The 268,283-nt window shown below is 43.6% G+C and overlaps 18 protein-coding genes across 21 annotated transcripts; 7 read left to right on the top strand and 11 right to left on the bottom strand.

Moving 5' to 3' along the window:
- Positions 1–402: 402 nt before the first annotated feature.
- On the top strand, positions 403–17,102 carry LOC117900487. The gene is made up of 9 exons (XM_034810872.1): positions 403–1,125; positions 12,123–12,703; positions 12,760–13,498; positions 13,566–13,841; positions 13,907–14,124; positions 14,190–15,731; positions 15,793–16,201; positions 16,266–16,419; positions 16,479–17,102. Exons 1-9 carry the CDS (start codon positions 1,088–1,090, stop codon positions 16,716–16,718), a joined length of 4,197 nt encoding a protein of 1,398 aa, XP_034666763.1. The 5' UTR covers positions 403–1,087; the 3' UTR covers positions 16,719–17,102.
- A 2,270-nt stretch (positions 17,103–19,372) lies between these two features.
- On the bottom strand, positions 19,373–23,154 carry LOC117901762. Its single transcript, XM_034812650.1, has 3 exons — positions 22,922–23,154; positions 21,105–22,868; positions 19,373–21,056 (listed from the first exon to the last, which is right to left on the bottom strand). The coding sequence occupies exons 2-3, from the start codon at positions 22,824–22,826 to the stop codon at positions 19,389–19,391; spliced, it is 3,390 nt and encodes a 1,129-aa protein (XP_034668541.1). The 5' UTR covers positions 22,827–22,868; positions 22,922–23,154; the 3' UTR covers positions 19,373–19,388.
- A 214-nt stretch (positions 23,155–23,368) lies between these two features.
- Positions 23,369–78,952, bottom strand: LOC117902698 (dual 3',5'-cyclic-AMP and -GMP phosphodiesterase 11). Of its 3 annotated transcripts, none has more exons than XM_034814244.1 (17): positions 77,829–78,952; positions 70,360–70,445; positions 34,836–35,307; positions 32,867–33,013; positions 32,340–32,808; positions 31,848–31,987; positions 30,563–30,713; positions 29,172–29,327; positions 28,286–28,807; positions 28,048–28,224; positions 26,851–26,937; positions 26,618–26,785; positions 26,454–26,563; positions 26,206–26,394; positions 25,927–26,143; positions 25,780–25,863; positions 23,369–25,708 (listed from the first exon to the last, which is right to left on the bottom strand). In XM_034814244.1, the coding sequence occupies exons 2-17, from the start codon at positions 70,418–70,420 to the stop codon at positions 24,590–24,592; spliced, it is 4,269 nt and encodes a 1,422-aa protein (XP_034670135.1). In that variant the 5' UTR covers positions 70,421–70,445; positions 77,829–78,952; the 3' UTR covers positions 23,369–24,589. The 3 variants fall into 3 exon arrangements, with proteins under 3 accessions (XP_034670135.1, XP_034670134.1, XP_034670133.1); XM_034814243.1 differs by having other exon boundaries at positions 70,360–70,452; XM_034814242.1 differs by lacking the exons at positions 70,360–70,445; positions 77,829–78,952 and adding an exon at positions 38,990–39,304.
- Positions 61,949–67,113, top strand: LOC117901009 (phospholipid-transporting ATPase ABCA1-like). The gene is made up of 7 exons (XM_034811607.1): positions 61,949–62,368; positions 62,421–65,181; positions 65,255–65,515; positions 65,659–65,947; positions 66,004–66,642; positions 66,706–66,771; positions 66,828–67,113. The coding sequence occupies exons 1-7, from the start codon at positions 62,147–62,149 to the stop codon at positions 67,111–67,113; spliced, it is 4,524 nt and encodes a 1,507-aa protein (XP_034667498.1). The 5' UTR covers positions 61,949–62,146.
- Positions 72,810–73,319, top strand: LOC117901410 (mitochondrial import receptor subunit TOM20 homolog B-like). Its single transcript, XM_034812144.1, has one exon. The coding sequence runs from the start codon at positions 72,810–72,812 to the stop codon at positions 73,317–73,319; it is 510 nt and encodes a 169-aa protein (XP_034668035.1).
- A 24,353-nt stretch (positions 78,953–103,305) lies between the features above and the next one.
- On the top strand, positions 103,306–107,634 carry LOC117900938. Its single transcript, XM_034811504.1, has 8 exons — positions 103,306–103,911; positions 103,965–104,091; positions 104,156–104,606; positions 104,668–104,832; positions 104,895–105,755; positions 105,813–105,939; positions 106,001–106,108; positions 106,186–107,634. Exons 1-8 carry the CDS (start codon positions 103,743–103,745, stop codon positions 106,710–106,712), a joined length of 2,535 nt encoding a protein of 844 aa, XP_034667395.1. The 5' UTR covers positions 103,306–103,742; the 3' UTR covers positions 106,713–107,634.
- A 2,521-nt stretch (positions 107,635–110,155) lies between these two features.
- Positions 110,156–110,883, bottom strand: LOC117900944 (basic helix-loop-helix transcription factor amos). The gene has a single exon (XM_034811513.1). The coding sequence runs from the start codon at positions 110,881–110,883 to the stop codon at positions 110,248–110,250; it is 636 nt and encodes a 211-aa protein (XP_034667404.1). The 3' UTR covers positions 110,156–110,247.
- Positions 110,884–111,999: 1,116 nt separating this feature from the next.
- LOC117900012 (probable ATP-dependent RNA helicase DDX23) lies at positions 112,000–123,821 on the top strand. The gene is made up of 3 exons (XM_034810197.1): positions 112,000–112,004; positions 121,137–121,335; positions 121,395–123,821. The coding sequence occupies exons 2-3, from the start codon at positions 121,151–121,153 to the stop codon at positions 123,769–123,771; spliced, it is 2,562 nt and encodes an 853-aa protein (XP_034666088.1). The 5' UTR covers positions 112,000–112,004; positions 121,137–121,150; the 3' UTR covers positions 123,772–123,821.
- On the bottom strand, positions 114,755–120,688 carry LOC117900011 (solute carrier family 12 member 9). The gene is made up of 7 exons (XM_034810195.1): positions 120,301–120,688; positions 120,023–120,157; positions 119,619–119,962; positions 116,269–117,536; positions 116,024–116,215; positions 115,781–115,960; positions 114,755–115,718 (listed from the first exon to the last, which is right to left on the bottom strand). The coding sequence occupies exons 1-7, from the start codon at positions 120,566–120,568 to the stop codon at positions 115,283–115,285; spliced, it is 2,823 nt and encodes a 940-aa protein (XP_034666086.1). The 5' UTR covers positions 120,569–120,688; the 3' UTR covers positions 114,755–115,282.
- LOC117900013 (cysteine-rich protein 2-binding protein) lies at positions 123,821–126,513 on the bottom strand. Its single transcript, XM_034810198.1, has 5 exons — positions 126,043–126,513; positions 125,827–125,978; positions 125,569–125,767; positions 124,261–125,513; positions 123,821–124,201 (listed from the first exon to the last, which is right to left on the bottom strand). The coding sequence occupies exons 1-5, from the start codon at positions 126,447–126,449 to the stop codon at positions 123,846–123,848; spliced, it is 2,367 nt and encodes a 788-aa protein (XP_034666089.1). The 5' UTR covers positions 126,450–126,513; the 3' UTR covers positions 123,821–123,845.
- Positions 126,514–129,461: 2,948 nt separating this feature from the next.
- On the bottom strand, positions 129,462–131,735 carry LOC117900580 (intraflagellar transport protein 46). Its single transcript, XM_034810989.1, has 2 exons — positions 131,333–131,735; positions 129,462–130,782 (listed from the first exon to the last, which is right to left on the bottom strand). Exons 1-2 carry the CDS (start codon positions 131,543–131,545, stop codon positions 129,721–129,723), a joined length of 1,275 nt encoding a protein of 424 aa, XP_034666880.1. The 5' UTR covers positions 131,546–131,735; the 3' UTR covers positions 129,462–129,720.
- Positions 131,736–133,525: 1,790 nt separating this feature from the next.
- Positions 133,526–181,102, top strand: LOC117900584. The gene is made up of 4 exons (XM_034810994.1): positions 133,526–134,118; positions 152,421–152,451; positions 167,671–167,701; positions 179,790–181,102. The coding sequence occupies exons 3-4, from the start codon at positions 167,699–167,701 to the stop codon at positions 180,645–180,647; spliced, it is 861 nt and encodes a 286-aa protein (XP_034666885.1). The 5' UTR covers positions 133,526–134,118; positions 152,421–152,451; positions 167,671–167,698; the 3' UTR covers positions 180,648–181,102.
- Positions 169,345–171,457, bottom strand: LOC117900583 (probable cytochrome P450 310a1). The gene is made up of 6 exons (XM_034810993.1): positions 170,774–171,457; positions 170,599–170,715; positions 170,357–170,538; positions 170,063–170,293; positions 169,753–170,007; positions 169,345–169,694 (listed from the first exon to the last, which is right to left on the bottom strand). Exons 1-6 carry the CDS (start codon positions 171,262–171,264, stop codon positions 169,504–169,506), a joined length of 1,467 nt encoding a protein of 488 aa, XP_034666884.1. The 5' UTR covers positions 171,265–171,457; the 3' UTR covers positions 169,345–169,503.
- A 3,974-nt stretch (positions 181,103–185,076) lies between the features above and the next one.
- On the bottom strand, positions 185,077–186,526 carry LOC117900396 (actin-related protein 2-like). Its single transcript, XM_034810750.1, is given in 3 exon segments — positions 185,077–186,043; positions 186,046–186,333; positions 186,390–186,526. Coding segments are annotated over 2 exon segments (1,212 nt in total). The 5' UTR covers positions 186,314–186,333; positions 186,390–186,526; the 3' UTR covers positions 185,077–185,099.
- Positions 186,527–189,597: 3,071 nt separating this feature from the next.
- Positions 189,598–194,026, bottom strand: LOC117901852 (coiled-coil domain-containing protein 170). 2 transcript variants are annotated; one of them, XM_034812803.1, is made up of 5 exons: positions 193,481–194,026; positions 192,134–192,259; positions 191,247–192,071; positions 190,295–191,182; positions 189,598–190,227 (listed from the first exon to the last, which is right to left on the bottom strand). In XM_034812803.1, exons 1-5 carry the CDS (start codon positions 193,634–193,636, stop codon positions 189,640–189,642), a joined length of 2,583 nt encoding a protein of 860 aa, XP_034668694.1. In that variant the 5' UTR covers positions 193,637–194,026; the 3' UTR covers positions 189,598–189,639. The 2 variants fall into 2 exon arrangements, with proteins under 2 accessions (XP_034668694.1, XP_034668695.1); XM_034812804.1 differs by lacking the exon at positions 193,481–194,026 and adding an exon at positions 192,321–192,403.
- Positions 194,027–194,069: 43 nt separating this feature from the next.
- LOC117901853 lies at positions 194,070–195,706 on the bottom strand. Its single transcript, XM_034812805.1, has 4 exons — positions 194,959–195,706; positions 194,737–194,906; positions 194,287–194,681; positions 194,070–194,228 (listed from the first exon to the last, which is right to left on the bottom strand). Exons 1-4 carry the CDS (start codon positions 195,696–195,698, stop codon positions 194,148–194,150), a joined length of 1,386 nt encoding a protein of 461 aa, XP_034668696.1. The 5' UTR covers positions 195,699–195,706; the 3' UTR covers positions 194,070–194,147.
- A 2,314-nt stretch (positions 195,707–198,020) lies between these two features.
- LOC117900659 lies at positions 198,021–198,589 on the bottom strand. The gene is made up of 2 exons (XM_034811094.1): positions 198,221–198,589; positions 198,021–198,156 (listed from the first exon to the last, which is right to left on the bottom strand). The coding sequence occupies exons 1-2, from the start codon at positions 198,507–198,509 to the stop codon at positions 198,068–198,070; spliced, it is 378 nt and encodes a 125-aa protein (XP_034666985.1). The 5' UTR covers positions 198,510–198,589; the 3' UTR covers positions 198,021–198,067.
- Positions 198,590–200,279: 1,690 nt separating this feature from the next.
- On the top strand, positions 200,280–230,759 carry LOC117900278 (S phase cyclin A-associated protein in the endoplasmic reticulum). The gene is made up of 11 exons (XM_034810590.1): positions 200,280–200,907; positions 200,967–203,342; positions 203,410–204,817; positions 204,886–205,143; positions 205,207–205,330; positions 207,800–207,939; positions 226,219–226,364; positions 226,450–226,542; positions 226,837–226,928; positions 230,083–230,409; positions 230,470–230,759. The coding sequence occupies exons 1-11, from the start codon at positions 200,739–200,741 to the stop codon at positions 230,608–230,610; spliced, it is 5,274 nt and encodes a 1,757-aa protein (XP_034666481.1). The 5' UTR covers positions 200,280–200,738; the 3' UTR covers positions 230,611–230,759.
- Positions 230,760–268,283: the final 37,524 nt, after the last annotated feature.

A 268,283-nucleotide genomic window follows, 5' to 3' on the forward strand; every position in this document is an offset into this window, starting at 1 on the left:
GGCCAAGTAAAATTGGCCAAAAAATTGCCTCCGACCGCAAAAGCGACACAAAAGCATGAGTTTTGGCCTGATTTGTTGTAGCGTATCAATGTCCATGGAGTCCCATGCTGTGTAGTCGAGTGTATGCCAGTCGCATCATTTTTTACTTTCTCCCCTTGCAAAGAGAGAGAGGAAGCAAGAGAGAGACGCTTTGACGCTTTGGTGTTTGCCCAGAGAGCGAGAGAGAACCGGCAGAGAGCCGGCAAGCTTCGTCTTCGGCTTCGGCGCTACCGGTTTGCTCGCAGCCGAAGCTCTCTTTTCGTGCGGACGGGAGGGGGCTGCTTACAGCAGATCCGTTTTGGCGTTTCTGTGCTTTTGCCTTTTAAGCCCGGCCACCGTGGCTGGCAGCTTTCAGATACGTTTTTGCTTCTGCCACAGCCAGAGTCCAGAGTCTGGGTCTGGGTCTAAGACAGAGTCTGAGCATCATCTGAGTCTGTCTTGGTTTCGGTTTCGTTTTCGTTTGTTGATTGTCGTTTTCGGTTTCATTTTCGAACTCCGTTTGTCAGTTCGTTGGCGCGTTCGCACGTATCGAGACGTGTGCACGGATCCCAAACCTATCGCTTGGTCGCTTCGTCGCTTTGTCGTTTCTTGGCCAACATAGGCTCGTCGCTTTGCTATTCGGGTCAATGCTGTGCTCTGCATTGCCAACGTTATGCTAATTACCGAAAGGATACAAATCATAGCATACATCATCGGTTACAATCTCTTTGGCAAGACGACTACTCCGACTGCGACACCGACACCGTTCGTCCACCTCCGTTGCTAAATTCTTCGCCGAGTGCTTTCAAAAACCACAACTGAAATCAACTGAAATTCACCTTCGAAGAATATCCAATACACAAAAAAATATTTATTTAAAATATCAATCAACAACAAATTTGCAAAACGTGCCAAATATAATTTAAATCTATTTATTTTGTTTAACAAAGAGCTAATAAGTCTAACTATATAAATTATTAAGTCGTTTAATTTAAAAATACCCCCATAAAAACACACACACTACAACACACGAGCGTTGCCGCAGGAGCAGCCAATCGACTGCTTCAGCATGACTAAGCAACAAATGCTTTTTAGTTTAATTTTATGGTGAGTTTTGGCAGTCTTTCTAAAGTTTAATATTTCAATCATAATTTGATTAAGCTGTGTGTGTTATTTGAGTGTAATTTTGCGTGCTGTTTGCAGCTGAAAGTAGTGCTGTGTGTCCTTTATATTTTCTGATTGTATGTATCCTTGTGAAAAGTGATCGAAAATGGAGTTTAATTTTTTATTTAATTAAACAAGTGGCCATGTCAATTTTGTGATAATTTTAATTTAATTTCTTAAGGACTGTGTTTTCGGCTGAGATATTTGTGAAGTTTTCTGTGGCTTCGATTTTCTAAAAATCTACAAATCATCCTTTTGGGAATTTTCCTTTTCAAATATTAATATGGATTCATTCATAGATTCATAAGCAAAGTTCAAGTAATTTCCGATATTTTCAAGCTTTTAATTTCTGCTCCTTCTCGTTCTGTGCATTTTTGTTTTAATATTCAACATCTTTCATATATCAAAACTCAAACATTAAAATGCGCAAATTCGTTTAGATTTCTCGATATTTTTCTTAATTTATGAAGATGTTTTTCTGTGCAAACTGTTTCTGTTTGACCTTTGAAACATGTTTTGTGTCGCATATTTTTGGCTGCATTTATGGCTTAAATTTATGCATTGGCCTGAAGCTCTACAAACTCTTCTCTGCTGGCACGAGCAGGCCTACTGCGAGTACACACAGACACGCAGTAAAACGCAGATGGATGGCCATTAAGCCAAATTATGGCTCGTACGGAATTTGGCTGGGTATCATTAATCACAAATTTTCTACAACTCAGCGCGAGTCAACGGAAGTCAAAGATTGTCAGAGAAGGCGTCAGCTGATGGCACGGCGATGGCGATGGCGATGCCACTTCCCCATTCGCCTGGTCCTTGGCTCTGTGTATTAATTATGAAAACTACTCGTATTATATCAAAAGAATTTGCATTAACACAAAAGGCAATGGCAAAGCGAAAGAAGAGAAGCAACCACTTGATTAAATAGAAAGATATATGGCCATTAATATTTATTTGATTGAGGCGTGATCAAAAGGCACAGTCTCTCAGTCGGTCGATCATGTAATCGAATCGATTTGAATCGAATCGAATTGGGTTGGCTTGGATTTCTTTGCTCAGCGACGCCGACTCTCGTGGCCTGATGAAAAATCAATTTTTTGTGTGTGTGTTAAACGAGGTTTCACTTTCATTTCTCTCACTCTCTTCGAACGGGGGGGAAGATGCCAAAGTCGAGCTGAAAGCCAAAGCGATCCCCAGCAGCTGCCACTGCCACCACAAAGAGTCTTTTCGCTTTTTACGACGCGTAGAGTGTGTTTGTGTGTCGTGCCAGGTGGTTTTTGGAACGGTTACACAATCATGACTTTATTTTCGTTTTCAGTCTGGTCTGGAGTCGTTTTTTTTTTATTTCTGTATCTGTATCTGTATCTGTGTCTGTGTCTTTCTTTTCTTTTTGTGTTAACCGCATTGACATAATTTCCAGCGTAGGCATCCCATCCCAATGCTCAGAAAACTTTACATAATTTCGAAGGCGTAGCCGCTGGTACGGCTGTCGGCTGTCGGCTGTAGGCCTGCAATTAATTTTATTGATGCTTCCGTTGATCTTCTGCTTGGCTGTGACTCGAGGGGGGCCTACTTTAAATTAACAAATTTTCGTTGTAAATTTATGAGAGGTGACTGCTAAGTGTAGAAAGTTTCTCTCCTCGTAGTCGATCGCATTAATTTGGCGCTCTTGTGTTAATCAATGTGTAATTTATGCAAATTGAGACGCTTATGCAATGCGTTGTTGGATAATCCTGCCACACATCGCATCGATCTTTGAGTTGTGGTGGAGTCGACATTGGCGGGGCCAGCTCTCAGGCTGAATCTGAGGCTGAGGCTGTTGCTGAGGCTGTAAGCTGAGGCTGGGGCTGGGGCCTTGGCCAGTGGCTGTGACTTCTTTGGCTTAGTCATGCGGCACATCGACGCTCAGAATGCAGCCAAGCAACTTGATTGCTCAGGCAAATTAAGCACAAGTGTTGGATGGAAGTTTACAATGAAGCTACGACACTGACTCTCTGCTGCTGCTGCTGCTGCTGTAGCTCTGCCTCTCTGCTGTTGCTGCTGCTGCTGCTGCTGCTGACATTGTCTAGTTGACACACTTAAGTCACTTAAATCCAACTCGTTGTCGTTGTCTCTGTAGAACTCTGGCTAAAAGTGTTCGTCAAGTGTTTTACCGAAAACACTCTCAAAATAATATAATTTTTAAACATTTTTGGCTGACGTCAAGGTTTGTCGCCCCCTCGGCCTGTTTGCAAAATTTTATATTTATTGATATTCATAATTATGATTTTAGTCAGCTAAATATATTTTTGCCAGATAAATTAGAGCATTCGCGTGGGTATCAGGAGGGCGTTTGATGAAAGGAAAGACTTAGGCAACGAACTTGAATTGAAAAGCGGTAGCAAGGCCAGGCCCCGGATGTGCGTGGTGCGGATTATGGCCTGACACGTGCCACAGGAGGGGCAGCAAACAGCAGGCGGGTTGAGAGAGCACTGCGAGGGTCATAAAGTGAAGGATGAGCATCGAGCTGAAGATCTCTTTTTAATTGCCATTGCCAATGAGTTTAAGTCTAGTTGTGTCTATTTTTATGGCAGCCAATCAATCAGATAGCAGAACTAAAATTTTGTGAGAACAAAAATAAAATTATATGATTTTTGCTAGCTAATGTAATGACTTAATTTAACATGAAATAAATACATAGAGTCCCCAGTTTCCATCCTCATTCCTATGGTCTTGTTGCGATTCATCTATTTCAGAACTGGCTCCCCTCAAGTCAACATTCATTAAACCCACAAGCCAAAAAAACATTCCCACTGGCGCCGCTCACGTATTCGTATCTAGAATTAGTCAAGAATTTGTTGTTACTTTTTGTGTTATCCAGAACTGCTTAAAAATCAATTAGCTACGACAGTGGATGATAAATAAGTAATCAACGAATCAACAGAACGACGCGTGGGGTTCAAGGCTGAAACTGAAACCTGAGAATTTCTCAGCTTAGGCATATATCTTTTTTCTGGTTTCTTTTTCTTTTCCCGTTTTTTCGTTGGTGTGTTTTTAATTTAATTTGCAACTTCTGGCCGTCTTTCGATTGTCTGTCATTTATCATATTTATTATACAGCTCATGTCTGTGTGGAGACACGTTTCTTATTTATGCCCAAAGTCTGAGCTGAGTCTAATATATTGACTAATTAATCATCGTTGTGTTGTGTTTGTTTAGTTATTTAGAAACTTAATCACTGAAAGTTGATCCAGTGAAAAGTTGAATAAACCTTTTCGAGTGGCGTCGGCATGTGGCAGAGCCACACAGAGAACTCCTTGTTCTTCCTGGTGAAAGGTATTCCGAGATCGAGAGCTCGCTGTGTGTAGTAGTTGACCCTGAGAGATTATGCATAACTCTGTCGTTGGCCAACTCCAAGTGATTCAATAAATCAAGAGGCCTGAGCCGTTGCTCAACTTGTTTTACTCCACCAAGAATATAATTCAACAATTCCACAAATCCACAATCCACACAAATATTTCTGCGACTGTCCGACGCTCGGCGACTCTGTACGATCTACCAGTGCCTGTCTAACCACTTTACGTTCATATGTACGTATGTACATTCATGTACTACATATATGTATGTGTATCCCCAAAAACGGGTCCCAATCCCCGAAAAAAATAAAAGTAATTCATGCACAGCAGCTGGAGTGTCTAGATATGTATCTGAAAAAGTAGCTCAAAGAAACAGAGCACCCAAAGGCATTGTGTGCTGCAGTTTTTTACCCCTCCACCAGCCATTAAATGTAGCTTATACATGTACATATTTGTCTACATATGTATGTATGTACATACATACATCTTTTTAACGACTTGTTTATTTGGGTTAAAAAGAAATTTATAAAAAAACCCAAAAATAAAATCTCTGCTCTCATGATAACGGTACAAAGCATCCGTTAATATTAAAAATAAAACAACTAAAAATAAAAAACTTCAACAAAATAACCAAAAATCATTAACAAGTAAACCAAAAATACCGAAACAGACGAAAGTGAAATTTACTGTTGCTGTTGTTGCTACTGCTGCTGTTGTTGTTGTTGACAAGCGACGTAATCAACTTCAACTTCAGTTTGTACACAAGACACAGGATGAAGTGGCGGCCAACAGGCTTGACTGGGCCTCAACTTTTTTGAGTATTTCTCTTATCTTTTTTTTTGGTCAAACGGAACTAAACATTTTGTTAATGTGTCTGTGTGGCTCTTCATTTCCAAAGATTTTAAAGAGCCTTTTGAGCATATTTTGTTGACAGCCATAACCTGTCCCTGACTTCCGTCTTTTCAAGGTGCAGCTTGTCATTTTCATTTTACATAATTTTTGGTATGACGAGGATGCGTCTGTCTGCAGCTGTTGATGAGCGTGAAGATCGTTTATGGGCTATGGAAAGTTTTTTATGAGTTTTTAAAGATGAAGGAGTGTAGTTTGTGTGAAAATGGTAAATGGAAATCGATAAAAGTAATACTTAAAGTTTGATGCAGAGAAAGAATGTGGGGAAGACAATGTGTGGGTGATGCAAGAAATTTTGTAAAGACTAAGAAGAGTCGCCAGTTGGCACAGTTGAAGGGTGAAGGCTGTGAAAAAAGCAAGAAAACTATATGAGAATTGTAGGTATTGAGTGCAGGTATTATTTTGAATTTTATTTAATTTGAATATACATTTTACAAATTAAATAAATACTCAAAGTAAATATAGGAGAACATCCTAAGTAAATTCTCTGCATAACAAATAAATAGTCTTGTGTCTAATATTAATGAAAATAAACAAAAATAAGTAAATATTCTTTTTAAATGATGTACCATTGATTTAGCTTTACAAAAATTACTTGCACACATTGAATAACTCCATCGATCGACGACGAGGCAGCTACAACACCTGCTAGTCAACAAGTTGCTATGATGTACTAACCACGACTAACCTCTCTGAAGGAAAGATCACCCCTTCCCTTCCGCTGGTTAATTATCCAGAGAAGGTGTGTCCACTAACTGCAGCCATCGCAGAGGTTGATGTCATTGCATCTCACATCTGTGTATGAGTATCTACAACAAATGTACACACATTTCAGCTCAGAGATCTTTGTTCATGTATATTTTTGGTATACTGCATGTACCCCTCTCAGTTAACAGCTATCATTATCTGCCCAGTCATCTACCCATATTGGTTTTATCTCAAATTTCCATACTCAAAAATCTCTTTTCACTTTCTCACATTTCACCTTAATTGGCCCACCAAAAAAAGATTTTGTCTCTCCGCTTGGACCCAAAAAGTTTTCACTCAAAACTCCATCTGGGTGCGTTGTCAATTAAGGAACTTTACACGACGATTATGGGCGATTAGGGCGGGGCATTGTCACAATACCAAAAGCTAAATAAGCCACAGAAATAGTTTTGCCTTTGCCAAAATGGGTCACTGGTTGCCACATGTTGAATGCCTCAACCCGACCTTGATGGCGGCAGTAAGCTCTAACTGGCGTATAATCGTATAGAAAATCGCATTTGTACGCAGCAATTTGCATGCAGGCGGCACCCTGTACTCGTAGAAAGAGACAAACAGAAAGAGAGAGAGAGAGAGCGAGAGAGTGGTAGAGTGTGAGGGCAAAAGCTGCTCTTCGGATTGTTTACCAATATCAAGTTGTATGCACTTTCGCAATGAAAACGAAAGTTACGCCCCGCATTTCTTGGCTCCAATGAGTGTGTGAGTGTATCTGTATCTGTGTGTGTATGTGTGTGTGTCTCTCTTGTGTGTGTGCCTGTGTGTGTTGTAGGCAGGCGCGTGACTTGGCCAACATTTACACTTTCTTGCCATAAAAAGCAACGGGCCGCGGACAGACCCCCATACACATGCATAGAATTATGATCTTCACGCCTGTTGGCTTCGTTCGCTTCGTTTAAACATTCACCCAGGGAGCGACAGTAAAAACAACAACAACTGCAACAGCAACAGCGACAACATCTGCGGTAACAACAACCACAACAATCTTGGCAATGTAACATATATTTGAAGCCACATCGATGAACGTCACTGACATGAGGCTCCGGCTGCTGCCTCTGCTGCTGCTGAAAGAGAAACAAGAAATGGAAGGCTAACATGGAGGTCGCAGCTGAAGATACTCTAGGAGATAGATAGATGCATTCTTTGGTCTGCGCACTAATAAGATACATCTATGGAAAGTGAGTTTATTGAGGGAATAGTTACCCTCCAATCCATCTCTGCTCTTCCAAAATCTACATACAATCAAGTTACCCCTTGTCAGAGTATGCCAAACATTGCATCATTGCATTTGCATTTTGGCGTTGATGTCAAATGATCATCAATGCTGCAGCTAATGATCATCACGCTGTTAATGAAGTGCACTTGAAATCTTACCATATGCAGATCTTCAGTTGCTTCGTTTGTGGAGCATGTTTCCTCATCAACTCATCAACTTAAAGCAAAGGCAGACGAGCAGCAAACAAAAAAAAGGAGGGTGTACTGTCTTCAATCATGGGTACAAACATTTCCTTTTAGCTTTTGTTTTGGGTCTACTCCTAGGCCATTGTGTAATGCCCAGAGCCAAAGCAATAGACAGAGAGACAGACAGCAGCAGCAGCACCAGCTACACAGCAGAAAAGTGTATAAAAAAGTGTAGAAAAACTGCTGGATTGGACGGGTACACGTACCTATAATATGTACATATAATGTTGTTAAGGTAGGGCCAGTACTCGTACCCGACTTGAGCTGGGTATAACAACTTTGCATTGACTAAGTTTGTTGTTTGAAGAACTTTGAACCAAGCATTTGGTTAGATAACGAAAGAGGTTCTGCTTCTCGATTATATGTAGGAAAAAGCTTTGTTAACCATTGGGCTATCAATCAAGTGAATGGTTGATCACATAACTAAAGATCTGACTCCCTATTCGTTCCCTATTCGTTCTGCCCGAAGTTTACTTAAAGTCCCAGCCCTGCCTTTGTGCCAGTAGTGTACCCAGGACTCGACTAGCACCCAAAATGACTTTCGCTTTCTTGTTTTGTTTCAAGTTTTTGCATGTCGTAGTGGCTGCTGTCGTTGGTGTTCCTGTTTATCGTGGTGTTGGTGGTAGGAAATCATGTGCAAAGTCACATGACTGCTGACGATGACGATGACGCTGACTCTACGTGCCTTTTCGGGTAATTGCAGCAAGACATGGATGCCTCACAAAAGGTGTTAGCAGGCACATATATACACACATATATATACAAAATGTTGTGGTAGTTTGTCTGCATATTTGGCTACGAATTGTTGATAATGAAAATGAGTAATGCGCATACCAAGTCGGCAGTCAATGGCTTCCGCACTGAGGCGGGTATGTGGCTGCCACAGTAACCCATTTGTCCGCGTATAAGCCTCTTCTTTAGAGCAATAAATAATTTGCCATAAAGTATCTATTAGCTGTAGCTGTAGCTGTCGCTGGTGTTGCTGTTGCTGCATGATTTGGCAATTGCCATCGCATCGCGTCAAGTTTGTTGCCCAAGTCTTTTGTTTGCACCGCTCGCTGATTGCGCAAAAGCGATTGCGCGGGTGCTCCCTCAAATATTTCCTCCATCCGAACTGTAAGCCGCTTATGGTGGGTCGAGTGGGTGCCTTATCTAAGGCCACTTACCGCCTTAATCGTTGCGATTCGATCCGACAATCAATTCGTGAGCTACCGTACTATCAGCACTTGCAAATCGAACATAAATTGCGCATGGAATTTATGCAAAGTCCCCCCTTAGCATAATTATTGCCTGCAGCACAGTCTCTTTATTAAATAATTCCATTTGCAATGATAAATTGTAAGCAATTGATGAGCTTATGCAACTCCCGCTCCATAGATTTTCCCAGAGTTTCTCTCTCTGGTTATTAACTATTTTTAGGACTGGCACGCGTTCATCTTAGCTCTTCTCTTAAGTGGTTTATTGACTGGTTTGACCTGTTACATGTGCCATTTGGTATTTTTACTGTTCTGCCTCACGTGTTCCTTAATTGGCAATCGATCGACGAGGCGTCTGCCTGATGACTCACCCGACGATTGTACAAAATGCTGTAAACAAAATGCAAATATGATGCCAATCGTTCGCTTACAAAGGCATTTTTTGTTGCATTTTTATACTCAATCAAATCACTCACTCAAAAGGCAAATCATAATGTCCGAAGCGAGCACTTTATGGGAGTTACAATCACCTCGAATCAGGTTTAGATCTGACCGATAATCAAGTGCAATTTTTATGAGCGATAACCCCCCAACAGAGAACATGAACTCTGGGATCTCCTTTTGGGGATCAGCAATTTCCATACTGGCTGCCAGTTGTTGTATTCGTCACTGGAGAGGTGTCAAGAAACCTTCAATAATTCCAAGAATTACTACATGATTTAAGAGCCTGTAAAGTGCATCTTGTGGAGCAGATCACGTGGCCAATAAATTCCCAAAAATTACCCGATATGAGTTCCACTTCCGTTTAATGTTAAGCAACTCCCCAAACAGATTGCGATTGCTGATAAAAGAAAACTTTCCATTTCAAAGTTTGATTTATTTAATTGTTAAGAAACAAATTGAATTACAGCAACAAACAACAAACAGCAAAACGGCAAAGAAGAAATGATAACTATTGGTGTCATAATGCTGTTAAATAACGTATACGCCGCATGTGCCGTGCATTTCTATTTGCGGTTTCCCATTCATTCGGTTTTCTGTTTGTGTTTGTTTTTTATGGGATGGCATCCACACATGACACACATTTTTGCATTTGAGTTTACGGGCGGGTGACATAAATACCGGGTAGAGCCACAGTAAAAATAAAAACCATAAACAAACAAATGTAAATTGCTGAAGCTCCTCCTCGCTGCCACTTTCCAGGGGCTTTCGCTTTCAGTTTGAGTTCAGTTTTCGCAGGGCGACGTGACGGCAGTCAAGTTCTGCAAAAGTACAAATAAAAAATGCGATTGCCGCGTGCCTTCCCGCCTGCCGTGCCTGGCAATATATTACAATATTTTTGTTTGTGGGCCAATTGGTAGTCTGCTGTCTGAATTGGCCAATGGCATCGACTGGCCCCAATGGGCAGCCGGCACACACATCTGGCTGTTTAATGGGTAATCGGATTGCATTGCGAATTACTTTTGGGTAATCACTTATGTGTGAGGCCTTTCTTTTGGGCAAGAATTGTTGAATGAGCGGGGGAATTTTGCAAGCTAATTTATTGGTAATTGGTGCAAGAGAAGTGCAATTTTAAGGGTCTTCCAGTAGCCTAGATTTGGCTTATAAAATATGTGCACATGCCTAATGGACATACTTCGATGAGGATTCGCATGGTCTTGCTGCATGCAACTCATCCATAATGATATAGCAAAATCAATGCCATTGATTGGCAGCTTTTGGTACTCGTAGTTTCCCATTTCTGTGCTCATCAATTGCATATAATTATGTAAATTTGATAAAACAAACAACAAAACACCATGGAAAACTCATTCGATGAAGCATAAAACATTTCCTGTAGCTACAATTTGCCACAAAACTGATTTATGTGTCTCTTGAACTCCAGCTACAAGCTAAGAAATCTCCCAAAACAACTCCCATCGGTGACTTAAAAGTTAATGCTAAAGATCTAACACTAGATATAAAAATCTAACCTTGGATAAATCGCTCAAACTCCCCAGCCAAAATACCACAAATGACGTTCAACTCTTAATTGAGTGCTAAACAAAATAAAAAAGCAGCAAAAGTAAAACTAATTAAACCAGAAACCAGTGGAGCAGCTGAATGCGAGTTTAAATGTTTATTCGATATCAGTTTTTGCATCTAGAAATTCGGAATATTTATGTATGTTAGGGTGCCATTGGAATGAGCTCATTGGGCAGGTTCCAAAGCGGATCTTCTACGCCCACATCCAGCCTCAAGTCTCCACTGGAGATTGCCGCATAAGATTTGTTGCATAATCTTTCAGTTTTTACCTCAAGCATAAAATTGCAAATTAATGTCAATGGAGGTACAAACAAGAAAGAAACTTAATCACGTGTGCTGGCTGACTGGCTGGCTGGTCGAAATTTATAGAAGGAGAACCTCATACCCATAATGACAGGCCAACAAAGTACAGGCAGGCGGTCTGTCTCTCTGTCTATCAGTCAGTCAGTCAAGCAGTCAATCAGGCACTCAGTCAAGCAGTCAAAGCCTTTTGGGGGCACCTCCGCACACTTGAACGGTGACGCCGCCGCCGTCATTGTTCATAATTTTGAAATTGATTAGTTCGACAGACGTCGCGGTTTCTCATATCCGGTTAGCCAGAATTGCTTGGAGCTATCCATATATACTCGTACACTATGTACTCTCGCAACTATCAAGCTTTATTTATATTCATAGTTTTCGTTTTCGTTCAGGCATGAGCCTCAATTTAATTATTAATCAAAAGTGTACGATGTGAGAAAACTGGCAATTAAATGCCGGAAAATGTGCTAAAGCTACTCCGAATGAATGAATGAAACGGGAGACGTTAACATCACGTGGAATGTTGCATGGCCTTTTTGGGTTAAACCGAATTGTGATAACAAACAGATAGGAAAAACACTGACAGAGATGGGTAAAGCCAACAGCAGGACAGCAATTAACGGGATGAGTAAGCAAGAAGTTCAAGGAAATACTCCACCGAATCTCTTGCCGTTGTGAATCTCTTGCCAGATGAATCAGCATTCTGCACACAATCAGAAATGTTTGCCACTACAGCGAGTGTTGAGTGTTGTCTATTGTGTGGTGTGAAAACTCGTACCACAAGCTATTGTTTATTGTTTATTGAGTCAGGAAATGATATCGATATTGGCATTTGATGATGTATTGTTATGCGTTTTGTTATTATGATTTATGGCCTTAAATCTTCAACCAATCTTAAAATTGTATCTCCAATTAAACTACCATTTAACACACTCTCCCCTCCTCTCTTACAGCTGCCTTAGTGCTTCCAGCCTGTCCCTACGCATCCCCGAAGACCTCGAGAATGGCGCCATCAATGCGCTGCACTCCGAGCGTGCCCGCTCCTTGACCCAATGCAACCCCACCCAAACTGGTGAAGGCAGCGTTGCCGGCGATTATGATGTCTGCCCGCCCAGCAAGTACCGCCAGCCCACGGCCGAGTGCAACAATGTGTCGCACCGCAAGTGGGGCGCCCGTGGGGACATCTTCCAGCGCCTGCTCGATGCCGACTATGCCGATGGTGTGAGCCAGCCGAGAAGCTCGCGCGGCACCCATGCCCTGCCCGATGCGGAGCTGGTGATTGAGCAGCTGCAGCGCCATGTGGAGAGTGAGCTGCGGCATCCGCACATCACCGCCATGCTGCCGGCCTGGGGCCAGCTGCTGGCCAACGATCTGTACGAGGTGGGACAGCTGCCCATCAGCGGCAAGTGCTGTGAGCGCGAGGCAGCCGTCAAGGATCCCAGCGAGCTGCAGCAATGCTTTGTGCGTGCCGGACCAGACTGCAAGGAGTACAAGCGATCAGCGCCAGGATTTGACTCTGAGGCGTGCCAGAAACGTAAGTGAAAGGAAGTCAAAGAAAGTCATTAGCTAAAGGATCGATTCTTTCCATAGATACCCGCCAGCAGATGAACATTGCTTCGGCGTACATCGATGGCTCTGGCTTGTACGGCTCCACGCGTCATGAATTCGATCAGCTGCGCACCTACATCAGTGGCGGAGTCAAGGTGGAGTCCTGCAGGCACTGCCAGGTGGCTGGTGCCACTGGGGCACTACATCGGGCGCTGTTGCAGCAACACAACAACATTGGCGAACAGTTGGCGCACATCAATCCGGAGTGGTCCGAGGAGGATGTCTTCCTCGAGGCCAGACGCATCATCACGGCCACCATTCAGCACATTACCTACAACGAATTTCTGCCGTTGGTCTTGGGCCAAGAGACCACCGCCAAGGAGGGTCTGCGACTGACTGCAGAGAAGCATTCCTCGAACTATTCGAGCTCCGTGCGTGGCGGCATCTACAATGAGTTTGCCACCAGTGCCATGCCCGCCTTCTGGAGCATGTATCCCCCTGAAATGCTGGCCAAGAAGATGTCCGCCCACGAGCTGCTGTCGATTGCCGCACTGCAAAAGTCTCTGGTGCCGAGTCAAATCAATGCCGAGGGCTGGTCCGAGCTGGCTCTGGCTGTGCATCGCGGCCGGGATCATGGTGTGGCTTCGTATGTTCATGCTTTGGACATCTGTGAACGTCGCTATGCCGATCAGGGTTCCAGTGCCAATGTGACTTTTGATTCGCTGTCCCAAGTGACCAACATTCCCGGGGAATACATCACCAATTTGCGTGATATTTACCAGTAAGTTTGAGACTCTTTCTCTACCCTTTAGGACTCCGTTTTAATTGTTATTTTCTCTACCTCTTAGAAACGCTGAAGATGTTGATCTGTTGGTGGGCGCTCTGCTGGAGGAGCCTGCTGTTGGCGCACTCTTTGGCCCCACCATCACTTGCCTGTTGAAGCTGCAATTCGAGAAGATCAAGCAAACGGATCGCTTCTGGTATGAGAATGAGATTCCTCCCTCATCCTTTACCCTCGAGCAACTGAAGAGCATTCGTCAGACATCGCTGTCGGGTCTGCTGTGTGGCTCACATCAAGTGAGCACAGCCCAGTCCAAGGCGTTCATTCTAGAGGATAACTATCTGTGAGTACAGATCTCCTACCTCCCTGGATTGTCTCTCTAGAACACCCTTTTTATCTCTCCCTCAGCAACTCTGTCTTGGACTGCGAACAGCTGCCCAAATTCGATCTGAAACCCTGGCAATCGAATGCCGAGGATGAGGTGCACGTGGAGCATGTGGAAGTGGAGCCCGAGACCAAGGAAGCCTTTGCCGAACTCAGTCCCGAGCTCATTGAAGCTGCCGTGGAGCGTGCCAAGCTGGAGCTGGAGGAGCGCAGACGCTTCGAATACGAAGTGTGGCGTACAAGTGGGTTTTAACATAGTCTCTAACTAAGTAATTAATTAATTTGTGTCTCTGTTTTACTCCCACAGAGGGTGGCATTAGCGCACGTTCGCCCGATGGCACAGCCGCTTCCTTCAGCAAGGCCAATCTGGCCGCCTTGAACATGGCAAACTCCTCGCTGATCTTCGAGCTGGCCTCCAATGAGATTGTGAAGACTCTCAACCACATTACCCGACGCAAGCGTCAGATATTCAATCCCAATCAGAATGCCTTCAACCGGAATGAGCTGACGGACACGCTGCAAACGGTGGACATCAGCGGATTGATTGGTGGCGCCCAGAAGCACGCAGAGGGCTGCCCAGAGCCCGCACAGCAATGCGATGCCAACTCCCCATTCCGCACTTTGTCTGGCAGATGCAACAATCTGCGCAATCCCAACTGGGGCAAGTCCTTGACGACCTTCTCCCGCCTGCTGCCTGCGCAGTATGAGGATGGCATTTCAGCACCACGCGTGACGGGTGTCACGGGCACACAGCTGCCCAATCCGCGTACCATTTCCACGACGATTCATCCGGATATCTCGAACCTGCACACACGCTACTCCCTGATGGTGATGCAGTTTGCGCAGTTTGTCGATCACGATCTGACACTGACGCCCATTCACAAGGGTTTCCATGAGTCCATCCCCAGCTGCAGGTCCTGCAACTCCCGCCAGACGGTGCATCCCGAGTGCAATCCCTTCCCCGTGCCCGCTGGGGATTTCTACTACCCGGAGGTGAATGTGACGAGCGGCGAGCGCTTCTGCTTCCCCTCCATGAGATCGCTGCCCGGACAGCAGTCGCTGGGACCCCGTGATCAGATCAACCAAAACACCCACTTCCTGGACGCCTCGATGGTGTACGGCGAGTCCACTTGTGTGTCCAACAAGCTGCGCGGCTTCTCTGGTCGCATGAACAGCACTGTGCATCCGATACGCGGCAAGGAGCTGCTGCCACAGTCAAACTCCCATCCCGAGTGCAAGTCCCGCAGCGGCCTCTGCTTCATTGGCGGCGATGATCGTGCCTCCGAGCAGCCAGGACTCACAGCCATGCACACTGCCTTCCTGCGCGAACACAACCGCATTGTGGAGGGACTTCGTGGCGTGAATCCCCACTGGAATGGCGAACAGTTGTACCACCACACGCGACGCATTGTCAGCGCTCAGGTGCAGCATATCGTCTTCAATGAGTTCCTGCCCCGCATCCTCAGCTGGAATGCTGTCAATCTGTATGGCTTGAAGCTGCTGCCTCAGGGCTACTACAAGGACTACAATCCCTCGTGCAGTCCCATTGTTTTCAATGAATTTGCCGCCGCTGCCTTCCGCATTGGTCACTCCCTGCTGCGTCCGCACATTCCCCGTTTGAGTGTCCAACATCAGCCCGTGGATCCTCCCCTACTCCTGCGTGATGGCTTCTTCCGCATGGATGCGCTGCTGCAGCCAGGACTCATCGATGAGATTCTACGTGGACTGGTGGCCACACCCATGGAGACTTTGGATCAGTTTATCACGGGCGAGGTGACCAATCATTTGTTTGAGGATCGCAAGATTCCATTCTCTGGCATTGATTTGGTAGCTCTCAACATTCAGCGAGGTAAGTGGAGGGTCTGCATTCCATTTTGTGACTCCAAACTAATCCCAATTCCCTTCTTCAGCTCGCGATCATGGCATTCCGTCGTACAACAATTATCGCGCTCTTTGCAACCTGAAACGTGCCACCAACTGGAACGATCTGAGCCGCGAAATACCCACCGAAGTGATCAGTCGCTTCCAGAAGGTCTACGCCAGCGTGGATGACATTGATCTATTCCCCGGCGCCATGACAGAGCGTCCTCTGCAGGGCGGCCTCGTCGGCCCCACTCTCGCCTGCATCATTGGCATTCAGTTCCGACAGCTGCGCAAATGCGATCGCTTCTGGTATGAGAATCAAGCGCCCGAGGTGAAGTTTACGGAAGCTCAGCTGGCTGAGATCCGCAAAGTGACGCTGGCCAAGATTGTGTGCGAGAATCTGGAGATTACCGGCGACATGCAGCGCGCTGCCTTCGATTTGCCCAGCAATTTCTTGTAAGCTTTGCAGCAGATTTGAGACACTTATTGGATGTGCAACTGAGTTTTGTTTTCTTTACAGAAATCCGCGTGTACCCTGCGCTTCTATGCCACAAATAGACTTGAATGCCTGGCGTGAGAATGTCCAAGGCTGTCAGATTGGCAGCCGCAATGTGCGTGTGGGCGAATCGGCCTTCCCATCGCCCTGCACCAGCTGCGTGTGCTCCTCAGAGGGGGTAAATATCTATAAAAAATAGCATGAAGATCTCCTCTTACTAATCATTCATTTTTGCAGGCTCAATGTGCCTCGCTGCGCATCACGGACTGCGGCCAATTAATACGTCAGTGGCCCAAGGAGGCTATCCTACGCGACGAGGTGTGCAACTCGCAGTGCGGCATTTACTTGACCGGACAGCAGGCCAGCGGCTTTAATCCCCAGCAGCGCCAGGGACAGGCACAGCCGCGTGTTACACGTTCGCGTAATCAGAATCTGTTCAAATTTCCCGATCTAACGCCATTTATTGCATCCTTGTAAAGGGAAAGGAGCAGGCAGTGCAGCCTCTTCCAGGTCGATCGACAATTTGCGCATTTTGTAAATAACTTTTGCGTTTGTACATAAGTTTCTTTTGATGTTTTGCTTACCTAAAGACTTGTCCAATGCATACACGAGATATATACACACACATACATAACATAACTCCACAAAAGATACAAGACACTCGGCCCAAAAACCATCATCAACTGGCAACATGCTAGTTGAATTTAGTTAAATTTCTCCTTTTAGGCTCTCAAATAATTGTATAAGAAAAAAACAAAAACAAAACTAATTCCACAAGCATTTCGATATGTGTGTTTCTTGCTATTTTACAACATTAAACATTTCAGTTTAAGTATGTACAATAAGTGCATATCGATGTACTGTACGACTACTTACTTACATATGTATGAATAATAAACATAATACTATAAATTTAACGAGAAGGGACGTGTGAGACGCTTCTTATGCGTCACATCTGCAACTTAGCGGTTATTTGTCAAATTTTACATTTTTTCTTCATCTGTCATCTACATCAACATACTACTCACGCCAACACGCTCCTTTAGCTCGCCACCCTCCCCTAGAAACACACACTGCAGAGTCAGGGCAGAGTCAGGGCAGAGTCGCGGCAGAGGCAGCGGCAGAGACGTGTCAGGGGCAGAGGCCAATAAACTGAAGTATCTTTTGGGGGCTGCTTTTGTTCTCAAAAGTATAGCATACTTTCAGGCTGAAAAGTTCCCAATTACAAAATAGCGTAGGACAGCCATATCCCGCAGTCCTTGTGGTCCTTGATGGACTCAAGCGATGCAGGAGACTCGTACCTTCGCCAGGAGGCATGCCATGTCCTGATCCGACAGGAAACAGCCGAGTTATAGCGTTGAAGGGGATTATATAGAAAAACAATATTCAAATGGCATTATCCTTAATGTCCTAGCACCCGAAGTGATCCGGGACATTTTCCCGATCCCGAGGAGGCGTGACATGTCCTTTTTCGACAGGAAACAGCTGAGCTATAGCCTTGTAGAGATTAAAAAGAAAAAACAACGTGAAAATGGCATTATCCTTAATGTCCTTGCACCCGAACTGGTCGCAAAGGATCCAGGACATTGTGCCGATCACGAGGGGGCGTGGCACATCCTGGACGGACTACAAATAAAGGAGAAAACAACAAAACAAATCTCTCCTGTTATTTTTGTCAAATTTTGACAGTCACCTCTTTGCACAGTGGCGCCCACGCGATGAAGACGGTCATTTCTGGAACTAAAATAACGTAGTTCGAGAATTGGCCGATCTGTGTTGGGACGCCACTGTGAACTTTTGAAATTGCTTCACTGAAATGGCCGAAAACTGGAAAATGTTCAGACCAAGTACCAGGCGAACAGAAGTCAGTAGAAGGTAACTGGTTTCCATGTGTTTTCACTGTGTCAAAAGCTGGATGCTTTCCTGGCCGAAAACAGGAAAATTTTCAGACAAAGTACCAGGCGAACAGAAGTCAGCAGAAGGTAACTGGTTTCCATGTTTTTTCACTGTGTCAAAATCTGGATGCTATGAAACCGCAAATTCATTTTTCAGTCGCCAAGTAACTAAAATGAATTGCGGTTTCATAGCATCCAGATTTTGACACAGTGAAAAACATGGAAACCAGTTACCTTCTGCTGACTTCTGTTCGCCTGGTACTTTGTCTGAAAATTTTCCTGTTTTCGGCCATTTCAGTGGACCAATTTCAAAATTTCACAGTGGCGCCCCAACACAGAGCGGCCAACTCTTGAACTACGATATTTTAGTTCCATAAATGGCCGTAATAATCACGGTGGCGCCACTGTGCGAACGCATTTTTAGTTTAAGAAATGGCCGTCGTGATCGCGGAAGCGCCACTGTGCTAACTACGTGGTTGGTTCACTACAAGAAAGTGTTTGTTGAACAACAATAACAAAAACATCTTTTGATGAACAGTTTTGTTTTCTTCTTTTCTCCTATATTTGTGGGCCGATCAGAATGTGCCACACCTTTTCGTAATCAGGACAACTTCCCCGATCCTTTTCAATCTCTCTCGCTGCAAGGAAATCAAGGATTAAGGATTCACTTGCACATATTTCCCATTCCCATAATAAATACAATTGATGTTAGGTATATGTATACTTCTTTTATTTGATATCTTCGCCTAGAATTGATTCTTAATTGCTTGGTGGAGGCACAAAGTTGTAGACGACAATCTCCAGCTGCTCCTGCCCGAACACGTACTCCAGAACGCCGCTGACTTTGTCCCATTCCAAGCCATCAATACCGCAACCGATGCGCGGTATGGCCAAAGGCGAAAAGGTTCGAAATGCATAAGCAAAGAATTGATCTAAAAGTTAGCGCAAGCCACTCACCATGTGTTCGCGCATCTGCTCCAGAGATGACTGCAGCGACTCGTATGTTGGTTTTCCCCAGCTTTGTGGCTTCGTCACCAGATAGTAAATGTAGCGATCATTATCCTTGAGCACAGCCTCATACATAAATAACCTAATAAACTATTATTTTACAAAACTTATCCTACATACATACATACATATGTATAGCCATGCCAGAAAAAGTACCGGAGAGTACTGTTTGCCACAAATCACAGTAGTTTCAATAAATTAGGAATTTGGCCAACATTTTAATTACACGAATAGGTACAGGAATTTATAAGTGCTGATCCTTTTCTTCAGCTTCAGTACAAAGAACAGGCGACTCCCTGCCGCCGTTAAATAGCTTCGGTTTCTCCCTTCCATCCATTAAGAGCTGGGGCTGTTTGGGAGCATCCTTGTCGTCGCTTAACAGATGCGGTAGATCCTTACGACTAAACAGCTCAAGCTTTTCCCCTTCGTTGCTTAAGGGTTCAGTCTGCTTTGTATCGTTGATACGAAATTCAGAATGTTTCTTACGTATCAAAAGTAGCAGCTTGGACCACTTGAGGTACCATTGATCCGATCTTTCCCTTCTATCCAGCAGCGAATTTATCAATTGAAGGACCTTGGACAAGTGTGGTCGGATGTACCCATAGTAATGCTCAAAGAGCACCATTAGACAACGACTCACAGTAACATATTCAGTTCGGACCACGGTAAAGGGAATATGGCGGCTGATCGCTTCAACAAACGGCTCAATGGGGCAATGCCGGTGATCGATGATGATCATGAGGCAGAGTAAACCGCAGACATGATCCTGCTCTTCCAGCGAGAGCAACGTGTCTGGCTTTAGAGCGGTGAGCATTGTGCTCGAGACTGCATTTATGATGTGTTTCAGCATATTCTTGGCATTGAGGATCATCACTTTCAGGGAGAACAAGCTTCTCTGTCGCACCTCCTGCTGATCATCGAGCAGTCCTGCGATGATGCCATTGCAAAGGATATTGTGGTAGGGCCTGCCCTTATTACCCAGCTGAACGAAGCAGCGTGAGAGGACATTAACGATGAGAGATTGATGACTGGTAATATTTCCTTCCTCTAGCTGCCTCAGGCAACTCCGCTCGCAGTGCATGACCAACCGCCGAAAGTAAACGTCAAACTCCTTCGGTCCCACTGTGTAGCCAAGGATGGGCAGCACATCGCCCACCAGTTCCAGCAACTGTTTCTCCTGGTAAACAATATCACTGCAGGTTTCTATGCGCTGAGTATCATCGTTGACAGCCTGGCAACGGAGTTGACGTTGCAGGATCTTCTGCATAAGGCAGAGCAGCTCACGCGCGTAGCCCCGCAGCGCTCGGCATTGGATCTTTGGGTTCTCCAGCAGTAGCTGAACGCAGGACAGTACGGCACTGGCATTGGCAGCATCACTGGACGACTCCATGAACTCCAACAGAGGTGGAAACACTTTCCGGCACAGTTTCTTGGCTTTGCGGTGACTCCAACATTTCCACTCCAGTTGCAGGATCTTAGAGAGCGCTTCGAAGGCGGCTCTTTGAACGAGTTCCTTTTTCTGTGCCACACACTTGAGTGCACGTCGCAGAGCCTTCGATCTATAGGGAAAAAGGAGATCCGGCAAGTGGACAGCAAAGCTCTGAATGCAGCGGAGCGCGTCCTCGCGCTCATCCGGGTCCTCGATGTCCGCAAAAGTGTTGCTGGAGCTGTGAGTGCTGCCTCCATCAGCATTCAGACGATCAATAGTTTTCAACAGATTACGGATTATAACAGGGAAGGGCTCCTTGAACTTTTCGGGCACCACTGCAGGTAGTTCGGCCATCATTGGGTACATAAAGATTAAATCCTCGGCAGTGTCCGTGTCGTGCATGAGTTCCATGGTTAAGTCCATTAAGTGGGGGGAGAATGGAGCGAATTTCTCTCGACTCACAAGTGCCAATGTGGCAATGAGCTGGGGGGATAAAGCATTACTATTAGTCTGCTATAAATAATCCCTTACCTTTAAAGACTGCGCTCTGAGTATAGTTCTCAGCTCATCATGCACCTCACCCTTTCCCTCGATTATTCCTCGAGCAACATCGCAAACTTCATCAAAGAAAGGCTCAAATGCAGTCTTCATTTTCCTGGCCAGAGCCGCAATGCAACGCAGCGCCAAGTGTTGCATCCACAAGGAATTATCTGCCGCTTGCACGTAAGGCAGAAGCCGAGGCATGAGCCCGGGTAAATGTGGCCCAAGTATTCTTGGTCTCAGGCTCTCGATGAAGGTTTCCAGGGCGTAGAAAATGTCGGAATTTTTAATCAACTCCCCCTTTGAGAGTCGCTTATTCTCCGATCTTGTGTCCGTGTCCAGATAGTTGTAGAAAATCGGTAAGACTGCATCGGCCTGCTGTGTGATCTCCGGCTGCAGACACTCGACCATCTTTGACATTGCAAAATATGATGCCCGACGCACAACTAATCTTGAGTCCGAATGCCCGCTCTGAACGATGGCCATGAAACGATTCATAGTTGGTGGATCTAATTGATGAACGAATCCCTCGACAAGCACCGCCAGAAAGTACTGTGTGCCACTGCGTCTTGTCTCGGAATGTTGCTCCTGTTCCTGCATTATGGGCTCAATGAGTTGGAGTGCTCGGGATGCCATTTTGGCGGTGGATGATTGCTGGAGTAGCTCCAGCATCTCATGAATACCAGCAGCGAGTACATCTGGTTTACCATCATCAATTTCGTTTTCCAAATCTATAACTCGTTCCACAAACAAACTGTGCAGAGAAATGAGAATTCTGTTCATAAAGCCCAAACGGATTATGTCGCGTCGCGAGAGAAGTAAGAGGCAACCCAGCAACTCAATGGAATCTAAGCGAAGTGCTTTGCTCAGGGTGATGTCCTCGATCATGGGCAATAGACCCTCCAGCACGACTGGCAACTGGGACTGTACCACTAGGGGTGTGAATTCCACTAGATTGTGGAGCAGCTCAAAGATGACATTCCCCTGATCTGGTGGCTCCTGAGCGGCTATCACTCTCAGTGTTTTCATGACGAGTGGCAGAGAGGCGGAGAGTGCAGTCCGATCCGTCAAATGCGAGTGACCTGAGGTCAGTGATCTGCTCCACACTTTGCACAGACATTCTGATATTGTTGTGCCCAGCAAATTTCTTTCGTCAGCCAAGCGCAGGCCATTCACGACAATCCGCTGAGCTCGATCCATTTGTTGAATGAAAACATCAGGCGACACATCGGTCATCAGGGCCAGCACAGTGGCACCCAATTTCCGCAGCTCAATCTCGCTGGAGAGACAAATTGCCTCCACGTACTGGAACACGGCGTCGGTCCATCTGCCCTCATTGCCGTCATTACTGTTGGTTCGTTCGTGTTCCATCAGAATGCTGACACTGTGCACAATCAACTGCTGAACAGCCAAGTCCTCGCAGTCGCTCAGTGACTGCAGTGCCTGGAAGAGCATTGTCTGTACATTGCCCTGCTTGTCCGTTGAGAGTTCTTTCCACTGTTCGAACGACGACAGCCGCTTGGTTAATATCTCCGCAGCGCACAGTCGCAGCTCTGCTGGGTGCTGTAAGCCAAGAAGTTCGCACAGTGCCAGAGTGCTCTCATCATCGCAGAAAGAACTTTCCAGTTCCTCAAAGGCTTTTTGTTTTATTTCGATATGCGTGGAGAGCGTGTTGGACAGCAACAGCTTCAGCATTTTCTTCTTGTGAGACATTGTGGATTAAAATTTATCATTTATCGCGGGTCGGAATGGTTGCTGGAAGAACATTTATGAATTATCTAAGATTTGCTTCTATTTCGTTGACTTACTTTTTGATTCGCTGTTGATCCCTGAGGATCAGTTCAGTTCTTGGTGGGTTGTTTCACTTCTTAGCTGTTGGAAAACTGATTCATTTCTGTTGAGTTTTCTCTACCTTATATTACATCTGCTTCTGCTAGTTCCCCTGTCGATAGCTGATAGTGTAAGGTGCTTCTATTAATGCAATTTTGAAGTGCACTTTCTTTTTGCAAAAATAAATATTTGTACTTGAAATTTTAGATTTAGTTTTAGTTGGGCTGTTAGCTGATACTAAATCCATAGCACAGCTGTCAGTGTCAAATGCGAATAACATTTGAGGCCACAGCCAACTGGAATGTTTTCCGACAAGCCATACTTTTAGGCTTATTGGAAAATCAGACATTAGCTTTGAGAGACGCTGCCAAAAATGGCTCTGTATAAATAAGATAAGATCTCCAATATGAATAAATAAAGAAATGTTTAGATATTTTGTTGCTTTATTTAGTTTTGCCTTGTTGAACAGGGTTCCATTACAGCAAATATTTTTCGATAGGAGGAGGATTCTCTATAATGCCGACAATAAATAACAAAACTCACAAAGTACAATTAAATTCTAAATAAAGGATTATACATATGTATTCTATATATTGTAGGTATACGTATACGTACTCGTAGATCTGCATGCTGCAGCCTGCACTGCACTGCACAAATATTTTAATGGCAATTCGCCCAAGTAACGCGCACACAGAACGTTAGACGTGCTGGGTTGGGGTTAGGTTTAAGGGTTTAGCTTGTCGTGCACAGTATGCCATCGAGTAGATACAAATACACATACATATACATATCTTATTATCGCGTAACATTACAATTATTTAAATTCGAAAAGAGCGCAGAGAGTTGGGGGGCGTTAAATCAAAGCGCTTAGTGTTTTATTTTACTTCTCTTCTGTTCTTCTGGTATTCTTCTCCTGTGTTCTTTGTGTGTGTCCGAAGAGAGGTTATTATTTATAAACTATTCTTCAACGACAAAGCGACGGTTGGTTGCTTGCTTGGTTGGTTGGTTAATGCTACTAAAGTTAGACTTTTGGTACCCATAGAGATAATTCAACTAACGTTTAGGTTTTACATATGTAGAAGTTATACAATCATTATCATATCATAGTATATCATATCATAATCATATGTTTATGTTTAATGTTTATGTGTATGTGGGGTTATTACAATACTTTTTTGCTTTCCTTTTGCCATGCTTTATGCGCTATAAAGAATCTACTATTCTGCCTTTTTTGGTACAATTTTTGTTTTGTTTTTTGTGCTTAAATATCTAGAGAATTTGACTTCTTTGCTTTATCATTTTTGTATCAGTTATTTGATTTATTTTAACGTACAGACTAAAATTGAAGATGCACAAACACACACATAGATCTCAAAAAATATACACACACATCGATATATATATGGATATAGGAATCTTTTTATCGGTTTATGTTTTATGCTTATGGTATGTGTTTCCTTTTTTCTTTATCTTTCCTTTTCTTTCCTCTACTGCACTGCGATACTGTTGCTCCATGCAAAATGAAAATGTTATGTACAAGATGACAGAGAGAGTGTATGTAAAATGTATGTAATTGATGTATGTATGTACATTATTGAAGATTTATTGTATTGGGATGTATTTTTATTTTCATTTTCATTTCGAATTTATTTATCAGCTGCCAAGGCGGTGGCACCCCCGTTGCTGTTTGTCTCCGAATGACGACGCGCCAGTAAATGATGTGGATGATGATTTTGATAGCTGCCGTAGGGCAAGCCATGACCATTCGTTGTGCATCCATTGCCATTGCCAAAGGGCAGACCATCGAGATTTCCAAGTTTGCCCACAATTTTTGGTATCCTATCACTATCCGTTGAGGCAGCATTCAAGCTGATCAAACCACTGCCACCGATGCTGGCACAGCCAATGCCTCCACCGATTATGGGATGATGATTCTGATGCGAGTGATGATGATGTTGATGATGATGATGACTGTGGCCATGACTATGACTGTGATGATGATGATGATGGTTGTTGTGGTTGTTAATCATGGGCGTACTCTTGCACAGAGCTGCCGTGCCATTCCTGCACTCCAGATCCTGCGGTCCCTTCAGGGAGCTCGTCTTGCGCACCTGCAGGCCACTGCGCTGTGTCTGCTCGCAGCTCCTGCAGCGCTGCTTTTTTGCGGCTGGACTCTGACGTTGCAACGCATTCAAATTGACTGCCACGAGTCGTGCCTGCAGCGTCTTCGAGGGCGAACCGGGTGTGCTGTCATCTTCGCCCGTGGGCGGTGGTGTGGATGCACGACTCGAGGCTGTCGACGACGAGGCCGAGGACAGGCAGCTGCTAATTGACTCCACATCGGCATGGCCATTGCTCCGCTCCTGCTCCTCCTCTAGCTGCTGCTCCTTTGGTGCGACAGCAACCACATCATTAACAGCATCATCATCATCATCACTGGACTGGGTGCTGGTGGGATGAGAAGCAACGACGGCAATGTGGTTATTAGTTGTGTTGCTGCTGTCGGCAACTGCTGTGTGTGTGCCATTTACGCTTTGGTCTCCTGCTGCTGCAGCAACGGCTTCTCCTGCCACATCATCATCATCTTCACTCATCAACGCCTTGCAGTCACCATTCGATATCACAATTTGCTGCTCCTTACGCTGCTTCTCCTCTTCCTCCTCCTGACTAGTTTTGGTGCCATCGGCCAGATCGATCCAATGCCCACGATTATCGCGCACGCCCTCAACAAGAGGTTCCAGCTTGTCTGAGAGTGTGGCAAAGGCCTGCAGGAGGTACCCATAAAAGAGGCATTTAATAAGCATTCAAAAAGGGGACAACAAGAGCGTAGACTTACCTCATAGATGGGCAAGCAAATGGAATCAATAAAGTTCACTTGCATCATGGGCAGCTCATCCTCCTTTTCGCGATTCATTATGTCCTTTAAAGGTAGAAAAGATTTGCTTAAATATCTTAAAATTATCAACCTCTTAAGGTGTCTTACAATCGGCGTTATATTCAGCTCCTGCTTCTCCATATCGCCTTGTTCAAAGAACTCGGAGCTAACCAAATCGGCCACACGCTTCTCAATCTCCCAGGGCTTCGTGATGGCCGACAAATCACAGACAGTCATGCTCATGGCACGCAGCAAAGCGCGCGGCTCCTCGCCCACCCAATGGCTCAATGGCTGCTCCACGCTCTCCAAAAAGGGTCCACGTTTTCTAGGGGTGCAAAACAACAATTAACTCTCCACTTTGACAGGCTTTTTCTGTCCTCAACTCACTTGAAGTACACTGCCAAATCGGTGGATAAAATGGCATCTTCCAGCACACGTATAACCCGACAATAATCATCGGAGGAGAGATTAGCCAATATTTGATTTCCAGGACTATTCAAAATCATCAAACACTGATCGAAGTGATGATGCTCCATGGTGGATGTGGAGTACAGCTGCGCCAAAGGCGAAGAGGCTCTAAAAAGTAAACTTCTGATTAGATTTGGCTGCAAATGTAAAGCCTTTGCTCTACTTACTTGATCTGAAACGAGTTGTTAGTCCCTCGATGATCGAGATCGTGGCAAAGACAGCCAATAATGAGAGCCAAACATTCAATTTCGCCAAAGATCTTCCACCATTGTGTGGTCTGTAATAAATTTGTTTATATTTCTGATTAAATTAATTATTTTCTTGCACTCACCGTCAGTATGGCAAACATCATTTGTGCCACGTTGAAGGCATGCCGCCAATTGTGGTATGTAACATTGCGATAGTTCTTCTTGACACTCAGCAGCCAACGGCAAAGCACTTCGTAGTCAATGTGAAAACGCTCCACAAAATCGAGATCCAGAAACATGCGCAGACAGGCCTAAAAATAGAGTTTAATTAGCACCAGTTTGGGTGGGTTCTAGGTGGGTATTAAGTGACTTTTACCTTCAGTGTATCATCATCTTCAAAGTGTATGTCATCGAACTTAAAGTCGTGCAGACGGAAGTGCACGGCCGAGGGTACACGCAGGCGCTGTGGGAAAACGAGAAAAATGGGCAAGAAATTAGTTTTTGTGGGTATAAAAATATAAAAAAGATATCCGAAGATAACTCTCTCATAGGAGAGTCTTTTAAATCCATTAAAAACTATTTATTTAGTGGCGTTGCTCCCACAAAATCCTTCAGCTCTGAACAATTAAACATCAACAAATTTTCAAATCTTTTAAAAACCCTCAAACCTCCATTCTGTTTAAATAATAAACGCCCCACACTTTGCCTAAGCAGCTCCTATTGCTACAAAAGTCTCTTACCCAGCCACCAGCACGTGTCGCCGGAAAGTAAATAAAAACCAAAGAATGTCCCTCATCTCTTGGCTGGGCTGTGCTGTCAGGGCAATGTAAATGGCGCTATATTAGCCACCAAAGCAAAGGAAAAGGAACTCCATCAAGGCACTCTCGCTGACATGACACCCCCACAAAGGAAGGAAGCAAAAAAAAAACCCTGCAGCGTGGACCGCAGGGTGCCAGCAGCCACTGTCCAGAAGTCCGCGCACAAAAGGGTTTTATTCCTTGATGCGGTAATCGCATCGCTCTCTCTCTCGCTCTGTGTGTTCGTGTCGTAAAAATAAAGCCTAGTATGGCATAATTTTAATTAAAATTAATAACCCCAACATCTTTGTCGCTGGCTGGCTGGCTGGTTGGCTGACAAGTCGACAGGCGGTCATAATTTTCCTCGAGCATAATTACAGCAAGTGTCCAACTGGGAAGACAAATGAAGAAGGAGTGTGCCACTCGCCACTGCCTTCTGGCTCCTAGCTAACTTTCCTTTTGTCATACTTTTGTGCGAACAAACTAATTACAACTGTCAACACGCCAGTTGGTCGTTGGGTTAAGGGGGAAAGTTGCCAGAGCCAACACGACAGCTTGTTGCCGCTGTTTCTGTTTCTGTCACAGCAGCAATAAAAAAATACCCCACAGGACTCAGGACAATGGAAGCAGCAGTAGGACACCTTTATTTATGGCCTGGCATAAAAATTAAGCGCGGCCCGAAGTGACCTTTTGCCCCTATCTACAAATTAAGTGAGAGCGCAAATAAAAATTAACCAAAAGCAAGTGCTCCGCCGAGAGTCAGAGCTGAAACTTACACGCAAGCGATGTGCCTCATCCATGGTGGCCGAGGCATGATAGCTGAGCACCTCCAGGGTGACACTCTGCTTGGCCATAGCCACAATTGCCTTCTCATACATGTGGGTGTTGTGTATGCCCATGCCGCAGAAGATGGCAAAAGCCTCCACAAAGTTTTCATCGTTTTTGGTAAAGTCCTAAAGGGGGAAACAAGATAAGGTAAATATCTCTTTTTGGGAAACTCTTACTGTCACTTACCAGTTCATTAAATTTATTTATCAACTGTATTACTCCAATGATCTGTCCCAAGGAGTTCTTGATGGCCATGCACAGGATCGAGCGATGCTTGAAGCTGGAATTCTCATCCACTTTCGAATCGAAGCGATCATCCTCGTAGGCATTGGGCACCATGACAGTCTCCCCGGTGGTGGCCACATGTCCCGTGATGCCAATGTTGATGGGGAAACGCGACTCGTAGGGGCTGGTGCGTGAGGTGGCCTCCTCCTCGCTGAGGTCATTCGCCTCAAAGTCAAAGACCCGCGAGAAGCTGCCCTTGTCCGCCTCGTGGACGAGTAGAATCTGCACTCGCTGGCACTGGATGAGACTCTGCATGTGGGTGAGAATGCGGAAGACCATGTGCTCGATGGTGCTCTGCTCCTCGAAGATCATGCGTGCCAGATCCAGCAGCACTTGATTCCGCTTAATTTCCAGCTGAGATTTCTCATAGAGTTGCGCATTGCGCAGTCCAATGCCACAGAACTGCAGATACGAGGCAAAGACCTGTACGGAAAAAGGGGAATTATGACGAAAGGATTAACACGGGGAGCCACGAGACACACACACAACATTGAGGTCGAAAAAATCCATAATTCCACACACAAAAGATGGATAATCCCCAATGGCATTTTGTCAGACATTCTGCTAAGCTTTCTTAACAAGTTTTCCCCCTACACTGTTTGTGTTCCTTTGTGTTGAATAATGAATGCAATTTGCCAACGTGGGCCGAGGAAGGAGTCTGCTCTGCAGCTCTTATGTGGCTTATGGCCGAAACAAAAGAAACGCCAAGCGACCTCTTCCCCTGTTCCCCTGTCCATTCATTCACCCATCCATTCAGTCATTCACTTCCTGCTGCTGCTGCACTCACCTTTTCATCGATTTCGGTGAAGCACTCGCCATTCACTTTGTTGATGACCTGAGCAACGCCAATCACATCCCCAGAGGAGTCCTTGATGGGCATGCAGAGCAGCGCCTTTGTCCGGTAGCCGGTCAGCGAATCGATTTCACAATTGAAACGTTCATCCTGCAGATGGGAGGGAGTAGAGAATTAATTTGTTATTTTATGGGTACTTAAGGGAGTTTTAGTATACTAAAAACTAGCACGAAAAGGTACTTTCTGTGCAGCACAAATTTGTAAATATTTCAAGCAGATAATAGAATATTTTTAGCCGTTTAATAAGTATTTTTGAATATTTACTTTCATATCTAAACTTCCCTTGAAGTATTCTTTACTTTACGAGCAAATTTCTATGACTATTTCTGCTCGGCATTGACACAGTTTCGGCCCAAAGGTTTATCTTCTTTCTACACTTCTTTCTACCCGTAAAAAGTACGCTCCTGAGGGTTATCATATGGTTAGCGTCGGTAGACGCCCCAGACGACTGTTGACTGACATTTGTTTGTGGTGCCACTTAGGCCAAGATCTGCGCACTCGAGCATGGCCCAAATGTCTAATAATACGAATAAACCGAATAATGCCTTTCATTCACACCAAAAATCGGTTGAGGCTCTGCGGTTGGTGTCTGTCTGTATTTGGCGCGATTTATCTGCGCGCTGGTCGCGCTGTCTGGTAGCCGGTGTCAAATATTGTTGTGCCTTGATTAATTGTGCCAACAATCAGCCAGCAAGAAGATCTATCTATCCCAGTGCCAGTGCCAGTCCCCAGTCCCCAGTCCGATCTGGTTGTGCGTCATATTTGCTTGGCAGTTTATCTACAAGCACATTTTTGCCGCAGCTTAAGTTGACTTAAGCGAAGAGTAACAGAAACAGAAACATTCCAAGGCTTAAAGCTTTAACTTGCGAAATAAGAGAGAGACAAAAAAAAGAGTATAATTATCTGTGGCTATGATATAACATTGCCTAACACGGCCTTGTCTTTGCCACAAGATTAATTACGCTCCAATAGGCAGACAGACAGACACAAGAGAAAAACTGCCAAAAAGGCATATAAAAGAAAGCAAGAAGAGAGCGTGGAGCGGAGTAAAGAATGAAAGGAAAAATGTGAAAAGTGTTCAGTGAGCAATATTGAAAAATTAAAGGAGCAGGGGAAGACATGTGTGGGCACCGGACGGGACTGTACCCCATGCTCCCATAAATCTCACAATCGAATGGAAGACATCTACTACGGCTGAGAGTCTTCTTCTCTTCAACTTGATTTATGGCCTCTGCTTGGCATTCAAATTTGTCAATTTTCATTCTTAAAGTTAGACATGCGGAAAACCATTTGCCAAAACAACATTTGCTCTCTCAACTACTGACCTGGTAAGCGTCTGGTATATTGACGGGTTCCCCGCTCTCGGCCACATGTCCAGCAATGCCTGTGCCCCAGGCCACACGGACCTCCTCCTGCTGTTCCATCTCCTCCACGGTGCTGCGGGGGCACACATCGAACAGCTTCGAGACGAGGCATCTGCAAGGAGGAACGAAGAAAGTTGAAGGAATTATAAATTGTGTTGCAAATTGCTAAGACCAGTCCCCTTCCTCTCTGTCCATTTTAAATACAATGCAAACTTTGAGCTCTTTCTAGTCTGCGAGCTTCCTTCCTGTTCTTGTTCCTGCTCTTGTTTCTCGTATCCCTTTTACTTATCCTTTGGCTGTTCTCGCTTTAAAAACTTTTCCGTGCGGCGGTGGTGGCGGCGCTGGAAGTGGAGTCGAGTATTTGCCAAATGCGCGTGCAGACAATTGCAATTAGCGTTGCCAGCAAAATGGCGTCATACGATGCATACAAAATGGCTGCTGCATGTACCACTAAACCCCACACCGCATGCCGCATGCTGAATGCTGCATGCCACCCTACTGCTTCCACTGCCACACCATTCCTACCGCTGTCTGTATGGCATTTAAGGAGGGAGCAGCTCCACGCATTCAAAATCATAAAATTCCAAAAATAAATGCCATAAAATTGTTGCCAAAGACTAAGTTGGAGTTGAAGCTGCCAGTGCAGGACTCCAAGAGAAGGAGCTGCAGCACCCCAAAAATGAAGTCATCCACAAATTGTATGAAAAAAGCAAAACCACTCGCCAGATTGCTGCTGCAAAACTTTTTCTTGAAGGGAGCAGGGCATGCTAGTGCCACAAAATGTTTTTGATTTATGGTAAATGTTTATCTATTATTAAATCTGTATATAAAACTATAATAGAAATTCTTTGCTTGAAGGCAAAATTTACAACAGGAATTAAAGCAGGAATTACACATGTAAATCAGGGATTAAGATTTTGTTTCAATCAGCAGTTAAAGTGGCAGCTACAGCTGCAAAATAAATGTTTAACTTGTGTTGAATATTCATCACAATTTTGTGGCATTTTTTTGGCCTATAAATTCAATTAAAATTGCTATTTAGTTGCAGTCTGTGGAACATTTAAGCCTTCAATTATTCTGGGAATTATTTAATTCGTAATTACTTTCAGAATAAATTAAATTAAGGTATTTTATATTCCTACATATTCCTCGTAAAAACATTCTCCAGCCCTTTCCTTTCCTTTACTAAATATTATTTCACTTTTCCCTCCCAAAAAAACATAAATTTCCCCCTACTGTTACGCACTTCTTGAGTCCATCGGGTCCATTGCAGCGTCCCTGCACCAGAAACAACGAGCCGCGATCCGCATTCAACAAAATGGAGACATTCTGCAGTATCTTGTGGCACAGCGTGCGCACTTCCAGCTCATTGCAAATGTCCTTTACCTGCACGAAAATAAATATAGATAAAGGCAAATAGTTTTAATTATTTAGATACTTAGGTAAACTAACGGAATGTGCAATTGTGGCCAATAGGTGTAGCAAAATGTGGCTATAGATAGAGCGGCAATGACTGACGTCTTTTGAATGTTTGCCGAGAACAACGTCAATGGAGGCGGCAACACGATAGAAAGCCAAACAAAGAGTCAACCAAACCAACAAACAAATACGTCAGCCGCGTTGTAAGCTCTATAAATAGATACATTTGGAGCACCACACAGCAACTGCATTTCCAGTTAAACAATGGAGAAGATAGTCCAGTTATTGCACAAGTTTTTCCACAGAAAAATCTGCTCACCAGTTCGAAAATGATTTCCTTTTCATCGAGTTGCTTGAGCTCGTTGCGGGACAGTCGCTGTGGTCGCTGGATGCAATGATAGAACTGATATTGATGCACATTTCCACTGCCAGCGGAGGAGGATCCACCAGCGCCAGTACTGCCTGGGGAGGCGCCACCGCCTGTGCCTGCTCCTGCTGCCACACTGCTGATGCTGCCCAAACTGCTGCTGCCCACTGCCCCACCTGCCTGGTAGTGGCTGTGCTGGCTGTGGTGCAAATGCGGATGATGGTGGTGCGAGTGGTGGTGGCTGTGATACTGATACTGTCCCGCCACCACTCCACCCACGTTCTGTAGATTCGAGCAGGATCCGCCCACACCTCCATTATCCATGGGCGGCCCAATGCTCAAGAATGTCGGTGTGCCATCGATGGTGTTCACAATCGGCTTGAGCAGACCCCCGCGCTCAAACTCATGAGCAGAGATTTTTCTGTAAATAAAGAGCATTAGCAACGGAAATTCTTTGCATAGTTTTTCAGCACACTTACCGCACTGGTGTGGTGGCGCCGGAGCCGCCACGCGACGAGCTCGTCTGTCCATTGGGATGTGTGGGTGAGCTGCTGGAGACCACATCATTGCCCGCTGTGGTGGCATGCGAGACCAGCCAGGCATCCACCGTTTGACGTGTGGCTTTTCTATAGGGGTTAGAGAGGGAGAAAAAGGTTTAAAATGTGCGGAAAATATGGGATTTATTGATGATTTTTTGGGTGTATTTGATTGAAAGTCAGCTGCTGGTCGGTTCTCCCTGAACAAAGGACTTCCTTCAACCCTTTCCAAGCTCTCTCTTCAAATAGTACGACTCTTCCACTGCACTTCTTCCTCCAATCCCTCCTAAATTCTCCCCTCTAACTCCCTCCACATTAAAATCTTAGTAAAAAACATCACTAAATGAATCTCTGCTGCTGCTGTTGCTGGACACACTCTCGACACTCTCTCTCCTCTCTTAGGATATGCATGCGTGCGGCATAAAATTGTCTAATAAAAGACCCAACTCATAAATATTCAGACAGCGAGAAGGATACTCCCTCCATGACCCACAAGTCTTGCGCCACTCAGCATGTGGCCTTATAAGCACGCGCTTTTGGCATAAAAACCACCAACCAGCCAGCAGACCCAGACGCGGCCAGAGCCCACAACAGCAGCAATCACAGCGGACAGCTCTGTGGAAGGAGCAGCCAGAGTGAGAGGAGAAACTGTTAAAGAGAGGAGACATGCGGCATATTCTTATGCAAAGTACACACAGCAGCAGCCACACCCCTTTTTGTCAGCCGCCCATTTAATGTCCTGTCCCGCAGCGAGCGAGGAGCTAAACGGAACCGTTCTGCTGTCCTGGCCTGGCCTGGCCTGCTCGACCATGAAAATAAAGCCCAATTTATGTTTTTAGTTGTTAGTGATTTTTATTATGTGTCATAGACAACTCCTCCCGACCGGCCAATGCCGCCACTGCCTCCCTACCCCTGGGCAACCCTCTCTCTCTCTCTCTGGTGAATGTTCCCTGCTGTGTGGGGAAAGGCAATTTCCGGTTTATAGCGGAAACGAGCTAGCCCTCGGTTCAGGGCCAAACACCACATGAACCCCATGCCGTTGGCTTTACCATAAATATGGCCGATTGTTTGCCATGTGGCCAGAGAGAGGGTCAGCCACACGTGTGTGTGTGTGTGTGTGTGGCAGTTGCAGTTGCAAATTTAAGAATTTATCAGTGGAAATTTCTCCTAGATTATTTGCATGGAATTGATGGGGAGTACTCGTATATTGGGCACATATTTATGGAAGCAGCCCTTTCAGCAGCAGCTGCAATTTATGTTTGTCCCCTGCTGCTGCGGACATGACTCGAAGGAATCGATGGGTAATCGTATTTCATTTTGGGGAGATGTTGAACTTGAGTTTCAATGCTGATTGATTGCGGCCTTTGTGATTGGGAAAAATGAACAAGAAACTCTTCATAAAGTTGCACTAAGAAATGGTAGGAAATTTACTATGGTTTGATGGAAGGGAAGGTTGATTTTAAATCCGATTTGACATATTTCCTGGACTTTGGGTGCATTTTTTTATAACTAGAGCTCCTTGCATATCTGTCCGCCTTCCATCAATCAATTCTTTCTATATTTTACTCTGTTCACTCAACCACGGCAGGACATCCATATAAGGAGACTTTCATTTATTATTTAATTTTTTGACCCACCCATTTTTTGTGTAAAAGCATTCAGCCGTTTAATTCTGTTGCAGTTTGATTGTCGCACTTTCCTACCAAAAGGTATTCTATTATTCATTAATTTCCGGCGCATCTATGAATACTTTTAACCGCCAAATTCTCCTTCTTTTCATACAAATAACATTTTCAATAGTCTTCCATTAATTCATCCATCTATACCTCAAATATTTCTTTGAATTGTTATTTGCTCTCACCCATTTATCTACATATTCTTACAGCCACTTCCTACATCTTTGTTGCCTTACCTTATAAAATAATCCTGTACAAATTCCTGGTTCTCATCCAGCCAGGCCTCCATTCGCGCATGCTCTGGATCGTATGGCGGTCTGGTGTGCTGTGGCGACGACGACGACGCCGACGACTGATGATGATAGTGATGCTGGTAGGAGGACAGATGCTGCAGCTGCTGCTGCTGGTGCTGCTGCTGCTGCATTGGCTGCTGTGTGGCATACAGCTGCAGCTGTGGATAGGCGGAGGAGTTGGGTGATCCTGAGGCAGATCCAATGTTATTCTGATTGCTGCTCAGCGGCTGGTAGTGGTGGGCGGGTGATGGCTGGTGTGAGGCTGGCGGCAGGGGGACACCGGTGCGTGTGGCAAGGAGAAGCGAATGCTCGCCATAGCCGTACCCTGTGCCCCCCTGCTCCGCATTCATTCGGCCGCTGGCCCCAAGCTGCAACGGGGTCGTCGGGGGCTCCTCAATGCTCCGCAAATGCAGACCTGCAATGGGAAGAGCAGGAGAAAGTGGTGTGAGTGGGGCAGGGTAAATACATATAAATGGATTCATGAATATTTTTAATTCAAATTAAATAGGAATATTTTTCCACTCTTTCTCTATCTTTTTTTATGGGTTCTCCGCTCTGGATTCTGCCCCCCTTTGGGGTAATTTGTTCGCGCCAAGCCATGTGTGTCTGTGTGCTGACAGTTTTATGAGCATTCTTTCGGCCACACATATCTCTCTTTTTCACACGCTCTCGCTCTGTCCTTCTTGCCTCTCGATTGATGCCACATTTGCATTGCAAATGGGTCATACATATCCTTTAAGGCACACGCCACTCGGCACGTGACCAGCAGTGATGTCTCTCTCTCCACCACATCCACTCATCCTAGCAGAGAATACTGTCACCATTTCTGGTTACCCTTTAGCACATGAAAGTAGTCTTCATTTGCCAGCAAGTGAGGCACAAAAATAAAGAATTATTTTCCTCACATAAGCCCTGCCTGAGACTCACTCTCTACCATACAAAAAACTAATCAAATTATCTCAAATAGTATCCAAACTCTCGCTATTCCCACTTTAAGTTCTCTTCTTTTATTTCCCATTTTTGTCGCAATTTCCTCTTTCAATTTCCACAATTTTCGGGGTTTGTGCGAGAAATCACATAAATTTGTTCAATTGCTTTTTGGGAAGCTCATCAATTTGTCGCTTTCTCTAGAGCAATGACTTCTTTTCTCTTACATTCTTTTCGCTGGCATCAATTAAGTGTTGTACAACTTTTCAAGGATACTCCCATGCCTCGTGCGGCTACGCGACGTATACGTAATGCTCCATAAATAACATTCGACAATGCCAGCGGGGCAGGCCAGCTGCCGCTTTCCCCTAAAAAGTATTTCAAGTTCAACATTAACCGGAAATATTGGCAATTTCCTTGAATTATTGACTCCTTGCAACATAAGTATCCGTGGCCCGACAGGAGTACGGGTGTGTGTGTGTGTGTGTGTCTGCCATTGAGCGACTGATTAAGTGCTAAAAATAGATACAAAGTAACAAACGACAAGCAGCAGCCAGCAGCCCAGTAACTGATGAATGTCTGGAGCAGGACTGCCACAGGAAACCCCTTAACAAGACTCAAGACCTTCGCTGCTCCACCTAATTTTCTACATTTTCCCACTCCTCTTTCTTGTTTCTTGGTGTCTGGTTTATTTATTCCATGGGAAAATATGATTTATGTTCTACAACACAAACGACAGTCAGCGGGTGGATGGGGAATCCACCAAAAAAACGAAGCAAACAAACGACTTGTGCTCCTGTCACTTGACAATTTCACTTTCCCCTTAAGCTGCAGCTTAATAAAAGTCAAGGTCTCTTATTTAAGGATTTGTATAGCTTAAAGTTTTTTACTTGATTTTAGATAACAATATATTTTGTAAGGTTTTACTGTGTTAAAATATTTAAATATGTTTTTGGTTATCTTTTTAGGTTATTTTTTTTTCTAAGAATTTATTCATTTATATTTTTGATTTTATCTTTTGAAGAAGGAGCTTGTGGGCCCTCCCCCAAATGTACAATTAAATAATTTGCAATATCTCTAGAATTTATATCTGCATTTCCCTCAGAAATTAAAAACGAAGCAAGAAAATTTGATTAAAAAATGTCAAAGTATTTTTCTCATAATTTTCGCTTGGGTCGCCTTGGGGGTCGGGATTTACTTGCAATTCCATTTGCGATTCTCTTTGACGTTAATTTCAGCTTTTCAGCTGCCATGATTTGTGCTTTCCCCAGGAATTTATCTCACAGAGGAGGAGATACTTTTTATATGTCTTGTATCTTTTGCTTTTAAGCTTTGCCAATAAGTTGGAAAGTTGGCTACTTAGTGTTGCAAGTGGGGGGAGCATGTATCCATATCCCTTTGGGTGTCAAGGGAGAGATGCTGCCGCTGCAGCACTTACATGCCACATGTGTTATGCACCAGTAGCAACAGAGGTGCAGCAGATACTTCCTTGAGTTCGAGAGGGAGAGAGAGAATTTAATCTTTTAAGCTGCATTTGCCTTGCCGCACATCCAACATGCAACATGCTTAAGCTGCTGCAAAACATTTGGCAGGCACTCCTCCCTGCACAACTCCCACACACACACACACACACACACACAAATCTTACACACACGCCTCGCACACACCCTACCCCCACATGTATTTGTATCTGAAGAATTCCTTTGGCTATTTCCTGCTCTCGAAGTCAAATGACAAGTCGACAGTGGTGGTTTGTGTGTGTGTCGAGTGGGTGGTGGTGCAGCACCCACTGTCGCCGACACTTTGCTGCGGTTTGATGCGTCAGCTTTTTGTAAGACATTCATATGCCCCCCCTCCCCACTTTCCGCCCACTCCCCTTTGACTGCTGCTGCCTCCTGCCGGTCGTTGGGAGTGTATTACACACTGTTCTACCCTCCTGCCTCTCCTGAATCACTCTCTCTTGGAAAATAGCATTATTTTTATACAACATTTGCAATGGAATTTTACTTTTAGCAGCAAAATACCACAGAAAGGAAAGTACACGGGGGACTCTTACGAGTACGCATAACTGAAGAATGGAATACTCTTTGGAGGGGATTATATATTTATTTTAAAACAGAATTTCTTTACATAAAATGCAATCAAGCGAGTGCTAACTTATCCTTTGCTAAACTAATCATCCCAAGGAGCCGCTCGGAAGTTTTCCCTAACTTTAATCTATTTCTTAAAGCTCTTTGTAAAAGTTAGTTTGCTGAGAGTTCGGGCACAAGATGGACATATCTGCATTGATATGGCTACCTGATACTTCCCTCAGCTACTAGCCAATAGTTAGCAAACTTTTCCTCAAAGTTGGAGCACTCCTTATCCAGAGTATTAGCTACGTACATGTCCTGTATGTTTCTATGGATGCATGGCAATGTAGTGTATTTTGTGCATTGTTGTTGCGCTCTCTCTCTGTCGAGTAGAGAAACCCGAATGCAAATTGAATGTTGGCAAATGGTAAAATGTGCAAAAGAGAACAATTTTTTCCCCTCAGTTGCCTCTGAGGCTTGGATCGATGCTGCAGGGCAGCGACGAAAAAAAACACGCATAAAAAGAGAAGGAGCGACGGAGACTGAAGCTGCTGTATATGAAATAAGCTGGATATGACACTGCCACTGCCACACATCCACATCCTTCGCCTTCGTCTGCTCCTGCTTCCTTTCCTTTATGATTGTTGTTTGCTTTTTGGCGTTGAAGTCAACGCTGAAGTGTTGAAGTTTTGTGAGAAAATATTTATGAAAAGTCTCCCAAGACGCGGGCCAAGGTTTTTTGCTTGTAACAACTCTGCAGCTGTAGCTCTCCGCCTCTAACGCCTGTCACCTGTTGTGTGTTGCCAAGGAGGCTTCCTAATGTATTATTTACTTGAAATTTAAGAATATGTGACGACGCGAGAGTGAGTTATTTCATGGCAAACTACTCCAAACTGTGCAGAAGAGACAAATTTTTCACTTTAAGACTGAATACGGGTCTCCACAGAGTTCCTTTAGTGGCAGTAAAAAGTGCATTTAAAAGTACTAGGAGCAGAGCTGAAATATACTTTCCAATAATTTTAATTTATATTTAATTATTATAGTTTTTTCACTGAACACTTTTGACCTCAGGAACATCTTTCACCCTTGAGACCTCACCTGTTGCAGCCGCCTCCGACTGATGTGGCAATTGGGGACTGGGTAAAGGTGTTTGTTGTTGTTGTTCTTTTTGTTGCTGTTGCTGTTGTTGTTGCTGCTGCTTGTTGCTGTTCTTATTCTTATTTTTGTAGCGACAACCACGAAATCGACACATACTTGCCGCTTGGCCCATGGGGCCCGCCAGCAATGCAAATGTTAGACCCTCCGTTTTAATGAATTGAATTTTATCGAATTTGAGCAATTCGGCAGCAAAACGTAAATTATATTTCTTTGTTGTTGTTGCAGTTGTTGTTGTTGTTGTGGATGATGGAATTGTGGAATCAATTTTGTTGAATTTCTTGCCACCGCAGAGTGGCAGCCACAACCGCAGAAAGTTTTGGAGGATGCTTTCAAATACTCGAATTTTCCTCGGTTAATTCGTAGACTTTGGTTTCGATCACTTGTGTTTATCTTTGTTGTAATTGTATTATTATTAACTTTACGGCTGCTGTTGCTGCTGCGGCTATTGTTGTTGTTTTTTAGTCTTTCACTTTGTTGAACTTTCATAATAACTGCTGTTTGTTGTTGTTGTTGCGTTTTGTTTATTTACTTAACAAATTATTCAGTTATTCAATAGAGAGGGAGAGGGGAAGACCTGTTGAAGTTTGGGTTTTCGTTGAATAAATTTATACTTTCCGAGGGAGACAGAGACAGAGTGGATATGGATACCCTGCTGTGCTTTTCTCCATTTAAGCCTGACCTGACCCGTGCCTCAAAAACTTTGCAGACAGTTGATGGCCGCTGCAAAAGTTTGCACCGCAAAACTATTTCCCCAGAGTTTCTCCCGAGAGTTTCCTGCATATCTTAGTGCTGTTTTTTATGGATTAATGTTGCCACGGGGTTGCTACTAGCCATTTAAAGCGAAGGAGCAAACAATATTGCTATTAAAATATTTTAAAATAAATATAAGAAATTCAATTGGTCAGAAAATATATTTAAATGAATATTTCAGTGCTGTTTTTTCTCCCTTCTTTAGCATTTTGTGTATTATTTTTAAGGTTCAGTTCAGGTTAAAGGTTCGCTGCTGTCGCCGCTGCTGCTGCTGCCATTTTGCCATATGCTGAGAGGCAATTCAATTAACGCTTTTTGGGGTCGCCAACAGTCAACTGTTGGCCGAGACACTCATTGAAACAGACAGAGGGGGACGGAGAACCGAGATGAGAGAGAGATATTGGGGGGACAGCAGCAGACAGGCCGCCAATTGATAAACAAACAAGACTCCAAAATGTCGCTGAAGAGGCAGCGCGTGAGGCAGGGAGGAAGAGTGGAAGAGGAGGCTGTCGTAACTTGACTGTGACTGTGGCAGACACACTGCCTGCAGTAGGCCCATGCCAATGCCCATTCCATCCATAGGAAAATGTCAGTTAAGTAAAATCAACAATCGACCTGCCTCCTCCCCGCACCTCGCTGAAACCGTCAATAATACTCGAAAGCCTCAAAGGCAAACAATGGACAGGAGAGTGGAGCAGAATATTGGATATGCTGGGGGGAAGGAGACAGTTCGGAGAAGCAATTGGGAGGTTAACAAGAAGAGATGTATGGAAATACCTTTAAAAGGATTGATGGTGTCTATAAATATACAAATATTTCGTGATCTACACAAGCTAGGAAATGATATCTGGGCTATTTCTAGCTATCAAATCTAACTCTGGAGAGATTCCCCACATAATGTCTGTTATTTCCTGCAGCTTTTGCACCCCTCAATCAACGCGTTTTAACACTCTTCAGTAGCAGAGGGAGCAGCGGGAGCAACAATTCCCATCATCAACGCCAGCATCATCATTCCATCTATTCAAATGGGGAACAAAAAGCAAAAGTATCAACTGAAATTCACTGACAGTTGCAAGTTGTGCAATCCTTTGACAGCCTTCAATCTGCTTCATTTCATTTCCCACCAAAAGGGAGTGGGGGAGTGTAGGGGGAAACGCAAAGCACTGCAGCAAAATGATTTCTATTGTCGTTGAACGGAAATGAAATCATTTTTGCTGTCAAGTGTCACTCGGCCTCGGCCTCCAGCAGGGCGGTCAGCGGCAACATGCAACCAGCTGTCTGTCAGAGCAGCTGTCTAGTGACGGGTGGCACAGTGAGAGTGAGAGCTGAGTGAGTTTAGGATTGAATGTTAACCAGTGAAGTGAAGATCTATGCAGATATTAAACCATAAATTCAATGACAAACTTTCTGCTTTTTCATGTAGAAATTCTTTCGTTACCTGAGAAACATTTTCAGACGTTTAAGGCTCTGAAAACTGTATGGTAACCCAAGCCACTTTTCTCATTCAATGTTACTCTGTGGCTTGCCCTCTCATCTGCCACATATGTTGCATATGCAATATGTATGGCGGCCATTAACCATACGCACTGTGGTGCCTCCCTGGCTGTTATTATTTCTGTTACTTTTTTGCAGCCTTCTCTTTGCCTTCTCCTTCCTTTCTCCTTGCCTCCTTTGCTACATTTCTATCTTTGTATATTTTTTTGTACACCTAGCAACTGGTGACAGAGCAACAGACAGACAGAGAGAGAGAAACACAGAATAAACGACAGCAAAACAAAAAAAACATAGCGAAAAACTATTTTTATTCGCAACCACAAAATAGAGAATAAGAGAAATAGAGGGGAAGACAGAGATAGAGAGAGAGTGAGAGAGAGATATACGCTTACATTATGTCAATAGCATAGGTAAAAGCACAGAGCAGGGGGGCACCAGTTGGGGGGAAAGGTGAGTGTGGCGTGGAGTCCGTCTGGGGGATAAGCAAACGGTGTTCATTAATGGCGCACGCCACAGACACAAACACAATGACAGCTCGAAGCACACACACACACACACACTCACAGATAGAACTTGTGCAAAACTCAATTCGGTTTGGACACCGTTTGCTAGTACACAAAAGGCTGAGGCCAACAGATAACAGATAACAAAGCCATATACCATATATAAACATATGTATATGTGTACATAGCTGTAGCTGTATCTATAACTATGCCTGTAGCTCTATCTGTAGCTGTATCGCAACTGCACAAACATATTGTAGATATCTATTCCCTGGCAATGCAAACAAGGGCCAAAACACCAACAAAAACAGGCACAGGCACGGGCACAAGCACTCGCCGCTGGTCAGGCCAGCCACGAGATGGCGTAAGCATAGGCCATGGCCAAAAGGCCAGGGGGTAGCTGAAGACGGACTACAGAGTCATTAGACGTGGACGACAGCCGCGTCACGACACTAGCCAAAGACGATTGGAGCCCAAAAAGGACTTCCAAAAAGAACGAAACACAACTAGAAATAAGAGAAAAGAAAAAGAAGAACAAAATGCTATTTGCATTCTAGAAATAAAAACAACAACAACAGAATGCTCTGCTTGGATCAATAACCTGTTGCTGCTGCAGGACATAAAGTGGGGGAGGTAGAGGTACGCGTGGTTTTCTTTTCTTTTTAGCATTCATTTGTGAATTATGAAGAAACAAAGTGAAGGTAGAGAGCAGAAAGAGTGCAGAAAACTGTGTCCCACATACGCAAGTAATGACAAAAGATTAAGAGCAGCAGATTGCCAGAGAATAAGATATGCAAAAATCTAGATAGATACATTATCAAATAGCAAGAGCAACTTTTCTCAAAACATTGCTTCCATTGAGACAGATAGTGTATCTCTACACCATTGCTTTCTGTGCATGTATCTTAATCAAGTAAACTATCTCAAGAGAATAAAAGATACGTCAGGCCTGTATCTTCTCCTACTTAGACACCATAATCATTGCCGCATTAAGAGATGATAGCCATTTCACTCTCCACACAAATTACTGAAGAGAAAACTGTTGCCTTTCTTTCTGTTGCTCTTTTCTTTACACAAAATTTAAATAAAATAAATAAATAAATACTGATTATCACATTCTCGGGGCGCGTGCATTCAATTATATTATCAACAAAAAGCAGAGGAGAGAGAAAGACGAGAATCAGGGGAATAGCGTGAAGAAGGCGATGAAAAAGTGTGAAAAAAGAGAAGAACAAGGATTGATAGGGTTGCGCACCCCCCACGCACTCGAGCAACACCACAAACTTCACACACGTTTCTCTTATCAAAAAAGAGCCAGCACCTGCAACAGCTGCGGGCTTCAGCTCCCCGCAAAACACATTTAACTGTTGTTGGATAATACTCGTACTTAAGCCATTTAAAAGTGTAGTTAAATGCATAAGAGATAAGTTTTATGGACTTCTAGATACCCACTGAAGGATGGACGAGCACTAAAAGTCATTTAAAAAGTGGATAATAAATAAGAAAATGAATAGCAAATTCTACGACTTCTATTCGTATATATATCTAGTTCTGAATCATCTTACGAAAACCCTTCGTATGAATATTAATTGAAATAAATTCTAGTTTTTTAAACAGAAAACAAAACACAGAAACATGGAATGTTAATTAAATACAGACTATAAGTTCCCATAATTTTCTACAAACTGCAGCAGCAAACGAGATACGGAAAACCTTTAACATGCAAATTTAAGTGCAATCATTTCGCAGAAATTTTCACAAAAGTGGGAAAGAACGGGTGCTCCCCACCCATTGAAGAGCCATAAGGCCATTAAAAGCAAGCGTGCTACTCATTCGATGGCCCAATGGCATTGGCCAGGCAGACGGCTAATGGCCCAGTGCTGCTTTCGACAGTTAACTATCAAACGGAATTATATATCTCACACATACGCAGATACTCAGTCCGTGTCTGTGTATTTCTGTGTGCATTATGGCTCTGTTTTATTGCTGGCATTCAATATTTTAATATAGACAACCATTACACACAAATATATATCTACACGATATCCACAGTATATATAAATATGTGTCTGTTTGCATACTGTAACTACACGATGGCACAATGGTTTCAAGGTCGGCGAGAGCGAGGGAGGGGAGCATAACAAAAAATTATCCAAATGGCAGTCCATAAACGAATCGCATTTGTCTGGCGGCGGCTAAAGGCGACCTATTCTGAGGGAGAATATTGCAAAAACATAAGATATTCTATTACTATAAAGGCGTTGTTCTATGGGAATATTAAATTAAATTAAATATTAAGAAAAGGCTGCAAAAAGCTGCATGCGAGCGACTTAAAACGCAGACGCGTTTTTAAACGCGAAAACTCTATAGCCGCTGCGTTTTTAATCGCTTGAAAAGGATAGTTTTATGAAAACCAGCTGGAAAAGTGACCACCAATGGAATTAAAACAAATTAAAGCAGAAAAATACATAAATTTTAACCATTAAAACCAACTCCCAACTAGCAAACATTTTCACCCACTAAAGTTTTTCTCGCCTCAAAGTCACACTAATCCTCTAGTTTCAGTTCATAAAATTTAATTAAGGAAATTGAATTCAGGGTCAACGAAAATTGCATGGAAACTACCCTCTCTTCCCCCCTTCCTGGCATCATCTAATTGCATGTTTTGCACGCAGAAATTACTCAAAATTATAGCCGACTTTTATGACTTGTATGCAAGTGTTAAAAGAGTTTATATCTCTTTAGAGCTGGCTATTTCTTCGTTTTTAATGGCTTTTTGCGAAACATTAAATGGCTCGGACCACGGCGCGTATGAGTAACTTTCTATTCCCCATAGAATTTTGCTGGCGCTGATGCTGCTGCTGCTGCTGCCATATCGCATTTCCAATTTAAAAGCGCATCCGCAGACATCCGCAGAAAAGGAAAACGAAAAGGGAAAAGACTGTTGGAAAAAGTGAGGAAAATGATGATGCTGAGGCAGCAGGATACAAAACGCTGTCAGCCACTTGAGTAAGACTTTCTTTCAATTTACTTGCCACAAGGGAAACCCCCCTGCCCAGCCCACACCCCATCACTCCTTGGGGGCCTCCTTTTACACCCTTCTCACACTGTTCGCTGTTGATGAAGAAATATTGAAATTGTGTGCGTATGAAAAGGCGTCGCCAGTTCTCAGTTTTTATCATAAATCTCGCCTTTGTCGCGTTACTTATTAGATCTTTCTCTTTCTAGTTCTCTTTGGAAAGAGGAGAACTTTATGAGTGAGAGGACCCTCCCTGGTGGTTTCATTTTGAATCCAATTCTTTCAGGAAATTAAAATGTTTCCAGTTGAACGAAGTTATCACTCGTTGGCAAATCTTCAAAGTAGAATTTTCTATGGAAGACTTTTCTATGAAACATTCTAAATATTGGAAGTTCATTAAACAGAATTTAATTTGAATGAAAATCCTTTTACCTTTGGATTACTTTTATTTCACGAACTTTGCAACAGGGATACAATTTTGAAATAAACATTTTCCGAGAACGGCGTACGATTTTTCGTTCAAAAATTGTATTTGGGTATATTCCGAGAACTGCATGTGTTTCATTTCATTGAATTCCGATTGTGGTGTCTGGTTGAATGCTTAAATGTGTCAAAATAGAATTCTTAATCGTTTCAAAACGCATTCTCTGGAAAGTTCAAGCTTTTAAACTGGAAATTTAATGCGCTTTAAAAAGCATTCTAGTGGAAACTTCTTCAGAATAATTAATTTTTATACCAAAATAACCAAAGAAAGTTGCTTCTTTGAGTCTAGCTCCAGTCCTTTGCTTTCCAAACGCCACTCTGCCTGCAATTTTTCATAAAAAAAAAAAGATTCACAAATGCTTTATGACAAGCGAAAGTGAACGTTTTTTAACCAAAGTGAACATTCACTTCAAAGCTACTTTTTCCACGAACTTTTATGATTTCAGAGCCGCCGCAGGGCTGAGCTTCTTCATTCTCGTGCACTTTCTTCTCTGTGGTTTGTTTTTTGTCCTTTCCTGCTGGATTCTTCCTTTATCAATTACATGCGAAGTAAAGTACGTGAGACGCTGTCAAAATATTAGCAAAGGTCCCTAATTTAATAGCTGCATTCGCCTTAGCAGGAGACATGGCAATCCCTGAAGAGGGGTCCAAAAATATACAAAATTATAAGCAAACATTCGGCAATCTCCCCAGCCATTTATCCGCCCCATCGTGGACGCTCCTCCCACTCCCACTCCCACTCACATGTTCGTTTGCTTGTTTGAGTTATCATTATGACATGCTCCAAAATTACCAATGACAAACGTGCTCCGACTGCACAAATAACAATTCCGTGCTCTCTCCTCTCTCTCTCACTCTCCCACCACATCTCATCCGTAGACTCCACCCTGAGTCTTCTACGAGGCCTCATCCCTGCTCATCCTACCCCTTGAAGGTCAACATTCAGGAGGCTGCTGCTCCCTCTTCTTACCCTCTTTCTGGCAGTGTTATTGCGCTGATTGCGCTTGTCGCCGAAATGTTCGGTTTATTCCCCCGTTCCCCCCAGAGTAAAATGCTGTCCCAGGAGTCAGAGCCATGGTCCAGTGATGCTGCTGCAGCAGCATGACTCCAGCGGGGGCCCGAAATTAGTTTGTTTGTTTGTCTATCGAAAGGGGAGGAGCAGGAAGATGAGAGACGGCAGCAGACCCCTCCCTCAGTCAGGAAGTCGAGAGCTTTGCCAAGAATTTAAATGCTCCATTTAAGATTATGCTGAAACTATTTTCATCTGCCAGCCAGCACACAGAAAACAGAGAGCAGGAAATCATGATACCACACAGGAGATCAAGTCTACGCCATGCGGATTTTGGCTGCCCTGGGAAAGTGGGATTCGTTTTGGGTTTTTCCGACTTGTTGTCGGGATTTTGTTAAATGGATTTTTGTCTATATAAAAGGTAGAACTTCTATGGCTCTTGTGGAATATTTTGTTTAATATTTACATATTTTTGCATGGGATTTTATGCTGCATATAACCAAAACTACATACATAAATACATATGCCATATTTGAGTAGTTTTTTTGTGAAAAATGAATCGAAATTGAGCGAAAAAATGTCCAAATCATAGTCTGGGATTAAAATTGATGTTCGAGATTAAATATGATTTATTTAAATGCGAGTTTTTTGTAGTAAAGAGGCAATTTTTGAAGCCTATTTTGCATATTAAAGAAAAAACTTTTCACTTTGGTTGGAACATATTTTATGAGCTTTTTTTTACATCTAGCCTGGAGTGCCCGAAGCAGAAGCAATCTTTGCAGCGGTTATAGTTGCAGGTGCTTTAAGGAACTCCTGAAACTTTTTAGTGTTTCAAAGACGTTTCCCCTGCAACACAAATGAGCCCATAAATCATCTAAATCATCTAAGGCCGTCGAATATCTTTATCTTTCCGGTGTGACACTTTCCGACTCCCAGACCCACAGGCCCCCTCGGTAGTGGTGTTGGCGACACTTGCAATTTTCCATCAGACAATCGCTTCCTTATGGCACGTATCGCACCCAGAAACACTTGACAATATTGTGTGATATCTCTGTGCGATATATTTCCCTGTTTCCAGGCACGCACTCAATGAGCAAATATTTAAACAATTCAAGCATTCGAATCATTCATTAAATTACCTGACAATAAAAGAGTAAAACTATATCAAAATTTATTAGAAGCAGAAATTATGAATGGGACGGACCCACCCACAAATGTAAGCCCAAAATAAGAAAAAAGAAACAAAGAAAAATATATGAACTTAAGCACCAACAAAAAAGAGCCAAAAGAAGTGATGGCCGTTTCCTGTGTTTCGTTTTTGTCGAGAAAGTGGAAGGGTAGGGGCAGGGGCAGTGGCAGAGGGCAAGGGCAACAATTAATTAGCCAAGTAAACAAACTCTTTTCGTGTCTTGTCTTCTGTTTTTTGGCTATTTTTAGTGTGGAAATTAACCAATTTGTGGCAGCAGGAAACAAAGGAAGTTCAATGTTCATTGGTTTGTTTGCTGTTTTCGGCTAAAATTAGTTGACCGCAAAGGGAAACTCGGGGTCTGTTGCATTTCCATGACGTCAAAGGCGAGCGTATCAGACGACGAAGCTCTAATTAAGACAAAATGCTAGCAGTCAACTCGAGGATGGGGGCTGCTGCCTCAAGCATTGCCTACTTTTCCGAGGAAAAACCAAAGAAAAGCAAGACAAACACACACACATGAAGCCTAAAAGTGGTTGCACCTGAAGAAGCACAACGCTTGAGATGTGTCCTGCAGCTTGGCTAAACATTTGAGAGGAGGCGGCTAAGAGCTGTCTGTGTGGGGCCAAGTTTTTACCAGCAATTAAACGAGAATGTGGGAAAAACTTCTGCAAACATGACAGCAGCAGGCGGAAAAGTAGGGGCAGCAGGAGACATTAGCACAGCAGCAACCTGAACTTAGGCAACAGCAACAATTGCTGAAGGAAAACAAGAAGCAACATCAGTAGAGGAATAAGCAAAGTGGATTTTAGAGGCAACAAACTACTGCAATCAGAGTCACAAAAAGTGCAGGAACAACAGCCACCAAAAATGCCTTCAACAAAAGTGCACATTAAAAGCAGCAAAAAATATCTGGCAATAAGAAATTGTTGCTGTAACAGAAGCAACTTTTTTGGGTAACAATATTGGCACACTCCGCAGTTGGAATGGGAACATACAAATCAATTTTTGTAGAAAATGGTGGGAGATTAATATTTTCGAAACAAAAACTCTGGAAGTTACAGAACCAATCAGAGTAATCCATATCCAGTTGCAGCAGCAAAATGTAACCCCGCAGCAGCAACATCTAGAAATTCTAAAGCATTTCTTTCTGCTATAATCTGCTGTCCACTAAATACTTAAGCACCAACGCCATGTACTACTCTCGCGCACTCGGGACTATCATTTCATTAGATTTTCCAGCATGAAGCCAACCATAAAAATCAACAAAACAGTCAATGAACCTCTTCTCACGCGTCAATGGGACAGAAACAGCGACAGAGTAAAAGGCAGTGAACAAAGTAGGGGAGCAGCAAAAGGGGTGAAAAAAAGCACCCAACAGATAGACGGCAGAGGGGTACAAAAACTAAAGCTTAAAAGAAAGCGGGGGAAAAAACCAACAGCAAGTAAGAGGAGCGCTGCAAAAACCAACACCAAAGAAAGAGAAGACAAGAAAAAAACTCAACGTAAAATTAAGGCAACAAAAAGAAAGAAAGAGTAAAGCGGGAGGAAGGGAAAGGCAAAAGTCAAAGACTATCAGGAGTTGTCATTGCCTGTTCATTGGTGTTGTTGTTGCTGCTGTTTCTTTTTTTCAGCTGCTGCTGACTCTGTTGCTGTTGTTGCTTATCGTGTCATTTCTTTCTACTTTTTTTTGTATTCCAAATACTCATTCATTCATTCCCTCCTTCATTCGCTCACTCACTCCCTCACTCTTTCAATGCATTCATTCATTGAGCAAACGCCGCGCGGCCAGCAGCAGCAGCGGCAGCGGCAGCTCTAAGACAATAACAAGAAAAATAATATGTGTGCCTGCCGGCCCCGCACTAAATGCTGTTGTTGTTGCACTTATAATTGCCAGGCAAAAACAAAAGCCACAACAACAATTGTGACGCCACCTAAAGCAATTTCTGTGAATGACTCTTGGACTTCGTTGGGTCCCATGCCGTGTCTCAGGGACCCGCCTTCATAGCCGCCAGCGAGGAGCCAGCCATCAACTTTATATTTGCTGTATACTCTGTATACTCTTACATATAAATACTCAGCAGGGAACACCTAATGCAAGAAATATCTGCAAAAAGTGAGGTCTTACTTCAAAGAGTGGCTAAAAATATGAATAAGGAAAATTATGGCTTTTGTAGGTGTATTTTCTATGATATTTAAATACCCTCTTTAATTTTCTTTGCTTTTTTTTAGCCCATTATAATCTTCCATTGCGTTTGCCTGTTGGCGAGTGCTTTTTGTGCTGGAGAGCGTATGCCTTGGGTGGTTCATGGCACTCTAGCTGGGGCACTGGGTGCAGTTCAATTAACCGCCTGATTGCACACACGCACACACCCATCCGACACCCACACACACTCCTCCTCATGCTCTTACTTCAACCTTCTCCTCTTCAAAGCTCTGCCTACACCTCTCACTATCACTATCTCTCTCCCTGTCTCTCCTCCAGGAGGATGTCTGCTGCCGCTGTGATTTTTTTTTATTTTTAATTAATCTGTCAAATTAATTGCTAATGTTTTGTTTTTGTTGCTGCTGCAGCGAGCACACAAATTGTGAATTACCAATTTAATAAGGTGCGTTTCGTGCATACAACGAAATGAAGCCATAAAATGCTGCAATTAACAAGAAATGCAATCATGGGAATGGGCAACATTTAAATGGTGAAAATATTCTATAAAAATCATGCAAAAAGTTGACTTTCCAATTAGTCGCGCTTCCGAAAATAATTTATATATTTCTCTGACATTTATATTATGTTTGGAGGCAGTGCGTAAGCTGCTTAAATATAAATCTGAATTTCTTTTAAAGAATATTCCGCATTTATTTCAGAACAAATGTGAAAAATAATCAATAAATATTTAACTTCAATTTGTAGTATTTTTTTTGGCATCATTCAACCCTGCAGGCACTTAAAAACTATTTCCAAATGCAATTCAATGGAACAACCCAAGTACATTTCTGTGGAAATTTTCGCAAGCAATTTTCTTTTGATTTTCCTTGACCGGCACACACACCTTTGTGGTGTCCTGCTGTGGATGCCGGCTGGCTGGCCATCAGTGCGTGCAATCAACCCAAGCAAAACCAAAGAAAATCCCATCAGCTGCCATCAGAATCACGCAAAAAGTACTCGTATTTAAAGGTTAAAGCCATTAAAGCCAATCGAAAGAGCTGTCAATAAGAGTGAAAAATCTATACAAAAACCAAGGAAAAACAGAAGGAAATTCTATATACAAATTAATGAACGAAAAAACAGATGCAAGACCAAAGGGGTTGTATTACTCATAAGAAATATACGCGTAGAATTCTCTTTTTTCTGGTGACAAATTGTTTTTCTTGCGGGATTCCAAGGCTATGAATGTTCAGAAAACATATGACGTGACTGATGGATGGGGTCTGTTACCTCCATGAACAATATTTTCAAATTTCAACTAGACTGTTCAAAAATACTCTCAATCTGCAGCTTCATCTAACTTGCTCCTCTGGTCAGACCCAAATCGAATCCAAACCTAAGTCAACAAAATTCGCGTTCGAATGCTGACGTCAAATCAATCAAAAAGCAACACAAATCAGGGGGTCAATAGAAATCATACCACCGACAATTAGCAATATGCGAAAAATCCCCTGCGAAAATGTGTGAAAATCTAATCAAATCCCACACGATTCAGATTCATCCACCCTCTATCCGCCACCCATTAAAATAGCATTTAAAAATGTGCCACAAAGTTGAATTATAAATTGGAAATAAAACCTTTATGGATATTCTACGTATCGGCCGCTGTCGAAGTAATTTAATTTTATAAATGGAAATTTTGTTTGTGTCCAAAATTTTGAACATTTGCCAGCTGGCGCGAGCAACGCCACGCCAATCCATGCCACACGCATTTCGGAAGAGGAAAGGCCAAAAGTGTTTACGAGTGGGAAAGGTAAGTTCTGGGCCAACAGATACAATTTGGCTTAGAAGAGAGAAATGTAGTATGAAATGTGTGGAAGGTTAACAAATGTTATGGCCAAAGATTAGAGAGATATTTCAGGGAATACAAAAATTTAGTTGCATAATTTTAAGGCAGTTCTGTCAGACAAAACAAAGACAATTTTCTGGAATTTTATAGAATTTCGTATCAAAAGTTGACCAATAGGTCCAGAAACCGTGTCGCATGATAAATTTCTATACCTTAACCTATGACAATTTCCACTCCCTTTGACACGTGTTTTCAAGCCCCCAAAATATATGCCACAAGGCGCTGCCCATCCGTGGGGTTGACATCCAAACCAAAATCCAAGTGCTAATCAAGTGTTAATTAGACGCTGATCAGGCATTACGTAGCCGTCTGTGACAATATTGATCGACTCTTCGATTGACTTTTCGAACTGGGAAACACGAGAAGAAAACAAGCCGCTTACAAATATTATTCCATAATTTCCATAAGCGGAAACTTTTTTACAAATGAATTTCTGTGTACGAATTTCGCGATTGTCATGGCATCTAATTCAAGGAAATCAAATGAATGAATAAATAAATATTTGGAAGCCAAACAAACATCGGAAATCTATATCTAAATATATGGATATTGTTGATATATTTTATGATTTGTTTGTTGATTCAGATACAGCGTGGGAGATGAATGGAAAATTATGGATATTTTGTACTCTTCATTTGTCACCAGTAATTATTTTGTTTGTTTGGTTTTTAGCCACACAGAAATCGCTTTATGCTGGAGCAACTCTTTCCAATTTTATTTTTTTTATTAAGAATATTTGCAGGCAGTCGCTTGCTGTCTTGTGAAAATAAACACAGAAAAACTGAATCGAATGTGTATTTTGTATATTAATTTCAAAAGTGAAACGACTGTCGATACGCGGAACCGGGGTTTGAGTTGATTATTTATCCAACAGGCAGCATAAATTGAAAGACGATCCCTGGCCCTGAGCGGTCTGTTGAAAATTGTATCCAATAATCAAAATATTGCACGACATTGCACATTAATAAGTAAAAACAAAAGAGAAAAAGAAACAGTCAACAGAGCTTGGCTCAGAACTCAAATGAACATTTATGTACGAGGATTCTTGGAAATTTGGTAACTTAAAACGATTTTCGTTGTAAGGAACGAAACGATGGAAAGACGTTGAGGGGTAACGATTTTTCATGGAAAGAGCTGCAGGAAAAGGTTAAGGGAAATACGAATTTCCATGGAAAGAGCTGCAGGGAAAGGTTAAGGGACGACGTTTTTTCCATGAAATGTAAAAAAGTTAAGAGGGAAATCAAAGAGCAACTGCAGAATGATCATTTTGGAATGTTGTTCTGTCATGTCTCATTATAAGGCTACTCATGATACCCCTAATGAGCCAGCAGCAGGCTAATGTAATCATAAATAATTCGCGTATATTTCTTGTGAGGAGTGGGCAGGGTGGTGCCTCGAGAGTTGGGAATTATTAACATTATAATAATTACAATCATCAGAGAGTATTCCACTGCTAATTGAAATTGATTGCAAATTAATTATTTATTATAATTAATGCATTCATTTAATGGAATCATGACTTGAGTGGAAATTAAATTGAATTTATGGACATTTCGGGTGAGAAACACCCTTAGGGATAGGAATTTGTCGTAGGTTATGGTGTAGGCAGATCAATAAGACAATAATTTATTAATCAACTCAAGGAAAGATAGAGTGATGGAACAAGATTAGCTGAAATTCCATCTCAAATATTCATAATTACCCAAGAGATTCCCATAATTCCCATAAATGAATCGGAAGTTCCCGGTAATATTACGATTACAAAAAGTGATTACCCTTTTCCGCGAATCAACAATTAAGTAATCGCATTTTAAACTAGTTTTCATTTGCTGTTTTCTTCTTTGTGGCACGATTAAGCAATCGCAATATCGCGAATCTCGTTTGTGGTTCAGTAATGTCTATGATTTCCAGCAGGTCCCGTCCCCCCCTTCTATTGTATATCTTAAACCACTGACTTATACTCCCTACCCCACTCTTTACGCTCGGCATTACTCTCTCATTCAGTCTGCGGTCAAACAACAATTGCAAATTGCCCCTTTGGGTAATTAAAATGGGAAAACAGTAGACAACAAATGGAGAAATAAATAAAGAGAAACATAGAGAAATAAGATGGGCCAGCTTTGGGTGTGGAACTCTTCGATACCCTAGATGTACATTTGTTTATTGTATTTAGGAGAAAATAATCTTTTTTGATTTTAATATAAAAATATTTTGACAATATTTAAAATCTGTTCAAACCCCTTATGACCTTCAAAACAAAGGGTATATAAAAAGTCCAACACCAACAGAAACGTTTAAGCAGGCGCCAGGTTCGCTTCTTTAACCCCCCAACATCACCCCTTCAACCGGTGCACAGACCAACCTTCCCCCCTTTCAGCTGTGTGGAGGGCTTGTGGCTTTTTCAGAATCAATTTTAATTCTATATAATTCCATATACTTATTGAGAGCTTGGAAAATTTTCCACGAGCACGGCAAACGGAAAACAGAGAATGGAGAATGGACGCACGCGACGGCACAGGCACGAAAACAAAAGAAGAAAAACAAAAGCAATAAGTAAACAAAACAAAACAAAGCAAAGATAGGAAAAGAGAGGAACAGCGATAGGCAGAAAGAGAGAGAGCGCATCTGCATCTGCTTTGAAATATAAATTAATGAAATCGTGTTTGATTTTTGTGTAAACAAAATAAAGATTAATTGCAATTAAACACACAAAAGATATTCCATTCCATATATTATTAAAGCATATTAATTAAGATCTGCTTCTTCCATCAATTGGCTGCCAAAAAGAGAGAGGGAGAACGATCTGCAAGCATACAGAGGAAGTCTGACCAAAAGACGGAGAGAAAGAGAGAGAGAGTGAGCGCATGCAGCGTATCAACTGATAAGAGTATGGCGTGGGGGAGTGGAGGGCAGAAAGGCAAAGCGCGTCTCACTCTTACGGCGAATTCGGACAAAAGTCAAACAAAGAGAGCAGCAGAGAACAGCAAACGAGAGAGTGAACGGGAGAGAGAATTAAAAACAGCTATCAGAAGAGAGAGATGGTGTATTTTACACTGAAAAAGAAGACTGAGTTCAGAAGGTTCAGTTACATGTGTGTCACGTCTGCTTACTACTTTGTATTCGTGCATAAAATACAATGTTCTGGTTATTGTTTTAAATCTAGAACACATCCCTCATTACACCGATAATTTCTGTTTCTGTTTATCATTCCGAATTTTCACTTATTTTTGTCAGTGCACATGTATGACGACAGTATATACTCCTCGTGTGTGTGGGCAGCTGCCTCATTTCCTTCAGATCGTATTTTATATATGCAAAAATACAATGCACACATACATACATCCATACATATGTACATATGTACATACGCATACGACTTTTAAATCGTTTATTTGGCACACATTTTGTTCTTTTGTTCCAATCTGTTGCTGCCTCTCGCTTGGCGATCTGTGACGCAAGTCTCCCCGTCGGACGATCCCCCACGAACCGAACCACACCTCCTCCCACTGGCTATGTGTAGAGGAAATGCCACAGAAATGACTCAAATTTTCTATTGGATTTCCCAAGAAACAAACTAACACACGTTCACTTTTCCAGGCAAATGAATGGAATCACTTTTCTGGGCTAGAAAATGCTGTCAAAAACTTAACGATTTCCCTGGTAAATAATTGAACGATACGAAACATGTTTACATACACAAATACATACATACATATGTACATACATATGTTTTTATATATGTATGTATGTATGTACAAATGTTTTTGGTAGTCTGTAGCCTTCAGACATCGAACTGTGAATGAGATATACATATATAAAATATATATCTTATAGATATATTTGTAGGGTAATATATTTTAGATTTTACGAGCAGAATTACCAGAATTGTGGTGTAAAATACAAAAAATTCAATCTTTTTCCTCAGTAATTTTTGATGAAAATATAGCATGACAGCGAAGACAATATTTTTTATTGTGAGGGGATTTTCCATACATTAAATATCTAGAAATTTGGTTGCCAAGGGCATGATATAAATATTTAATAAAATGGTTTGCAATTTAGACAAATTTCCAGGGAATTCCCCTTCAAAAATAATCAAAAATACCATAAAACCAAACTCATTACAAGCATGCGAATCTTCAAGTAATATGCCAAACAAATATGATTAATAATCATAAATTAAAAACACAATAATCATACCACTCTTCATACAAAAGGAAGATACAAAAAAAACCAGTTGGCATTCATACTAATTTCCATATCAACATTTCATACAAATATTCTTGTGATTCCCCATTGAAACCCTCTCAAAGATGTTTAATAATTGTTAACATTGAAGCTACGAAAATTATAATGGTTACGGATGATGATTATTTTCCAAGAACTCTGTGTCTTTAAAGCGTGCGGGAGATTCAACCCCAAAATTTGAACAATTTTTAAACAGTTATCCATAGGGCTATCTATAGAGTACTTAAATGATTCAATCTATATTCGTTGCTGCCGCCATGCCGCACAAATGGGTTCTCCTACCCCATTCACCTTTCACTACCCATCCATGTCTCAAGGGGGGGTCTCGTGTGGCGATGGAAATGGGCCCAATATCCACGTACAAGTAAAGCATATGCTGCGATATATGCGATATAAAAGATCTCAAGTTGATTGCAATGGCAAAAGTTGCACACACATACTCATATATGGTAATTACGACTGCCCCTGCCTCTGCCTGATATTATTATGGCCAAATGCAGAAGGTGGTCCATGTATTGGTGGCCGGAGGGGACTGGCTGTTGGCTGCTGGTTGCTTCCTGCTGCCCACATTTGGTTGGATTGTATGCGAATTGGCAAAGGCAAAGCCATGGCACTGGGGCTGGAGGTGCCATTACAGCAGATGCGGAGGAGGCCTTCCTCAAAGCGGGTTAAAAATTCTTGGATGGTGTCCAACTAAACTTAACAAAGGGGACTTATATTTGCTTCCTCCTACGCCTATTCCTTGATTATTACAAAATGTATTATTAGTTTAATTAGGAGATACACCAGCGCAAAAGAGGGTAATCAGTAATCAATAAATGTGTTATATATTTATTAATTAAATAATTTGTAAGAGATAATTGTAACCAGATCATACATATTCTGAAACATAACCGATCACTTATAATAATAATTTCATGGATAAATACATTTTATTTGTATTCTCTTCCATTAAATAAATGTTTATATCGCATCTCCATTATGTTTATCTTTTTCTCTTGTTTTTTTCGTGTCTTTTCCAGTGTCTTTGAACTTTTTCTTTGCTTATTGTCTTGCTTTTTGCTCGACACCTTTTGTTTTTGTTTTATACCTTTGTTTCGTTCAATTTGTATTGAAGAAATTTAATTATGAAATTTGTTGTTGTTGCATTTGTTTATTGGGGAATGCCAAACAGCTGTTGTTATTGTTGTGGCCCATCCTTGGCACGTGGCACCAATTTTGTCTAATATTAGTTATAATTTCTTTTGGATCGATCTTCTCTTTGATTAAGATTTTATTTTCATTTCGTTCTTCGTTCGTTTTTTTCTCATTATGTTCTTCTTTTCGTGGGGCTTGTTGATTTATTCAATTTGCATCTAATTTATGGTTTCGTTTCGTCAAAGGTTTTGCAGAGCGTATCATATGAGGGGATGCGGATGAGGAGGAGACTGTATTGCTGGCAAAACTCATTTGAGTCCCCAACCCAAAATTTCAATCATGTGCAATATTTTAAAACAAATTGTAAAAATATTCCTATCTTCTATTGTTGTTGCTTAATGAAAATTCTAAGTAATTACATTTTTTAACGATGGATGCAATGAAATTCAAAGAGAATTTATAAGACAGAGAAATTTAATTAATTAATTCTCTACAGAACAAAAATACAAGAGAGCAAAGTGGAATACACTCTTTAATATTTATCATCTACTACAATTTCAAGTGTTGGAAATGCCTATTCATTGTTTGTTTTGCAGTTTGTAAATAATGGAACTTTCCCTCAACTATTCGTTCAACTTTTAAACAATCTCTCGTAATCTTTGCTTTCCCATGCAAAAATTCTGCCAGCGTATGGTCGGTCAATGACTATTTTGGCCAACTGACTAAATCATTCAAAATGTGAATGATATTCTGCCGGGCAGGCACGCAGCCCCAAAGCAGTTAAGGCCTCTTCAAATGTTACTATCAGCATCTACTACCTTTTTGATAAGGCTGCCACAGAGGGGCAGGCAAAGTGAGTAACGACTAGATTTAGCTGGATAACAATGGTAATTCCTGCTGATAATGACAATCATAAACAACAATGTCGTATGGGGGGTGCCAGTGGGGTTGTGGCTTTTGGGACTATGTACTACCCTTCCATCCATGTCCCTGTCTGTCCATGCAGTGTGCGTGTGGCATTACATTTGGGCATCAGTGAAAAAAACACACAACAAAGCTAAATGCTGTTGAAAATATGTCTAAGAAATTTGTGTGATTTAAGAGATTCTTTATGTTATTTATTATACTATTTGTCGTGTACTCCTCACTTTTCTGGCAAGCGTGATCACAATTTGAAAGGCAAGAGACTTATATTTCTTGGCTTTAGCTACTACAAGATTTTCTATCTATCTTTCCAAAATTATCTGCGTTTTTGTACATTTCTTATCAAGTTAGGGAAAATGGTTTGTATGGAAATTACAATTTATTGCGAAATTGGGCAAATGCAGATTCCAAATCACGTTTCAAAAGTGTTCTGAAATGTTCTGCCATTCCTTTCATTTTCTCCCCTATTCAATTCACATTTCTCACCGTTCTTCTAACATCCCATGGCATCTTGTGACATTCCCATTTAACACTTTGTTTGTGCAAGAAATCTAAAGAATTCATCATCTCTTTATCGCTTCGCAGCTTCCGAGAGAGTAGAGGTAGCATTTTTCACACTCTCAAACATTTTGGTCAAAGAAGCGCCCAAACTTCTCAAAGAAGAGCAACAAAAGCAAAACAAAAACAGCGACAAACCCATTTCCGTTACAGCAAAAGCAAGAACAACGGCAAGAAACAGTAAAAGCAGCAACAACTAAAAACAACCGTAAAAAGACTTTAATGACTAAACTTTTAATACACACACATATGCAGCTACGCAACACACACAAACACACTCTCTTTATGCACACCAGAGAGCGTGTCACATACGTGAGAGCATTGTTCTGTGAGAGAGCCCCCCACGGGCGACAGAACAGCAAAATGACAACAGAGCAGAACGCACCTGTCCGAGGGGGAACCAAGAGAGGGGGAGGTGGACAGAGAGAGCGCTCGAGCGAGCAAGAGTGGGTGAGTGGGTGAAGGAGAGAGATAGAGGCAAAGGGCTGGCTGGCTGGCTGGCTGGCTGACTGGCTGCCTGCCCAGACAGCTTATCGCTGGACAGACTGCGCACGCTCTCCCTCCCTCCCGCTCGCACAAGCTCTGCCGACCTCTCTTTTACACCCACTCAATGGTTTACTTTTTTAGGAAAACGCGCAGTTTCCGCCAAAAAGTAAATTGTAACAACAAAAACCGAGTGACCATCACAAATCACAATATAATAAGACCATAAATAAGGCCAATAAATGTTTAGAGGGAGGCGGCGGGAGTCAAAGATACTTTATTACGATTTTGCAGACCGTATTACGATGTGCCTGAAACGTTTGCAACGCAGAAGGTGGAGCATTTTCGACTCCATAAGAAATGCAAATGTATATCCACTCGTCAATTCTCGATCGACAATAACAGTTCGAGTCAGTTCGCAGGTCTTTGTCGGAGAGCTCCACGGAGAGCTTTCTATTCAGAAATGATCTTAAATTTAGACCTCTCTTCAAATAACCGACCTGATCTCAAAGGGTAACAATAGCGTCGAGAGCAGGCCTTCATATTTTCTTGTTTAATTTCAATTTCGTTATAATTTTTTGCACGCTTGGACGCTTCTATAAATTCGCCGCGAGATACAACCCCTACAACAAAAGCAACCACTGCAACAATAAATATTAAACAACAAATAGTAAAAGGCACTAAAGAACACACACAGAGAGATGGAGAGGAGAACAGAGAGCGATAAGCAGCGAACAAAATGCAAAGCTGGCAACGCTGTCCGCTTCAAGAAGAGAACGCACTGAAAGGTGTAATCGGGTGGAAGGGGAGTGGAGTCTACGATCAGCTGCAATTGGCAAAAAAAAAGAACACCAAGAAACCCTCTCTCAATTGAGAAACTCTGCGGAAATACTCTTTACTACTTTTTTGCTCACTTTTCTGGTTTAATTTTCTTGACTTTTCCAATTAACGTTCTGCTGTGGGGCATAATTTTACGCCTTTTTTATTTGAATTTGTTGAATTTTTGCTGTTAATTGTAACACGAGCACTCGAACACACGAAGGAACTCCGCTGTTATATGGCCGAGAGGTGGCATAGGGGTGGTGTACCACCAGATCTATTATGTATATACTTTTTTTCACACCTTGGGGACACACACAAACACACACGAATGCTCAGACAGCGAAGAGAAGCAGAAGAATTGAGCACGCGACCGACACGACCGTTGGATCGCACAGAAAAACGTTTCATTGCCTCCTCTTCTGTAAATTCTTTTACTTTTCTTTCTTTCCTTTTATATTATGTATATTTTTACACACGCACTGGTACAAAACTCTGGCCCGAACGCGAAATCAATTGAAATATTTAAGTTTTTGTATTTTTGAATTGAGTTTGGATTTCTTTTCGGGCTGCTTTTGTGTGGCAGTGTGGCGTTCCGTTCCCGTGGTCGATCAACAAACGGGCGCAACAAAGACGCGCGCGCTTCGTACGTGCAGTGCTAACGGGGCGAATGAAAATGTTTTGAAATTTGAAAAGTCGTTTCGATGATTCTGAGCAGCGTACGAACGGAAACCGGTTGTATGTGCCGAAGCCTGCCGAAGCTGGCTCTCTTTCGATTCACACTCAAAATTGAGTGACTTTGGCCTGTGCAGAGAGCGAGAGAGCAGCAAAAATACAGTTCGTGTGGGTGGGGAGTGGACTCCCCATGAACGTTCGCGGCGAATTCAACTAAAATTAACAAAGCGAAAAACGCCACTCAAAAAATGCAAGTGAGTGGCGTCCGACGTTTTTGTTGGAGTAATTCTTTGTGTTGAGTCTCTCTGAATGAGTTAGTGTGGTCGCTCTTTTGTTTTCTGATACCCAGTACTCGAAACTGTCAAAACAATCAATTTGTTAGTGCATAAAAAGATGTGTTTTTAACTTATTTTAAGTAGAAAATGCAATAACCAATTTAACGGACACACCTCATTAAAAGCAAAGCATACCAAATCAGATATGTGCCATATCCAATACATTTTTTTATTGACTGGTTTAAAAACGATTTGCGACAGAATTTGATCATTTAAAATTCTGCAGTCCAACCATACACATCGAACAGACAGAACCATGAATCTGATGACTGCACTCCTGTTCCTCGTTCTCATTAGCGGTGTGGCTTCCGAATGCTGCCATGCCAGCAGTAAGGGTATTTGCTGGGATGGAGAGCGGGTCATAGGAAGTTATTGCGCTCATGGAAAGTGCAACATTTTCGGATGTAACTGCGACGGCGGATGTAGAGGCGGAAAGCTTCCTTGTTGCCACCCCAGACACTACTCCGTTCTGTTCGGTCGACACACATGTTATGATGGGACTTTCACAAGGTTTTATTGTGGTAAAGGACCCTGTAATATTAGCGGATGCGACTGCAAAGGCGGATGTAGATCATAAAGATAATATATTTGACAATAATTATCGCAAGTAAAACACAAACTTTACACTTAGACTAAGATTTTCTTTTACTTATCCCTAAAACACAATCTAGATACTAATTTTCACACTTCCTTTGTGTAAATCTAGTGATTTTTGTGGAACCAATCAATTCCTCAGTCTCAGTCGAACTTTATTTGTTACACTGGTTACAGATCTGGTACATCCGTAAAACATTCCAAGATATTTTACTAGTTGCTTTTATTTTCTACCACAATATATTTTACGCACATGAATAAAATATGACAAATGAAGAGGAAGCGCCGGAAATCTTATCCTGCCCACGGAAGTTTCTATTGATTTTATGGAAAAATATGTGCGTGCTCTTGGGACACAAGTGCCAGTTGGCTTGCTTATTAATATCTTTTCTAATGCCGTTGATCCCCATTCTGCTGTCGTCAATACAACAAATCGTAACATACGAAACAAACTTTGGCTTCAAGCCCAGGCTGCTAGAAGAGTAAGTCGAAAAGCCACTTCGAAGTAAATGGTATTAATAATGATATACCCACAGCGGAATTATCTTATGTTACTCGCCTCAAAATGAAATTCTAGAGTTACTCATTAAGGGTGTATCCTTTTCTGAATCTGAATATGTATCTGGTGAACGTACATATCATGTTCAGGGCTTTCGCGATGCCAATGGGTTGGAGGAAGCGCTTACAAAAAATTATTCGTACAGAGGTGGGTACGGCATAGAGTTTCCCGACGAGTGGTCCGACATATCCGAATTGCCGAATAAATTTCGATTTGCTCTGCGGTTTCCTGTCAACAGAGAAGACCATTTTTCAACCAATGTCCTGATGTCGCTGAGCGCAAAAGCATTACAGTACCGGCTAAGTGGGTTTCTGATTCTTCAGACGGAAATCAGCTTAAAGTATCTGCAGAAAAAGAATTCGACCCAAACTTTTACTCGACCAAAACTCGAATTACTCTATGATGGGAATATTTTCCTAGTATTCATGAAGGTTTCTGGAGTACTTTTAATGATACTATTTTTGTTCCCCTTCACATTGGATGTTAAGGTAAGAGTAAGGCTTGCTCTTGTTGCAGTCATTAAAGAATTGAATTTTTCAGAGCATTGTCGAGGAAAAGGAGCTCCAGCTGAAGGATCTGTTGAACATCTCCGACGTTAGCAACTCTCTCCAATGGCTGGCTTGGTATGTCAAGTCCATGATAATTCTATTCATACTATCGCTGATTATTACAATATTTTGGACGGTGGTCGGTCTGCCTGGCGCGAAGGATACGCCCCTTCTCGGTATGCCCGCCTTCCCTCACACTGACTGGTCGGTCTTTCTGTTATATTTGCTTGTGTGCAGCCACTCTCTCATATGTTTTGGCTTCGTGGTCAGCGCCTTCTGCGCTCGCAGCAATTGGTGTGCCATCATTGCCATCCTTCTGTTCATTGCAAGCTCCCTGCCCAATTATGTCACGGACAAGGACAATACTGGGACACTGTTGAACATCCTGTGCAGCATTTTCGTTGTGTCAGCCATGAGCATGGTCATGGACCGAATTGCCGTATGGGAACAGGCGGGTTTGGGCCTGCAATGGAGCAATCTTTTTGAGACGTCGTGGGCCCGAGACAGCATTAGCGTGGGTGCGATACTGATACTCATGATACTGTTTAGCCTAATCTCGATCCTCGTCTGCCTGTACATGGAGAAAGTGAGGCCAGGGGAGTTTGGCATGCCACAGCCTTGGAATTTCCCGTGCACCAAGCGCTTCTGGTGTCCGCCCAAGTCATTATCCCCACCCGGGCTGTTCCCTGTCCGACCCAGCGACGAGGAGCGACCTTCGGATAATTCATCGGAACGTAAGACCTCCAAGTATGTGGATGCCAGAGCCAAAGGCAAAACCGCTGGTGTACAGATACAGAATCTCAGCAAAAGCTATGGCAAGCGACAGGTGGTCGATGGCCTCACATTCGATATGTATGAGAACGAGATCATGGTGCTCCTGGGACACAATGGAGCAGGCAAGACCACCACCATACAAATGCTGACGGGCACCATTCAACCCAGCTCCGGCACAGCGATCATCAACGGCTACGACATACAAACCGAACACCTCCAGGCCCGTCGCTCCTTGGGCTTTTGTCCACAGAGAAGCGTCTTCTTCTCTGGCTTAAGTGTGGCCGGTCACCTGCGATTCTACAGCCGCCTCAGGGGTCTAAAGGGGGCAGCGGTCAAGCAGGAAGTGAACAAATACTTGCAGAAGCTGAACCTCACGGAAAAGGCGAACACCTCGGCTCGTCGTCTCTCTGGGGGGACACAGCGTCGGCTTGCGCTGGCCTGTGCCCTGTGCGGCCACGTCAAGGTCCTGTTCTGCGACGAGCCCAGTACGGGTCTGGATCCCAGCTCGCGGCACGACCTGTGGAAGCTGTTGCTGGATGAGAAGCGGGGACGCACCATTCTGCTCACCACCCACCAAATGGACGAGGGCGAGGTGTTGGCCGACCGCATTGCCATCATAAGCGATGGCCGGCTCCGGTGCCTGGGCACATTGGCGTTCCTCAAGAAACAGAACGAAACCAGCTACCTGCTCACCTGCGAGAAGGGCCCCAACTGCAATGTGTCCAGGTTGACCCAACTGATCGCGAGCCACGTGCCCAACACGCGTCCTCATAGTAACATTGGATCGGACGTGTCCTATCGATTGCCGCACCGCTTTTTGGGATCCTTTGGCTCACTCTTCAACGACTTGGAACAACAGCAGGATCAGCTGGATGTGGTCGGATTTGGCCTTAGCTCCACCAGTCTTGCAGAAATATTTATGTCGCACGGTGCGGAAGATCTTGGTGGTGGTGGAGGTCGGGGTCGCACTAGCGGCGGCGGCGGAGGTGGATCGGATCAGCAGAGGCCGGGACAGAGTCGGAGTCAGAGACAAAGCCAGGAACAGAGCCGTTATCTTAACTGGTTCCAGCGCTACCTGGCCCAGTGGGAGGCCATGATGCTGAAGAAGCTGCTCCACATATATGATAAGAAGTGGATATTTCTGATTATCGTGCTGCTGCCCATTATCCCCTACGTGGTAGTTCTTATTCGTAGGTCTTCGGGGAGCGCACTTCTGTCCAGGCTGCCGATAACGCTGGCCGATTATCAAAGCGATGACGTGAGAGTGATACTGCAATCGACATCGGACGCTCGCCCTGTGCGGGATATTGCCAATGCCTACCAAGAGTTGGCAAAGCCACACTGCACCGTCCAAAGAATTAGCCAGAATGTTAAGGACTTCGTCGGCCCATCGGTGCAAGACACGCCACTGAGATTATACGAAATGAAGCGCCGTCTTATAGCAGCAGCCACCTTCGACAAAGAAACAATCGCCTGGTGTAGATCTCATCTCTTCCCTCATAGTGATCCTCTTTCGCTCAGCCTCGCGTTCAACGCCATGGCAAAAGCGGTGGTGGGTCCCGATGCGAGCATAGAGGTAACCAATGCTCCCTACGAAGAGACTTCTTCCATCGATGAAGACATAACGGTTTATGCGACCGTGTGCATTTGCATAATGACTTATCTGTCCATTGTCCTGCCGATTTTCGCCATCTCAGTGGCGCAGGAGAAGGTATCGCAGATACGGATGCAGCAGCAGGTGTCCGGTGTGAACCTGACCACCTACTGGCTGACCCACTATATCGTGGATTTGACCCTCTACTTTGCGTTTTCACTGGCACTGACACTGGCGGTGCACGAGTTGTGCAATCCCTGGGACATGTTGTCGATACTCATGATCATCGGAGCGGCGGGGCTTCCCTTTACCTATTTATTGGCATGCCGTTTCCGAAGTGCTGGCTCAGCCGTGGCTGTAATTATCAACATCAACATTATAGTCGGTAGGTAGTATTTTGTAAAGTCAGTCCTCGCACTGAAGATAACTAACTCCACCCGTTTCTCCTTCTCACGAAGGTACGGTCTTTGCCGTCATGATGATAGGCATATGGCCCAGGTTAAATGGAATACTTTTTATCAGTCCGCTGATTAACATATTTTACCTTCATCCTGTATTTACTGGCACATTTGCGGTAGCAAACTGTTTTATAAGGATTAAACAGTGCAAATATCTACCAGCGCCACTTGAACAAATGGAAGATTTATTCAAAATTTATTGTACTCCTGGACTAACACCCGGCTTATCACCAAGTCTCCCAAAAGTGTGCCCTTGCCGGGGTATGTATGAAAATAGGGTACAGAAGGTCTGTCCATCTGTCCGTCCGTCCATCTGTCCGTCCGTCTTAATGAGCCCCTCGATCTCAGAGGCTACAAAAGCTACAGCATCCAAATATTGCATACATATGATACTTTTCTTACAGACATTCCGGATTGGGTGGAAACGAGGTATATGCTCATTTCTGGTCTTTGCTATCTGTTGTGGCTGATTTTCGGCGAATACTGTACCATGCTATGCTACGGCCTAAAATATTTTTGTACTTGTTGTAACAAAAAAGAAAAATTCAAAGATAGCGATGTTGCTGCTGAGGCCGAAAGGGTAAGCAAAATGTCGAGCGCGGATCGCAAGGAGCAAGCTTTGGTCCTGAACAATGTCTCGAAAAGATTCTACACCTTTTCCGCCGTGGGTGGCATATCGTTCGCTGTCAAACCGTGAGTAGTGGTTAAAGTGCATTAATGACTGTAACTAAATCCCCAATTTATTGCAGGGGCGTGTGCTTTGGTCTACTGGGCGCCAATGGGGCCGGTAAAACGACCACCTTCAAGATGATTGTGGGCGAAATTCCCATGACGGCAGGCAAAATTCATGTCAGAGGCTGGAGCCTACAATTCCGTCCCAGGGCAGCGAGGAAGCAGCTCGGATACTGCCCCCAGCACGACACGCTTTTCGACTTTTGCACTGGTCGTCAAACACTCAGGATCTTCCTTTTGCTGCGCGGCACACGCCGGAATCTCCTCAGAGAAATCTCTGAAAAGCTGGCCACCGACTTTGGCTTCCTTGCGCACCTCGACAAAAAGGTCAAGGACTACAGTGGCGGCACTAAGCGAAAGTTAAACGCAGCGGTGGCTGGCGAGGGCTCATCGCTCGTTTGCCTGGACGAGCCCAGCTCCGGGGTCGATCCGGCGTCCCGGCGCCACGTGTGGAATGTCCTCTCCTCGCTGCGCGACAAGGGCAAGGCGGTGCTGCTTAGCTCTCACAGCATGGAGGAGGTGGAGGCCCTCTGCTCGCAATTGGCAATTATGGTGGATGGGAAAATTCATTGCCTCGGATCGCAGCAGCGCATCAAGAATAAGTTTGCCGAGAGTCTGGTGCTCAAGTTACATGTAGAGACCGGAAATCTGGAAAGGTGAGACCATCCCAGACGGATAGAGACAAACCCTAAAACCCTCAATCCCACCCACCCACACAGCCTAACGTACACTGTGGAGAAGGTAAAGAATCAAATGGCTTCGGACTTTCCCAAGGCATCGCTAGAGTAAGTTGCATTCCTGACCCACCAAACACACTCACTTGAAATGACTGATCACTCAGGGAAGAGTTTGGAGGCAGGCTCACTTACCACATACCCACCGCCAAACTGAGATGGTCGAGGGTTTTCTCATACGTTGAGAGGAATCGCAGCCCTTGGAAGTTGGCGGACTACTCTCTGTCGCAGCCGTCGGTGGAAGATGTCTTTCTGGACATTGCGAAGAAGAACGCGCAGGAAAAAGCACAACAAAATACTCAAAACAGGCAACCAAGGAGTCTTCCTAGCAAGAAGGAGTCCACCAAATCAAGTGAGGATAGTGGCCGCGCCACTAGCGTTACCAAGCCATAAGCCTAATGCAGTGGGTGAGGACTGACAGCTCGCTGTTTGCCCCAGCGGCGAATTCGCCAAAAATAAACAAAGCGAAGAAATTCCACTCAAAATGTATGATACGAGAGTTGGTTGTTTTTGTTGGAGTGATTTTTTGTGAGGCGTCTCTGCCGTTGTGCTAGTGTCGTCCGCTCTTCTTTATTTGTAGTTTGTTGCGAGCGACTAATGAACTTTAGCTTTGCTTTGCTCTACTCTACTCTCACTCTCAATGGGCTGCTCTCTCTCTCTCTCTCTACCATCTATATACCGCTCTCTGCGTCTGCCTCCTGTCTTTGTCTTTGCTGATTGTTGTCTTTTGTAGTTTTTCCATTCGTTCTCTCACGCTCTTGGTTGCCTTCACCCAGGCATTCGCATTCAACTTGTTGATAGCGCACCATTTTTCTTTCACCCTCATTCCTCTTTCCTCTTGCTGCTTTTCGTTTTTCTTTTGCCATGCTTTTGTCAGATTTTTCTTATCAGGCGAAAATAAATTGTATCTCTCGATGTGTGTGCGCCACTGTGTCGGTGTGTCTGTGACCTGGGAAATGTGCGACTTTTGCTTGCCGTTAGGTGTCGGTTGCGTTACTGTTGCTGCTGCTGCTGCTGCTGTTAACGCTAACGTGACCATGGCCGTAATTGATTGCCGCCTGCCTGCTGCCGATAGCCTAATGAATTGATGGAACAGCAGCAGCCGACGCAACAGCAACAGTTTCGGCAGTGGCAATGGCAGTGGCGACAGTAGCGCCACATGAAGCGCCAAAGTTTCTGCTCCAAGAGGCTTACGGTGCAATAGAAAAAAAGGAATGCGCCTGCAGTTCACATGACACTGTTCAAAAAAGAGGAGCAAGACACTACTGGTTTTTTTTTATAAGAACAAAATGGCATCTGCAGTTCATTACTTTTCCATCATAAGCTACTTATCTTAGAGATAGCAAAGCACCAAAAATTTTGTTTAATATTATCAAGACATATTAAGTAGATTTATCTTAACTTTTGTGTTCGAATTAAAAATGCATTTATCAATATCATCATGTATGCAACATTATTATGTCACATTGCCACGCAAACTTAATTTACTACAAAGCTCCAATTAATGAAGCAGCTTAAATGCATGAGAGACAGTGGAAAACAGAACAAATGTTGTAATATTCAACTGAAGTTTACTTAAACTCTGTTTTCAATTGCTTTTGGGAGTCTGTTTCTTGGTTCGGGCGATATTGAGTTAAATATTGGAGTCAAACAAAGCCAACAGCTGTTTTCATTCGCTTCTTCTTTTCGAAGAACAAAAGAGAAAAGAACAAAAAGCATTTCTGTGGCATGACTCAATACAGAGACCGAAACGAATCGAATGTATCGTATCGAGAAATGCACCGTTAGTTATCTTTCATGTCCAAAACAAGGAAAAATACAAACACACACACACACACACACTAGAGAGTATGTGTTTGCACTCACGTCAGTTGGCCAAAAAGAACCGGCTTTCTGAGCAAACCAGAAACAGAAAACAGACGCGAGCCAAAAGAGCAGCAAAAAGCGGTAGCAGCAGCACAAAAAACCCACTCAAAAGTTTGCTCTTTTCAGATAAACTTTCGATAAACTTTTACCCCGACCAAAGCTCTGACTTTGCGCGCAAAAGCTTGTCCTCTCATTTCCCCTTACGATATTCAATTTGCTGTTTGAGTGAGGTCTTGAGTTGAGTCGCTTCTGCTCAATGCCAAAGTGCCGGCTATGAACAAGAGGTAAAGCGAAAAATAAAGCAAAGCAAAAGCAAGGAAATAAAGTAAACGAAAAGCAAAAATAGTAAGGCAAAACAGAATTAAAGACAAGAATGAGAATAGCTTACAAACTATTATTCAATAAGTTTCTTTCGATATTAAACTTGAACAAGCGAACAAAAATTGTTTGCAGTTTGCTCGCTTGTTTTGCTGATAATTTTTTTTCTGTTCATTGGTTTTCTTTTGGACCCGTCTATTTGTTAGAGTTTCTGTTCTGTTTTCTTGAAACGGAAACGGATATGACGGCACACACAAGTGAAACGTAACGGCCGCTCTGTGTGTGAGTGTGCTGTGGTGTTTGTGGCTCTGTCTGTGTGTACTTGTGCCTCCATAAACCACATCACATGGAGGAGCAGAGCGTGACACCAGCAACGACATCAGCAGCGCCACTTCTGGCTTTGGCTTCCTTTGGCAAAAAGTGTTGACAAAGCGTGCCAAAAAGCATCTTCCAACCCGCGGGAGTACTTTCTCTTTCGCATTCCCCTCCTGCGTGCTGCCATTACAAAGATAAACATAGAACCCGCCATAGCCTGTCTTTACTGTACTCGAAATAAGGGACTCCGAGAGCGTGGTTCCGCGAAAGTAAAGTAGGGGGATCTGGGTCTATGCCACGCGACAACCGGGGGGCCATAAATTGTGTAAAGTTCTCTCCTAGTTCTCATCGTCTGCCTGGTTGACTCCTACATTCCATTCCGCTGCTCTTGCTGTTTCTGTTCTGTTCTGTTTCTGGTTTGTTTGTTTGCCTTTGCCCCGCTGTTTGTTTGTCCGTGCCGTTTGTTTGAAATTAATTAAAAGTTTATGTGATTGTTTTTTAGCCCATCCACAAGTTTTCGGAGCACCCGCAGCCAGCACCCACTACAACCACCATAAACCAATCTCAATAGAAACGCCATTCACGGTGTAACCCCTACCAGCCATGGAACCCCACTTGAGGGGTTCATCATTCATCTTTTTGGGGTTTCGCTTACATTGTTTTCATATTCAAATCGATTTTAGCATCGATTGGGGGAGTAAGTAAAAGTGTAAAGGGGTATTTGGTGTTAGATTGGAATCCTTCTTTAAGAACTTTTCGAATTATCATCTGCGGCAGACCATTCCCCCTTAGCTCATCAATAACCCATGAATAACATAATTGAAAACTCTCTTTCTGATAATTTAAAAATTCATAAGACAAATTTCTTGCCTTATGATTTCGACAACATTTCAATTTTCTGCCACTTAGCAAACATTTCTCAACCAAGTCTCATTAATATTTGATGGCCCAAGCATGGCGCTAATGAGACGCAGACAGATAGTCAGATTCCGTTTCTTGGGAAGGAATGAATGAATAAACGCTTAAACATGCAACAAATTAAAGGACAATGAATGGCATTGAACTTTAGAGACGCTTTTTGTTTGAGTTTTCAAAAGTGAGCCATGAAAAAGAAACTCAGATTTCTGCGAAAAAACTTACCAATCTTTCGCCGAGCACGCCACAGGACAGGCGGCGCCGCATTGTTGGGTGACGAAGCCATTCCGCAGTTCAAAGTTCAATCGAATCAAAAATCTGCAATTGTAAGAAGTCAAATATTAAAGAAACGCAGACAAAATATAATTATCCACCACGAGATTATTTTACTCAGAAATTCATTAATTGCCTGATTGATTGAGTCGCCGCGGCGTTCCGAATGGGAACATGGTCCGCATTTTGTTGGAAAAACCCTCGAGCAAACCTAAAGATAACATTCAACATTGAATTCCCCTAATAATGCCAAAATACCAACAGATACATCCGCCAGCAAAAACGCCAATGAATGAATGAATGCTTGGGTGAATGCCTGAATGACAAGCTTTGATTAATGGAGTCGCGATTCGCAGAGCAGCAACATCATTAGACTATTTATGAATCTTTGCTTTTTGCGCCAAAATATGCAAAGAGTGTGGACCACATTTTTTGCGGCTGCTTTTTTTTTGGTCAAGTACAAGTATTTTTATGTCATAAATAATTTTGTGACACATGTGTTTGGGGAGGAAAAATGATGCTGGGAAATGAGTGAATGTTTACTGATGCTTGGCAATTGAATTTCAATTTAAAAGAGAGAGAGAGGGAGATTATTATTTTAAGTGTAACTCTCAGTGAGCGAGAGCTAGCTGATAGATTGTTGGAGAGATGTACACGAATAGTCACACTCAACTGAAAAGCTGGGAAAGCCCTGAAATCTACACAGACAATTGATATCTTGGCCAAAATTCGTTGTTTTAGCACTTTCTTTTCTTCCAATAATCTTTAATTATATGCAAATTCGAATTCATTTGAATCCCCCATGATATATTTTGTGTAATTTTCAACAATGTCTTCTTAAAGTTTTTGCATATTTTTATTGCTAAGCGGATTATGGAAACCCCTGACAACAATCAATAATTATTCACTAAATAAACAAAAGACACACAGAAAGATATTTAAAGGTAGTTGATATACCAAAAAAATGGCCGTAAGCCTTGGGCAAATTTGGCCATAAACAATGTTCGAGAGCAATAATAATATTCCAGCCAGTAGTCATAATTCTACAAACATTTGTTGAATGAAATTCCACAATAAACGAATAGATTTTATATCTGCCAAGGAAAAAACAAACAATAATAAATAATTCGGCACCTCTATAATGCCCAGAGCTTTCATCATTATATACTTTTAGATTGTTCAGTTTTATGGGTACTCTCCCGCTCTCTCTCTCTCTCTCTTTCTTTCTCTCTCACTGCTGCCTCATGTTTCTTATCAGCTGTTGCTGCTACTGCGGCTGCCTTCAGCGATTGTCGCCTTATCAGGGACCGACCTTGACTTTATATCTCAAAAATTAGTGGAAGGCGCCTTTCAATCTTCATTTCATTTCCACTCAAAACGCGGACCGTGGCCATAGGAGTCAATGAACCACAAGAAGCGCTGAACGATTGTGGAGCAGCAGCTCGGCTCTCTGGAAGGTCTCGTTTTTTTATTCAGATTTCAGTTTTTGATTCCTAATAAAATTCAAGAGCACAGCCGCAGCAGAATTCAATTAAACTTAATTAAGGGGCACGCTTTTTGCTTTACAATTTCATGATAAGCCATAACACATAAAGTGCCTGAAGTAAAAATTAAATGAAATTTAGAGCTGAAAGCAAATTAAATGAGAATTAAATATTACCCAGCTATGTTCACAGATTTGCAACTGAATTTTCCCTATTAATATTGCAAACGTTTGGCATTTGAAATGCATAAGATTGAACAGAAATTTCTACCAAATGATCATCCCCCTTTTTCTTCACTCCCAAAGGGTATTGAAAATATTTGAAATAGATTGCAACATTTTCTTTTATTTTTTTATTATTTATTGGGCTGTCAGTTTTGATGCCATGGAATCCCCTTCGTCGACTGCAGGGCGCCATGTCAATTGCGTTGCTGTCCAAGAGGTTAATCTTTTGGTGAGGCACGCGGGACTGCCACAACAGATAGTGGCTGATGAGGAGGGCTGATGATAGGGTTAGGTTCCCCCCGATTATAACTGCGCACAAAATGTATTTGCAATTAGTGGAAGACAATGGAAAAACTGAAACGAAATGAAATGCAAACACACGGCAAAAAAAAGTCATTAGATAACCCTCCACCCAGATGAGAGAGTGGAAATTGTTTAGAGAATTGGCAAGAATATGGGAGGTAGGGAGGCACAATTATTAGGTAACTTTTTACTATTTTCTATAGTTTATGGACTGCAAAACAGTGGCTGCAAAAAGTGTGACAACAGATGGAAAAAATTCAATTGGATTTTTCTGTTAAAATTCTACATTCAGTTCTACATTTTAAGATTACACACAAAATTTCTGATTTTCGTCAAGGCATAACTTTTTTAGCTCTTTTATTTCCAAATAAAAATATAAAATTCCTGCAAAATGTCATCGACAAAATTCTTTTTATTGATTACAACCGGTGCAAGCCTTTTGGGATTGTGCATCTACTATGACCGAAAGCGTTTGGGGGATCCGCAGTACAAAAGGAAGCTGCACGAGCGTCGACTACAGAGGGCCGTTGAACAGAAGGATTCTCAGATATCGGTGGATGAGCAGACAGTGAGGAAGGAGCACGTTCAGCACCGTCTCCAGTTGGAGCTGTTTATTTGGCTGCCTGCCGTCAAATGCCTGGCCCATCCGACGGTCCTCAAGCAGTTGCTTCATTCGGAGGTGGAGCTGGGGGATCAACTGATGCATAAAGGTCACCTAAGCAAGGGTCTAACGCACTTGGCCAATGCCATTATGCTGTGCAAACAGCCGGCCATCCAGCCGCTGATCATACGAGTGTCAGAGTTTCTGGAGGAGAATCGACAGTACCGCGAGATGCTCAAGTCGTTCTCTTCTAGTGATGCTGACGAGGGGATTAGCAATGGCAATAGCGTGGTGGTCTAGCCCTAGCTCCACCCAGTGGCCAACGAGTAGATGGACACAAAATTTGTCATTTAGTAAAATAAATCGAAAACTTACCACGAACCTGCCTTCAATCTCTCTTTAAATCCAAAATATTTCTTCAATTAAAACAGTGCCCTTGCAATTGTCATTGAAAGACCTCCCCTCGCCAGTCACCCCACAGAATGCCCCAAAAAAACACTTTACTAGTACTATCAGAAAATCAGCAACAAATTCATATTTAATATAAAACGCATATCACGAAAAGTTGTGGGTTTTTGCTGTTGTTTTGCTTGTGCGACTTTAAAATGCGTAATCATCTAAATAATAATAATAACAGTTCACGTACAATGCCAGAGAGTTCGTAAACCGTCAGAAACCGTAAACATCAACAGAAATTATTGTTGCAAAAAGCAGCTGGTCGGCTTGTGGGGGTAAATATGCGGCATAAACAGGGCTCGAAGCGGCTGGGAGCGTCATGGAGCAGCTTGGAGCGGCACGAACTGCTTTGGCAAACAGTAAAAGGCAACAGAAAACCTGGAAGGAGAAGCGTTATGGGAATCTAGGTGAGATACTCCCACACACCCTCGAAGCTACTCCCACACATAATCATGGGGGCTCCACCCAAGGCTCCATCCGACAGGCAACAAATCAATCAGCGCCAACAAAAAAGCGCAGACCTGTTTGGCATATTTAATATTATATATTTTGTCTGCACTGACCCAAAAAAAAAGATGCTTTTGCCATTTTAAATTCGAACTTTATGGCGAAATTCTGTAGAGTTGTCAGGGCAGTGTTTTTTGTAGGGCTCAAACTTGTCTCATAAAAAACCGACACCAAATTAAGTAGTTCTGTCTAAGTTCTGTCTATTTAAATTTGCATATTATTAAGGGCTGTCACAGCGGCGATTGCTGACTTTTTTGTGGAAGTTGAACAATGGGAAAGGCCCTATAAAAAGTTTAGCTTAAGGAAAGTCCCTTAAACAAGTTGAGTGTCAAAGTAAAGTACCAGTTTCAGATAATTTAGTACCAGTTTATTCCATGACATTCCTTAGTTTCAGCCAGTTTGTTGCAGTATTCAGAAATGTAAATTAATTTAAAAGTTAATTGCAACAAAAATATATGAATATTAATATTAAAACTACAATAAAGAAAGAATGATCCGATGGTTTGATTTGACTATTTAATTATCGTCTGTTGGAAATTCCGATATTTAGAATTCGAATTAAGAATATTAATTAGAATAAATCGTTTATCATTTTGTTAAATACAACTAAACAAATTAATTCAATAAAATGTTTGATGAAATCATGAATATTAATGAACAGACATTATAAGGTTCAATAACTTTGGCTAAATGGGGAATTAATGTTGCAGAACAGTTAAATAAATGTTGGGTGAACGCAGTGAATCGTTTCAAAGCGTGACTCAAAGCTAAAAACTTGCAATCTTAACAATCTTTAGATATAAAATTGTTTATCTTCATCACTAGCACGCCCTGCACTTTAATGGAAAGCGTTTGCTGTGAGGGACATTCCACTTTTGTGACTCAAACATCAGAAGTGCATCAATCATTCATTCTTTAGTTATCACTTCAAGCCAAAACATGCCCTTTCCTATGTAATACACCCAGACACTGACCAGAAATAACTCGAATCGAAGCTAAAGACAACGTCAGAGCTGATGTTTGCGTCACCTGCTGGCTCTTACCACGTCACGGAGAGCGTGTGTTATGGAAAGATTTGGCTTTTTTGCATGAAATTGTTAATTAACAAAAGACTTGAGAGGGAAAAAGAGAGCGAGATGTGTCGCCAGCAGATGAATCACAGTCACATTTTCTACCATTGGGAGCACTTTTCCAGCAGGTGGCAACAAAGGGAGTTCCACTTTCAGAAACCCCCACAACCCCAGCGCAAAGTGTTGAAAGGTGCACGGGAATTGACTCGCCTAATCAGCACGATAATGTTAATTTGAAATACGCGTGGCTTTTAGCATTTTTTTGATGGGTTCCCAGGTGCCGGCGGGCCATACCACCCCTTTGCCACCTTCTGATATCCGGACAAAAGGTAGACCGCGAGCCGCTCTACACTTATCAGCAGTAGGGGCCAACAAATCTGCTCAACTAACACGCACATGTACTCGTACCATGGGAATATCTACTATATTCTAAATTGTGTATGGTATATGATATCTTATCTAGCGCTTGACATGCATGTCAGGCATTTAAACGACGCATTAAACGGCAGGTACAACTCCACAAACTTGTGGAGTGGAACACCCCATAAACACTCCTTTATGACGGAGTGGAGTGCCTGTTTCCCTTGTTGAGAAAGAATGAAAGTTCTAGTGTCTCACAGAGAGATGAAGGTATTCAGTTAGAGCAACAGTCCATGATTCAAGTTTAAGTTTGTTATATTTAAGCCAAACAATTACAGAAAAAAACCAAAAATACGTAAAGTACACAAACAGAAAATAGTCGTACGAGTATTTGGGCTAGGAAAATAAAGAGGGAAGCAGAGGAAACTGTAAACAAATAAAGTGGTACTCTCTATGGCACATTTTTCCAAGAAAATGTAGGATCTAACATTCAAATTTCGTATGTAGTTGGAAAGTTTTGTGGTAATTCCAGAGAGAGCATTGTTAGATAACTCCAAAAATGATTCATGTGGAAAATAATCATAGAATACAGAGAATTTGTATACAGAGAAATCAGAGTTAGGGATTGGAAATTACTGCTGAAGATGCACAAAGAAATAAGTCTCCCATCCCACTCTCTAATTACTCATGCAACAAATTTTAAATATTTACAAGTATATTCCAAACAATCATCAGGTCATTCCCGTGCACATTTGATAAACAAAGCAAACAAATGAACGAACAGACGCAGGAACGGTGAAAAAGGTAACAAATATTTCCCGCTTATCTGATTCACGTGGCTCCGAAAAACAGTAGATAATGAAGCGGCTGCTCTAATTGTCTGACAGCTGGACAAATGTTCATAAAGCCCACACACGTTCCCCCACTTTATCATCATCATCATCCACATCATCATCATGCGAGTATCTATCTGTATCTGTGTATCTGTATCTCTATATCTCTCACCTAAAAGTTAATTACAGGTCGTTTCTATGTGAAGAATGAGAGAATACTTGTACATATCTAGATTCTAGAATGAAACATGATTTAATAAGACATTTAGAATGCCAAACACGTTTAAGCGACTGCAAAGAGTAGGAAAAAATGTCAAGCGGTAGACCTTAATGCGTGATTCCGTGATTGATTTTGGAACAGGAAGAAACGAAACCGGCGAACAGTTGTCGGGAAGTCGTTGCACGATTTATTGTGTGTCCAAGTGATTGCTTCAGGGTGCACGCATACTTATCGCAGCCACTGTGTTGTGTGTTGTGCGTGTGCGTGCTTTTTATGGGAGTTAATAAAATAAAACCACTCCACTCCTGGTAATTAGCCCAGCCAACTGTAAAACCAAGATGATCTGACAGCAGACAGCAAGCAGGGTTTGTCATTCATTAAACGTACAGGAGATTTTAGCTGATTTTTCAGCAGTAAGGGGCATGCTACCATAAACCTCAATTGCTGCCTGGCAATTGTCTTATCTTATGACCACATACATATAACATGGTAGCACTTCTGCTACACAGATGTATCTTTACCTTTTGCTTTGCCTCAAAATGTACCCCGTTTTCTACCGTCAATTGTATCTCTTCTCTTGCCCCTCTTTGCCATCTTTACCTTTACAGTTATTCGGCTAACGAGCTTCGCCAAACACAACAAACAACAAAAAACGGGCAGAAAAAATCTCTTGCCTCGTTTTTTGCTGCTTTTTTTTTTGACAGTCTCAAGCACCGGCACTTCATGGCAGCAGCAGCAGCACAAAAAATGCTTAAGAAAGCATAAAATGCAATTAAAAGAGGGATCGCAAAGAGAGAAAGAAGAAATTAGAGCAAGCGGCTATGGGGGGAAAATGAGGAAGAGGAGGAAATAGAAAGAGCTCAGGAAATTTATTGGAGAAACCATAAATAAATAATAGAAAAACTAAAACTATTTTGGTGAGTTCGAAAAAATTGATTGTAAATGGTATATTTTTATTAATATAACAAATTTATTTATTTCATTAAATTGGTTACTTGTCAGTTAAGAAAAGTTCCAAATTTCTAACAGACACCAAAACTAAAGATGTACTTTTACGAGTACAGTGCACATAGAGTGTTAATGAACGCTGAGGGCAGAAGATAGATGCTAGAGGGAGTAAATACAGAGACCAGGGGACCACTATAAATAGATTCATTCAAGGGTGATTGAACGCTGAAATCAGTTGGCCGCCCAAGCGAAATATGCATTTTATTTTTTACAAGAATTTTCAAGCAAAAGAATTCTAGACAAACTATGTACTGAATAGCTAATAGACGTACACCTTTCAGATGCGAGAACATAATAGTTTGAGTAATAATAAATATTTTTAGCAGCTTCCCTACTTAAGTTTTAGAAAACTTACAACAATTAAAACGCCTGACGTTGCTGTTTCTCAATTAATCCCAAAATGTTATTGTAAATAACAACCTTTTCCTCAATTGTTTTCACTTGTTGATTTGTTGAATTGAAATAAATTTACTTTTATTGAAAGGTTATTTAATGTATCATTCCATACATGTGTGTGTGTGTGTAATTATTAATGTATTCGTATATACAATATATTTATGGTATATATCATTAATTCACTCAACTCTGGCTTCAACTTTCATTTGAAACAATCGAATCGCGTGTTTAAATTTTTATTTATTTTTTGTGGTTTTTACCCTTTGCTTCTTGCTCTCTTTCTCAGACGAAATGAAATTCAAGCAAACACGAAATAAAGAAACAAAAACTGTCACTGTGAGGAATAATAAATTAAAAGATGCATGGAAATAATTTGTTGCTTATTAAATGTTATTCTTTAAGTGGAAATTTTTAGCATTGATTAGGATTGAACTTTTTTGAGTATATTTTGTATATTTATGGGATTTTTATTGGGTTTTCTTTTGCGGATTTCTAGGATTTATATTCCGTTTCTTTTGTATATTTTGCACAGCATGTTTTGTTGTATTTTATTTTGTTTATTTCTTGGATTCTCTTTTGGGGGATTTGGGTCTTGATTTGGGCCAACACATACACATTCACAGATTTCGCAGCTATAAATCACACAGACTCTGGAATTGGTAAATTCTGCTTCGTTTTATGCTTATTTCGCTGCTCTGCTCTCTCTCTATCTTGCTCCGCTCTCTTGCTTTGATCCACAATACAATACAATACAAGACACTTCACAGTTATTTCGTAGGGTCCGCGAAGAAACTCTTAACAATTTACAATTTCTTTCGTTTTCAGCGACACGCAAAACACTGCTCAGCCTGATCGAATCGGATCATCATTATCTTGATCCCAAGAATACTATATATAATCCACATCCAGGCAGCCAGACAGGCCAAAGGCAGAGGGCGAGGGCGACGCGACGTGACTTTCCGTATTCTGTGTATTCTGTTTTCTCGCTCTCTTCGTCTCGCTTTGCTTTGCTTTTGCTTTGGATTCCACTTTCGGCGAGAAAAAACGACCGAACTGAACTGTGCGCGCGAAGAACTGAAAGCACAGCGGATCGGCGGCAGCGTTTGGCGCTCGGTTTGTGGCTGGTGAATCTCGTGGAGCGTCGACAGCGTCGGCAGCGGCGTTGGATCATCAGCGTTGTTGTTGCACTGTGCAGGGTAGGTTCGTGTAAGGTGAGAGCGCGCTCAGAGCGGGCCCATATGCTAACACCAAACTATACGGTAGTTTTAGCGCGAAGAAAAAGCCGCACCTAAAATCAACGCACCTTTTGTTCTTGACAGCTGCAGAGAGAGAATAATTGAGAGAGGAGTCCAGTGACTGCCAGAGAGCACTAGCACCACGCTATAGAAAAGAGCGAGGCAGATCATTACCTCTCACTCTCTCGCACTTGGCTTCCACGTTGTAAAATGTTCTTTTTTGGCTTAACCCTTCTCCGTGCCCATGCTTCCCACTGGACCACCACCGCCTGTCTTTTTGGCAAGTAAAAGGTTCAAAGTCCACTTTCCACTACGAGTGCATCCCGAGCTCAATCTTCCAGTGGCTGCGGGCAGGGGGAAGCGCAAAGGTATTCGGGATGTGGCAATCACATTGCATCCAGTTTGCCTTCACACCTCCACGCCGTCATCCCCCTCCACCCGGCACCACTGCAGTGCCTTGTTTGACAAGTTCGCTTTGCCCCGCAGCCTCCCCTTGCCCTAAAGCATTGGCGGCTGCTGCTAACTGAAACTAATTCTCGCATTGCGCACTCTGTTTTGCATTTCCATTCCCCCGCCCCGCCATGCGGTATGTTTGACGGTTAAGATTAGTGAGTGAGGGAATAGAAAGCCAATGGGTTAACGGGCAAGTGAACAGTGGGTTAAGTGGGGGGGCTTTACCAAAAGGAAGCGGTACTTTATCATTCAGAGAAGTCCATGAATATCATACATTTTAATATATCATAGTCGTAAACCCTTCTCTTGTTCTGTTTCTTTGAGCTTTTGACCTTTACTTGAACTAGTTCTGCCATGTCGACATCTCTTTATTCTTTTTTGGGTCAAGAAGTCAACCAAAAACACAGCAAAAAAGAAAAATTGCAACAATTACAAAAAAAATAATTGAAAACCGAACAAAGACTTCCAAAGCAAAGAAACCGCAAAAGCGTAGCCTCCTTTTCTAGCCAAGAAGCAAATGACTCCCAAGACACGGCTCGCGTGATTTGATTTCTGTGAATTTCTGGGATGGGGTTGGAGGGGCTCTATTTGCACAGATATACACGAGTACCAGGGACTTATGATATTTAAGAGCCTCCACAGAGCATATGGTAAATGGTGCTGGTTGGTGCTTGTATTTACAGTCACATTTTGGTGGATTGATAGTACCAATTAGCAGACCACAGCATCAGCGTCAGCATCAGACACTTGTGTGTGGGGGGGAGACGATTAGTCACAGACCATTTGGCAATAGGTTGGTAGGTGTCGATTTTAGCTACACTTTTTGTTTCTCTCTTTGCATTCTGTAAAATGCCAAATGAAACACAAACAAAATAAAAAGATACAACAAAATAGAGGAGAAACATTTTCGCGTTGCCAGGTTAGTGGGCCGGCAGCGGTGGCGAAGGCGGCAGCGCATGTGATACTTATGGGTGGGTACGAGTACACATATGTATGTATGTACCTTATATGTTTGCATTTGGTTGGTCTATATAATGGCCAAAAAACAGACAACACATGTGGCCAAGAGACTGACGCCTGACTCTGACATTGCCCCTCTGGTACCTGTTCTCTGCCAGACAGCCAGCCAAGCAGACACCAACCACCCACCCAAGTAAAACAGTTCAAATCAAGAACAAATACGAGAAATTTCCACTAAATCAGACAATGAGCTCGTGCTCAGGCCGGGCCCAACTTGAGACTCGCAATGGCAAAGAACATATTAAACACCGGAAAATTACTGAAAGAAACTAGTCTGCAGGCGGAAGACATTCATACGTGCCCGGTGATGCCATAAACGGTGTGGCTGCGGACACCCACGGGAAGGTGTTCTTTTGTTGGCCAAAGAAACGGTGGCAGAGGTCTGTCCATCCAGGGAATATGCACTGTTTCGAAATTTACATACGGGTATTGCGTTCAAAATCAATTTCTTTATAGTATCATCAGCATAATGGAGCTCGTTATCGCCTTTTTCGTTGCATTTGCAACCTTGCATACCCTTTTGATATTGCTTTTATGTGATATTTAATTGAGAATTTATCAATATGATGCAAGCGAAGGAACTATGAAATATAATTTCACAGGGGTTAAAAACTATCCTTTTATCCATTCGAATTTATTCCTCACCTCTCCACAATGCAATTCTCTTCTCTACCCTCAAAAAGTATCTGGCAAAGTTGCATCATCGACTGTGTGGCCAGTGCCCCATTCCCTAGTGCCCCTCTGCCCATTCTGGGGCATCATCAACAGCATCATTCTGGACCATTAAAAATAAAATACACACATTGAAAGGCAACGTGCGCCAATTGTCAGAAATGCAAAAGAATTGTGTAAATTTGCACACAGAAAATAAAAGGAAATCAAAAACTGAAACACAACTGGCGGAAGCCATAAAGAACCTGAAGCTGGAGCGAGCCAAAACGAGCTGGAACTTTCTAGCCTTTTGTGCTCGCTGCCAAAAAATACTGAATGAAAACTGAACTTAAATATTTCTATGAATCAATGTTTAGGAAACGTTGCGAGATTGTTCTCCACACACAGCCACAATTGCGTACAGAAATTTATTGTATTTATTTGCATTGACAACAAACGGCAATAGAAAATCTCTCTCTCCCCATTGCTGTCAATAACGGTCACGTTTCCCCCTTTTGGTGCCGCAGACAAAAAATGCATTGTAATGGCTATGGGGATGCTATCTAAGTGTTGTATCAACAATGGGGCAACAATTGCCCACAGAACACAGACACAGCAACGGCTACTACGACGGATCTATGGAGATTGAAACGGCAACAAATTAAAGCCAAGATAATCAAGATTGAGAAAACAACCGACAGAGAAATATAAAAACAGACAACAAACTGAGAAACTGAGAGAACAAAAACAGTAAACACCAACAGTGTGACTTTTTGTCATGCTAAAATTGACTACAACGCGAATGACAAATTATAAACAGAAGGAGCAACAATTGAGGCAACAATTTGCGCGTAGCTGCAGGAAAAGGGTGCAAGCTGAGGTGTTAATCGAATGCGCAATGCCAGAAAAAGCTAAAATACAACCTGGAAAACAGTGGAAAACAAAAGTGTATGTCAAACTAATTCTAGTTTCAAGAATACATAAAAATAAATTGATGGTAGCTGCCGAATACTTGTACAAATCAGTAATGAAGGATTTTATTCCTCCCATTCGACCAATTCAAATGTTTTTAGCACTTACTTCAATCCCTCTAAAACTCACAATTTTCACTCTACATTTTTGTGAAGCACTGTAGCAGCTTACTGACAAAGTAAAGAAAGAGGAGGAAACACTCATAACTCGTCATGAAATGTCAACAACAATTTGCTTGCATTTAAGGGTCAGTGGAGAGTTGCCCTCAGGGGTATGGATCAGCGACCGATGAACCAATCAACATTGAACCCACCTCAGAGATTGCACTCTGCTCTCCAGATGCAAATTGCCAAAGTAAAGAAAAGCGAAGGCAACAATTTAATTGAGCCATAAATGACGGAAATCGCGCACACAAGAGAGCCACAAAAATTAAAATGCAATTCACAAGCCACTGACAAGTCTACAAGCAAAAGTCATTAAAATACCGCCACGACAAATGTGGTGGCAAATGCTTGTCAAATCAGCATAGTTTATGCTTTATGGGAATTCCAATTGTGAATACGAGTACTAAACTCGTGAGCGTTTGTGTAAGGAAATTCTTGAAACTTCATTCGAGTACGACAACGAATGAATCGTACTGATTCATTGACGTGCTAAGCGGCGTTTTATTTATTCAATTTCCTTATAAATCAATTGCTAATTTCTCGTTTTGGTAGCATTACTCATTGCTCATACGCAGTGCGGGCAAGACACTTACGCAGTGCGGATAACACGCCACTGAAAGGGGTTTCACTCATGCAGAGGGGGGTTTACTTTCACTCGACGGAAGTGGCAAGCTTTACTCATTATCAATGTATAATGTCACATAAGATCTGTGACTTCCATACGTCACTGAAAGGCAGGGGTTTTCTTTCACTCAAAGACAGAAGTTTACTTTCACTCAATGCCAGTGCGGGGTGTTGCGCTCATTCAAACGCAGTGCAGATATCACTCGCACCCCATCCGCAATGCATAATGTCACTCAAAACATACGCTATGTAGAAGCCATGTAGAGTTTCATAGCAGCCAGCTTTCGATAGACAGTTCCAGCTAATTCCGCTTTCAAGTGGCGCCAATAGTTCTAAACTGGCGCCACCTGTCGGACGGCAGCAAGAGGTGTTGAGGAAGGTAATTTTGAAATTAAAGGAATTAAAGAATGATTTAATATATAAATTTTTAATGCAAACCAAAAAGAATAGATTTAAAAAATGTAAGAATAAAAAATAAGTTTGCAGTATTGAAATGGCCTGTCCCTCATGTGAGAGCATCCTGTCGAAGATGTCGAAGAGATCCCGCTGCAGCGTGACAGCAATCTCTATTCGGATCTGTTGCCATCGCCCCAAAGAGCATCTGCCACATTCCACATCTTTATAAATGTGATTTTATCAACATAAATTCCAGCACTTGAAATGGAACATTTTTATGGCTTGCATTTTTTCTCTCCCCCTCTGTCTCACTCTATTTTGTATGATGTTTGCATTTATGCAAATTCCATGCATATACCCAAATTTCGCCCATACTCGTACAAGTCATTCAACTTTCAGGACAGCCCCGTACGTGTGGTTCTGTCTTGTACTACGTGCCCATAAAGCCAAAAAGATGACCTCTTCAAATGACCGAATAAGCTCCGCTCCACACTCCAGGCCAAGCAACGGCGCTGGAAACATCACTCAGGATTTCCACCTGTGGCCGCAGCGAAAGCCCCCAGATAATGGCCATAAAAGGGCAACAAAAGAGGCCCACAAAATGGCTGAAAAATAATGCAAAATAAATGCCAGACATAAAGTTGAATACAGTCTTAAATGTTGAGCAAATTCTCCCTCCTCCCTTTTATCAATTTAAAATTTTTTGATCGCCTAGCTGTAAAATGCTAAATGGCCAATTATTTTGCACCTTCCAATGAGCCACTAGGGGATACAATCTAGCCACAAAGAAGAACCCACCCAAGGACCACATTGAGAGGCCATTGAACTGGCATTGCTGAGAGTTTTTGGCCATAACTTGTTGCAGACTCCCCCTCAACGGTTGCTGGATGAAAGGACCCTCGCCAAGGCTGAATTGCGTCAAAGTTTGTCAAAGAACTAACATAGCATTGCAAAATGTTAATGGGCAGATTTTTAATGGGCCTCCGCAATTAACATAAATAAACAAAAATTGCGTGGACACAAGCAGATGGGTTGAAAAATGTATTTAAAGCTTAATTTTAGAGTGACAAAATTGGCTGGTTCTGGCCCTTTTTGCACACTTTTCCTGCGGCTCCCATTCACACTTTTCCTATGGCTTACTCTCGCACACTTTCTGTGTTTAAGTTGCCATTAAAAGTTGGCAACTTTTTTAATGAGTGAGTGCCAAGAGCTTAAGTAAGCAACAAAGTAACCAAATGTTGCCAGATATTTGGGTTTGAAGTAATTAAATGCAGATACAAAGTGCTCAAGGAGTGGAAGGTTGGAGAGAGGTTTGCGCAAAGATTTATGTGCGCTGCCAAGAGGAATTGCAGCTGTGGAAGAACTTGTTTAAGATCTTCACGCAAATTTGAAACGTTTTCAAATAACATTTTCTGAAGTTTTATTGTGAAGGAAAAGATGCCAAGAACACATATAGGACAATTAGCAGGTTTTTATTGTCTGAAAAAAAGAATTACTTCAGTCAGAATATAAATCTTTCATCTGACTATTCTGCATCAAATCGAGCTGCAAGCATGTAGCTAACTCACTCATAAATCCACCTCAAATTTACCTCTTACCCTCTACAGGGTATCCATCAATTTAAAGTCCACATTCGCACTCTCGAACCCCGCCTTCAGCTCTCCCTTCCACGCCTCTTATTCATTTAACAGCTCTGCTGTCCATTCAACAGTGGCTGCAAAAACAATGGCACTTTAAGCTCCTTTTTTGTTTCGCTTTTTTTGGTGGAAAAAACCCAAACTTTTTTTTACCAACTTATCAACACTCTCAGACGCACACACACAATCAGAGGCACACCCACACACAGACAAACACACTCTCAGACATGCAGAGAGGCTGGTCAGAAGGCAACAGCAGCTGCAGCTCTGTGGGGCCTGTTCCAGCAGAAAATTCAATAAAGCCGCTGACCAAACACGCGTTCCCGCAGAACAGAGACAGGCAGAGAGAGTGGGAGAGAAGCAGAAATGGGAATCCCCATTTGCCCCAGAGGCACAGAGACTGAGAGAGTGATAACCAGCACACACATGAAGGAATAATTTCAATTAGGCCAAGTTTCTTTCAGCCTTTTGGCTAATTAAGCAACTGAAAATCTTTGCCATCGGCACTGGCATACAACTTCATTAGAACTTTTCGCCACTGAGCTTTGTGGCAAGTGCTAATTGCAACGCGTTCTGTACTGGCTGCTGCCAGTGGCTGTTTGATTTCGATTACCAAAGCTGCTGACAATTAAATTATGCTTAGTTCTTAGTACGGCACGTGCGTGTCCTGCATGCGCAAAATTCGAAGGAACTCTGGCCGTCTGGGTGTGTGATTAAGTGGTTCTTACTCGCACTAGTTGGTGGAACTAAGCCAGGGCTTAATTGGAAGGTTAATTGGTATGAAAAACTGAAAAGAGAGCCGCATTTTTAGTGATTTCGTGTGCATTTTTAGTTGTTTAATTAGGGAATTGAAGGAACCATCGGAGAAGGGAAATATATTCAAAAAAAAATTGACAAAGCAAATATCAGCTGGGTTAATGCCTCGCACTCTAAAGATCAAAAGGGATTTGCTTATTCAGACCCAAGAAATGGTTCAGATGATATTAAAGCTCACAGGGCTTGCCTCTGGAACATCTTATTTGCCTTGAAAAGCTGTCGGTAAGTGTAGAGATTTCTAGGACCCGCTTGGGTCAAACTTTGAGACTTTTCTGGATCGGAATTATGTTTGTATACCAATTAATATAATTATCCATGAAGATTATTACTTCTACCACCTACTTTTGGTTAATTTCTTTACCAAAATCTATAATTTTCCCCCCTTATCCACTTTTTAATGTAATTTTCTTAAATTTATTGAAACTCGCAGTTCACAAATTATTTCCATTGAATTTATTTTATTCCCAAAAGAAAGAAATTCTCCTCTTATGAAAATGTTGCTTTATCATGCCAGAACCAATATCAAGCATCTCTCATTTCTGCTCGACTACCTCAGACACACACACAGACAGCTCACACACACACACACACACTGGCACATCCTGGGTATCGTTCAGCCGCACTCGAACGACCTTCCATGTTTGCCTTTCTATGAGTTTTTCATATGAGCAACTCTCTCTCTCTCTCTCTCTGTCCCTCCCCATATGGCCATAAAAGTTAATGGAAAGGGGAGCCGCTGCTGCTGCTGCCTTTCCGCACATTCACGCTTAATACGCTATTAACTGAACTTTATTTGGACCATGCTGCTGGCCAGGCTATGGCTACTGGGTGCTGGGTACAGCCCCCAATGCGGTTATTTGTTATGCTACAAATTAGCCTGGTCAATTAGCGTTGGAGTTGATTCAATTTCAGGCTGGTCCACTGGCTCCCACGAGGGGCAGAGGGTTCTTTGCTTTTATGGTGTGGACTTTTAATTCAATTTACAAATATATATCTCGTGTAAGCGCAGAGCCAAAAGCCGCAAGCTAAAAGCCACCAAATGGATTTTCGCAGCTGGTAATTGCATCAAAAGAAAATTGAACTGAAAATGCAAAAGGGTTTGCGTGTTTGTGTTGTGTGTGTGTAATTCTGTTATGGTTTTTCTAATGGAAAACATTTTAATTAATCCTCAAAGGAGCAAAAATCCAGGCAGAATAATTGTGTTAAGCTTTGTGGTAGCATTTTGGTTGCAAATAAAATTGAGATTTTTATGATTAAGTTATCAGAATAAAAAGGAGTCTGAGGTTTAATAGATTGTTATCTTCGCTTGGGAACTTGTTTTCTGCATCCTGAATAAATAGATTAGGCGGTCTCGATAATGGTTCTACCACAGACAGCTGACAGAATGTGATAACCTGCTCGGAACTTGATATTTTTTCATCTAAAAATGTATCCATTAAATATATAGTACCTTCCATCTGTTCCTTCCTTTAAAAATTAGTTATCTAATTAAATATTTCTGCTCCAATAGTTTGCACTTTTTTCTTGTTTTAACAAACTTTTTCCAACTTTTCTTTCCTTGTTAACTTTTTAATTTCAAGCTCCTCAACGTCTCCTTCCCTCTCTCGATATCAAAGCCAGTTAAGTGTATCAATAATTCATCTCAAAAAGTAGATATAAAAGCGAACGCATAAATTCTCATTAAAAGTTACTACAACATTATTTCCTTCTTCCTTTTTTTGCTTCTCTTTCTTTTTTCTGCCATATTTTGTCTTTTTTTTTTGGCTGCCTGACAACAGCGGACATGGAAAAACTTTTATCACTGGTCAGAATGTTGGCTGTTGGCCCAGGACAACAGACAGGCGTCAAATGACAGGCGGCAGGACACACGATAGCCCAGGCAACAGAAGTGCAAGAGGAACATAAATCACAGTGCCAAAAGAGTACTAAAAGGGCCCTGCGGCCAGGAAGGATCTGCAAAGCATTGACCCATGGAAAAATTTCCATAATTCTGTGATTATCAAATCGATATGAATATAAGTTTACCGAACAACAAGTATATCCAAAACAATAACTGCAATAAAAAAAGGAGGAACGAAAACTTTGCCAAAGTTCGTTGAACGTTAAATTGGGAAATCAAATCCAATGAGTCATCGGAAAATGTTTGCCCCAAGCAGCAGAGAGAGAACTTAAGCAGCTGGGAGATAACTTAAGTGCCTTAAGGAGAGCGGTGACAAAACTTAAGTACCTTGACCTTATTGTGGCAGATACTCGTAGGTGGAAGGATGTCAGAGTTGGGGCAAGTAATATTATTTATAGGCACTGCTGATGTAAAATTGACATAAATCGGAATAAGATTTTGTAGTAAATTCTACAGGAGAGAATATTTTTATTGGCTTATTTATTTGGGTTATTTATCAGATCTAACCGCCCCTTGAACAGCTATGTACGAGAGCCTAATCCCACTCCTAATATTTAATTTAAATAGTTCCTACAATGGTGTTAAAATTGCAATAAAAATTGCATTAAAAATTGCATTCCTTCAAATATTTTTAACAATTCTTTGCAGAGGTGAACAAATATTTTCATGGCAAAAACAATTACCTGAATATATGCTGTGGAAGGGCGACTATAAATTGATAATCATATTTTCAGTGATAAATTCGGAGCTACAGTTTACATTTTTCATCTCTAAAATTCCCAACCCAAATTCGGATTTATATTTGCTGCTAAAATGTTGTTCAAAAACCACACAAATTCCCTCTTGCAACCACTCAATATTGATTGATTGAATATTTCTATAGCTCCACAAACAGCTGGACATAAAACCAACGAACCAATCAACAACAAAAGAAAACCCCAAGTACGCAAATTTCCATCTCAATAAATAAGATTCGATTAAGTCATCAACTAAAAATGAAATGGAATTTTCTCTGCTACGAAATTCCATTTCATTTCATAAACGAATACGAACACAACTCATTGGCCGGACATGCAAATGACAGGCATTCAATAATTCAAATGAATAGCCTTGACCTCCAGCCCATACCCTTCTCTCTCCGCTGAACCGCAAAGTGCTTGAATTAATTGTTCAGACGGCAGACTACAAGCGGGTTGCCTCCTCGGGGAGTTCTCTATAAACAAATTGCCAAAAGGAAGATAAATTCCATGCCCAGTGCTTGGGTCAGAAAAAAGTTATGTTCCCCTGTTGCATTCGATTTATTCCTACCCATTCCCATTTGAAACTTCCACTCAATTTATCTTCGCCGCTAAGTTGTTGGCCAACTTGTTCTTTTGCGGTCCTTAGTGGGGGTCCACTGGAAAATTGGCCAGCACTTGAGGCTTGCTCGAGAGTGGCCAAAGAAGGCTACAACTTTTTTTTACGCTCAAATTGAATTGGCACGAAAGAGGTTGGACAGCGCAAAGTAAATCGATTGGTCATGGCAAAAATGAAAAAGGGAAGTGCTCTAAGTGAAGTGACGTGACAAAGAGATACTCAATACGCGAAGGGACTTCCACTTGTCTATAAAAGTGCTTTAGAAAGAAAATACTTTAGAATTTTCTTCAAATAACAGGAAAGTCCTTGGGCTTCAAGGGCAACAGGGCATGAGACTTCCACTATAAGTCCTTACAGAGAACAGAGACTGAGACCTCCATCATTATTCTGAATTAATCAACAAAATGTATACAGAAGAAGTTCAAATATTTTGGGTCGTGTCGCACGGGTAGCGACGTGAAGACATGCAGAAATGGTCCCAAAACAATTCTTAGAAACATTTTCATGACTGCAATTTACGCTTAACATCCAGCAGAATGGACTTTAGTAATGCAGGTAATGCTGAAATTATTCATTCCACATGCAAAAACCCCCAAGCCAAGTTCGACCCAAAAAAAAAAAACCCTGACCTACCACAAACCAGCTAAAGATAGCAGACCCAAGCCTCTCCCTCTCTAGCCAATTAACCCAAGGCTAAGGGCCCAAAAATCCACACCTGAAACCTTTATTCATGGCAGGCGACCCACAAAAACTGAAGCTCTGCGACCCTACATGGAAAATCACTTACTCAGGATCTGACCGGGCCAACACAAAAAAAAGTTGCAGGTTAATTTATTGACGGTTTTGGCGGTTCTCGGGGCTGCTGCTGCGGTTGAGGCTGCGGCTGTTTATGAGCCTGTCCGCAGAGCCCATAAATTCGGGGGCTCGAAGCAACAAATCATCTTCATCCCCGGCAGTATCATCATCATCAGCCTGTGGGTGATAATCATGCAGGGGGGGAGAGAGAACAGAGCACAGGTGTGGGCTGGCTGTGGAGGGTATCACATTATTGCGGCATCATTGGCCCATGAAAATGCTTGTTATAGACGCTTACTTGGTTGCCTCTTTTCCCTCTTCCTTTTTTTTTGCATGTGCAACATATTGAATAAGCTTGTGGGATATACATACTTAGGAGTTTTTCATGGGCAAAACCGCTTATCAATAAATTACCAGGCCACACACAAAACGAAAAAGAAAGACCCGGCGAATAGGTAAACATTATTATGTAAATGCATTGCTGATATGGAAAAAAAAAGTCATGACTTGTGCGCATAAATCACAGAAATGTGAGAAAGTCAGGAAGCTGTGTGGAAAAGCGTGTGGAACATGTGGGGTAGGGATTATCCAAAAATGGAAAGGAGACGCGGAAAAGTATGCCATGGAAAACATATGGGGAATGTTGAGATACTTACTGACTGAAGCGATGAAGAGAGAGTTTAAGAGTTATATAAAGCATGATATGTGGAAATGGATGAGTGAAAAATGTGTTGGAGAATTGTAAATTAAATTGTGGAATGAAAAGAGATGACAGAAATTCAATGGAAATTTCAGAATGGAGGGCAAGATCTAATAAATAACAAAGTAGGAAAAGAGCAAAGAAAAGAGTATGGAATAAATTAAGAAAATAAATTGAATGCTGTGCATTTTATCCTAGGAAACTTCTTACAATCTAGATATAGCTTTCCCTTCACCACATCTCCGATAAACCCTTCCCGAATCCATAAGTTCAATTCTGCATTCCATAAGCAATAATCCTTCACTTAAAATAATTCCTCCCCTTTATCCCCTGCCCCACCAACTAATCCGCCAAGGACTTCCCATTATAATCCAGCTCTACTCTTTGTAAGCCCGTTTTTCCCTAAGATATTTTCGCAGCCATTTGAGGCTTAACAAGGCTTCTGTTCATTATAAGCTTAGAACCCATAAAGCCCCAGTCCCAGCAGTGCCACAGCAGAAGCCGCACAGAGCAGGGACACAGGCAATCCCATACCCGCGGCATTTCTCACGCCTCTGCGCACGTGAATTGCAAATATTATATTTTTGCCAAGGCGGAAACTCGGTCAAAACTCAGAACAGAACAAAACGCAATATACTTTCACTTTTTTGTGCCAGCTAATGGATTTCCCATGCAAATGAACAAACGGACCCACAGGAAGCAAAAAAGAGAGAAAAGGCTGAAAGAACAAACGAGAAACCGAGAGCAAAAATGGTCCAAAAGTCACGTTAATTTTTAGCACTTGAAGCAGCAGCTGAGAAAGAGAGAGGAGAAACATTTGAAGAAAAAGAGCGAGAAGAGGTTGAGAAAAAACAGCGAGAAGCAGCCGGAAGGAGGCGCAAGGCAAACATTTCGCACGTCATTTTAAGCCAAAGAAAATTTGTAATGCAAAGTTGTCTAAAATGTCGCAGGGAGAGTGGGAGTCAAGGGGCCGGGAAGTGCCTCTTCCGGTGGCCAGGAAGTGGGTACCGGAAGGCAACCACAAAATGAAATTCAAATAAATAAATTCACACACGCGCGCCGAGGACAAACCAAAACCAAACAGGGGATAAGTATTGTAAATTTTGTGTAAAAGGCAAAACAATTTCATTTTGTAGAGTGCCGAAGAGGGAGAGGGACAAACATGGGCGGGTATTGGGAATGGCTCTTGTCAAAACCATACACATTTGTGTTTGTATTTGTATTTGTAAGTATTTGTGCATCAATGAAATTGAAAACTTGCTGCTGGCGCAGGCAAAGCGGCACACAGACAGACCTTTTGCTTGGTTCTGCTCTTGAGAAGGTACTTTTTGTGTGCCCTGTTAAGTGTGCTATGGAAATTGACATGGAAAATACATGTATGGGAAATGTGCATACATATGTATGGGAAAAGCTTCAAGGGAAAGCAAATTCTATGCTACAATTGACTGCAGCTTGTTTTCGGCGAAGTAAGCTTGAACGACAGTTGGTAGGGAATTCAATTTAAATGAGTTTGGACTTATTATACCCGGTACTCGAAGAGTAAATAGGGTATATTGTATTTGTGCGGATAACGGTTGTATGTAACGCACAGAAGGAAACGTTTCCGACCCCATAAAGTATATATATTCTTGATCAGCATCAATAGCCGAGTCGATTGGGCCATGTCTGTCTGTCCGTCCGTCCGTCCGTCCGTCCGTCCGTCCGTCCGTCCGTCCGTCCGTCCTTATGAGCGCCTGGATCTCAGAGACTATAAGAGCTAGAGCCACCAAATTTTGCATCCAGACTTCTGTATGCTCACACTGTTACAAGTGTATTTCAAAAATGAGCCACGCCCCCTTCCGCCTCCGCAAAAGGGCGAAAACCTCCCAAATCTACAATTTTGAAGATAGCAGAAAACTAAAAACGCCATTTCGTAGGGAATGACCATATCTATCAGATCACCAAATTGGGATACGATTGGATCATTTTTAAAGCCACAATGAAGAAATTAATTTGCAGTGGCCAAACCCACCCCGTCCCGCAGCATTAACACTCTGCATCGCGCTGTTTATGGCCTCTCCCCCTGACACGTCTCTGCCTTTGTCTCTGCCTCTGTCTATGCCTCTGCCGCGACTCTGCAGTGTGTGTCTATAGGGGAGGGTGGCGAGCTAAAGGAGCGTGTTGGCGTGAGCAGTGTTGTTGATGTATGTAGATGACAGATGAAGAAAAAATTTAAAATTTTTTCAAATAACCGCTAAGTTGCAGATGTAGTACTGAGTGCCGGGTATAAAAGTTGTGACGCGTAAGAAGCGTCTCACACGTCCCTTCTCGTTTTTCTTTAAAACTTATAAATATTATGGAGAAAAAGCTACCTGAAGTGCTACCAAGTAGAAGCTGTTGGAATATGCTAAGGCTGGCATTACTTTTTGAACCGTTAATGAGAGGTAAAACAACGACAAAATTATATTATTTAATGTACAATTATGTGTCTGTAAAAGCAGAGCTTCGGAAGAACTGTAGAGGCATTTTAGGTGTAAAAATACAGTCGCTAAAAAGGCTTAAAGCTATTTAAAATTAATACAAATATTGAAAATATTTAAAATTCGAATTTAAGCAGATCTAAGCTATACATAAACTCAATTTGTTCCTGACTCACAACGAAAAGTTATAAACCCTGTAATCTGTTATCTTACCCAACAAAATATCTTATCTACAAAAAATCAAAGCAAATAGGAAACTTAATAATCGATAGATGATAACTAAAATGCATAAATCAACATTACAACAATAATATACCAAGCCGCAAATATAAATATTGTTATCTCTATTTGGTATCATTTCCCTCACTGAAATCAAATCAAATATGAGAAGGTAACTGAGATTTCTCTGTAATAAGCATTATTTGGATGAAACTCTACCTCAAATTCCACCTCTGCCGAGATTTCTGTATCCAAGCAACGTCCTGATTTGGCTTTTGGCCAGATGTCAAGGATATCAATGGATGTTTTCGATGAAGAGCATCCTTTCTCAACTCTATCTGTTCTGTTATCCCGTGTGTGTGTTTGTGGCATTTGTAAACAGCTCTGCCATTTCCCTGTTTAGCTTTAAGGCCACACATCCCTTCTCGTTATGCAGCCAGAAGCAATTGTCCCCAGCATTTTTCCCGTCGATTTCTTTCAGGGCAGGGCAGGGAAGAAAATCTTTCCATTTATTTTTACTGTCTCTCAGGCCCAATTTTTTTATGGTGTTTGCCAGGGCGGCCCTGCTCGTGTGTGCCATTTCGATTTTAACACAAAATTATTCACAATAAAAAGTGACAGCTTAAAAGGATTGTGGGCATAATTTACAAGTAATCCCCCGAGGATTTCATGTGAGTGTGCGGAAGGGAAAGCCTCTGTCTGTCGGCTCGTGCGTGAAATCATCTTGGAGACTTTCCCCTGGGAGGCCTAATTGTTGGCTAAAAACTTTCGAGTTTCGCATTAAAAAGCAATTAGCATTAAAAATAAAAACATTTCAGTCCCAGTCGCGGGCTAATTACAAATCTCATTTGGTCGGCTGTGTGTGTTGTGTGTGGAAAAGTTTGCTCCGCAAAACCAAAAGGATAATGTCAAAAAGTTCTCTAATGACAAATAAAAGACGGGAAATGCGTAGGTCTAAGTAGACCACACTTTCTCACACTTTTACTTCCTCTCTATGCTCCACTTTATGTCCTTAGATTTCCCTCTCATTCATGTGTCGTTTTCTTTAATTGCAGTTTGAGTGGCTGCAAATGAGGCCCCCAAACGAAAACTTTCTGCTTAAGCCGACATTTTTTCCAAGTCGAAGCCGAGTGCAGCCGAAACTTGTAACCGAATCGAGAACTAGTTCATTTAGTGCCAAAGTTTTATCCTTAATAGTTTCAGCAGTTAAAGTTTGAGCTCAACTTTTCTCGCGAATTTCTGCTTAGCTCCTTAATGGTTTAAGTCGAATTTTCGTTAAACTTTTGCCGAAATTTCGATGCCAAGAGAGGTGGGAGTCTGGCGCGAATCGCTACCGCTAAGTGGAAGTGCGGAGCTAGTGGTTCAATTTGGCTGAAAAACTTTATTAGTTCGCACAAGGAAAAACACCTTTTAGCGAAGCTCAAGAAGCACATAAGTTTGATTTGTTATGCACACGCCATTTATGTTGTTTTTTTCAATTCTCGGGCATTCTCTTTTGCTAGATTTGCATCTCGAGTCGAGCAGCTGTTGAGAGCCAGAACTAGATTTGAGGTATGGACAAATCTCTAGGGAGGTAAAGAAGAGTTGCTAAATGTATTTTCTTCATAAATTAACTTACATCTCGTCTCTAAGTCACAAACGATTCTAAAACTTAAACAAAAACCGTGTTTATTTGCTCAAATTCTTTCTCCTCAACAGTTTAAACTTTAAACACACTTTTTTGCTGCTCCACTCATGCAGAAAACTGAAATCACAGACCACTCTCCTGACCTGACCTGCCCACCCATTGACCCTTCCTTGCTTCACTCCCAAAAGGGCGTCTTCTGGGAAAGACAAATGAGCTCGTCGTGTAGATTGTCACCTAAAAGTGTGCAACACATTTTTGTAATAAAGTTAAATTATGCATCAAAACGAATGAAATTCGGATGGGGATCCATGATGTCGTCGGAGATGTGTGCCACTCCTGGCTGGCTCCTGCCTGGCTCCTGCTGCTGCCTGATGTTTTATCTCTGCAGAATGATTAATTATAATGGGCAATACCTTGGATGTTAGCAGAGGGAGCGAAAAAGAGGAGGCAAAAGGGAAATGTGATATACGCACAGAGACATTGCGGGTTTCCCATGCGTGAGTGTGAATGTTTTTTATGGTGTCGCTTCAACGTTTATCGCACGGGCAAAAGGCAAACAAATAAACGGAAAATGATAGGGAGGCAGGGAAAAATAATTAAGCTACGACTAGGGTATACCTTTTAACGGTATCCCGCAGAAATATATGACAACGAGGGGCCCTAGCTAAAACAAATTTAAGCCACATTCAGAGCGGAAATACCTAGGAAGTCCATTATTTTTGTTACATCTTTTCCAACCCAATCAACACACCCTTGAGCTCAGCAAACACTGAGTACAAATACAGCTAAAGCAACCAGTGAAAGGTAAACACTAGAGGGAAAAGAGAGAGAGAGAGATAAAGATTAGCCCCGAAACTAATTGGTCGAAGTGATTTTTTATCGAGCTGCCCAAATCAAGGTTGGCGGCGAGTGAATAGAACCAAACGAGACCCAAAGAGTTTAGGGAAAGGGCAGTGAGAAGAGCGAAAGGAAAAGCCAGAAAAAGAAACCCAAAGGGTGAAAGGAAAAGCCAGAGAGGCAACCCCAAAGAGTGAAGGGAAACCCCAGAGAAAGAACACCAAAAAGTCAAGGAAAACCCCAGAGAAAGAAGCCCCCAAAAAAGTTACCAGCTGCATTTGGAAACTTATACCAAAGAAAAGAAAGGGAAAGGACAAGTTCCTTTCAATCTGCCCCAGCTTTGTTCAGGTTCGAGCTCTGGGGTGTCCTGTGTCCTTGCAACGTAATGCGGGTTCAATGGCACTGCCACCCACGCCGTTGCAGCCGATGCACGAAATATGAGGTGGGCACGAGTGGGGTCGCCTGAAGGGTGCAAAACTATGATTAATGCAGGACATGGCAGGACAGTTGTAAATGCCAATGACAATGGCCATGCCGACATACCTACTTCTGCATTCCATTCCTGGCTCTGTCCGAATGGGCTTGGGCTCCTACTTGGAGATAATAAATCAGTGTTTAATGTAATGGAACTTAATGTGTCACACCGAACACTCGAGTGGACAGACTAGGGTATAATGGACAATAATACGCGTAGTCTAGAGCCAAGCAATGAAACTCGTGCAGCGAGTAGAAAGATAAACACTCAGGAATGAAAATGTAATTTAAGAGAATTTAATTTAAATCAAGTGCAAAATTTACCAGCAATTTTTGCAATAAATTTCTTGAAATATTAAAGTAAATATGTGCAAATCCATGTGGGAAATATAGCCCGAAACTATTAGCTGTTTGTGTTAAATAAATCGACTAAAAGTCTAGAAATATGTGTGAAAAATATGGTTTAAAAATCAATAATTATTTTAAGTAATTTATAAGAACTACCCATCAAAAATATATAACAAAATCTGCAGCCAAATATTACAACAACAAAAACTCCACAAAACTCAGCTGCCAAAATCAAATAAACAACCAGAAACACGTGTATAACTTTTCGGTGCAAACTTCCTGCCTAACATTCAACTTGCGACAAACTTTTCGTACACTTTTCATACAGTTAAGCAAAACGTGTGGAAAACAGCTGCCACCTGACACTTTTCACGCGCTTAGGAGCAGAGAGAAAATCATAGAGACAGCATAAATGCAACTTGACTTTGTACATACACAAAGAGAAGACAATGCCTGCCTTTTAGCTCTCTTTCTCTTCCTGCTGAAAGCCCTTTACCAAACAACAATTGCTGGAGGATCGAAGAGGAGCTGAGGAAATGCGGCACAAGAGCGCTATTAAAATAAAACGTGCTCAAAGCGCTGAGCCTTCAATGACTACCAGGATCCACTAGGATTCTACGCACTCGAGAGTCAACAGCAAACGGAGCAACAGCAAAAAGAAAAGCGTCTTCGTCGCGACAACAAAGGGCGAAAAACCAAGGAAAAGCCAAGGCAAACACACAGCAGACAGACGAGCAGAATGGGAGGGAAAAGCTACCATTGAAATGGTAGATTTTTGGATGCCACGTGTCGTTTGCCACGCCGATTTTGGGTGTTCGAATCACGTAGCAGATATTTTCGTTGCATGTTGCGTATACGCCGCGTGGGACTAGCATAACGCTTATTAGCTCTTGGAGGGTTTCTTTTGCTGGTAATAGAGTGGGGGGCATAAAGGAGTGTGCCCAAGTGTGGTACCGCAGGAGTACCAATTTCTCCGCTAATGTCTTTTTAAGCGGCATTCGGCGGAGGGGCTGCTGTCCTCCCTTTTGTCCATTTTCAATTTGCAATTTGTGTTTGTACGCATTTTACACTTTTCCAGGGGATGCTGCTTGGTGGCTCTTATTGTTGCCATGCGAATCATTAACGCTGAGCGGCTCAATTAGCTAATTATGCAAGACCCAAGCGATGCCACGTGGAGGGAGAGCCAGGGCCAGGGACAATGCTGATGACGCGCATGATGAGTGGCGGCTTCATTAGCGACAACAGAGAAAGGCACACAATAAGCGGGAAGATTTATTGGTTTTAAGAATATTTCAGGCGAAGAGCATGAAGGATTTTTGGGCAAGAGTTGGGCAAACATTCGTTGAAATGATGCTGCTCTGTGCCAGAATTTTACATGGATTTATACTTGTTTTATTCGTAGTGTGTAAATGACTTGATTTTTGGAACCTTTAGCTCAAAAATATGTCAAATATAAATGCAATTTTAAATGTATTTCTTTCATTTAGTATTCCTTCAGCGCAATCCTCTCCCAACATTTTTTCCCAAGTGCACAAGATTAATATATCAGAAAATATATTACTTATATCCTCACCAGCACGCGGAGGCCAAAGGGATACAAAAGTAAACTGCCATATATCATAAATGACGATGGCAAAGCCATGTTGACTTATTAAGTGCCAGCCACCGCTGTTTTTTCATCTGCCAAAGGGGTTCGCCTCGCTTCTGTGCCCTTTTTATTCTGTTGTCCTTTGTCAGGCTGTCACTCTTCGTTTGCCGTTTGCTGTGACCCTGCGGGTTGTCGCTCTCCCACATGTAGTACGGGTGCGAGTGCGAGTACGAGTACTCCCAGTGCTCGTACATCTATGCAAATGGATAAAGAAAGCAGTCAAAGTGGTTTCTGACTCTGCGTCTGGCAGCTGACTCGCTCTGAGCTAAATTGCTCGTACCACAAGCTTGTGCCCATCCATCATGTGTTGTCCTGAGAGGGTCCACAGTGTGTACCCTGGCAAGTGATGCATTCAATTTGTCATTAGTGCCGCGACCATCTAAGCTAATGCACCTTCCATGGGGAAATAGTTGTTAAGGGATAAGCCAAAGGGGATGAACTTTAGGTATAAAGGTTGAAGGAAACTTTAAGGTTTTATATTTAGAATGGAAGGTGGATCGAAGCGCAATATTTTTTCTAATAGTTTTTCAGACACAGAAAGAGTGCAGACAAAACCCTTCTTTAGCATCATCTATTTATCAACAATTTCTGGATGATTTTTTTCGCTTCATTCAGGATTTCTCATTGAATTTGGAGTAAGGAAAAACTGTGATGGAAAGCTGTCCAAGGAAAACTTTAATGGAAAACCCTTGCCTAATGAATATCCCAAATATTCTCAGGTATCTTTCCTCAATTTATCACATGTTCGCCCTCCAATCAGGTATACCCCAAACAGCTAATAGTAATTCCTGCTAAAAGCTAACTTAATCCTAGGGCATCCCAACTAATTCAATGCTGGCGCTGGAACTTGTTTACGCCGAACTTGGACCAACACCCGCCACCCCCTCTACATGGCGTGGGCGTGGGAGTGTACGTGGGCGTGGGCATGAGCTCTGGTGCTGATGACGTCGATCTGCACACCCACACACATCGAGAGAAACAGTTTGAAAATATATTTCTTTGCCTTCTTTTTGTCTGCCGGCAGGTCGCACAGATGGGTCACAGGAGTGGGCAGGGGGCACAGGGAAATGTGTCTTCTGGGAGCATTTCTGCGACATTTCTTTGCCTGCTTGCAAAATGTATGCAAAACGTTTGTCGTATCGCAGCAGCAGCAGCAGCACTTGCCTTGCCCCCGTCCCGACATTGATTGACGTTGAAATCAAAAGTTGGCTAAATGCAACTCAAGTGGAAAATCTCGAGGGGGAAATCAGTTTGTGCGTGATTGTGCACTGTGCATATCGGGAGTTGAATATATTACAATTCAGAAGGATACACTTGATCAGCTCCAATCTGTAACTGTTGGGCTAAAAATCTGATTAAATTTCCAGGAAGCGGCGGCGATAACTGCGTCGCAGTCTCTTGTATGGCTGGAGGTTCCACCAGGGGAAAGATTTTCGGCCTTGCGAGTGAACAACTAATTGACAAACGCCCTGGGCCTAGTAGCTCTGGTAGCTCGTTGCTGATGTAGCCCTTATGGTAAGCCTGAAAATCAGGTTACACGAGTGCGGAAAACCCGAGAGAGAGCGCTTTTCAATTGCGCGACGTTGTCCTCGGAATTGCTTCCTAATTAGTGTTTATTGTTTCCATCTGGGCTAAAGGTGTGGGGCTAATTGCGATTATCGCTGAATGCGTGGGTGTGCGCTGCCGTACACCCCCCTATGGCTTCCTGTGTGTGGCTCTGTTTTCGGGGCGACTGTGGGAATCGGAAATTCGGATAAATTTAATGCTGTCTAGGATTTGACGTCACTTCGAGAAGGGTTGGTTATACCAGGAAGTAGGAAACTAAAGGGATTTTGAGATGAGTAAGGCGAGAGCTGCTACCAAAGAGAGGCTATTGAAGGAGTAAAGTAAAGCCTTTTGGGGAGAGGACAACTTGGCAGAGGTACTTGATACACTCAGTCAAGGTAGCTTCTATAAGGAGAGCTGACTGACAATTCAGCTTCTTCTTAATCGGAATTTCCGGCAGGGAAGGATTCTACTAACACTAAAATATGATAATTTGATGGCAATCGTATGAATTACAAAATGGATGATCAGAAATGAGAATGCGAGTGTTGAGTAGAAGATATGAACACATAATATGTAGCAAATTTTACTATTTTGTATAAGAAAATCGGCTCTAGAATTTCTTGAGAATTCTTCAATAATTATAACATTTTTGTGATTTATTTAAAATGTTTACTTAATTTACTTAGAAAATATTTAATCTTTTCCGACCAAAAGAAAGAGAAATATGGCACAAAAACAGTCGAACTTTTAAGACCCCAACTTTGTCAAAGGTTCGAGTTAGAGTAATTCTTTCATAAAGAAACCATTCCATAATCCCACCCCAAATATTTACAAGCCAACTTTCACTCACCTCTCTATGAACTCTGCAGCTTTCCCTAACTTCACTTTAATGCTAAAAACTTCTCCTGTTATCACTTTAAGACAGACGCGACAGACCGTTCTATTTATTTGTTGTGTTCTTGTTTTGCTTTATATTTTTTTTATGGAGCTCAAGGAGCAATCAAACCGAAATCCTTGAGGGTCGAGCAGCAATTGAAGCGTAATTATTTGCTACGGCGCATTTCCCGTGTGGCGTGGCGGCGGCGGCCGCGTCTTTGTCGTCGTCGCTGCTCAAATGGCCAGAACGGCGAAAAGGCGGCTGGGACGTCACCGGAAAGCGGGCCAAAAGCGTAACGTAACGTTAGTTGGCACTGGGTCAGTAGAGCAGCGGGATATTGGATGTTGTTGTCTGCTATTTGTTATTGGTGTTGTCCCGTTGTCTGCGCCAAGTAATCAGAATAATTACATGGCCCTAATGGCAACAGGGGAACTTGCTCATTTTACAGTTGCAAATAAATTGGTTGGGGGCAGCGAGCAGAGAGAACAGTGCAAAGGGATGGCGATGGCGACAGGCCTTCTTTTATAAGCAAATTGCGTGTTCATTGCTCAAGGTCGTAGGTAGAGTAGAGGATATTTTTGTGGATCCCAATTCCCCACCACAGATGCCCGGCAAATATTCTGCCGTCTAGTTTTTCGTTTAGTTTTTTTTTGTCCTTTTTTATGCTCACTCAACTAAATAATAGTCAAAAGAGAACAGTGTGGGGCTGGATTTGGGGTACGAAAGCGATTGATACCCTTTTAGATGTGCGTTTAGTATGGTGTAAGCAAATTTCAATATAGTGATGCGATTTTTAACATTATTTTGAAGGTTATGTGCAAGTTTCAGAGCCCGATTATACACAGAATAAAACAGAAGTCGACTAACTGTGCATCTGACGCTGCAAATATCTACTCTAGTAAATATACCCCCGCTAAAGGGCATCACAAAACAGCCAAAAAATACAATCAAAACCGCGTCTGAGCTTAGTGGTGGTTGCGGTACTTAAAAGAGCGCTGGCGCCTCACGCACACTCACGCAACGCGGCGTCACTTGTTGCTACATGTACGAGGAAACATGCAAAATGATGCTTAGTTTCAAGCGCCTGTTTGGCACATCCAAAATCAAAGCTGCCTCGCATAAATTCCACTACAATTCTCACATTTCAGTTAACAATATACGGCCCATAGGCACATGTCTACGCTAACGGGACACCATATGCCGGCAACAGACGCAACAACAACCCACGCACACCACGACACGCCGCTTAGCACAAAAACTTATCAACAATAATAACAGATTAAAATACGAGACTATGCAGCGTACCGGCAAATATTTACGTCTAGTTCGCGTGGATGGTGGATGATGGATTCAGTTCAAGCGCGGCAAAAAGGCTTCGTCCGGCGGAAAATAAAAGTGTGACTGCAGATTTTTCGATGAAATATAGGCAACAAAGCTTAAAAATATACCCAAATATACCAGCCTCTTTTAAAAACACACCATAAATATACCGTAGATCTTAAGTAATTTTCTCGAGTTTGCTATTCCATTTAATATTACTAGCTAACTAGAACTCTCAGCGCTTTTTTCTTAATTTTGCCAAATTCATCAATCATTTTTCCACAAGATTGACTAGTTTTACGGCTTCTTTTTATTGAATTGTTTATAGAATAAAGCCTAGTACTCGATCGAAAAACACGTTTGCTGGCAGCAGAGTGTGACCAGAGGGGAAAACCGCATTTGCACGGTTACACTTCTCAGGAAGCCGTTACCTTTTTGAAAATGTGTGAAAAGTGAATAACAGGTTAATAAAACAATGAATGCAAAATGGATCCATGCAGGAGATTGCTTTTAGTGGGATTGATGGCTCTTTCATTAGCGTAGGAGGAGGACAATCAACGAAATAAGCGCCGACAACTTTGCCATTAAACCCATATTTGCAGGAAAGAAACCAGGACGGTCGTTTGTCTATCCATGTGAGATTTCAACCGTATCCCCAATTCATGTATCCCAAGGTTAGCATAAGAATCCCGGAAAAGAGAGAAAATCTACGAGTGACATTTAAAAATTGGAGTATGGGAGTTTCGTTACCCTTTATTTTTAAATACATGTACCTTAAAAAATGGAATTTAATAGACGGCTGGCTGGTATTCTTTAAACATACAATATACCTATTTACCGTAAATATACAGTGAACTCAGTTTCGTGCTTAAAATATCACGATATGTAAAACCGTAAACGGTCACCCTGTAAAATATATTCGCAAAGTGGATAAATGCAGATGTTTGCCAAACAGGGCCTGCCAGTATTCGACTACGATATATCGATCGTTGTTCAAAATATAATTTGGCGCTCACGCTTAAAACGTGCATTTCTGTATGAACTCAAGCTAAATATGTATGTAACAAATATTTTTGTGTTATACCACTATTTTTAACTCATGAATAATATCGAAAAACTTATTTTTTATGACGGAAAAGGGGCTTGTGAATTTGTTTCCGCTTATCGCACAAAACTATATAACCTAACCTAACTATATAACTAACCATATAACCGATAAGTATAATTAAAAGTTATTCTATATGATCCTGCAGCATGAAAATAGGGCAAAATAGTTTTTCAGATACTAAAATATCATTCGTTTCCATATAAAATTTTCGACAATCGAATAAACTATCAAACAACATACATCGATACATGAACATATCGACATAAGTACCATCGCTGGCTAAATTTTTATGTTGCTTTTCCAAAGAATTTGTTTGAATTTTAACCAATAAAACGTGTAATTAGCCACCAACACAAGCAACACTCGGTGAAAAAATGTTTGGGGCCAATGAAGTGATTACCGTTTGAGCGCAAACGGGCGGTGAAAAAGCGTGGGCGAGGAAAATTGAGCAGTGAAAAAAAAGTGCGCGTGTGGAGTGAAGAATACAACGCTGAAAAGTAGCCGCGGCGCTGCGCCTGCTGCTTGCTGCCTTCTGCCTGTGCTGCTAACAGACCCGACCGACCGACCGACCCCCTCGAGAACGAGAGCGTTGTAAACAATTGTATTTGCGTGATTTTTCCACCACCATCATCCCCCGTATATCGTGTTACAGTGAAATGTGCGCCGAGTGCTGAAAAAAACCAAGTAATATGGCCCAAATGAGCAGCAGCGAGCCCTTTGACGATGAGCTCTTTGAGACGCGCCTGGAGGCGCTAAAGGACACACAGGAGGGCATACAGCAGATGTCAAACTGGTGCCTGCAGCACCGCGCCAACCACAAGAAGATCATTCAGTCCTGGTTGAATGTATTCAAGAGAGGTGAGGCTGGGCAAGTAATTCTAGGAATATCACCTAATCTGCTCCTCTTTTAGTACGCGTGGACCATCGTTTGGTGTTGTTCTATCTGGCCAACGATGTCATACAATATAGCAAGCGAAAGCGTTACGAATTCGTGGAATGCTGGGCCACAGCCCTACAAAGAGCCACCACCATGGTGCGGTAAGTAAACAAAATCCCAAAATCCTCAAGCCACTTAATACTAATAAAATCTGCCTTCTGCCAGTGATGAACGCGTCAAGGATAAGATTTTGCGCATCTTCAAGATCTGGGAGCAGCGTGAAATCTACAATGAGGAATACCTGAGCGATCTGAGTGGTCTGCTCAACATCACGCCGCCAAAGAAGTCGCAAGTGGATGCCAGCGATGAGTTCCAGAATGCCACGCTCATTGCCCAGGTGCGCGAGTGCGTGGAGCTGGCGGAGGCCACGGACAAGAGCATGAAGAAGCTACCAAAGCCACCGCATCTGGAGATTGAGACCATCAAGCAGCAGCTCAAAGACAAGAGCCATTCGGGTGACATTGAAAAGGAAGTGGAACGCTGTGTGGCGTTTATAAATGCCTACAACAAGAATTTGCAAAATGAAATCAAGAGCCGCAAGGCGGTGCTGACAAGCGTGGAGGCGGCCAAAAAGTTCTACGAACATCAAGGCAGGGAGGTCAAAGTGGTGGCCAGTGTAAGGACTTATAATTAAACTCTCCGTATTCTCTTTAAGCTGTCACTTTTTTTGTTTTTAGGCCTATAAAAGCTTTGGCACGCGCATAAAGATTGTGAAACGGAAGCTGGATGAGACCATACCCACGCTGCAGAGTCCCATACCCTCGCCGGACATTAATGCACCATCGCCCGAGCGTGATGCAGATCTCCAGCTGCCCGACGAGACAACGCCACCATTGGGAATAGTAAGCCAAATCCCAAAAGGGAACTTTCAGTAATTTCTGGTATTAATTTCCCCTTTTTGCAGAACGTTTTCAGCGGCGGATTGAATGGTTTCTCCAGCTATTTGGACAGCGGCAAGCTCCCTTTCGACATTAATGACTTCAAGCGGGACTCGAAGGATCTGGGTAGCGCCATTGAGGTGATTGGCTCGCGTTCGGATGATGAGGCCTATGCGCCGAGTGCAAATTTCTACAAGCCCGAGCCCATCTCCAGCTACAGCAGCAGCAACAACAGCGGCGGTAGCGGTGGCAACAGCAGTTCCATACCTGGTCTGGGCGGTGGCGGTGGAGGTGGTGGCAATGGCTCTGCTGGCGGGGAATACAATCCCAATCAATCGCAGTTTGACAGCCCGCTGGCACCGCCTCCGATTTTCGGTTCAAACAACCAGGAACAGTATGTGCCGCCGCTGCCCTCGCATCATGGCTATGGCGGGAATGGTGGCGGTGGTCAGGATGCACAATATACACCGGCACCCATGCCACCGCCACCATTGCCGCCATCCCTGGGATCGTCTGGCGGTGGCGGTGGCAATGGCGGAGATGACTTCAACAGCACCTGGAACATGAGCATGTCGTGGACGCCGCTGGACACCAGTCTGAACAGCAGTGGTGCCAGCTCCTCCGCCTACAATCCGCAGTCCACGCCGCACTCGCCGCCTCATTTCGAACGCAAGGCCAGCGTCGCACCGCCCGAGTACAGCGACCATCTGCACAATAATGCCGCAGCGCTGGGTGCCGAGGATGTGGATCATCGCACGCTTCAGCTGCCGCCGGCCTTTAATTTCGGCGCCAAGCTCGGTCTCAGCCAGGACAAGACACGCCAGCTGGTGGACATAGATCATAGGAATCTGATATCACTCACGGGTTCGCCCGGTGGGGCAGATAAGGTAATGGAATTACCTTTGTAGGCATGGCATTTTCGGTTTAAATTTTCGCTTTTGCAGGACTTTGGTGGTGGCGGCGATGTGGACTATCGCATTGTGCCGGGCTCTACGGATGAGGGCATCATGGCACCGCCTGGCAATAACTATGCCAAGACCAAGACCAGTTCTCCTCATAAATCCAATGCTAGTAAGTCGCGGAAAACTTCTCTGAAATTTACCCTCCATATTGCAACTTTTCCTACCTTCAGGCTCTTCATCGGAATCGGATCGCGTGGATGGAGCTACGCGCTATGATCCTGCAGACATGGTCATAGATATGGACATGTCGGACGATGATATTGATGAGTCGCTGCGAGGTAGTCGGGTTTTTCATCGCTTTTTATATTTTAAACATTTACTGAACTTTTTCCCCCCTTTTTCTTTGTCTATTTAGAGCCCAAGGAGGATCTGCTGGAGGAGGCTGAAACGGATGCCAATGGCGGCTTGACGCCCTCGCGTCCTGTGCTGCTGGAAACGCCCACAGATTTCATGAATCCCTGGGAGTCGAACAACAGTTTTCTGGGCCAACCCATGGCGGATATGTCCGGGGAGCAGGAGCAAACGCAGCAGCAACAGCAGCAGCCATGGAATCAAATGCCTCAAATGCATATAGGAGCGGGTGCACCGCCACCGCCACAACCGCCGTACGGACCACCCTTTCCGTATCAACGTTTCGGGCCACCCATGAACAGTCCGGACAATATGCAGCAGCGTGGCCGTGGACGAGGTCGCGGCTGGTCGAACCAAGGGCCATATCCGAGGTCGCCCTATCAGCGGCCGCCTGGACCGTACGATGGCGGACCCGGCCCTGGGCCACGACCGTTCTATGCACGTGGCGGTGGTGGTGGCGGACCAGGAGGCGGCGGCATCGGTGCACAGATGCGTGGACGTGGGCGCATGCGTGGTAAAGCTTGGATGTAATTTACGTTTACGTACTCGTATTATAGAACTACACAACACAAACACACAGAAAACAGACAACAGACCGCCGCTGTGCCGCCTTCGGTTTAGTTCGTAGTTTAGTGCTCATCCCCCTCTCTCACTTATCTCAACTCGTTTTAGTTTTAAAAACCTACGTAAATTGTACAGAAAAAGTCCCCAAAAAGCAACCGAAAACTGATCTTAGCTGTTGCCTGAAGCACTCCCCATATATATCGTGTGTCTATATAGCATTATAAATTTTAAGTGGATTCAATTGGTTGAGTGATTCGATAGTTTATTAATTGATAAGATGATTATACAGATTTACAGATTTTAAATTATTGCAAGAATCCAAGCAACCGTAGAAAAGTGTTTAAGAAAGAACAACAACAAAATTTTACACATAAGATCTAAGACTTCTTCCACGTCTCTTTGACCTATCGACCTATTGAAAGCAATCTGAACCTGCAATACTTGATAGAAATTCGCGTTAAATAATATAAAATGTGGACCCGACCCTACCTTCCCATGCATCATTCAAATAATTAATTGAGAACTTCATTTAAGACACACACGTGACCCACACATGCAAAGACTTTTAAGCGACATCTTTAACAATTAAATTAAACACTAAGTTTATAGCGTTGCCTTAGCTACCTACCTATCATATATTTGTATATGTATTTCATTCGCTATTGGTTTAGTCAAATGCGCCATTTGCTTCTAGTTCTATATGCTAACGCCCCCCACTTCTACCCCCTAAGTCACACTGTAAATAGTTGTATAATTAGTCCAACAAAAAAGGAACTCTGAATTCTTTACTTTGGGTCAAAGCCACAGTTGTGTATGCTCTTCACTAAATGTTTATCGTAATTAATAATCATAAATGGTATATTTAATGTTTGATCATGAAAATCAACACTAAAAGAAAAGCAACAAAAAAAATTAATTAATTAATATCGTTAAAGGAAATTGCAATAAAGTTTGATTTCTTTACAAATAATATTCACTGGAAACGGTGAAGGGACAGAGCCCCTCAACGGACTACGGAAAACTCTTTGCCGGACTTGACTTCACTTCAGTAACTTTTTTGACTGTTTGCGGATCAATGGATCAATGTTTAAGCATCACTTTTTAGCACTTTTCATATTGGAAATTTTAGTTGAATATTTTCTGCGTTCATTTTTAAAATGATTCATGTGGAAAATGTTCAAGGTAAAATTTTAAATATATATTTTCTAAGCCTTCTCTTTGGTCTTGAATTTAATTTAATAATTGATCCTCAATATGGTTGTCGTTAAATTTCCATGACATAATTTTTTTAGGGACACAAATTTTGTCATTTTGAATTTTTCAATTAGGTTTTTGGTGTTTAAAATTTACTAAAACAAAAAAAAAAATTTAATTTAATAAAAATCAACTACAAATTACTGAAATTAAATGCTAGAAAAATTCGTAGCTAGTTTATGAATTATTTGGAGTAGTTTCTCATCTTATTCGGACTGTTGCCCTCTAATTCCTGACCTGCCGGCTGCACAGCAAATTGATTCTCGATCCACGATCATCAAATTTAGATATTCCAAACAATTATTTCGTGCCCACAAAGACTGAAACTAATTTATAAAGCTGACAAAAATCTCAACCTTAAGGCCATGAAAACGAATCTAAATTTAATTAACAGGTATTATTTATAAACTTTAAGCAAGCACGCTGTGTACATAGGTAATCATTTTCATTTAAAACTAAGAATTATGCATTATTTTAGGGTCCTTACTGTACATAAGCTCTAAAATTAATGACAAATCGCATCATTTTGTTAATCTCAAAAACCTTTAGTGAAGAGCATACCATAAATTAAGTAAGAATTCCTTTTGGACCGTAGAATTACGCATCTAGTTATAGTTTATTGTTAAGTAAATGTTGAGTATTTAGTTGTATAAATACAAAAAAAGTCAATGTGATATTCGAAAGATTTAAATGATCCTCCTGTTCTTGTTCGGTTTATTCACTTAGAGTTTGTAGAGCGCTGGCTTAGTGAGGGGAAGCATAGCATTTTCAAATGACTATGTTTAAATCAAATTGCTGGGTCCTGCCACAAAGGATCTAAGGCAGCGCTGAGCGTTGCATGTTTACCTGTTGATGGCCCTTAATCACTTCTGTTTTTCTGGTGGTTCCCGTTCCCTCTCTCTATCTGCTGTCGTGTCGGAAGTCGGAACTCATTAATCGTGTGCGCCGGTAAGTGATGTTTTGACCTTTTTCCTATGGTTAGTGGGTGTGGCACACTCCACTACTAAGTCGTGCCGCCTAGCTGCTCTCTCAAGGATAACTAGCATGGGATGTGATACTATCCCTGAGACGGGCTGTCGGAGGAAAGTGTGGCGAATGTAAACAAATGTTTCGAAAGAGCGATCGCTAAAGGATGTGTCAATGTGCATATCTGTACATATGCAGTTGATGTGGATAAATAAATGATGAAGGTTAACTCGGTCTTAGGTTATGCATTCTATTTTGATTTGGATTGTTTGGTAAGTAAATTAAACCACAACCAAACAAGTCTGATGAGCGGTTCCCTTGCCTAATTTATTCACTGCATGTGTAAGGCATACGAATTGTGACTAAAACTGAATGTGGATCGGAACAGGAACGATCTCTTATTGTCTTAGAATTATTCTAGTCAAATTTGTTATTAACAGATATCTTAAAATGTACAGTCCCGATTTTATCCCAAGATTTTATCCTATTTGCCCCGCAGCTTTATCACGAAATGTTTCATCCAAATACTTACAAAAGAAGCAACACAACATTATTAATTCATTTAACGATCAAAATTTTGTGATATTTCCCTTTTTATATTGTTTGCGTAATAAGTTATATTTTAATTAAAAAGAACATGTTGTCAAGTTCGGAATAATTCCACTAAAATTTAACATAAATCTTTTACTCGTATAACTTTTTAGCAGTTTTCTTATTGCTTTGTTACTGGCTTGGGTCTGGTGGTAGTTAAACCATTTAATCAGCATTCTAGTCCCTCATGCTCGTCAGTTATTTAGTTACAGCGTCTAAGATTTACCCCACCATGAGGAGTAGAAGATCGGTGAAGGACCACACCGGAACAGGAACACCAAGGGCAAGGAAAATGCCCAAATAAGCGATGAAAAGGTTTTAAATTGGTTTAAATACTTGTGTTTCATTTCGTTAGAAAATTAATTATTACAAATAAATTTCATATTTGTATGATTTATTGTTAGGAGCCTTTCGGAATCCTTGAATTTTTCCAAATAATTAGTTTTCATGGACACTAAACTGTCGACATCCCAAAACCTATCCCAAGATTAAACTCCAAAGTCGCTTCAATTTTAAGTACTTAATATTTTATTAGCCTGCGCTCTAGTAGATTTGAACTACAACTAAAATAATAATAATAAACGATGATCATGTACAGTGCTTAGAACTAACAGCCTTTATAAGTTGACACTAGGATGAAAGTGTTGCTACAACACACAGCATTCCCACTCGGAGATCCTACGCCGCCTCCTCAATAGTCCCTCGAGAGCAACGTGACCAGATCCCCGATGTAGGCCTGTGCCATTTGCAGTGTCTCGTATTTGGAGAGTCGTCGGTCGTGGCCCAGAGATGGCACCACATCCCGCAGCTTGTCGAAGGCATCATTCAGGCTGTTCATCCGCCGGCGTTCCCGGGCGTTGGCCGCCAGGCGACGCTTCTTCAGGACAGTTCCACTGCTCACAGGAGACAGGGATAACGAGGACGATGATGAGGAGTTGCTGGAGGATAACGAAGAGATGGAGGTGGACAGCTTGTCGTAGGGTTTGCTTCGATGCTGTTGCTGCTGCTGCTTGGTCCAATAACTCGAACTCCTTTGCTGGAATTTGCCCAGGGAATTCGCTTGATTCTGCTGCTGCTGCTCCTCCGCTTGGGCGTTGAGCATGTGCTCCAGTCCGAGCACCGCTGGTGTGTCGTAGTACAGCTGCTCCATGGTGGAGCTGTTGGTCTCATCCGACAGACTGTCGCCGCAGCCACTGAGCTCCTGCTGGTACATGAACTGCTCCAACTGCTGAAAGGCATCCATGCCCTGGAGCTCATCCGTGTGGCCATGGCTTTCGCTTGGGTTTGGGTAGTAAAACTGCTCGAGCAGATCGTTGTTGGTCAACATGTTGAGGGCCGAAGGATAACTGAACTGAAGCAGGACAGGCCAGTGGCTTTATATAGCAGAGGCAAGAGGCAGGAGGCAGAGGCTGCCTCTTTTATGATTGGCTTAGAGCCTGTCCTGCTACCTGATTCGCCGAGTCTTGGCCTGATCCGCTTTTACCTGCAGCAACAGAGCCCTCAGCCCGTGCCCTAAATTGGCTTGCGGTCAAAACGTTTAATTGCCTTCGGATCGCATCGGATCGGATCGGATCAACTCTAGATGGACTTCTGTCGAGTGGAGTGTCTTGGCCTTTTGCCGCTTTGTTTGACCTGTCATTTGGCTACCGTCCGTAATCATACCTCCTTTTGTGTGCTTTCTGCACTGAAATTGAACTTCTTTTTAGCTGCACAAAACCATTGCTGGCCCAAGGTCAGCCAATGCCAGCGCAAAACAGCAGCTCTGCTGCCAATGTGGGAATTATTTTCATAATTTCTGCAAGCAACACTCCGCCCTATATGCCACAGCCGCAGCCACAACCCGTTGCACAGCTCCATCGCCATTGCATGTCTGTGGTCTAGTAAGTGGTCGTCGGATCGGCAACTCTGCAGCAGAACAATGCAAAAAGAATTCCGTTGTGCGGTTTGCAAACTTTCGATTTTTAGTCGATTTTATTTTATTATTGGGTCAAACGCAAATCGCTTTATACTGGCCGGGACTTGGGCTGTGGCTGAGGCTTTCTCTGGGCCCTCGAGCTGATCCTCTGACACGAAAGAGAGTTTTGCGGGCAGTTGTCAAGCAAAAGGAGGAAGTTTTCAAGAATGTTTCGACTACAATGTTTCACGCAACCCCAAAGGGAAGAATTTCCAGAACATTTTCGGAACAAAATTTGTCATCAAAAGTGCTTAGAAAAGTGCAAAAGGAAGAAGCTTTACAGAATGTTCTGTAGAGAATTAGAACATGAAACAACATAGAGCCAGTGGAAAGAATTTAACAGAAATTTCAGTATACAATTTAACATCAAAATTTAACACCCAAATTTGTTTGCTTCTGGTAAACATTTTAGAGAAATTCTAGCACAAAAGTCAACATCAAAAGTGCTTAGAAAAGTGCACAGGAAGAGGCTTTAAAGTCTGGTTTGTGGAATTGTTCGCATCCCCAGTCAAAATATATTTTTTTTTGTAAAATTTCAGCACAAAATACAACCGTAAATCTGCCTAGATATGCTACGATATAGATGGTGGGTCTATGAGCTAACTTTAAAATGTATTTCTCATTATTTGGTTTAAGGGAATATCTCCAAAAAATTAGCTTTAATATGTAGCTAAGAACCAAGTCGACAGGCACGTGTTCTGACGGTTGTAGCCGCTAATAAATAAATCATAAATACATATAATAATATTGCGAATATGGTGTTAATTCTAAGCTTCTAAATAGGAGATCTACACACATATATTCTCCTCAGATTCTCCTGATAGCTTTCTCTTTGAATATAGCTTCTTAGCTAGCTTTGATGTTAATTTCTCACACACTATTTTCCCTCAACCACTTGGGTTTTGATATTAGATCTCAGCTAGATGCAAGCGAATGTATTTAAATATTAAATATATATTATTCATTTACCCTGCACCCAAAAAGCCACTCCCAGCCACATCCCTTGACCCGCTGCGCTCTACTTTCCACACAATAATCAGTTACCGAGGCTCAAGCCCACTTTCAAGTGGCCGCAACGAAAGGTTAATTAACTCAGAGATACGAGGCTGAACTGCAGCCATCAAAAGAGTAAAATCAATTCAAACTGTTCGCTGAATTTCTATAGAAAACATCCAAAACAATTGGGAAAAACACTGGGAAGAAGCGCCAGGCATGGCTAAATTGTACAAATGATGGACCAAGTGCACCATCTACGAGTATTTCACACAAATTGTCAAGAACAAAGCGGTGGAGGATGCCGACAAAAGGCAACCGCTCGCTGACGTTTGATCTTGCAGCGCTTGAGCCACTGACCATCAGGAGATGATCGCTGATGGATCTGATCGATGGACTTTGTCAAGAGTGCCACGCGACCGCAGCTTGGTGGCAGAGATGCCGATTCCGATCCCGATGCCCGACTCAAGCATTATGCTGCAATATTCGGTAGAAAGGTTCGCGGATAGCCTAAAGATCGTCAACGCCCATGAGCAGAGGGCACTGAAAATCCCGACGATGCCTGGCTCTGGCATTTCCTATTAGCATTTGGCGTGGACTACCTGAGCAGAAGGATCTCTCTCGCTCTCGCTCTCACTTCTTTTTTTGGACTGTCAAAATATCAACAAAAGGCAGTAGGAGTGGCAGATCGGTGGGCGGTTCTGGTTGAAAGTGGGAAACCTCTCTCTCGAGCTCTCAACAATGGCTCACCTGATGATAATCCCTCTGGAGTCCCTCTGTTGGTTGCGTGTTTCTGGGTTTTCTCCGCTCTTGTCAGATTAATCGTTTTCGTTTTGCGGCTTAGTTGTTTGGCGCTAAATTGCGAAAATACGATTACGAGCAGGGCACAGCAAAAGTCAAGAGGAATTCCATGGGAAACTCTCACTCACGCACTTGATCCTTGAACCTTTCATTGTCTGAGAGTTACCAAAAACAATGGACAAAGAGCTGTGGCTGCCTTTGTTACCATTTCTTCTATGCTCAGCCAAATTACCATGTAATAATCTGGAATTATGAATTATTATATGCAACTATTTGTTTGTTTCCAGGTAAATTTGTTGTGGTTTCCGCACAGATGTGCAAAAAAAGAAAAAGAAACTCCAGACTGCATGTCGGGACAGGGATTTAAGGAGTGTTCTCTTGGAGGCCGTTTGTATGGTAATTTCTGAGCTCAAAGCAGGCGACAAATTCCACAAAACTCAAGCCATAACTTAGGTGCTAACCCTTAAACCGATTCTTAGGTAACACCAAAAAAGTGTACCCTAAAAAGTGTCAGGCAATTGCAGTCGTTTTCGTTTATGAGAATTTATTGACACACAAACAGAGGTTCTGCAGGTAATCAGTGCCGCCGCCGCCGCCGCCGAGGACCTTCCTTGATGAGTATCATAAATTGTCATCACATAAATAGTGCAACAACAGGACTCGAGCGTAAGCTGTTGACATTTATGACTCTATTGCTGCTGCTGCTGCTGCTGCTGCCCGGCACGTCTGCTCCTGCTGCTCCTGGCAATCACAATCTCGTGTCCTTTTTTACACGCGCGACCCTAACGCCCATATCTTAATAAGCATTTAATGGTAGCGGTAAACGCTGCACAAACAAAGTCTGTAACGGATAAGAGTGCCTCTGCAGCCCCTTGAGTGTTAAGTGTTAATGGATGCTGTGATAAGCGAGCGCAGGAAGCAGGAATGTGCGTCAAATATTGCTGCAAAAAACAGTTTCATTGATAGAAAGAGGAACAAAAGTGCAGCTACAATGTGTAGATAGAGAGAACTGTGTAAAATAAGTAACTAAACAAAAAACATCACAACAGAGAGAAGTTCCTCTGATTTCAACCAACCAGCCATGCCTCAAGGTCAACCCATTCAATGCCCATCTGGTGGCTCATCTGCAGCTCCAAGTTCCATGCAAAAGTTGGCCACAACCGCACTGGGAGGCAAGGCACTCCATCAAGTAGGCCAAACCCTTCCTATCTCGTAGCTCAATCAGCCAGCACATGCCTCAAAAGTGTAAGAAATTCCCTCACGCAAAAACAAATCACTCACAAATTACATAAATAAATATAGCTAAATTTTATTTAGATTATTGGAAAGAACTGATTACATTGAAACGCTGTGATCGATAATAGTTGTAGGTGCTGCATGCGGGTGTAGTCACAGTTTAAGGCTGTCCAAAAAAGTAGCACACAAAAACATTTATCTAAAATAATCCGTCAAAGTCATACATTGAACTGTGAGTACAGCCGCACGCAGCACCCATTGGGGCTGGGAGTTATCACTAAGTGCACAATGAAATCTTTATGATTAATACTCTAATACTTGTGTGTTGCCTTTCGGTTATCATTATTCGTGTTCGTGGTTAGAAGTAGAAGATAGAATCACAATAGATGTTAATATCGGGGTGGGTGGTGGATTCAAACATGATACGTTTAGTCATAGATAAAATGAGTTATGGAATCGGCTGATATGATGCTTGATTTCAATGCTGATCTCTGTGTGTGAGGTGCTAAACGAAACAACTACAAGTGCTAACATCAAACGATTACTGCTGCAAGCTACAAGCACACAGGGGACACACACACAATAGCTGATAAATTGCCAGCCAGGCAGACAGAGACAGAGAGCGCGACAGCGTTTAAATTGGTTCATTCCGGTTGCCTTTTGTTGCACTTTGTTGGGAGGTTTTTTTTGCTTTATCACTTGTGGAAATGCTTGCCAGAGTCTGGAGTGTGGAGTGTCGAGTCTACAGCGTTGTCGAGGTCACCGTACTGACGCCATGCACCAGTATGGTGGGCGGCAAATCAGCCGTCAGCTCTGTGAGCAGCTCCACATAGCTGGCGCTGCGTGCGGCAAAATCTTTTGTCGTTAGCTTTGGTGGCGCTGCCAAATAGATGAACGACAGCGCCGTCTGATCGGAACGATCGCGTATTATTTGATTTGCACGCTGCATGTAGAGCAGCGAACGATTCATTGTCTCATCGCCATCATCGTCCTCAGGCAGCGTGTTGTCCGCCTGCGCCGTATACTGCTTGAGGGTGCGTGCATGACGCACGAAATCCGAGTCACGACTCCATTCCTCAATCTCTATGATGTCCGCAGTGATGCGCAGCTCCTTGAGCGACTGCTGCAGCTTCAGCTTGGAGAAGATTTCCATTTGCGGTGACTGCGTGTCAAAGGTGCTGAGGAAAGAGCCAGACAAGAGTCAGTAAAATGCTAGTTTTTGATGGTTTGTTTCGCTTACCCCACAGTGCGCTCATCGTTTGTCTCACAGAGGAATATTCTCACTCGCAGATGCTTCCATTTGGCCAGCATTATGACAGCCAGTTGCATCATGAACAGCGAGACCATATCGAAGGGATCCCCAGATGTGGGATTGAATACATTTATGGGCCAGACATCAATGTACTTGACATGTTTGCTGCTGCAGAAGTGAAACGAAAATATATATTCAAGGAGCTACAATGACAATCAAACCCTGACTCACATGGCTATAAAGTTCTTGTCCAAGCGCTGAAAGTTCCTGCACAGACACAGATTCTTCTTCATGCGCAGCGTATCGCAGAGAATCTGCACATATTCCTGCACCTTAAAGTGCTTCGGATCGCCGTCGCGTCGTATGGGAAAGTTGTGCACTTCGCCGGCGTTAAAGTCGTCCGTTTTGTAGGGCGAGGAACCGCTGTAAGCAAACAAATTATAATCTCCGCTCATTCCTTTACTTCTTGCACTCACTTTTGAAAGAAATCTTTGGGTGGCTCGTCGTCGTAGAAGCCCAAAATGATTGTGTTTGGCTTCATGGCGCCAATGCCCGACAAACGTGTCAAATGCTGGACACCCTCGCGAATGCTGCGGCTGAGCGTGACCTCCGTGAATGCCTTGACGCGCATGTGATCGAGGAAGGACCACCATTGCTGGTTCTCCTCCACATCCTCGACGCTCTGGAAGTCACCCACTATCACGTGGCCAATGATGTAGAGGCCGCTCTTCTTGAGATCGTTGACAAAGTCCACCAAAGGGCAGCAGGAACGTGGCGAGGAAACGAGCAGCAGTATCTGCGGACGCCAGAACTTGACATGATCCTTGCGCGGATCCAACATCAGCAGATACTTGCGCACCTGGTGGAACATCAGAGCCTGGGAAATGGAGCCCCATTGGGCTGCCTGCGTGGCAGGCGAAAACAAATGCAAGGCAATGACCAAAATCAGGCACAGAATGATGCAGATCGAGGCATAAATCGGATTGATGACAAACATCATGATGAGGGTGCCCAGCAGACCGACGAGGCACGTGTGCCAGGTGAAGTACTTGAAGAGTGGCCGGAAGTTGGGGGCACCCGTCAGCTCGATGCCCAGGCAGGCCAGATTGGTGGCCAGATACGAGAGCATAAACAGCACCGAGTTGATCTGCGCAATGATGTTGAAGGAGCCAATCAGCAGGATGCACTCCACCATCACCCAGCTGACGGCAACGGCGGCAATCGGATTGCCCTTCCACGTGCCGTGCAGCACAAAGTTGAGCAGCGAGCCAAAGACTTGATCCTTGGACAGGGCCTCCAGTATGCGACTCGATCCAATTAGGTTGCTCAAGCCCGTGGAGAAGGTGGCCGTCAGAATGCCAATGGCCGTGAACGGGGGCCACGCGTTGACGGGCATCAGGAAGAGGTAATTGTTCCGCATCGTCACACCCGGCGTGGTGCAGCTCATCAGGAATGAGAGGATGATGTACGAGACGAAAGTGAATGCCACCGCTGAGAGTGTGCCCCAGGGAATGCTCTTGGCGGGATTCTTCAGCTCCCCGGACATGTTAGCGCCAGCCATGATGCCCGTCACGCCGGAGAACAGCACACCGAAGGTCGTGGAGAAGTCCACCATCTTATTGTTCGATGTGTAATCGTGGCCATACTGCGCGCCCAGATTATCGCTCAGTGTATTCGCACTTAGACCCGTGTACGGTAGGAACGTAGACTGATTATAATACGTGTTCTCCACGGGCACCGGTATCTGGAAAAAGCAAACAAAAACGGAAAGAAATTACTATCACTGCCATCAGTTTGGGTTATCGCAAGTACAAGCTAATTAATGCTACATATTTATATATTTTTATTCATTTTCTAATCAGTTTCGCTGACTCACACGAATCGTCATTATACCCGGTACTCGAAGAGTAAATAGGGTATATTGTATTTGTGCACATAACGGTTGTATGTAACGCACAGAAGGAAACGTTTCCGACCCCATAAAGTATATATATTCTTGATCAGCATCAATAGCCGAGTCTCTGTCTGTCTGTCCGTCTGTCCGTCTGTCCGTCTGTCCGTCCGTCCGTCCTGATGAGCGCCTAGTACTCAGAGACTATAAGAGCTAGAGCCACAAAATTTTGCATCCAGACTTCTGTATGCTCACACTGTTACAAGTGTATTTCAAAAATGAGCCACGCCTCCGCAAAAGGGCGAAAACCTCCCAAATCTACAATTTTGAAGATAGCAGAAAACTAAAAACGCCATTCCGTAGGGAATGACCATATCTATCAGATCACCAAATTGGGATACGATTGGATCATTATTATAGCCACAATGAAGAAATTAATTTGCAGTAGCCAAACCCACCCCGTCCCGCAGCATTCACAATCTGCTTCGCGCTGTTTATGGCCTGGCCCCTGACACGTCACTGCCTCTGCCTCTGCCGCTGCCTCTGCCGCTTCCTCTGCCGCTGACTCTGCCGCTGACTCTGCAGTGTGTGTCTATAGGGGAGGGTGGCGAGCTAAAGGAGCGTGTTGGCGTGAGTAGTGTTGTTGATGTAGATCAGGGCTCGGCACCCATACAACTAACGAGCCGTTTTTGCATTTGTGTGTGAAGACGCACGCAAAACGGAACATTTCACTATATTGGTATTGGTGCGAATCACTGTAATACGCGTGTACGTGAGGGCAGCGCAGCAGCAGCGCTGCAGCAGCACCTTGTCCCGCACCCATGGGATAGGGCCGTGCCGAGCCCTGATGTAGATGACAGATGAAGAAAAAATGTAAAATTGGACAAATAACCGCTAAAGTGCAGATGTAGTACTGAGTGCCGGGTATAAAAGTTGTGACGCGTAAGAAGCGTCTCACACGTCCCTTCTCGTTTTACTTTGCTTAAGCCCTTGGGCTCTTATCGTTGTCGGTTCGGTTCGGTTTTTGCTTTTAGATATTTGAAAGTGGAATTATACAATAAAATAAACCCACAAGAACTGACCGGAAAGATAAAAGCTGAAGACGGGAAAAAATGTGCGAATAAAATGGAATTTTGTGGTGGCTGATTCCTGTGATTATGCTGGGATTTCTTGGGGGAATTATGTGTTGTTAGGGAATGGTTAGAAAATGCCAAAAGGTTGTGTAGCAAAAGGCTGAATTTATGGCTCGGAATAGATGGAAAGAATTGACCGGTTTTTATTAATTTTTGTTCAAAATTTAACTTGGTTCTTACAGAAAACTGAGAATTCAAATTCCTTTGTTAATAGAGAATTTCTTATACATAAGTGAGTGGGTTTTATAAGCTATTCATCGTTAGATCGTTATGACAGAGATGTTTCTATGGGGAGAGGGACATGATCTATGCCACAGCTTAGACTCCGCTGGGACTGATAACAATTTTCTTAATCCTCAATGTAAGCCCACAGCCTGACAGTAAATTAATTTATTAAAATACCTGCAACAGTAGCGCCAGTTCTTAAGAACTTAAAGCTCCTCAAGAATACATAAATTACAGCCACTAAATGGGCGTTACGAATGGAATTCCCTTGCAGCAAAATATTTTGATTAATTTTTGTAGAACTGCTGAATGAATCATAATCATAATAAATGTGTGGGTTTCCGCTTCAAAAACAAAAAGGGAACACACCACTCTTTATCACTATTGGGTTGGGATTTTTGCTGACTGAAAATTAAAATTTGAAAAAATAAAATGATCCACATGAGCCATAGATAGCCTAGATATCGGCATGGCATAGCAAATATACACGATATACTCATAGATTGATAAGCCTGACGGGGCTTTGGGTCAATGAGTGATGGGTGGGAAGGGGCGGTAACCATTGGCAGCCACTTACCTTGTCATTGTTGCCGCCCAGAGCCAGGAAACTGATGTACGTAGCGACCAGGGAGACGGTCACCGTGGCCAAAATAATCACTGACGTCTTGGCAAAGAGCGCGGCACCCACCAGGCAGACCAGCAGCTGGCAGGTGTTGATGATGCTGCTGGTGAGGAAGCGCCACCACTTGCCGTCGGGCAGGGTGGCACCGTCGCCGACAAAGTGTCCGCCCGGGCCAAAGTTATCCATGATGCCCTCGGTGCAGCCAGAGATGGCCATGGCCGAGCCGACGACATTCGCAAAGAAGAACAAGGTGCCAATGGAGCCGCCAAATTCCAGGCCCAAAGTGCGACTAATCATGACTGGAAAGGGTTAAAGCATGAGATCATTGCAAGAGAAATGCATGGACTATGATGACTCACAGTAGACGCCGCCGCCTTCGATGGCTCCATTGGTGGAGATGGCGCAGACAGAGGCCACCGTAAACAGTAGAATCCCATAGGCGATGAGGAACTGCAGCAGAGTTATGTACAGACCCGCATTGCCCACAATGTAACCTAATCGGATTACACACACACACACAGACACAGCACAGACACAGTTAGAGTTAGAGATGGGGGAAAGAGACAAGTTCAATGGACCAACGACAACAAGTGTCTATCCATGACGTCACGTCAGCAGCAACAACAATTCTACGTACCAACACGTATGAAAACCAATGCACTAAACATCGAGAGGGCCACCGGACTGAAGACGCCAGCAAAGGTGCCCAGTGTGCGGCCACTCCGTTCCGGATTCTGCATGCCAAACTCCACATAGCCATCGCCAGATTGCGGCGTTTGGGGGCGAGTGTTGGTGTCCGAGTTGTTGCCCCCGAAAAGGGAGCCGAAGCTGCGGAACACACTGCCAGCGCTGCCGTTGCGCGGCGCGGCTATCGGAGCCGTTTCCTGGTCCGTGTTGCTGCTCATCGCGGCCGAAGGTTGAGTAGCGCGTAGCTCCAGAACGCTTAAAGTTGCTAGCAAAAACCAATAATAATAATAATAGTATCTATCTTTGTGTGCCCGTCCGTCCGCCTTTGTTTATGGTGTGGGTGTATCGATAGCTCTGCAAGCAGCAATCGATATCCGTGGTGTAGTTTAAAAAACAAAACACACAAATAGAGATTTTCTCTGCGTTTTACTGCTTGCAAAAAACTCGTAAAATTCACACAAACAATTATACATAAATAAATTTGTTTTACCTCAAAGTATATCGCACTTTTTGACGCAATTAAATTTTGCAAATCTGAGTACTGGGCTTACAACTGAAAGCTGAGAACTGTGACACGCAACACGCACACACATGAGCTTTCATTGTGTGTGGCGCAATAAACTCAATTCAAGTGCATTCTCATGTTAAAACTTTGCAGTCTTGTCTAGTATAGTCAGTCCAGTTCGCACATTTTTGTTCGACAATTGGTGCATATCGATATATTGAAACATCAATATTCACATCTCTAAGTTAGTCCCAGCTGTTCTAAAGAAAATTTTGTATAAGCAATTTCACGAATTATGGTAAATGATAAAAAGCGTCGCTCGCGCTCGCGGGAACGTTTCAGGGACGAGCGTCAGCAACAGCAGAACGTTGGACAAAGGGAACGCGAGCGGGAACGACCACGCAACGACAGGGAGCCGCAACGTGGAGACAGACCAAGTGATAGAGAGAGGGAGAGACGCCAGCGGCGTTCCCGTTCCCGGTGAGTTTTATTTAACTAAATTTATGTGAATTCTGCATGCTAATAAACACTTTCCACAGTGAGGATCGCATCAGACGTCGCTCACCAGATCGCCAGAGGCCCAGAGATAACAATGGGCCAGATCGTGGTTCACGTGGTGAGCGCGGTGGCCCAGGGGGTGGACGCTCGGGAGAGCCGGAAAAGAGAGCCAAGCTGGATGCGAGCGCCAGCACGGGCAAGCCAGACGGCAAGGAGGATGAGGAAATGCCCGATGAGAAGCAGGACCACAAGCTAAAGAAGGAACCGCTCTCCCTGGAAGAGCTGCTGGACAAAAAGAAGCGCGAGGAGGAGGCCAGAGCCAAGCCTGTGTTCCTCACCAAGGAGCAGCGTGCCGCCGAGGCCATTAAGCGTCGCCAGGAGGAGGTGGAGCGACTGCGTGCCGCTCAAGACGCCGCCCGAGAGCTAATGTCAGCGCCCAGAGAGATAAATATGTCCATAGCCACAGCGCCAGCAACGGCAGCACCATCGGCGCCCATGCCACCGCCGCCGACGCGCCCAGAGAGACGTGAGCGTGGCAACAACAGAGGGGATAGAGGAGGTGGCAACAACAACAACAACAGCAACAACAACAACAGTGGAAATCATGGCGGAGATGGTGGGGGCGGTGGCGGAGGGGACCGCGATAGGGACAACAAACGCGCCGAAGATCTCACCCACAAGGACAAGGAAAAGGAGCTGGAGGCCATACGCGAGCGTTACTTGGGCATTGTCAAGAAGAAGCGACGCGTGCGTCGGCTCAACGATCGCAAGTTCGTCTTCGACTGGGATGCGGGCGAGGACACGTCCATCGATTACAACAATCTGTACAAGGAGCGGCACCACGTGCAGTTCTTTGGTCGCGGCAACGTGGCGGGCATCGACATCAAGGAGCAGAAGCGCACGCAGAGTCAGTTCTATGGGGATCTGCTGGAGAAGCGGCGCACGGAGGCCGAGAAGGAGCAGGAGAAGGTGCGCTTGAAGAAGATGAAGCGCAAGGAGGACAAGCAGAAGTGGGACGATCGCCACTGGTCCGAGAAGGAGAACGATGAGATGACTGAGCGCGATTGGCGCATCTTCCGCGAGGACTACAACATCACCATCAAGGGCGGCCGCATACCCAATCCCATACGCAGCTGGAACGAGTCCGGCTTCCCCCCGGAGATCATCGACATCATCGACAAGGTCGGCTACAAGGAGCCGACGCCCATTCAGCGCCAGGCCATACCCATTGGCCTGCAGAATCGCGACATCATTGGCGTGGCCGAGACGGGCTCCGGCAAGACGCTCGCCTTCCTCATTCCCCTGCTCTCGTGGATCCAGTCGCTGCCCAAGATCGAGCGTCTCGAAGATGTGGACCAGGGTCCGTATGCCATCATCATGGCGCCCACGCGTGAGCTGGCCCAACAGATCGAGGAGGAGACCATCAAGTTCGGCCAGCCGCTGGGCATACGCACTGTGGTCGTGGTGGGCGGCCTGTCGCGCGAGGAGCAGGGCTTCCGCCTGCGTCTGGGCTGTGAGATTGTCATCGCCACGCCGGGTCGTCTCATCGATGTGCTGGAGAACCGCTACCTGGTGCTCAACCAGTGCACCTACATCGTGCTCGACGAGGCCGATCGCATGATAGACATGGGCTTCGAGCCGGACGTGCAGAAGATTCTCGAGTACATGCCGGTGACCAATCTCAAGCCGGACACCGAGGAGGCCGAGGATGAGAACAAGCTGATGGAGAACTTTTACACCAAGAAGAAGTACCGCCAAACGGTGATGTTTACGGCTACGATGCCGCCGGCGGTGGAGCGTCTGGCTCGCTCCTATCTGCGACGTCCGTCGACCGTTTACATTGGCTCTATCGGCAAGCCAACGGAGCGCACGGAACAGATCGTGTACATGATGGGCGAGAACGACAAGCGCAAGAAGCTCATGGAGATTCTGTCGCGCAAGATCGATCCGCCGGTCATTATATTCGTCAACCAGAAGAAGGGCGCCGATGTGCTGGCCAAGGGCCTGGAGAAGCTCGGCTACAACTCCTGCACGCTGCACGGTGGCAAGGGCCAGGAGCAGCGCGAGTACGCGCTGGCAGCGCTCAAGTCCGGCGCGAAGGATATTCTGGTGGCCACCGATGTGGCTGGACGTGGTATCGACATCAAGGACGTCTCGCTGGTCATCAACTACGACATGGCCAAGTCCATTGAGGACTACACGCATCGCATTGGTCGTACGGGTCGTGCGGGCAAGACGGGCTGCGCCATTTCCTTTGTCACCAAGGACGACAGCGGCTTGTTCTACGACCTCAAGCAGTGCGTGACAGCCAGTCCGGTGTCCACTTGCCCACCCGAGCTGACCAATCACCCAGAGGCGCAGCACAAGCCCGGCACAGTGGTGACCAAAAAGCGCAGAGAGGAGAAAATATTTGCCTAGGAATTTGCGCAGAATTTATAATAATAAAGCGAGCGACTTGGGGGCCTCAATTTCCATTTTAAATTGTAATTTATTTATCTGAGCAACCTCAGGAACAGCGCATTCCTGCTCTGCTTGGAGTTTAGTGGCAAATATTTGTCATAAAAGTCCACGATGATTTCCTCAATTTTGAAGCCAAATTTCTGGTACAACATCACCGCGGAGTTGCTGGCGGACACGTGCAGCGTGATGTCCTTGGACATGCAGGTCTGTATGAGATGGTAGAGCATGAAGCTGGCTATGCCGCTGCGCTGCCAGTTCGGGCGCACGGCCATGAAGGAGATGTACGCCTCGTTGTAGCCCACATCGGGCACGAGAAAGCCGCAGCCAATGACGAGCTTCTTGTAGAGGGCCACCACGCTGTAGTCCGGATAGCTGAGGCATTCGCTTACTGCAAGGGAGAACAGATTAAAGCGGATTACAGAGGGTCAGTTTTGGGGCTGCTCTCACCATCAATGTTCGGCCAGAAGGAGCTCTGCAGCAGCGCATTAACCGCTGGTATATGCTGCGGTCGCACGTAACAAAAGTCGATGGGCGAGCGGGCGGGATGGCAGCGATTCACGCGATGCTGCAGCTCGCACATGAGCTTCAGCCACGGCGGACCCATGGTCTCGCTGCGAAAGATGAACGGATGGAGCACGCGCTGCGTGTACGGCGACTCGAACATTTCGTACTGCGTGGAGCCTGTGAGCCGCGCATAGAACGAGCTCTTGGGGTGCTGCTGCGAGTGCGCGAGCAGCTGAAAGCGATCCAGGATGTGTGCCTGCTGCTCGCGCCCCCTGGCCGTGGCATCTATGTGCTCGTCCAGGTTGAAGATGGGCCTGTTGTGCTCTCGCTTCCATTTGCGCAGGCACAGCTTGCGGTAGAGGCGTCGCACGTAGGCGGGAATTGTCAGTTGGCATTGCTGCTCCAGCGCGAAGATCTTGTGCAGCCGCTGATGCAGTTGCTGCTCCTCGAGCACGCTCATCAGCGCGAGATTCTCGCTGGGCAGCGACACTTCATCGGGGTCCTGGGCCTCCTGCAGCCAGGGCCAATTGCGACGCGGCTGGCGTATGAATCCACTCGGCTTGCAGGGTCCCAGCAGTGGGGAATCAGTCTGCTGCGGTTCGTTGCTCTCCCCCAGCTCCTCCTCCATGGGTTCCTGCTTGATTTTCTCACTGTGCTCGCGTGGCTGGTAATTGGTGACTTCTACTATGCGTGGCTGCTGCTTGGAGCTGGCTTCCAGCTTCGTCTCCTCCGTTGCCTTTTGCTCTTCTCTTGCCTCTTCCTCGCTCTCTGCGCTGGCCTCAGCTGCTGGCAAGTCCTCCTTGACGACAGGCGGCTGCTTCACTTCCTCGCTGGTCTCTGGCATGGCAAAGCTTGTGTCCATGTCGAACAGTCCCCCGGTGGAGGGCGACTCCAGCAATGCTTCCGTCATAAAGAAATCGGACTTGCCCGCTCCAATCAGCGGCGGTGGCATTATGCCCGGCAAACTGCTGAACATGCTGAGATCGTCGCCGCCGAAACTCTCGGCCAGAAAGTCCATGAGGCTGGCCTGCACGCTGCTCAGCGGCTGCTGCGGGGATTTCAGCTGCTCCTCCTGCTTCGGCGTAGAGTCCGGTGGGATGTCCTGTGGGACGGGCGTGGCAGGCGGCAGAGCTGCTTCCTGTTGGTTTAAAGCGGGCTCTGGCGGTGGCTTCCGAGGCTCACGACCCATGTAGGGACTGCAAGAGGGAGGGCATGAGGAAGTGTATCTTAAGATGTGTGTTTTAGCCTTACATAGACCGCGCGCAGCCTTCGCTGGCAGCTGCTGGCGCCTCCGCCACAATGGGAATCTTCTCCGGCATAATTCGCTGCTCCTCGCTGGCTGCACCGCTGTGATCGGTCACATCGACCTCACTGTCGCCGCTGTTTTCATCGCCTATGAAAGAACGTTTGTCAAATCGCATGGCCACGCGCTCTTCCAGCTTTTTCTCGTCTGCAAAAGGAAGGAAAATGTGAAAAACCAAAGGAAAAGCAACTCAAATCTGGACTCACATTCACGCTTGGTGCTTCTGGGTGTTTGGTTTGGCTGGGCCAGCTTCCACCAGCCTGTTTCATTGAACTGTTCCATGCCCGACATAAAGTACTTGGGGCTGTTGTGGGAGAGAGTGCCCGAAACGGAGCCAGTCCACTTTTTGCGACGCCGCCTGAAGATGGGGATAAGAAAGGAGTTTAATAAAGAGTCTCCCTGTCTTGTCTGACTCTACTCACGCATTCGGACCGAATATGTAGTGCCAATTGCGGTCCACAAAGCTAATAATGTGCGTGCGCCAGTGGAAGAATCCGTGATGGCCCAGACCCTTCTGCTTGTGCGACAAATTGTACAGCGTCAGTGTGAGCACCATTAGCCAGGGTATCTTCTGGCGCTCACAGCGCTCCTTCACCTCATTGTGTGTGTAGGGCTCGCCCTTCTGCTTCAGCTGCTCCTCTGCGCACTTTATGCACGTGAAATCAAAGTAAATGTCGCCAAACAAATCGCCAGGCGTGCTCGTGTGCAGGCACTTGATGTGCACCAGTTCATCGCAATTCTCGCACTCCAGATAGTTGTCATCGTCGATTTTTAGCTGGCAATACTTGCAGCTGGCATCAACCAGTTCGTTTTCTGTCGATTCTGCCATTTCAATTGATTTAAATGGCAAAAAAATCAGAATTTACAAAATATAAACAACTTGTTGAGCAGTGTGACCGTGGATTTAGCGACACAATATACTGCATCTACCTCAAGATTATACCGAAATATACCTTCTCAGTTTATAAATATACCGATGTGTGTCCATGATTGAAAATCATATTTCGCGATTTTGATGTTCGCTTTACGTTTACTAGCTGGATGGGACACTTATCCCTCAAAATATAATTTTATCCGATTGATGAATGAATTCCGCACAAGACTGGCTACTTTTTAGGACTTACTTTTACTACATTACTTACAAAATAAGGTAATCTAAAAAGGTTTGATTAAATGTTTATTGAACTGTTTATTTTACATGGTCGACCAGTCGAGCAAATGTGTAAATTTGTTGAAAAGTTTCCTTGATGTGGAAGCGCCATCTGGTGGCAGTGAAATGTCCTTTATTTTTCAACGGGAATTTAAATTCTACAAGGGATATTTTGTTATTTTTGAATTGAAACTAGTTTAAGAGGCCATAAAATATTTAAAAACCATTTGGAATCCACAGAGAACTCTACCAATATTTTAATTATACCCCAAATACTCCACATGTTTACACATCTTCGTCTAAATGCAATTAAAATGCCAAAGAGAATCGCCTGGACACAAGACAATTAGCTACTTGAGACCTCATAAGACTGAATCCTATCAGAATTATGGACTGGCACACACGTCGAAAACACACCAGACGCGTCTGTTAATCAAACATGCGGCTATCACGCCCACCGACCTGACCGGGAAATGCAACGAAAATGACATTAATGGGCTCTTTACGGCTTACGCATAATTAAGGCCGTTGCCTGCTTGGGTCTCTGCTCCTGAGTCCTGTGTCCTGGTCGAATGTTGTCTTAAGCCAGCCTAATTAGGCAGCGCTTGGCTCTTGCGTTGCTGCTGCTGCTGCTGCTGTTGCTGTTGCTGTTGCGCCTGCTGCTGTTGTCTGTGAGATGAAGTGCATGATTGGTTTACGAGTTAAGGCGATGATGGCTTGCCGCCCATCCCTCCCCCTCCCGGCATAAGTATGCAAAAGGGAAAACGCTTAATCCTTTTTGCCGGAACTTCATTGAACTCCCTGTGTGTCGTCGTCTGTAGCCCCAGGACGATATTCGTCTCCAACGCGACTGCCCGCCGGGCATTCATACAAAAACTGTGACATAAAAGCAGTGGGTGGGTTGGGCAGCTGCACTTTTAATTTTAAATGTTTCCATACGACCTGCAAATGGTTTAAGAATAAATAAAATCATATGTGTTTAACTCTTTGATCTCTTATTCTTTAATTTTACTGCATTTTCAAGTTTATCTCTGAATATTCAGAGCTCTAAAGAGTAATAGAGTAATATTTCTTGGTTTCTTTCCTCTTCCCTTTTGTTCTTCGCTGCATTTGCTGTTTCTTTCCTCACACATAAAAAAAACATACGGTTTTGCATTGCTTCCACTCCCCTCTTCCAACACATGCCAACCCAGGTACACAGCACTTTCCCCTTCTCATCGTTTACCGTTGCATTAGCAAGTGGTCACACATCAAACGAACATACGATAAGAGAGCAATTAGGAAGCGCATCAGAAAGAGAGCATGGACAGTTCCAGCAGAAAAATTGAAAGTGTGAAATCGGTGCAGATTTGAATCCATGTTCTTCTTATGGTCTGTTCTTCTCCCCTCTCTCCTAACACAACCAACCCAGACGCACAGCACTTTCCCCTTCTTACCATTCACCGTTTCATTAGCCACAAACAAACGTTCACTCTCTTGAGTAGGAGAGGGAGAACACAAAAGTCAAAGCGCATTGAGAGAGTAATTAGAAAGAGAGAGCATGGAATGTTCTAGAAGCTACGCTTCCCACGCATGCAGATCTGAGCAGCTCTCTTTCAATTTTTTGGTCGGACAAAGCGCGTGGTTTTAAGTCAGCTCCGCGTTTCGGGTCGCGAAAATCGGGAAATAGATGAAAAATCCACCGGGAAAAGTGTCGCGTTGTTGTGTAGTGCAGATGTAGTGATGAAGTGTTACAGTGCAGTGAAAAAGTGCGGTGTTTTGGTGCAATTGTGTAGTGCAGTGTGGTGTGAAATGGTGCTGTGTAGTGGGGCAGTGAAGAGGAAGGCCCAAAAATGGCAAGAAAAAGATCCTGATCCAGAGATGATGAAGCCGACGGCAAAAAGGGCAACCCAGAGGCAGAGCGACGAAGACAAAATAAGGAAATAAGTGAAAGTGGAGTGTTAAAAGTGTATTTTGCATTTGATGTACAACAAAAATGTGTATGGTCCATGTGTATGCATGTAAATCTTTTTTTTTCGTTCAAGTGTGTAATATGTGTAAGTGTGCGTGTGTGTGCCAAAAATTCATCCCATGTGAAGAAGAGGAGAAAAGCAAAAAGAAAAGAGCTAGTGCAGCGCGTCGGCGCTCTCTCGTGCCAAGTGTCTCGCATGGTGAGGTGAGGTTTTGGTGATCTGACGCCCACCGGAGGTGCTTCCACACGGAATTCATTGCTGAAATGCGTCACCTTATTTTAATCTACCCAAAATATGTGCTCTAATTGAAATGTGCTCGGAATGGTGTAATTTCGTATTCGTTTCGTAAATCGTTCTCTCGAAAATCGTCACTCGTTTACGTAGCCTCGCAGTACCGTTTATCGTAACCACGAAATCGTCGACTTTTCATGTGTGTGGGAGAGGAGCAGCAAATGCAGCTAACGAAAACGCAATGGCATAATCTTATTGCGCAAAAGGTAAGAGAGAAGAGTTTCAAGATTTACTCTCACTTTACACCCTCGAATATTAACAATCAATCTGGAACTTACGGTTATCACATTTGTGTGCCTGCTCCGTCATTTACAGATGTAAATGCAGCTAAGTAGTTGTTTGGTGACCCTCACTAGCCAAAGCAAACATTTCCGCGCCAGAAATGGTACTCCGTTTCACCTCCAATCAAGCCAAGCCCACCCATTCACATTCCGCTTACCATCTCTCCCACATCAAACAACCAAGTTATGGGCTGACCATTTTCCAAACGATTTAATGCCAGAATAGAACAGAGCAGAAAGCCGATGCGAATGCCGTGGCACCACCAGCCGTGGCATCCGTGGCATCCTGCGTGGCGGGGGGACCAACAAAGGCAAACAAACGGCGTCTGGCTGTCACTTAATCGAAGCCATTAGCGTTATTAGTGGTGCCCAGCTCCACCTCCAGCCCCGTACTACTCGTCCGCAATGCCATTTGCAATTTTCCACCTACTCCCAGGCCTGACTGGCGGCCAGGTACAGGGCAAAGAGCGTCTGGACATTGTGTATGTAATCGGCCTGGGAGTCCAGGGGTCCCTCGATGCCGAACCTTTCGCACAGCACTCGCACATAGTCGGCCAGCGGCAGATGCTGCTGCAGGCAGGAGCGGTACGCATCATCCAGGGCATCCTTTGTCTCCGCATCCGCATACGAGCGTGGCCAGTCCTCGAGCAGTGCGTCAATGTCCTTGCGCGGCTGGGCATCGTACATTGATTGGGTCATGTGCACCTGTTCCACCTCACCGATCCACTTGTCAATGTCCTTGGCCGATCTCGCCGTGGGCACCAACGCAGCCGATGAAGCGTGCCGCGGATTTCTCCCCCTACTGCCACTCAGCACCGAACGGAGTTTCATATTGAGCAGACTGGGCTCGCTCTGTGTGCCCGAAGGTTCGTCCAGCAGCCACAGGCCCAGCCGCTCCAAGTGCTCATCCAGCTCCCGCTGACGCTGTGGCTGGAGCAGAGGCGGAGCCTGCACCTTCAGCAGGGCATCCACATCGCCCACGGCGGGCACGAATTCTGGGATGAACGGCTGCAGGTGAAAGGGCGTGTCAATTGTCTGCGGCGTGTACTTTAGTATGTAGGGGAATATGTCCTTGACGTCCTGCTGCAGCGGCAGCTGCTCCCACTTGTCCGGCGTCAGATTGAAGGACGGCTCCTGTCGTTGGCCTGACCCCGAACCGCCCTGACCCGCACTGCGTCGCTGTTGCATGGGCAGTGCCAGCTTGTGATGCGGCAACTTGGTCCCTGGTCCTGGTGCTCCACCCACCGCTCCTCCACCCAGTGTTGCCTCATCGCTGCCCGAACTCATTTGATCGTCCTGCGGCTGATGAGGCTTGGCATTCCGCGTGCTACCGGGTCGCGTTTGGGGCCTTGTCATGCCCATGTTCATGCCATCGGGCAGTTGCATCTCGCTGTCATCATCGTCCTCATCGCTGTCCTCGGCCTCGTCATCGTGATCAATGATGTCCTGCAGCAGACCATCATCATCGGTGGAGTTGTTGCCCAGCAGCTGCTTGAAAGAGAAATGTTAGCAATGTGGAGTGGATTTGGAGGTAGCTGGGGATGCATAATTATAGGGAGCAGAATCTGAGATTGAAAGGAATGCAGTAATAATGATAGGAAGAGCGATTTTGGGAAGGAAATTCGAAGGGGGTATAGCTTAAATGTTGAATGAACTCGAGGAGAAAGGATGCACGGATAGCAAGATGAGTAACGCACTTGTATTATTTCTTGATGGTAATGAAGAGCTTGAGGAGCCATTGTTGTCTTTAAAGTTTAAAGTTTCAATGGTTAGAAAATATTTAAAATTCTCAACCACACTTCAGATGCAAGACAAAAACCGTGCACCATTGATAGGAAATAACTGCAATGCGATACATTTCCAAAATGAGAAGCTGACAAATGTTCAGCTAGAAACAAAGACAATTTTCAAGGTTTTATTGTTGGAGTTTTTATGAGTTTTCTTTTGCGAAATGTACTCCGCTTTGTCCTCTCAAGACTCTCATTTCCACAATATGCCATTTAGCAAGTGCCCCCCACTCATTACCTCAAGTACTCACCATTCTTCGATGCCTGCTTGCTGCTGCTCTTTGTCCACCTCTGCCTTCGGCTGCAGCTCCAGCTCCTACTGCTGTGGCTCCTGCTCCAGTGCCACTTCTTCTGGCACCAACTGCCGCACCGACTCGCGGCTCCATTTGAACGCTGCTCAGATGCTTGGAGTCGCCTCCGCCGCTGCCGCTGCCGATTGTGATCTCCTCGTCGTAGTAGTTCATGGCCGCAGCCTGTCTGCTGCCTTCCAGCTGTGAAATGCTCTCGAGGAGTTCCTCCCACTTCCTGCCTGTCGCTTGGGTTTCTGCGGAATCCTCGCTGCACTTGCCTCACTGCATTGACAATTTTCCGCTCCTTGTGCAGGTGCTGCAGGAAGAGTCCTTCAACTGTTGTTGTTGCTGTTGTCGTCTTGTTGCTTCCTTCCTTCACGCTGGATTTTTTCTTTATGTTTGAGAATTTTCTTGCTGTTTTCCTTTCTGTTTTGGCTGCTTACCTGAAAAACTTGTCAATTGCTTTGGCAGTGGGTTGTCTTGACAACGACACCGCCGTGTTCCGCTTGCCGTCCCTCCCCCGCCACCGTATCGTGTGGCAATACGTATAATTGTTTGTTGCCTGCAAAAACATTTACGGCCGAAACAGTTGCTCTTTGTTCTGGGCAGATACGATACCCGGGGACGGACCTCTACCTCTGCCTCTTCCTCTGTCTGTGCGTGGGCTTGACAGAGGTCTGGCTCGCTATCGCCTTTTGGTTTTAATTACATGAAATATTTAAACCAATTTCCCATAATTTGCAGTCTTCAGGCATTTAAATACCAGCGACGGCTACTGTTTCTCTGCCAGTTTATTGCGGAGTTTTCATTAATGAAGGAGCGAACTCTTTTCAATTTTCAACAAGGTTTTGTTAAAGGCTGACCATCGAGAGGCTGCATTAACAAAGAGGCGCCAGCTCTGGCTTGAGGTATGTTTGTTTTTCATGGAATATGATGAGGTGCCAGATATAACAATTAGTAGTTACAGATGAGTTCTTAAAGGAAATAGTCTGTCGCCAAACATACATATGTACATATGTATGTATGTACATATGTGTGGTGTGCTGTTTAAGGTTTCTTTTCTAGTTTTCGAAAGCGTGCTTTGCGCACCACTAAAAATACTCCCACGACCATAAACAGATCCTTAAAGACAAAGGGGTTTTTGTTTCTTTACTTAAGAGATTATTTTGAAACAACAAATACATGATATCTGAACAGATTTAAAGGATTACTAAAGAATGTTGTAAGGGAAACAGAAATGACACATGGTGCAAACACACACAGATAAGCATTGCAGTTGCCTATAGAATTCTTATCCTTACATTTGGCTGATTTCTTCAAAATATTTATAAATTTTCAGCCAGTAAGTTGTGCGATGTATGCGTGTAATCAGCAAAAAATCTCTACTGTTCTGTATTTAAATCTATTTTCCAACATTCCTTATATACTACACCAAAATTGAGGAATTTACTGCCTTTGAGCAATATCTCTAAATACGAACAAGATTGCAATTTGTTACATGGCACCTTTTTATATTAGTTTTTACATCCCCCTTCATCGACGGCCATGCCATCCATTCACACGATTAACACTCAAATGCGCTCACATTTTCGCTGTTACTCACTCACACGCAGGCAAAAGCAGCGAAGTTGAGAGAAACAACAGACACAGACACACACTTCCACTCAAACAAGAGCCGCGTTGACAGTTAACAGAGCTCAATCAACAGAGCATGTCGCTGGAATCATAGCATGGAAGCATGTGTTTCCAGCCACAAACTCTGTTAGCAACAGCTAAGAATTCAAAACAAAATTAACGGTGGACAAAAATACAAAAATTAGTTAACTTTGATTGGTAAAATAAAAAAAATTTAGCTATATAATTACGTAAATACAAATTCTGGAATATTATGGTTTCATTCCTTCATTCAAATTTACATTTGGAAAACTTTGTGCACAAATTTAGACAATTTAGAGGTCCAAACCTATTTAAATTCAGAAACAATTATTATAGAATATTATTCTAAAATTTCATAAAATAATTTCAAAACCCTCGAGCGATCCTTCGCCAAGATATCTTTGCTGCTGGCACACAGAAAATCAACAGCCAGCAGCTGTTAACATCAGGCGGCAGGCCAGGCCAGGCCGAATGCCGTTGCCGCCTTTTGCTTTTCGATTCACTCTGTTTTGGAATCTTGCGCTGTTCGGAACGTTTTGCCCACCCGTTTGCTCGGCGCTGCTGATAAAGAAACATTCCGAAGTTTCGTCTTTCGTAGCTGTGTGTTTCAAGTGTGTGGTGTGACCTGCAACAACAACAACGGAGCTTGCAACAAGAGCGTTTGCCACTAATTAAATGCCGAAGTGTGTGTCTGTCAATTGAATCTGTACGTTACGACTTTTGATTGAATTAAAATACAAATTACAAAAAAGTGAACAAAAGCAAACAACAACAAAAAAGCAGCAACAAGCAGCAACACCATTTCCAATTAACGGTAATTAAGCCGGTGTAGCTCTTGATAATTTTCCACATTTTCCTCCCTCGTGCGGGTGCCCAAAAGATTGTATATTTTAAAACACTCTTTAATTTCGGGGATAATTAAAACCGAGAGTGGAGTGTGGAGTGTGCTACGTCGTGTGTGTGCCCTGCCTCCTACAACACCCTTTTGTGCCGAAAGGGAACAATTTTCATTAAACCGGCGCTAAAAGGATTACCCACCCGTTCATCTTCATCAGGAGGAAGCCTCCGAAAACCCTAGCACCCGAAAAACGGTAAGTTCTGCAGGGGCAATTGGGGGGGCGGAATCCAAGCCACACACTTCCGCTGCGACACGTTTCGCGCCACGTTTTTTGGGGGGTTTTGCAACAGTTAAAAAAGGGTTGGGATGACCATCCATCCGGCTGGCAGGGTCAACATGCTTTTGTTGAGGTTAAACTGTGCCCTGAGCCGGAATCATTGTACAATCCCCCAGCAGCATTCCAAGACCAAATCCCCCGCTCCAACGAACAATGAAACACACGCCAAACTTTTCGGCAATAAAACGAAATTGTTTTGAATTATTGAGATCTGAGAGTCGGGGCTCCCGGACCCTCTAACCGGATGGTCCTTTTCAGAGCGGTTTCCTTTGTGCATGTATTTTATTTTTTTTTTTTTTAAATATAATTTATTTTTTGGCGCATTTATGGCCGAGCCGAGCTGAACCCAATCCCAACCGCTGGAAAAGGACTCTTATAGGTGTCTGGGGGCATTAACAGTTAACATGTTTGCGGTATTTGATTGGTGCCAAGTCTTTTTATCAGCCCATAAAACGAAAGGGGCCAGGCCAAGTGCCACCAAGTGTCTGGTCTGCCACATTTTTCGGGGCATATGTTTGCTCTCCGCATTATGTGTGTGTGTGGTATGTGTGTGGGGTGTGGTCTGAATGGGCGTGGGGTGGTGCTTTGAGTGGGGGGTTTTGTGCGCAAATTGGAGAAAGGTTTTATAGAGTTCAACGGAGTAACGACCAGTTTATCAATTCTGTATGGGTGCTGCCTTGGTCGCAGACCCGATAACATAGTTTTTATTTTATTTTATGTAAATGCAAATCGGTTTGGGTCAATGCACTGAAAAAACAACAATCAAGGAGAGAGAAATGCACTGCCAAGGAGCAGATACTGGGAAGGGTATGTTGGGGAGGAGTTATTGAGCTGACAAAATGGATGGATCACTTAGGGTTACTGAAAGAAAGAGTTGAAAGAGAAAAGATAACTTCACAGAATTACTTTTTTTAGGCAGAAAATACTCTCAGGATTTTCTCATTATAATTTCTGCACTTGGGAATCTTTCCAACTGATTCAAAACAGCGTCACAGCTCTCTGACATCATGACCAAACTCAGGTGTTCTCAAGTGTTATCTTTTCTTTTACTTACTGCTGATTGCGACAAATATTTAAATTTGTTTACAATTCCGCTACTTTGTAGGCTTAGTCATGGCATTTTCCATATCAAATCGCTAATCAAATTAAAATTTGTTTTTGTTTCCACATATTTGCATTTAATTTCTAAGAATTACTTGTTAAGTCTAGCCACATTTTTCTAACCTGCTTAACCTGCTTCTAATCTGCTTAAAGTAAACACCAGGAAATAATAATATCACATTCCAAGCGCCTTATAACTCTTCAGTTAGAATTCACCTAAACACCATCAATATTCACATTAGTGCCATCAATTTGCCACACAAAAACCCAAGACAATTGCAATCTTCAACAAATATTGAGATTCATTTACTGGCACTCCCGCTGGAGCATCTAATTTCTGGTTGAAGGTCTGCAGCTCTCTGTGGTTATTAGTCCATGCCCATTCAGATTCAGACTCCAGCGCCCTGCGTGGCTAATTAATTTCCATTCAACTAAATGGAAATACGTAAACCATAGAATGCCGCAAATTAATTTGCAGACTGAATGAGCTGGCAAGAGAGGTGGGAAGAGAGGGAGAGGGAAAGTGAGAAACAGACAGACAGATGCTTAACAGACGGCAGCAGTCAGATCTGCCAGGAGTTACGGCATACAGTGTGCTACGAAAGTATACAACCATAATGGTAAATGTTACTCTTAATAAGGCATGTTGAGCTGCAGCTTTTTGTTTGATATTTTTGGGTTCATATTTTATGACTTAACTTTTTCGATATCATAAAAACAATCATAAATATTGGCAGCCTAAATGAAATCAATAAAACCCAAAACAAACCATAATTCAAGTCAAATCAAGTAGCTTGATTAGAGAACTACTTTAATGTGACAACTGCACTTGGACAAGAATTTATATTAGTCTTTTTAGTTGAACTTCTATTATTGTGGAGAGATCGGAATAATGTTTGAAGGAATGCTAAGAAGTGGTTATAATCATGGTCGAAAACATATTACAAATATTATTAAAGATCTTTTACTGTAATCATAAGTATCTGTGAGATGTGAATTGTGTAGAAAAGAAACTATTAATAATTTAAATAAGTTTCAGTTTCCGATAACTTCAACTCTCAAAGCGAAAAAGGAACCTAAAAATATGAGAGAACCCCTTCAGCATTTCGTAAATTTCATAATAAATAATGTATGATCCCATGAGGTCATAAATCTGCAACAATATGTCAAAGATCTATCAAAAACTCATTCCCAATACTTTTGTACCACACTGTACACACTATATTAGATTTATCTATGGGTAATATAAATTCCTTAAGGTCTCCTCTTCTCTCTCTGTGTCGTCCATTTTTATTTGTGGTCAGGCTATTTCGGTTTATTGTAATTTTTTATGGTCCAAGTGCCCGCGATGGTTCTGTTTGTTTGGCTTCATAACTAGCGACTAGCGAGGGGACTGCCGGCGACTTCGACCTACAATACATACACTCCCAATCAGACGAATAGACTCACGAGTTTTCGAAGTGAAAAAAGGTTTCTAAAAATCCAACCGCGAATGATAGTGGAGCAAATTTATTTTTCCATTAATCAAGATTCTTTTCCTTATTCAAAAAGTAAAGAATTCAACTTCTAAGTGGAAAGGTTTTTTTTTATGAATTATTTTGTGCAAATACCCCCAAAAAAAGGCCCGTTTTAGCGATCACTCGAATAGACTCAATGATGAATTTTTAGCAAAATCTTTCAAAAGCTTTGTAATACATTTTTTTTTTATGATGTTTGGAGCTTAACTAATAATGTTTGTGGAAAACTTTTTTGGAATTGCTCGGTAATGTCCTTCAGGACATTAAAATGAAGGGGATTTCGAAGGGTTCAATTAAAGCTCGCTGCAGGCCTGTCTGATGCAATTATGTAATGGTTTAACTTCTTAAAATTATTGACAGGACTCATATCCTTTACGTGAAAGCTATCCCCATGCGATCCCTGTAAAATTCTTATCAGGAGAGAAAAAAAACTTCCAAATTATGTGAAAATTTGAGTCTTTCATCCACTTCTTTATCAATTTACCGTTATATTTCGTGCGAGTATCCTGGTGAAACTAGCCGTTCCATGTGACAAAAATGTTATTAGCGTTGTGGTATTATTGAAATTAGACAAAAGTTATCCTCTTACTGGGTCTCGCAAGGATTCTTGCATTGTTGTCGCGCGTGTCATGACACCGGAAACCAAATTTTTTGTATCCGTTTTTTTTTTTTTTTAAAAAAAGTTTTAATTTTAAAAGAATAGGTCGATTTAATTATTCTTTCATGATCTAAGAAAAAAAGAAAATTTTTGGACTCGTTACAATAGTCCTTAGAGGACCATACTGGTGTTGGGTTCCATTTGTTTTATGGCGCACTTGACACCTGATTTGTTTCGTGGATGTTGAGTGAATCAGTAGGAAAGTTACTCTTAAAGTCCTTTGGTGAGATTCTGCAACATTTTTGTCACATAGAAAGGCTAGTTTCACCAGGATACTCGCACGAAATATAACGGTAAATTGATAAAGAAGTGGATGAAAGACTCAAATTTTCACATAATTTGGAAGTTTTTTTTCTCTCCTGATAAGAATTTTACAGGGATCGCATGGGGATAGCTTTCACGTAAAGGATATGAGTCCTGTCAATAATTTTAAGAAGTTAAACCATTACATAATTGCATCAGACAGGCCTGCAGCGAGCTTTAATTGAACCCTTCGAAATCCCCTTCATTTTAATGTCCTGAAGGACATTACCGAGCAATTCCAAAAAAGTTTTCCACAAACATTATTAGTTAAGCTCCAAACATCATAAAAAAAATATTTATTACAAAGCTTTTGAAAGATTTTGCCTAATATTCATTATTGAGTCTATTCGGTGATCGCTAAAACGGGCCTTTTTTTTGGGGTGTTTACACAAAATAATTCATAAAAAAAAACTCTTTTCACTTAGAAGTCGTATTCTTTATGTTTCAAACAAGGAAAAGAATCTTGATTAATGGAAAAATAAATTTGCTCCACTATCATTCGCGGTTGGATTTTTAGAAACCTTTTTTCACTTCGAAAACTCGTGAGTCTATTCGTCTGATTGGGAGTGTATACACTAAGTGTACATAGATAGACGAGGATAAATGTGTAAGTGATTCTATTGTTCCTCTTGTACTTTGTTACATTCCCCAAGTCCCAGAAGCAGACCAGAAACACTTTCGCTTTTCATTGTTTCTGCTCAGTCTGCGTCTGTCTGTTGGAGGCTTTTCCTCGCCTTTTTACAGCCCAGCTAAAGAAAATAAAGGAAAAGGCAGGCAAAATGTTTGCTTATCTCTTTGCCTACACAATTTTTATGTGTATGTTTTGCTTTGTTTTCCCCAGTCCCCACCTCCCCCCGAGCTCTGGTGCTGATGGGTGTCGAGGCTTGAGAGGATTCGCTCTTTTCCGGATAATCATCAGCATGCACGGCCAGGCACCAGCAGCAGCTCATAGTCTCTATGCTCCATCCTTCTGCCACATGCCACATGGCTCCTACAGCAAGTTACCACCAAGTTCAGGCCAAAGAAAAGCGAAAGCAGATGGAAATTCTTAGGGCCGGGGGTCACCGTGGCCATAAAAATGGAAAATTGTTCTACAGTTGAATGGAAACTTTGTCGCACCGCACCAGACTTTGGCTTTGACTTCGAATTATGCCAGATTGGTTTTTATTTAAATTAGTTTTAGATTCCTTTTGGGCTTGGGCATTTTGCCTCAATGCTCACTGAAGTGTTAAAACAGAGAGACTCTGGCAAAAAGATACAAGCGGCCTCCCGCTTTTATGGCCAGCTCAGCTGTTCCTTAACCAAAAACGAGTTCATAAGAAATGTCTGCCCCAGTCCCAGTCGCAATCCCTAGCTCTGTGCCCCTGCCGCTGCTTTTGCATAAATAAATAAACAAAATGTACAACGAATCAGATTTCAGACCCTCTCCGAAAGAGTATCGATGACAAATTGCACATAATTTTTGCCTTCTGCTGAGCAAATGTTTTTCGAAAACTCTTTTTTTCTTTTTTGGTGGCAACTGCACGGTCTGTGAATTTCTTATTTATTTGTGTGTCTATCCAAAGTGTCGGCACAAACACAGGCCAGGCCTCCCTTGTCACAGCAAAACTGCCAAAAAGTAATAACGACAGTTTATTAAATGCCAATTGAGATCCATTTCAAAGATATGAGAGAAGGGATATACCATCCAAAATCCCCCATCCCTTAACCTACCCATCATGCATGTTCGCAAAACTTTTTCGGCAAAAAGAAAACAAAACTCTTGATTGTTGGGGCAAAAAAAGTTTTGCAGTTAACCTTTTCGGTTGACCTGAAGCCTGAGCTCCTCTTCCTCATCAGCATAATCCCCAAGGGGAGTGGAGTAGGGCGCCAAAAACAAACTTTCCCAAGAGCCCCAAACAGAGAGAGATACAGATACAGATACATTCCTCCCCTCTGAGCTTCGTTGTATCATTTATCACAACTTGCACTCCGAAAATATCAGTTTACAAGGCAAAGGCAAAGCCAAAGCCAAAGCCAAAAAGAAAAGTGAAATGAATTATGTGGTAGGTGATGAAGTTATCATTGAGCTATCAATGCCCATGCAGGCGGAAGGTGTTTGGCTTGTCAATGAGATTGATTATTCAAATGAAAGGAAGGGGAGGGAATCGTAGGGCAAGAGGCGCCAACTTTTGTTGGTTGGCCAAACAAATGGCAATTAATAATAAATGAATTTTCAAAGGGTTTGCTGAGGGGTGCAGCGGGCATGGAGAAATAAATGGTGTTACGAAATTGGGGGAAAAATGTGTGTTAAATGATTGAAAGTTGTAGATAGTAAGTGGTTTTCGATTTAAAGCATTTGGGAGTGGTTTTTGTGGCTTTTAAGGAGCAGAAAAAGTGAGGAAAAGTGGAACGATTCCATCGCACCACAAGAATAAACAAATGTTCATATATTTCACCTTTCTTTTCACACTTTCCAGCAGTTCATCTAATAATTGCAACCCCAGCCCACTCAAATATCTTTTAAAACTATTTCTAAACCCAAGTAGATCACTTCTTCAGCAATTCCCGCTCAAACTAAACCACTCTTTCACACAAATCCCCTTCTTAAAAAAACCGCAAAAAACACTCTGCAAAATAAGACAATCTACTGGCAAAGTAAACCCAAATGATAGATACAATTCGCAGAGTTGTTGCCTAAACAAACTCCAGATATTTTTTTGTCGTAGACCAAAACTTGTTAATAAGCAATTTCTAAGCAACGTTTTTGTTGCTGTCTGTCTGTCTTTTTGATTGTTATGTCTTCACCACTCATTCTACTTTATCATATCTCTTTCACTTCTTCGTTGTCGTTCTCTGGCATTCCAATAAACAGTTTTTGGTTGAATTCTTTTTTATGTGCTGCGCGGTTCTGTTATGTTCATTTTTTCCATTCTTTCACAAGCATGAGGTATTATGGCTGCTGACCCATTTTGTGCGGCATATTAAGTGTGATTTCCAATTACCAAATTACTGACCTCAAAAGCGATTACTAAACATGTTACTATAAACAGTACATAGTTTACTTTATATATAGGAAATTGCTTTATCAGCTAAAAGGTATCAGCTGCAAGAAAAAATAACTCTAGGAACCACAAGAATGGAAATGGAAGCACAGCAAAAGTCATATCAATATCAGTGGAGGCTTGAGTGTGGGTCTTAGATATGTTATCTACCCCTAACATTTTCTATAGCTAACATTTGATGCGTAGGAATTCAAAGAAATTGCTGTTGATTAATTTTACTCTAGCTATGTCATAAACCATTTATTTATATTTTTTTGGCGCCGTGCAAAAATTATGAGCTCATCAATACCAATGGCCCCGGCCTTGTACAGGTTCAATATTTTTGCTTTATTTATATAGATTTATCAGTAAATTATATACACATTTAACACACACTCGTTGCCCTTTCCCCTCCTTGTTTTTTGCCATTTGTTGAGGCAGTCAACGACTCCACTCTTTCGCTGACTCAACGACTGATTCTCAGAGTCTTTCCTTTATTATTCGCTGGTTTCCGCTGCTTTCCGATTCTGATTCTGACTTCGTTTTATCATTTTGATGTCATCGAGCGGCTCTTTTTTTTGTGACAATAAAAAATGCTCTTACGGTGCTTTCATTTGTTCTTTTTGAACCTTTTTCTTCTTCTGCTTTTTTAACCTTTTTCTTGCGATTTTTTTAACCTTTTTTCTTCGTTTTTGTGGCTGATTTATTCTCTCTTATTTTTGCACGAATTATTTCTCCTGTTGTTTGATTTATTCTTCGCTGCAGCATCGTCATCTGCTCGTACCATAATTTTAATTAAAAATCGCTTAAAATCCTTACGAAATTGTTTTCGAAAAAAACTTTTTGGCGACAGCTAGAAAGAGGTAGAGGATTGACAGAGCGGCAGGGGAGCATAGGAGCTGACTGAGTGTCAACACGTGCCAAATTGTTTGTGTGCTTTTGCTCGTATCTGTAGGAAGTTTTTTTCTGGGAGAAAACTTTTTCACTTCCACGCAAAGTGGAAAGCTAAAGTTGCAGAATGCCCAAAAGTATCTGCAAGATAAAAAAGCCGCCGGTAGCAAATGCTGAAATTTAAGTTCCAAGTTGAAGTTTTATGCGCCATGCAGTTTGCGCCCTTTATCTTGTTCTTGTTAGCTACGACTGTTGCTGGGTTTTTGCGTCTGTTCTTGTTTGTTGTTGCGTGACACTCTCTGCCGCATTAGCATTAACAAATAGAGAGGCAAGTAGACAGGGAGACAGACGTACAAATTCCATAATTGCCCAGGTATGCAACTCGTGGGGCTGACAATTGTTTGAGGTTTCGGTTTTGATGGTTTGCCTCATCCCTTCCGCTCACTTTTACCAGGCTGGAGTGTTGGTGGTGTCGCGGTGCTGGTAATGACTGGTTTTGGGGGTGCGTCACCATGGCGTATGATGAATTTCAACGCACGTGCATGTCACACGTAACACTGTGGTTGTTTTAGTTGTACATCGCTCATGTTGTTGTTCTTGTTGCCTGATTGTTATAATTTTGTTATCCTGTCAGGTTGCGCTGCAGGCGCTGTCGCGTTGACAACATGCTGCACGTTTTGCCTTAGGTTCCTGCCACACCCCCTGTTGGGTATCCTTACAATTAGTGAAGTAAATTAATTTTGTCATTGAGTTGGCTACTTAATGGAGAGTAGCTGTTAGCGGCAAGGGGTTTAAGATTTTGATTTAAATTGAATTAAATTGCGCTTCCAAATGCAGTTTTAGGGATGGAGGGAGGAACAAGAAGCACCAAGAAGGGATTTTGAATATGAATTTGAGGTGGAATATTTTTATGGAGATGCATTTAGGGCTTATAAATAATAAGGTAATACATAAAATATTATTTTACGTATTTTTTCCATTGCTAAATCTGGTGTGGACTTTTTCTGGTTTTTATTTTAAATTTTAGCTCACTCCAAAAGCCATTAGAAATGTTTCCAAAATACCTGTGCTACTCCAGGATCATAGCTAACTCCAAGTAGCTCTTTTATTAGTTATTTCCCTACCATCTAGAGCATTCCAAATTCAGTCATAAATTTCCAAGCCTTTCCGTCAACCAATTCCCAGTTGTACTTTTTATTTTTTCCTGTCATTTCAGTACTTCCTGCTGTTTGTTCGTGCATATTTCAATCAAATTTGTTGTAGCCGTTGCTGTTGCCGCTGCCCTGGGGCTCTCAGTGAGACAACTGCAGGAATTATCATACGCACCGTTGACCCACATTTTTTTGTTTAAACCAAACCCACGAAACACCCTTGAACGAGAGACACAAAAGACGAAACGAATCCACATGGTGTGGCAGGCAGAAGAGTCATTTCGAAATAATATATTTGGCAGCACGTCCCATAAGGGTAGAGGCAGCGAGCGGCAAAGAGGGCGAGGGACAACGCCAGGGTTGCCATTCATTATGCTTAGTTTTTGGGGCGCGGCTGTGTCCTACGTATTGTGGCGGCATTAGGGGCCGGGGCACCCCTCATGAATTGGGTCAGTCTGTCCTAGGGTTTCCTCTTGCAGTTTTCCACTATATCTAGCATAATGGAATGCCATTTTGCAACGAGTTAGTTTCATATTTTCATCTAAGTTGCCGCTCGAGGGCCAACCCCCTTCTCACTCACCAAACCCGTTCACCGATTCACCCATTCTCTCTCGTTCTCTGTTCTCTCTGCTCTCTCTCTGTTTTCTCTGTGTCCTCTGTCTTTTCTCATTAGAGGACAAAGGCGTGACTTTCTCTGTGCCCTGCCACTTGAGTCTGCTTTTAGGCGCTTCGGCTAATTATGAGGAAAAATACTTGCAACATCTGCAGTGGCAGTGTGACAGTGTGGCAGTGTCGGCAGTCGTCAGTCGGCACCACTTCCACACAGTTTGCTAGATATATCCTCTACAGGAAGCCAAGTGCTGGCTGCTGCTGGCAAGTGCGAAGAGCTCTCTGAGGATGCATTTTATTTACGACAAAGTGAGGCTTTGCCGCCAGCTGTGTGCCACACAGCATTTGATGTGGATGCTATGTGGCAACCCAAGGGGCAGGGCATTGCAGCAGGCTGCAAGTGCTGAATTGTCAAGGAAATTTGAATTTATATACAAGTTTTCCCAAGGCGGTTTGGAAGGTAAAATAATCCATTTAGATCGAGTGAATGGAAGGTCGTAGATTCTTGTTTATTTCACTGTGTTCCCAGAAAGATTTCTGTTAACTCTCTTAGAAATTGGAACTACTATTTCATTCCTAATCCCAACCTATCTGTACATATCACAGAGTGGCAAAGTACTTGCCCCATAGGCTGCAGACCCTATTGAAAGTTGATTACTTGAGCAGCCTCTAAATGCCTTGCCGCTGTCTCTTGTCTCCTGTCTAGTTTCTGGTCTTTTGTTGTAGCGATTTTGACAGCTCTGTTGGCCATAAAAGGCAAAGCGCTGAGACTTACATAATCCCCGCCAGCCATTCCCATTGAGCATTTCTCGCATATGGCGTTGCCGCCTGCCAGGCCTGCCTACCGCCTGCCCCATTGTTTCTCTGTCATTATTAATCCAATTAGTAGTTGTAATAGAACAGGCCTAGGCGCAAGCAAAGACCCGACACCCAGTCGCAGCGGGGGCAAGGCGGCGAGGCAGGGCGGCGTCTAAGAGAGTGGAAAGTCGCTTTGCCGGTTGCACAACGCAAAAAAAACGTGCCCCCGAAGGAAATTAGGTCGCTGTGTGGCACGAGACCGCGATACTGCAAGAATCGAAACCGATTTTGGAGCAAAAGGCAACAACAGAAGCGGCAACATGTCAGGGGTAAGCTGCTTAACAGCAGACACTGTACCAGTCGCGTTTACTTACTCTGTCTCTGTCTTTCTCTGTGTTTCCCTGTCGATGTTGAATGATGACATAAGCGGCCAACGTGCATCCAACTGCACTCTACTCCCAGGCCTTGGCAAAAAGGTCAAGTTCAAGTCAACATTAAACACAGGTTTAGGGCCAAAGATAGAGTTTCAGTTATATGAGCAGCTGTCTAAGCGGCTTTTAAGTGGCTATCAGCTAGAAGATGATTTATTGGCCACTTTAAGTGGGAATTTCTTGGGCTGTTCAAAGGGATATTAGTTCGATATTTGAAGCTCAGATAGAGAAGTCTTCTCCACAGTAGAACTTGGATATATTCTAGTCACTGAAGTCACTTCAAATTCTCAGCCAAACCAAAAGCAAACTCAAATCTTTAGCTACATCTTTAGGGTATCTACGTGCCCATCAGCTCTACCTCAAGCCTCGTTCTCGCAAGTATTTACCTCTAAATGGCAGTACTGCCAACCACAATTGCCTTTATTGACGTCTGTTTATTTATAGTTTAATTATTTACTTGTCTGTAGTCCACCCGCTGTACGATTATTTAGACAAGTGTTTTCTGCCCCAAATGAGCGCCAATTGTGAGAGACGTTTATGGGTTTAATGATTGTTTTTGAGTTTTTTTTTGGGCATTTCTGTGCTGTTTTATCGACTGCTGACGGAACGTGCCCCAAGAGTGATGTTTATAAGGAAACAAGTACACTCGATTCCAGCTATTTTTATTGAGAATTTTGCATTTGAGCGTGCGATAAGCTGCGATAGGGAAATTCCCTTAAAAAATACAAAAAATAATTCAAACTGGAGATTATTTTGTGGTTTTTGTTTTGCTGCTGTCTGGGGAATAAAATGTATTTCTGTTTGGGGATTTGTGCCGGGGAATTACAGATCTTTAAGTAAGAGAAAGGTTAACGCAGCTGCGGGTTCGATTTCTACAGAATATTGTAGAGTTATTTTAATTTAATTTTGGATGACTAAAAGAACAATTTTATATCTTTAAAAGGTTCATGTAGATCTCAACCAAACTGTTTGCTACCTTTTACCTAAGGTTTGTTTAATGCCAAACATATGTTTATGTTCCAAAGTGTCAAATATTCCTTCTGGGCACAAACAATCTCTACAAACTGTTACCTGCTACCTGCTAAAATTTTCCAATATTTACACACAATCTCCCCATCCCCACAGGCAAACATAACAGAGGTCTATCAATCGCATTTTGGGGGCTCAGAATTTTCACGTGTTAACCTTTGACACTTTTTCCTTGGGCTCTGCTCTAAGCTGATTTACAAAAGCAAACAGCTTGGCGTAGAAGAGTTTGTTTGACAGAGAGAACTCGTGACTAATCGCATCAAAATGTACTCGATGGCAATGTAACCACAGACGAGAGACGTGGCCCAAGACCTTAGACAGATATGAGAAATATTAATCACCCAGAGAGCCAGAGAACTCAGTAAAAAGTGGACAAGGAACGCATACATAAGAAGACGAGGGGCCAAAGATTTCAGATAGAAGTTCATAGAGCAGAGAACCGCAGTCATATGAGTACGAGTGCTCAAATGATTGTGTGGAAAGTGGAATGAGGAGAAATTCCTGCACATAAAAGTGCTTTCATATGTACATGAGCCATTGGCATTGATTGAAGCACACTCATCCCACACATTGGAGCTGGCAATGGCACTGGCAACTGGCACTATGAGTCGCACTCGCATCTGCAGGCATTATTTGCATAAGTTGTTGAACTTTAGATAAACGTTCGTTCCTTTCCAACCAATCGTCTGTCGAGTGTCAAACTATCAGGCTGCGACCCCTAGGGGCAGCAGGGGTATAGGTTTAAACCCAGGAAAGTGCCCACAAAGCGAGAGTTTTAATTTAGTTTCGCCTGAAGCTGAGCTCTCTCAAGAGCTCTCTGAAGTGTCTGGAGCTGTGCTGTGCCATTGGGTGCCAGCCGTAACCATCGATAGAGTTATTGCCTCGGATAGATCCATTTTGATTTGCATAAATTGCCTCGGGAGTGGAGTGCGGGAACACACACAACTTTTTCCCCACCTAACAAAAACTTTGCCACAAATTGCTTCCAACCTGTGGCAGGGAAAAACCTCGCCTACAATTTTCCACATTTTCGTACAAAAACATAAAAATAAAACACAAACAATTTTTAAGTTTCAACACGAACGTGACATTCATGAATAAACGTTTTGGGGTTAAGCAACAATTTTCTAGTAAAAATATGAATAAAAATGTTTAGATAAAAGCGTAATTTTGTGTGGCTTGTGTAGATACGGGAATGTTTTTTTCTGAGTAAATTTCCAACAATGTTTTTTGTTTTACTTTGATTTTGGATTGTCTGGAAAAATGCATGTAGGAAATGTGTGGCATTTTTTGAGGAATGAATGCAAAGAACAGGGAAATTTACTGAAAATAAAACGTAAATATTTGTAGTTGATTTCTAGTTTAAAATCTTTAGCTAAACAATGAATGTTGCAAGTATTTTATGTACGTATTAATTCTTGAAAATAATTTATACATATTATTGGTCAAAATATGAATTTTCAAAGTATTTTATCTACGTATGTATTTATTTTGAAAAATATAAAAATTATCATATTTTCGGTACACAATTTAATGTTTATTCTGAGTATTTCTTTTTCACCAAAACTTTGCCTTTGTTGCTGGCACTCTGTTCTCGAAGTCTCATTGCTCTCGTTAGTCGCGCGACATTTTTCTTTGTTTTTACTTGTTTTTACTTTGCTGTCAACATTTTTCGAGACTTTTGCCTCAATTTGGCTCCAAAGCATGCCCCGAAAATCACCCACTTCCCCCGCTGTTAAGCATTACACTGATAAGCAGCGAAGCAGCGATGAAAGCGGAACACAAACCCAACCCAAAGCGACATTATCATAATTGCTTATGCTTCATTACATATTTGCGGGGCGAGTACGAGAGCGAGCACGAGTACGAGACTACATGGCGGTCATACAGATAGGCTTAAAGAGGGTCCCCTCAGTCCGCTACTCAACGAAGCGAACCTAACCAAACACGGTAGTCAGCCAGTCAGCCGTTTGTCGACTCAGCTTCGAGTCAGAGACGGCTCCAAAGAGCCCTGGAAATCGCCTGAAAAACATAATCATTGAATAAACAAGCTGATAAAACAAAAGCCACATAAATAAGCGCAAATATTTGAGACATACTGAGAGCATGCTGGTCGGTCATGTGCCCACACATAATGGCAGATACAGATACAGATACAGCCAAAGATACAGCTACAGATACGAGTGAGATACAGATAAAGATTGGCCAAAAACAAAGCCCAAAGAGCAAAGGAAATTGGAAACCAAATCGTTGACTCGAACTGCAACTCGGATGCAGACTGAAACCTCGATCCGCGCTCGCTCGCTCGCTCTGTTTTAGTCGGTCAGGCTAACGGTAACGGTTTCGTCCGGTTACGAGGCACACAGCACGCCCAAGAAGGGCATGGCCGTCTCTCCATCCTCCATAGACAAAAGAGCAACCATCCGCAACTAAAAAATCATCGCCATGTGTGTCCATTTCGCTTTTTTTTCTTTCCATCCTCTTTTTTTGTTGCTGTTTGTAGCTGCCTTGCCCCGTGACTTGGCGATTTTATTTTCGCTCCATTTGTGGCCATAAATATTCAGTCAAGTGTCATCGTTGTGGCATGTCTAGTGGAGTTGGAAATGAAATAGATGCTGGCCAGAGGAGCGCGGCACGAAGCAGCAAAAAAAAAGCGAAGCGCATGAGAAGGCTTAAAACGAGTTAAGTCACTTCTGTGGTCGCGACCAAGTGGCCGCCTCCTCCTCCAAGTGGCTCTCCCCCCAGCAAACCCGGACTTCTGCCAATTGTGGCAGCGGCAAAGATTGTGCCCCAATCGCTGTTGTGGCTGGCTGGCTGTGACCACAGCTGAGACCACGACCCGCAGGAGTAAGCACAAAAAAAATAGAAGAATTATTGAGAGCCGAACAATGTGGCCAACGCACAGCGCACATGGGTCCAGAGCATGGCTTAAGGGACAATGCGGGGGGTGTATGGGGTCGGGGAGGGCAGAGTTATGGCAGGCATTCCAAAAGTGCTTGAAATGGCTTAGGGCCGTGCAGCTGCGTGGGAGGTTCGATGAAGTTATCAGCCAAGTGGATGAATAAATTTCGCCAAGTGTTGGCATAACCTGTAGCCAGGCGGGCAGGCAATGGAGATTATCATCGATAAACACGAAACGATTGTTGAGTAATCGAAGGGGAAAGAACAACACGAGGGAAGACAAATGGAACGTGGGGGGGTTTTGAAGAGGCTATGGAAGCAGAATTTGTGGAGGAATTAATTATCTGAGAGTAATGAGTAAACCAAAAGATGACTGTTTACCCTTTCAAATGAATTAACAATCCAAAGACTTTAATTTATAAAATTAACAGCTGATTCCCTTGCCATTAAATCCCAAGTAATGGCCAACAAACTGCCCAAGCAACCCTCTCTCCCGCAGTCTCTCACTCTCTTGCTCTCCTCATCTTCTGTGGCACTTGCGGAAGTGCAATGCATGTAAAAGTCATGAATATGATGAAGTATTCAAAGCAGCTACAGACACACTCAAGCTACGGTCCTTTGCTTGCACAGGAAGCTGCCAGGATTAACAGGCCACTTGAACACGATTAAGGCTGAAAGGAAAGAGACAGGCAAGGAGCGCAGGCAGGCAGCACTCCAGAATGAAAGAGTTATTGGGAGAGCTGCTGGCGGGTGCATTTTACGATTACTAATCATTGGGGCACTTATCAGGCAATGACCATCAGTCTTCAGACAGATGCCAAAGAATTATTATCTCTCTTTAGAGCGCGCCCCCAGCTCTTCAACTCTCTCTCTCTCTCTTACGCCCACTCTCTTCTATATGCATAGGCGCCGCTCTTGCACTCCCTTTGCCAAGCGCTCTCTTTCTCCACGCTCAATCATTCGCACGTGCTCGAGGGTTAAACCGTTTTGTTCACGCTCAATTTGCATACATTTCATTTGTGGCCGCCTTTTGCTCTCTTTATAACCAGCATGTACCTGGCTCTCTCCCCCCCAGCTACCGCTGCCACTCACCTCCTTGGGCAAATATTCATTGCCTGATTTATATATTTGTCTCTTTTTTGGGGTTTCGGCTTTTGCGGTGTTCAAAGTGCACGGCTGGGTCACGTTTTTGATATTTCATTCAATCAAAACAAATTGCTGGCTGGGTCCAGCGACCATCGACCAGCAACCAGCGGCTCTTAAATAAATAAAAATACATAAACATAGCTTGAAAAAAACACAAGCCTAAATCCCCTCCAAACCAAAATCTCTGTCTTGCGGTTTGCTTTTTTTGCGGTTAAAATTTTTGTTCAGGTCGTTAGGCAAACGACCATAAAATATGCCTCAGATCATAAAAGCAACAAAATTAGATTAAACATCATAAAAATGTAAGTCTCCAGTCAATTAGATTCTAGATGAAATGTAACAGGGCGTGGGCGTTTGTGTGGGCGTGGCACTCGAAAGAGTTTTAAAATTGCCAATTCTTTTCGCCGGGCACTTTGCTAATTGACAATTTCCAGTCCGGTAACGGAAAAACTTTTGCTGTACGCGCTTCCTTCGCTTCGCTTTGGTTTGGTTTGGTTTTCTTTTCTATTCTTTTTCCTTGTTCGTAATAACCCTAAAGTCAGTCATTTCGTCTAAGCCATTAAAAAATTAATTGGCTGCCTGCCCTTCCAGGGCCAAGAACACGCCCCATACATCGCACTAATGCCGCTTTTAGCCAAGTTAAATGCTTCCCACCAAAAGCGCCAAAAGCAGCTACTCCCAACCAAAGCGAAGAGGAATGGCAACAAACACGAAAAAAGGGCTTGGCGTCGTCAGAGTTGTATCCGAAAAAACAAAACACATAAAGAGCGAAACAAGCAGAATGCTTCGAAAACCCTAAGAAAAACCAGAGAAAAGTTAAAAGCAAATGAAAAGAGTAAGGGAAAAGGTTAGCAATGGATATTAGAATGTGGAATGCTCTTAAAGGAGAGTTTTGATTGTGATTTGGCATATTATATGCATCATATTTCCCTACTTTATTATTTCCTTATTGTACTTCCCCGAGAGCAGTAGTTTTTATTTCAATGATTGCCAGAACAATTTCCATAATAATTATAATAAATTAATCAGCAGAACTCTCATGCTTGTCCTTTCTGCTAACAAACCAAATTAAGTATTAAGTAAGAAACTTCCCACAATCCCTTCCGTTTCTCATTACCCACTTCCCTAGCATAAAAAGTTAATATACCCTTTTGGCCCTTAGGGCATTTGAAAAGCGTTTAATCTTGCCACACAAACTTCTAATTTGTATTGCTTCGCTTTTGTTATTAGTAGCTTTACTTTTTTCTTGTTTCTATTTCTATTATTTTTCAACAGTTGTTGCTTTTGCCTGGCTCGTTTTGTTCGAGTGGCTTTTGTTGTTGTTTCGTTTTGTTTTGTTTTTTGCTGCCAATTGTGTGCCTGACCTTTTGTGGCGACTTCTCCAATTATGAACTATGGCTATCTCTTACGGCCATCGCTCACTCACTCGCTCACTCAATCATTGCAAGCTCAATTTGGCGTAATTTTGTTTTTGGATTTTGCTAAATTTGTTCCATTGCTCATTGTTGTTGTTATTATTTTTGGCGTGTGGGTTGAAGCTGACGCAAGCCACTGGGCTAAATATACAATAAATATGTACTATAGATTGCTTATAGATATTATATATGACTCCCCAGATATCTGTTGAGATAAGATTACAATTTTTGTGAATAATTCTTGCTTCCGGTGCTGGCAGTGGACGACCTTCCGGAACCTGAACAATTGCTATCAATTAGTGTGTGGCAAGTGAATCATTCATTCATAAATTCCTAATTGATAAGTCAAAAGGTTCTGATTAAGAGCAGACATGAATAGTTGATTGAGAGAATGAAAGAGTGAAGAAGGAGTAAGAGTAAGCGACAGCCATAGAGGTTCGAGCATTGCACTTTGAGTTTTCTTTCATTAAGTTGTTTGAGTCGCACGTTTCTCACATCATCAGCTGAAGTTGAAGTTGAAGTAAGGCATTTTTGTGCACTTCATTTATGAATGACAAGCCATGGCCCCAACTCCCAGTCCCTCTGCCCATCAGCGAGGGACCAAAAGCGCAAATGCAAACAGAAGCAGAGACCCTGCCCGGACAACCCTTAACCATACAGTGGAGTGCGCCCTGTGTGTCCTGCCAGACAGTGTGCAAAATTGTAATGAGTTGGAAATTTAATACCCAGAGAAGATTGCCATATGATGGGGGAGGCAGGCACTGCCACTGGTGCTGGTGCTGGTGCTGGACGGACTGCGGTAGGTCAGCCCAACGAAGCGCAAAGCAATTCAATTTTTCCCTCCACAAAACTCTTGAATTTTTCATCAATTTTCGCATTCAAATTAATTGAAATTGAAATAAAAAGCAGGGCGAATCACCAGACAGTCGGAAACTTACAGTTGGCGGCGGCTCACCTTGAACTTGATTTGACTTTTGCCCTGAACTACAGATTGTCGTCATTTGATTTGTCTAAGTTTTTGTGGGACTGAAATATAGTATAGAGAGAGAGCAGTTTCAGGCAGTTTTTCATATCAGGGAATTGCTGCTTCCGGCTTTGGGGCTACCCTCCACGACACAATGCGCAATTTCTCACAGATAAATCTTTTCAGTCGCAATTTATGGCACTCGTATTTATGATTATTTTTAGCTGTAGCAAAATCATGATCCCAATTTTTAAACATTTTCTTTCTCTCTCTCTTTGCAGTTCTTGCTGTCACTTCAGCTTCACCGGAAATGTAAGTTGCCACCGAAATAAAAAAATCACTTAACCCAATTTGCGTATTTTCCGTGCCAAAATTAAACTTGAAATTAAATTCTAGCTTTTATTGTGCAATTTTAATTATCATTAGCATTTCGAGTCACATGATCTTAAATTCCGTTTACGGCTCTAATAATAATTAGCAAGCAAACGAGTTGGAAACTCGTTAAAAAAATCCACAAATGTGTTTGCACTCTCAGAGTGCTATTGCCCCTCCTGCTCTCTCTCTCTCCCGCTCTGTGCTGGGACTACTTCTAATTGTAGTTTAACTCTCTGACATAATTTATGATGCTTCAAAGTTTTCCGCTTCTGTTGCTCTTTGTTTTTGGCTTTGGCCTTTGGAGTGTGTTTCCTCTTTTTTCTGCCACTTTTGCAGTTTTTTTGCGTTTCTTTCGTTCTACCTGCACTCCAAAATTCTGAGAACTTTTAAATTGTATATTGAATAGCCAAGCATAAAGAATTTTTCAAACTAAAATGGCACACAAGATTTATGAATGGAAGTGGAGATTTTTGATATGAAAATCATGTGAAAAGTACGCAAATATGTGGCTGAGAGTGGAGGAATTTTGCAAACATTTTTGCATTCATTTTGCTGAGATTTCAGCTCAGAAATTCTTATAGCTGTTGCTAGACCATTGTTGGAACTTTTTTTGGGTTCTAAAAGTGCTTTTAGTTCTTATATTTTTTCTCCTTTGACTGTGGCAACTGTTTCGCGCATACCCAAACTCCCCATTAAGTTGTGACATTGTCATTCAGTTTCCACTTCCACTGGGTGTCACCCTCCCCGTGGCTCGTATTTATTCCTTGTCAATATTTTCGCTTACTTTTTCTGTTTTGTTTTGTTTTGTTTGCTGCTTTTCCACTGATTGCACATGCAATTCTCGATTCTCGATGCTCATTACGAGCCCGTTCCGTTTATGCAATCGCATTGGCGTGTCAATCCCGTGTGTCGTTTATATAAATGGAAAGATGGTAGATCCGAGAGACACTTAGACCTGGACTCACTCATAATAGATATACAATAATAAAACTGTAAATGAGTGAGCAGTGTGTGTGCTAGTGTCACGTTGAATGGAATACAATAAAGCGGAAAAGAGGAGTCTCCAGTCTGTGGGGCGATTCTTTGGAACCGCACACATGGCTGACCTCTGGCACAGACATTCATCGCTGGGTTCTCTATGGTGGGAAACAAAACTTATGCATTGATATAAGAATTAAATATAATTGCGATGATGATGATGATGACGTTATTGTTGTTCAGCAAGTTGCATACTTAAGCGTGTTTATTTTTGTCTGTCAAAGTATTCGCTTTTTGCACACACTCCGCTCCGCTCTCTGCTGACATCATCCACTCAAATTGCAGGCTTCCATCATTTAAAGTCGGGTTTTATTTTTGCCACACACAAACCCTTTAAATAGCCAGTTTTTTAGCTAGTTTTATTTTGTTTTTAACTCTTCATTTATTAAGTTTCGCGCTCTGGGAGTGAGCAAGATTAATTAAACGCTTCATCTTTGATTTATGGTCGCGTCAATGTATTTTAGTTGGGTGGCCCATGGCCCAAACATTTACCCTGGGGAGCTTCCGAGTGCTTCCCTCATTTATGCCGAATTTTTATGCACAGTATTTGTATTTATTTATGTACAATCAAAGGCTGATTTAGCAAATACAAACATTGTTGCCATTTATGTCGTGTCTCTTTTTTTTTGTGCGCAAACCAATTTATTAAGGCTTAGCCAGACATTCGAGCCATAAATTGAATTTTGCGACGCGTGCCAGGCAGACAGGAGGACAGACCACAACAATTTCTGTAATTTTAAACACTTTTGCAGGGTATGAAAAGGAGTTTTGAGGGGAGTTTGTGGAGCAATGACTTTAGAGGCTTTTAATAAGAATAATCAGAAATAAGCTAGAAGACAAGAACTCATCTCTCAAGCTACTGAAACACCTAGAAACGTGCCACAAAACCTCTCTATCTAATGTGTATCAGCTATTCCACATATTTGCTACATTTGCAACATTCTTCTAGCCCACAGACAGGTGCAATTCAAGCCACTGCTGTTGGTGTTTTTGGTTTAGTTTTTCTTTTGTAACCCTGCCTGCCTGGCCTGCCTGCCGCAAAAATGCGTTTAGGCCGCCTCAATGCAATCGGGCAACAGCTTTTTTTTGTGCAAAAAGAAACAGTTGCGTAGCCTGGCTAAGCCCACAAGCTGCCGATGAACACAGATATCGCAAAAATTGGGTTAAGCAACCTGTACTGAATGGCAAACCAGGTGTCTGTCTCTATGCCTGCCTCTGTGTCTCTCTGTCTGCCTCTGTGTCTCTCTGTATCTGTCATCAGATCCACAATTTGTTTTTGTTTTTGCTGTTTCACTTTTTGCTCAATGAAAATGAAAGCAGGTCTCCTCCATGAGCAGCGTTGCCGGCAATCAAGAATACAAGTGGGTCGAAGATTTTCGCCTCGGCATGTGAAAGTGAAAATTGTGTGGAAAAGCTGACCAGCAGACACTGTGCTGAGCACCCGGCTGTAGGCCCTACTATTATTTCCTCCCGTATCTTCTCTCATTACTCACTAATTTGTTTATTTTGCTTTGCATTCATTACGCACTTCGCTTGGGTGTCGGTTGTCTGTTGCTCCAGTGAGGTGTCTGCTGTCTGCTGCCTGTCCCACTCAGGTGTCAACGTGGGAGAATATCGATGTGAAAGTCTGTGGCATTTGTGTCATGTTTTCCACTCCCAAAAAAGGATTAGCCAGAGCCAGAGCCAAACGCATTTGCATGACAAGCTGTCGGAAGCCGCCAGGCCAATCGATTCACGCAACATGCGCCGGCAGACAAGCCAGATTTGATTATACCAGTAACTGAGCAAACATACGGATAAACATGTGTCTATATATTTGTGTATTTGTGTATTTGTTTGCCATCGAAAGACAAATCACTTTTACCTGTTTCTGCCACTTGGGTTACATATCATCCACAGATATTGAGAGGCAGAGAGAGAGAGAGACGCTGATGCTGATGATGCTGGGGAGACCTGCGTTTGGGCGGTGTCCCTGGTTGATGTTGGCCTGAGACTTCACTTCACTTGTCTTGACTTTCTACCCTAACCAGTTTTTTAGGTTTTTCTGCTGATTTTTGTTGTTGCTGTTGTTTTTTCTCTGCAAAATTTATTGGTAATAATCATTTACAGTTTATACAAATTGCATGAACAATTTCGAGGCATAGCCAAGGCGAAAGTCGTCCAAATGGAATTGGAATTGGTATCGGAATTGGGTTTATATCTCTCTATCTATGAAACACATTCAATGAGCATTTCTTTCAACATACTTTTCGGTTAAGGCGTTGCCCGTGGAGTGTGTGGCACCTGGAACCTTAATTAAAGCCAAGTTTGCCGCTTTGGCACGAATTTCATGCGAATTGGCCACCGCATTGGGGGACTATCATTAGTCCGGATTGGGGCTCTGCTCTGGTCAATAATTGTGTAGATTATGGCTGCAGTGCGTCAGCGGCGGCTATGGAAATTATATGAAATTTGTATACAGAAAACGTCTGATAATGCTTATTGGGAATATTGATGGCATCTGTAGAGTTGAGTTGGAATTTCTTGCTTAAGATTATGAACAGAAGTGAGCAAATTTTAAGCCAAAAGAAAGACCATTTGAAGAAGTTTTTTTATGGCAAAGGCAGAGTAGGGCCACATAGAATTTTTTGCCATAAAAAAGTTTTCAATTTACTTCCTTAAAACAGGCAAAAAGTAAGACTAAAGACTGTAACCTGCATTGTGTAATACGAACTTAAATTATTGTCTAACTCGGACCCATTTTCATCAACTTCATTTGTAATATAATGCCGCCACCAAAATTTAAATACACTTCATCAAAAAATGCAAAGTTGACAACGCTTTATTTGCCTCATTTAATGATGCCCAAAAAAGAGGAAAACTTCGCTCACAACTTTACGCATCAAAGGAAAAAATAAATTAAAAAACCAGTTGGCTCCGCTTGACTCCCACAAATTTGATCAACCTTTCATTAAACATAGTTTTTGTGATGCGAGAAGTTGATCGCTTCTTTTTTTGCACCCAGTTTTTTTATGGCCCAGGCGACAGGAAAATGTAATAAACGACAGTTGCCATGGCACAAAAGCCAATATACAGAGGGGACAGTAGGGTGCAGGAGCAGCAGCAGCGGCAGTCCATTGTTTAAGCGGTGTCAATATGAAATACGCATAAATCTTTGTTGTTGCTGGAAGGAAGGAAGGAACAAAATGTAGGAAAAATACGAGCATATATATTTGCTCTACTTATTTTGCATAGATTGGGGGATGTCTGTTCAATGTTCCATATTCAGGGCATGTCACGTGATTTGATATGAAAGTCAAACTCAATATTTGACACCACATATACACACACAAATATATATGTATATACTTAACTGTAAATAAGTTCTATATACTCGTGGCCACATCAATAAATTCAAGGCTTGGCCCGGCAAAATTCGTTCTTCGCCCAAAAAAATGTTCTTTTCTTATCATTTCGTATCTGATTGGAATGCGACTTCGATTGGTTTTCTTTCTTACCTCCGATAAAGCTTTAACAAGTTTCTTTTTTTTGTCATTATGTGCCAAGCAAAAGAAAGGAATGTTTCCTGCCGTTTTGAGTTATGCGATTCCCTCCCAAAAAATCAGCAAAAAAAAAAGGAAAGATTATAACAAAACTTGTTTTCGGCGGCTTGGGGCTTGAGGCTTGCCAACAGGAAACACGCGACGTGAATCAGGTTTTTCTCTTTCCCTGATGATGATGATGTTGTGGCTGGTTGGCAGGTGACTGAGAACTTGTTCTCCTGTTCACACAGACCCGCTAAATGGAAAGTTCAGGGCGGCGTTTATCGGTAAAATACAAATGATTTTAATACGTACAAAAATTAATGCTAATTTCGCATTTGCAAAACAAACATTGGACGACCTTAGAAAAACAACTGAGGGACGAGCCGCCGTCGCAGTTATTTTGCACTTAAGATTCGTCTCACGTTTACAGTAAGCCTCAGCAAGGCCCTTGAACATCGGCAGTCTACAGTCTACATATATAATGTCTGTATAATCCCATTCCCATACCCAGCATGACATTTAAAATTTGACCAACACCATTCAATTGTTTGGCTGAATTGCATGCTAATTAGCCATTCCGAGTAGTGATTGATGGATGGATGGATAGCGGGTTGCTTGGCTTGTGGGAGTGACAGGCGAGGGGCTTAAGCGACTTACACACATTTTTTTGGCCAACTTACATGTACATTGAAATTCACACCCACCGACAATTGCTCTTGGATTCGGTTTTTTTATGGCCCGCAAAAAAAAATACAGTGTCGGGTTTCGGGGCTTTTGGCTTTCGGCAAAGTTTCGCTTTCAACATTTTTGAAGGTCTGCGCGAAGCAAAAGAAAAGAGTAGTTAATTGTACTTGGATAGGCCAGCATTGTGCCACCTGCATTGTCTGTCTTATATCTTATTTTATTTCTTTTTTCTTTTTGTTATAATTTTTTAGATTTTTTGTGATGTTGTTTTTATTGTAGGTGACAGGGGAGGCCAGCCAGCCGCACAATGAGATGATGGGCTTCGGGGGCGGCCCAAAAGAAAGTTATTTTTGTATCAAAGCAAAGCCTTGGCCGAGGCTCACTTGAGAGTGGGGAAGTTGGGCGTTATAAGTGTGATTTTTGGGAAATTTTGGAGCATCGGAAGTGGAGGTGTTTAAGCAGAGAATTATCAGATTTTGCCGGTAATTATTCAGCGATTTCTGGTAGCTTCGAGAGCAAGAAAATTTCAGCCAGCTGCCAACTAAAATTAACTCAAAATACTTGGAACTTCATGAAGCTGTAATTAACTTTATAATCTTCGTGCTTGTCCCACCCTGCAGCTCCCTGCAACTCCCCAAAGTTTACGGAAAATGCAATGCGACTCCAGCTAATTGTTTTTGTGGTTTTCTCTAGGAAATTTAAATAAAACCAAACGCACAGCGTACATAATTTGACAACAAAGAGACAACAAATCAAAGAAAGAGCCAAGAGAGTGAAGGGGTGTGGGGTGTGGGGGTTGGGGGAACACTGAGGTGTCCGAATAGGTGACTCTCGCCTTGTGTCCATAAAACATAATGTTTGGACTTGACTTTCACTCTTCCGCGGGCAGCAGCAGCACCACCACTGGGCATCCATCTGTGTGGTATTTTGTGTTGTGGTTTCTTTTGGTCAACAGAGCGAGCATTGATCTTTCTCTCCTTTCCCCTCTGGTTAGAGCATTTTGGCCGTGTCCAAAACCGCAAAGGGTAGGAAACTTTTGCTGCGGAATTTCACTTTTGTTTTCGGTACATCAAAAAAAAGAGTTTGTGTTGTTTGATCACTTTGATTAACATAAATTTTTGTTGTTTTGTTATTTGATTTTGATTTGCCATTTAATTGGACAACAATGGACGGCACGGCACGCCACCACACGACACGTCCGACCATTTAGTCAGTTCATCAATCACTCCAGTCACTCCATCCTCTCGTCCGTCCGTCAATCAATCGTCATCATTATTGTCAAACCATAAAGAAAAATTGGTTTCTGTTTCGTGGGGGGAGAGGATTTTCGCATTTTAATCTGTTTTCAATTTTGCATTTTGGATTTTCGCTGAAGCTGCTGCAATTAGCAACAAATTTGTAACCAGTTTGTGCAGCAGTGGCACCAGCTGATGCTGCATGCCACATCCATCAGGCAGACACATTTTGGCTACCGAAGTTTTCCAGGGGTGTGGGGTAAAAGTTCTCTTATATTTTAAGCAGCTCCGAAGGCAAAAGTTACAGCAGACAGGTTCTGGGTATGTTAATTTTTGATGCCCTGTATGAAAGTCTTTCTGGTTTTGGAGTAGAATTTATCTATGGAATCAGGGAAAGAGCAGCCACAGCGGATATCCCATTGCCAGGGTATCCAGCACTTAATGCCCTTCCAAAAGCTTCACTTTCCTGGCTTCTACTCCGTCTATTCCCCTCTCCACATATTGCAACATTTGACGTTGACTGGTCTGTGGATTGTCTTGGTTTTTGGCTTCTCTCGTCTTGGCCTGGCCTGGCCTGGCACAGAAACTCATTATAATGCCTGCACAAATGTGAACAGTCAGGCTCTCAGAGAGCCCCCCTCCATCCACCTCCCACTTCGTGTCATTGTAATGGCAAAACTTTGCTGTTGTTGGAGCTTTTTCGGGTTGTTTGTTGCATTCGGCGCGTTGACAACAAATGGCACTAAATTTTTGCCATTGCATAATAAACTCTCTGCCGCTGCTGCGCTGCCACGCTGCCACGTTGATGATGCTTTCATGCTGCAGATGGATGAAGAAGGGTCTCTGGTCTCTGGTCTCCAGTCTCCAGTCTTTGGTGTGGGGTGCAGTTCAGTGGAGTTGGGAAACTATAGAGACAATAACTTTTCTTATGATGCCATTTTTCACGTGGAAAACTTGAGTCGTCTGCTGTGAGAAATTGCAGATGGAGAAGAGCTTGCAGGGGGATGTGAATGGAGGAGAGGATGTGGTGTACAGCGAAGTAAAGTCACCAAAAATCAGAGGGGGGAGCAGGCGGATGAGCATGGACGGACAGCGCTTCCTCATTGATTCAGTTTTTTGCTGGATTGGTGGTTGGTGGCAACAGATTTAGCGATGGATAAATGAGATTATTCATTCAATTTCATGGCTAGAAAATGTACAAAAAAGTTAAAGAGTTTTTACACAAGAAGCAGAAGAGTTTGCCCAGGGGTTAATATTAATAGACTCTATTGAAGATTGTAGAAGATCTTGAATGCATTTTACTTATTGAATGTGATCTTTCAATATATTTAGGTAAAGTATTTAATATATTTTGAATTGTGAGTTGCATTTTCTACTTTCTGTCACATCTTTCATTGACTTTTATAGCTTACAGAACCATCTCTTATCTTGTTTCTCCTTGTCTTATATGTTACTCGTTATTATTCCATCACAGCTCTTTAAAATCACATCCCACCTGTCAAGCACTCTCTCTCTCCCTTCTTCATTTAGCTTTCGATTAAGTTAACCCTTCCCAGAACTTAAACTTGGCACAAACTTCTATAATAAACTTGGCTGACAAATATATTTAACTCAACTTGTGACCACAGGCAGCTACAATGTCCCTCCACCAGCACCAGCTACACTTACCCCTCTAGACAGTCCCTCCCTCTCCTGCTTTGCCACACACATCACTGCACTTGAACACAGCCCGAGCAACACTGAACACTGAAGTTTTCTTCCGCTGGAAGGACAGAGAAGGGGCCAAGATTGAGGACTGAGGGACTGAAGTCTGATGTCTGTGGAAACTGTATCACCAAGTTAACATTCTCTCTTGGCTTGTAAATGGGCCGAAGCTGAACATGTCGTATATTAACCGAACTAACGATATGCGAGGAGAAGTACCCGTACGCATCTACCGCCACCACAACTTGTGTGTGCTGTGTGTGTGCTGTGTGTGTGCCCCCTGGAGCGTTGCTTCTGACCCAAGCACAGCCACTGTGGTGGTTATGTAAGATTCATAGTTTCGGAAAAAGGAGTGATTGTGTTTTGCGTGTGTGTGTGGGGGAGTGGGGGAGTGGAAGCGTACTTCAAGTTAACCTCTAATTGCCATTGCCCCAAGTGCAACTGAGCAGCAATATGCTGCTCATTTTTCTGTTACATATATCAGGGCAGACCCTACAGAGCGGGAGGGCGGTGTCCCTTTTCACAGGCTAATCAAATGTTACATGCAACGTTGAAGCAGTTTTTATTGTACTTTGCCGCAGGGCCAACAGCCATCGACCAACCGCCCCTCTGTCACATACTGCTACAAGTACCTTTCTCTATATATATCTACTCTGTATGGTAGGATATAGAAGTTGATGTTGTCATTTGGCTGCCTTTGTTGGGCGGGTAGCCATGGATGAGTGGAGGAGGATGAGTGTTTGTGTAGCTGGGTTTATCCCATTGATCTGATGATGACTAGCCCAAAGGCAATACCCGCAGGCTATCGAGCGAGATTCTAACAATTGGATTACACTGCCAATGTAGGGGTATGTGGAATATAGAGAGAGATTTGTAGGGGATTATAAAAGAAGCTTAAGAAAATGATACCAGTAGGTGAATTAATTTATTTAAATATTTACAATAATTTTCTCTGAATTTATAGATATAAAATTCAACTCCCACAATGTCAAATCATCCTCTGAAACCCTCTGCAACCCTCTGTAAAACTCTCCTGAAAGCGAAAGAGTACTTCAACTTCATTATGACAGAATATGTGGCTGCCCTTCGTGGCTCCCCTTGTGTGTCTCCCCTTTTGCGGCTCTTCTTGTGTATCCCTCCTACACCCTGAACAAACTTTAACTTTATTTACGTGCTTGATTAGAAGCAGGGAGAAACGGCAACCTAGCCCGTTGGGCTCTTTTCTGTTTTGTGTTATTTAGCGACGCTATCAATCTGATGTCCCCACATGTGCCACAGCCCCAGCCCCTGCCACAAGTCCCTGCTAATACCCTTTGGCGTCATAGAGGTGTAGACACACGATCTACTTTCCTTATCATTGTGCAAGCGCAAACTTAATTGAACAGCATTTGACATAGTTTAAGGCAAAAGAGAGGAAAACATAACCATTGAGTGGGAAGGGGAATGGGTTCTAGGAGGGTTTCTATGGTGTTCCTTCGTTTTAGATTGAAAATTGCCTTTGTTGTTTGGGCGAAAATTAGTTTCACTTGTGACCCGTGGCTGCATAAATTGCGCATCATTTGGCGGCAGACAATTCGTGTGACATGAAAACCCAGACCAGGAGACAAAAAAACGACCCTGGATTATGCTGGGAGATGGCTCTGTTCCGCAGCTCACCTCCTGCCACCCATTCCCTGTTCCCAGCTGTCCCTGCTGTTCGCGCGAAATCCAAATGTCACGCCAGAAAACCAGCAAACAGCAGTTGAAGCTGCTTTCCACTGATTGCGAAAATCATGCCGACAAGAGAGAGAGAGAAAAAAGTGTTGCCAGAATGTGGCATGTGACAGGGCAGATCTCCAGCGGCAGTCTGCACCCAATGTTGCAGCTGCAACTGCAGGCAGCATGCAACCAACTGCAGTCGGGAGTCTGCGGGAGTGAAGTCGCTAAAGCTTTGCCATTTGCAATCCCCAACAGCAGTAGGGGACAGCAGGGACAACTCCAACCAGCATCTCTCATCCAAAAGTGAAATTTTGTCAATGCATCTCTGGATGTGGCTTAAGGGTTTCCGCCAGTTTCGGGGATAGATGCGACTGGCTGTGAGTGCTGGGAGTGCTGTGTTGCGGGAAGCTGAAAAGGGTTAGGCTTTGAGTTATGAGAAGCAGAAGGAGCCGCCAGAGAAGTAAAATTAGAGAAGGCAACGAGCGGCAAAGGAGTTGCGGGACACTGCCAAAGTGAATGCGAGAGCAGGCGGTGGGTAATAGATATGACTGCAACCGGAATCAAAGGCAATCCAAAAGGTTATCCGGTTCATGGAATGATAGTTCATATTAGAGCAGAAATGCTAATCGAATTTCATGACTTAAAGGGAACACTTTCTGATGCAGGAAAAGTATTCGACTGTAGTTCCTAGGGCTGGCACATATGGGAGGCAAATATAACGAGCGGGAACGTAGTGAGACGCAGCAAGAGCCGTGGCTCTACCTTGACAATCGATACTCAGTATTTTCAACGAAATCAAGAGCACAGTTGCAGTTTTTCTGGTATTTTTGTTTGACTAAAATATAATTCTCACATAAATTCCTTTCCTTTAGAATATTATATTTTATTTTGAATACTTTTACAATTTTTTAAGCTAATGCTTCACTTCTCAGCTAGCTCTTGTAGAGCACATCTGTACTTATAGCTTGTTATATTCCACTCGCATTCATAACTTTACGAATTTCCACTACCTACACAGCACACAACTGTACCTAATCAATTAGTAGTTCTGTTCTGTTCTGTTCTGTTCCACTTATCCCTTTACACAGTTTACAAATGCAAAACACGTTCAACTGTTCATTTGCATATGGATCATCTTACATGGCATTATTATAATTTAGAGCGCATGTCATTTGATTTACGTACATTCAATCATAAATTATCCAACTTTTGGATGCAGCCAAATGTGCAGCGTGCCATGGCCCGGCTTGTTTGTTCATTTGAAATAAATTTCGGCGAATTTGCAGCTTTGCAGTTGCCATGGGGCTAGTGCACCTAACCATAATGGCAATTAATTAGGCATTTAATTTAATTAGCAGAGCAAATTGCCTACAGGTCATGCATGTACCCAGGCAGCCAAAAGATTTTCCCATAATTTTCGCTAATTTCTGGTTAAATGCAATGGAAATGATTATGGTTTGAGCAGCGCTTTGTTTGGGGCGTGGCGGGAGTGTAAAATTGAAACCCCAAAACAGTTCCATAAATTAATAAACATAATTTACACCTGTGTGCGTGTGTGTAGCTGTGGTGCTGTTGGATATTACATTAATGCGAAATGTCATGAATTTCAATTTGAAAACAGATGGGGGACACACCAAGGGAAACGCATAAATGGCAAACGTTGTTGTTCCTTTTGCTTCTTTTCTATTATGTACATATGTATACCTGTACATATGTATAGCTCAGATTTAAGATACATTTCTGCCATGTGACAAACTTGGGGCAATTTCCGTTCCACGGAAATGTGCACAATTTAATTTTGGCCCCGAGGTGACTGTGCTGAGGGGTCTGCTCACATTTTTCCCTCACATTTCACTCAAGCAACATCTTTTTGGCCTAGCCAAGCAGAAGTTTCTGAGACAAGCAACTCCAGCTCCATATCTTCATCTTGCGGATGGTATCTTCGTCCCCACTGAGAGTTGATAATTTTCTGCTTGAGTGTGCCGCAGACATGCCGCAACTTCTGTTGCTGCTTGCCTCTGCTGCTGCTGTTGCTTTTAATTAGAATTAGCAAGTAGTCGCTTGCCACAAAAATGAAATGTACTCACACACACACACACATGACGTGGGGAATAGCTGACTCCAATGACTTCAGCGAAACAACATCTAAGGGGCTGTGCTCTCTCTCCCCCCTTTAAGATAATTTTGCCGTGAAAACATAAATTCAAGTTGTTTTTATGGCCCCACACACGCACAGCCGCACACACAATCACGTTTTTCTGGGCACCACCCCAACTATGTAACCGAAAATTTTCTTGGAAAATTAACAGCACTCGTGGCTTTGATTTATCGAGATAAGCGGATGTTGTTGCTTTGGCTCATTGTTCGTCGCTGCTGCTGCTGCTGCTGCTCTCAGGAAGGGTCTTTAGGGCTGTGGGAAGGGGGTCTCAGCTTCACATTTTGTCAGGGCTCTTGCTCGCTCCTCTATGCAGATATGCAGATTGATTTTTCGGGGTGCTTTAATTAAGTTATCTAGTTGGGGATTTTGATAAATGGTTTCGACGCTTCGTTACGGCGAGTAATTGAAAATGAAGGCTAAACGATGTTGGCCATTAAGAAGGTTACAGTTGGTGGAACTTAAAACCGAAAACAGTAAACGGAAGCTCTTGATTTAGTTTGCTTAAATTAAAGTTTATAAAACAGAGGAAATGCCTTGACAAAGACATTAAATGACAGTTGATATTATAATTAAAAGTGGGTAGGTGTCGAGTCATGATATAATTTAATGAACAGAGTTTTAGCTAAGGTTGAGAGTTAGTTAAAATTGTTGAAAATCACAGCCAATGATTACCCATCAATTACTGCAACAATTAGCCATTAAAAATGAGTTCTGCTGTCTTCTAAAAACCATTAAAACTGAACCAGTTCCACCGTTGAACGACTGCCCACTAGGAACTGGGTCAACTGGTTCCGTTTTTTTGCCTTGAAGCCTCTGCCATAACGGCAGATAATGAACTGATTCAAGTGCCGCCCACAGCTGGCGGTGCCTGTGCTCTGTCTCCTTGGTCCGCCGATTGCTGTAAATTCTGTAAACTCTGAATGCAACGCACTATTTAAGCACCTCGGTCGAAATGACAGACACATAAATTAATTAAAAGTCGGAAACAGATAAAAAATATAAATAAAGTAAAAGAAAAGCAAAGGCAAAGGCGAAGAAAAGAGCGGAGTGGTGGCAACGACACAAACAAATTACACATGAGCCAAGCGGCCGCGACAGTTTGGCTGACAATAATTAAAGCAACTGTGAGTGGAGACAGCCCCACAACAACAACAACAACAGCAACAGAAAGAACAACAACAACAACCTTATAAACAACATGGAACAATGCAACAACAAACAGCTGCACGCACATCTCACATCGTGCCACAGAAGCTGCAGCAGCGGCAGCAGCCACAGCCGCAGCCAGCAGTCCCATCAGCCGCATCAGCCTCATCCTCAATGCTCTCTCCCACATCCTCTCTGCGGCATCAAAGAAGAAGGCTGTCGAGTCACGGCTCCTCACAGCTCTCATATGCAGTTTTTGAAGGGCGGCAGGCGGCAGTCGCCTGCACATGCAACTCCATGTGGCAATTATGTGGATGCAACGCACACAAATTGAAAAAGTAAACCAACTGCAACTGCACAGCCAACATGCGAGTTGATCCAAAAACCCATGCAGATACCAGCTACAGTGAAGCAGCTGGAGACGGAATTCGATGGAAAAAACTTTAAATATAAAATTGGAAATAATTTTCCCAGTTTTCCCATATAAATTTAAATGATAATCTTCCCCTAAAGCAACTGAAATTATTTTATCGGCAGCTGCTGCTAGTTCCTTTATCGAAGCTCCACTGTTTTCTGACAATTTTCAACTGCAATTTTCTCTCACAATTTGTCATGCCCCTTTACTTGGCAGTTACTCACTCACCCAACTCTTAATGATAATAATCTTCGTTCACACACACAGAATCCACTCTCCGGCAATGTTTAATTGTTAAACAAATATGCAGCAAAAGAAGAGAAGAGCTGAGACACAGACCCAGCCAGCCAGGCACTGGGGCAGCATTAAAGGCCATGCCCGAGCATTTACTTAGTTTTATTACAGCTGACCCTCGGAGGTCGTGGTTTACTTATTCTCCATTTGAGTTTTTATCTGACTTTGGGAAGAGCTCTTCTTTTTTTTAAGTGGGTAGAAAAAGTTATGTACTCGTCAGATAAGACGACCGCCAGTTAAAGTGTTTATTTGGACACGCTGTGGCATGTGGGTAGCTCTTGTTTTTTCTGAATGAGAAAAGTTCTCATCCAATTAGTGGAGATAATTGTTGGGGAGTCAACTGAAACTCGACTAAAATGTCTGCACTTATAAGTGCAGAAATTTGAACAAGTTTTTAGTTCAATTAAAAGGAATGTGAAAGAGAGAATTGCATTTTGGTGTTTTTTCATGAATAAATGAAAATGCTGCTTCCACTCGACTAAACTCTAAATAAAATATAAACTGAAAGAAATGCCAATAGAAACCTGCAACAATTGCGAATAAAAAGTGCAACAATTGCAAATAAAAAGTAAAACAATTGCGAGCTATTTGCATAATTTATTGTAAATATTCTGTTATATAATAAATGCAACGAAAAAACATATTATATCATTGGCAAAATGTATAAAATATCTAACCGAAAACCCACACATTTAATATTTGTCTAATTTATGGCCATTTTTTTGTTATTTGTTATACTAAAATTTCACCAAACAATTTCAACTCACATACAACGGAGCAACTTTTTCTCATGCAAATATTTGCCATCTGTTTGCCTTTGTCGGCCTTTACCTTTGAGTTGGAAAATACAACAGAAATATCTCGAATTTCTATCTGTGCTTGTGGGATAATAAATACCAAAGCCTCTTCGAGCCATTTAGGGGTATTTAAGGTGATTTTATTTGAGCTACAAATACAACTTTATCTAAGCCAAAAACCAAAGTCAACTCGAACCCAAAGTCAGATGTCAATTGGCTAATTAAAAGCCAACTGCAGCGATAACCTTTTATGTCAGTTTCAAGTTGAGCTTTATATTTGTTTTGAACAAATTTATCTTTCACTTTTGCCTGCAGTTCAAGTTTGTTTGTCGCTGCGGTTGCAATCTTATTTTATTTTTAAATTTAAGTTCAATAACACGCAGCACAGCACAGGCCTTAAATGTAACTTGATTAATCACATTTGTAATGAACTTTTTCTCGTTTTTCTTCTCTCTCATTGCAGCATAACCGCAAAAACAAATCTTGAAATTATGGTAAGTTAATAACCCTAATTTGAGTACAAATTTACATGAGAACGAGCAGTATTTAGGGAACCGTTTCCCCCGTCTGTCCCTGAGGTAAAATATATCATAATTTGTGCGAAGGGAAATGAATATTTTATAACCAGCAAAAAACAAAGCGAGGACAGCAACTTTGTACTTTTTTTTGTTTGCCAGGGTATGTGGGGGAGTTGCAAGGTGTTTTGGGTTCACGGGAAAGTTTGTAAAAGGGAAAAAAATATTAAAGAAATGCTTAAAGCCAACAGCGATTTATGGAGCATTTTTGAGCAATATTTAAATGACTAAAATTCTGCTTAGATTTTCCCATTTAAAAGGTATTCCCACAGTCTAAATTCCCGCTAAATCTTGTACCATATTTAACTTTTCAACTTGTGAGTCAGTGGGTTGCTCTCCTAGCTTGCCATTTTGACCGCTTAATGTGGAATGAGTAATGTTTAAATGTAACCAGGACAATGGCAGCGAAGATGTTGCCAAAGGGAGTTGGGTACGGAGCCAGAACACGAGGAATTTCCCTCGACTCGGGTTGCTCTCATGCAATTTATATACGACACTTGCCCTGGCAACACCGCCAGCAGCCAGCAGCAGCACCATCCACCAGCAGCATCCTTCAGCACCATCCACCAACACCCAAACTGGGTCACAACATGTATCCATGTATGTATTCATGTGAAGAGCTCCACTTGCTCTGAATGTTGTCTATTTCGAAGCACAGCTCACGTTGTTCTTGGCTCTTTAAATTTGTTGTGTTACATCCTGGCTGCCTGTCAGCCAGCAGTCGGTTTGATTGAATTTCAATTTTAATGCCCAATGGGTTCCGGTCCCGTGCCAACCAAAAGTCATAAAGTTTGTGCTCGATTTTTGGTCAAAAGTTTCCAGGTCATTTATCTCGGAGCTTAGCCCGGGCTCAGTCTCCAATTATTGTGATGGGTTTTCGGGCTGGGACCACCTAAGAAAAGTTTTCATTAATGTAAAAATACTTGGCACACTCATTAGAGTCCATTTGTTTGTGACATTGTCCACTTCGGGTCCCTCTCTGTGCTCCGTCTTTGGGATGATAAATGTGTCCATAATGCGGCCTAATTGCGGCATCATTAGAGGCAGAGAGGCGCCTCTTAGGCCTGATTGCCCTGGCCCATGGCGAGTACTCGTACGCACACTTGAAATGGATTGGCAGTCAGTCCCCCCGGTCCCCCGACGAGTTGAGTGTTTTGAGACTATGACTTTTGGCCATGGAAATGACACACTCCTCCGCAATGGTATCCCTCTGGCAGCAGGGGCTGTCATGTTGTATTGGCAACGAAGCAAATCAAATTTAATGATGAGCTCAGATTGGAGCACATGTCTTTTACGCCCGAGCTGTGATTCCGGCTATCTATGTGCCCATCTATCTATGTGCTGTATCTCCATACGAGTATCTCTATCCAATCCAATTCAATGCCGTGTCTATCACCCGGTGAAGTTGGCGTAAACAACAACAGACACATTGGAGTGACGAATTTAATGCGCTGCCTCGTACGCTCGGGCCACCCAGGACCTTTGCCATTTTGCAAAAGCTAACGAAGCGAATGGCAAACAGGGAACGACAGGCAACACACACCAACACCTCGAGCGAGCTGTGACCGTAATATACTGTATTTTATTTATAGCATAATTTTAGGTGCCTCGCACAGGACAACAACAAAGTGTTGAAAAAGGACACAGCACACACACACACACACAAATGAAAGAACTTAACAGCTGAAAGAGTTTCTCCCCGATCCTAATTTACTTTTGGCTTAGTTGTAAAATTTCGGCTTTATTTCGCGCCTTTTCAACCTGACTTTCAGACCATCTTTTGTGCGTATAAACGGTGCTGGCTGATGCGAAATTTCTAGGTTCTCCACGAGCGCTGCATCCAATTCCAGGTGAAAGTTCTGCAGCAGTTTGATCAGCGCAACTTTGATGACCATTTTGGCAAAGTTTTGCCCTGCGAGAAAACATTTTCTTAGTTTCGGTGGCTAAGTTTTGGGTAGCTGAAAACTTACCCACACACTGAGCTCCACCAATGCCGAACCCAATGAAGGCATTGCTCTGGCACTCCGCAGACTTTTCTGTATGTAGAAACCTTAAAGGTTTGTATTTCATGGGCTCGCTGAAGTACCGCTCATCGCGGTGTATGGCCAGCAGGGGCACCATCAGAGTTTTGCCCTCATCAATCGTAAACTTAGTGTTGGGCAGCGTATAACTTTTGCGGCAAATGCGTTCAATGATGGGTAATGGTGGGTACTTGCGAACGGTTTCTAAGGAGAGAGAAAGATTGTATTTCTACACCAATTTAGGTCTACTTTGACCCACCTTTAAGACACATATCCATGTACTTGAGACCCTCAAGTTCCTCAAACTTCAGCAAACCATTCTCTATGCTTAGTTCCTTGATTTCAGCTTGAAGTTTCTCCACTATGAGCGGTTCTTGTAGTATCTCAAAGAGTGTTAGTGTTATGTTAGAGGACACCGAATCCAGCGATACTTTGAGCAGCTCCTCAGCCACTTTGGCCACGCGTTTGATGGACAAGAGTTTGTCTTGTTCTGTTTAGAAGGAAGAGAGTTGTCAGAGATAATGATTCAATGCCAAATCTGTGTCTAGCTCACCATTATCCATATCTATTTGCCACTTGTCACCGCAAATGTCATTGCCATTGCGGAATCTAATCAGTAATTGGAGTATATCCTTGCGTATAAGCCCATGTTCCTCGCGGTGCTCAACGCCCTGCTTGATGAGATCTCTGAGACGATAGGTGAAGGAGGATTTCTGTGGCAGGCGACTTAGCGTGCTTTGGGGGATTAAGTATAGAGATTAAATAAAAATCAAAGAAGGATTTTTGTTGGCTTACAATGATTGCAAACTGCCATGTCCTGCGCTCACATAGCTGCTGAGTATGTGATCCTTCTGCTCAAAGTTGTTGACATCCAAACCGTAGATAAGATTGCCTATAATGTTGATGGCATAACTGAAAATAAATCTCTTAGAATGTCTCCTTTTGGTTGCTTTGCAAGACTCCCACTCACACTCTCAACATTTGCTGCAAATCCAGTTCCAGGGTCCCAACCTGTGCCTGTTCCAAGTGCAGCAAATGGGCTGTCAAATGATCTCCCACACGCTGCACATGGCCAAACATCTCCGACAGCCGTTTGGTGGCAAATATTGGCGACAGCTTCTCCAGCAGATTGAATCGCCTGTAGCCCTTGACATAGTCCCATTTGAGATCATTAAAGTGTCCATTCGACTGCTGGAGTATCGTTTGAGCCAATTCCACATTGCGAACGATGAGCACCGGCCGAAAGAAGCAGTAGATGCCCAAGAGACGATCACGGCCCGTCTGGTAGGCCTCACAGATGGCCTCCACATGTCGGAATTCCCGACGATAGGCCTGATGCAGGAAAGACCACGAGATGCCGGCCCTTTCCGAGGGGAAGCCCTTGCGTCGCCAGTGGCTATAGATGTGTCGCACAGCCAGAAAGATCACCGAATACAGCAGAATGGGCAGCAGCAGCCACATGTCGTTGGGAAGTGAAGTGAAGTTCTTTGAAGATGTTGTTGAAACGCTGACGGGCCTTGATAGACTGAGGACAGAGTCGGCCACGGGGATCACAGAAAGAGTCTCTCGTCTCTCGTCTCGTCTTGTCTCACAGATAATTACTATGAGTTGGCAGGGCTGGCCTGCCTGACTGCCTCGAATGTTTGCCCTGGATGAAGATGAACGAAATCGAAAGTCGCGATCGGACCGGCACTCGTCTGCCAACTGACAAGACAAAACTGCAAGTCAATCTTGTCTGACCAAAAACAATATTCAATCGAAGCACACAAAGCATGCCGGCCACATGCTATCACATTCAGTTATCTCTCCCGCTCTTGCTGTCTCTGACTCTGTTGCGCCCTGCAAGCCACTGTTTGTTGTCTCTTTCGCACGTGGTTTTTGCCTGATAATGGGATTCCAGCGTCTGGCTGCTGCCTGCTGCCCTTCGCTGCACGTCCTGATAATAATTTATACAGCAGCGGCTGCCATGTACCATGTCATTATCAAAGTCTGGACAAGTTTTTTGGTGTTCCAAAAGTGATACTTGATGCTCAGTGTTGGGTGGGGGTATATAGGAACAGGGGAGCAGCTAGGGAGAGTTAGTTCGAGGAGGTGGAAGGAAGATCTACCATGGATAAAGATCTCATAATAACCAAGGAGTAGACTGGAGAAGATCTAAACTAAGAGATAAAGAAAATTATATCTTTAGATATATGATTCGAGGTAGAATTTAGTCGTCTCCCTTTTACTATATTTATTCTATACTCATTCCTGCTTCAGTCTCTCGCTCTCCCTACATCTTCCTCTCTCTGTCTGAGCTGACAAGTGGCATGCCCTCCCTTACTTATACTTAGTTCAGATAAGACTTAGCATCTATTAGCTACTTAGTACCGAGTACCGAGTGCTATTGTACTTCTCCCTTAGACAGCGCATTCGTCACAGACTCTTATCAGAAGAAATTGTTCTGCCAGAGGCAGAGATCATTGCATGGCAATCTCCGGGTGAGCAGCACCTAAGGTGAACACTTGGAAACAGATTGGCACAAAATAAATGAAAGAAATACGGGATGAGCTGTCTGATAGTTGGGAGATTTGTTTGGCTTTGTATAGTAGGTAATTATAATTAGGTTATTAGGTAATTTAGCGAGCAACTAATGATGGCGCTTAGGTTTAGATTGAGTAAGCAATTTGCTGGAATTACTCATGGGGTAAGACCAGCAAGATTTGGCATTGCTACTTCTCTCCTCCAATGGCGGAAAATCTTCAATTTCTGTGCTTGTTTTTGTAATCCAAGACTTTAATTTCCAATAAACAAACTAAGCAAACTTTCATAACAATCTGCAATCTCTTTCGCAATCATTATTTCCATTACGCATTATTGTCAGTTGCTTTTTCTGCCTTCAAGCAATTATTGTTTTAGCCGCACGGACAGACAGCCAGACTGGCAGCCAGACAGGTAGCCTCGAAAGTGTCAATTTCAGTGCCTAACCAAGTGTGCACGAAGGCAATTCCTGCTCCCAAAAAGGGAAGTTGTTAATCACGCCCCTTTGCATGCCACACCGTTCGTTGCAAAAATGCAAATTGTGTAAAAAAAAAAACAACAAAAAGTTGCGACTAAAAATGCATGAAAATTGTTGGCATTGTCGCTGCCACACCGGAGGCAATTTTCCAGCGGAGCGAGCGGTGAAAGCAGGAGCAAGAGAGAGAGAAAGAGAGGTAGAGGTATCCACTTGTTGCCTGCTGCTGCACATAATTGCTGTTGCCCCTGGGAATTTGATTTAAATGAGCCCCTATCCCAGCCATCCATACATGCATATATTTGCGGCTTATATGGAGCAGGTTTCATGGAGTTATGCCACAGAATTTCTCACAAGCCCTGGGTTAGCAGTTCATTGGGTTTCGGGTGAGGGAACTGGGAATCGGAGTATCTGGGAATCGAACGAGCCCACATTGACTGACTGCTGGCAATTGTCCTTTCAATTGACTGCTTGCCAAAAGCAATTCCAATATTACTTTATTGAGTTGGCACAACCGACTCTGTACTCTCTGGGCATCTGCTTTATCGATGAGGCCTTGTGCCAACTCATGGCAGTGGCTACACCAGCAACAGCTTGTTGCCATGGCTCATCAGGAACAGTAGCAAGTCATGCCAGAAATTGAATGAAGTTGGCAAATATTGCAGTGGCGTTTGCCCACTTTTTGTGGCTACAAAATGACTTGACAGATCCTGTAGCAGCATCGGGGCAAAGATGGGCTTGGGCACAATTACGGCCAAATTTCCAAAGAACTTTCAAGATGGTTTTTTGATGGAGATTGAGTAACGATCAAGTTTGTATGCAAATTACATAATATTTAATTGAGGGAGTTGCCCTTTAAGATTCATTTTCTTAAATTTTTTTAGGTTTTTGCTTAACCGTTTACTTTAAAGTAATTAGAGTGGTCCAAATGGAGACTGAAAGACTAGTCTTATGTGCAGAAAAACGGCCTGATGTCTCGGCTTTTGCTGTTTTGTTTTACCAATTTTCAAAATATATTTCCAAGATACTCATTGCCATTTGACAGTTTATTAGTTCAAGAACATCTCTAAAAAATTGTCAGCTGATTATTTCAACGAAAAAAGAAAAGTAAATGTCAGTCTCCATATCCATAAACACATATTCAATTATATTATACAATTATAATTATAATGCCCGACATTCAATCTCCTTTTTGTGCTCATAGTTATGGCTTTTTAGTCATCCAAATGAACAAATGTTCAATGATTGAATTGAATGATTCACTCAGTCGATGAGGCATTTGTTTTGCATTATTTCAGCCACAGACACGTGTCGTCGTATTCACTTTGCACGTTCTGTTCGCACATTCTCACACACATCTGTTCGAACATTGTATATTCCCTCAAAAGGTAATTATTCCACGACAAAGAATATGTCCTATAGCTGCTTTTTTCCACTGTGCTTTTTCCCAAGAAAAATTACGTAAATATTACATCTTTTTTTGCTATTTTAATTTGCTCATAAATCAAAATGTTTTGGGGCCCCCAGAGTACAATGAAATTTGAGTGAGAGAACGCAGTGGATGGGGAAGGAGATGCGACGAAAACGAAACTTGTTAGTCAGCCACTTGACAGACAAGCTATAGTCGGATATGCTTGCCCCATCTTCCCACTCCCGGACACATCCTGGCACTCGCTCCCTGTAGGATAGTTGACAATGCAAAGCTTTGTTTGAAATATGGTTGGTGCACGTACCCTGGAAAGAGTACGAGTATGGGCATGAGAGAACAAGGGAATGCAGTCGTGAAAATGTACATATGAAATGGGTGTAAGGAAAGGTTTGTGATTTCATTATGTGTATTGATTCTTGATGATAAAGGAACACCTCCATTAGGGCCATGTTTATTAGTCTCAATGAGAACTAGAATTATAGTTACTAAGTAACTACATTCGCTGCTCCATACATTTTCCATTATCCATGCTCCATAAATTCTTTAAAATGCATTGGAAATATTTTAGGTTCTCCTTTTTTCGGTAGCAGGTATTTTCTAGTCGAAATATCACCCCTTTTCACGTTTGTTCTCCATCACAGAATCTACTGTGAAGTTCATGAACAAATGCTAAAAAGCAAACAGCGTAAAACATACTATATATAAACAAATATATATGTATTCTCATATTTACATGCAAATTACTCATTGAGATGATGAGTGCAACCAGTGAGCAGAGGAGAGCCGCTAGTGGGCTGCGGCTGGGGCTTGGGGTAAACAGCGGTTGAGGTTGAGATGCGCCAAGTTTGAGTGAGAAATTTGCATGTTTATGCGAAAAAATATTTTGGTTGTTTGTTATGAAAATGTTCGCATTTGTCGTGTGAGAAGAGAGTGAGGAAGAAAAAATAAATGACATTCCTGTTGGCTGCTGGCAAATGCGCGATTTGTGGCAGGAACCACTTATGTATACATATGTACATACGAGTATACATATTTACATATACATATGTATGTATACATCCTTAAAGTCTGCATTTTGATATACAACTTTCTGTCTGGTGTTTGAAGGAAGTGTCAGCGCCAAGGCACTTGATGCAAATGCAAATTTTCTCTCTACGTAAATTGGATTTTAATAACAAATTCAATTTAACTTGCAGCACTTTTTTGCTGTTGTTTTTTATTATTTGGGGGATACACATGCTCGCACGTGGAGCGGCTATAACAATAATTGGTTTTGGGTTCTTCTTGGGGGCGGAGAGAGAGAGAAAGAGAAGGTCAGGCCCTGGCCAGGCGAGACGGAGAGGCTTTTGTGCATTTTAATTGAATTTCCAGTGACTGAAAAAATTAAATCACTGCACGTAGCCGCCCGTCCCCTGATAGTTGTAGTTCCCGATGCACTTGAGTGAGTTTCCATAAAGCGCAGAGAGATCTATGGCAGAAACCAGTTCCAAAATGAACCAGAAATTAACATAAAGGTTGAGAGTCGGGTTAAACTGTAGGAGTTTGCCCGAGCCATTGTTAGAAATCACGGGCACGCCCACCAGCTTGCCCCTCCTGCAGCTAACGGTACGCAATTGTTGCAAGTCGGCAACAAATTGTTTGATTTCTGTTTGTGACTGGCTCTCTTTTTTCATGTCAACATTTTCACTGACCTGCCCCACTGGGGGGAAAGCCGTGTGCAGCGAGGGGGCTGCCATGGCTGGCAAAATTCTTTGACAATTCAAGTGAATCATAAGTTTGATTGATGGCCAATAATAGCTTTGATTGATATGTATCTGATGCCAAGAGTATCTGAAATTCGCTTTGGCTCTTTTGGTGCTTCATTTTGGTATTTCTGTATTTTATTCTCATTCATTCCATTTCTTGTTTGGCCTGTCAATTTCAAACATTTGTCAAACGACACAACAAATAAAGTGAAATATGAAATTTTGTGACAGTTTCCCAGTGCTCAGTGCCCCCGGGGCGTGCTCGTGGCTCAGGCTTGACCTGAAAATGATTTTTGTGTTTTTCGTTCTTTAATAAAGTTTAGGCGGAAATTTAAAGCGTTAGTGTTGGAGTTTTCAAGCAATTTTAAGGTTATTAATGGATAGAGCGTCAGGCCATCTTTTAGGGGAAATTTTATAGGAAATTGGTTAAGGAATTGATTTATCTCTAGCCTTTATATGAGTAAAAACCTCACTCAGTCTTTTATCTTCTTTAATATTTACCCTACAGATTCCCTTGATAAACCTTTACCTTCACCTACAACTGATCTCCCAAGCGCACAGACAAATATTTGATTTATCTTTTGGCGTAGATCTTCGCTCATTTCGTGTGGACAACCTCCCAGCAATTTAGCCCCCAAGAGCAGCACGAAAGCCCCAATTAATTGCCAAATTGTATACGGCTAAATATAATTGCCATAAATAACAGCCAGCAAGCCTTTGCCTTTTTTCTTTGTGTGGCTCCTCTGCGTTGTTGATTTTGGTCGATTATTAGCTCAAAATACACACGAGGCCATAAATAACAGCGAGGAAAAAAATTACGCATACGCTGCGTGGAGCGATGGAAAAATTTGACATTGAACTTGCGGCTTCCCATTCGATTCGAAAGCGCTGAAGGCCAACTGGAAGGACATGCAAATGGGGGAGGACTCATAGAGGGTTGGCGTTTGGTCTGTAGGGGGTGACTGGTGGCATTAAATATTCATTTGGCAGGCGGCTGCCATGACAACAATAAAAATGTCCCCAACAGAGAGTTAGATGTGAGAACAAAAGGAAAATAAACATGCGGTTGGTATAGCGACTAGCAGCTATCGATTGATTGGAAATAGGAAAAACTGAAGGAGAATGAAGCAGTGAAGAGCGAGGGAAAATATCCTTGACAGCTAAGCCACACTGTGACAAAGAGCGACAAGGAGGCGCAGGCAGCAAAACTCTTGCCTATGCATGTTGCCAAAGGAACAGAATATGCCCCACTAAAACCACAATTAATGGGTAGGAAAAGCAAAGCAAAAGAGGGACAACATTTTTAATTGTTTGACCAAAACGTTCGATATAGACAAAAGGTTCTCTCACTCTACCCCCCGCCCCTAGAGACAGTCCCCGAGTGGGTGGCTGGGATGTTGGGTGGGCGCTCGTAATGAAGCCACATAAATCTCGGCACTAAATATATTTCGCCAAAGATTGGGGAGCTGGAGACTAGCAGGCAAAGTGAGGCAATTAATCTTACCCTCAAGATATATGTATATACAGACATATATATAAACTTTTTTTCTTGCTGTTTGTTGCTGGCCGAACCCGGCGGGGACACGTAAAAAAGTACTCAAGGGAACGTCGCTGCCGTCGCTTCCCCGTGGAGGACATCTAGGTTCCGGTAAAAGTAATAGCACAATAAATGTGCATCAGGCTTGCCCAAGAATCACCGCAGTTAAGGTTTGTCCTCCGTCTCCCCTGTGCGTGTAAATTATAGATAACCGTGTTAATGTTGCAGCATCCCCTGTGTAGGGAAGCGACCCTCTGCCGCATAACTTTTGTGGCCTGCCCCAAACAAACAAAGTTTGTTCCTTCTGCAAAACTTTTTTCTCTGGCCATGGCTTGGGCCTAAAAGTGTGCCAAAAGCAGCGCCACGGATGTACGAGATGCTCGTACATTTCCAGAGCAACTTCCTGCGTGTCCTGGACAAATTTCCTGCCAGCCCCAACCACAAGTTTGTCGCCGCCCCTTGTTGAAATGCCAAGCACTTTTCCAGGGTTTCCCTCCGACCCCAAACATATTTGCTGATTATTATTTATTGTTGGCCACGTCTCTCGGGGTGGAGGGAGAGCGAATTTAAAGACACGTTCAAGTGTTTAGCACTTTCCATTTTAACGCTAAAAACTTTACAGGTTTCTCCTGCTCTAGCGGGGCCGGAGGGTTGGCAAAAATTAGCAATTTAAATAATTTAATTACGCCGTGACCTGCAATTTTGTGGCGTTAATTAAAACGTGCCCCTCCCATGTCCACGTGCTAGCGGCTGTGGCACTTCCCAAAAAACTTTTTGGTCTAGCAAAATTATAACGCTCCTGATTCATTAGTTATGCCCTTTGGATCTGCCTGCCTGCCTGTAAATTGGATGTACATAAGTACACGTAGTAGTTTACGCTCAACTTTTTCTTTTTCTTTCGTTTTTTTTCCAGGTTTTTTAGGTATTTGCATGGAACGTGAGTTCTTTGATATGGAGATTCTGTTTCGGTGGCATGGGGGAGTGGGAGGGAATGCTGGGAATGTGTTCTGGTGGAATGCAACCAACCAAATTGGTTTTTGCTTATACGAGACTATTTTCTGTTTATATTTGGTTACAATTTAAATGAAATTTACAAGGTGCAAAATTGGTTAAAAGAAATATTGGCTTAACGTTTTTTACGATGAAAAATTGGTGGAAAATTGGCATAAAGTTTTTTGTGCAAATATCAAACATGAAAGTGTGAAAGAAATATAGTTTTAATTTGATTTTAGTGTATATTTTTTAACGAGATTTCCCCTTGGGTGCGGTTTGTTTAATTTTGAATATTTTTGGGGGTAGAACTGTATGCAGAGGATTATTTTCAGCCGCTCCCTAAATTATTGAACACACACTTTCCATTAGACAACTCCTTTAACTTGTTATCCCCTGGTCATCTATAATTAACACTCTAAGAAATATTCCAAAATTAAATTAAATTCGCACACATTTAACTCTTCTGTCTCAAGAAATGTTCGCTCCCCGAAGACACACAAATTGATTGATTGAATGAACAATTACTCATAATGTCAAAATGGTTATTTAATCATCTTCGGAATTGTTTAAGTAAATGAATTTTGGCAAATTGTTCATCGGAGTTCATTGAGTTGAGTAAAATGTGAACATTTTGTGGATTCGCTTGCTGGCTGGGAGTTTCTGGAGCGGAAATTGATTGTGTTTAATTTCCAGCAGAGCGACCGCAATGGAAATAGTATTTATTTTGATTGTTTTATTGCTGTTTTCACTTGGTCGCAGCAGTGGCAAATTGCAACAAAGTAAATAACAAATTAGAGTGCAAAAAAAGGAGAGGTGGAAATGTTGCAAGGGAATGGCAATGGGCGACGGGGAGGTACCTAAAAACCGCTCTTAAAAATGGTTAAAAATTCGTTGAAAATATTTTTTGATGTTATTGGTTCTGTGGGTTGACAAATAGCTTCGGGTACTACCTTTTCCTCGCACACAACATACCCTAAAAAATACAGGGTAGCATAATAAAGCCAAAACGCGTGCTGGAAATTTGTTTCCATTTTTTTGGTTGCCAACTTTTTGCACTGTTCACTGTGGCTGCAAAAGAGGTGCCACAAAATAGCGAAAAAAAGTGACTACAATGGAGAAACGAGAATTGCATTAGTGGGGAGGGAAATGCAACTCTGTTTCCACTTTAACCGAAACGAAAAACGAAAAGCGAACCAAAAACCGCTGCTAAAAAGCTCTCTCTAGCCACAGAAATCTAATTTGGCACTCTGTCGCCTCTTTCCTCTTTCCCTTTTATTTTTTTTGTAGATGCCGCATGGTCGTGCCCCAGAGACACGTCGCCGTTTGGGCTCGGTGAGCGACTCGGCCCCACCATCAGAGTCCAGCGATGGCACAGGCTTCTCATCGGCCTCATCGGAGCAGCGGGATGAGCTGATACTCCACGCGGACTGGTCGGGCGCCCATTCACACTCGTCAGCACAGCGGAGCAGCGCCCATGGCACCACATCGCTGTACAATGCATCGGACATTGACGCGGACACCATCAGCACGGACACCACAAGCAACACAAACCTCTCCGACTACGAGCGCGGGCAGGTGGAGAGCTTCTTCGGGGGACTGGGCACAGAGATCTTTGTCAGTGGAGCACTGGCCAATCTGTACGAGGGAACTGGCAACGATGGCGACTGGCGTCTGGTGTTCACGGGCATACCCGTAATCCTCCACGACAAGGGCAACTCCCGGGCTAGGTCCATGCCACGAGTGACCCTTGTGCTGGCTGAGCGTGGCTCGTGCTTTGCCCTTTGGTCGGATCGCATTGACAACTTGTCCAACTATCGCATTGCGGGTCCGTCCTTTCACACCATGTGCCTGTCGAGCAATCACCAGCAGATGATTGGCTTCAGCTTTGACTCCACAGACGCGGCACGCGAACTGTGGCAGCATGTGGAGCGTCTGGTCAGTGATCCGGAGAACATTGCCTTGACAGTGCCCGGCACACGGAAGCAGAAGAAGCAAAAGCGCGCGAAGGCCGCCCCATTGCCGCCCAAGTCACAGATTTCGCATCCGTGCCAGTTCCATCATGTGACCAGTGTGGTGAAGGAGGATAGTGAGCGGTACTACAGCATGCAGGCCTTTGGCCCCCACAATCCACAGCAGCATCGTTGAGTAGGGTCGGGCGCGTGGATCTGGAACACGAGCGCCCTCTGGTGGCAGAATTAAGCCCAGCAGCCAACCCCCCCGATTCCAGCGATCATCCCTTTTAGTTGATAGAGTTATAGATTAAAGATATATCTTTGTTATAGCCACGTTTCGGGCCTAAGTTATGCCAATGTGTGTGCTCCGAGCGTAGAGTTCTCGGATGGCACACACATTCATCTGTGATACGATTTAGGCGTCTACAAAAAAAACCTAGAAATATGAACATTAGCATTTGGAGAAGAGAAAACACAAAAAAAAAACAATTAAAAATCAAAGCGGAAGAGAAGTTTTCAACGTTTATAGTTCTATAATCCAATATATTCGATTTAACGAACGATTCAAGCGATTAGCGATTAATAAACGATTGTCAATAAGCGATGCGAAGTTTTTGTAAACCTTTTCTAATATCACACAAGACACACCATAACCATAATTATTATACATATAGCATATAGTATATATAGTGCCCGATAATCCCCCATACTTACATCAAGTATGTAATCTGCATATGTCCATTTTGCAATTTGCTGCAAAAATGTTTTTGATACCATAAAAGAAAATGCTTGTTTTGTAATCGACACAAATATAAATGTTTTTTAAAATCTATGTATCATATTATGAATATATTATATATGCTATAACTATCTATATATTATATATGTAGCTGTAAGCATTGCATCTGACACAACTATGAAATGATTTATGTAACTTGAACTTCATATTTTGCATAAGCAAAACAAAAAACACATTGCGAAAAATCAAATAAAGCTGAGAGAAAAAACCAACATGAAGTGGAGCTAATTTGGAAGAAATTTTAGATGATATTGAAGGTCTTTGATTTAGAAGAAAAACAGTTGAAATATGTTCTATAAAATATAGATATTTCATTTGGATTGGTTCATGTTATGCAATGACAAAAGACAGTCTCAGGATTTACATGGTTAGAGTCTTAGAAATCTTAAAAATATACCAGCGGAGCTACAGCTATCTTCAGAAATCACTAGATGTATTCCTTCGGCATTTAAGTACTTGGATTCTAGCTCAAAAATCCTCTTAAAGTAGGCAAATATTTGATCCTTTTTGAACTCAATTCTAAGCACATTCAATTTATCTTTTATTGCACAAAATATGAAATGCCTACCGATTGCACTTCGTAAACCTACATCAAAAGGTAGCCCAAAAATCATTCAAACAATTAAAGACAATTCATTAAATGCCATCAAATAAGTTCAATTAAGCAAAAGCCAGCCAATAATCTCTACTCTTTGTCATTTGGCCACAAATAAATGTCAGGAATGCGAGTCGGTGCCGTACTCGTATCAGACTTCAATCATTTAACCCTCATGTCTCAATTATTTTGCCAGTGAAATGCACCACCAATTACAATAACAATTAAAACCATTACGAGTTCCCGCATAATTATGCATCCAAAGTGGGGATGGGATGGGAATACCATTGGAATACCAAATGTTGGACATGTAGAATGAGTGGATTCTGTCAGAGTTGGAGCGAAACGGCAGCCTGATTCTGATTGACACTAAGGCTGATGCTGCTGCTGCTGCTGCACTGGCTCTTTGCTGGAGTTGCATAACCAAGTGGCAAGCAGAGTGCCACACGATGCACATTTATGCTAATTAAGACACATCGTGTGGCAGTCAAGAGTGGCCACTAGCCACTGGCCACCATGGAGCCATCCATGGACAATCTCTTTCTGTCTTTCTGTGGCTTGCATTTTATGGTCGTTTTATTGTTTTATGTCTGTTTGCGTATATTACCATTATAAATGCCATTATGCAGCACATTTATTATTTCATGTTGAACAATTAAAATCTACAATTTCTGTGTTTGCATTCGCGTTGAATAATGTGCAGTTAAGTTTACATGGACAACTCCCAGTTGAGCATCCCAGCAATCCGTTCCCTGATGCAATGGTAACACAATAGTTGAAGGCATTTGCAGTTGACTTCCACAAATTCCCACAACTGAAAGTCTAATTAATGGGCGACCTTGATTAAACTCAAAAACAATGGCAAAGCATTGCATGCCAGAGAAATGGGTTACAGCACAGTTCATTCATTGCAGGTAATTATGGAGGGTATCAGTCTCTTATTGGGTCAGCTCTTTGTCACTTTTTTTTATAGAAAAATTAAGAATCTGTTGCTTTGGGTGCGTGGTTTCTGTAACCCATTTTTTATTTCATTAAATCAATGCTTATCGAGGGTTTTGCTGCTGTTTTTCATATGACAACCAGTATCACTGCTCCTAAAATACTCCCAAAAGTCTCCACTTACCCATAGCAGTCCCGATCTACCCTCAATTGGCATTCAATTTTAATCGTTTTCCCCACTCCGTTTGTATTTTGCAATTTTTCGAACTTAATCCCATTCATTTTCCGCTCACCCTTACCCACCAGCAAAGCTCATCATCATACACGTAGTCCATTCCAATACCAAAAACCCAAAATGTTTTTAATCAAAAACTTGCTAAGCCCGAAAAATGCGATTTGGTATTCAACTTTCAACGTACATATGTGTGTGTGTGTGTGTGTGTGTACATCTGTGTGTGTGTATTAGCCATTGCCCTGCATGCGGCTGCATTTTTGATGGCATTGTCTGGGTCCAGGGGGCTAATAGTAAAGCAATCCAAATCCCCTCTATGATTTTGCTGCAGCTGCCTGGCATCAGAACTCAGGAGAACTCAGCACCCATGGCAAAACATGCAAATTCACGGACAAAGCCAGCAAACAGCAACCAACAACCGGCAACCAGCACCCGCCCAGCTTTCAACTCAAATCTAAACTCTGGCAGAAAAATAGAGGAAAAATGTTCCAAATTGCATTTGCTTTCGGTTTCAACACAAAGATTACCCCGATCCCACGCACACACGCAGCACACATGGGCAGGGGCATTCCTACACTGAAATAAAATGATTAAAATTGGGAATTTAATTTCATGCTTTAACACCTTTTTGATTTGAGACTGGAGTTGAAGTGTGAATATGCGATGAAAGCGAAGAACAAGTTGTGGTGCGATTTGTTTACATTAGAGATAAGAATCTTTTCTAGCTTACAAGCTGCTTAAGGGCTTGAGCGCGAGCTGCGTGCAGCAACAGTAAGCTGTAAACGGCAGCGACAGCAGACTGTTAATGAAGAGCGGTAGCGGGCTGTTAACGAAGAGCGATAGCGGTCTGTTAAGGAAGACCACTAATGGGCTGTTAACATGGGTGGTGTTAACAGAGCTGCAGCTCTGTTAAAGCTGCTGCTCGCCGAACAGCTTAGATTTTGCGTCTTTTGCTACATTCAAAGAGATTTATGAACATTTCTGTATGGAAATGTAAAGACAGAGTAACTGTTACCATAATGCCGTTATTACTTTTACGATTCCAATGGTTTTTGAACGCTTACATAATATAAAAGGGTTAAAAAACAGCTTCCAAAGTTGCCCAGTTGTTCCATTAGTACTCTACAACTATGCATTTCCTCAGTGCATCGCCTATAGGGTTGGGTGAATGTTTCTTGTACTCTCGGTGCATGTGGGTGCCTGGGTGAGCCGCAAACATTTTGATTATTTTAGTTGACTGACGCAAAAGTGAGGCTTAATTGTTACCAACAAACAATAAGCGGAAGCTTGTGGCTTAGCTAAAACTCGTCCAAAACTCGGTACGTAACGGCAAAGACAGAGGGGAGGGGAGATGCAGATACAGCTACAGATAGACACACACTAGTGGAAGGCAAAACTGTCAATCCGAAAACCCACAATCAACAGCATTAAAATCATCTCAGATGCCAGTCAGGCACTCCACCCAGATGATGATGATGATAATGACGATGATGTTGCTACTGAAATCTTTTGTGCTGAGAAAAAGAAGAGAAAAAACCATTAAGTTCGAAAGAAAATGTACATGTAGATAATGCCTGGGCCGAAGAAGGTAAGTCGCTGCCCGGAGGACTACCCAGCCATTCTTTATGGCAGCTTTTCAACGCGTGTTCTGTATTTGTAAACAATTTGATGCCCCAACCCGAACCGAGACGACACCAAAGGCACTTGTGACCTTCCTGCCTGCCTTACTTGCGACTTGGTACCTTTCTCTTGGCTCCTTTCACTCTCTCCACCCGCCTGGGCATATATTTGCTTTGGCCTTTGCACACGCGTGTGATGTCAAGTTGAGATTTTTCTTGTCCACATTACCATTTCTATGGCATTTCCATATATGTATTGTGTCCTAGTTTCAGACAGCAAAGAACTATCCAAAGGTGCAGACATTGAAGAGGAGACACTGCTCTGATTTTGACCCATAAAGATAATGTATTTCACTGCTCAGACTTAGGCAGAAAAACTTCAACTGAACCCTGTTTCAGTGTCGTATAAATGACGGAACTTCCCCTCATCCCGTTGGATTTTCCATTAAGTTTATTTTATTTCAATCCAGCTTAGTTTTCTCCTTCTTGGTAACACTCTTTTTCAGCTTGTCCAACACTTTGACGCCCTGCTCCTCGTACTCCTCTTTGGACATCCAAAACTCCTCCCGATCCTTAGTCACTTCAGCCAGAATAGAGCCACCAGTGTACACCATATAGCTGCGTGTTGGTGGATCCTTAATTCGTATCTTAAACTTGGGCACTTGCTCCACTTCACTCTGCAGCACTCGCTCCAGGAACAACTTCCGCAGCTCATGATCCAGTCGAGTGGGGAACCCGGGCAGCATGGTAGAACCTCCCGACAACACGATATGACGGAACAACATTGGACGCATGTCAATGTCCGCTGCTTGGATCACATTGAAGGCCATTTCAGCCAGGCCAGGACCCTCAATATCGATCAAATGCGGCTGGAAGTAAGCTTCAGGCGCCTCGAAACGCTCGCCTCCAACTTTGATGACACGACCATCGGGCAGCTTGTAGGACTCCACTAGGACTGTGGTCTCCACGGCCAGCCTTTGCTCCTGCTCGATGTCGTAGCCAATGTAGCAGAGTTTCTCCTTCATCAGACGCACCGTTTCAAAGTCCGCGGAGTCGTTGAACACGTAACCCCGTTGCAGCAGCAACTTGATCAAATGTCGCGTAATGCCACTACCGGACACCTCCAGCCGCTTGGTCAAATGTGGCAGTGCAGCCTCCTCGTAGACGGAGCAAATGTGCGTCATGCCGTCCCCGGCATCGATCACCACGCCCGTCATCAGACCCTGGGCGTACAGCGCGAGCACCGCTTGGGGGGCCATGTAGATGCCCTCGAAGCCATATTGCTCGAAGAGCAACTCAATCATCAGCTCCCGATCCTTTGCCACCATCATGGGCGACTCTGCCAGCAGTATCTTGGATTTTGTCGGCTCAATGGCCAACTTCTTTGGCCCGAATGTGTAGTCCCCACGTGGCACATGTCCTCCCAGTTGCGTATCACTCCATTCTCCATGGGATGGGATAAGTCAAGCAATGAGCGCAGCTGCAGTGCCTCATCGCCGACCATCACATCGTCCACTTGCAGGTTATCCACTTCGATTTTATTTAGAGCACGAAGCATGGGACGCCCCACCATTGAGGGAAAAATGTGAGCGGGAAAATTGCTGCCAGCCAGTCCGCACTTTACGGATCCCGTGCCATTATCACAGACGATTACGTGGCGACCTTTGCTGTCCATTTTGAGGTGTTACTTTTTCGCTGGAATGCTAATTGAAAGTCGATTGGGATATAGAAAACATTTTACAAAAACTTACGAGCTCGTTTGGGAGTAATTAATAGAATGTTCAGCTGTTCCTCGACTAATTCTTCGCCGAATAATGTGAATCGCTGTTCGAAAGACTCAGAGTAGTTGCCTAGAAGTATTTATTTACTTAATTTAATTTAATTCCTGAAGAAAATATGAAAAAGTTCAGGCTAGTGTTGGCTAACGTCAATAATATATATCGATAACAATAACAAAAAACTATCACACGGCATCTCAGACCTTAGTAAATATCGGCCCCGCAGTCAAAAGTGTTGAAAAGAAAAAAAATTCCAATGTTTAGCAGAAAATAAATGAAATTTCTGTAAGGAAAAGCACAAATTTGGAAATTGAAGCCCTACAAGCAGATATCCTTTCAGTCTTTCCGGACTCCAATTTAAACTCCGTGACACTCCTACTACCTTGCCTTAGCCCTAGTCCAGTGGCCATACAAATGCCAATTTAAATTGAATTGGCCAAAAATAGTAATCCACATTTTTAATCAATACCACAGACACTTTGCCCCCAATACTTACTGTTGATTTTAGAATTTTCCTTTGGGTGGTTGCACTTTTGCTTTGATTACTGAACTGAGTTGATTAGACTCGAAAATTGAAGGAGTCAGAGGCAGGGCAGACCAAAAGTTAGCTGGGAAAATCCACACACGAGAAATGGCAAAAATAAATTACAAATAAAATAAAATGCATCTATTCCATAATTAACGTTTATGGTCCTGTGGGCAAGGGAAATAATTTATTTGTTAATTCCAATTGCGTTAACTGAAAATATTATTATTTGAATGTGGCTTGTGTAGGGCTTTTGGGGCTGCATTTAATCTCTTAAATTAATTACCATGCAAACAATGTTTAATTTGTTACAGTTTTTTTGTTACACTATTTAATGGCAAAAACCAAATGCAAATTGCACGTGGTGTAAATTAATTAATGAATTCCAAAGGGGAAGGCAAATCCATTGCTGCTGGAAAATACATTCCTTAGAGTGGCATCCGGAGTGGCATCTAAATGAAGTTCCTTGACTTCTTTGGCCAACTGGTTTCGGCCATGAAGTGTTAAATCAAATTTACAACAATATTAATTATGGGCTAGGCTCCAGCTCTGGGCTCTGGACTGTGTGTCTGCTCCTCTATTTCATCCTCAGTGCCTGCCTGCAGTGCTGGAGCTTCTCCTGTAGCTTATGCCACACCTGAGTGACTCTGCCCAGGTCTAATGGGCGCATCTCCTCCTCCACTGCAGCTCCACCTCTCCAATCCTGCTTGTGCGAAAGATCAAAAGTCGCCACAGAAAGAGAGAGAAGAAGGAAGGTGGGCAGATCAAAGAGTTAAACCTGTTGGAAGCCAGAAGGAACTCAATTGCGAAACGAATATGCGCCCCGCTGTACGTACGTAGCCATGTGGCAAGATCAACCAGAACCAGAGACAAGCCAGGCAGCACATGTGGCAGCACACACAGTCGCATTCTCGTACATGTGGCAATCAGTTGTGGGGCTGCCTGCCACCACCCCACCAGACCAAACATGTTTGCTGCCTCTTTGGTTTGTTCTGACTGCTGCAGCTCCTTGCCCCTTGGCTGTGTCTGCGCTCAGTCAAGCGTGCTCCAGCCGATCTCGGCAAGAGAATTCCAAGTTCATTGCTCTGACAGTCGTCTTCGTCTTTGTCGTCTGTGCAACGTCTGTGGCAGGTCTGTGCGGCAGTCTTCATTTGGTTAAATGATGGCAGTACTTCCAGCTCACGTGTTGTGTAATTCCACATGCAAAAATTATGCATCTCCATTGGCAGTGACTCTTCGGAAAAGCGTTTACTGAACTCTTGATTAATCGCCCATTTCCAGGCTCCAGCGCCACTGAACTTGGAATGGGCTGGCCAAACCGGGCTGGGATTGTAGTCAAATTTGATTTATTTGACAGGCCTGCATGATGGGGTCCATCAGCCAGCCACCAGCCAGCCACCACAATGCGTTTGACACTTTTTGCCATTTGCATAATTTTCATGAGAAAAGTGAGGGGGGTCGACTGTCCAGCAGCGGGCGGGGTGTTTGGTCGGTTTAATAACAAGAGAAGTCAATCAACCAAGGCTCAGCCGCAGCCCCTGCCTGTGGAGAATGGGTTTATGGCAGTTGAGCGACCCGATCTCTGTGCGTTTTGCTCTGCAACAAAGTTGCATCCAATCCATTTACCGACTTGCTATCAAGAATGTCTTCCATAAATTTGCACGGAAATGCCCGAAGGAGGTTCTATCTTTATAGATATCTACAAATTATTATGTGGTCATGCTGCATGCCAGCATAAAAATCCAATTTTCCATGCAGATGCCACAAAAATCGTTTGCTGCTATTCAAATTTCAGTTTCGGGTGCAGCGCTCCCTCTATCAGTGTGCGGGCAGTTTTGGTAGCTACTAATTGTGCCATAGCTGCGAGCTTTGTCTTGTGTGCGCAGTAGCTTCCCAGGCAGCCCGTGGCGCCAGTGTGACTGATGGGTGGAATACTAGTTTGAGATTTTTCATTTGAACAGAAATGAGCAGAAAATATGAAACAAATATTTGTTAAATCGCAAAAAAGCAAACTAATCCATGAAATTAAAACTATACCCCGTTTAACTATTATAAAATACTTGCCACTATGTTAATGGCATGGATCCTCGTTAGGCGCATCTTTTTGAACTTCATTCCTTCTGATCTTCACCTCATAAAGAAGATGGATTTATTATATAAAAATAAAGCACGTATATGGTCATTAAAATAAGTGATACACCAAGGAACATGACGAACAGAATTTTGAAGATTATTTTCTATAGCTTTTGAGTGGGTACAAATTTGTTTGGATTTGGATATTCCGTTCTGGGGTCTAGGTTTTCAAACAGAGATAGGAAATATCTTACTCGAATTTATTTCCTCGAAACTCTATACGAAAAGTCAACTACGATGGGAGTACTTACATTTATGAATGTTTCTAAGAATCTGCAAAAGGGAACTTTACCCAATCCATTGAAGAAATGTTAATGAAGATAATTTCATAGACTCTTCTCACAAACATTAGCATTCAGTAGAGGTTGAGTATTTCCCAGATATTTTCTCCTTCAAAGTACCCCTAGAAACCTCCCGAAGATAATCCACCGCCTCAAGAAAATCTTTCATTTATTGAAGACAAAAATAAAACACCCGAAGGTTCACAATAAATGCATTGAATGATTCGCTTCGCACTCGAATGTGGAGTTGGTTGAGTGGAAGGAAGTGGGTGGCTGGGGACTCCTAGCAATATTTGTTCTTAAAGTCATAATCATCGTCGCAGCTGCCGCCGGAACCTGCACCCAGCAGCTCATCCTTGCAGCCATGATGCCTGCGATGCACATCCGTGTCGAAGCACTCATCGTGCAGGCGCTTATCGCGGCTCTTGCTGCGCTGTCGTCGCGCATGGGAGCCATGGGCTCCATGTGCTTCATGCCTGGTGCCATGATGATTGTGGATGTGACTGCTCGAACTATGATGATGCTCCCCGCTGGCATGTGGATGTGGATGGAGTGTGGTCTTGTGGTGGAAGGGCGGCGGCGAGCTGAGCTCCCGCGGCGGTCGACAGTGGTTCGAAGGCGGCACAGGATCATCGTAGCGCGGACAAGGATGATCGCCCACCGGTGAGGCAGTCTCAAAGCGCTTCGAGAGCAGCGTAAACTCCTGATGGGCCGAGCACAAGGCCTGCAAACGATGCAGCAGATCCGTCTCCGGCAGATCCCTCAGATGCAGAGTGCGAGCCACCGAGGTGCGGAAGGATTGCAGATGGGAGAGCCGCTGATTGGCATCCGAGAGCTGAGCACTCAAGCGATTGACATCGTCGCGCATGGACTGGAAGGAGAAACAAATATTATACTACAGAAGGATTTTCGAATAAAGGACAAGTCTTTCCACTCACATTGATCAACGCTTCATCGCGACATCTTCGATTTTGGTTGGACTCGCAGGCGGCCTTCATGCGCTCCTTCATGGCACTCAGCTGGGACAGCAGTCGCGTCTTCTCGTCCTCCAAATCGCACAGCTGCGTGGACAACTCATCGATCTTTCGTGCACGCTCCAGCGAGGTGATCTTGTACTCCACGGCCTCCGCCAGCTGGGCCTTGACCTCGGCTATCTGGGAACGGGCATCGCCCAGTTGGGCGCTCAATTTGTCCACCTGCTTGGCCGCCTTCTTGGCCCGACACACGGCATCATCGCGTTCGCCTTGGAGCATGCACTTGCCTCGTGCTCCATCCTCGATGATGGCCAGCTTGCGACGCAGCAGCTCCAGGTGGAGATCCCTACGCTGCACTTGCTCCCGCAGGACACGCACACGACGCTGCAGATTGTAGACGCTGCTGCTCTCCTTCAGGGGAATATCATGGCAGGATCGCTCCCTCCTGAGCTTCCCATGGCCATGTCCGTGTCCCCCGTGATCGCAGCAGCCCTTGTCGGGCGAGTGTCCATGATGGTGTCCATGATGATGGGCCACCTCGTGCTCACAATGCGCCGTCAGACGCTCCGCACGCTCCAGCAGATTGTCGGCCATCAGATTGGTGTCTGCGCCTAAAGCAGGCGGCGCGGAGCACTCGCTCCAGTTCAAGGCACTCGCGAGACGCTGCAGGAACTCCGACAGGCCCATGTGATCCTTGCGGAGAGTGTGAATCTCTGCGTGACATTTTTCCAGCCGCTCGGACAGCTCACACTTTTGCGCCTCGCCCGAACGCAGGCGACACTCGGTGGATTGTTGGGTTTCCTTGAGTTTCTCATGTTCGCTGGTTAGCTGATCCCGCAGCGAATGCATTTGCTAAGGGGCAGAAAGGTAATAGAATTAGTCAGGGAATAGAGAGAGATTAAAGACAAGAACCCACCGCATGCATCGCCTGATTCTCGCTGAGTGTTTCCCTCAGCTTGTCCTTGATCAACGTCTCGCAGGGTTCGGGCACATTCAGCAGATTGCTCAAGCCACGCAGAAACTGCAAACGATCGCCCTGCGTTCTGTCCAGATTGTTCTGCAAACGATGGCAACGCGACTCGAAGCCACGCAGCTCCTCCTTGAGCTTCTCCCCATTGATCTCCGATTCGGTCAGGCGATCCCTCTGGATCTGCAGATCCCGCTCGTACTGCCTGCAGCGTCCCTCCAGCTCGTGATTGTGATTGCCTGCCCCATCCAGCTGTGCGGAGAGTCGCTGCTTCTCGATGTTGGCCAGCGATTTGAGATTCAGCAACTCGTTCTCGCAGGAGCTGAGCGTGTCGCAGGTGGAGCTGATCTTGGCCTTGGCACGCTGCAGCTCAACCATCACCTCCTCGGCCCGCGACACGACACACTCGGGTGTGGCATGCGAGTTCTGGTTGCCCTCGCACACGTCCATGCCCAGGCTGATGCTCAGGCGACGCAGCAGCTCGTGCAGCTGCGACTTGGCCTGCTCCTTCTGCGACTCCTCGTTGGCCACATGCGTCTCCAGGTGCTGGATCTTGCAGATGAGCTCCTTGTTGCGCTCATCCGAGCTGCGCTTCTCACGCTGCACCGTGTTGATGGTGGAGTCGCAACGCGCCTGCACCGCCTGCTCGCGGGACTCGGCATTCTGCAGGCGACTCTGCAGCGAGCCGATGAGCGCGGTCTGCCGTGCGGCCTGCGAGCGAAGGTTCTCAATTTCCAACTCCTTGGAGCACAAGGCGCTGCGGGTTTCAGCCAGCTGTGGGGAGAAGAACAAACTTTGATTGCTGCGTGCTTGGGGGTGCATCTGGCAGTGCTTACCTCTCCTGTGAGCCGCTCCTTTTTGTAGGAAATTGCGGCCAGCTCGCTGCGCAGTGTCGTGGTCATATCCAAGCCGTGGTGGTGCTCTGTGACGGTGATTCCTGCACTGCCGCATGATGTGTCCAACTGGGAAAGATTTACAAATCAATGGTTAAGGTTTGCTTCAGGGATTATCCTTCTTTCCTACCAAATGATGATGATGCGGCGACATGCCACCACTCAAACCCAAATGATGGTGATGCAAATGATTATCACTGGGCATGTTTCTAGCTAACTATAATCCTCTGCAGAACCAGCACCAACTAGTCATGCCCAGAGTCGCGCACCAACTGAAACTTTGTCGCGGGGCAGCCTTTGGGTTTCCTGGCTTGCAGCCTAACAACCTTTTTGCCTAACAACTGCTGGGCAGCCCTCGGAATTTACCTCAACATAACATCACACAATGCTCGCGATTTATGCTCCACGGATCCGGGGATGACTGGCTGGGGGTCGCAAGTGAAAACGAGCTCAATGGCAGTGGCAGTGGCGGAGGGTAGCAGCAGCATGGCAGCAGCTCCACTCTTAGCCACGTTTACACATCGGAGGAAAACTTTTGCAGTTTGTTTGCCTGTTATTTGGGTCATTCACATGGCAAGTGGCGGAGTCAAATGCAATACACACGCGGGGTACGAGGGACTCACACGCACACGACACGCCATGGCTGGGCTTCGGCTGCACACTGTGGAATGGTTCGCTTTTGGCCGGAAACGGAAAATGAGGTGTGCAACTTTTGGCCAATTGTCTGCACTTTCAGAGGAGCAGAGGGGTCGATTTTTTAGCCAGACAAATGGGAACTGAAAATGTGTTTAATGTCCGATAAGATTGGGCTTTGGGTAGTCAAAGGGAATTATGGAGGTAAAACTTTCCTTTGAGGTGTATTGATTGTGAGTGGAAATTGGTGGCAAAAGGGTTTGGTTATGGGATAGAGAAATGCTTCAGAGTGTGCTTAATATTCAAGGGATTTTGAGGCAAAAGAAAGATTTCCCTGAAAGACTTTTAACGAAAATCTAACCATAATTTAGCTCTCAAATAACTCATTCTCATTATTATGGTCTCCCATGTCACATCACCCCACTGTCACCCGCTTTTATGCAAATCCCAGCCCACCCTTAAATGTTATCATTAGTTACAACAAAAACAATTTCGCCTAACAACCGCATAAATTTCACACAAACAACACAGACTCGGTGGGGGCGAGCAGGGAAAATTGTCATTCAATTGCGAATTTCACATTAAACTAAAGCACATAAATCTCTGCAGTTACATGGCAATTTGGCACACGATTTGCGACAGACTAGAGAGACTCACCTGGTAGGCGGTTGGCACTCTGTGTGTTGGTGGCGATATCGTAGACATCTGTGGCTGTCCCGAGGCAGATCCGTTTCCAGTGCCGCACAAGAGCTCAAACACTTGCCAATCCTCGGTGGTATTGCCATTGGTAGTGGGACGCGGATTTGTAGGCATTATGCAGGGGGAAAAACTGAATCCGACTGTTGGCCAGCCGTTGTGTGCAGCCTGTGAAAATTTTCTAAGAATATTCCTCTATTTTCTAAGCGTAAATAATATGCTTAGCCTGGCAACAACATTAGCAAAGTTATGCGGCAACTTTCACGGTTGCCAGGTGCATAAAATAACTATACAGAGGAGCACCCCGAAAGGTGGGGAGGGGGGTTAATGGGTGTGTTACTAGGGGTGACTAAATTGCACATAATTCGGTTCTGTGCAACTGCAATTTCAATATCGAAGCACGCAAATCGGTTTTGGCCTGTAATTTCATTTGTCTGCACAAATAATGAATTTGGTAAATGTTTGAATTAAGTTTAGCAACAACCAACAACCCTCCACCCCAACAACCCCTTCTTTGAGTTCGAAGTTCATGGCTCGAGGGTTAAGTTCGTGTACATATTTCTATGATTATTTGTTGATTATTTTGTTTGGGTTGCCAACATAAATACAATTGATTGATTGAATGACTTTAGAATTTCTTTTTCTTATCCTTTGATTGTCGTTTCTGCTTTGGCAATGTTTTTTGAGACAAGGAAAAGGCGCGTCTTTCCTGTTAAATTTGTATGGAAATTACCATAGTTATAGTTACTTCAACTAAAGTTAGTTACCGTCTCCTGTATGCGCTCCTGTTCCTCCTGTTCGATTTGTGCTCTGACCTCGATTATCCGCTGCTTGTACATTTCCTGCTGCTCCTTGTAGAACACAAGATCATCCTTGACCTTTTGCAAGTTGTTGCTGGTTTGGCTGCACAGCAATTCGGCATTCTCCAGATCGGTTTCCAGCTTATCTTCCCATTCTTTGATTTGAGTCTTAAACGATGCAGCCTGATTGGCGATCACGAGCTCCGCCGTATTGTGCACCAGTGCGTCCTGCTTCATGTGGGTCCTAACTTCATTCAGTTCTTTCTCCAAGAGATCCTCTTTGCCCGTGAGTTTCATCAGTTTCTGATCGATGCAGCTGTGCATCCAATTGATGCGATAACGCAGATCAATGGGTCCAACAGCTGGGGGAACGATGAGTTAGAGTATAAAGAGATGGAATGGAAAGGGTAAGATTACCCTGCTCATGCTCGAATTCAATTTTCAGGTTCGACTGACGATCAACGGTGCTCCTTCTGTAGTTTCTTGAGCCATGATTGGTGAAGGTGTTGTACTGCAGCTCCTCCTGCAGCTGTCGCGCCTTGTTAATGTCATTAATCCAATCCGAGTTGGTGATGTATTTGGCATCACTAAAAGCAAGAAAATGTATACCAAAAATCCCTAATTAACTGGCCTACTCACTGAATCAATCTCATGGAATATTGGCATATATCGCGACCATCGATAAAGTCATCTCTGACCTCCTGCAGCAGCGATATTATCTCGTGCAGATCCGTGCGAAATTTGATGCAATCCAAGTCGCTGCTGGATCGCTCCCGCTGTATGACATCCAGATACAACTGATTGACATGCAAACGTTGCATGAAGTAGTCCACCGACCAGTTAAACAGATTATTCGGCATCTCGTTGATCTCCCCGGGCCAGGGATTGCTGAAGAGTCCGAGTTGCTTGCGCAGGCGTGGCAGCATAAAGTCAACGGACGCCTTTTGGCACTCCAACGCGAACTCGTACAGCCGCACGGTGCGCCGCTGGATGATGCTCACCACTTTGGAGCGCTGGGTGGACCACAGTCGGGTCTGTCGTATCATCTGCTTGATGGCCAATGCCTCGGGCGTCTTCTCGGGCCCATCATCGTCGAGGTACAGCAACTCGCGGGAGTCTTCTGTGCGCTTTCTCTTCTCCACCACTGTGCGGTAGGGCAGGAGAATGTTCTTTAGATACTCATCGCGACAGAGCTCGGGAATCGTTTGTTCTGGCAATGGAAAGGGTACATTGTACACGGATACCAATTCCACACCATCGCCCAAAGGAGGCTGCACCACTCCTCCTCCTCCTGCTGCACTTCTGGCCTCGTCCTCTACTTCTAAACTCTTTTCTTCCTGCATTTGTGTATCCTGTTTCTGTTTTGTGTTTGCTTCCATGTTTGGATGTGTCGATTTTTAGTTTAAAATTCAGAAAATGTTGCTTTGTTTTTTGGAATTTATATTCTCTGCCATACTTTAAGGGGTATCAAAAGTACGCACATGATTCACACTCTAAAATTCTCAAACATGTTCGAGTTCTTGACACAACTACAACGACAGTTTATAAAGTTCTTGCCATCTTCTTTTGGCCTCTGCCATTCCCGACGTTGTTCCCGAAACACCCCATTCCTTACCCCACCATTCCCATTATTCCCCCATGTCTCTGGGCTGGCTATAAATAAAGAAGTTCTTGTTGCCGCTGGTTCTTCTGTTTCAGCAGAAAGGGCCACAACATAAGTTGGCTCGTTATACTCTGCTTTTGAAGAGAGTCTTTTGGTTTGGGTGTAAAGTTTTGGAAGAAGGAAACACGCATGCACGCACCTCTGAGTACACAGCTAATTGCATACATTGGATATTGGCTGGTGTGGAAAATCGTGTTAAAGGATTGTTTTAGTGCGAAAACTTTCTAGAATAAAGTTTTGTTGGAAAACAGATAATTACATACGCATCCATGTGCACTTAACACGCATGCTGAAATTTGTTTGCACTCGATAGAATATTTCCCTTCTGTACTTCCACTATAAAACCAACTCACCTTAAGAGTATCCACGAGGTCGACGATCCCCGATTCTTTGAGCGTGTTCCCTGATTCTCTTTTGTTCGTTGTTTTGTTTCATTTTGCTGCGTTCTGCTGTGCTTGTTCCCTTTACGGATTGGGACTGGCAATGGGAATGGGCACAAGGAATGGGGAACGACGAGACAATGGCTGGCAACGGGAGTGTTTACCTGCTGCAGCTTGCTGCGTTCCTGCTGCATTTTCTAATCGAAACGAAACCTTCTACCCTAATGATGGCCTCAGGCGGGCCCCGGCTGCTGCATATTTGGCTGTGCTTTGTCAGTGCGCCGAGGCCGGGCCCTTTGTTAGCTGAAAAAAAAATCTGGCAGGCCAACTCCACTTGGCTCTCGCGCTCCGAGACTCTGCGGATAATCAATTTCGAGGAGGTAGTAGGTAGTGGTGTGGTGCGTCCACCAGACAACCAACTCATGCAACATGCTGCACCAGGATCGACCTGCTCTTTGGCCTGTTCGCCTATTCAAAATTGTTCCGTTAAAATCTGTGCGCGCTGGTTGCGGTTGCCGCAAAATGTTGCACAAACACCGCGTGGCGGAACGAGCCTCCATCAACATAAGGGACGGACCGGCACACACACACACACACCCAGAGAGCAAGAGAGCATAATGCTGTGTGTCTCTCCCGCTGCCTAGAATTCTGTCCGCTGGGGAATGAATGACACGGGATGGAATGGGACGGGACAGAGTGGTCAGGGTGTATGTCTGCGCTGTGCTGACTGTCGTTCTTTTTCTGCATGTTCTCTGCTGTCGCGCTGCTGTCGTTCCTGCTCGCCTGTTCGCACACACCATCGAAATTTCACATGTAATTCCCACGGCCTGAATTTTCCCACACAGCCGTCGACGAAGAAGGGGCAACGGCAGCAGAGGTGGAGGAGGAGGCTGAAGAGAGGACAGACAGGCCGAGGACAGACAGACACACAGAACAGACCAGAGAAGAGATGAGCATAAACACACACCGCAAGTTGTCCGCAACGCAGCCACATTTTTGATACACTTTCAGAGTGAATGTGATGACTTACACCAAAACTATTGCAATGCATCGGCATAAAGAAATCTTCTAATTTCCAACGCTATTTCTTAAGATAATTTAATTTTTAATTTACGGAAAGATGGCAATGGCTTTATTTACTGCTGCAAGAGTATATCCAAATCGGGGCGTTGCAGTTATCTTTGCTGCATGCTTTTTTTTTTGGTGTTATTGCATTGAATTTGCTCCCAGGGTCGTTGTCGTTGGTACTCTTTCGTTCCTTCATCTCTTAGTTTGGTCGTTTTGCTTATGCTGCTGTTGTTGCTCTTTACGCTTCTTCTGGGCCTTAGCCCCCACCGCTGTGCCTGCCGCTTTCCCTCTGAGCGGAGGGGAACGACTGGTCCGGGTCCTGCTCGTGGTCCCTTGCTGCTTGGACACATCCGCCGCCTGTGGGTTAACATCTTCTTCATGCGGCCGTCCGTCTGTTGTCTGCACATTCCTTTGCCCAGGTCTGGCTTCATCTGCAACCTGACCAGCACTTGGCCTCTCCTTAGTAAGGTTTCTGCAGGCACTGTGGATGGCATAAGCAAAAATTATCAAATATGTATGGAGCATATAAATCCAGCGAAAACTATACCGCATGAGCTAAGCATGCCTCAAAGGTGGCAGCCATAGGCACAGCAGAAAGTTTCCAATGGTCGACACTAGATTGGCGGTTATCTGAAGGCTATATTGCAGCGGAGCAGAGAGCATTTGCAGGCCAAAGTACTGAATCATTTTTGAAGAAGAAGAATCGAAAGATAACTGCAACGCAAACTAAAAAGAAATCTAAAATCTTACGACATTCCAAGTTTGATTAAAATTAAATTTCAAGTCCTACTGTGCGGCCTTGAGTTAACTGGCAGAGAATGTCTAACCAGACACAACTCGAGAGCCACTTCCTCCGCTGCGGTGCCTCCCTCATCCGCTTCTTCTAATGGTCCATCTGTGTTCATCCGTTCCGTTTCGTTCCTCTGCTTTGCTCTGCTCTGCAGCAGTCCCCTGCTCTGCTCTGCTCTGTAGTTGTTCCTCTTGCTTCGATTGCGGCTAATGCGACTCATGATGCAGCTCTGACTACTGCACTCCTGGTTCATCAATATGTTCAAGGATTTTTTCATGTTTCCAGGCATCCCACAAGGTCTTGCCGTCTCTCTTGCCCACAAAGAATCGCTCTCTACATGTGAGTGAGCTGCATACAGCGAGAGAGAGAGAGAGAGAGAGAGCGTGGAGGATGGAGGTAGAGGTAGAGCTAATGTCAGAGAAAGGTCATGTGTCGAGTGGAATTTTCGGCAAATTCCGCCTGGATCGGCTCTGTTCGAAATTGCTGCTATCCTGTCGCCTGAACTCATCGAAGGTAACAAAAAATGCACTCGAACGGGGTCAAGTGGAGCATGTGGTTCGCCACTCACTCAATTGTCAAAATGCTGCTCCACTCCAAAACAAGCAACCCCTCCAAATACTCGATAGTATGAGAGGTATGAGAAGGCTCAAAAGTTTATCTACGTCGCAATATAATTGCTCAAAAATATGAAACGCAAGCTCATTGGTTATGCACTGCTCGAAATTGCAATGCATTTAACACACCACACATAAATTCTAGCAATGTATTGTACATTTTCCACCGAGAAATATAAACCTAATTGTTGCACATGCATGACCTTGCGCAAGATGTGTTTCCTGTTTTGATTGCCAAGTTATGTTAACTTTCCTTCAGTGTAACAAAAAGCTCGCTCTTGCGAAAGAAACTTTTTCCCACACACAAAGAGCAGCAAATGAGTCACACTCATACAAAATCAGAAACGTACACACACACATGTTTGCTGGTTTTGCTGCGAGCCTGTTATTTAGAGTCCATGAATCGAAATTGTGTGGCTCAAGTGAGTTTTCTGATTGGCGATTCTCCAATTGGGCTTTCCGGTGAACAGTTTGTTGAATTCGAAAAGGTGATGAGTGTTGGTTAACTCGAGTTGCACTCATTCAAAGTCATAAATAAAATGTTAATTTACGGAATCTAAGTTAAAATATGAAAAATCAAAGTGAACACAACTCAAAGTGTGGCAGCTTCAGTCAACTTGTACTAAAACTGCAACAACTTAATATAAACAATATACACCAGCAACAAAAAAAACCATTCTATTAATTGTGGGAAGTGAGAAAGGCAATTCGAACAAACAAGAGCAATGAGCAGCATCATTTAGATTTAGACCGGAATAGTAGCAGGCGCGCAGCGGTGCAGGTCTCACTTACGGACAAAAACAATTCTGAAAAGCTTTGCATTACGCGAACTATTTAAAAACAGCTGCAGCTTTTGTTAGCGCGCACTTTTGAAACCGGCTGATGAGCATACCTATCGTTGAATTTGAGTCCAAGCAGTTAAATATCGCATCCCAAATCGGGCTCAGCTGCAGGGTGACCGCTTAAGGTATATTAAGCTACATTTAGTTCCCCTAGTGGGAAGGATATCCTGGAATTGAGGTAATGCTAGAAATCTCAGGCTCCAATCAATGCAATAACAATTTAATCTGTGCTGGAGATTTAATTTATGGAAATAGGGTATAAAACTGCCCATACCTACCGGTTGACAAACAACAAATTGTCAATTACGTTGCAATACGTAACGTTTGATGCTATTTTTGTTGGTTGACCTTTTTAGTTTTAAACTTAAGTTGTAAAGATTCCAATACAAGAAAGTCGTGAAAACTAACCAATCTTGTGGAGAATTGATTGATCAATCCGATAAAATTATTAATTAAGCGCGTAGACTCCTAACTAGCTAGTAATAGCAAACAGAAACTTAAAATCAAGGAAAATGATTTAAGATTTACGGTATATTTACAGTATATTTTGAAAATGCAAGGGTATATTTCGGTATATCTTATCGATAGTTCCGCAGTCACACTGCTCAGCTGGCGCTGGCTGCATATTCTCGGTTTTTGGTTTATAAAATTCTAAAACTGTTTTCCTCATTAAAACTTGGTCAAAAACACTGTGTTGTGCGTGGGGAGAGAGGGAAATTTAATAAATTGACAATAAAGTGCGGTTTAGCATGTGCGCCAGCCTCGTTGTCGGCCGCCGCCTTTGAAACAAAGATGCCTGCTGGCCGCTGGCATTGCGAAATACAACTACAACTACAACGTAGAGACATAACAAACCCGAAAATCCGCAGAAGCAAAGAATAATCAATTAAAAACTCACTCTCCGGCAGTGTTTCAGGCGTACGGCAGTGGTGGCCAACGCGCAGAGGCTCCTCTAACCTGTTGGCGAGGCCAGAAGGAAAAGTTGCGTGAACAGCTGCAGGTCCGTTGCGTGGGACGCGCCGTGTTGCGGCACGCCAGCTGCGCTGCTTTTGGCAAGAGACAATGGAAATGCGAGAGGTATTGAGTCGGGAGGGGCGAGAGGCGAAGAATCTGCTCGTCTACCAGTTTTGCGACGAGACATCCACTAATTCGTTGGCCAGCGGAGGCGGAGGCGGAACGGGTGCTGGCGGCGACACCACAACAAGCGGAGGCGTCATTATGAACGGTGACTGTATGTGGAATCTTCTCTATTTGGACACTTGATATCTAATAGTTTTCTCTCTCTTTCAGGCTACCGCAAGCCACCGATGGCCCCGCCCAAATCCCCCCTGGGCACGCCCAAGAGTTGTCAGTCGCCCACATCGCCCTCGGTGCGTATCAAGTCCGCGGAGCACAATGTCTCGGGTCCACGCGTGCGCAGCGCCTCCACGGGGCGTGACAAAAAGTCCGAGCTGCAGGCACGCTACTGGGCATTGCTTTTCGGCAACCTGCAGCGAGCTGTGAACGAGATCTACCAGACTGTCGAGTGCTACGAGAATATATCCAGCTGCCAAGAGACAATCCTAGTGCTGGAGAACTATGTGCGGGATTTCAAGGCACTCAGCGAGTGGTTCAAGGTGTCGTGGGACTATGAGTCGCGTCCGCTGCAGCAGCGGCCCCACAGCCTGGCCTGGGAGGTGCGCAAGAGCAATCCCACGCCGCGAGTGCGCACCAAGAGCCTCTGCAGTCCCAATAACTCGGGAAAGTCGAGTCCCGCTCTGTTTGGCGGCTGCCAGTCGGGCAAGACGTCGCCCTGCTACGATGGCCAGGTGTCGCCCAAGAAGCTGCTGCGTGCCTACGATCAAATGCCGCGAGGTGCCATGCGTCTGAATGTTCGCGAGTTGTTTGCCAGCAACAAGCGTGCGACACAAGGGTCGGCGCAGTCCGATCCCATGGAGACGCCAGCGGAGGGACCTCTAGATTTGAGTGGCGACAAAGGATATTTGCAGCTAAACACTCAATACTCACAGACGGACTTGGAGGATCCGCATCTCACGCTGGCCGATGTGCGCGAAAAGATGCGGCAGGAGGCAGAGCAGCGTGAGGCAGCGGAACGTGAAGCGGCGGCAGCCAAAGCAGAGGCAGAAGCAGCTGAATTAGAAGAAGTGAACGCTGCTGAGAACGAAGAAACAGCCGCCGCTGAAGTTGAAGAAGCAGCCACTAAAGACCAAGCCATTCCAGCAGCAACTGTAGAGACAGAAACGAAATCAGAACCAGAAACAGTGACAGTCGAGCCAACAACGGAGAGCACTGCGGAGGAGGCTCTGCCACAGCCGCCGCCCAAAGTGCAGGCGGAACCCACAGCTCTGCAGATGACTGTCGCCTCGCTGGAGCTCATGGAGAATGCACTCCTCGCCGAGCAGGCCAACAAAGAGCCCACACCGCCCAGCACAGTGGTGAAGCCAGTGGCGGATTTGTTCAAGAAACCACAGCCGACGGGGGCAGCCGTTAGCGGTGTCCAGAACAGTCCCCTGAAGTACTCCAGTGTGCTGAATCGTCCGGTGAAGAAGGGCATGAGTGCGCCGGCAGCTGCCAAGACTGCTGCGGCGCCTGTGAAACACACAAAAGCAGCTCCTTCGGCTGCTCCCACTGTCGCTCCCGCTGCCGGTTTAAATGGCATTCGTCGGGGAGTTAAAGCAGCTCCGATTGCTGCCAAAACTGCTCGCTCCACAGTGCAGCCACCTCCGCGACCTTCGAGCAAAACTGAATGCTATGGTCCGCCCAACAATGTGGCCTCTCGACTGTCGGCACGTTCCCGCACTATGCTGGAAATGAATGGCAAGGCCAACGGCAGCCAGCAGGTGGGTGCGCCGCTCTCCAAGGCGCTGCCCAAGCGTTCGAGCACCACACTGATACCGCCACAGCGACGAAATGCGGGCAGCTCGAAGGTGAGCAGCCGCGAGGACATAGGCAGCTCCACGTCCACCCTGAAGGCCAGCAATGAGCAGCTCAGCAGCTCGCGGAGCACACTGAAGCTGGAGGATAGACATTCCGAGCCCAAGCAGCTGCAGCAGAAAGCAGACGCCAACGATGGCTGGCTGACGGTGAAGAATCGCCGAAGGAGCAGCATGCACTGGGCGAATCGATTCAATCAGCCCACGGGCTATGCGAGTCTGCCCACGCTGGCGCTGCTCAACGAGCAGCAACGCGAGAAGGAGGACAAGGAGAAGCAGCAGCAACAGCAGCAACAAAGGGCAAAAGCAAGCAAAACCATTCCGCAAACAGCAAAGACAACAACAGCCAGCACAGAGGCAGCCAAAGGCAAGGCAGCAGCAACGGCCAAAACGGGGATGGCAGCAGCACGACCAGAGATCAAGAATGCCAAAGCGAAAGTCAACTCTTTTCCGCCACTGAAAGCGAACACAAGGAAACAGCAGGAGAAACAGCAAGAGAAACCCGCCGCCTCTGCGTGTGGTGCACGCAGCAGTCTGCCGGCCACAGCCAACGTCTATGCGGCCACACGAGCTTCCACGATCAAAAGACAGAAATCAGATCTGACGGGTCTGAAGATGACATCGCTGCACAAGGAGTACATGCGCAGCGAGAAGAATGCGCTGAGAAAGCAGCAGCAAAAGGAGTACGATCAGGATAATGGATCCACCACATCGATCGAGACTGTCGTGGAATGTAAGCAGTTACGAATTTTGATTGGGTTCAGGAACCATTACTAATCCTTCCTCTCTCCCCTTTGCAGTCTCCACCGATGAACATCAGAAAATTGACATTAAAATTCAAACAAATTGCGAATTCTCCAAGACCATTGGCGAGCTGTACGTGAGCGTGCGTGAGCAGTCCAAAGTGGAGGCTGCCAACACGCTGAGTGCCTGCGATGAGAACGATGAGCAGAACACCGACGACAACGAGGAGGAGCGCGATGAGCGCATACTCGTGGAGGAGCAGGAGTCGCTGGAGCGGCAGATCCGTGAACTGGAGCAAACGGAGATCGATGTGGACACGGAAACGGATGAGACGGACTGCGAGGTGCAGCTGGATCTGGAGCAGGAGGATCTCTTGGGCGGCGACGATGCCGCTGTCTTTGTAACCATGAGCGACGATGAGAATGCCAGTCTGGAGCTGCGCTATCAGGCGTTGCTGTCCGACATGTCGTGGAATGAGCGGGAGGAGGCTTTGGCCACGCTGCAGGCCTATGTGGCGCGTCATCCAGGCCGTGCACAAGAGCTACATCAGAAGCTATCGTCGCCCTCGCGTCGTCGCTCGTTGCAGGAGACGCTCAAAAAGTATCAGGCCAAGCAGGCACGCGCACACCAAAAGCGGGTTGTGCTGCAGCAGGAGAAGGCGGCCAAGCTGCAGCAGCTGTTCGATCGTGTGGAGGATGTTAAGGCGGCCAAGAAGCAGCTGATCGAGGACAAGCGGCTGAAGATGCAGGGCCGCCTGCAGCGCGCAGCCGAGAATCGGGAGAACTATCTGAAGCAAATCATTGTCAAGGCACACGACGAGGACAAGAAGCTGAAGGAGATCAACTTTATCAAGAACATGGAGGCCCAAAACAAGCGCCTGGACATGCTCGAGTCCTCCAAGGAGATCGAGGGCAGACTCCAAGAGCTCGAACAGGAACGCCAGAAGCGTGTGGAGGAGAAGCTCGCGAAAGAGGCGGCCGTCGAGCGACGTCGCCAGGCGCTGGAAAAGGAGCGACTGCTGAAGCTCGAGAAGATGAACGAAACGCGACTGGAGAAGGAGCAGCGCATTGGCAAAATGCAGGAGCAAAAGGAGCGACAGCGACAGGCGCTGGCCCGCGAAAAGGCACGCGATCGGGAGGAGCGTCTGCTGGCGCTTCAGGTGCAGCAGCAGCAGACCACCGAGGAGTTGCAGCGGAAGATACAACAGAAACAGGTGGAGTCGGCACGCCGGCACGAGGAGAACATCGAACACATACGCCAGCGTGCCCTCGAGCTGACCATGCCCACGCGGCAGCCAGAGGATGGGCGTGGCGACCAGGAGGACACGGATGAGACGCTCAACAATACCAGCAATACGGAGGATGGGGATATGTCCTCAACGCGCTCGGATGTGGGCGGAACGGGCGGACATTCACGCAGCTACAAGAAGAAAATGAAAAAGTTGAAGCAAAGAATGAGTCAGAGGTGCGTACTGGCGGGGGATTTATTCAAAGGATTCAACGAATTAATTGCTCTGCTTGTTTTCCCTTTAGTGCCGCTGAATATTTGGAGGGCGTGGAACCCACACCCGCCTATGTGAAGCGCGACAGCACAGTGCCAAAGCTGCTGAATATGATCATCAAGGGCGGTGGACCTCAGGGCATGGAGCGAACCTTGGGCAACCTGCTGCGGGTGCTGCCCAAGGCACAGACATGCGATTTCCTCGCCTTCCTCTGCATGGATGCCCTGGGCATATTGACCAATCATGTGATTACCGAAGGCCTCAAACAGCAAACAGAAGTCTCCATCAAGTCAGTGTCCCTTCCACATTTATCCCGCCATGAGCAGCGAATAATCCTTTGTGCCCTTTGCAGATCCGTTTATTTGGCGGTGCAGCTGTACAGGAATGCCTGCTCCTTGTGTCCCCAGATAGCACGTCACGCTCTGCTGGGCAACTCCATAGCCGCTCTCCTCGATGCCATCTACAAGAGCCTGCAGGTAATCCCACAAACACAACACAAAAGAAACTTTTCGAGAGAGAAGTTTGTGCCACCCAAGCGGCTTTCTGCTGCTGCTGCTGCTCCACACACCAATAAAAGTGTCGCCAGGCAGTCGCTGCAGGCTGGGAGACACTGGCAAGTTGTTGGCAAACTGGCAATTCCCCAGGCCGGCCATATAGCCCACACACACGTACATATATTTATATGCATGTCCTCGTACTTGGCTCTCGTTATAGTCGTCCTGCCCGGCAGCCACTTAACACTTGGCCGCGTTTATGTCTCGTTGTCTGTCTTTAACCTATGGAAAGTGTCATAGCCTCACGTCTCGCAAAAGGGTCTCGAGGAATTGCTAGGCAGTTTGTGAATACTTTTTAGGGTATGCTAGAGGTTTAGGTTATGTGGCAGGAATATGTTTTATTATTGTAGCTCAATTATAACATAATGGAAAAGTGTTGGGAACTGCATGCTGTTGTGCTAAATCCACCATATAACTTTCCTATTGCTATGTTGCTTTTATCTACTGTGGTCATTGCAGTACCCTCTGTGAGGTGTTCAGTGTATCAAGAAAATCCTCTCTATAAGAAAATAACCCCAAATGCCCTGCCTTAAAAAACTCAACTTTTATTTTGAGAGGTGAGTGTAGGTGAATAAATGTGGGTTGTTATGAAAATAGTTATGAATATAAGAAATAATCTTGGATTAAGTTTAAATTGGTTTTAAAAATGTCCGTATGCATATTCCGGCTATATGATTATTTATTTATTATATAGAATCAAATATCTGTAAGTCAGAGCATCCACTAGTCATCGCTGCCCTACGCTCTTACAGCTCTCTTATGCCCCTACCATTTGTTTAAAGTTTATGTTTTATTTCGACTTTTGTTTTGTCCGTCCCTACTGCCCCGCTCTCTGTCCGCTCCTCTGTGCGCTTGGCTCGTTTGGATCGCGTTGTTTATTTGCCATTTCTTTGACGCTTTTATTTGGCGCTGCCTTTTGTTTGTTTGGCATTTTTATTTGAATTTTATTTACTGGCCGCCGGGAAGGAACGGCACGGTGCGGTACGGGCCTTGGGGCGCTGTCAGCTTGGCCTATCAATTTTTAAGCACTAGCTCTGCGTACCCTGTGGACCTCCGTCCCCTCCTAGCCCCCCCTCTCTCTCTCACTCTCTGGTGTTGTTCCCTTCCTGGCCAATTTGTCAGCGTGTAAAATGTTTAAATATTTTGCGGCTGCTGTTAAATCAATCGTTAAATGGCATAAAAAGCCACTCTCCCCACCCAATAAACATTGCCTCTTCACCTCTGTTTATATTTTTTCTTTATTTTTCGTATATTTTTTTGGATTTCTTTTTTGTATATTTTATTCTATAACAAGAAGTGATGGATAGATTGGGGTGTCGAAGATTAAATGCCCTAGGAGCTGGAATATTTATGGTAAAGCCATATCAATAATCTCTATGTCCACTCCAAGTTTTTATATTCTATGCAAATACTATTTCCTTGACATTTAGATGATATAGTTCTTTGATATCTGTGGTTTCTTCTGGTAGAATAACAAAATAATAACAAGAATAACAAGAAATATTCTGTTTTAGGAGATAACGATGTCCATTATACTTTCTTCTATGCATTATAATAATCTCTTCTAGGCGCACTAGTATTGAGGCAATATGAAATATCATTTTTCGAAATTATTCATTGGTTGTTACAATGCAAAAATTTAATTCTTGCTTTGAAAATAAAGGTACAAAAGTCCAATACCAACTCACTCCCAAATTCTTATATAAATATAAAGCTTTTACTTGCATAGCAAACTTCCCTGCAAATCTTCATACCCTCTGCATTGAGGGTATCAAAATGTTTACTGCGCATCGCACTTTGTGGAGTTCCTTTTTGGCTCGTGTTTATTGTCGCTCACCTCTGTGCCTCCTACCTCTCTCTCCGCGGCACAACACGTCCCCGTCCATCGTTACACTCCTCCTCCTCCCCTGCGCTTCTCTCACCTTTGCTTTTGTTTGATGGATCAGCGCGCGCGCCGCTTGTCATGTAATGAAGAATAAGAGGATGAAGAGAGCCAAGCAGAAGGAGCAACAGAATGAAAAAGTTAACCGTAACTGTTTGGTGGAGAATGCGTGAGTGAATGAGTGAGGGAGTGAGAGGAAGGAACATAAATTAACATTTTTGATGGATGTGGCATGTCTCCTTCTCTCTCTCTCACTCTCTCTATCTTTATCTTTATTTTTCAATGTCATTTGTTGCTGTTTAAATTGTTAATTAATTTAAACACAAAACGAAAGATTTCACTTGACATTCGTCTGCGCTTCTGCTGCTGCTCCTCCTCCTGCACCTTCTCTAACTGCATTTTCGGTGGCAACCGAAAAAAGCATGCAACAATTGTGCACTCGAATTCATTTTTAATTTGTTCGAATTTCTTCTTTACTTTTCGATTGTCTTTCGCTTTTTTTTCCGCAGTTTCCCGAAGAAAAATCACCACAACATCCGGTCGAGTTATCCACCGAGCTAATGATGGCCTGCACGGAGGCGCTCTCCTCGAACTACATGAAGAAGGACACCCACCCCAAAGTGCCGGAACGCCTACCGGACCTCATCAAGTGAGTAAAACAATGACAAAAACAACAAAGCAACACAGTACCGTAAAATTCCCCAAACTACAAGTTCACTTCTGGGAAAAAGAGGGGAAATTTCACCATTTCGAAAATCCAGTTCGAAAATTTGTGCATGCCAGAAAGGGCTAGCCATACACGGGGGTGTGCCATGCTGCCATCCCACTCGCACGTGCACCTTCCAGTGTGTGAGGGGCGTGTCGCTGCTGCTGTGCGAGTGGGATGGCATGCGCAGACACACGCACACACACAGAGCGCTGCGCTGTCGCTGCGCTGCCGCCTCCCTTTGCGTTTAGCCGCAACGTTAATCGTTGTCGCTACGTCAAACGTAACGGCCAGGAAAGTCGGACCGAAAAATGGATATATTCACACTGAAGGATACACACACAGATAGCGGGATATATGGCTGTGTGGCTGTAACGTTTGTTGTTGCTCCTTTCAACACTCTGAAACACTTTTTATGGGGCCTGGCCTGCCATTCTGGTGCTGCTGCTGCTGCCACTTTTTGCTGGCTTTAATTTCAAAATGAAACTTTAATATCGAATTCTCAGTTATTTCTTTTGCCTTGGTTTCCGCTCTGTTTTATACATGTACTCTGGGTGAGGGTATTATGGTTCGGGAGAGACTTTTGGCGCACGTCTGTCTGTTTGTTTGTTTCTATAAAAATGGCTCGATAACTTTTAAAGTTTTGACTTCAATCTTATTTTTGATTTACAGTGAGAATACTGAAGATTAGAGCGGGATTGTATCATAGATATCTACTTAATGGAATAACTAGTCGAAACTAGTTGAAGAAATTTCAAGCAAACACAGAGAAACAATGAAAATGATTCATAATGCAATCAATAATTCATCAAGAAAATATTTTCATAAGCTGAGGATAATCTTATTCAACTTTTATTTCATTCCCAAATGTTTGCCACAAACTTAACATCTCTGGCATATTTTATTTAGATCTGACCCCTGCTTATATCGATTAAAACAAAAGAAATCAAAGCTCAAAAAACTTAGATTTGAAGCTAACATTTTCTGGAGCGCACTCATATTCATCCTATTCTATATCTTCTGCATCTTAGTTATCTATAACCTCTTTCCGATTTTCTGTGCCATAGTTTCACACCTTCAAAAAGGGTATCCTAATGCTTAACTTCCCCATCCTGGAGCACATCCTTTCTTGTTTTTCTTTAATTTGCGTTCATTTTAGTGTGGAAAAGTTTTAATCGAATTGTTGTTATTGTAGTCCCTAGTCCCCGCCACCCACCAGAGCTCCCCTTTATAGCAGCCATTTTGTTTATTTTCGTATAAATTGGTTTCTATGTGTGGCTCTGTATGTGTGTGTGTGTGTGTGTTCGTTCTCCTTTCATTGTTATATATAGAAAGAGAAGAAGAAAACTTTGTTGTTATGCATTTTTCAATTGTGAATTGGCTTTTGTTTGTTGTTTGCTTTTTTCGACCATTTTTTTTGTTGGCTTTTTTCCGCTCTATAATGTGTATGTGTTTGTGTGTGTGGTGTGTCCGAGCCTTTTGTTTATGCTATTGTTGTGTGTGGCTCTGTGTGTGTGTTGACCAATTTTCTGCCTTTTTCTAGCTTTTCTCTCGGCCGTTGTTTTTCTTTCATTTTTTTGTTGTGTTGGTTACATTTTTTGTATACCTTTATTTCTCATTTTTTTATGTTCCTTACTTTTTGTATGCTTTCTGTCTTTTTTTTCCGTGCTGTTCTTTATCAATTTTCGTTTGTTTATATTTTCAATTTGCTTACAAAGGCTTTTCGTTTATTTTATTAGTCCCGGCCATTGTTGGTTTATTTTTATGTGTGTGTGTGCCTGTGTGTGTGTGTTCTGTTCTTTACAGCCTTTTGTGGTTCTGCTGCTTCCCATTCTGCTCCTCCTGCTTTACGTCCTGCTGCTCCTGCTGCTCCTTGTGCCATTTTTCGTAGCGCGCATTTCGGCGCTCAATTCAATTACAGGAGCACAACACTGCAGCTGTATGGGTGTGCCAGTTGTCTGTGTGCATGAGTTTGCAAAATCAAATTTCCTTTTGACTATAATTTTTGGGGGGTTTGAGGGTCGCAAACCACCCCCCAACACATTCATCTGCCGCTCGCTGTCTCTCTCTCTCTCACTCGCTCTCTGTGGCACCTTCATTTTTGGCTTTGGTTGAATGAGAAATTCAATTCGCCGCACTTGAATGGTCCGCCATCTTCTGCCCACTCCCTGCTCCATTTTCCATCTTCTTTTCAGCTGCCTGGCCACATTGGTGAAATGTTTTGTAGCTTTCTCCATCGCCATCCCCTCCTTTCTCTTCCTAATTCAATTGCAGCTTTCTTTTCTTGTTCCGGTTCTCCCTGTGCTCTACGTGCAGCTTTTTGTGAGATGCATAATTAAATTTTTGTTTACTTTTAATTGGTCAGGTTTCTTGGGAGAGCCATTGGCTAGGGCAGGGTCCTTCTTGGGAGTTGGCTTCCTCTTTTTTTTGTTTTTTATTTGAATAAAGTTTAGCAGTTACGAGGGAGAGAGAGAGTGGGAGTCGTGTAATCGAATCAAACAGTTGAAAAAGAGAAACTTCATGGGGAACTTTATGTTTTTAGCGAAAAGGTATAGCTTTTCGCTGTTGGGTTTTTAGTTTCTTACGAAAGGGAATAATGGGCACCAAAACTTTTCAAAGTAAAACTTTTATTTTTCATATTTTTAGGAGGCAATTGTTAAGGAATATGTTGTGTGGCATGGGAAAATTGATTACTCCTCAAATAATGAAGCAAATGAAATTTATTTTCTACACTGAAATCGTTTGCAAAATTTCCCCTGAGATTTAAATCAATTTTTAATCCAATTAAAAATTATTTGATGAATTCGCAACACCTGAAAATTGTCTAAATTCTATCATTTTCATTTTTTAATTTGTTTTCTATACAAATGTCCAAAAACCAAAGACATTTTTCATGGTCTTTGCAATCATTAATCAAATAATTTGGCATATAATTCAAAATTCTTCTGAGAACCATAATTCATGCTCAAATAAATGGTACCCTCAGACCATAACAAATTTGATTTGCTACACTTTTTGCCACCTTCCCAGAGGAGAGAAACAGATAGGCAGATTCATCTAGAGCTATCTTTTTACAATGTAATTGATTCATAATTAATCAACACAATCATTAGACCCCTCCACTCCATAAAAAAGAGCAGTAAATATATTTTAATCATGATGTGATCATCAATTCCACACACAAAAAAAGGCACAACGCTGTCGTCTGAGGAGAGGGCGCAATCATAACGATGATTTGGCACGCGATAAAGCAAACACCCCGAGGAGAGCCCAAAAACCCAAAACACAAAACTCAAACCGAAACCCAAAACCGGAACCCCTTTTCTTTGCACAACCCCTAAAGTTTCCAGTCATAATGAAATATGCATATTCCACGTACATCTATGTACATGTGTATATGGAAAAGAAATCTAGTAATATTTTATCCTGCCGCGTGTTCCTTTTGTTTGTCTGCTGCTGCTGCTGCGCCGCGCCTCCAGTTTTTGGGAAGGATGTCAACGAGGACACCCTGGTGAGGCGGCTGCTGCTGCTGCTGCTGCTTTCTGTTCTGTTGTTACTGCTGCATTTACTGCTGCCTGTGTGCTTTCCTACTCTGTGCCACTGCTGTGCGGCAGTTAATTTAATTACCCTTTAAGTAACCATATCGAATGGCCAATTTGGAGTTATGGCCAAGTGGTAGACTTTGGGGCTTACATAGCCTTGGCAGCCACATCCCACATCCACATCCACGTCCTGTTTGTGTGTGTGTGGTGTGTGTGCACTTTACAATTGACAATGTCTGTGGTTGTGGAGAAAACTTTGGGCTCAATTACGAGGCCACTGTCGAAGGGCCTTCCTCGCCCACACGTGTCTGTGGGTTTTATTTTACCATCGACATATTAGTGCAACTATTTAGACCTTAAAATGGCACGGACAAGCAACTCAACCATCTCCTCTCAAGGCCTCCCTGCCCTGCTTTAGCTGGACTCTCCTATCATCTGGTCAAATGTATTAATTTCATTCTATAGCCTTTGTTGGTTGACGTTCTCGTTCGCCTTCACTGCTGCTGCTGCTGCTCTGAAGGATAACTATCGCCTGCACTGGCTATAGCCGCACTGTTCTATCGGTAGTCTGCTGCTGCTGTGACCAGTATCTGTTTCGTGGCTCTGGGACTAACCCTAGCTGGTTCATTACACGGAGAAAAATATTAGAAACAAATATTTTGAAAAATGTCATTAAAATTTCCTGATAATCGCGGATTGAGGTTGGAAGGTTTGAAGAAATAAAGTTGCTCGTGGATTTCTATCACACTTTCGCGTTCTTTTCCAGTGTGGCTTAGCAGCTGAGTTCAATTTTCGCTGCAGTTTCCACCGCACTTTACGGAACATCTATAGCAAATCTTAAGCTAACCAGAATCTCATCCAATAATACCCATTATCTAGGTACTTATTTTCTTTCAGTGCATCTCCTATTCCCTATTTAGTTCTCCCACCCTTTCTGCTCATTGCCGTGTCCCTTTGTTGTTTGTTTTCCTTTTATTTTTTTTTCTGTGCGGCATTTAATATCCGATTTCAGTTTTTCCCCCGTTACTTTTCCTTCTCCTGCCCCTGCTCCTCCTTCTGTTTGCTCCTTTTCCCTGCTTTCTGTTGATTCTTTTCCACAAAGGACTGAGCGTCATAGAGGGAATTCAACGGCTATGGACGCTGCTGTCTCTTGTGTTCTGGCTTTTGTTGTTTCGAAATTGGAGAAAAGTTTCCTATTTGCTTAGTGTGCGACGCTCCTTTTGTTTAACCCCCAACGCGCCGCTCAACGTTCAAAATCAAAATATTGACTCTTAACGGTGTGTTTTTATTGATCTTCTCCCCGCCCCAGAAACAGGGAAGGTCTCTGGTCTGCCTGCTGCCTCGAATTTCCTTTCGTTTTTCGTGTAATTTTTCCCTCTATCGCTGCGCCAGAGATACCACCAACAACCACCTGCAGTCCTTTTGCATGTCATAATTGAATTCAAATCACAAAACTGTCACACAACTAATCAGAGTTGTCATTCCCCCTTCGAGTGCGAAGGTCCTGCAGGCAACTGGCGCTTCAGTTTTCGTTTCGTTTTGCAGTTTTCGTTTTCGCTCATCTGTTCGTTCGTTCGTTCGACATTCAAACTGTCAAAAAGTCAGCATCAATTACAGTTACAAAGACATCATAGCAGCAGCAGCAGCAGCAGGAGCAGCACCAGAACATGCACATACACACATAGGATTTATGCACACTGAGAGTGCTGCAGGGTAAAGGAGGGGAGCGGAGGTGTGCCCATGGATAGGCCAAGGGTCAGAGTGGTAGCCTCAAAAGAAGTGTAGCCCAAAACTTCGCTGTGGATTTGCATCAAAATGCATTTGGCCATACAGGGCAAGGTTTTTTTCGAGAAAAAAATAGTTGAGCGAGGGGTGCACAAGAAAATAGCGATTGCCTTGGCTGAGTTTAGGGAACCATAAGAGCAAAACAGATGACGCCATGGACAGAAGAGCGAAAGCTCCGATCTCTGCTTAACGAAGAGAGGGAGAGAGAGAGACAAAGCTGAAGAGAGCAGTCAGAAACGGCACAGCCTGAGAGCAGCTTAAGAGCAGCCTCGCCGCGACAAGCACGATCTTGCATCTCCCGATTCCACACGTTCCCAGCAAACCATTCTTGTCATTCCATAACTTTGTTGCTTGCCCTCTCCGAACATATCCCGAAGAGGTCATATGCAAAAGCCTGACATATGCGCTGACATTTTGCATGCAAAAAGGCGCAGCAGCAGCAGCAGCAGCAGCAGCATCAACAGCTATGTCTCTCCTTCTCCCTCTCTCTCTGCCTTAGTTCGCAGTCGGCCCAGTCCCTTGTTTCTGGATGAGCTGCATGTCAAAAGTTTGATGAGTGCCTGTCCAGCATTGCCGCATGTCAAAGACCAAAACGGGGAGATGGGACTCGGTCTGGAGAGGAGGGGAGACTGGATACTGGGACGGCTTTTGGCTATTGAATTACCTAGGACAGGCTCGAGGCTGAGGCATTCGTTTGAGTGCATTCGCTTTGATTTTTGCCTTTCTTTTTTTTCTGGTACACTACACTCTCTAGGGGAATATTAGGAGAGGGGGAAGGTGCGGAACAACCACCCACCAAGATGAAGTTTGTGTCGGTTGTAGGCGAAGCGACATATGTAAAATGTGTAAAGTTCAGTGCCAGTTACAGTTAATTTAATGCTCGTCAGAGAGACACACACAGAGAGACGGAGAGAGTGAGAGAGCGAAGTACAAGTGATAATGCACCACCAGCCGACGACCCTCTCTCGAACTCATGTTCGTCTCATCATACTCCCCCCTCGTCAATGTTTTCGTTGTTGTTAGTTAATTCGCATCGCTGGCTGAACCAACTGACGCATCTCACTCAATCAAATGGCAATTGTGAGGGCTTAACACGGTGGTGCCGCAGGCCAAGGCGATTCCAGCAGCAACCCTCGCATTATAGTTATATTCGTACAGAAGATAGTCAGTCGGTTGGTCGCATCCCCCGCTCTGGATCTTTAGCTGGTGCAAATTAACACGCTAAGCACTTGAATCCGGCCAAATGTGGCATGAGTAATGCCCTCAAGTGGCATCGCATCGCATCGTTCCAACAGATGGCGCACATTACAAGCCACTAATCCACTCCCACCCCCATACCATACCATCCCGTCCCATCCTCCTCTACTAAGCCGCCTGCCTATAAATGGTTGTAAAAATTTACGATGCAAACTAAAAATCTTTGGCGAAAAGTACTACTAGTAAAAGTATTCCGTACTAAAGGTCATTTAGCACTAAAGGCAAAAGGAAAATGGAAAGAAAATGGAAAATGAAAGTCGTCTCGGCCCTGCTTATGGCTATTCAATCGGAGAGTGGGCAGGGTAGGGCTATGGCTATTCCTATATGATGGGGCGCCACATTTATGATTGGACAACGACTTTCCATAAATTCTAATTTGATTTTGCCACTAAAGTGCCATAAGAACGCAATTTGGTTGGGCAACACACATGGCATGGGAGACGGGAGAACCTTTACTTTGGGCATAATTTTTTATGATGCTCTCGCTTGGCGACATTTTCATTCGTTCGCCATTTTCCATTTTCCACTTTTTCCCCCTAACACACACACACATGCGCAGCCACAAAGAAAGCCAAATCACAGGCGCCCATTTTCAGTGGCTTGTGACTTAGCCTCCACAATCGTAGAGGACTCTATACGAACCAGGGGGTATATGGACTTTTCTGTGGGTAAAGATATGCTGAAGTGTTGATAGAACTGATAAGTGACCAAAAATGATTTGAGTTATCTCCAAAATAAATCCTTCATATAAAAGATATTTGTAATTATGTTTTCTGAATATAATTGCTCCCAAAATTGACATCAAATATATTTCACATATTCTTCAGCAACACTCACATTCTGCTGGCAATATTTCTGTTTCATTTGGTGACCCCGATGTGCACTTTTTACCCACCAAAAGTGTATTGAAATCTTCGTTTTCTGTTGCCATTTTCTTCGCCTCGTTTTAATGCCATTTTTTGTGTACGCCATAGATATTTTGCTCCTTCCTACCGTGTGCTCCGCTGTATGTTTTGTGCCACTGGCTTTTGTTGTTCTTGTTGCTATTTTATTTTATTATATGCACTTTTCTTTTACAAAATGGCGGCAAACGTCGCCTCATGGTCCTGCTTCAGGGTCTCTCAGTGCTGGGATTTTGCAGGAGTTTGAGTAGCGGAGGGAGAACATCGTTATGGTTGCGGTTATTTGGCGCCATGTTTTTGCCCCTGCCATTGGGGCGGGGAAGAGTCCTGTTGTTGCTGGTGCTGCTGCTGCTCCATCTTCGCGCCTCGTTTGAGTTTTACGAGCGGCTTTACTTTCTCGCAGCTATTTTGGCTTCTCTCTCTGGCTTTTTAACAGCCTCGAAAAGGTTGCCCGGGGAGCCAGTCAGCCAGCGCAGAGGGTCCCGCCACCCGTCAACGCTGGCAGTTCTAGCCCCCACGTGTGTTGTCCATTTGTGATGTGGAATTTCTACCCACAGTCCCCACAGTCTACCCAGGATGGAGCATTTCTGCCTTGTGGTTTCTGTATTTTGTTATTTTTTTTTTGCTGTGACAGGCCCCATATGGAAAGAAGCGGCGGGCAAAAACTGCTGAAATTTTATTTTCAACGCGCGTGTCGTAATTGAAGACGCACCGAAACTCTTTCTCCGCCGCCCTGCCACTGTCTGTCAAAATAAATATATATATAAAATATCAGGGCAAACGTTTACCCCGTTGAATGTCTGTCTGTCTCTTTGTCCTTTGTTTTGGGGTAAATGGAAAACGCTTTGGGTGGCGGTTCGTTACTAAGAAAACACAGGAGACACGAGACAAGAAATGGTGCGGGGGAATATGGTATTCCTGTTCGGATAGATAGATGGTTGGATGGTTGGATGGATGGATGGATGGCTGGCTGACGTGTTGATGAATTTTCATTTTAAAAACTTCCCGCTAGACAGAATTGGAGATTATATATCCCACATGTGTGATTGCCACATCCGTGTTTGTCTTTTGCCTTTATGGCCTACCGCATGGTCGCATATCTATGTCTAGAATTTACTTGAATTTCAGTTGGATTTATATTTCGCACTCTTTATTTCTGCGCGCACTTGACAGCTCATCTCGGCACTTGCCATGGCCCTCAAGCCCTGAGGATCTCTCTCTCTCTTGCTGCCCCTTGTTTAATGTGAGTTTAATCAATGATGCATATTCGCATAAAAAAACACAGGAAAAAAAGTGAGCAACAACCCCGCCAGGCCTGAAGGCACAGTCTGCCAGTCTGTCCCTTTCCCCCTTTAGACCCGAACTGACAACCAAATGTCTTAATTTATTCATAACTTTTTATACATGTTTATTAGACTGCACAGCGTGGAGAGAGGAGGGGGATTGTGGGTTGGGTTAGGGTAGAGGTTACGTGGTATGCAACCCCTCTTCCGCTCACTCACCCCGGCTTCCTTCGCCATGCTAAACAATTTCCATGTTTTGATTTATGAATGATAATGCGCTGTGACACATCCCGAAACGAAACGCAACCGAAACGCAACCGAAGAGCAGGCAGGCAGTCAGCATGCGGAGGAACAGGATAATCCACGCAGGGACTTGATTTTGGCATATGTCTGCATTGCGTTTAATTTGCATTAATGGGCGTGGTAATGGGCCGAAGGTTCTGGCCACTGAATTTTGGCCGGCGCAATGAGGCGCAACCTAATAAAAAGTTTAACAGATTTTACAAAAAAAAGGAGAACCCCAGAAGCAACTGTCGCTAAAAAAAAAGAGGTATTCAATTGGGGGCGTGGCACTAGGCTATAAGTCAATAACTAATACAAATTGGCAGTAAGCAAAGTTCGTTAAAGGGGGTAGAAGTGGCAAAGGATGCGAAGGGATTGGCGGAACCAAATGGATAGGAAATGGATATATTCGTTGGATCTTTCAGTAATATTTGACAGCTTCTCAGTGGAGACTTATGGGAGATCCATCACTGAGCAAAGATTCTAGGAAAAATTGAGTTTAGAACAAATGGAATATAGGTTGGGATAATGCATAGAAAAGTATATCCATCTAGTTGAAACAATGTCCAAGAATATGTTCCATAAACAGCAGAAATCTTTTCCACATTTTGGGTATTGATTTTTCCTTTTGTTTTGCTTGATTTTAAGTTGCATTTCTCTCTATATATGGTACACCCTTTTAGTATTATGGATCTCGAGCATTTCATTGCCTTTCATTTCACTGCATTATGCCCTGCCATATTTATGCCGTGGCATCTTTTTCCCTCATTTATTACGCGCTTTACTTTCTGCTTAAGTTTCATGGAGCTTCTTGCTGATAAGCGGCAATGCCCGTCCCCTCTCCCCACTGGCTTTGGTTTGGCTTGGGTCTCGCCTTTTGCCACTTTGCGCATTATTTATGATGAGCACAAAAGGCCGATACACACACACACACAAACACACTCAATCTCACGGCTACGCGTGCAGTGAAGGAATCCTTTCGCTGCGGTTTTTCGCTATGCGCTGGGCCTTGATCTCTGCCTTGCGGTTTGCGGGATATTCCGGGCGCCTCTCTTGCGCTATCTGTCTCCCTCGCTGGCGCTACATCTTTCCCTCTCCCTTCCCTGCCTGCCCTGCCCTTCCCTTCCACTCTGGCGTTAACTCTTTCTCCCTTGCACTTTCGGGTACACTGCGTGAAAATCAATTTACGTCAATGTCTGGGACCCGAGCCAGCCTCAGCCTCATCCACAACTGAATCATCATCATCAGCTGAGGCGGAGCGACTGTCGCGAGGTAAATGAATTAAAATCGCTGTTGTTGCTTATACGATACGTAAAAATTCATTTGCATTCATCGAAAAAAAAATGAAACAAGAAGGAAATTTAATGGTGGATTAAGTATTGAGACTACAAAATTACCTTTAGGTGGGAGTTGTCTAGTGATCGAACCTAAATTAATGGCCAGAAAAGGGAAATAATTTAATTGGAGCAATGAGATTTATTCTATTTAAAGAAAATAAAATACTTGCTGCCAAAATGCTGTAATAAATTATAACTCGATCGTGTTGAATTTTTCAGGATCAATGGATGTTGTCCATGTCAAAAAATCAAATAAAAGAGGCTAGACCTATCTTCGAGGCTGTATCTACCACAGAAAATTATTCACGTGAGGATTTACCATAGAAGGAAGTTGAAATATAATGCACTTTGATGCAATTGTCCTTGTCAGCTCTTATCCCTTCCCTTAATATCCCCAAAAACACATACACCCTTTATTCCAACCTCGTTTACAGGGTAAAACAAAAGTTGAATCCGAAATTAATTACGATCTCATCTGGAACTCTTATCAGTCCAAGGTGCGGCCCTGGGGCACACAGCTGCCTTATGCCCTCACTCCTTCACTCCGCACTCCTCTCCGCACCCTCCTATCCGCTTGTCATTTGATTTGTGTTTCTGTTACTTTATTTTGAATTTTCTGTTTTTTTAAATTTAACGCTTAATTACAATAAAAACACACAAATTAGTTACATTTTTACGCCAAGAATTTTCAAGAGTTTTGCGTGACGTGACAGCTGTGGTGCCATCGACCACAAAAAGTGGTCAGTGGAGTGGGGCGGAGTGGAGTGCAATGGACAGGGCGTGACCGTAGCTGAGCTCCTGCCGAACCGCACGGCATTGTGTCCCCTGGGCATGACCAATCAATCGAGTTGAATTGCCTGCAAATAAATATTGAAAAACTATCCAAAAAATAAAAGTAGTGCAAAAAAAATGTTGGAAAGTTTGAACTTTTGAAAGAGGATTGACCTAGGGTAGGTGCAGTTTTTGGGTAAAGAATTTTGAATGCTCTGTAAATGATGTTTGAGCGGTTAGTGGGGTTTTCGCTACTGAGAGTGAGCAAATAACTGGTTGTACTTCTTCAAATAAGATCTTAAAGTTTGTTGAATTTTGAAGAAATATATTTTATCTTTTACATAATAAAATACAATTTTATGTAATTAATCTCTAGAAATGTTTACTTTATGATAAGAGCAACCAAAAATGTTCAAATCTCTCTTAGATTTCAATTAATACCCTTAGAACCATCGAATTATCATATCCTACGCGTATTCCTAATCTTCCTACCCCCCAAGCCGTCACAAAACCTTCTAAAATTTGAACATATCCGATCAAAATCCTGTCAACCTTCTGCCCACATCCATGCAGAGCCACACATGGCCCTGCAGAGCGCACCCATAAACAAAATTGAATCGCAGGCTCAACCAAAACATTTACAAATGCAATTAAAGCATTAAAGTCCAAACCGTCATAGGAAACCAAGCAAATTCTAGGGGTGTACCCATTGACCATTTCGTTTTGCCATACAATCAAAAGTTTCAGGCAAAGAACGAAAAAAACTGCACCCGAATGCGGTCAAAAATTCGATTTCAATTTGAATTGCAGTTCCCTTGGACTGCTCCAGAGTCTATATAATTGATGGCCAGAGGAGAGCACAGAGCTCAGAGAGAGAGTGAGCAACAAAAGGATAAGTCTAAGTAAGTGGGTTATTAGCACTGCAGGATGTCCAAAGTGGCAAAAGGACACACAGGGCCGAGCAGACCGCCTGCCAGGCACAAAAGCAATCCGAAAGGGAACCCTTGCTGGGCATTAGAGAGTCACGTACGCGGATTCAATAAGGATGTTGTGTTTCCCCCTGAATGTGAAGAAGGCGTTTCCATATTAGTAATGTAAACATCCTCCAGAAGCGGGAGGGAGTGGTGGAGATTTCAGCAATTGAAATTCATAGGAGGAATACTTATTACTGTGCAAGGTCTAAGCTCCATTAGCTCCGCTGTGGAGAATCTGTACAGCAGCATGACGGATTGTCTTAGTTCTGCCAGAGATTTATATGAAATACGGGAGAGATCCCAGCCCAGCCCATCCCACACCATTCCACCTCGTTTCTGGTGACAGCAGCTGTGCCTCTGCCCTGCCTGCTTGTACGTGCTGCCCTAATAAACCCAATAATTATGATGATAAAATGATGATGATGATGTCACACTGGCTGTTAATGATAACGATGGCACTGCCACTGCTGCTATACCCACTGATAATGTTACTTAACTCCACATGCCAACATTTTTACCCGAGTTGAAACATTAAAAGTTCCAGGGCACGAGCCACCCTCCCAGGCATCTCCCTTTATGGCCATAAAGGAAGCAGTCGAAAAACTTGCAGCATGAAATTATTTAACACGCGGTCTAATGCATAAACATGGCCAACAAAGTTGGCTATGCGCAACGCACCAGGTGTGTGTGTGTGTGTACAGAGAGTATGCCTCTACCCCCAGCCCCTCCCTTATTCCAATTGCATTCCTGGAGGGTTGCCTGCCGCTGCCGCTGCTGCTGCCACTTGTGGGCAATCAGTGAGCGCTCTCGACTCTTGTATTGGACTACCCCTAAAAATCGCTCCTCGACTCGCATCGACTCGACTCGGATTGCATTGTTTTGACATGACACCACGGGAGGGAGGCACAGTGTAGAGGGGTAGAGGAGCTGACAGTTTTTCCAGCCCTTCTCCGGTTCGAAAAAGAAACAGTTGCTCTTAATCAAGTGCTGACAACCAGCAAAGAGAGAGAAAAACAATTTCCAATTGCATTTTAATCAACTTTCCATTGCCCGCGACTCGTGCTACCCAACCCCTGTGTTGGGTTCCCTTTTGTAGATATATTTTATTTCTGGTTTAGTTTTCACGTTTAACACCTTTCTGCCTGTCTGTCGTTTGTCCTCTATTTTGCTTTCGAAATCTCCTAATGTTGTTTTAGGCCCACCGCAAAAGGCTGGCTGGCTGCTGATCTGCATGGCATGGGCTGAAATCCGTTCCGCACTCGAATTGCCGTATGAATGGGTTGCCCGAATGCCAGCTGGCATTTTTCCAGCCTCCACCTCAGCCTCCGACTCAGCCTCAGTTGTTGACTTTATTTTGATTGAATGAATTTGAATTAGAATTTGATGCATTTCAATGATTTCGTCGTGTTGAAATTGAATTACTGCTGCAAAAAGCTGCTAAGCAGATTTTATGTTGAGAAAACACACACATCTCGTGTGTTAGGGTTAAAAAGTGTTCATAACAGGAGCATGGTTGTAGGGAGAATCTGTGGCAGTATGAAATTCTTGTTGCTGGGAGAGAGGAGAAGCGCTTTATGGCATAAAATATGTAAGAAAATGAATCAAGAATCGTGGATCCTAATGATTTAGCTTTTCTTGGGTTGCTTTTTCCATTATTTTTGAATTTCTTAAGCTTCTTATAATTGGAACCTCAACCTCTCACACTGGAGTCGCTAATATATGGACAGTAATATATCAAACTTAAGGATTAAGATATTTATTGGTGCATCTTTCAACATTAAATATTCAAAATAAATAGATAATTATATTCCAAAAACATTCGCAAAGATTCCAGCTTGATCTTCACGCGGAAAGTTTGGGACTAATTGAATAATTTCTGGAAATAGTTAGGAATAGGAATAAGTGTCCAATACTGTAGCCATAGCTATTGCTCTTCTATTACTATATCTATTGCTACCATTTATCCATCATTTGCTTTATTGCAATGAATTTTATTAAGGCACCATAGCTACAGCTCCCTTCCCTCCCCAGAGATCCCTTTATTGCCTGCAGGCCACTTGCGATTCCTTGAAGTATCTATTCACTGCCCTTTCCCCACTCTTCCGACTGCCAATAAGCCTCAATCATTCGCCCATTTTCTTGTCGTTAGTGTCCATATGTCGCCTGTTTGCCGGTGTGTATCATCCTCTACCTTTGTTCCTGTGCCGTTCTGCCCTTTGCTTTCCCTTCCTTTTGTGTGTGGCAGAGACAACCCGCACTTGTTAAGCGCCTGAAGCGGTCAAAGGCAAACCGAACTGCCGCTTCGGCCAAAAACGGGGTAAAATCAGGAGCCAGAACCAGCAGCAGTACTCGAAGCAGGAACAGAAGCAGGAGCCAGGAACCAGGAACCATACCATGTGTCATATCATTTGAAAACGATTTAAATTCATGAACCCTCCTCCGGCTTCAGGATATATTCTCCACCCTACTAGAGGCTGCAGCCTGGGTTCTGTACTGGTCGCTGTAGCTCGAGTAATCAACAGCTAAATGACATTTCATTTGCTCTCGTGGCAAGGTGTTTCATTTCACATATCAACAGGACACAAACACAGGGACAGGACATGGAACAGTTGTTGGTTGTAGCTAGTGATGGGTCCAGCGAGCAGCAGGAGGAGGGGAGCTTAGTGTCCTGTTTAACCTCTGCCGTGGCATGAACATTAACATGTCCTGAGCTGTGCTGTCTCCAGTGCCGTGTTCGTGTTTGTGTCCGTGTCCGTGTCCTTGCCGTTGCCGTTGCGCTGTCCGTGTCGTCATTGTCAACGTAAATCTGTTTTGATTTTAATCCTGCTTATGCGAGGCGAACCCGAAATGCATGCCATTGGTCCTTGAGGTGGTGCTGCGCTCTCTCCCTCTTCCTCTCCATCTCTTTTGTTGTTCAGCGAACTGTGCTCCTTGTTGTCGGAATACACGCAAATCCGCTGATGTCTCGATGCTGGCTCCTGTTTCTGGCTACGATTCCTGTTCCTGTTCCTGTACTCGTGTGTTGCCGTGTGTCCCAGCCTCCTGATTATGCGCCTTAAGTGCCGAAATCAATGCACACAAATGCCCAAATTACAAGCACAGAGCACAGAGTCCGGGAAAGTGGTGGATTTTTTCTGTGTATTTTATTCCTTCTAGCAATTGCAACTATTTTGTTTATTAAACAATTGTGTGAAGGAGCGGATGCTGTATGCCCCAGGACGAGCACGATGACGAGTTAAGTAGCGTGTGCATTTGACACTTGTTAAAATATTTGCGCCTGCCTCAAACACACACACACACACTCAGAGAGCGACTCCCAACAACAGTCCACTCGAGGGCGGTCCTTTGGGGGTGTAGAATGTTGCAACTGTCGCGTATTTAGCGAACGTGTTTTCACAACTAACAAGGATGTTAATTCTTCTTCTCTTCTTTTTCTGCGTCCTTATTTTTATTTCCAGCTTGCCACCAAATGCCTTTTCACACCCAAAAACCTCGTACACGTCTGTATTTTATTGTACACTAAAGGAGAGAGTAATGCTGATTTTTTGGCAAGGTTCGAAACGGCACAGAAAAGAAGAGTTTTTGAACTTTTGAAGAAGAGTTTTCTATGAACTAAAAGAAGTAAACCCTTTGATAGATCCCTGTGAATATGTTCCTCCCTTTTTGGCCAAATTACTCCTCCAATACCTAAAATATATGTTTTAACATATGAACAATATATTCGTATGACTTTCCATACCCTAATCAACAATAGTTCACGTTGGATCTCAAAATCTTATAGAAATCTCATCGAAGTCACAAAATGTATGTGGATAATCCGATTTTAGGCAAGCAAAATATTAGTTTAATACGAAAGAAACAACAAAAAATTTCTCATTGAATTTACATTTATTTGTACATAAACTAATTCCAATTGTGTCGAAACTAGACCGCTAAATGTAATATCATGAAGGAAAAGTTCTTCAAATATCAATCCATACATTATTTCTCTAGGTAAACCTTGAAATTAATCAAATAATAACCCCATCTAATCCCTGACTTTTTTTAGCAATCAAAATTCTATCAAACATTCCCGTAAGGGTATCTACAACTCCGACTCTTGATTCCACATAATTTTGCTGTTTTATTTTTATTTCGTCGCCATCGTTGCTGCTGCTGCTCCTGCTTCTGGCTGCTGTTTATTTTACGGCGCTGACGATTATGTCCCAAGCCCGGACCGGGGTCCGTCTGGTGGGGAGAGAGTGGAGAGGAAACCTCAGCCACATCCGATACGCTCGCCGGCCGGGGTGTTGGCCATTTTGTGTTTGGATTGATGCGACCAACGAACTAAATACTTGGCACAGGCAGCGTCCAAACGTCCTGCCAGAGAGCCACAGCCAGGACACATGACAAACGATGACAGTTCACAGGGGGAAGGAAGGATGAAGAGCACACACACACACACACACACAGCGAGATGTGGACAGGACAGGGGCTGAGACTGGTGGGGAGTGGGGTAAAAGCATCCTTCATGGCGTTTGCTAGCTTTGGTGCTTGCTTGTTGGTTTAAGAAAATTATTAAGGATATTTTTGTGGTGCTGATGAGTTTGCCGAGTACTTTTGTCAGTCCTTTTCCCCGAGTTTTTGACCAACCAGGGAGAGAGCGCAAACATCATGTGGGTAGCCCCCCATCCTGTGTCGCCGCTAAGTGTCCTGTGTGCGATGTGGAGCACAAATAGCAAAACAGGAAGCTCAAGTATGTTTACAGTTGACAACGCCAGAAAATGCCAGAGTCGGTCCGGTCCGTTTCGGAACTCATCCGGGCAAAGGCACGTACTCCTTCCCGGGCTTTGTTTGTCCTGCTCCCATGTGTGATATGTGTCCTGTGTGTGTGTGTGTGTGGCAGGATCTGTACTCTGTATGCTCTGCGTTTGAGTAATGGACGCTTTTATTTGTGAACAGGACTTTTGGCTGTGTCAAAAGGGGTCAAAATGGATTTTTCGGCCATATAAAAATTGTTCGTTTGCTGCTGCGAGGGTGGAGGTCACATTGTCCCGGCATATCAATCACTCATTTCAAGATCCCGTCGTATATGTTTATGGGAACTGGACTGCCACTTTAATAGCAGAAATCTGTATGCCATTCATTTATATTGTAAACATGGATGGCCATGGACTCGGGACTGTGGACTGTGGACTGTCCTCTCCTTCATTTATTATGATAAATCACACACGAATGGAACGACCCAGAGCGAGACTCTCATTGTTTGTCCCCCCATTTGAGGCTGTGTGTGTGATATTTTTAGTGTTTGTAATCAGAATTCGCTTAATTGAAATCAAAACAATTTCAAATATATTTGCACAACAATTTTCTCACCCAAACACACAGACAGACTCCCTCTCGCAAACAGTCTAAAAGAAATCGAAAGGCCACAAGTGCTCTTGAAGCTGAAAACAAAAAGCTCTTCAATGCATGCCACGTCACAGCTCTCTCTCATTCTAAAGCTTCTTTTTATGCCATTCCACATCGACAAATTCTCTCATTCTAATCACATTTCTCTCCGTCCCCCCATTCGTATTTGCTTACAAACATTTAGCAGCATTTTATGAGCGAATGAAATCTTTTGCTAATCGGTTTTTAATGCTAGAAGCGTGCTCCTGATTAGCATATGAAAGAATTATACGCAGAGCTATTGTCGTGGCTCGGGGCTCGGGGCTCAAAAACAACAATTTTCAATCGGCCTGCACATGAAACAAATGTGCAAAAAGATTTTTGAAGCGTGTGTGGGACCAACAGATTGAGTTGTGCAAAATGTTGGCCAGAATATTAATGAGTTTCATACAAAATAAGTTGTTTAAGTCCGTTAAAAATAATTAGAGCTGATCAAGGAATATTTTAGGACTTTAAGCTCCTAGAAAATTTATCCAGAAATAATTTAAAATATTTATTTTATTTGTTGGATAATTCTTAAGCAGTGCAAAAGTTTCTGCTGAAAATGTTGTAACATTTTTGGAATAGTTCTTAGTACGAATTTCACTCTGTTTTCATCAGTTCAACAGTCTAAAAATGGATTAAAATATATTGAATCAACATTCCTTTCTTCCTTCCAGCTACGCAGTCATCACAGGCCTCATCGATATCCTGTCGCGTCGCAATCAAAAGGTGCGTGAGTCCATCGAACAGAATCACGGCGTAATGCTCAATCTGTTGACTTCGATCGGCTTCATCAGTCGTTTCATTGATTTCTGTCAGCCGGGTGAGTCATGCACAGAAGTTCGCACCTGGTTGATAGGCTGGTAAATAACTCGGAAACTGCTTCCTTTCTTCTTCCCTCTGTGCAGGTCCTGCCGATCCGACACGTCTGCTGAGTGCGGCCAAGAGCACGGAGCTCTTTGGAACTGTGACCATGCTCAGCGGCAGCATCGTGCCAATTGGTAAGAATTTGAGCTCCAGCCAAAACAGTAGCACAAAACGGAAGGGTCAACAGCAAAGTGCTAATTACATTTCAATGCACTTTGCACGGACACAAGAAACAGACGACCCACGCAACGTGATGTCCAGGCCAGAGCGGAAATTAGTTTTGATTTTCCACTCGGTTCTCGTTCTCCGGCTTGCTGGGGAAACTCTAATGTTTTATGAGGGAATATCCGCTCATCCATCCATCCAATCTTCTCTTACAATTTTTTCCACATTTACGAAAGGTTTTTCTTCTCTCTCGATTTTTGCAGGTGATTGCATTCCACCGCGCACGACCGCCCTGGCGGCAGCTACGTTTAATCTTTACGTGTCCCTGGCCGCAGTGGATGTGAACACTTTTCAGGTGAGTCAAGAGTTTACCTTTCCATCCGGCAACAGCAACAACAGCAACGGCAACAGCATCGGAGTTGGCAGTTGGCATTGGCGTTGGCGTTGGAGTTGGAGGACTTTGAACGGCAAACGTCGAACTGCGGAGTGGAGTACGAGCGTCGTACGTCGTCGTTTAAACAAATCAAAAAGTCAGTCAGCCCTTAACCCAAAGCGGCCCGCCCTGCCCGCACAGTAGTTTGAGAGCGGGAAAACAACATAAGTTTAGGGATTCACAATTTAGATATGGATGTATGTATGTAGATGCTAGACTTGGAGTGGAAGATAACATTTTGATGCTTAGAATTTGCAGACCATTTTGGGAGTATGAAAATACATTTGAATTATGTTTTCTGTGGTTCAAGTTATAATTGAACTATTTCTTAATATATTCACTAAACAAGAACTTTATTTATTTCATTTTAAAAACCTATTGCGAATTTATTTTCATAGAAAGTTTATAATTTTTAGTGGAATGTTCCAAACTGGAGTCAAGCTTTCTTCCAACAATCAGTCAGAGTTCAATCGAATAGCTTAGATCCAGTTCAAGTATTCTTTTAATGCTTAGCAATTAATAGAATGAATAGTATTATTAGCAATGGCTGTATAGTTCTTAGTCAGAACTCAATTAGATCCCAGATTAATCTTTCCAAACTTCTGCTTTAGCTTGCTCTCTTATTCTCTTCGTGCAACCTACTAGACATCTCAAATACCTAATCTTTGCATTCTTTCACCTTTCATTTCACATTTTTCTAAACACATTTCTCTCCATGCCCGAACCACTGTGCCTCCCCTTCTGTCTCTGTGCCTTGTGTCTTTCCTGCTTGTGCAGCGAAGCGCAGCGAAAATTTCATTAGAATTTTTCCTTTTCGGTTTTTTTTTTATTTTTTTGCCATTGGAGCTGTTGTTGTTGTTGTTGTTGTTGTTGTCGTTGTTTGTGCGTTTTGGCTTTTCTTTGCTTTGCACTTGTAAACTTTGTCGAACGTGAAATCGCCCGTCGAAAATTGAGAAAACCCCAAGAACAAAAGTTAGTGCAGACGTTTAAAACTTTTGCAATTGCTGATGCCGCTGATGCCTGATGCCTGATGCTGCTGCGGCTTGCAATCTGCTTGGCGAAATTTCACCGAAGTGATTTGCATATTGCCAAATGTCGTGACAGCCACGGGAATAGTATATATTTTGTGTGTGTGTGTGTGTGTGGGGGGTTTTTGTGGGTAAGAGACAGAGAGTGGCATTTTGCTTTACAGACAACAGAGCAGAGCGCCAAATGACAAACAGAACATGAGGCAAACGCCATTGAACCGCGATGACATTTGGCTCTGTACCTGTGAAAAGTCATGGGGAATAGCAGATGGGGCAGGGCCATGGATAAAATAGAAGATGGGTGGCAGTACGCAAATATTTTGACACTTTACTTTGGGCAAATGTCAGTCACAGGCGCAGGCACCAGCTACAGTCGAGTGTCGTCTTGGGCTCTCCTCCCCCATGCCCTGAAATATTTATGGCTGCTGGCAGGAGCTGGAAGAGGCAGAGCCTGCTGCCTGATTTGTCCTGGCAGCCAAAAACCGCGCAAATGAAACGGAATATCGAAGTGGAGGAGAGTCATAGAGAACAGTCTCTCAGACGGCATCCACCTATCCATCCATCTGTCATCTGCATTTCATTTCCTGTGCTCTGTGTGCGCTGTGCTCTGTGTGTGTGTGTTTGTTGCACGTGTCAATATTTAGCCGTGCAGCCTGCCCAAGTCTACGCACTTGACAAACTAATTTGTTAGACAAACTTTGGCAGCAAAACCCAAGCTCTGTCTCTCTACCCCTCATATTCCCCTACGGCCAACCCATACCCCAAATTGCATCTGGGATTAGTGGGCTGAACATTTCTATTTGTTTTAAATTACCACAAAAATAGATAAAGGCTTTTGCCTTCCAACCAAACGAGGGGGCTGGCACAAACTTTTGGCAAATAATTTGATTCGGTTTTAATCAGCAAACTCAATTTTCGAGTGCCGCTTCTGCTCTTCGCTGAGCCGCTGCCATCGCTCCTTCCCTTTGCCTTGCTGCTGCGACTGCTTGTTTTTGCGTAAATATTGACTTTGTAAAATGAAATTTTCAAGTTTAACCCAAGCCAATCCCAGGCCACGCAATTTTCATTGCTTTTTGATGCTCCGCACTTGTGGGTAGCTCGCGGGGTATGCTGTGTTGGCTGAGGTGTTTGTGACAGGCAGAAAAATGCAACACAAATAGGGAATGGGTTTGGGCTGTGCATGTGGAAGGAATATGTTCAATGGTGTAGCTGAGGATTGGCATAGAAAACGATCAGTTTTGGTTGCTTACAATCCTTGATTTGGAAAACTTGTAGTACTAAAACAGCCCCTGAAAATAATTTGAGTCGGTGACAGGAAATTTATTCTAAAGTTCTCTTAAAAACAGTAGAGAAGTTTTCTTTTTTATGGACCTAATTTTAGACACAAATAAATATTGAACAATTATCTTCCAATCCATAGAAAATTTATTTTTATCCTCACAGAAATTCCACATTGATTAGCAGCTCTTCTCCACACAATTATCCAACAGGGACACACACATTTCAATGGATAACCCATAGTCTACACCCCCACCAAACCACTCTTGCTGGTACATTTTTTTGTTCCTGCCAAATCCTTGCTCGCTCATATCCTGCCCAGAACTGGCGTTGTTCTAGCCAGCCAGGCATGTCAATTGTTTGGCTAAATATTTGCTTAGTGCTCGTACAAGTTGCCAGTTTCAGTTGTTGAATTGAGTTGAGTTTTTGGTCTGCGTTTGGGGTTTGGGATTGGGATTGGGATTGGGTCTTTGGTATTGGGTTTGGCCTGGTCTCTGGCAGGGCAAACAAATTAGAAGCGTCCTCTTGCTGTCCATCCTCTCTCATTCCTTTATGCAAATAAATATATTGTATATATCGAGTGAAGAGTGCGGACAGAAGTCGAAACGGACGTGCCTGGGTCCGTCATATCCTGCCCTAAACAAGTGCCACTCTTTGATATTTGCTTTGACTTAATTAAAACATTTGCACAGTGATTTTTTGTTTCATTCTCCCCTGCAATTGTGCTGCCAATTAAATGTGTTATTTTGTTTTTCTTTTCTCTTCCGCAGGAGGCTCTGTCGGTGGAGGGTCCTTTGTCGTTGAAGCTGCTCGATGTGATGATGATAATATTGGACAATAGTGTTACAAACACTCCCTGGTCCAAGACCAGCGAGCGGGCAACAATGCTAATTGATTTGATTGCCTCGTTGGCCTTCTTTGTCGTAAACAATCGACGGCATCAGGACTTGCTGATCTCCGAGCCGTATGCCCACATCTTTAAGAATCTGGCGAAGCTCTCGACGGATTTTAACCCGGTGATTTATCCATTTTTGGTCACTGCCATTTTTAATAATTCAGCAGCGAGAGAGCTCATAGGCAAGGAATTTGATTTGCAAGTGAGTTTTTGCTATAATTAATGATTGTACTTGTTCTGTATTGGGTTCTATTTATTGCAGTTTGTGGATGAGTACAGCAGATCGGATGTGGCGCAGCGCAATCGCTTGATCAAGCTTATACACAGTCGGAACAAGGAGCGAGTCAGTAATAATCCTGTGCTGGGCTACAGCAATCCACAACTGCCGTTCAAAGGAGGTTAAGTCTGTGCCCTCGTCGCTCCCACTCCCACTCCCAAACACACACACACACGCTATATCCATATATAGAGACTATCCTTACTCATTCTCAAGCATTGCCCATGGGAGCAACGTGATATTATTTTCATAGAAAATGAAAAACGAAAAACAAACGCTGAAACTCGTAAGAACTCGAAACATTCGCAAAGAGATGGTGAAACACAGGAAGCAAAGCAAAACACAAGCAAAATGCATACTTAAATATTGAGAGATCACAAATTATTCTAAATGCAGCTAATTTATGTCTACATTAAACTTAAAGCTAACTTAAAACTAAATTTAACTACTAAACAAATCACTCATCTCGCACTCACACATTCGCAGACACACACACATACATTCACAAAGACAAAGACGGAACTCGCATAAATATTTTAAATGATATGATGATACATTTCATTGTAGTTTATAGGACACTCACGGCAAAGTATTAACACGCTCATCACCCTCTACCCCTGCATCGCTTGCATTGGAAAAACACCCAAAAATATACTCAAAATTCTCAGTTATCATACACACGCATGAGCTGCCATCTCGTACAAGGCAAAAACTAGAATCAACCTAATGTATTTTTTATATGCATCAACATTTTTGTGTGGCAAAAGCAATTATCATAAATCATAAACATAAATGAAATAAACAAGTGAACAAAATGCAATGAAAATGGTGCCGGGTTTTCAGGTTAAGAAAGAAGTTTAAATCAAGTTGGGTTAAGTGGTGCTAAACGGACTAAAGATAAGCCGAACTGCATGGCGTCGGTTAGAGGCAGCTCTGCGCTGGATAAGAGTGCTCTGAGGCTGCAAACCAGCTCAAAATGTGAGGCAATTGCTGTTCTATAAAGGAAAATGTGGGGTTCAGTTTGGGATTTATATTATCTGAACTATAATATAATGCTGGCCTAAGATGAAGGCATTAATTGGATTGATTAGTCATTAATAAATAAAGATATGAAGACCAAACAATCCGAGAAGACTTTCCTCCAGCGAAAGCAATCATCAATACAATTTTCCCAGAAGCTGCAAGGCCTCTCCGCAGTAACTCTCATAGAGATTTCTCCACACGTCAAACCTGCATAATCATAAGGAGGCAATATAGCCACCCATCTCTCCACACATTCTATTACACCTCCCCACAGTTCATATCTTCCCTCTCTACACCCCCTCTAAATTTTGATTGTCTACCCGTCGTCACTTAGGAAGGAATTCATTCCTTAATTCAGATAAAGAACATGTAATATTTTATAATCTCTGAGAAACAGACGAATTCCACCTTTCAGTTTCTGTTCTCTTATTTCTCTTACGTTTGAAGTGCTGCAAACAATGGCGAGTGCCAGACATAGGGAAACGGAGACCTGGCAATTTCTTTGCCTGCCTCCGGCCTAACCCAAAACTCAAATTAAAAACGACAAAAATAATGTGCCTTAATCATTTGTGGGCGTGTATTCCGGGGGGGGCGGTGGGGGAGATCGCTGACAAACAGAGTGGAGAATCGAAAACAAAAGCAAAACTCATCAGTCGAGACAGAGACATCACCGAAGAGCGTCTTTTGTCCTGCCCACCGGGAGCAGTGGTCGTTGTCGGTAGGCGTGGACGAGGACCTGGTCCTGGTCCTGGGCATGTGTCGTGCTGTCCATTGTCTCGATTGTCCTCATCGCTGCACCTCAGCCTCAGCAAGTATTATGTGTGTCACACGATGTGGCACAGAACAGGAGCGGGAGCGGCAATGACGACGACATCTAATTTCTTTGGACATTGTACGTGTGGGTTTTTTAATGCTGCCATATGCACAACCCCTGGCCAGAGAGGGGTTCGCTTTTTTTGTTGAACATGGATAATAATAATAAAAGGCCTCAAGACTCTTTCACTCTCTGGCGACAGATTGAAGTCACTCAACTTGAAATAAAATGCGACAGCGTTGAACAGTTGCACAATCAAATGGGGACAATATGCATGGCACATCCTGGAATATCCTAAATGGCACAAAGAACGGGAAGGCAGGTAGATTAGACTTTGGGGGAAGAATGTGACTGAAGTAGGGAGTTGCAGCTGGAGTTTATGCTGTGATGGGAGAGAAAATTTAATTTATTTAATTAAATTTTACATAAATTGAAAAGCTTAAAAATAAGGAACTTAATTACATTTTACAAACATTTTAGTGCAGAAAATATTCCATGCAAGAATGGTAAATATTATTTTAACGGTGTGTTCCATGTTTATCTACCATAAAAAACAGTTTTCTTTAATTTCGATTTTTTTTTAAATATTTCTTCATTTTATTTCCCTTCCAGGGTACTCTCCACGTTCATATTTTCACCCCCTTATCCATCAAGTCTGCTGTTTTGATTTTGTATTCTCCATGTTCCTTTTTTTCTTCTGTTTTGTTAAACATTATTTTTAATTTGAAGCCCGGAAAAGCAATGAACAAATTGGTGTTAGCAGAAGCCAAGTGCTTGAGCACAAAGAATGGGACAGTTTTTTGTTGGTGCGTGTATGTGCCGTGGAGAAACGGGAAGGGGTCCGAAAAGGAAGGGGTACGAAAAGGAAGGGAAGGAAACAGTACGGAAAGGAAGTGGCCATTGGGTTGAGGGATCCTTTGCCACAAATGAAAGTGCGTCAATCAACCCTTCCACAGTGACTATCCACAAAAAAAGAATGTCATAATTGCTATGTAGATGCCACACTGTCCACTCCACTAATTGCTGGACAGGGGACAGAGAGTCAACCAGTCATTCAGTCAACCATCGGGCAAGTGACTAAGCAGACGACATCGTTGAACGACTCTGTCAATATATCACAAAATACCAATTTTACCTTCTCAATCAAAATTATGACAAAGCAACAACAAGCGCTACAGTGACAACCCCCAAGGGAGCTGCGTTTTGTGTAGATTAGTTTAGCATAGTCTATCAAATAAGTATACACACACACACACACACACACACACACACTGCAACAGCATGGCAATTAAAATGAAAAAGTGTTTGGGGCAACATTGCGTGCAAGGCAGGCATAAGGTTTGGGTAGAGCTGCGGCACGAGGCAGGAGATTGGAAGGTGGACAGCTACTGGGGTTGGGCCAGCTTTAAGGCTCAATAAGATAGGAGGAATAGTTTGATGGTTGAAATTTGGGATGCTCTTTTGGTGAGAAATAGTTTCTTGGAAAATATATTAATATGTATTTAATTTGTGTTACCTAATTAAAGAGCTTGAAAGTAATATTACACTGTAAATGCTTAGAGAATAGATAAATCAGAAATCAGTTTTAATTAATTTCTGCAGAGTTCTGTTAAGTTTTAGTTGCATTTACTGCTAAAACAAACCAATGAAAAGTTCCTGCTGCCTGTTAATTGCTCTAACCAAAAATTTGAGGCACCTGTCACGCAGTTTGCTGCTCTTAAAGTTGATCTACAGTCCACATATGTACATACATATATCCTGTCATAAACACTTCTTTTGCTCACAATCATAATACCCATTTGCGGGCGCATAAAAAAGTTAATTGCAAATACTTAAAGAGGAGCAGAAACCCAAACTGATTTCAAGGTGCGGTCCTGGACAAACAAATTTTTCGGCGACCACACAAAATGTTGACCCAAAGCAGGGCTCGAACAGACAGCAACAAAAAAAAAAAAGTTGACTTGACGCTGCCGACTGTCCAGTTTTTTTCTGCTTTGTTGTGTCTGTTTTTTGGGCGCTTCTACTTCCGGCCAGGATACGCTTCTAATTTGTTTACAAGCGCTCGGCGTTCGGGCTCGGCGCTTGCTCCTCGGTGTTGGCAATGCTGACGTGCCGCATGGACATTATGCACGATGCAAGGCATACGATAAGGAACGGCCCTCTGCCAGCTGGACATGGGATTATTTTTGGACTAGGGTGTGGGGGTGGCGGTGGCGGTGGTTGACTTACCGACTTTTTCCGGACTGTAGCTAGAATGGAACTGGAATGATGTGAGCAGCAATGGCCATTGCGTGATGACCTTATGATGACACCCAGCTGATTATAAAGAAATATCCTGGAGCACAGTGTGTTCTCGGTTGCGTGTTCGAAGCAAATTCAGCGGAAATGTTTGCAAGCAACGGTAAATTATGTAACACACGCAGGAAGAGGGAGGAAGCAGGAGGAGGAAGCGGGAAGCGGGAAGCAGCAGCACGCTGGACAGCGGCTCAGGGTTGTGGCCGAACATTCCCATTGAAAATCAGCGGAGCGCAGTTGCTAAGCCCCTTGTCCCACAGCCAAATGTCCTTAAGCAGCTTTGCGCCGAATGCTCATTTGCACGTAAGTCGAAGAGAGAGACTCGAACAGGACTCGGACGAGGACTCCGCTCCCATAGGCAGCCAAGCGTCAAGGCTTAAGGCCCAAGACTGTGACAGTCGCTGTGAATGTAAAGGCGAACTGCGACTGCGACTGTGACTGTGACTATCCATATATTTATGGGTGTTACGTTGGTTCTCTCTGTGTGCAACTATTTGTGCCCGAACCCGTAGCCAAACCATTTCTCGTTGCTTTGCTTTCAGCTGCAAATTTATGACCACATAAATAACATAACAGAAAAACCAGTGGCAGAGACAGGGGACAGCCAGCCAGCCAGCCAGTAGGAGAGAGCGAGAGAGCGACAGAGAGCGAATGGGCAGGCGATGGAGCAGCGCAGGAAACCCGAAAAACCCCCAAAAGCAGCGAAACGAGATAAAACACGAAGATAAACGTAGAAATACTCTGGAAATGGTATGGAATTTGGGAGCAGCAGTTGGAGGTAATTTGTGTAGGAGATTTGATCTAAAATAGATAGATTTTGGTATACTATTTAAAGAAAGGAGTTCGAAATAGTCCCAGTTATTCAGAGCCTAAATGGGAGAAGGGAGGAGTTCGTGGTCAGAACTGAGCTTAACCTCTGTTTGCGCAATAAATCAGTAGACACTTTATTCGTCATTAGTTTTTGTACCAAAATAAATCTACAAATAGATGATACTTTTAGTTGAAAAAGCAATTAAGATAAGCTACTCCACATTCTCTTGCTAATGTATAGAATAAATGTCTCATAAAGGCCCTAAACAAAGTTCAAAGTCTTCAAACTATCATAATTTGTAGATTGTATCTCAAAAAAAGGTTTGAATGAAGCAATCCGCATTGAAATCATCTAAGAATTTGAACCCTCAACAGACAAAAACTATATAAATGCAACTGGAACATAGAGAAAGAAATTCCTAAACTCCCTTTTATTAGTCAGCAATCACTAGTACCTAAGCCTAGTGGAAGTTCCATCATACCCCTCAACTCTATCACTCAATAGCCTCTAGGGTATGGTGAAAAAACCTGCTGCTGCTAGGCATTCATTCATTTCGTATGCATATTTATAGCTTAAATAAATAACAAATAATATGGCTATAAATTTTGCCACTCTCTTTTGTTTTAATAACTAGCCAGAGACAGATACAGATACAGCAACAGCAACAACTACAGAGTAGAAGGAAGGCTCAGCCCCATCAACATATTTCTACAAATCTATCTACATATTTATCTACATGGACATGTCCATATATGTACATATGTACATATGTACATATGTATCTATACGATTCGAAGTACGCTGTGGCATAGTTCATTTCGATAAATATTAAATATGCATAAATAAAAATCAACTCGACAAATGAACAGCGAAAATGTTTGTTTGATGCCAAAATGCCACACAACCAAAAACTAGTTTGAGGTCATGATTCTCCCCAGTCCCCACCGCCTGGGGACGGACACACACTGGGTAGGGAGACCCTGGGGGAAAAATCATGACAGTTTTTCTGGGCATAAATCAATGCCAGCCAGCCAGCCAGCCATGTGGCGAGGTACGAGTCTCCTGCCACTGCCACTGCCACCGCCACTGCTGCTGCTGTCTCGATAAGGCCGGCCCCTAGAGGCGATAACAACAATTTGTTGTAACTAAATTGTTATCAGCTCTCGCACTCATTCTCGTACTCGTGCAGTTTTGTGTGGAATTTGCTGTGAGCGAAAAAAAAGATAAATTAAAACCATGTAAGTGGTTAATTAAACGCGTTTTACCCGCACTCACGAATTATAGCATATGTTGTGGGGCGCATCCGATAAGATAGAAGAAACAGATACTCGTAGATACAGTTTCCAGTTCGAGTGCTGCGACAATCCACTCACAAAAGTGCGACATAAACAGGAAAATCTGCTTTACTTTTTAGCTATTAAGTTGGATGGAGTTTCGAAGGTTAATTTAGGTGAATTAATCACGTGTTCAGTGCCCCAGAAATGTGTCACTCTGTGGGGAAACAATTATGTTTAATTTGTTGTCCTCTTGGAAATACTTCTCTAAGGTGTGGAAAGTGACATTTTAGATATTTCAACTTCATTCTCAAAAGTTTCTAAAATAAATAGACCAAGATGTGACTCGAATCCAAATCTTTTTCTGGATGCCACAGTAGAAACCCTTTCTTGAAAATATTATGACAACTAGCAAAGATTTTCGCAGCCTTTCCAATCTCTTTGGCTCATATTTCTGTACATATAACAAATGCAAAAAACATTTTCCAAGATTTACTACAGCCCAAAAATGTTCTAAACCACGAAACATTTATATTTATGTGTACATTTTCGTGATCTGCCCAAGCTTAAAATATATAAATTCTCTGCGAGGCACAAAGACAACATTTTTATTGTGGCTTATACAATGTCTGTGTGTGAGCTCTCCTTTTTATTTTATTTTATGTGCCAGAGCAGGAGCTGAGCTGAGCTGCAGGCAAAAGCGTTGACAGCTTTTTGTTGAAATTGCCAAAATGCTCGGCAATTGCCTGAAGATGAGATGCGATTCCAAATATGCCATGTCCAGGAGGCGGAGAGAATGTTGTAAGGCATTCAATTTTCATCATTTGGACAATCTTTGTGTGCCGGTCGGAAATATTGCTGGTCTCTCCTGCGTTCGTTCGCTTCGGCTCGGATATGTGTACAAACATTGTACAATATTGCATAAATTATTAATGCCAACTTTTATTTATTCCCCATATTTTCATACGCATATCTCTCTCCTCCTTTTTTTTATTTTTTGATATTTTTACATATTTGAAGACAGTTGGCAGTCGGCAAATACGGGGCACACACACATGGAGGAGGAGGCATGCGGGATAGACTGACTGTCTGTCTGTTCGTCAGTCAGCGCTCGTCATATATTTGCGTGTTTGCATTTAATCATCGAAAGCCATGCAGTATGCCACGCCCATAATTCTGTGTGGGGAGAGGAGGCCAACACCAACCCCCAGTATGGGCAGCAACCCTCCAGCCCGTGGCTCCACTCAACTCTTGCGCTATTTGCATTTTGCGGAAAAGTTATTCTTCTTTTGCTCGCTATTTTCTCTTATTTTTTGCAATATTATTTTCCATTTTATTACTTTGGTTGCAAAAAATATGAAAGCAGTGGCAGAAGGGAACTGAATACAAATTAATCAAAGATTTGCCTGTTAAATGCTGATTCGAGGATTAATTTGAGAACAAAACTTCAACCAATTTCTGCTCAAAGAAAACAAACTCTGCAGGAAAAAATTACACAGCTCTGTCCTAGCATAACTGTCAGTTGACATTAAACAACTATTCTGTTTGCATTGTTACGCAGATTGCTAGACAATTGTGCCAGATTCGGTAATCAAATGGGGCTTATCATGGACCGACCCGAAAACAACTCCATCAATAAACCAGAAAGCAGGAAATCCTTTGGAGCACTCGAAAATCGAGGCAAACACACAATGGAATGGAAACGACAAGTCTGTCAATTAGTTATCATGTTCAGTGTCAGCAGAATATGATTTTGATTTGGATTTTGATTTAATTTTATGGGCCACAGGCACGACACATTTTGGGTTGTGGGGAGCTCTGTGATATGTGTATCTGCCCACACAGATGGCAATGACAGTAAGTCCCCCCGTTCGCCATATGCTCGGCCAATGCTCGGAATAATCATTCATTGCAATCGGAAATTAAATGGACACAAACACACACACACACAGAGAGAGATTGCCACAAAGGGACGCTCTCTGTAGCCTGGATCCATCCTTTGTTGCACCGCAAATAGTTGCAGCATTTTTTTGCGTGTTTATAAAAAATTAAAAATAAAAATCTCTGCCTTGTGTGTGCTCGTTGTGGACACAAACCGCACAATGCCACAGCCACACCCCACGCCGCTGCTGCATGCCACATGCCAGCAACAACTGCGGCCTGACTGTCTGTCTGTCTGCCTGTCCGTCGCTCTGCCCTGCCCTGCCCCTTGTCCACCAGACCATGCTGTATTTTGATTAAACTTGGCTTTTACATTGTTGGCCATCTCATCATCCATTGTTGCAACTGCATTTTGTTGTTGGTTTTTTTTCCTTCTTCCTTCTTGTTGTTGTTGTTGCTGTTGCTGTTGTTGCTGTTGCTGTTGTCCATGGTTATTGTTTTGTTGTTGCTCCCACCGCTGCAGCGCTGGCTGCGCTTTGGGGAACGCATTTGGAATTTGAATTCGCATTTTCCGAGCTTCTTTTTAAACTATTTGGCATTGCCCTACGAGGCACAGAGGGTCTTGTGGAAGTGCCAACTGTGTTGTAGATTTTCGTTGAAGTGAAAATGTGATATAGGATGGAGGGATAGATTTTTCAATGAAATGAAGAATGAAATAATAATTTAAAGGCAATCTGGCAACGACTCACTGCATTGAGTTTGGTAAAACAGAAGAAAGATCCTTGAAATTTCAATTAATTTTGCTGTGTTAATTCGATATCCGAAGCACATTATTTCAGCATTATAATCTCATACTTTTGGTTAATAAATAGTTCGTAGAACAAGTGATTTATGAACTCGCATTTTCCGAGAGGTTTTATTTGGTTTGGGTATTCCATAGGGCAAAGTATCAAACAATTTTCACATTTTGCAGTCAATTTTAAATGGGATGGTTCTCGTTTTGTGTTTCAGATGGATCTTCTGCCTGGTTAGAGTATTCCCTGCCTTGTGTTAAGTTCTAAATAGATTCATGCCTTTACTTTTTGTCCCATTTCTGTTTCGGTTTCAGTCTCTGAATCTCTTCTTTTGTTGGTTATTCTCGGGGTTTGTTGTTGTTGTGCCATTTGCTTTTATTGCATATTTGCATTTGCATTGTTATTGGCCATGGCTGAATGCCTCAATGTGTGTGTGTGTGTGTGGGCGTGTCAGGTGTGGGCGTGTGATAGTATAGGGAGGGTGGAGACTGTACTTTGTTGTTGATTTAACGCGTGGCGAGCATTTTGTTTGTTCTAGGAGCGGACAGGACAGGAAAACACATTGCCCCACGCCTACACCTCTACCTTTGCCCCCCTTTGGCCACTCCCCTCTCTCTGCTCACCAGCCAGCCTTTAGCCCTTATTTTTACCCCCACTGCGGTTGTCCATTTGTTGTGCGACTCTGCCTTTTGTTTGACTTTTGTAATGTTTTTTATGCCTCCTTTTTTTTGCTGCCGGATTTGTGGCAACTGTAGGGATATACTCGTGCAGCAGAAGTTTTTCCAACTATTTGTCCGGTGGTGCATGGGCATAAAATAATTTGCAAGTGATTTTCGCAACATTAACGAGAAGAATGAAACAAACAAAAAAATAAACATTAAAAATGCAAAAAGCGTTGCCTCTCATTCATAATGCAAATATGCAGGCAGGCAGTGGCAGAGGGGGCAGGCTGAGGGTAAGGCATAAATAATAAATATTCCATGTGCACATGCAGCATGCAGCAGATACACACGGTGGGGGCGTAGGGGGTTGGGCAGTGGCAAAGCCACTTTAATCAACTCTTCTGGCTCGCAGTTTTGCGGTGCATTTCAAAGCAAAATGTCAGCCAATCCGCCAATCAGCCGGCAAAGAGCCACACAGTAAGTCCACCCAGAACCCCCCAACCCCCCCATCCAGCAAGCTGCGAACAAAACCAAAACTCAGCTGTCAACGACGCTGCCGCTGCTGCTGCCTCTACAATCCAATCCAATCCACTAGCCCATGCCCACACCCCACTCTCCCTCCCCGCTCTACTTTTCGAGTTCCTTTGTCCGCTTTGGCCCCGCAGATTAACAGCTTTACAGCGCGCTGCTTTCGCTGCTGCTCCTCTGCTCTCTCGTGTCTCTGCTGCATGCAAATCCCCTTTTGACACTTGACCAGCGTTGACCAGCACACACCTAGGCACCCAGCCACCCAGCCACCCATCCACCCATCAGCGGTGCTCATTTCCCTGATGTCCTCGTGTGGGGGGTGTCATAATTTGTAATCCCGAAACGCTGCCTGTTTAATTTTCACACCTTTGTAAGGTCATCTTATCCTGCCAGACAGACACACGCCCAGCCAGCACATGGCTTAAATGGCTCAAGTGCACGAAGCTGGTCAGCACACTTGACCCCAGCGATACAAATTAGCTGCCAAAATAATCCTCATCGCTGGTGATTCTGAAAAGTTTGTTCATTAGAAAATTGAAATTAATATTTGCACAGCTTTGGGTTCATTTTTGTTTGAAGGAACATCAAAGAAATGGCAAATATATAGACAGGAATTTTGATAATCGGAATTTGGGTGGGGTAGGGGATATTTTTAGACAGAAATTCTTAGAAATTGTTTTAATTAAGCTCCGATGGGTGGGAAAAGTCAGTGCTTAGACAGACCAGAAATGGTTTGAGCTGAGGTCTGTTTACACGAGACAAAATTTTAAGTGTAGGCCTGCATGAGTAAATAATTTCCTCATGCTTAGAACTATTGCAAATTATTATAAATATTATTTTTACAGGACTTTTCTTGTAGCTGTTTTGCTGTTATTTCTGTGGGTCACTAATTCCTGCACAATTTTGGCATTTATTTTGTTTTGTTTGATTGATTTTTTGGGGGAACACTTGGCTCTAATTTTATGCCTTAATTCAGAGCTTTTTACGTTCTCCTTCGCGCAGTGACAGCACTTTTCACACATTGCACTATTGTAAGATATCTTACACAAAAACTATAACCATTCAAGATACATTATGTAAAATGATAAAAAAAGCTGTAAAATGCGTCTAAAAATGCATCCATAAAACGCCAAAAAATATTCCCTTAGCTTTATGACTTCTCCATTTCCCGAAGAGATTTTTGTTTAGCGGAGCTAAGTAGATACGGATGGATGATGGGAAATCCATTGAAACGTTTAGCATGATAATCGAAATGGAGTCCCCTCTCCCTAGCCCTCGAGGCCGCTCCGAGGCACTCTCTAATGTGGTACGAAGGCTGCTTGATGTCAGCTCTAATGTGCCACAGCGACGCAAACATTCTTCGATTCGATTCGATTCGATTCAGATGGTGCGAAGCCTGGTTTTGGCAATGCCACAAAACTGACAACTGAAACTGGAACTGGCCCAGCAAATTCTGAATCGAGTTCAGAGATGAAGACGGGTGCCACTGCCTGAGAGACTGAGACTCTGACTGCGACTCTGACTGCGGCACAGGCTGGCGCTCGCCATCATCAAGTTGGCGTGTTTATGGGCCAAGCGGCACAATTAACATGTCGCGGCTTTTAGCGTCTCCGTTGCTCTGTCTCTGTGGCAGCACCACAGAGGAGGAGGCAGCCGCAGTGGCAGCGGCAGCGGCAGCTTGCACAAAATGACATATGAGGCGCATAATTGAAACTTCAAAGGAGCAAGGGGCGCAGTCGGGTGCACTGTCGGGGGGCATAAATTAGGCGGCTGATCGCCGACGTTCTGTTCTTGATGTCTGCTGATGTCTGCGGCCCAAGGTGAGGAGAGAACAGCAGAAGAAGACGTCATCGTTTTAGTTCCATTAGCGTCGTGTGGCAGTGGCAGTGGCACTGACAGTGGGGAAAGTGGCAACGGTAGGCCCCCGCCCGCACGTTTGTCATGCCGCGCCCTTCCATTAACACAACACACACCTATATGCCATATATCTCTGCCATATATCCTCCTAGATCCCCGTGTTGTTGCTACATGAAAATCAATAAAAATCTGCGTGTGCGGTGATCAGAGATCGCTCTTTGAGGAAGGGGAACGGGAAGCTCTGACTCACACATGAGAAATGCTCGTCTCATTGCCGGCATTTTCCCCAACACCAATTTCCATATTTTACGCCATAAATTAAACACTTGAACGGGGCCCACAGAAATGAACCACTTACCCGGCCAGACTTTTCTTTGCTCTCACTCGAGAAGAGAAATTTTCAATTGCAGTTCGGAGATAAGGAAATTGAACATTTTGTTGGGAAATATCTTCTCGCAGTCTTTGCCAACCGGAAGAAGCCAAAAAAGAGAGAGAGAGAACCAATGCCGTGTGGGAAAAATAACTCTTCAAGAATAAAATCAGAATCCCTGGCAAAAGGGCAAACGAACACGCAACAAATCTGCCGTTTAGTCGGAGACGCCGAGGAGCAGAATCCGAGTCAGCTGAAAATCCATATGTGGAGAGGGGCAGGAATCGGCGACACCTTCTAGTTCCAGTTGGCAGACACTTTGCAGCAGCTTAAGCACTGCCAGACACGCCAATGGCAAACAAAGTCAATAGCCAGACAAATGAAAAGCTCAACTCGAGAGCGCACCAAAAAACGAAGGGAAAGAAAACCAAAAAAAGGGAAAAACAGAGACTGAGAATGTGAGAACCGAATGCCGGCGTAAAACTCTAGGGAAAGTTCTAAATGATGGTGGGGCATAGAGGAACTTTGCCACACTCTAACCAACACTGGAAACGTGGAGGGGCAACAGCAATAGAAATAAAAATAAAAATATGTGGGAACAATGAAGTTTGTGGCGCATTAGAGGGAGTTACAACAAGTTCTTGAGAGTTTGTGCAAGAGTGCAAGTTTTTGGAGTAGAAGAAGTTTCAAAGGATATTAGAAGAAGTTTGTGGGACTCGAACTCAGGGAAACTCAGACAGGAATGAATGCATATGCAGTGGATGTAAGTCAGGCTTGAATGTGATTTTCAGCAGGGATACGAAACTAAAGCATGAACTACAAACTAAGTGAAACCCCAACTGATTCATCGAAAAGAGCCAAGAAAAGAAAGGAAAAGATTCCCCAAAAATTACCTTAGTTGGCAGGGAGACCTTTCCTAGAAGAATGTCTGATAGAAGGGATTGAAAAGTCTGAAATGAAATACATCTCATGACAATGACTAAAATATAAAAGAAAGAATATTCAATACAATTTTAAGCAGACAAAGAAGAACCCTTTTTGACTCAGAAACTATCAAAAGTACAGCAGAGAAACGGATCTACAAGAAATCCATAGAAATCCCTATAATATGTGTGAAGATTATGGCTAAATATTATCTACATACATCCACTACATCCACACAGTCACTTAATTTTCCACAGAAACGTTTCAGCAAAACAAAACTCTAATTCAACTTGAAATCTATTGCCCATTTCGCAGTGCTTCCTCATCCAATCACAAACAAGTCGCTGGCCCAGCCAACAACCCAACCCAGCTGATATGCCCCACCGCAAGAAATAGAGCATAAAACGGTTCATTCCGCACGAATGAACAGCCTGTCGGGCTGCTGGCCCCGGTGCCTGCGCCGCTCCCGTGCTTCTGTTTAGATCCAAAAACCCAACGCAAGGAGCCCCAAGGAGAATGAGGAGGAGGAGGAGCAGCGGCAGAAAGGAAACCCAAGCGAAGCGTAAACATTTTACACTTTTGTGTGCAATGAAAGCGACGCCATCTTTATGTTCGAGGGCACAGCCCCTCCTTAATGCAAGGGGGAACGGGTTTTTGCCCAAGCAAAAGGACTATTTGTATGGCCTGAAGGCACAGGCATCGGCATCGACATCTCACAGACACTTGCTAGGCATAAAATCATTTGAGCGATGCAAGTCAGTCCCAGTTCCAGTCCCTGTCCATTGGCCAAGAGGCTCTTCCCTCTGCCTTTCACTTTCTTATCGAATGAAAGACGCCGTGCAATTTGTCATAAATTGAGCAAAGTTATAGGCGGCAACGTAAAGTGCATGAAATATGCGACAAAAATGCAAAAATACAGCAGGGGAGGATGGGTGTAAAAATGAAATTTCGCTTGCTGCTTAGATAGCAACTAAGTGTGGTTCGGTGGTTGGTTTGTAGCTTGTGGTGTGGCATGCAGCATGCGGCAGCCGCATTTGTGCATCCTCTTGCAACATCGTAAGCCAAAATGCAAATGTAAAGCAACACCTCACACACACACACAGAGTGCACACCAGCAGCACCTCTTTTGCCACGCCCACCACGCAAAACATTTGCATTAATCATGTTTGCATTGCATTATGCAGCAGCATATAGTAAGAGAGAGTGCAGAGAGAGGGTTGGAGGGGAGTCGTGCTGCTGCTGGAGAGGCATGTGGCAAGGCTTTAAGCCCCTCATGGAGAGCGGTGGGGGGGAGGCAGCGACAGAGGGGCCATAAAAGGACAGAGACTCATGCATAAATATTTTTTTTGCATAAACAAAAGTGTTGAAAATGCAATTTGCCCCGCCTGTGGGTAGGTTCTAAAGGGGTAAACAGAGTGAAGGGGCAACAGAGAGGAGCAGGAAAAATGCTGGATGGTTGGGTTACTGTTGGAGTAAATGCCATAAAGAGGGTTTGCCCATCCCCCAGGGACTGTGTTGCCCGTAGCTTAGTGTGAGGCCAAACCAACAATAAAAGCAGACATCAGCTTAAACTAGTGCCAGGAAAGCTATAATTTCTACCTCCAACTACACGATACAGTGTGTATTATACTCCACGACAAGGAGTATTTACTGTACGAGAAATGGAAAAAAAGTGATTAAAATTAATAAAGTGTTTTGTGCTCATGAATGAGGGTATTAAAGGGAAAATGTGTAGCCTTTACGAACGTAAATTATGTGGCTTTTTCCAATAGAAATTATTATATTTATGTTGCTATAAAAGTAATTTATTGTTTGGGTATAAAGTGAACAAAACTTTAAATTTCGGCGGAGAACTAAAAAGGAAAAAAATTTACATAAATATGTGCATTTTATTTCACATTTCAACTGTACGAAACACGACAATTGGCTGCACCGTGACAAGTTTTTTTTATGTTGCGAGAAGTCCCAAATGTTCTTGAAATTTCAGTGCAATCTGCAACATATCTACCATATTTCTTATCAAAATAGTTCTCCCAAAACATTTAACACATTTGATCAATAAATATGAACTAAAATTACAGAATTTTATTGCATTTTCAGTGAAAACCTACCAAGTATTTGCCATATTTTTATCCATAAATCATAAGCCTCTTCAAAATATTATTGTTAAGCTCTGCTTTAATATATACAACAAATGTTGAGGGCTTAAATATTTTTAATTCTATATTTAATTCCGTCCAACTTCCACACAGAAAACTTCTCTTGGAAACTCGACAAAAATATATAAAAAGTGTTTTGTTGTTTGTGAACTCTTAGCTTTTGCTTTTGGACAATGGCCCGGGCCCCGACAGGCGGCCAAAGGCAAAGGCGGGCGACAGCCTATGCGGCGTATGCGTATGTTCTGAGTTCGCATTATGTATACGCACTGAAGCACAGCCAGAAAGAGAGAGAGAGAGAGAGAGAGAGAGAGAGTAGGAGGATGGGAGAGCAAGCGAGATGCGACACATTTATATGGCAAACTGTTTTTAATGCTTTTAATGCGCCAAAGTGTTGTTTCATTTTCATTATTTGCACAAGCTGCCACACATTTAAATGCCAGTCGGTGCCCCTCCAGCGCCTCCCTCTGCTGACAGCCATGAACCCCCTTTGCATGGACCTCTCTCTCTCTCTCTCTCGTGCGAGTGTATGTGCAGCTGTTGAGCTATAATCATAATTTCATAAAGCACATTTTCACAAAAGCTTTCAACACCCTAAACTGCATTGTAATTACAACGAAAGCGCTGGCTGGCAGGGCAGGGCAGGGGCAGTGCAGAGGGTATGTGGGCAGGTTGGCAGGCAGTCAGGGCTTGGGTTGGGGGAATGGTGTGCTGCACACACAAACACACAAACGAAGTACTGAAGTACCCAACAGAGCGCGCATTTCGTAGGGCCAACGTCAAGGAACGAAAGGATAACGATAACCAACATGTCGGTTGGTTGGTTGGTTCGCTGCTGCCACGGGTCGGTGGGGATCTGAGGGTGCTCCTGCAGTTGTGTTCTGTGTGTGTGGGTCTCTGGGCATGGCTCTTTGCCTGCGTTGAGGTTGGGGACTGTGAGCTTTCTCTGCACGGTGCCTGCTACTGCTCCTCCTACTCCTGAGGTATGTGCCGTTGCGTGTTGATTTCAACGCATAAATATTTCAAAGGGGTTCAAACAAAATGGCGTCGACGCGCAATAAATGCCATTGCTATCCATGAATGTATGTGTAACCCTCTCATTCTCCCCCTCCCTCCCCTCTCTGCATACAACCCTGTGTATCTCTGTGTAATAAAAGTGAATTTATGCAATATTTCTCTGGGCCTTTGTGCAAATAACATTTGTAATTCAACGGCAAAAGCAACAACAAACAGCAGCGAGAAACAATCCACAGACACGGACAGCAGTGTGTCCTCGCCCGAGTGTTTGTTATGCTAATGAGAATCCGATCCCAAAACCTATCCGCAATACGAATTTTTGAACGCTATTAAATAAATATTATTAAAACATTTGGCCCCGAAAATTAAAGCAATTCACTGCCAAATAATTATAAAAGGGAAAGAAGTAAAGGCCTAAAAGGATTTACAAATTCAAGGGCCATTAAAGTGGCAAAAATCTGTTCTTGGAAAAGTTTTTTCACTGCCTCGAACCACTTGTCACATGTGTTTGTCTCTGAGAAGCTCCATAATCACTCTTGGCCATAGAACTTTCCGTCTTCGGTGGCAAACTTCCGACAGGTGCTTGCTGGGTACACCTGTGTTTCAGTTCAAAAACAGAGAGAGAGCACCCAAAATGCCAACAAACTGCTGGCTACAGTCAGTGCCAGGCTGCAGCACAGGGAAAGCGGAAAAAACAACTGCGAAAAGCAAATATCAGAAAGCAGAACAATGGCTGAGAAAACAGCTAGCCAAAGCCTGCGGCGGTGTACCCACATTAGCGACAGAAACACAAAAAAAAACTAAAACAAAAAAGGGGAAATCTTGAAGAGGGCAGCAAAGGCAAGGCGGAGAAAGGCCTACAAATGTCATTCAAGCGGTTCACTGCACACAATGCAAGGAGAGGAGTGGAACAAGGAGAAGGAGTGGAACATAGAGAGAAGTGGAACGCAGAGAAACAGAACAGAGGAGAGGAACGGAGCGGACTGCCTGCCTGGTCTCCGCTCAAGTGCCAATGGTTTTCCGCCTTTGGCTTTTGGTCTAACGGAAATCCATTAGGTTTACCCCATTGTATGGGTCGGCCTATCCCCACACCCCACCCCAACCACTTGCCTGCAGTTTGCATTTGTGTGCGAAGATTTCCGTTTGACATGGCACCAACCGCAGCGCCCCCCAACGCCCGCAATCCCCCTCCACTGCCCAACTGGCAATCTCGAAAACGTTTTGCATACATTTCGATTCGATTGTTTCGGCCCAAGTCGCGGTTTATGGTTTTCGATTAGCATAAATCAAAGTTAGCCATGAGCCATCCACGGACTGGACACGTTTTTCTTCTAGCAAAACAAAACTATCTATTCCGCTTGTAAAACATAACAAAATAGAGGAACTGGAAACACCTTTCTCTGGCCAAAAATAACGAGCAACAAAAAATGCGCAGAGCCAAACCAGAAATCCATACCACACCATGCCAGACTTGAGGCCTGATGAAAACATTAACATTATACTCGAACATTTTTTATGGCTACTTCAATTTTTGATGGTGGCTTGAGCAAGAGCTTCAGGGATACACTAACTTGCAGGGGAGTTGCATGATTTTTAGGTGGAGTAGGATGTAAAGTTGGCAGCCCTTAAATTATTTTTTATTCAGGTATGAAGAGCTCTTTTCTCTATCAGAAATTAATTTATATGCTCCATAAATACTTTCTTACTCTTGTAGATATTTTCTTTAGAGCATTTCCTCTAATTTAAAGTTCCAAAAAACTATTGTAAATATTTAAATAAATTAAAAATCTCCCTAAATATTTACTCAGTTATTCCAAAACCCTCTTATAAATATTATTTCAAGAGCATTTGCACTTCAATTTCCTTATGTAAAGACCTTCTCCTGCTTTGATTCTCTTTTTATACGCGTAAATTTTGTTCATTTGGAGAATGCGCATGCGAGTGTACAATAAAATGTTGTTAAATATTCGCTGAGGAGCGAGGAGACAATCGTAAATAAAAAACACGAAAAAAACATACAAAAAGACAACTTAAAAACAAAATAAAACACACGACAAAATCTTTAATGAGCGATGTATTTGTGTTGTGTTTAATTGCCGGTTTTTGGTCGTGTGACAAAGAGCTGGGCGGGGGAGAATGGTAGGGGCAGTGGATGATGAATTTGCGACGCCCGCATCGGTCAAGCACCACATTTCAAATTTACATTTACATTTTTTTGTGGCTGGAGGAGGGAGTCACCTGTTCGGAGACGCGATCAGGAAATGCAGCCAGCAAACTGACGTTCGTCAGTGTCAGAGTCAAGTCAGACTCCAGACAGGTGACTGAGCTCCGGAGCATTACAGAAATATCTTGATAACTCAATCTACAAATCTTAAAAGCAGAACTGAGGGCAGGAGCAGCAGGAGGAGGGAGCGAGCACAAAACGCCAACGTCATGTCTGTCTGTCGATCGCCGCGGCTCATGACCAGGCAGATATGAAGGGTACTTGGAGAGGGGAAATTACCACAAAGTTGCAGCCCACAAATTGGCTTGATCGATGCCGGCTTGAAGTCAATTTGCAGCAGCTTAGGCTCGAGAGTCGAGAATCCCCCCCGATTGGCATCAGTCTGCCTTTGCTCACAGACTGACGCACTGATGGACTGATGGACAGACGTGCACGGTTCGAGGTTCAGCTAAATCTTTTCACTAAGTACCTTGAGATGAGCGACAAACGAACTGCGAAAGTGCTCCAGAAAAAACATATGGCACACAATTATCCGAATGACAGCGACGATGTGTTAAGAAATGCCCAAATAGATGGGAGACACGGAAGGGGATGCGACTAGGTGGATACTGTGGAGCTGCCCTCCATGAACTTTGAATTTTTACTTGCGATGATCATAAATATTTTTCCAGGAATTATAGCAATTTCTAGCTGAATCTGAGGATGTTTTTGCATGCCTCAAATATTTTTAAATATGAATGCGTTAAATTTTAGGCTCAATTCATATTTTATTTGTTGGTTGGAGTTTGAATTGAGTCTTCGAGTGCTAAAATATCCAGAGACTTCCACGACTCCCCATACACCCCATCTAATACCCTATCTAAGTATGTTCCTGTTATAAAAACACACACAAAATGAAAAATATGAAAATGTAGGAGTGAAAACAACAACAAATAAAATTGTTAAATCTGTGGTAACCAAAGGCCAGGGACAGGGACAGGAACAGGCACAGACAAGAGCAGACCAGACCAGACCAGAGCCGACCCGAGCAGATCCAACGCCAGGCCGCTGCCGGCACATGGCGCCCCCTGTGCGGCATTTATCATGGGGGCATCGGGTGCACTATATTTAGACGACGGGCTAATGGATGCAACAGGAACGAACGGTGGCAGAGAGAGTGGGGCAAGAACCGAACCGATCCCAGTACCGTGCTCCGCACAGGGCCACACTTTCAAATTCATATTTATTGTCTAGGCTGTGGCCTGAGTGCATTTTTATATATGGCAGTCCATTTGCTGCGACTGCGACTGCTACTACGACTCTTGCTCCAACTCCTAGCTCCATGGCATACCAAAATAAACAATAATTGAACATGGGAAGCGCGCAAAGCAAAGGAAATCGCATTGTAGTGCAATCGGGGGGCTAGGAATGGGACTGTAAAATGCGTGGCATTTTAAAAGGTTCCACATTTTGGGGGTCACACATGTACATGTTGGGGCGGGGGCTAATTGCATTGATTAGCTGACGGCGCATTTTGGGGAGCATCAAAGCCGCAGCACAGGAACCGGGAGAAATGTCGGAGGAGAGAGAGCCGCCATAAGGTGAACTGACGTAGAGGCAAGTCAGCTGTCAGTCAAGTGGCGGCGACATGTTTACTTGGATCAAAAAAGAAACCCTTTCCATGCATCCAAAAAGAAGAGTCCAACCGAAATGAAATACGGAAACGTTTGAGCCACGCCGCAAATGTACACAGGTCCATCGAGTAGAAAGGAAAATACGAGTATTTTTTTTTGGTTTTTATTGTTTGCATTCATATTTCAATATTTTCCCGCTGCCCGAACGCTGGTGTGAGGTTGGAGGGGTTATTAGAAGATGCTTGAATTCCAATCTACTGGAAGATCACAAAAAAAGGTAGAGGAAAAAAAACCCACTCTGATCAAAGGTGTGCGACACGTCTCGCGCGGTCAGCGAGCAGTCGCCCAAAGCCGTTGGCGATGCCAAATTGACATAATGTGGCGTTTAACAAATTCCCAAACAATGCACATCCATCACAAACAAATTCGAGCGACCATGGACGAGGGCTGCACAAGCGATCTGGAGAAATTTTGTTGATTGAAATGTTGGTTGGTTTTGGGTAGGGTTTGAGGGGAAAGAAAGGTTAGAAGTACAGGGAACAAAACAGTTTACAAAACGTTTGAAATATATTTCTTAAGCATTTAAAAAATTCATTTTTACCATTTCAAAGAGTGGTTCAATTCACGGCAATTATTTAACAGACTCTTAATGTGTTCTACATTTTATAACCACAAAAGGTATGCGAAAATATTCAAGAAAAATATAAACATAATATTTTAATAAGAAATATAAATATAAAAGATTATAAATTCAATTTAAACAAGCAAAAATGCAAAAGGAATGGGTGAAATACAAGTCGTCATGACAATTAGCAATTCATTTTAATTATTTACTTAAAAGTTTGAATAGTTGGCAATGGAAACCTAAAGGATGCCTCAACTTCAGCTGGGATAGTTTCTATCCGCAGTGACGTGTGATCCACTGATCTTTTGCCAGCCCTAAACCAACGAAATGTTCCTTCAATTGAGTCATACAAACACACAGAGAGAGAGGGAACCACATAAGTGGAGTCTGCGACGGAGACCCAAGACCACGGAGAGGCGTATCTGTTCAAAGGGGCAGGCAGCTGCATTGGCGATCGGCATTCGATCTCAACGATAGATAAACTGAAGCCGAAGCCCAAAGCCGAAGCCGAAGAAGGTGTAGAATAAGTAAATGACATAATGCAGCATCATCATGGATGGATGGATGGATGCTCGATGGATGGATGCTCGATGGATGCTTGGTTGCTCCGCAGAGCTGGGTGAGGTGAGGTGAGCATAGAAGATGATCAGCGGCAGACAGGGCATTAGGCTAATCGGATAGTCGGTCGGTCGGTCGACAGAAAAAGATAAGAGAGCAGCGGAACAGAACAACAAAAAGTGCCGCCTCTTGTCGCCATCGTAACGCTTTTCACGCCTACAGATGCCCAGAGGTCGGCCCCCCACTCCCCTATGCACTTCATATAAATCCCTACGATATTGTATCTCTATCTCCATCTGTGTGTGTGCGTGTATCTTTGTATCTACGGCATGTGGCTGTAGCCTGGCTGTGTGTTTGCCCAAAGATGCGTTAAATGAGTCCTAAGCGGCTTTTGTCGTAAGCATGAGCATCTTAAGGACTGAATCTCAGGTCTCAGCAGATCATCTCCCTCCATCCCCCCGCAGCAAAATGGCCGAAAGCGCCGCGTGACAACGAAGTAAATTTGATTTGCATTTGGGCCAAGGAAATCCGTCGCTGCTGCGGCCTGGACTGGCACTGCCTGAAGGACTCTGGCCGTAACCCACTAATGCGTTAATCACTTTTCGAAAGCGTCAATTGAATGCCGCGTGCCAGGAACTATGCAATTTGGCAGGGAGAGAGAGAGGTAGAGAGAGAGCGGTGTGGTGGGGTGTGGGGGCTGCTTCTCAATTCGATTGGAATCAACTGCTCTAATAAATTGTCACCCAAAATGATTTGTGGATATGTTCTTCCTGTGGCAGGGGAGAGGAGTATAAGTCTAAGGGTTCCTGGGTAACGCCTTGCACTTGCTCGCAGCTCGATCTCTGTGCATCCCACTCCAACCCATCCCATTCCATCCGTTGCCGAATGACTGACACGTGTCCTGGGACAATTGTTGTTTATACTAACAATTTGTGAGGCAGGAAGATGAACATTTAGGCTTGGGCTAACCCAATCCTCTGGCCATGCTTGATTGCCCGCCAATGCTGCTCTATTGTTTCTGCTACTCTTTTTTTCCTTCGGTCACGTGACTCGACCACGTGGCCGCTGGGCCACTGATGACTCGGGAACTCCTTCTCCTCCCGCGCAGCAGTTCCCCAGGGGCATGTGGAGAGACACCACTGCCACTTCATCTTCCCAGGCGGTGTGGCAGTAGTGTGTCAGGCTGCGGCAGGGTTGTTGTTGCAACGCTTCGTTCCGTTTTCATTATGTGGCCACGTGTGCCTCAACTTCCGTGACTCCACAGCCTACTGTTCCTTCTGTTCCTGCCGCTCCTGCAGTTCCTTCGCTTTTTCAGTCACTTTTTATTTTGTCCGCTCTTCATCGGTTAACTTGCAGGCGTTGATCCTTTGACTTTTATGCTCAACACTTTACCCGAGGCCTGGGAAATTGTTTTCCTCTCCATATTGCGCGTTTTTTGTCACGCTGCGTGTCCGGCGCGTGCGACACCCTCCTCCTTCCTGCCCTCCTTCCTGCCCTCCTTCCTGCCCCCCTTCCTTCCTACAATTTTTGGAATCGTTTTTTATGCGGGGCGTGTTTTGTGGCTAATATTTTCCTGTCTGTGCAATCGCATGGCAAAAATTTACTCATTAACAGCTGCGGGAGGTGTCGCTTATGAGGGGGGAGAGTGCTGGCGGGATGGAGTGGATGTGGCAACAACATTTTGGGACACATGCGGTGACACTTGCAGCGCTGGCCAATGTTAATGCTGATTGAATGGGAGTCGGCCCCGGTCACAGGTTGCCTGGGAAAGTTCTGTTTCGCTGCGAATTACCAATGTCACGGCTGCAGAACGGTGGGAAGTTCTGCGGCAAATTCAATTTGGCAAACTCATGAGAGAGTGTTGGCATTACGCGTGTGTGGGACTGTGGGATGACTGAGTGAGTTCGGGGGCAAGGAAATGTTTGTTGCTCTGGCTGTAGTTCGTTTATGATGTTAAAATAATTGTAAACATGGCAGGGAAAACAGCGGGGGTACAGCTTTTATATGTTAAAAGATTAAAGCTTCAATTTGGGTACATTTAATGGAAGATTAACGAAATTTAAGCATGAAAAAGTAACTAAATAAAGTTCAGAAGATTCATCTAAATATCAACTTCCCCTCATTCATATATTCCCTGTCTGTGTAATTAGTCCAAAGACAACTCCATTCAAAAGTGCTAAAAGATCAATGCTGAAAAAGAGTGAGGTACTTGAGCCACGCAGCCAGCCCAGCCCTGCCCTAAGTCAAGCGCCGAACAAAAGGCAACCAAAAGGGCTCTGCGTAGGAACCATCCAGATAGCAGCATCTAGCAGAGCAAACCCTACAGGCACAGCCAACCCCTTGCTGGCAGTCGCTAGTTACGTTTTGGCAGAGTTATAAACGAAGACGGAACGGAACGGGACGGGACGGAACACAGGAAATGTTTGCATGCTGAGCGGAGACCAGAGAGCGGAGACCAGAGAGCACTTCCTAGACGAGAGAGTGATTTATAACTGATTACGCGGTGCGACACGAACGAACGGCGGAATCGGACACGAACGAGCGGCGGACTCCGCCTCGGATGCGGACAGGTAGAGGCAGAAGCATGGCGCGATATGGATATGGGACAGAGGCATACCAAAGCCATGACGCAATTGACGCAGCCAAGAGCAACGAAAAGGATCGCTTAGAAAACGAGCCTCAAATGCTCAATAATGAAATGGGTGCGCTGTCGCTGCTGGCTGCTGGCTGCTGCCCCGCCGGCGGCTTATTGCGGTTGACGTCGCCGAACGACAGCGAAGATGACAACGAAGACGACGCTGCGGCGTGGTGGGCGAGCGATCATTAAACGCTCATTCCTCTGACCAGATCGATCTCCCTCTCTCTTGCTCTTTTTTGGGCCTTCTACTGCTCTTGTCGCGCCGCATTGATTGTGACCAATAAATACGCAATTGATTTTGGGCTTCTGGTATTGCATGGTCTGGCTGCGAGATCGTCTGGGTCTGAGAGCAAAGTCTGCTCCACAGGTAGGACAGCGACGAGCTGCGCTCTTATCAGCTCGGGACGCGAATTCCTGACGTGCGGACAACCTTAAGCGTTCCTTAAGCACATTAGGCCACAGCCGGAGCCAGTCTTTATGATTTATGGGTGCAACATACACACATGAGAGAGAGAAGGAACAGTGCTTCGGCTGCCTGGCATTCTCTCACTCTTATCGACAGCTCTTTGACTTTAAGCTGCTTAACCAATCGCATTTCTTCTGCACTTTAATGCAGAGGGAAAAGCCTGCTCCCCCACAGCCAAAAAAGAGCAGCCAGCGGAGAGGCAGAGAGCAGGGAAAATGTGCGGCTTTTCCGCAAAAGCGTGCATAAATTGTCTGTGGCAAGCAGCGAACAGCAAACAGAAGCAACAACATTAGGGCCTTGTAAGCGCATATGAATAAATTATTGACACAGACACACAGCCAGTCGTACGTACGTACGGACAGTGCGTGCAAAAAGCAGAGCAGCCATGCGACTCCTTTTCAAGTTTCAGCCTCTGTCCCCCCTCAGTGCCCCTGTGCCATATGGTGGCTATTTTTGGTGATTAAGCAGATGATACTCCGCCAGTCGCCAGTCCGCAGTCCGGACACACATAAAAACTGGGCAACAAGCAAAAGTCCAAACACACACACACACACATGACTATTGCTATTTGTATGTGCGTATGTGTGTGTGTGTGTGTGTGTGTGCGCCCCTCGTGAACGTTGACTAGCAGAAAAAGTTCATCGTCATTTCAACGACTAGGATCATAAATTTACTAACCCCAGCAGAGCCCAACCCAGAAAGGCAAAACACAAAACCCAAACCCAAAACCCCCTTGCGGGCGCAGAGGGAAATGAAAAAGCAAACTGCAGGAGTTTTGTTTCGAGTGGAGTTTTCGTTGCAGGACTCTCAGGCTCAAAATACTAAAGCTTAGAATTGGAATATGGAAAAAAAGCCAAAAGAGAGGCTAAAGTTAAGACACTTTAATGGCAGTTGTAATGCGCGTCTAGCAAAGAGTCTTTTGGGGCTGCAAACCATGTGTGAGTGTGTGTGTTGGTGTGTGCCTTGTGGCAAGTGTGGAAAGTTTCTCTTGGCTGGGAAAAGTGTCTGAGATCGTTTTTGGTTAAACTTCTGCAAAGGTTTGTTGGATTTCGTTTTGGGTGATTCATTGTGAAATGGTTGCGCAAATGAAAAAGGAATTATGGCGAATGAGAAAGTGATTGCTAGGGGGCAGTAGATGGGCAGGGAAAGTGCTCTGCCTCATGGGGAAAATACTGTTTGAGCAAGGATTATCAGAGTAGGTTTTATTCAGTCTGAACAAATGCCTTTGTTGACCATCTTCTGCTACTCTCAGACATCTCTATTCGTATTTCAAACCATAATTGATCAGCAGCAATGATTGTTCCCACAATCGAATATCAATTGATTTCTTTTTGGTTTAAATTTAGCTCCGGCTGCTGTCCAGCTTCTGTTGCCTCGTGGCAAACCCAGCAGCAGCGGCAGCTGCAAGCTGCTAGATCTTCACTTTGCAGTTGCTGACATGAGTCATGTATCGGTATAATTCAGGGGCCACTCCACGTCGCAGCACTCTCCTCCACTTACACGCACACAAAAAGGAAACGCAATGACAGGGGGATGGGCCGGGGGAGAGTGATGGCAAATGGCAACCCCTTCTGCTGTTGCTGGATTTTATGAAACAGAAAAATTATGAAGTGCCAGCGACAACAACGGAGCGACCACTTGAAATCCATTAAATATTTGTGGAAACCAATAAAAGCAGAATGCCAATGGAAAATATATCCATATATATTCTGTCGAACGAAAGTATAACCACAAAAACGGCAACTGTGTGCAGGGGCAGGGGCAGGGGCAGGGAAAGGGGTACTCAAAGGATAACACGCGACTGCGTTGAGCGGCAGCATCAGTTCTTGTTGCCACTTGGCTGAAGGATCTCTCTGCGGCCTCAAATGAAATCAAAAGTGTGGAAATTTCGGTGTGTGTGTTGAAAAGTGTGCCAGTGACAGCTGTCACAGCCACCAAAAAAGGATACCCAAAGGATACCCTTTGGTCAGCTGCAGTCTCCTCTGTCGCTACACTTCGCCTCGTATTACAGGAGGCGTCTCGTCAGCGAGTGCCCTGAAAAATGCCAACATTTGTTTCAGATTGCAACATTTTCTCTATAATTTTGGACACACTTTCCTCTTCGTTCTCTAATCTATTTATAGCCCAAAGTAAATCTTATCAATCAGCTGCCGGGGGCTACAATCACGGAGCATAACACGAACTGATTATAGGGCTTAATATTAAATATTCCCCTGGTTTCAATTTAAGGATCAAAGCACACAGGGGCCAGGCCAGCTCCTGCCTTGTTGCGCCTTTTGCAGCCAGCGAGGAACATTAATCAAACTATTAGCAGTAAATTTTCTACTCCAGCCACACACACACACAAAAGCCACCCTAAACACCCACACACACCCACTGGGACAGGGGAGACACACCCCTTTTTGGAGTGGAGTGCGAAAAGATTTCATTCTTCATGGATATGTATTTATGGATCTCTTGGAACATACGCGATAATCACGATAATGCATCCTGTAATCAACTAATAAGGCTCATCCAGCCGCAAGGACACCGAAGGACACACACCAACTCACAACCACCCCACAAGGGTTTCCTTCGCCTGGAAATTGAATTTAACGCGCAATATTTTGTGCATTTTCCATGTTTCCCCCCCACGACTCTGTTCTCCTCGGTTATTATGGACTTCTGCTCGACCCCGTCTCGGGGTGTTTGCCGAAAATGCAATTCATGTGTTTTTGTGTATACAAAAGTTGAGAGTGAAATTTATGGCCATGCCGAGGCTTTCTGGCCCTCAATCGCTGGGCCAAGGGGTGCGCGTTGACTGCGGCCAGCCTCAGTTTTGGGTGGGTAGAGTGGAGTGGAGTGGAGTGGGGGGAGGTACAACTAGTGTAAGTGGCAGAGTGGCGTGTGGCAGGAGGTTACGCTATCAGCATAGAACACATGTCACGAAATGCTCAGAGATGCCACCGAATCGATCAGATAGAGATTCGAAATATGTTGCGATATTCGATACACTTTGATCTGATCTGATTTGATCTCTTTGAGACAGTCCAAACAGGCAGAGAGTTTTGTTTAAGAAGGGATTGACTTTGGATTTAGTGGGTAAAGACACTGACTTACACTAGACTTTGATTATTGTTAGTTTGAGTGGAGCTTAGAGTTGATTTGGAGGGGTGTAAGTGTCTGAAAGGAAGGGAAAGAACTAAACTGAATATAAATCTTAAATTTCCACAACTTCTTGGACTTTCAATTTAATAATTAATGCCTAAATGTTTCACAACCGTTTGCTAACCCCTTGCCAAACATTTGTTAAACATTTCCCTCCTCCAATCATTTGAAATAAATTCATTTCCAGCCATCGCAGGTTCTCAATCAACTTTTGTTCGAGTCAAAGAAACTCATTCTCATCTGTTTTTGTTCCTACCAAAACCATATGCCCCCTATTAGCCACAGCAAATGACGTATAAGCCATAAAAGAAAACTAAATTTGTCTCTGTCGCTCTTTTGGCTTGAGACTGTTTTATTTTATTTTATTTTTTGGTCTTGTCTGGCTTACAATTTACATGAAGGTTTGGACGGGTACAAAGTCGGTTTTGGTTATCAAAACGAAAATTTGTTCGCCGATAAGGCGCTACAAGAAGGGGCCACAAAACACAGCGCCCGGGCAGGGACCGACGACGACGATGACCAACTGCAACTGCAGGCATAGACATAGAAGCAGACGGAGACAGGCAAAGAGAGAGAGATAGAGACTGAGTCAGAGAAAGGTAGAGAGGGAGAGAGAGAGAGACAGAGAGCCAGTTGTAAGTTTTTGAATCTATTCAAATGAGCCCAAGACGCCGCCTGGGCAGAAATTAGGAAAGGTATTAAGATAAAATTGGGTTGGCTGTCCGGGCCGACTGGCTGGGCATACAAAAACACGCCTTGAAATGGCGACCCTGGGCTGCCAGGCAGCTGTGGAGGGAGAGGGAGCTACACTCTGCCTCTCTCTCTGTCTGTGTGTGTGTGTGTGTGTGTGTGTGTGTGTGTGTGCGTGCCGCAGTCGATTGCATTGGCGCCATGTTTATCTAATTTGGGGACATTTATGCATGGCATTCCGCGCGGTTGTTTATAGGTTCGGTTAAACCTGCACTGATAACAGTGCGCGCCCAGGGTCCGGTACCCTCTGACTCACCGACCAACAACACAATAAAAACCCAAACAGAACTCGAGAGCCAAAGAAGGCAGAAGAAGGCAAGAGGCAAAAGGCAGAGAGGCAAAAGGCAGAGAGGCAAAAGGCAAAGGCAAGGTGAGCCGCAAGTCCAAGTCGAGGCTGACAATTAAGCGTCGCGACGGCGTCTTGCCTTACATATACATACGTACATATTTACATACATTTGTACATACATACATACATATATCTCTATACATACGCTTATATTTCTGGTCTGGTTTTTTTGGTTTTGAATTTTTATGGCGGTACCGGGGACACGACTTCGATTCGAAGTCATTTGGCTGTGGCTCTCGCTCTGCCCTGCGCCGCTTATCTGTGGAATGTAACTTAAACTTTAAGGATTATTGCCTACAATAAATTTGCGCGACTCTTTTAAGGCTGTGTAAGTCAATACGTAGGACTCTACCCCGCACCCTAACCCCCCTTTAAGGAGTTAACCCACGCCGCAGCGTATGCTGTATGCCTTGTGTTTCATCATTAGCGCTAATTAAAAGTGTATAAACTTTCACTCTCGCCCAGCTCTTTCTCTCCCTTCTAGGCATTTTTGGACACGTGCCTCGGCTGCTCGATTACCTGTCTGCTAATGAGAGTCCACGAGCCAAAGGATTCATGGCATATTTTTCTCGCTCTCCCTCTTTGGCAGCCTCTTTGGCAGCCTGTCCGTGGCCCTGTCGGTTGGCTCTTGATTTATGACACATCCATTCAATGGTCAGAAGTCATAACACCCACTAAAGCCAAGCCAAGTGGAAGTCTGCTGGTGTCCAAGCACACTTCACTGACTGCCAACATCGCGTGCACTGAGAGAAAATGGGTATGGAGTTGGTAAGTTGAAGATTGAAGCTGGATAAAAGCGAAATTTCAAGGGAAACTTTAATGAAGAAATTCTTCATGGTAGTTTTTGTAAATTTTCTATTTCTATGCGAAAAAGTAGTTTCTGGAATTTATTTTTTGGCTGCAGAAAATACTTTCCCATAGCACAATCTTTCATAGGGGTTCCATTAGTTAATATTCCATTATTTTATCTCAAAATTCCATCAACAAAATTCCCTTAATTCCTATAAACACAAAGAAATATTAATCGATCTCTTTGTGTAGCTCCCCTTCCCATCTCCCCTCTAATCCCTTCCCTCTTTCTTTACTCTTCTTTCTCCCAGTGTTTCTGCGCGTAGAAATCACAACAGCTGCTGTCTGGCCACGCCCCGCCACTGCCCCCAAATGCCAAAACGAGGAACGAGGAACACTCGCATCCAAGAGGCAGTCAGTCGAGCATGTCCTGATGCGATGACGGCGACACTTTTTCCTCTTTTCTTTTTATGCGGTTGTCAAAAATATATTTTTATTGCCACCAAAATGACAACACTTAGCCCGGAGCCCCGAGCCCCGAGGAGCACGACATACTCCCGGATACACCCCGCCATAGTGTCCTGTCCTCTGCTCTCCCTAAGGCTGTCGCAGAGGGCTTCCTCTTTTGCGGGTGTTGACTGTTCGCTCATTCAAATCTTCCGCTTGATTAGGCGCCAATTCCGCACAAAAGCTTTCCTAAGAGCGAGCGAGAGAGGGAGAGGGAGAGCGAGCATGTGGGCGTTGCTGCGCCCTGCAATTATGTAATGTCAGCGTGTGTGTGTGTGTGTGTGTGTGTTACAGGGGGGGTTGGGGGAGGTCTCCTAGGGGTTGTTGCAATTGCTCAAACACTGACGTTACTTTTTTGCTGCCCACGGATTTAGCTTCCAGTAAATTTCACCGAATCGTTACAGTTGCCTCTCGCATTAAACTTAATGACAATATGGACTGGATAATACTTGACGAGATTTTGCTAGCACTAACTCTAGCCCGTACATATGTCAAGGGTTAAATGCCCCTGACAACGCTGTAACCTAAACCATCATCATCATCACAGAAAAAGGGTTCGAACTGCGTCTAAGCCTAAGCCGATGGTGCCCCGAGGCGCCCCCAGCCTTAACGCTTTATCTTCTGCTTTATGTTTTATGATTGCGTACAGCCTCCGACTCAGCCTCAGCCTCAGCCTCAGACCTGGGATTAGCATCTGCTTGGAGTCAGCCTCAGCCTCCGCCTGGCAACCTCAGGGCTGTGCTGCTCCTCCTGGCAGACATCTTTCATCGTCTTCTGCTTTTCATGGGGCTACCCAAGTTTTGTTAGTCAACTTTTGCCGGTGCTCTACAGACGAAGTAGGAAGAGAGGAAACAATATTTTCGGGTATATTAGTTGTAGGGGAAAGAATGTGCCAGAGGTGTAGGAAAAGCACATAGAGCAAGCTCTCAGATTTTGCTCAGAATTAGAGAGAGTTAGAGTACATTTCAAAGAGATATTTTCATGTCTGCCCCTCAGTTTGTCTCTGATTTCAATCTGCAAGAACTATATAAAATTGGTAAATGTGTTTGCCTAATTCATTAATGTTTTGTGCGCTCAACTAATAATTTCTTTATATGTAAAACTTAAGCTATGAAACAGCTTAAATTTTAATGAGTTTTTGACTCAACAAAGTTTTTATTTGAAGGAAATTAAATACCTAGAATCGTTATCAAAGCATTAAACTATTCTTCTAAGTTTCCAAGTTCTTCCTTGAAGAGTTGCACTGAATTTATAGTTATGGAAAAGTTTTCACTAAGTCAATGAAAATATATGGAAATTGAAAGTAAAGTTTCTAAAATTATTGATGCGACTTGTTGGCATTTTTAGGCTGTATTTTGTGTCTTGTCTAAACTCAAAGACGCTTTGCATTTTCTATGAATTTCTTTCGATTTTGTAGCACCCTTTGCCAGTCGCCTAGGCCCATCCACGTACACAATTCTTAACTTGTCCATTGTTATTGCCAGCGTTGTTGTTGTTGCTCCTGTTCCTTTTCCTGTTCCTGTTGTTGTTGCTGTGCACTTTTGTTCACCATTTTGGTTCGTGCCCCGCGCTGTCGTAGTAGTTCTTCTTGCCACATTTCACCTACTCCTCGCAGCCCTCGCTTTTTCTACTCTGCATAAATTTCCCCTTAAGAATTGTCGTTGCTCACACAAACACACACACACACACACAGCTACAAAAGGGGCAAGCAAACACACACACACACAAGCACACATAGACAAACAAAAGCTCTGGTGGCAGGTGCCGGCAAAAGGGTAGCAAGTGCCAGTGGTGCAGGTGGACGACAGTCGCTAGAAAAGAGGGGTACAGAGGGGTAGCTGGGGGCTTGAGTTGGGTGTTTGAAGATTTAAGGGTGGGGGTATGGTTGGGTGGGTGCTGCGGCAGGGTAGACAAGTTGCAGGCAACGTTTGTTGTGTTTTGTACAATTTTTTTCCTTTGTTTGTTGGTGCCTGTGCCCCCCTGGAAACAGGCAAAGCGCTTGCCGCCATTTTTAATATGGCGCACAGCAAACACCCAAACATACACACAGCAAGAACACACACAGAGAGCGAACACCCATACAGCTGCGGTTAAAATTATAGCACTGAAGGCGAAGACCAATTGGTACAAGGTGAGCCTCATGGATCAGCAGAGACGAATAGGATAGGATTTTCCTATTTTTTTAAATTTTCTACAATTTCTGGTAAATGGTAGAAGAGATTAAAATGCATCAATGCATTCAATTGATCTTGGTAATCTTTTAGCATTCGTTGGCCGATTTTTAGCAGTGGAATATTTTATTGTAATAGTTATTTCCCTCTCCTAAGGGCAACAAGTCCTCCACAGTGTGGGGCTCAATCAATTTCTATAAACTATACAGTTCCTCTTGGTGGTATTTTCGATATACATATTGAAGTATTTTAGAGACCTCTAAAAGCAGAGTTATTCAACAGAAAAAAGAACGACTAACTTTAAAACATATGTAGAATTTCTTACCCATTTTTTTGATCTTTCCAAAACTAGTTAAATGATACGAATAGTTTAATCAATTATTTCTGCATACTCGAAGAAGCTTTCTACCACTATTATGTACTACCATTTTCACCACGACTGTGTAGCTGTATCCCACTTGTGCGGTAGTGTGAGTATTCATGAGGAGAACTCGACTTAAAGGTACGAAAAAATATATCCTTTCGTTTTGTGCCCTTTTTGCATTCATGCCCTGTGGCTGCCTTTTTACTTTTTATGAGTTTGTGTTTGTGTGTGCTACCCTCTACCCCTCTTGCAGGCTGCCACCCTGTTCGTGGCTTTCTCCACTTTTTCTTCTTCTGCCGACTGTAACTCCTTCGTTGGCTGCCTCCTTTTTGGGATTTGCATATAAACCACTTGCAAATGTATGCGCGCGCACAAACACTCGTACACAATCGCAACACACACACACACGACTACACTTTTGCTATTTGCATTGCGGCACCACCACAAGGGCGAAAGAGAGAGCTAGAGAGAGCGAGATAGCTAGAGGGAGAGCTTTACCGTCATATAAATTTTCGATTGATATGCAAACTTAAAAGGAACCGCAAAAATTATGCTCCACTGAGCTGCTGCCGCTGCTGCTGCTGCTGCTGCTGCTGCCGCTGCTGCCGTAGCGGTGGACGTTCTATTTCTGCACTCACTGTATATATTTCTGGATGTGTGTGTGGGCGTGTGGGAGCTGAGGCTTGTGTGTGGGAGTGGAGGTGTGCACCATGTGGGTTGGCTAAACGTGAGTGGGTGGATTGAGAACTCAGGGGGAGGCTCATTGATGGATATGCAAGAATGATAAATAGTGGAAATGTTTCAATAGTTGAGGAACGATAAATAGTGAAAAAGTCTTCTCTAACTATTGCATAGTTATAGTAAAATCCCATAAATACCATATGATAATTGTAGAATAATTGGTCATATAAAATCTCCACTACAAGCTACCAAAATGAGGATTTTCCAACTATCGCCAAGAGCAACTCTCGCTCCTAAGGACATGTACACACATCAGCATGCCACATGTGCCTGTTCCTGTGGCCCATCTGCCCGTATCTCCCTCGTTTCCCCCTCTCTCTATGTGCACAACTTGGCCATGTTATAAAAATTCAACAAGCTGCCTGCTGCCTGTGCCGTCTAAGGCCAGGGAAGGCCACCGAAGCCAGCTTACTTCGGGCCATGGCAAATAGCTCTGGTGGCCCCCAAACCACGCTCCCTGACTGCGGGCTGGAGCTGGCTGAGGGAGTGGTCCAAAATGGAGGCTGGTGCAAAGCCAGTGCCCGAAAGCGGCAGCCCAACTAAAACCCGCTGCTTAAACATTTAACAAACTGCAGGCCAAAAGCTCGACAGGCCGCGCTTGACTGACAGTTGACTGCCGTTGTTCGATGTTGCAATTGTTGCATTTGTTTGCTGGTTGCTGGTTGTTGCTGTTGCTGCTGCTGTTGTGGCTGTTGCATATTCAAATTCTGACGCACAGAGCACAACCAAATGAAATATATTTTCCAATCAAATTGAAATGCAAACATGTGCAACGATTGTGGCCCCCGTGACGCAGAGCGAGAGAGAGTGCTGGATGGATAGATGGATGGCACTGCCTGTGCCTGTGCCACTGCCACTGTTCGCTGCTCCATGTGGATGCCCAAAATTGGTATTGAAAAAGTCATGGATAACACAAAAATTGCATGCTGTGTGACTTTGAATGACAGATGAGTTTTACTTGCGGCAACAGGAAGCTGCAGCAGCAGCAGCCGAAAATCGTAGCAACTAAAACAACAAACTGTTGGCAATGAAAATGTCGCGCACACGCGTTGGCCCAACAAAAAAATACCCAAAATCGAATGAAGAAAATAGTCAACAATTTGACAGCTGGCAAAAGTGGCAGCGGAGACGTGTGGCAAATGGGGAAAACAACAACAACAATGACGAATGTGTGTGTGCGTAAGTGTGTGGGCGTAGCACAATGCCAATGGAAACTTAATTCAAAATCAACAATAAATAAGGAAAATATGAAAAGGAAAAACAGTTTGACAGGAAAAATGAAGTAATAAATACCCTGAAAAGCAGAGAGAAAAGAAAATAAGCGGAAGGAATTTAAGGGAAGAATTTATAGTAATTATTTTAGGCATAAATTTAAGGGCAGAAATGGTCTAAATTTGATACGAAATTTGCTGATTTATCGGTACAACAAAATGTGTGCTGGAAGAATCATCCTTAAAAGAAAAGTTGCCTATAAAAATGCTTCATAATTCCATCTTTACATCATTAGCAAACTGCCATACTGCCGCCGTTTCGAAGAGTATCTAAAATGGCGAAAAGCCGGAAGGAAGTTGCCAGCGTCACAAGACGTTGACGTTGACTTTGACGTTGTGTCGAATGGGAAGCTAGTAGAAACTCCGCCCTAGAACCTCCGACCAGAACCTCTGGTTCGAGCCTCCGCCTAGAACCTATTCTATGCCCTAGAACCTCTTCTCAACCTCTGCCCTGCCATCCTGCATACCAAAGTCGATGAATGAGGAGCCAAAAACCGAAACAGAAGTGAGCCAAAACCGTAACAAAACTGAAACCTTTACAGCACCGCTCAACGTTGTGTCGACCTTTGGGTTACCGTTTTTGTTTTTGTTGTTGTTGGTACTGGTGTTGGCCTAACTGACTGACTGACTGACTGACTGGATGGCTCTGGTTCGGGCCCTTGCTCTGACTGGGATGGCTGACTGGGCTCTGGCTGCTTCCGCTTTTTACGTTCATTGCCTCTGCCACAATTTTAATTTTCCTAATGGATATCGATCCCGGAGTCGCAGTCGGAGTCGTCGTCGTAGTCGCAACAACAACAACTGCCTGGCTGGCTGGCTGGCTGACTGGCTGGCTGGCTGGCGAAAAGGATAATAGACTTCTTTATTGTGCATGCGACTCTATAAAAGTCAACTCCTGGACTTTGTTGTACTCCGTGCTACGCCGCCGCTCCGCCAGACTATTCTGTGGCACTGTGCGTGGGGGTTGTGTGTCGCAGGTTGTTGGTGGTGGACACACAATCGAGGCCAGACACACACACACACACACACACAGAGAACGTTGCATAAATACTTAAGCAACAACCTCACACAATAAATAATCTGCTACGTCATGCAAAAGGGAAACTCCAAGGGAAGGAGTTCGTTCCATCGAGCTCCATCCTTCAAGGAGGGAGCTTCGTGGGAGGAGGGTTGGAACAGACATTGAAAATTAGATTTCGAACAGGCTCAGATAACTCTTTCCCCCCTTCGCTTTGTGTGTAATCCGACCGCAGCTACACAAATTGCAAAATGTTTATTTGAATTTGTCGTTTTTGCAGCTGCCGCTGGAGGCCCGCTAAAGTGCGAAAATTAAATGAGCCACAAGTCAGAGGTGGGTAGGATCCAGCATTCCACATGTCTATCTCCACTCTGCTCTGCTCTGCTTTCCTCTGCTCTGTTTGTGTAGGTGTTTTCTCTGCTTTTCCTGCTTCTATTTACATACATTTTCGCCTGGTTTTCCTTTTTGGCAAATACCAATCTGGCAGTAGCTTCCAGCTGCCTCCAGGTGCCAAATGAGCAGCAGCACATTGAAAATTGCCTAAACCAGCATTTTGTTCGAATTTGTGTTTATATTTACACAGCAGATAAAACAACATTAGCCTGGGCATACGGAATGGGATGACTGCTGGTTGAAGAAGTGTTTTTTTTGGCAAAACGAAAGTGAAACTTAAGATTTGTTGGATTGCAAATATTTTAATTAGAAGGAGGAGATGTGAGCGATTATTGTGTGAATGAATTACACACATAAGGAAACTCTGAAGAACTTTTCTGATACATTACATATGTACATATGAATGGTTTGATGGTTTTTGAATGGTTAAAACATGAAACAAGTTTTCATTACCTTTACCTGTAAATCTCTTCATCTGAAAATTAATCTGTGGTCTATTCACTGTTACTGTTCAATGATTAATAGTCAAAGCAGCTACAAAATCTTTTTTATGTCGTTAAAACGATGGAAATTATATAAATAATGTCCACAAAGATGTCTTTTTGATTTCTCACATTCCTTTCCAATTTGAGTTTCTGCATCAGGATCTTCCTTCTACTTAATGCTTAATTATTACAACTTCATGATTCAATTAGCTTCAACTTTAATGATTTTACCATTTGAGCTTCCATGCCCCTTTCAATAGTTGATTTACCATTAAATTTTCCATGTCTCCTATTCACCTTTAACTTCCCATCTATACCAACACCTTGCAACCTCAAGTTGACCCTTCAACAGCAACAGGCAGCCCTGGAACACGTTTCACTTAAACCAGTTTATCCCATCTCTCACTCATTACCAACTAACAATCACAATTAGAGCTATCAGAGCGGCTGTAACCCTCTTCCAGTGAGAATTTATGCTGCCAACTTATGCAATTAAGTCCAGAACGGGGAGTCAGCAGAGAAGTAGAGACAGAAACAGAGTCAGAGTAAAATGAACTGTCAGTTAAGCTTCACCTGGTGGCGCTCCATCACAACTAAAACATAAACCAGCATTAAAGTAAGGCAAGAGCGGGAGATCGAGACACAGTCCAGAACAATCCAATTCCATTTCAATTAAAAGCGAGCCACAGAACAGAACTATTTCCAAGCCAAGCCAACAAGTGGAGCCACACTATTTGGTGTTCCTCTACTCGTCTACTCCTCTATCTCTCTATGCCTGGCCACCCCAATCGATGTCGATATGCGAGGAATCGTATGCCGGGTCGGGCAGCCGGCCAGCCAGCCAGGCAGCTTGAGTGACATGTCCTAATTCGTAAGCGTTGACTTTTACCGGCATTTCAATTAACCCAATTAATGGACGGGGACCTAATTAAATTTTGAATTCATGTTGCGACTGCACACAGACACACACACCCACACGGTGGGAGAGCGAGCAGAGAGAGAGAGAGAGAGAGAGAGTCCACACAGCCACAGAAACATCAGTCAGCTGTTTCTCTGTGCTGGCCAGCTGTCGCTCTGCTCCGCGCTGTGTGTGCAAGGGAGATGGCGCGAAAGCTTTACAGCAGCGGCAGCGATGGGTTAATGGTGGGTTGCTGTAGGGGGTGGGAGTGGGGCTCGGGGGGTTCGCCTGTAACAAGTATGTACTAATGTCGGCGTCTGGCTAACTGAGACACGGCTATGAATGAGTGTCCCGAACGGAGCTTGAAACTGAAGCTCGATGACCTT

This window comes from Drosophila subobscura, chromosome U (assembly GCF_008121235.1).
Source record: "Drosophila subobscura isolate 14011-0131.10 chromosome U, UCBerk_Dsub_1.0, whole genome shotgun sequence".
Lineage (NCBI taxonomy): Eukaryota > Metazoa > Arthropoda > Insecta > Diptera > Drosophilidae > Drosophila > Drosophila subobscura.

What these genes read in the sequence shown, in the direction of transcription:
- LOC117900013 (XM_034810198.1), bottom strand. Translation starts at nt 126,449, where the DNA reads ATGGCAGAATCGACAGAAAACGAACTGGTTGATGCCAGCTGCAAGTAT. An exon ending in CAGAAGCACCAAGCGTGAAT is followed by an intron (nt 125,768 to 125,826) that starts GTGAGTCCAGAT and finishes TTCCTTTTGCAG; the next exon opens with ACGAGAAAAAGCTGGAAGAG. An exon ending in CTTCTGGCCGAACATTGATG is followed by an intron (nt 124,202 to 124,260) that starts GTGAGAGCAGCC and finishes TCTCCCTTGCAG; the next exon opens with TAAGCGAATGCCTCAGCTAT.
- LOC117901853 (XM_034812805.1), bottom strand. Translation starts at nt 195,698, where the DNA reads ATGGAAGCAAACACAAAACAGAAACAGGATACACAAATGCAGGAAGAA. An exon ending in TATTCCATGAGATTGATTCA is followed by an intron (nt 194,907 to 194,958) that starts GTGAGTAGGCCA and finishes TCTTGCTTTTAG; the next exon opens with TGATGCCAAATACATCACCA. An exon ending in AGGAGCGCATACAGGAGACG is followed by an intron (nt 194,229 to 194,286) that starts GTAACTAACTTT and finishes CAAATTTAACAG; the next exon opens with GAAAGACGCGCCTTTTCCTT.
- LOC117900944 (XM_034811513.1), bottom strand. Translation starts at nt 110,883, where the DNA reads ATGTTGACCAACAACGATCTGCTCGAGCAGTTTTACTACCCAAACCCA.
- LOC117902698 (XM_034814242.1), bottom strand. Translation starts at nt 39,161, where the DNA reads ATGGGCCAAGCGGCAAGTATGTGTCGATTTCGTGGTTGTCGCTACAAA. An exon ending in GGCGCCACCACACCAGTGCG is followed by an intron (nt 32,809 to 32,866) that starts GTAAGTGTGCTG and finishes CTTTATTTACAG; the next exon opens with AAAAATCTCTGCTCATGAGT. An exon ending in TTTGCTTGCCCATCTATGAG is followed by an intron (nt 25,709 to 25,779) that starts GTAAGTCTACGC and finishes TACCTCCTGCAG; the next exon opens with GCCTTTGCCACACTCTCAGA.
- LOC117901410 (XM_034812144.1), top strand. Translation starts at nt 72,810, where the DNA reads ATGTCATCGACAAAATTCTTTTTATTGATTACAACCGGTGCAAGCCTT.
- LOC117900938 (XM_034811504.1), top strand. Translation starts at nt 103,743, where the DNA reads ATGGCCCAAATGAGCAGCAGCGAGCCCTTTGACGATGAGCTCTTTGAG. An exon ending in AGAGCCACCACCATGGTGCG is followed by an intron (nt 104,092 to 104,155) that starts GTAAGTAAACAA and finishes GCCTTCTGCCAG; the next exon opens with TGATGAACGCGTCAAGGATA. An exon ending in AGGTCAAAGTGGTGGCCAGT is followed by an intron (nt 104,607 to 104,667) that starts GTAAGGACTTAT and finishes TTTTGTTTTTAG; the next exon opens with GCCTATAAAAGCTTTGGCAC.
- LOC117901852 (XM_034812803.1), bottom strand. Translation starts at nt 193,636, where the DNA reads ATGCCTACAAATCCGCGTCCCACTACCAATGGCAATACCACCGAGGAT. An exon ending in GAGTGCCAACCGCCTACCAG is followed by an intron (nt 192,260 to 193,480) that starts GTGAGTCTCTCT and finishes AATCTTTCCCAG; the next exon opens with TTGGACACATCATGCGGCAG. An exon ending in AGAATCAGGCGATGCATGCG is followed by an intron (nt 191,183 to 191,246) that starts GTGGGTTCTTGT and finishes TCTGCCCCTTAG; the next exon opens with CAAATGCATTCGCTGCGGGA.
- LOC117900012 (XM_034810197.1), top strand. Translation starts at nt 121,151, where the DNA reads ATGGTAAATGATAAAAAGCGTCGCTCGCGCTCGCGGGAACGTTTCAGG. An exon ending in CAGCGGCGTTCCCGTTCCCG is followed by an intron (nt 121,336 to 121,394) that starts GTGAGTTTTATT and finishes CACTTTCCACAG; the next exon opens with TGAGGATCGCATCAGACGTC.
- LOC117900487 (XM_034810872.1), top strand. Translation starts at nt 1,088, where the DNA reads ATGACTAAGCAACAAATGCTTTTTAGTTTAATTTTATG. An exon ending in CTTTTTAGTTTAATTTTATG is followed by an intron (nt 1,126 to 12,122) that starts GTGAGTTTTGGC and finishes CCTCTCTTACAG; the next exon opens with CTGCCTTAGTGCTTCCAGCC. An exon ending in ATACGAAGTGTGGCGTACAA is followed by an intron (nt 14,125 to 14,189) that starts GTGGGTTTTAAC and finishes TTACTCCCACAG; the next exon opens with AGGGTGGCATTAGCGCACGT.
- LOC117900011 (XM_034810195.1), bottom strand. Translation starts at nt 120,568, where the DNA reads ATGAGCAGCAACACGGACCAGGAAACGGCTCCGATAGCCGCGCCGCGC. An exon ending in ATTGGTTTTCATACGTGTTG is followed by an intron (nt 120,158 to 120,300) that starts GTACGTAGAATT and finishes TAATCCGATTAG; the next exon opens with GTTACATTGTGGGCAATGCG. An exon ending in CGAAGGCGGCGGCGTCTACT is followed by an intron (nt 119,963 to 120,022) that starts GTGAGTCATCAT and finishes AACCCTTTCCAG; the next exon opens with TCATGATTAGTCGCACTTTG.
- LOC117900580 (XM_034810989.1), bottom strand. Translation starts at nt 131,545, where the DNA reads ATGAACTACTACGACGAGGAGATCACAATCGGCAGCGGCAGCGGCGGA. An exon ending in CAAGCAGGCATCGAAGAATG is followed by an intron (nt 130,783 to 131,332) that starts GTGAGTACTTGA and finishes TCTTTCAAGCAG; the next exon opens with CTGCTGGGCAACAACTCCAC.
- LOC117900278 (XM_034810590.1), top strand. Translation starts at nt 200,739, where the DNA reads ATGGAAATGCGAGAGGTATTGAGTCGGGAGGGGCGAGAGGCGAAGAAT. An exon ending in CGTCATTATGAACGGTGACT is followed by an intron (nt 200,908 to 200,966) that starts GTATGTGGAATC and finishes TCTCTCTTTCAG; the next exon opens with GCTACCGCAAGCCACCGATG. An exon ending in GCAAGGAATTTGATTTGCAA is followed by an intron (nt 230,410 to 230,469) that starts GTGAGTTTTTGC and finishes TATTTATTGCAG; the next exon opens with TTTGTGGATGAGTACAGCAG.
- LOC117901009 (XM_034811607.1), top strand. Translation starts at nt 62,147, where the DNA reads ATGTCGCTGAGCGCAAAAGCATTACAGTACCGGCTAAGTGGGTTTCTG. An exon ending in AAAAGTGTGCCCTTGCCGGG is followed by an intron (nt 65,516 to 65,658) that starts GTATGTATGAAA and finishes CTTTTCTTACAG; the next exon opens with ACATTCCGGATTGGGTGGAA. An exon ending in TTTCCCAAGGCATCGCTAGA is followed by an intron (nt 66,772 to 66,827) that starts GTAAGTTGCATT and finishes CTGATCACTCAG; the next exon opens with GGAAGAGTTTGGAGGCAGGC.
- LOC117901762 (XM_034812650.1), bottom strand. Translation starts at nt 22,826, where the DNA reads ATGTCTCACAAGAAGAAAATGCTGAAGCTGTTGCTGTCCAACACGCTC. An exon ending in TCAGAGCGCAGTCTTTAAAG is followed by an intron (nt 21,057 to 21,104) that starts GTAAGGGATTAT and finishes TTATCCCCCCAG; the next exon opens with CTCATTGCCACATTGGCACT.
- LOC117900659 (XM_034811094.1), bottom strand. Translation starts at nt 198,509, where the DNA reads ATGCCTGGAAACATGAAAAAATCCTTGAACATATTGATGAACCAGGAG. An exon ending in AGTTAACTCAAGGCCGCACA is followed by an intron (nt 198,157 to 198,220) that starts GTAGGACTTGAA and finishes ATTTCTTTTTAG; the next exon opens with TTTGCGTTGCAGTTATCTTT.
- LOC117900583 (XM_034810993.1), bottom strand. Translation starts at nt 171,264, where the DNA reads ATGTGGCTGCTGCTGCCCATTCTGCTGTATTCGGTGATCTTTCTGGCT. An exon ending in TTGCAGCAAATGTTGAGAGT is followed by an intron (nt 170,716 to 170,773) that starts GTGAGTGGGAGT and finishes ATTTATTTTCAG; the next exon opens with TTATGCCATCAACATTATAG. An exon ending in CATGGCAGTTTGCAATCATT is followed by an intron (nt 170,539 to 170,598) that starts GTAAGCCAACAA and finishes AATCCCCCAAAG; the next exon opens with CACGCTAAGTCGCCTGCCAC.